Source organism: Diorhabda carinulata, chromosome 6 (genome assembly GCF_026250575.1).
Source record: "Diorhabda carinulata isolate Delta chromosome 6, icDioCari1.1, whole genome shotgun sequence".
In the NCBI taxonomy this organism is placed as follows: domain Eukaryota; kingdom Metazoa; phylum Arthropoda; class Insecta; order Coleoptera; family Chrysomelidae; genus Diorhabda; species Diorhabda carinulata.
In genome coordinates this window covers 31513015-31748054 of record NC_079465.1, presented here as the reverse complement: position 1 = coordinate 31748054, position 235040 = coordinate 31513015, and the positions used below count along the sequence as shown (strand labels likewise).

Here is a 235040-nt window from a genome sequence, read left to right as displayed (position 1 = left end):
AAAGTGAAGACCACATACGGAGTGTATGCGAAATTGAGATCACATTCCAGTACGGAGTGTTTATTTTATTCCAGTTTGGAGTGTAAACGAAAATGAAGATCACACTCCAGTACGAAGTGTATGCGAAAGACGAGAAATTATAATAATACATGGTGTAGCTAGAAATTAGATACCAATGATTAATATAGATGAATGAGAAAATAAACCACTCCTTGCGGACACGGACACGATAGACGAATCAAAACAGAAAAATCTGAATTAATTGAAATGAAAAGAAAAATTATTCAGCTGAATGTTTGATCGAGAGGAAAGATGTAGTGCAGGTGATGGATGAAAAGCAGGTATAATCGGTGAAACCCCAGGTACTAAGCTCCACAAAACTATCTCATCAATCGAGTTCTTTTGATCAGACTAAAAAATGAGTCGTGGGACGCGTGAAATTTCTATCAACAATTCCTTTCGCTCATATATATTAACTGCTATTTTTTATTTTACGCCGAATTTCATTTTTAGTCTTTTCAAAAGGCTCTAAGATCGATGAGAGAGAAGTGTAAGACATAATACTTAGGACCAATTACCCATATTGCTTCTGTTACATTAATCCTACACGAATCACCAATCCGTATTCCCGATAAAAACAATCAACGTGAATATAATGGGAGAAAATTTTGAGATTTTCGTACTGGAAACGAATGTCAAAGATGATTTGAGAAGACCAACCAGCAATTGGTTTCAATATAATAGAGGAAATCTTGTGTTTTCCGCACGAGAAAAGCAGTGAGAACAACAACCCTCAATTGACTACGAAGATGAATGAGAAATTTAATCACTCCTAGAGGACACAGAAGGCCAATCGCAACAGGAAAGTTTGAATTAATTGAAGTGAAAAGAAAAATTATTCAGCTGAATGTTTGATCGAGAGGAAAGATGTAGTGCAGGTGATGGATGAAAAGCAGGTATAATCGGTGAAACCCCAGGTACTAAGCCTCACAAAACTGTCTCATCAATCGAGTTCTTTTGATCAGACTAAAAAATGAGTCGTGAGGCGCGTGAAATTTCTATCAACAATCCCTTCCGCTCATATATATTAACTGCTATTTTTTATTTTACGCCGAATTTCATTTTTAGTCTTTTCAAAAGGCTCTAAGATCGATGAGAGAGAAGTGTAAAACATAATACCTAGGACCAATTACCCATATTGCTTTTGTTACACATCAATCCTACACAAATCACCAATCCTCATTCTCGATGGAAACGTTCAACGTGAATATAGAAAATGTTTGGAGTTTATAGCCCAGGAAATGAGACTGAAAAGAAAAGGACTCCTTACAATTTATGTAAATGTCAATGATGATTTGAGACCCAAAACTAATTAGTTTTGGTTTTGTAAAATAGAGAAATTTTGGGGTTAATGATATATTTGTGAAAGAACGACTACGTAGATTACCGAGAATATTGGGACGATGACAACAATAAGATAAGATAAGAGAGCCTAAAGCAAGTCCAACGATTCCAATTTCAGAAGGAACTAAAATTACCTATTTCATGAGGGGATACAAAATTTGAATTAAAACAGGAAATTTTCAATTGATAAAAGTGAAAAGAAAAGAAAAACCCATTCTTCAGTTCAGTCAAAAGTTTCATCGAGACATTTTTTGTCTTCAATTGTAATAAACTACTTTTATTTGTCTTGCAAATAAAATCAAAATAAGGAGTATCTTGAGGTTAAACATTTCAATTGGTACATGATAATTGAAAATGGTTTGAAATTGATTAAATTTTGGAATCTTGAACATGAAGATATAAATTAAGATGTGCCCCATTCTTCCGGAAATGGAATAATTGATCTAAATTTAAGAGAGTTAATGCTTAGATCCCAAGTACCTACCGGTTATCATAACATTCATTATCAATCTGGGGTATTGATTAGACTAAAATATGTAAATGTTAAAATGAAAAATGAAATCTGGGTATTATATTAATGGCAGTTAATATATATGAGCGATAGAGTATTGATATTAATTTCACGCACCCCACGATTTTAGTCTAATCGATACCTCAAACTGATGAAGAATATCATGATGATTTGTAGGCAGATAGAAATTCGATCAAGATAAATGTTTTTGAAGAGTGAAATGTGAAATGATCAAAATGAGTTCGCTAAAACGTTCATAGATTTTTTTTCATTTGTTGTTAAATAGGGATGGAACTAAAGAGAATATTAAGTTATATAAAATAGAGAGCGGCAGAAAATATCATAACCAATATCGAAGATATGATTAATTTATGAAATGAAATTGTAAGTAGTTCTTGAGCCCCAGTAGTATTAAGATTATTTTGAATACATAAATATATATAAGTAGCAAAACAATACGTATGTCCCATGAAAATGTTCAATATGATGAAATAAGAGGAAATTTTGAGTTTTACGTTTACGAGGTAATAAGACTGAACTGAAGAACTCTGGAATCGAGAATTTCGGAAAGATTCGGAGCTCTAAATGAATTTGATTAGTTTAAGAATAATACATTTCGAGTATTTCGCAGCATAGATAATAAGAAACAAAAAACGAGGCTATGTGTATGACCAACAATTTTGGAAAATTGTTAAAACAATACAATTATTTACTCCCACTTTGGAAACCGGACGCATCGGCACAGTGACGAAATTGGAAACCCTCAGTCCAATTCACGTTGCCTCGATCCTATGCGGTGGTATTTCACCGGGCGATGCGAGTGGGTCACATCTACCACATCAATGGAGGATGAAAAGGAAATAATGGGATTGAAAAACACTCCATAGAAAATTGGAAATTTCGAAATATGAAAATTTATATGATATCCTGTAAACATGAATGAATAATAAAGAGAATTTTTAGTTTTTAGCATAGAAAAAAAAATGGTTATTCACGGTTTGCATTCGTAAATCTGTTTTTATGAAATTATTTATTATATGTGATATTTTTCTGTTTAATTACAAAATCCTTTCTCTTCAGTTTTACCAATTATATAATACACAACAGTGAATATGAAGGTTTTTTTGAAATTAAATCCCTCGATTTATCTCTGATATGATGAAACAAATAATAAGATATACTGAGAAACATAAATCTACTCTACTCTACTTATTTCTACTCTATTCTATTCTATTCTAGTCTATTCTACTGAAAAAAACATCCAAAGTGACAATCGTTGTCCCCTAACTAGTCTCACCTATCCTGTACGGAGTGTATACGAAAGTGAAGACCACATACGGAGTGTATGCGAAATTGAGATCACATTCCAGTACGGAGTGTTTATTTTATTCCAGTTTGGAGTGTAAACGAAAATGAAGATCACACTCCAGTACGAAGTGTATGCGAAAGACGAGAAATTATAATAATACATGGTGTAGCTAGAAATTAGATACCAATGATTAATATAGATGAATGAGAAAATAAACCACTCCTTGCGGACACGGACACGATAGACGAATCAAAACAGAAAAATCTGAATTAATTGAAATGAAAAGAAAAATTATTCAGCTGAATGTTTGATCGAGAGGAAAGATGTAGTGCAGGTGATGGATGAAAAGCAGGTATAATCGGTGAAACCCCAGGTACTAAGCTCCACAAAACTATCTCATCAATCGAGTTCTTTTGATCAGACTAAAAAATGAGTCGTGGGACGCGTGAAATTTCTATCAACAATTCCTTTCGCTCATATATATTAACTGCTATTTTTTATTTTACGCCGAATTTCATTTTTAGTCTTTTCAAAAGGCTCTAAGATCGATGAGAGAGAAGTGTAAGACATAATACTTAGGACCAATTACCCATATTGCTTCTGTTACATTAATCCTACACGAATCACCAATCCGTATTCCCGATAAAAACAATCAACGTGAATATAATGGGAGAAAATTTTGAGATTTTCGTACTGGAAACGAATGTCAAAGATGATTTGAGAAGACCAACCAGCAATTGGTTTCAATATAATAGAGGAAATCTTGTGTTTTCCGCACGAGAAAAGCAGTGAGAACAACAACCCTCAATTGACTACGAAGATGAATGAGAAATTTAATCACTCTTAGAGGACACAAAAAACGAATCGAGACAGGAAAGTTTAAATTAATTAATGTGAAAAGAAAAATTATTCAGTTGAATGTTTGATCGAGAGGAAAGATGTAGTGCAGGTGATGGATGAAAAGCAGGTATAATCGGTGAAACCCCAGGTACTAAGCTCCACAAAACTATCTCATCAATCGAGTTCTTTTGATCAGACTAAAAAATGAATCGTGGGGCGCGTGAAATTTCTATCAACTATCCCTTTCGCTCATATATATTAACTGCTATTTTTTTATTTTACGCCGAATTTCATTTTTAGTCTTTTCAAAAGGCTCTAAGATCCATGAGAGAGAAGTGTAAAACATAATACCGGGGACCAATTATCCATATTGCTTTTGTTACATCAATCCTACACAAATCACCAATCCGTATTCCCGATAAAAACAATCAAAGTGAATATAATAGGTAGAGAAAATCTTGTGTTTTCCGCGCGAAAAAAACAGGGAGAACAACAACCCTAAATTGACTTCGAAGATGAATGAGAAATTTAATCACTCCTAGAGGACACAGAAGGCCAATCGCAACAGGAAAGTTTGAATTAATTGAAGTGAAAAGAAAAATTATTCAGCTGAATGTTTGATCGAGAGGAAAGATGTAGTGCAGGTGATGGATGAAAAGCAGGTATAATCGGTGAAACCCCAGGTACTAAGCCTCACAAAACTGTCTCATCAATCGAGTTCTTTTGATCAGACTAAAAAATGAGTCGTGAGGCGCGTGAAATTTCTATCAACAATCCCTTCCGCTCATATATATTAACTGCTATTTTTTATTTTACGCCGAATTTCATTTTTAGTCTTTTCAAAATCCTTGATTGATGGAAAGAAGTGTAAAACATAATACCTAGGACCAATTACCCATATTGCTTTTGTTACATCAATCCTACACGAATCACCAATCCTCATTCTCGATGGAAACGTTCAACGTGAATATAGAAAATGTTTGGAGTTTATAGCCCAGGAAATGAGACTGAAAAGAAAAGGACTCCTTACAATTTATGTAAATGTCAATGATGATTTGAGACCCTCAACTAATTAGTTTTGGTTTTATAAAATAGAGAAATTTTGGGGTTAATGATATATTTGTGAAAGAACGACTACGTAGATTACCGAGAATATTGGGACGATGACAACAATAAGATAAGAGAGCCTAAAGCAAGTCCAAAGATTCCAATTTCAGAAGGAAATAAAATTACCTACTTCATGGGGGGATACAAAATTTGAATTAAAACAGGAAATTTTCAATTGATAAAAGTGGAAAGAAAAGAAAAACCCATTCTACAGTTCAGTCAAAAGTTTTATAGGGACATTTTTTGTCTTCAATTATAATAAACTACTTTTATTTGTCTTGCAAATAAAATCAAAATAAGAAGTATCTTGAGGTTTTAACATTTCAATTGGTACATGATAAATGAAAATGGTTTAAAATTGATTAAATTTTGAAATCTAGAACATGAAGAAATAAATTAAGATGTGCCCCATTATTCCGAAAATGGAATAATTGATCTAAATTTAAGAGAGTTAATGCTTAGATCCCAAGTACCTACCGGTTATCATAACATTCATCATCAATCTGGGGTATTGATTAGGTAGACTAAAATATGTATTTGTTAAAATGAAAATTGAAATCTGCATATTATATTAATGGCAGTTAATATATATGAGCGATAGAGTATAGATTTTAATTTCACGCACCCCACGATTTTAGTCTAATCGATACCTCAAACTGATGAAGAATATCATGATGATTTGTAGGCACATAGAAATTTGATCAAGATAAATGTTTTTGAAGAATGAAATGTGAAATGATCAAAATGAGTTCGCTAAAACGTTCATAGATATTTTCTCACTTGTTGTTAAATAAAGATTGAACTGAAGAAAATATTAAGTTATATAAAATAGAGAGCGGCAATAAAATGTCATGACCAATTTCGAAGATATGATTAATTTATGAAATGAAATTGTAAGTAGTTCTTGAGCCCCAGTAGTATTAAGATTATTTTGAAAACAAATATATATATATATATATATATATATATATATATATATATATATATATATATATATATATATATATATATATATATATATATATATATATATATATATATATATATATATATATATATATATATATATGTCCCATGAAAAAATTAAATATGATGAAATAAGCGGATATTTTGAGTTTTACGTTTACGAGATAATAAGACTGAACTGAAGAACTCTGGAATCGAGAATTTCGGAAAAATTCGAAGCTCTAAATGAATTTGATTAGTTTAAAAATAATACTTTTCGAGTATTATTTCGCAGCACAGAAAATAAGAAACAAAAAACGAGACTATGTGTATGACCAACAATTGTGGAAAATTGTCAAAACAATACAATTATTTACTCCCACTTTGGAAACCGGACGCATCGGTACAGCGACGAAATTGGAAACCAATAGTCCAATTCACGTTGCCTCTATCCGATGCGGTGGTATTTCACCGGGCGATGCGAGTGGTTCACATCTACCACATCAATGGAGGATGAATGGAAATGATGGGATTGAAAAACACTCCGTAGAAAATTGGAAATTTCGAAATATGTATATTTATATGATATTCTGTAAATATGAATGATTAATAAAGAGAATTTTTAGTTTGTAGCATAGTAGAAAAAATGGTTATTCACGGTTTAGAAAAAATGGTTATTCACGGTTTGCGTTTGTAAATCTGTTTTTATAAAATTATTCATTATATGTGATATTTTTGTGTTTAATTAGAAAATCCTTTCTCTTCAGTTATACCAATTATATAATACACAACAGTGAATATGAATGTTTTTTTACATTAAAACCCTCGTCTTTTCGGTATATAATAATCTCTGAAATGATGGAACAAATAATAAGAAATAATGAGAATCATAAATCTACTCTACTCTACTCTACTTATTTCTACTCTATTCTATTCTATTATACTAACAAAAAAAACCAAAGTGGCAATCGTTGTCCCCTAACTAGTCTCACTTATCCTGTACGGAGTGTGTACGAAAGTGAAGACCACATTTCGGTACGGAGTGTATGTGAAATTGAGATCACATCCAGTTCGGAGTGTTTACGAAAATGAAGAACACATTCCAGTACGAAGTAAATGCGAAAGATGAGAAATTAAAATAATACAGGGTGTAGCTAGAAATTAGATAGCAATGATTAATGTAGATGAATGAGGAATGAAATGTCCTTGGGGACACGGACACGATAGACGAATCAAAGCAGAAAAATCTGAATTAATTGGAATGAAATAAGAAAAATATTTAGCTGAATGGTTTGATCGAGAGGAAAGATGTAGTGCAGGTGATGGATGAAAAGCAGGTATAATCGGTGAAACCCCAGGTACTAAGCGTCACAAAACTATCTTATCAATCGAGTTCTTTTGATCAGACTAAAAAATGAGTAGTGAGGCGCGTGAAATTTCTATCAACAATCCCTTCCGCTCATATATATTAACTGCTATTTTTTATTTTACGCCGAATTTCATTTTTAGTCTTTTCAAAAGGCTCTAAGATCGATGAGAGAGAAGTGTAAAACATAATACTTAGGACCAATTACCCATATTGCTTCTGTTACATTAATCCTACACGAATCACCAATCCGTATTCCCGATAAAAACAATCAACGTGAATATAATGGAGAAAATTTTGAGATTTTCGTACTGGAAACGAATGTCAAAGATGATTTGAGAAGACCAACCAGCAATTGGTTTCAATATAATAGAGGAAATCTTGTGTTTTCCGCACGAGAAAAGCAGAGAGAAAAACAACCCTTAATTAACTATGTAGGTGAATAAGAAATTGAACCACTCCTAGGGGACACAAATGAAACGAGAAAAAATGAGAGAGAGAATAACACCCTTAGTTGACTGCGTAGATGAATGATAAATGGAATCACTCCTAGAGGACACAGAAAAGGAGTCGAAAAAAAAGTTTGAATTTAACGGGAAAGAGGAAAATTATTCAGCTGAATATTTGATCGAGAGGAAAGATGTAGTGCAGGTGATGGATGAAAAGCAGGTATAATCGGTGAAACCCCAGGTACTAAGCTTCACAAAACTATCTCATCAATCGAGTTCTTTTGATCAGACTAAAATGTGAGTCATGAGGCGCGTGAAATTTCTATCAACAATCCCTTCCGCTCATATATATTAACTGCTATTTTGTATTTTACGCCGAATTTCATTTTTAGTCTTTTCCAAATCCATGATTGATGGAAAGAAGTGTAAAACATAATACCAATGACCAATTACCCATATTGCTTTTGTTACATCAATCCTACACGAATCACCAATCCTTATTCCCGATAAAAACAATCAACGTGAATATAATAGAGAAAATCTTGTGTTTTCCGCCCGAAAAAAGCAGGGAGAACAACAACCCTAAATTGACTTCGAAGATGAATGAAAAATTTAATCACTCCTAGAGGACACAGAAGGCCAATCGCAACAGGAAAGTTTGAATTGATTCAAGTGAAAAGAAAAATTATTCAGCTGAATGTTTGATCGAGAGGAAAGATGTAGTGCAGGTGATGGATGAAAAGCAGGTATAATCGGTGAAACCCTAGGTACTAAGCTTCACAAAACTATCTCATCAATCGAGTTCTTTTGATCAGACTAAAATGTGAGTCATGAGGCGCGTGAAATTTCTATCAACAATCCCTTCGCTCATATATATTAACTGCTATTTTGTATTTTACGCCGAATTTCATTTTTAGTCTTTTCAAAATCCTTGATTGATGGAAAGAAGTGTGAAGAATAGTACCTAAGACCAATTACCCATATTGCTTTTGTTACATCAATCCTACACGAATCACCAATCCTTATTCCCGATAAAAACAATCAACGTGATTATAATAGAGAAAATCTTGTGTTTTCCGCACGAGAAAAGCAGTGAGAACAACAATCCTCAATTGACTACGAAGATGAATGAGAAATTTAATCACTCCTAGGGGACACGGAAGGCCAATCGCAACAGGAAAGTTTGAATTAATTGAAATGAAAAGAAAAATTATTCAGCTGAACGTCTAATCGAGAGGAAAGATGTAGTGCAGGTGATGGATGAAAAGCAGGTATAATCGGTGAAACCCCAGGTATTAAGCCTCACAAAACCATCTCATCAACCTAGTTCTTTTGATCAGACTAAAAAATAAGTCGTGGGGCGCGTGAAATTTATATCAACAATCCCTTTCGCTCATATATATTAACTTCTATTTTTTAGTTTTCGCAGAATTCCATTTTTAGTCTTTTCAAAAGGCTCTAAGATCGAAGAGGTAGAAGTGTAAAACATAATACCAAGGACCAATTACCCATATTGCTTTTCTTACATCAATCCTACACGAATCACCAATCCATATTCCCGATAAAAACAATCAACGTGAATATAATAGAGAAAATCTTGTGTTTTCCGCACGAAAAATGCAGGGAGAACAACAACCCTAAATTGACTTCGAAGATGAATAAGAAATATAATCACTCCTAGAGGACACAGAAGGCCAATCGCAACAGGAAAGTTTGAATTGATTGAAGTGAAAAGAAAAATTATTCATCTGAATGTTTGATCGAGAGGAAAGATGTAGTGCAGGTGATGGATGAAAAGCAGGTATAATCCGTGAAACCTCAGGTACTAAGCGTCACAAAACTATCTTATCAATCGAGTTCTTTTGATCAGACTAAAAAATGAGTCGTGGGGCGCGTGAAATTTCTATCAACAATCCCTTCCGCTCATATATATTAACTGCTATTTTTTTATTTTACGCCGAATTTTATTTTTAGTCTTTTCAAAATCCTTGATTGATGGAAAGAAGTGTGAAGAATAGTACCTAGGACCCATTACCCATATTGCTTTTGTTACATCAATCCTACATGAATCACCAATCCTTTATCCCGATGGAAACGTTCAACGTGAATATAGAAGATGTTTTGAGTTCACTCCTCGGGGACACAAAAGACGAATCAAAACGAGAAGCAATGAGAGAGAACAACAACCCTAAATTGACTTCGAAGATGAATGAGAAATTTAATCACTCCTAGAGGACACAGAAGGTCAATCGCAACAGGAAAGTTTGAATTAATTGAAATGAAAAGAAAAATTATTCATCTGAATGTTTGATCGAAAGGAAAGATGTAGTGCAGGTGATGGATGAAAAGCAGGTATAATCGGTGAAACCCCAGGAACTTAGCTTCACAAAACTATCTCATCAATCGAGTTCTTTTGATCAGACTAAAAAATGAGTTGTGGGGCGCGTGAAATTTCTATCAACAATCCCTTCCGCTCATATATATTAACTTCTATTTTTTAGTTTTCGCAGAATTTCATTTTTAGTCTTTTCAAAAGGCTCTAAGATCGATGAGAGAGAAGTGTAAAACATAATACCAAGGACCAATTACCCATATTGCTTTTGTTAAATCAACCCTACACGAATCCACATCAATGGATGATGAAAAGGAAATAATGGTACTGAAAAACACTCCATAGAAAATTGCAAATTTTGAAATGTTTAGAATGTGAGACCCTGAATTGATCAGTAATTTGATTCCTTTTCTTTTGACATTCCAATTACTGTACATATACAAATAATAAAGTTGAAGCAGGAAATTTCAAATAAATAAAAGTTGAAAAATAAACATAACCGTTTGATCAGACTAAAAATTTATTGAAGAGTAGTGCAAAGGTTTAACTACCCACACATATTGCGTGACTTTATTGACTATACATTAAAAAATTGTTTTGTAGTTTTCCAATAATTTCAAGTGAAATGACGACGCATTTCTATTGAGAAGAAAAATCATTTTATTGAGTAATTAGTTCTGAAGATTCGACCTACCAATTTTGAAAATTTGATTACATACAATATATAATAAAATTCCAAGTCATTATTCTTAAACCCTAGTACTTAGTATTTAGGTTATTTTGTATACATGTTTATTGACATTACTACAATCATCAATCATCCATCAATATTTCAAAGAATTGCTGTGATAATAATAATCAAGTATATTTTACCCTCAAATTAATAATTGAATATTTTTTTATGGTATTTGTAGTAGATTATTCACTGAAATTCAAATAATTACGTATTTGCTAGCTTTCGAATTTCATGAAGAAACATTTCATGTTGTGATGAATTTGTTAATGACATTTTTAGGCATAAAATGCCGAATCCATTGATATTGTCTGAAATGTCGTTATTCAAATCGAGAGGTCCATATGAATTTTTAAAATATAATAACTGAAAATTAAGTGAAATTCCGTGAATATTGTTATCTAATGCATAAAAAAATAACTTGAAATGGTTCATTTTTTTGAAATGGAGTAATTGAAGTAAGATATTCCCTAGGTCCCGAGTAGGTACCTACCTACCGGTTATCATACCACTCAACATCAATTTAGGGTATTGATTAGACCAAAATATGAATTGGTTGAAATAAATAATGAAATCTGAGTATTACGTAAATAGCAGTTAATATATATGAGCGATAAAATATTGATATTAATTTCACCCACCCCACCCCACGATTTTAGTCTAATCGATACCCCAAATTGATGACGAGTATTGTGATAACTTAGAATAGAAAATCTATAAAGATTAGTTAGATATTAGATTAGTTTTTGAAGAAAAAAATGAACATAAAGGGCTAGTTAAAACTTTGATAGAAATCATTCTATTGGTTGTTGACTTAGAGAGATGGAGATGGAGAAAAAATTTTATTGAGCAAAAAGAAAATAGTTGGGTAAACTCTACGTAAGTACTAAAATGGCATGACCAATTTAGGAAATTTGATTAGAATATGAAATCCAAAATTTTTGCAAGTCGTTCTTCTTCGCAACTACCATTTAAATTATTATTAATACTAATACTAATGTATATTGGCTAATATTTCAATAGAATATCACGTGACTCTAGTGTTTAATTTTCAGTCTGATCGAAACGATGATTGTTATGAATGATTAAATACAATCCCCTACCTTTCGATGATATACCTCTGGTGCTTTCATGTTTTTCTTGTTGTTCCTGATGGTGTTTTCTTGTTTTTCTCACTGTTAATGCCACTAAACTACTTAAAATATCTACTAATTACCTTCCAGCTTTTAAATTTTAGGTTTGTGATTGGATGCTATTAACATCTGTATTCAAATTATTGTCAAGAGAAAATGTGTATTACATTACATAGACGTAAATTATCAACTAAACCAACAATTAAAAGTTCAAAATTAGAAAAAATTATAAAAGAGTTAATTCCATTGAATAGAAAGTAGGATGTCGATTCAATTTTCAATTTTATAAAAAATCGTTCAAGAGATTTTGGATCAATTAATTTTTATGAAGATAGATATTTTGTTTTCATAAGAAATTATTAAAATACAATGGTTAAAACTAAAAAATGCGCACAACAGAAGATTATTGAACTCAAAGAAGTTGATTAATAATATTGGAAACCTGTCAATAATATTTTAAAAGCCAGAAAGTAATTTAATCCTAGCTACCAGTAATCATTAATCTTAAAATCTGAACTAAAAATTCGTATCATGTGTGATAATTCTTAAATACTGTTGATATGTATATATATGATTTTATATGTGTGGATTCGCACACCGCGATTTCTTTCTGATAGATGCCGGTTATAAGATTACTAATAACTAGGATTTAACTAATCTCCCAAGTTCAGCCAATTTCTGATAACACAAAGTTTTCATTTTTTATTTAATTGGTATAACTAATTGCACGTTAGCATTTTTTTTTTCAGGAGAAAGTAAAAGAAAACTACTTGTAGTCCAACGAATATATGATGGAGGGAAATAAATAATTTCTGTAAATAAAATTAGCAAAAACAAAGCGGAGGATTCTAATTGAAAAGCAAGACGAAAAGGATGTATAAAATAATGTGATAAATTCGAGAAAAAAATAAAAGTATATATGACCGTTTGATAGTTGATAGAATTTCCAAATTTCCCACGATTTAATTTCTTGCCCTTATTAATGCATTAGAATGATTATAAGTGTTTTCCAAAGAAATTTTGTTGATACAGCTAAATATTTCCAAGAATATTTTATTAACCGTAAGTTGTGTGTATGGGTATTGTATGGTTGTATGTAAAAAGAAAACTATAAAAATCAATTGGAGAAAAAATTGAATTGAGCGGCTCTCTCTTTAAAAGAATCATGTAGAAAGATAATAGTTTATTATTCGTTATCACTTATCTCATCACTCCTCATCAATCTAGCATATTGATTAGATTAAAATATGAAAAAGTCTTTATTATGGATTTTCAGCACAAATAATAAACGAAAATAATAACAACTAATTATTATTAATTGAGAATAATTTGAAATATTTTATATAAATGGCAGTTAATATATACGAGCGATAGAGTATTGATATTAATTTCACGCACCCCACCCCATTTTAGTCAAATCAATACCCTAAATTGATGAGGAGCATTGTGATAATTCGTAAACTGATTGATATTATCCAAATTAATGGAAGCGAATAAAAGAAATTATTTATTCATTTTAAGATACACAACAAAAAAAATTATTTAATTATATTGGCTTTTGTCTTGGAAACTATCAGATAGAGAGCTGTCCTTGCTATATATGAGCATAGGGATAGATAAGGAAAGAAACCCAAACAATTGAAACTTTTCTATATAGGTAAAAGAAGGATATAATGGACCAAATTAAATGAATATGAGACATTGATTCTTAATAGGAATTTCACGCTACCCCGACCCCGAAAATAATTGGTAGATATCTACCTATTACCTACGATTATGGTATGGCTGGAACTTGGGAAGTGTTGTGATGACTGATACCTAAGATTTACCTAATCATTTTCCAACTTTTAAATATAGTAATTCAAGTATACGTAATTTCAACTAATTAGAGCTATTTTTAACAAGACAAGTCGGTTGACTTTTGTTTTTGATATAAAGTGGCTAGATCTAGTTATTTCTTAACGTTTTTGAGCGAATAAATATTCACCAATAATATTTTATCTACATATTTTAGAAATATGCTATGCTATCTAATAAAAAACTAGTAAAATTAAACATGTGAAAAGAATATAATAAAATAATATATAATATAATAAAATGTAATAAAAAGAATGAATTTTAAGTCAGAATATATTTGATTACCTTCTAGGTACTGATCATACCACGTCAATCTAAAGCATTGATTGGACAAAAAATAAAATGGCATTGAAATTTGAATCTAAAGCAAAAAAATGTACTTAAATAGCAGTTAATTTGATATGAGCGTTATTTTCCTTTCATGTAAAAATCAAGCACAAGAGGATAAACACCATTGCACTCGAGTAGTTCGAGTGTGGTGCACGCCTCGATTATAGAGCTGATATTGGTTTGAATTTTGTATTGTTCGGAAAAACGTGCCTTAGTAGCTGATTCCTCAGGCTTGCACTTCTCCAAAGAAAGGAGTTCCGTTAAATTCCAAAGTTCCGGGCGTCTGCAGACGAGCTCGATATTCACGAGCCGCGTCCGTCGTCTTCTTCCGATCCAGTTTGATTATTGATAGAAATTTCACGCACCCAACGAATTATTTAAAGTCTAATTTATGTCTTGGATTGAGTGGCACAATGATGCAATTACTCAGAGATACAAACAGAGTCAAACCGTAATAAACTGCGTATAAATTTTTAAAAGAAAATACCCCATTGAATATCAATGATTGGATAAGGTTAAACTTGAAAATATAAGAAAGTGTCAAATCTATTGAAAAAGAGGACAATCATTATGTAGATAATATACGGACGTTGGAAAATAATTAGCTAGCATTGAAGTACCAGTCTCATAAACAACAATGTATGATTCTATTTTATTCATAAAAAATTTATAAAGTTACCTAAAAAGTATTTTCCCGTTTTACAAAGAGGATGCTGTGTTGAGAAGCAAAGGGAAAGGAGCCAATTCTCAATACTATAGAAAATATTGATGATGTCTCATAAATTATGTCCGTTTCCAATATTCATTTCGTTTGTTAATAAATCATACTAAAAGAAAGCCTTAATATTCAAAATTAGAGCCGATCGTACCTAATCTATGGTTTTAACCCAACATTCAGCAGGATCTTTGAGAACTTAACATAAAACCTCATACTCTTGAATCAGCTGCCTACTATATACCTCGGCATAGATAACTCCGCCATCTGGAATAATTTCAAAGTACACTTATCTTTCATAATTCCACCAGACATACAACAAGGCTATTCGCTTGAATCGATCTTTTTTTGCAGCGGGTTCTGGTAATTTTCCTTTGTCTAACCACTGATTTTCACGTTTTGGTTGTTTCGATAAATCCATTTTCAATCGCAAGAGCAATGTGTCTAAATAATCGATCATCTTTTGCCAAGATAAGGAGCTGTTTATACACATCTATTCCAAGTTTCGCTTGAATATCGGTTATACCTGTAGCACTATTCCATAACTTTCATAGATCCTAGCCAATGATTTCAAATGACGATATATGATATCTTCAGAAGCCCTAAAGGAACCCGATACTAGCTTAATTTTCTCCTGCTTCTCTTGTAACCAGAATATTCCACGCAAGTGTACAACCTGAGCGCGATCCGATCGATCTTTAATTATAAAATTGCCATTAAACAAAGAGAGAGTTATTGAAAAAACTAAAAAAAAGTCGCATTTTTAAAAATTGTAACGTAGGAATTTTGATACATGAAAACAGACTGACTACTGCCCGTAGGCATTGGTCAGGTACAATGGTCCATTGGTTACTATACAACTAGAGCTTCCGGAGTTTGCCAATAGAAAGAAAATCAGGCCAGGCCTTACACCAGCATCCAAAATTAATCATTTGTTGCGTCGTATCGTATCAAATCGTACAGCCATGATATTGCAAAATCTTAAAAAAGCCTCAATGTACAAAATAAAAACTTGTCGAAAATCATCACCTCAAATTTATTCCCACTCCGTCACTGATATAAAAATAAATGTCCACAAATATCCAAGATAAGAAATGAAAGCGCCTATGTGCTTACATAGATTTTAAGAAACAAATATTTCAACAAACTTTAATCAAGAAGGGCAAAAAACTTTTTAGATAACTTTAAAAATTGTTCATAATCATGCGGATAACTCAAAAGAACTTACCTTTTGATCGGGCTGTTAATATACGCCGTTGATATTTCTACTGAGACATGTTGATCACGATAGTGTTCGCGGCACAACACTTTGTTCGATTACTCATTCACTCGATTGTGAATGAATCAAGACCGGTACGCGGGTTGTAACTTATTATTTTGTTTTCCAATTTTATATAAATTATGTTGATGTTGATACCTACTTTATCAGATCTCCTCAATGATAATCAAGCTTTCAATTTATGTTAAATAAGTTAAATGTTTATATCCAATTTTATTACATCTTGGAAAAGTGATCGATTTGGATTTCGTGTACAAATTTTCTAGAAAAATTTTTTTACCCCGAAAACTTGAAAATACAATCAACAAAAAAATATGTTTGTTAACTTTATCAACTGAAAAATAGTGAATACAGTCTAACCTTGGTATCAGTTTGTACCTGAATTTATTTCCCACATCGAAAGATTAAATAATGTCAAATTTTTATATAATTTTGAAGTATTAAATGTTTGTGTATCCATGTGTAGCTAATTAAAATCCTAACTCAACCTAATAAGAAATAAGAATTTAATAATTAATAATATTAATAAGAAATTAATATAATATATATTAATATAATATTAATATAATAATTAATAATTAATTAAATTATTAAATTAAATTAATTAAATAATTAATAATTAATAAGAAATTAAAAGAGAAGACTAAATATCAATAATTATATTATTGGTCAATTGTTACTAATTCCTAAAATGGTGTACCCCGCGATTTAATTTCTTGCCTTTATTAAAGGCACTAGAATTATGATGGATATTTTCCAAAGAAATTCTGTTGTGATAGAGCAGAATATTTCCAATATGTTATTAATAAGATGTGTGTAAGATGTAAGAAAATTATAAAAAGTAGTTGGAAATAAAGTTGAATTGAGCGGCTCTCTCTTTAAAAGAATCATGTAGAAAGATAATAGAGTTTATTATTCGTTATCACTTATCTCATCAATCTAGGATATTGATTAGATTAAAATATGAAAAAGTCTTAATTATGGATTTCCAGCACAAAAAATGAACAAAAATAATGTTTTTCATAGAGTTGTTGGTAGATTGAAAAGGTACAATCTACAATAATCACAACTAATTATTATTAATTGAGAATAATTTGATAGATTTTATGTAAATAGCAGTTAATTTATACGAGCGATAGAGTATTGATATTAATTTCACGCACCCCACCTAATAAATACCCTAAATTGATGAGGAGTATTGTGATAATTCGTATAACCGATTAATATTATCCAATTAAATCGACGCGAATAAAAGAAAGTGATTATTTATTGTGAGGTGAACGAATAAAATTTCATTTATCGAGACACAATTAGATTGACTTTATTTTGGATGTTGTCAGATAGAGAGCTTTGCTTGCTGTATGGATTCTGGGTATTGGAATTGATAAAGATAGAAACCTTAAAAATTGAGCATTTCTATTTAAAAGAGGGATATAATGAACCAAATTGAATAAATATGAATAGAAATTTCACGCGCCCCAAGTCTAATACTATTGATAATGTGATTTTACTCTAAGATGCGTGTGACTGTTACCTACAACTTTTCGATTCAGTTTAAACTTTCGATTTCATGATTGAGCAAAGTGTCTTTAAATGTTAGGAATGAAAACCCAAATAAATTCAGATAAAAAGTGAAAATTAATCTGAGATTTTTCAAATAATTAAGTAGTAGGTCATCATGAATTCTGATTACTATGTAAATAACAATGTGACCATAGGAACGGTCGACGACTACGCGCGAATAAACTTTCTATTTCATTTCTAATATGAATCAAATTTTGAAATTCAATGTTTAATAAAGATAATTTAATTTATCCCTCCTTTGTGTCTGTATATTATCTTGTGTGTGTGTGTGTGTGTGTGTGTGTGTGTTTGTGTTCTTGGAGTTGAGACCTTACCACCTAACAAATTTTTAAGAGTTCGATTCATTACAAAAATTTACTAATCGATCATATTTCCAAGCCTTGAAAATATAGGAAAAAACTGAAAAGTTCCATTGAAAATAAAAAATAATCATGATATAAAAAAATGTGATGAAAGCCAGATAATAATTGAGTAGAAAGTAGATAGGTACAGTAAGTTATTCATAAATGCGACAGAGCATTAATAAATCTGTTTCAAGTCAAAAAATAGTTCTTTATAAAAATCTTATTTGTTTATGAATTTTTAGCTGCGAAATTTTCCATAGTGTGTTTCGCTCGATATCTAGCATCTAACTAATCATTTTTCGGTGAATGTCTTGTGGACGAATCTTAAAAACTTAAATAAAATGATTTGAATTATTAAAGAATTAGCTAGGTCCTAAGTAACTAGTCGAAATTTAACCCTTGATTAGACTAAACCGTAAGATAGTGCATCTTTATTTAATATATATATATGTATGTATATATGGATGCAGTTATTGAGGCCTCTAATTGAATATTGTAATTAATTATCATAACTGCCTAGTTTTGCCATTGGTTGCTTCAGAGACAGATCCTAATGCCTTCTGAGTATATATTTCAAGTTAATCAATTAATGATTGTATGAATAATAATAAAAGTTTTAAAAATTAAAAATGAAAGATTAAATTTGCCAAATTTCTTGAAAAAGATAATTTTGATTAATAATTAATATTAACGAAATAGTAGGTCATAAAGAAATCTGTGTGTAATGTGTAAAAAATACCGGTGTGACCTAATAAGAGCGGTTGGATCGTTGATAGAAATTTCATGCACCCCACGATTTATTCTCTAGTCTAATCAGAGTCTTGATTGGAAAATTAGTGCGATGATTATTTATTACCAAAAGCAAATTACCAATTTGCCAAGTTGTTGAACATGTATTAGTTTTGGAAGAAACAACGCTAACAATTATTACTCTGTCGCAATTATAAATACAGTACGTGCATAAAAAAATAGGACGTGCATCATTTATGAACTTTGTGAATATAAAACAAATTTTCAAATTTATTTCAACATAATTTGAGAGGTTAATTGTTAATAGAAATTTAATCTGTATAATATAAATCCCAAATTTCTCCAATATTTGAATGACAACTTCAGCAATGTCAGCGATAGGTGGTTAGGTTTCTTCTGCGATCTGCCATATTTCGTCCAAAGCTATTCTCGGATTTTTCATCACAAGCCGCTATTTATCGTCTTCAATCTTTTAATTAATTCATTCTCCTCATTTATATGAAAATTTGCGTAAAAAAATGAATTAAACAGGTTCACCCTCCCTCATTCATATTTTTCTTCCTTAGATTCCAGTTTTTATTCCAAGATCCTAGTCACGTTTTTCACGCCACGACATGCTAAAAAACTTGTTTCACATGCTATACCCTACGGTAAATGTTACGAAAAATGATGATAAAAAAACTTCCATTATCTTCAAGTCCGCACAATAGAAAGATGGAAGCTATAGACCGGCTGAAAACTGCTAACTGTCGAAACGAGACGTCACTAGACACAATTACCCGACTATGCACCTAAAAATCAAACAAGTACCAGCACCAGCAGCTCAAAATCCAGAACGGCCTGTCAGTAAAGAATCGCAGTCAATGAATTTTTTTGCAGAGAATGATGCACCAGCCCAACCACAACAAGATGTCGCCATTTTTTCTCCAATATTTGAAAAACAAGTTCAGTTTTTTCTAACGATAGATGGTTCTTTTTACTGCGATCCGTCATATTTCGTCCAAAGTTAATTCTCGGATGAATTTATCACAAGCCGCTATTTATAGTCATTATCTAGCCTTTTAATTAATTCATTCATTCATTTATATAAAAGTATAACTTACTGCACCCCAATATTTTATGATATATCCCAAAATTTTTTATGTATAATAAAAATGGTCGACAATAATTTCATAACACAAGTGAGACATTAATTTTTAAAATGGAAATACCAGTCTAATAATAAAAAAAATATTCATTAATCCCTAATACCAAGGACTTTCCAATAGTTTAATTATCCCTATTTTTATTGGCTAGCAGGTAGGTAATTTTATAAAGGGGCGGATAAAATCAGTAAATTTTATGGCCGAAAAGTACCTGAACTGTATTATTCAGAATTATAAACATAAAAATAACATTAAAAATTAGTATTTTGTTGAGTTTCTTCTGTTCATAATGCAAAAAGTGAATATAAAGACGAAAGTGTCGAGTCAAACGCGCGGCAGTTCATTTATGGTGAAAATATATAAGATTTAAAAAAAGTGAAATAATTTTTTTCAATAAATATTTTACAAATGAATATGATTCTGAAAAACTTAACTTAAGTGTTACTATTATTTATTTTTTTCATATTTTCCATTTTATCACAATATGCTATTCATTCTTGTGTTACTTCAAAAACATTTTTTTTGTCGACCATTCTAATTATTCATATTCAGCTAAATTTTAAACATTAGTAAAAAAAAATAGAAACTATAGAAATTAAACTCAATATAGGGATTTTTTACCAATCAATCTTGGACGGAAAAAACTATAAAAATTCAAATTGAACATTTCTATAACAACCACCTCTCAAAAATAAAAAAAAATATATTAAAAATGCAATATGAGACAATTCCTGAATTAAGAGAAAATTTTGAATTTGTGAATTTACTTCTGGATTTGGATACAAGAAAATAATAAATTTTAATAAATTCTAACGATGGTTTAGAAAATATGTATTCTTAACAAATTTCATACAGATATTATAATGAAAAAAATTGTAAGAACTCAAAACGAAGATGACAAGATCTTCTACGGGAAATAAAATGTATGCAAGTATACAGTAACAATGAATAACTAATTTCAAAATAACAATTGGAAATCTGGAATAATTATACAGTGAAAATTTAACATTTATCCACAAAATTGCACTTGAAATTTAAATATAAGAAAATAATTGAAGATTGGAAAAAAAATTAAAGAAAAAAAAACAATTTTAAAATATCACAATTCCAGAAATAAAAAAATGAAATAAGTCCAAAAGATAAAAATATATCCAGAATATTATTTGAGAAAAAATTTTATATTCACAAAATTATTAAACATCAATAATACAAAAATGAAAATAGTAAAGACAGAAATTACTTACATTTGTAAATGATGCACTTCACAATTCACAAAAATTTTCAAAAGGATTTAGAATAATAAGTTACAACGTTAGCTTAAGCGCCGCGAAAATTTATAATGTAATGACATACAATGGATGAAAACGACGTTTTTATAACAGAGGCCCTTCTTCCTTCACCCAACTTTGTTCTCGGCCAATCGAAACAAGGGTTCGAAAGATGTAGCCAATCCCAACAAAGCGACCAGAACATGTGGGGTGGGGCATTTTTCATTCTTCTTAGTATTTTTGTGGTGAAAGGTTCAAAATTATGAACACCAAGACCGTTTGTCCCAAAAATTAATAGAGAATATTCTACCTTTCAAAAATTTAATTTTATAATATTCTACATTGAAAAAAAAACAGTGTATAATAATTTTATAATTCAATTAAATGTTTCGGAGTTTACGTTAGATATTTATCACATGATTTTATATCTTCAAATTTCAAATTTTTAAGTCGATAATGGAAAAGAAGGATGAACATTTATACAAATGAAGTAGCTGTCGATATGAAGATTGGGAAACTTAATTTTTTACACAAGTTTGCTTCCTATTTGATGGACTTTGGAAAATTTCCATTTCGTGAAAGGTATTTATTATTACTACATACATACTTTCTTCTGTTAACTTCACCAGAGAATATTAAAAAAGAATAGAAGAAATGGAATTTTACTTTCGAAAAATTCAATTTTATAAAAATTTGTTTTAGAAAAAAACCATGTAAGATTTACTTTGAAAAATTTTTCCAAGTCGTTTATATGATAAAATAGTCTAGAAAATGATTTTTTTTCAAATTATTATTAAAAACATGGAATATTAGTTTCGAAAAATTCAATTTTATAAAAATTTGTTTTAGTAAAAAACGATGTATAACTTTGAAAATTTTTTCCAAGTCGCTTATATGATAAAATAGTCCAGAAAATGATTTTTTTTCAAATGATTATTAAAAACATGGAATTTTAGTTTCGAAAAATCAATTTTATAAAAATTTGTTCTAGTAAAAAACGATGTATAATAACTTTCAAAATTTTTTTCCAAGTCGCTTATATGATAAAATAGTCCAGAAAATGATTTTTTTTTCAAATGATTATTAAAAACATGGAATTTTAGTTTCGAAAAATTAAATTTTATAAAAATTTGTTTTCGAAAAAAACGATGTATAATAACTTTGAAAAATTTTTCCAAGTCGCTTATATGATAAAATAGTCCAGAGAATGATTTTTTTTCAAATGATTATTAAAAATATGGAATTTTAGTTTAGAAAAATTCAATTTTATGAAAATTTGTTTTAGAAAACAACGATGTATAATAACTTTGAAAAATTTTTCCAAGTGGCTCAATTAATAAAATAGTCCAGAAAATGATTTTTTTTCAAATTATTATTAAAAATATGGAATTTTAGTTTCGAAAAATTTAATTTTATAAATTTCTGCATAAGAACAAAACAGTGTATAATAATTTTATCAATCAATTATCAAAGTAATCCACAGATCCGAAATTTACAATATTTTATATTTTTAAATTTCAGGTCCAGTTTGGGAAAGAAAGACGAAAATTTATAACAAATGACATAGCTGTCGATATGAAGATTGGAAAACTTGATTTTTCACACAAGTTTGCTTCCTATTTGATGGACTTTGGAAAATTTCCATTCCGTAAAAGGTATTTATCATTATTACATACATACTTTCTTCTATTAACTTGATCAGAGAATATTAAAAATAAACAGATTCAGTGTTTTTTTTAAATGATTGATATATATTAGAAATAATTTACGTTTGAAAAAATTTTCCATTTAATTTAACTAACTTGAGCAGAAAACATTCAAAATTAAAAAAGAAACAGATGCAGTTTTCTTTTTTTAAGGGTTGATATGACTTAGAAACAATTAACGTTTGAATAAATTGTTCACAGTCGATTATAAAATAAAATGTCCAGAAAATATGTTTTTTTTTTCGAATTATTAAAAAAATGTAATTTTCATCTCGAAGAATTCAATTTTATCAATTTCTGCATAAGAACAAAACAGGGTATAATTATTTTATCATTCAATTATTATCAAAGTAATTCACATATTCGAAGTTTACAACATTTTATATTTTTAAATTTCAGGTCCAGTTTGGGAGAGAAAAACGAAAATTTATAACAAATGAAGTAGCCATCGATATGAAGATTGCAAAACGGAATTTTTTACACACGCATACAAGATACAATAATTATCACACACATACTTTCAATTTACTTAACTGAAAAAAACAAACATAAAAAGACAAATTCATACGAATATTATTCTCCAGATATCTATAATTTTTTTTTATATTTGTAAATTTAATTTGTAAAAAATTTATTACATAAAAATTTTTTTTTTCAGACAGGTTAAGTTTTGGAAAGAAACGTGACACAGAAAAACGATAATAGAAAATAGAATTTTACATGTATTCATATATTCCTCATGCAGCAGCATTTCCATTTTAGAAACACATATATTTGTAATTTAAAATACATATTTGTTACAAAAATTGAAGAAATATGTTTTATTGTTATTTATTCAACAATCACCTTCCTTTTGGCAAACCGCTTTATCGATTCGCACACTATATATTTTTCGTTTCGTTAACGGGTTAAAATTTCGCGTCGAATCGCGCACAAACACCTAAAACAAAAAAAAATAAATTCAAATCTTCCATTTTTTAAAATTGTTTGAAAAATAACCTGAGCGTTAATACGAAATCAAATAATTATAATACATAGATATTATGTTTTTTTTTCCAAAATTTCCGTTAAGCAATTTATTTAATCTATTTTGATAGACATTACATTTTGTCATAAGAGTTTTTGTTGTAATATCTAGTTGAATTAATTACAGAGCGTTCTTTTATTTACCGACGATTATTATATAAATTTACCCACACCTCTCAAAGAACTAAAAAAAACCTCATCCTCATGTTTTTATAATTATGTTTCGCTTGTTCGAAATAATTTCAAATTATGGACCTCAAAGACATCTAATAAAAAATGTTTTTGATACGTTTTAAAATGAACTCCTAATATTCAAATTTTTAACTGCATTGGCACACCCTGTATATCAATATAATTTTATATCAGATACAAAGAGAAGTAGGCACTTAAAAAAATGTTTTCTACTGAAATTATTACTGAAAAGTAATGAAATACAACTTTTCAATAAGAGGTGGCGCTATTGGGTATTCGACCATCATCAACAGTTCGAAGAGTGTTTTTCAATTTTTAGACTTTTCTATTTACATTTTCTTCATAATTAAATCATTAACTCAATAAAAAATATGTTTCTACACTTCGATACAACTTTAGTTTTAATGAAAAAATAAATTAGTGTGAAAATAGCGGACGCCATCTTCCCTTCAGTTTTGTAATTAGGTGACAAAACGTCGAGAGCCGAGACATACGAAATAGTAGAAATTAATATTAAAATAAGCTCAGTATGAGCTTCTCTGTAAAGATGGCGTTGCTAGTGCTAAAAATCTAAACCAAAAATTATTTCATTATTTCTTTAAACTTGTCATAATAGGTAATTGGTTTGTGGTTATTAAATTAAGAAAATCCAAAATTTTGAAAAATAAACCGTCAAAACTTAAAGCTGTGGAAGCTGCAAAGCAAACTTTGTATTCCAAAAGCATAATACGAATAACCTTCCTAGCCTTCAGATCTGGCATCTTTTGAATCTTATGAAATTATAATATAATTTCATTTATCATCGTGTAATTAAAATAAGTGAAAAATTCGTCCCGCTCTTGCTCGCTCGCCGAAAGGAAATTTCCATGATAAATAAAACAAGAAAATTATAATTGATTCTTGGTTATTACAATAAGAAAATCCTGGATACAATATAAACATCATAATTATTAGAAAATAATAAGCATTCTCATTATACACCTAATAAGTAACACAAATGAAATCATTTCAATGAAAACTACGAAACTAACTGAACTTTCATTTCCCAAAATTGAACTTTTGTCAAACTGCTGATGGGATGGGTATTTCAAATTTTTATATTGCCTTTATAATATATAACAATTTAATTTGGTGTAGAGATTATAAATATTTAAATCCTTTCTTGGTATTCTATTGCAAATGAAATTTTTTTACTGTATTTTTCAAATGATAACGCTTTGCAGTAACATTGAAAATATGAAAGCTACTGCAGAAAGTGACAGTATAATATTTATGCTGTGATTTGAAAATTTTTCAAAAATATCATGTGGTCCTCGTTCCTATCTTAGTATCACAAAAAAAAGTTTTCGCATCATTTTTCTTTCAAAAACTTACGAAAATATGGTATGGACACGTATATTCGAAACTATCTGTAACAATTTTCGGAAAATTCATAAACGGGAATTTTCCGTGAAGCTCGTTTTAGTTGATTACCACTAAGATTACACCAAATTTATTTTTCGCGCTAACCCGTATTTGAAACATCATAATGTGTTTCAGTTTTTATAAGTGAATTTACATTCAAATTATAGAGAAGAAAATGGTTATTTTCCATATAAAGATACACCTCCATAATAATTCGGGAAATTTGAGGAAACCCCGCTTTATATTAAACTTTATCAGAATTGTTTGTACTTTCATATCTTAGTTTTTCCTACTACTTTGTTTTAAAGCCTTATTTTCAATTAATGATTACAAGTAATTTCAAATAAAGATATTATTTGCTTGGTGAATGTAGAATTTAGACACATTAGTATAGGGCGGTTATCGTTCTTAAATAGCGATTGAGAGGATATAAAATTTTGTAAAATAATAAACATGAAAGGATCAAAAAGGTTCCATCGAACGTGATGTTTCTAGAAAATATATAATTTTACATTTCGGCAACAATAAAAGTATAATAAAGCTGCATTCCCTGAAATAAGAAAAAGGAAGTCCATCATAAAATATTAAATTCTTTTAACTAAATACCGACATCGATAGAACGAACCTACCCGTATACTAAAAATAATTTTGGGTATTTTTGCAAACTCTGAAACTTGTATTTTTGAATATGAAATTTTGTAAAATAATATACATGAAAGGATCAAAAAAGGTTCCATTGATCGTGATGTATAAATAAATTTACATTTCGGCACCAATAAAAGTATAATAAAGCTGCAATCCCTCAAAATAATAAAAAGGAAGTCCATCATAAAATATTAAATTCTTTTAACTAAATACCGACATCGATAGAACGAATCTATCGGTATAGTAAAAATAATTTTGGGTATTTTTGCAAACTCTGAAATGTGTATTTTTGAAAAAAATGTACAAGACTTTTATTAAGGACTATTGAGAAATTGCATTACTTGATCGTAATAAGAATACTTTTATTATTGATTTATTGACAATTAATTTGATTTGATATGGACATTTTGGACAGCAGATCATGTGTATAGGGTGAGTTACATGTTATAATTCAGTTGTTTCTAGTAAACAAACTGTGCACAAATTCAGAGTTTATTCATAATACGATATATACCAAAATTAGTTGAACAAATGAAACATATGAATCACATTTTTGAATTTTATACTTAAACTAAAGTCAACTCTGGGAAAAGATTCATTTACCATTAAGTTTAAAAACAAAGAATTGAGAAATTTTTACCAATAGAACAAAAAAATCACGAGAGGACACAGTTAATTACAGATTACCTTATATCAGGGACAACGAAAGAAGAGTCCTTAATTGATTCACAAGAAAAATTAAAAGATGGGCTAAATACTTTGAAGAAATTTTGAATGGAACAGGAAGAACATTATGGATCTCGTGAAAGAAACAACAATAAAGACATACCAGTGTGTGCAGTAGTACAGAAAAGAATAACATTCTAGGAGAAAAATAGCTAAGAGGTGGTGGAATATGTCCAATATTAAAGAAGAAAGAAACGAGGTGTGATGAAACCGAATTTTCATTAATAGAAATATTCGAATAGTTGTTTAGCTGATGTTCCACTCTTTGAATACAGAGTGTCCTTATATGGACAATAATTAGAAGTTCAATGCTGAAATATACAAGAATTTTTGTTTCGAGATTACTTCTAGTACAAATAACATTCATTATTTTCAACCATTCCAAAGTTTCTCGTCTCCCTGTAAATCTAAATAACCTACATATTTTCTAATTTATTCTAATTTCGTATAACCAAGTTATCCTAGTTGTAAATAAGTCATACCTATCTCTCAACTGATACTCCCTGTATATCTTTATTATCATTGTATGGAAAAAATCATTAATAAAACAATATAAAACAAGAGATTTCTTAAATAATATTTCAAACGACGTTTTGAATAATTAGTGATAATTAATACTTATACTATTAAATGGCTATGTATATACTTTTAATTTTCCTACGATATATCTTCGTTTTTGGAATTAGTAATTTCATGAGTGATTACAGGTACATGATAATGTTTCTTAATTAAAAAACGTAGAATTTAGAATAATGTTACTGACTAAAACAATTTCAAGTTTCAAAAGAATGGCTGCATATGAATCAAAACATTTTTGTTAACTTGGTATTATTTTTGATTGTTTATCGAAAATACTGTGAATTGAAAATTTCCCCGATTATTTATGTAGAATACAGTGATTTCAAAATTTCTCAGTGTAGGGTAGTCCTTATCTCCAAGTTAAATAAACATCCTGAAAGGATTCTGTTGAACGTTATCTCATATATATAAAAAAAATATATTCGAAATATTAAGTGAACAAGAAATTCTTGTAACAAAGACAAAGACATCTAAGAAGGGTCCGAACGGTCAATTTTCGTTTATTAGTAATAAACCCTCAACATGTATAGTTATTTTGGTATTATTACGAGTATGTATCTAGAATACTGCGATTTTAAAATTTCTCATAGTGTAGGGTGGTCCTTATCTCTTTAAGAATTCTGTTAAACGTAATCTCATAAATGCCAAAAATAAGATTGAAATGTAAATACACAATTCTTCGAACAAAAACAAAGCATCCAAGAAGGGGCTGCACGGTCATTTTTCGTTATCGGTATTAAACCCTCGATATAATGTAAACAAACTATTCTACAAACAGATAAAAAAGGTTCCTAAACTGCACCGCACGTGTTGTTTTTCAAATATATTATACCTCTTGTAAATTCTCGATAACCAATGTAGAAAAATAAATGAAGAATACTTTTAACAAAAAAAAGGGTGTAATGATGGTCCGTAAAATATATCTAAAATAAACATACCAGACTCCATAGTAGTAAACCATTAAAAACATTGAATTCTAAACAATCTACCTACACCTTAAGAATTTATTATAGAATAACCATTGTTTTTCTGAACATAAGATGGTTAAAATTACTAATCAGTAAAAAAGAATTCATTCAGATTATAAAAATCCTTGAGTAATTTTTTGAAAAAATTGAGAGAATTTTCCAAAATGAGGTTTAATTTTACGATCTTTGAGTATAAATCTTGCTTGGATACTAATTATACAGAGCGTTCATTACTTTTCAATAAAAATGTTTGAAGATGGTATAAAAAAAATTAGTAATTTAACTTACTATGCAAATATTTTTTAAGTTTATGATTTAGAGTTACGAAGTTAATTTGATACGTAAAATCATTTGTACTCACATAACTTTGTCCACATAGGAAAGCCTCCATATCCATTTTCCATTTCCATGATATCCATCACTTAAAACCGATTCGCGACACACCGAAATCGATACCGAAAATTACGAATCACTTTTCCATATCGCGGCGGTTGCCTACCTCATTTATGACATTCATCACACAATCATCTCATTAACCCAACAGATTTGTTCTCAAAGATCAGGAAAATCTCAACAGATTACTCGGAAAGTCATTTGAATGGAAATCACATCTTCAAGTTACTTAATTATCTAATTATCATTTATATTGATCAGAAAGATCCATGTACTACTATTTCGAATCAAAGTGAATTTGAGGTGTTTTGGAGCAATTCTATCATATGATTATCATCATAATTATTCATCAAATATTTACTGGACTTAAATGTGTTACAGTAAACGCTGAAAAGAATTGATCAATCCAAAATAACAACGTCAAGATTTTATTTGATCAGTATCATATAATGAGAAAAATTAGCTTTGGTCATAAATATTAACAATCTTCTGTTTGAATGTAAAGGAGTAGTCGAAATTTGGATGTTTGTTAAAACTTTCTGAATGTTAAAAAAGTTATTTAAAAATAAATTCAATCTATTTTTCTTCAATAATTAGAATCTGTAACTGTATTAATCTCAACAAAATATTCCTGAAATTCCCGAAAACACAAAAACCAACAACATCTGATTAAATCTCTGCTCACTCAATAAGTAACAAAAAAATCATTTCAATCAAAATTTGATGCAATAATTCGGACCGAAAATTTCAGAAAAATTTGAATAAAAAGTTTTAATAACTGATTTTAGTATTTCCTTCATACGAGGTACATCCACAATATAAGTTCCTTTTCTAACTTATATTTCGAATAGTCATAGGGGATGAAATTTTGGTATTTTACGATACCCCTAAGCAAATTTCGACACCTCGACAACTCATTTCCACCGTTTGCTCCGACGTTTTGCCGTTTGATTTAGGCACATCCGTGGAAATTAAGAAACAGAGCAAACTCCGAGGATTACTGTCAAATGGTTTTTGTTTTTTTTTCACGATAATGCCCCATCTCACACTGTGACGTGACAAAAAAACCGCTCCAAGAATTTGGCTGGGGTGTGTTTGATCATCCTCCGTATAGCTCGGACCTCACTCCTACCGATTTTCATCTCTTCTTATACCTGAAATGTCTCGCTCAAAGTTGAAACGAGCCGGAAAAACATGGAGGAGGCATACAAAAACAAGTGTTTAAAAAATTTTCGAAACTACATAGAAAATTAGGTTAACAGCATGAAAAATATGTTTTTTGACCTGCACGTATGTTCTTTTATAACCAAATGGAACTTTCTTTGTGGATATACCTCGTATATCATATTGAAATTGTGTTACATTCAATTTTTGGGAAAAATATCAATTTCTCAGCATAAATTTTGGAATAATGGATGGAGAAAATTTTATTTGATTTAAAATATTGGAAAATTTCATCGTACGTTTAAATGAATTGAATTATCTAGCAGTACCAAGTAGAAACGTAAAATATGTCGTTTGAAATATTTGTTATGAAAAATGGAAAACCATTTTTTTTTGTTATTTATCCAACAATCAACTACTTTTTGGCAAACCGCATTATGGAACGTGCACTACATTTACCTTTCGTTTCGTTAACGGGTTAAAATTTCGCGTAAAATCGCGCACCAACACCTTAAACAAAAACATGAATTGTAATATTTTTTCTAAATACCCTTGCAATTAAAAAAGTACAAAAAAATCATGCAAATAGATTGTGTCCCCTTTATTTATTCGCGTCAAACCATTCAATCAAACACTATATTTATAAACAGATTGCCCCTGTATGTATAATAAATGAAAATTATGTAACAATATATTTAGAAAAAAACTTTTATTACTTCTTAAATCTGTCAGCCACTAAAATTTTCCGCCTCGTAAATATCAAGTCCGCAATTTTTAGATGGTACCCGGTATTATAAATGCAAAGTTATATTACCCAAGATGTTGTAATTTATTCGACTTGAGTGAGTTAGTTATAAATGAAAATTATATCAATAAAATCAAATTTTCAAAATGAACTTCACAAAAAATATCCGTGTTGTAAGCAAAAAAGTAAAAAATCACCCAAGTAATCACATTTGTCGAATTCGCCTTCGTGGTTTTCAACAAAATATAACAAGAAAATTTCTCACGGAAATTTACTTTTTCACTAAATTTGCGATTCTCAAATCAAAATTCCTACAAAATTATACAAAATCATTCTCACTAAAACGATATTTTTTGCTTCGCTTCCGAATTCCAATTATACAAAAAATTCCTTTTTTGTTTCAAAACTTGATTTTATTAGTTTTTTACAACTAAAAGTTATTTTTTTTTTATTTTTTGTTATTTAACAGAAGCGAGGACTACATTATTTTATTTCTGAAATTATTTTTACCAAAATTTTTTTACCAATTATGGTATAGGGTTTTTCTCAACTATTTGTATTTTACGATATAATATTAGAAAAATATCAATCATATATATGTTTTCTAGTAGTTTTCCAAAAAAATTCCGTTCTTACAAACACATTTTTTTGTAAATGCTTTGCAAAGTAGATTATATATATATATAGGGTGAGTCTTCCGGATTGATCACATTTTTTGAGGAAATGGTAATAATGACAGTTTACAAAAATTTGTAGCAATTTTCTTATAAGTTTACGTATAGGGAATACTAAAAAAAATTACACGAAGATAAATTACAGTATGATACATTCGAAAGAAGAAAAATAGTGACAATTTCAATTTTGGGCTCACTTTGAATATAAAATAACAAATGATTACAATTTAATCGACTACGATGATATTGCATCATATCAAGAAAGTCAGTTAAATTCTTTTACTTAACTTACAATAAGTTACAGAGAATTCTTTTATTTACCTACATCTCATATAAATTTGTATACAACTCTCAAAGTACTCAAAAAATTTTGATCTCATTTTCAAAAAAATATGTTTAAAGCGTTCAAGATAATTTCAAAATATGGACCTCAAATAACTAATAAAAAAATGTTTTTGATACGTATTAAAACGACCCCCTAATACTCAACTTTTTAACAAAATTGGCGCACCCTGTATATAAATATAATTTTATAGTGACTAGTAAAGAGTACTAAACATTTAACAAACAATGTTTCCTAATGAAATTAATACTCAAAATTTATGGAGCCGAGCTATTCAATAAGAGATGTCACTATTGGGCATTCGGACTTCAACCACTATTCGAAGATTATGGGATTCAATTTTTTAGAAGTTTCCATTCATATTTCCGTGATGGTGGACACATTATTCAACACAACTTTGGTCTTAATAAAAAAATAAATTGGTGTGAAAATAACGGACGCCATCTTCCTTTCAGTTTTATAAATAGGTGACAAAAATTTAAGAGCTGAGACATACGAAATAGTAGAAACTAATATTGAAATGAGTTCAGTATGAGCTTCTGTACATAGATAGCGCTGGTAGTACTAAAAATCTAAATCAAATTCACGTTTTGGAATTTTTGTAAATAGAATAATTGACGCAATTTGTTAATTTATGTCTCGAGTAAATACTATTGATTTCAAGAAAAATTTGCGCCTTTCCATTTTGCAAATCCATTCGAGAGTATTTCGTTACTCGGTTAAATATATACGTAGAAGGAAGTCACCACAGAAATTTCCATATCTCAAATTTTTCAACTTTTTTTTTATTTGAAGAACTTCAAATGCAAAATTTTTGAAAATAAACCGTCAAAAGTAGAGGGTATGAAAGCTGCAAAGCAAACTTTGGTATTCCAAAAGCATAATACGAATAATCGTCCTAGTCTTCAGATCTGGCATCTTTTGAATTTATAATATGATTTCATTTATCATCGTATAGTTTGAAATAAGTGAAAAATTCCTCACACTCTTGCACGCCGAAGGAAAATTTCCAAGAAAAATAAAACAAGAGAAATTTCAGTAATTTCATAATTTCGTCCTCATTATTAATTGACAATAAGTACAATATAAACATCATCATCATCATCATAAAAAAAGACAAACATTTTCATTACACACAATTATACAAAAATGAAAATATTTCAATGATAACTAAGAAAATAACTGAGGTTTAATTTGCCATGTATCAACTAACTTCTATAGATATATCACCCTATAGTATAATGAAATAAAAAATACTTAAAACGCCGTTTTATTTGAAACAATTCTAAATCTTTTCTTTTCTTTTCGAAACTATAGATTCTGAGAGAAACATAAATACAATTTTGATAATAAAGAAACTAAAAGTTACTATTGTCAGGATGATAATATCTTTACGATTGCACGAAATTTCTCTGCCTACTGAAATTTGAAATAAAAAAAAAACTCAATTTAAGATCTCAACATTGTAGTTGTGATATCTCCAAAAAAAAGGTGGAGTGAAAATAATGTTTCATCACTAAAATCCATCTTACTTTTATACAAATAATCATCTTCTATATATTATTATTATTAATATATGTAGATTAGAAGTACTTGAAACAATAAAATAAAACATTTTAGCAAAACCTAGACACATGGTAATTTACACAAAACTGACTCATACTTTTCATATCGAGTTGAAAATTTGAACAAATAGAGCATTTCGTCTAAAAAAATTATATATTTGTTATGTTCAATTACTTTCGGGACATCCTATTTGCCAAACAAAAATATACATATTCTACGTCTTCATTTTTCGAATTAGTCATTTCATTAGTGATTACAAGTAGGTACATGAAAATGTTTATTAAGTAAAGAAAATCGTAGAATTTATACAGTGATAAATTTATTTCAAGTTTAAAAATTTCTGTTTCATTTTCTACGCAGTAATAAATAAAGCCTTTATCAAGTGCTAAATTTTGGATACATTTAGAATATGAATAACAAAAGGAAACATTTAGAAGAGGTATATCAGTTTGCTTAAATAAACAAAAAAGGGTGGTTGGTTTTCGAAGATATATGTATAATACCTAATTTCACTATAGATCATTGGAACAAATAAAAAGTAGGTAGTAGAGGGTTATTTTTCAATAACACATTTATATTCTTGATATAAGAAATGTAGCAAAAAAAACTAAATTCTTGGAAGGATAAAGAAAGGGTGTGAGAAGGTTCCACAATTTATCAAAATATCGATCATAAATATTACATTTGGACCATAAAATAAACATAAGATTTTAAAAATAGAATAACAATCCCTCGGAAGATATTGAAATATCAAATCTAAAAAATATCTTCCACCTACCTACGAATTATTGTACCCCGAGAAGCTCATACAAGAAATTAAATAATTGAAAAGTGAATATTGAAAGTTTTGACTGAACAGTTTTCAAAATGCAAATCAGTCACCTGAAAAACATTCTTGATAATTTCATTAGCTCAAAATTTTTTCTATTTGAAAGAACAAAGATATTGAAGCAGCAAAGCACTAAATTCAAACAACAAATTATCTTCTCTTTCCTATACCTACCAATTATTGAACAAGACGAAAAAATACCAGAAAAAAAATATTTGAAACCTTCACTTGGAAAATTTTCTATGAAACAGAAAACTCAATTATTAGAGTAGTAACAACTCTTTAGCTAATGAGCCTTTTTCCTGAAGTACGAAAAACTACTCACTAGCAGCGCTAGTAGTTCAGTAGGGACAAACACTGTCAAATCCCCATATAAACACACAGTAAAGTGTACTTGAAAAAAAAATGTTTTTAACAGAGGACGATGTTCCTGGAGCAAAATTAAAATTTGCAACCGTAAAAGATAACAATGTTTTAACATTAAAACGCTGGCTTGCTTGTCGTAATTTAAAAATAAGTGGAAAAAAATGAATTAATAGACAGGTTAGTATACAGACAAATTATCATAATTTCAGTTATAAAATAGTCAATCATTTATGACTTTGACGCTAGCAGACATAAATTTATTTTCTCAAGTAATCAATCAGCTCAGTAAATAGCAAAAACCTTAAAATAAAAAAAAGCAACACGTAAGAAATTACTAAATCAGTATGTGTATTGCTAATAAATAGTATTTTTTAACTTATTTTTATTTATTTAGAATTGTTTCATGCCTACTACGTCTCAAATCATTCATATTTCATTAAAAAATTTTTATTTTACTCCAATCACAAACATTACTTAAAAAAAAAGTATGTATGTATGTATAATGTATCCATTTATTACATCTAACCTCATCAACATGGGCTTTATAAATGGTATAAAAAACACATTCTCTTCTGGATATCGATTATCCGACGTACAAATCGCAAAACTGCAATGCTTTGTTGGCATTATACAAGTTCAAAAAATTTTTTTATATCAGATTTATATTTTTAAATAATAAAATAATATCACCTAAATACAATTGCTTTGCATGTAAATATTTTATGTTTGTCCCTACTACTAGTGCTGCCTCTGGTGACACGTTCGCTGCACTATTCTCAGGAAAAAGGCTCATTATGTATTGAGTATCTATCAATCAAAAAAAATATGTGAAAAACGATTAGATTAAGTTTGTTTTATTAAAAGATCCCCAGTTTAATGCGCTTGAAATTTCGAAGTTCCAAAAGAATGGCCGCATATTACCGATATATAAAAGAGAATAGTTTTCACTTCATAATCTGAGACCAAATGACAAGAAATATTTAAGGTAGTAAATTTAAAATCAAATTAATAAGACAAAAAATCACTCACCAGTTCACAAATGAGGAAATGACCATCTTGGTAGTTAAGAATTTTCTGGGTATCCATGATATTCACCACACAATATTGTATTGAAACACGGAAAATTCTTTTAATGTTTATTTTCAATCCGTTTCACGAAAATTTTAAAATAAAGACTATTTTTTATCGATATACTGAAAATTTCCAAAGTTTCCAATAAAAATTTTCAACATTAGTCACATTTTTAAAACTAGAAATCGAGAGATTTTTTTGTCGTTATTAATCAAACAAATCCGGTATCTCTGTATTTTATTTATCTAATAATAACTATTTTGTACTACAAACGAAATAAGGTATGTTAATATTAATATCTATATATATTTTTATATGAAAAAACACATACAGTTGAAAAGATTTGGCGTGAACAATAATTGCGTCGACTTACAAAGATGGCCGATAAGCTGTCTAGACAGACAAGGATAAACGAACTTTTTGATGCTATATTTTAGATAATCGTTTATTTAATGCTCATAAGTAAATCAATGATTTACACAAGTTCAAATTATCTGAAGAAAATGCTTAATTTTTATTACTATGAAAATATTAAAAAAATTAATAAAACCTAAGCTTTCCATAAAATGTAATACACTGAAATCGTTTATTTATTATATCTCATTAATTTTTACATTGAGAGAATTATATCTTACCTATATCAATAAGAAAATAGTTTTCACTTCACAATCGAAAACAAAATTACACGAAATTTTACGATTAGAAAATTTAGCATCAAATATGTCTGCCCGAATTTGTAATACTGTCAAAGTTTCATTATCTCAATAATTAAATGCATTGTTTAAAGCTTGTGACTTCAACATTCACAGTGCGCAGGTCAAAAACAAGTCTAGACATTCGCAAAGAATTCGAAAGGGGTCAATGAGCTGAGAAGATGTACAGTTTTGATTTATTAAATAATAAGTAATTAAATATTACATATTTTGTTATATAATTGAAGAACGTAGAATTTAAAACAATGTTATTAAGATTTATTTCAAGTTCCAAAAAATAGCTGCATATGTATAAAGTACAAAACGAAATATTTTTTTTATCTTGATATCGAGAATTCTGTGATTTTAATATTTTCAGTTCCTATAGTGTAGGGTGTTCCTCATCCCCAAATATATTTCCTATGAATATCAAAAGAAAATTCGAAATGTGAAGTAAATAAAAAATTCTTCCGACAAAGATGAAGTCGTCTAAAAAGGGGCTGCACGGTCAATTTTCGTTATCGGTATTAAACCCTCAACATGTATAGTTATTTTGGTATTATTACCAGTATATATCTAGAATACTGTGATTTTAAAATTTCTCATATTTGGAGTGGTCCTCATACCCAAATTAGACAAACATTCACAAAGGATTGTGCCGAACGTTATTTCATATATATAAAAAAAAATATATTCCAAATGTTACGTAAATAAGAAATTCTTCGAACAAAGACAAAGGCATCCAAGAAGGGTCCGCACAGTCATTTTTTGTTATCGGTATTAAACCTTCGATATAATGTAAACAAACTATTCTACAAACTGATAAAAAGTGTTCTAGAACTGAACCGCACGTGTTGTTTTTCAAATATTTTATACCTCTTGTAAATTCTCGATAACCAATGTAGAAAAATAAATAAAGGATACTTTCAACAACAAAAAAGGGTCTAATAATGGTTCATAAAAGATTTCTAACATAAACATACCAGAATTAAAATATTTGGAACCCTGAAGTTTTTTTTTGGTACGGTTTATTCAAAAGTAATGTTTTGTAGTTATCGAACTTTGTTGGCTTTTATATTCTTTTTTCAATTACTATCGATCTGCATTCGAAATTCTTTACAGACTTGTTAGAATTTGCACATTTAATCACCTTGGAGAATAAATACTACGATGTCGATTAAATGAAACGAAAATAACACTCAACTTTGTTGAAAATTCGTAAGAAAATTAAATTATTATTTTAGAATCAATCAACTTTTATACAAATATGAAGAAAAATTCTTTAGTTATTCGATTAATAAGAAGAGAAAAGAATTTTTTGTGTATAAAATGTGAAAAGCGATTCTAAACAAATGAAGGGGTGATGACAAAATTTTATTAAATGAAGAGATAATTTCTAACAGTAACTGTTTCATTGGAAAGTCATATTTTCTCCGTGTATTTATCTTACAGAATGATTTGAGATTATTTCCATATTGTTTTCAGTAAATCAAAAGTGTTTATAAAGAAGTGATTCCGCACTAATACAAAATGATGGTGGTTATTAAAAAAAATGATCTCTATTTCCTCCAAAATAAACACCCCCACTTTGTAACATAGCTGCAATAATATAAACAACGATTTTCTGTAAATTGGATTTGAATGGAAGAAGATGAATGATGAATTAAACGACTCAAAAGATCTCCAGGTTGTGAATCCTCGAAACTTGATTAATTATCATATTGTTTTTCCAAGTTTGTGTGAGAAAAATTTTTGAGACTTAAATTATTTTGGAGAGACGGTAAAAATATCAGCATTTTCTCAAAATTTGATAATCAATCTTGCCAAATATGATAGTGAACTATTTTCTTTTGGTCAGCTCTGTACAAAATGTAAAACGGTCCGAACCCATAATATTTATTACTTTATTATTTTGTTATCTGTACATTTTGAATGGGTCTTATTGGAAAAATCCATATCTTTACCTACTACTACAGCAATAAAACATCTGGTTCACAGATGTGAGAATATTTTTTCGAAAGGGAGTAATGGACTATAACTATAGAAGCCTACAACATTTTTTACAAATTATTAATATGAAATATAAACTAATTTATTCACAAATTTTAACAAAAATGAATTTTGATATTGCCATGTCTTGATACTTGGACAACTTGTTTTATAATTTTGAATGTATTCAAAAGAAAAAGATAATTCGATTAAATATAGATGAAACCGAAATTCACCACTCTTTGAATACAGATTGTTCTTGTGTGAACAATAATTAGAAGTTGAATGCTGCGATATACAAGAATTTTTGTTTCGAGATTACTTCTAGTACAAATAACAATCATTATTTTCAACTATTCCAAAGTTTCTCGTCATCCTGTAAATCTAAATAACAGACATATTTTCTAATTTATTCTAATATCGTATAACCATGTTACACTAACCTTTTCTAACCTATATTTATTTTCCACAAATAATTATATATAAGTCATATTTCTAAACTGTTACTCCATGTATAAATTATTATTATTACTATATGTAAAAAATCAATCAATAAAATCGTAGCTTTCGATAAAATGTAATTAACTGAATTCACACAAACTTTAGATGGATAATTCTTAATGATTTTACATAAAGACAATTATATCTTACCTATATCAATAAGAAAATAGTTTTTACTTAACAATCTAAAATGAAATACACGAAATTTGACTAATAGAAAATTTACATGTCTGTCCGAATTAATAACAATGTCAAAATTTCACTATTTAAATAATTAAATGCATTGTTTAAACTTATTGATGTCAACATTGGTAGTCAAAAACAAAGCCACGCCACGCCACGAATATGAACATCAAAGAAAAACAAATCACTTTTAATGTTTATCTTCAATCCGCTTCACGAAAATTTTAAATTAAAAACTATTTTCTATCGATATACTGAAAATTTCCAAAGTTTCCATTAAAAATTTTCAACATTAGTCACATTTTTAAAACTAGAAATCGAAAGATTTTTTTGTCGTTATTAATTAAACAGATCCGGTATGTCTGTATTTTATTTATCTAATAATAACTATTTTGTACTACAATCGAAATAAGGTATTTCAAAATTAATAACTATATATATTTTTATATGGAAAAACACATTACAGTTAAAAAGATTTGACGTGAACAATAATTGCGTCGACCTACAAAGATGGCCGACATGCTGTCCAGACAGACAAGGATAAACGAACTTTTTGATGCTATATTTTAGATTATCGTTTGTTTAATGTTTATAAGTAAATTAATAATTCACACTATTTCAAATTATTTGAAGAAAATACTTGAGATTTTAATTACTTAGCTTTCGATAAAATGTAATACACTGAATTCGTTCATTTTCCTGGAAACTTTAATTGGACAAATTTCTTTAATTTTTACATAAAGAGAATTATATCTTACCTATATCAATAAGAAAATAGTTTTCACTTCACAACCGAAAACAAAATTACACGAAATTTCAGGAATAGAAAAATTAGCATCAAATATGTCTGCCGGAATTTATAATACTGTCAAAGTTTCATTATCTAAATAATTAAATGCATTGTTTAAAGCTTGGGACTTCAACATTCACAGTGCGCAAGTCAAAAACAAGTCTAGACATTTGCAAAGAATTCGAAAGGGGTCAATGATATGAGAAGATGTAAAGTTTTGATTTATTAAATAATAAGTAATTGAATATTACATATTTTGTTATATAATTTCCATATTGAATAAAATAGTGTTTTCAAAGATAAAATTAATAAAGCAATATAAAGCAAGATATATTTTTAATAATATTTCTAAGAAAGTTTTAAATAATTATTGATAATAGATATAATATATACAATAAAATATGGCATAGATTTAATTATTACAATTCACAATAACTTAATATCATTAAATGACTATATAAGTAGAGTTTATGGGCAGCAAATAATAGTAATTTCCTTTTGGGAATCTGTTTACATTTAATGTGTTACGACATATCTTCGTTTTTGGAATTAGTAATTTCATGAGTGATTACAGGTACATAAGAATGTTTCTTAATTAAAAAACGTAGAATTTAGAACAATGTTACTGACTAAAACAATTTCAACTTTCAAAAGAATGGCTGCATATAAATCAAAACATTTTTGTTATCTTGGTATTATTTTTGATTTTTTATCGAAAATACTGTGAATTGAAAATTAGGGGGGTGGTCCCCATCCCCAAATTAGATAAACATCAGAAAATATTCTATTAAACGTTATGTTTCTCAGGAATATTAAAAATCAATTCGAAATGCAAACTAAATAAAAAATTCTTCCAACAAAAACAAAGGCATGGAAGAAGGTGCTTCGCGGTCAATTTTCGTTTATTAGTAATAAACCCTCAACATGTATAGTTATTTTGGTATTACCATCGATTATTCAACTAGAATACAGTGATTTCAAAATTTCTCATAGTGTAGGGTGGTCCTTATCTATTTAAGAATTCTGTTGAACATAATCTCATAAATGCCAAAAATAAGATTGAAATGTAAACACACAATTCTTCGAACAAAGACAAAGGCATCTAAGAAGGGACTGCACGGTCATTTTTCGTTATCGGTATTAAACCCTCGATATAATGTAAACAAACTATTCTAGAAACAGATAAAAAGAGTTCCTAAACTGCACCGCACGTATTGTTTTTCATATATATTATACCTCTTGTAAATTCTCGATAACCAATGTAGACAAATAAATGAAGGATACTTATAACAAAAAAAAAGGGTGTAATGATGGTCCGTAAAATAAACATACCAGACTCCATAGTAGTAAACCTTTAAAAACATTGAATTCTAAACAATCTACCTACACCTTAAGAATTTCTTATAGAATAACCATTGTTTTTATGAACATATGATGGCTAAAATTACTAATCAGTAAGAAGGAATTCACTGAGATTATAAAAATCCTTTGAAACAATTGAGAAAATTTTCCAAAATGAGGTTTAATTTTACGATCTTTGAGTATAAATCTTGCTTGGATACTAATTATACAGAGCGTTCATTACTTTTCAATAATAATGTTTGAAGATGGTAAAATTATAAACAAAATTAGTAGTTTGACTTACTATGCAAATATTCTTTAAGTTTATGATTTAGAGTTAGGAAGTTAATATGATACGTAAAATGATTTGTACTCACATAACTTTGTCCACATAGGAAAGCCCCCATATTCATTTTCCATTTCCATGATGTCCATCACTTAAAACCGATTCGCGACACACCGAAATCGATACCGAAAATTACGAATCACTTTTCCATATCGCGGCGGTTGCCTGCCTCATTTATGACATTCATCACACAATCATCTCATTAACCCAACAGATTTGTTCTCAAAGCTCAGGAAAATCTCAACAGATTACTCGGAAAGTCATTTGAATGGAAATCACATTTTCAAGTTAGTTAATTATCTAATTATCATTTATATTGATCAGAAGGATCCATGTACTACTATTCCGAATCAATCATCAATTAGAGGTGTATTGGAGCAATTCTATCATATGATTATCATCATAATTATTCATCAAATATTTACTGGACTTAAATATGTTACAGTAAACGCTGAGAAGAATTGTCATGTCAATAATAACGGTTGTGTGTAGACATATTTTAATTTTGTTTTCCTAATTTATGAATTTTTAATGGTAAAAAGTCGTCAATTGTGTTGTGAGATACATCATTTTAAAGGTAATTGACTGAACTTTCTATATATGGAGGTGAATCTACAATCTTTTTGTATTTAAAAAAGATATGTGGTCTTTTATTGCATTTATGAAAGATCAAAATTATCGTCGAATGAACAAAAAACTAGTGTAATTTATAAGCAATTAACTATTTGGAATCCGCTTTTGTCGTATGCAGTAAATTTATAAACAGTGGCGGATCAATCAATAATATAAACCGGAACTCTAAAACAAAAACATACTTTAATTTTGATAGTACCTAGTCTACACAAACCCTTTGTGATAGAACTGATAATGTCGATAACTGGAGAAATAATACTAGAAGAAATCATATCAAGTAAAGAGGAATTGAAATCACTCATAGAAGCAGTAGAGGTTAGGTTATCTCTAAAAATCGAAGATCTGTACAGAAAACTGAATAAAGTAGAAGCAGAAAACCGTCATCTTTCGAATAAGATTGAGAACATTGAAAGGAAAGCGAAAGAAAATAATATAGTGATTTTTGGACTCGATACCAAACCCGAAGAAATAACGCCTGAATATATTTGTAACGAGCTAGGGCGACTAGTAAACGTTACAATAAATGAGAGTGACCTGAATAATACTTACTCTTTGGGTAGGAAAGAACGAGCCCCTATCAAAGTGGAATTTGTTTCATACTTGAAAAAGTCAGAAGTACTTAAAAACGCAAAGAATCTCAAAGGTACCAACATAAGCGTAGCAAATGACCTAACACTCATCCAGCGAGAGGAGCACAAGATCTTAAGAAAACACCTAATTCTGGCGAAAACAAATAATCATATAAACTGCTACATACGAAGAAACAAACTATTTGTGGACGGAAAAATATATTCTCCTGAAGAATTAGAAGTAATAGAAACTACTGAAACAAACAGACCGAAATCAAATAGCGAACCTGCGACCCCAAAGCGAGATAAAGCAGTGGCAAACATTCCCAAAGCAACATCTGGGCAAACACCATTTATTCCCAAAGAATTGGCAACCGGTTCGGGAAAAAGAGAAGAACAATCATCTGTGGGAGGAAAAAAAATAAATACTAGAGCACGCACAGGTTCTACGCAAAGCATCAAATAATTTATGTATGTTAATTTACTATTATTACTTTCTGTCTTAATTATCTTCTTCAGAAATTTCATTAATGTCACCATACTTTGTTATTATACATATAAAAACCAAATAATTATTGTAAAGATTGTCAAATAATTTAAAACTGTTTGCTGGTTGGTACATTCACATGAATGAATATATAAGAAATTTTAAGCTAGAAAAAATAACAACATATCCCCTAAAAAATATAAATGAAGCAAAAGAAGTTTTGTCTGAGAATAACAAATTGAATAACTTCAAGATTCTTAATACTAATATTTGTAGTGTTTCAAAAAATATAGATGAATTAAAAATATATCTTGAGGAACTTGAGACGTGTTTCGAGTGCATAGTTTTAACAGAAACTTGGCGGGTCCCAGATACATCTTTCCTCAACATGGCCAACTACACAACCCTATACAATGGAGGTAGCTATAACCAAAATGATGGAGTTATCGTCTTTGCAAAAACAGACTCATACCATTCGCATGAACATATTCAGATAAATGGAGGTATATTATTGAAAATCGTAATGGTTATGGGTAAACTGAGTTTTTGCATTTTAGCATACTATAGATCTCCAGCAAGTCGAATTGACGACTTTCTTGACCAGCTTGGGGATATTCTAAATAAAGAAAGTAATCAACATTATTATAGCTTATTTGTAGGTGACATAAATATCGACTTGATGAAAATAACTGAAGATTCAAGAAATTATCTTGATATAATGAGTGAGCATGGATTTCAATCAACTATTAATACTACAACAAGAGCAAGAAATGGATCTGAATCATGTCTTGACCATATATTCATTAAAACCAAACAACAAAACTACAATAACATCTTACCTCTCACTATATCAACATCAATTACGGACCACTACATAACGTTGTTACAAATTATACTGAATGAAACTGAAAATAATTCAATAACCAAAAAATATTTTCAAAAAGTAGACGAACAATTATTACAAAAAACAATTAATAGTTTAAGTTGGAAAAATGAATTGTACCCAATGCATGATATCGAATCGACAACAGAAAAATTCATCAACATCATAAACACATGTGTAGAAAAATCAACTCAATACTTCCGGTTAAAAAATAGTCAACGTAAAAGAAAAAATTGGATAACAAAATCATTAATAAAACACATCAACCAAAAAAATCATTCATTTTTATTATGGAAAAAAAATCCAAATTATGTAAACTTGAAAAATGATTATCTAACGAAGAAAAAAGAAACGGGAAAGAAAATAAAGACTGCCAAAGAAAATTATTATAAAAAATTAGTTGAAAAAGAACAAAATGCAAGTAAAAAACTCTGGAATACTGTTAATGAAATTTTGAATATCAAGACAGGAAGAATGATAAATAATATTAGGAATGAAAAAAATGAGATCGTCACAGATCCAAAAGATGCTGCTGATATATTTAACAAATTCTTCGCGAATGTGGGGGAAACTTTGGCAAAGAACATACGACAAAATCCCAATTACAATAGTAGAAAATATATAAACAAAAATTCACTTTTTCTTACACCGACGAATATTACTGAGGTTGAAAATACAATAATTAGCTTGAAAAACAAAAAGGCTCCCGGGCTTGATGGGATGAAAGCTGAAACTCTAAAGATTATTACAAAATTCATATGTGAACCTTTGACGGACATCATAAATAAATCCTTCGAATCAGGTATATTTCCTTCGATTCTAAAGAAATCTCTTATAACTCCAATTTTCAAAAATGGGGATACAGAAAATATTTCAAACTATAGGCCTATTTCACTTCTATCTTCAATAAGCAAAGTCTTTGAAAAAATTATAAAAACAAGACTTACGACATACCTATCAAATTTTAATCTGTTGTCGACATCCCAGTATGGCTTTAGAGAAAAAAAATCTACCAATGAAGCAATCCATTCCTTGACAAAAACCATCTACGAATCCTTGGATTCAAGTACTCCATCTATTGGGGTTTTTTTGGATCTAAAAAAGGCCTTCGATACTGTCGACCACTCCATGCTTTTAGATACACTAGAAGATATGGGTGTAAGGGGTTTAGCTCATAATTTATTCAAAAGTTATCTAACAAACAGAGCACAAAAAACTAAATTTAAAAATCATGTGAGTGAAGAGATCAACATTAAATGTGGTGTACCTCAAGGAACAGTATTGGGGCCGGTGCTTTTCGTAATTTACTTAAATAATCTATTTGAACAGGAAACAATTGGAAAAATAATCAGCTTCGCAGACGATACTGTGATTTACTACAAACATGATAACTGGTATAATCTCAAAATAAATATTGAGAGTGATCTTGGAAAGCTCAAAGACTGGTTCGACAGCAGATTACTCTCAATAAACTTTGACAAAACTGTATATTTACCCTTCAGTAGTCATGAAACGTCTCTGCCAAAATACAATCTTAATATCCATCAAGATTTTAAAATAAAACCTGCAAAAAAAATTAAATATTTGGGCATATACATTGACAATCACTTACGATGGAACCATCATATGGAATATTTAACTAAAAAACTTCGGAGTATCCTATTTCGATTTAAGCAAGTAAGCCAATTTTTGAGCTTTAAATGTAAAAAAATACTGTATCACAGTTTGGTTGAGTCACACCTCAATTATGGCATTATTGGCTGGGGAGGAGTTTCAAGGAGCTATCTAAATGCCCTCGAAGTGACTCAAAAGCGATTTCTCCGAATGATTCTCAACAAACCAACAAGGTATTCAAGCTCACTACTCTATACTGAAACGCAAATATTGGATGTTAGACAACTATACATTATTCAGATAGGATGCCATCAATATAAAAATAAATACGAACTTACCACTCACAATCATAGATACGCGACAAGATCGAATAATCAATACTGTATACCAACAGCTCATAAAACAATAGGTCAAAAAGGTTACTCCTACTTGACACCTAAATTATTCGGGCTACTACCACAAAGAATTATCGATGAAACTTCTTTTAAACGCTTCAAAACCCAACTAGTAACATTTGTTAAAGAAACAGACAAAACAAAAATACACAAAATGATAGAATGCTGAAACAAAAACAGAGAAGAGTAAACTCATGTACGAAATGTATGTCTGAAACACAATCATGTAAAAATGTATTTATAATGTTTTAAACTGCATTTTTTTTGTTTTCTTTTATAATGCCTATATTCACCACATACAAGTATGTACAATACTTCTGTGGATGTCTAGATGTTTATTCAATTTTATTCAATTTTAATTGTATTTTATTACTGTATTTTGTTAAATTTATGAATAAACGTTATTATTATTATTATTAATTAATCAATCTAAAATAAAAACGTCAAGATTTGATTTGATCAGTATCATATGAGAGAAATTAGATTTGGTCATAAATATTAACAATCTTCTGTTTGAATCTAACGGAGTAGTCTAAATTTGCGACATATTCTGAGTAATCTGAGTAATAATTTAGAGAATAAACTCGCTATAAACACGAGTGAATTATGAATTTTATGCTCAAATGAAATATTTAAATTTAACTTCACATTTCAAAAGATCCCTAAAGATTTCGAAAACATTGTTTAGTAAATATAATTGGATGTTTGTTAAAACTTTATGAATATTAAAAAAATTATTCAAAAATAAATTCAAACTATTTTTCTTCAATAATTAAAATCTGCAACTGTATTAATCTCAACAAAATATTCTTAGAATTCCCAAAAACACAAAAACCAACAACATCTGATCAAAGTTCTGCTCACTCAATAAATAACAAAAAAAATCATTTCAATCAAAATTTGATGCAATAATTCGGATCAAAATTTCTAGAAAAATTTGAATAAAAAGTTTTAATCACTGATTTTAGTATTTCCTTCATACGAGGTAAATCCACAATGTAAGTTCCTTTTCTAAGTTGCAATAAAAACCTATATTTCGAATAGTCATAGGGGATGAGATTTTGGTATCTTACGATAATTATGTAACAATATATTTAGAAAAAAACTTTTATTACTTCTTAAATCTGTCAGCCACTAAAATTTTCCGCCTCGTAAATATCAAGTCCGCAATTTTTAGATGGTACCCGGTATTATAAATGCAAAGTTATATTACCCAAGATGTTGTAATTTATTCGACTTGAGTGAGTTAGTTATAAATGAAAATTATATCAATAAAATCAAATTTTCAAAATGAACTTCACAAAAAATATCCGTGTTGTAAGCAAAAAAGTAAAAAATCACCCAAGTAATCACATTTGTCGAATTCGCCTTCGTGGTTTTCAACAAAATATAACAAGAAAATTTCTCACGGAAAATTACTTTTTCACTAAATTTGCGATTCTCAAATAAAAATTCCTACAAAATTATACAAAATCATTCTCACTAAAACGATATTTTTTGCTTCGCTTCCGAATTCCAATTATACAAAAAATTCCTTTTTTGTTTCAAAACTTGATTTTATTAGTTTTTTACAACTAAAAGTTATTTTTTTTTTATTTTTTGTTATTTAACAGAAGCGAGGACTACATTATTTTATTTCTGAAATTATTTTTACCAAAATTTTTTTACCAATTATGATATACAGGGTTTTTCTCAACTATTTGTATTTTACGATATAATATTAGAAAAATATCAATCATACATATGTTTTCTAGTAGTTTTCCAAAAAAAATTCCGTTCTTACAAACACATTTTTTTGTAATTATTTTGCAAAATAGATTATATATATATATATATATATATATATATATATATATATATATATATATATATATATAGGGTGAGTCTTCTGTATTTGAGATATAAAAAATATTCATTTTCGTAGCTATTTAAACATCAATCACGGTTACAATCTAAACTTATCTACAGGACGTCCCCAAAATAATCAATTAAACCAAATAGACGATCTTTAACTAATGATTGAACCATTCTAAAAGGATTCTTATATCTTATGATTTTACCAATTCATGTATAAAAGTTTTTTTTATCTAGTTATTTATTTTTGTCTTTTAACATAATATAGATCTTGAATGAGTTACACAAAGTGTACCAAATAATAGTTGATGTCATTAAAAATTATATATTGAATTATATTTTGATTTGTATACCGGATTGATCACATTTTTTGAAGAAATGGTAATAATTAGGGTTTACAATAAATTTTAGCAATTTCCTTATAAATTTAACGTATTATTAATACTAAAAAAATTTACACGAAGATATATTACAGTATGATACATTCGAAAAAAGAAATATAATAAGAATTTCAATTTTGGTCTCTCTTTTATATATAAAATAACAAATAATTACAATTTAATCGACTACGATGATAATGCATATTATTAAGAAAGTCAGTTAAATTCTTTTTCTTAAATTACAATAAGTTACAGATAAGATAATTTCAAAATATGGACCTCAAATACAACTAATAAAAAAATGTTTTTGATACGTATTAAAACGACCCCCTAATACTCAACTTTTTAACAAAATTGGCGCACCCTGTATATCAATATAATTTTATAGTGGAAACAAAGAGAACTAAACATTTAACAAACAATGTTTCCTAATGAAATTAATACTCAAAATTTATGGAGCCGAGCTATTCAATAAGAGATGTCACTATTGGGCATTCGACCTTCAATCACTACTCGAAGAGTATGGGATTCAATTTTTTAGAAGTTTCCATTCATATTTCCGTTATGGTGGACACATTATTCTATAAAAATATGTTTCTTCACTCTAACACAACTTTGGTCTTAATAAAAAAATAAATTGGTGTGAAAATAACGGACGCCATCTTTCTTTCAGCTTTGTAAATAGGTGACAAAAAGTCAAGAGATGAGACATACAAAATAGTAGAAACTAATATTGAAATGAGCTCAGTATGAGCTTCTGTACATAGATAGCGCTGCTAGTACTAAATATCTAAACCAAATTCACGTTTTGGAGTTTTTGTAAATAGAATAAGTGACGCAATTTGTTAATTTATGTCCCGAGTAAATACTATTGATTTCGTTACTCGATTAAATAGATCAGAAATTTCCATATCTCAATTTTTTGAACTTTTTTTTATTTGAAGAACTTCAAATCCAAAATTTTTAAAAATAAACAGTCAAAAGTTAAGGGTATGAAAGCTGCAAAGCAAACTTTGGTATTCCAAAAGCATAATACGAATAACCGTCCTAGTCTTCAAATCTGGCATCTTTTGAATTTATAAAATAATTTCATTTATCATCCTACTGTTTAAAATAAGTGAAAAATTCGTCGCACTCTTGCACACCGAAAGTAAATTTCCAAGAAAAATTAAACAAGAGAAATTTCAATAATTTCATAATTTCGTCCCCATTATTTTTTGACAATAAGTACAATATAAACATCATCATCATCATAAAAAAAGACAAAAATTTTCATTACACACTGTTAGAATATATGGAACGCAACCAATTTTTATTTAACTGTCAAATGTTGTTAATGTAAGTTGACGTGTGTCAATAGATCTAATCAATCTTGCTCTTTTATGCGTAAGACTAAAATTACAATAAATTGTTTGTACTGAAAATCATATCAGTTATTATTTTCAAACCACATAATTTTCCTTTATTTATAGTAGCAGAGCGTGGTTCCGTGGAAATAACAGAAGACTGAAGGAAGTGATTATACAACTGTTAGAATTAAGTTAAGTAATTTGGTTATAAAACTTCATCTTCAAAATGGGTTCAAATTTGTTTAATTTGGAAAAACTAGTCGGAAGAGAAAATTTTATCACTTGGAAATTCAGTATGAAAACATATTTACAGCATGAGGATTTGTGGTGTTGTATCGAACCGTCTGATAACAAACCAATTGAAGCAAGTAAGGATGTAAAGGCCAAAGCCAAGTTGATTTTACTTCTGGACCCTCAAAATTATGTTCATGATTGTTCAACTGAAAAAGAGGTATGGGAATGTTTATAACAAGCTTTTGATGATAAAGGGCTCACGCGAAGAGTTGGCTTACTAAAAGACTTGATAAATACTACATTGGAATCTAGTATTAGTGTTGAAGAATATGTGAGCAAGATCATGAATACTGCTCACAAGCTGCGTAACATTGATTTTGACGTAAAGGATGAATGGCTTGGTACTTTGATGCTGGCAGGTTACCAGATGAATACAAGCCCATGATTATGGGGCTTGAGAGCTCAGGCATTAAAATAAGTGCTGATTCAGTTAAGTCTAAGCTAATACAAGAAATTAGTACATCAAAGTCAACAGTCTTTTATACAAATTATAAGAAATCCAGAAGTAATACTCAGCAAGTTAAAAACAGAGGACCAAGATGCTAGAATTGCAATAAATATGGTCATTTTGCTAAACTATGTAAACAACCAAATAAGTTAGCGAATAAAGGAGAAGGTTCAAGTTTTGTAGCTGCTTTCCCAGTAACTGTTAAACAAAATGTGAGTGATAAATGGCTAATAGACTCAGGAGCATCTTTGCACATGACTTGCAGAGATGATTGGTTGTATAATGTCACTGAGCCAACTGTGAAAAGTGTTACTGTGGCAAACAGAGAGCCATTAACTGTAAAAGGAGTTGGATGTGTGGACATTCAAATAAATCAAAAAGATAAAATACAACTTAAAAATGTACTGTTTGTTCCTGGTTTAGTTGCCAATCTCCTTTCAGTCAGCCTAATCGTGAGGAATGGGCATAATGTTATATTTTATGACAAGGGATGTGACATTCAGAATGCTAAAGGAGAGGTTATCTGTAATGCAGTATTAAAAAAATAACCTATAAGTTATGAACATAAGTGGAGAAGAGGTTCATCTGACTTCAAGTGCTGTGAATTCTAATGACACTTATCTGTGCCATCTGCGAATGGGACACTTGAATTTTTCAGATATTAAGAAACTGCCAAATTGTGTTGAAGGTGTGTCTTTGACTTCAGACAAAGGTAATGTGATCACATGTATTTATTGTTGCGAGGGAAAACATGCTCGGTTACCATTTAAAAATGTAGGTTCAAGAGCAGTAAGACCACTTGTACTAATACATTCTGATTTATGTGGCCCTATGGAAAATATTTCATATGAGGTAAGAAATATTTTATAACTTTCATTGATGACTACACACGAATGGAACATTGTACTTTCTTAAAGATAAAATGAGTGTACCTGATACGTTCAAAAATTTCAAGTTAAAAGTAGTGAATGAATTGAATTGTAAAATTAAAAAGTTACACACAGATAATGGTAAAGAGTACTGTAATAACAATTTGGAGAAAGTTTTAACTAATCATGTTATAATTTATCAGACATCTACTCCGAATACTCCAGAGCACAATGGCTTGGCAGAACGAATGAACAGAACACTAGTGGAGCGAGCAAGGTGTATGTTGTTTTATGCCAACCTGGAGAAGAAACTATGGGCTGAAGCTTTGGCAACTGCTGCGTATATTGTAAATAGATCTCCTACAAAGGCTTTGGAAGGTAAAACACCTTATGAACTGTGGAAAGGTAAAAAACCCAATTTATCTCATTTAAAGATTTTTAGTTCTGTTGCTATGGTACATGGTACCAAAAGAAAAACGTCAAAAATGGGATAAAAAATCTGAGAAAATGTTGATGGTAGGTTATTGTGAAAATTTCAAAGGATATCGATTAATAAATCCTTTAACACATAAAACAGTAAAAAGTAGAGACATAACTTTTATTGAGAAGTATACTGAAGATAATAATATACTTATATCTTCTGATATTGAAGTTGCAGACATGGAGGGCCGGTCAGCCAGTAATAGCACTGCTCCTACCAGTACTGGGATGTCATCTGATATTCAAAATCAGGAAATACACACTCAGGAGTCATCAAGTAAGGAATTTAATGAACCTATAAGTAGAAGCGAAGACTCACTATTTTCTATGAAACAGAAAACTCAATTATTAGTTTAGTAACAACCCTTTAGCTAATTATGTATTGAGTATCTATCAAAAAAAAAAAAATATGTGAAAAACGATTAGATTAAGTTTGTTTTATTAAAAGATCCCCAGTTTAATGCGCTTGAAATTTCAAAGTTCCAAAAGAATGGCCGCATATTACCGATATATAAAAGAAAATAGTTTTCACTCCATAACCTGAAACCAAATGACAAGAAATATTTTGGGTAGTAAATTTAAAATCAAATTATTAAGACAAAAAATCACTCACCAATTCACAAATAAGGAAATTACCATCTTGGTAGTTGAGAATTTTCCGGGTATCCATAATTTTCACAACACAATATTGTATTAAAACACGAAAAATTCTTTATCCGATTTTTGTAAACACGCTACGAATACGAACATCAATCCGTTTCATGAAAATTTTAAAATAAAAACTATTTTCTATCGATATACTGAAAATTTCCAATAAAAATTTTCAACATTAATCACATTTTTAAAACTAGAAATCAAAAGATTTTTTTGTCGTTATTAAACAGATCCGGGTATCTCTGTATTTTATTTATCTAATAATAACTATTTTGTACTACAATCGAAATAAGGTATTTTAATAATAATATCTATATATATTTTTATATGAAAAAACACATTACAGTTGAATAGATTTGACGTGAACAATAATTGCGTCGACCTACAAAAATGGCCGACATACTGTCCAGACAGACAAGGATAAACGAACTTTTTGATGCTATATTTTAGATTATCGTTTGTTTAATGTTTATAAGTAAATTAATGATTCACACAATTTCAAATTATCTGGAGAAAATGCTTAATTTCAATTACTTTGAAAATATTAAAAAAAAATAATAAAACCTTAGCATTCCATAAAATGTAATACACTGAATTCGTTCATTTTCCTGTAAACTTTAATTGGACAAATCTCGTTAATTTTTACATAAAGAGAATTATATCTTACCTATATCAATAAGAAAATAGTTTTCACTTCACAATCGAAAACAAAATTACATGAAATTTTACGAATAGAAAATTTAGCATTAAATATGTCTGCCCGAATTTGTAATACTGTCAAAGTTTCATTATCTAATTAATTAAATGCATTGTTTAAAGCTTGTGACTTCAACATTCACAGTGCGCAAGTCAAAAACAAGTCTAGACATTCGCAAAGAATTCGAATGGGGTCAATGATCTGAGAAGATGTTAAGTTTTGATTTATTAAATAATAAGTAATTGAATATTACATATTTTGTTAGATAATTTCCATATTGAATAAAATAGTGTTTTCAAAGATAAAATTAATAAAGCAATATAAAGCAAGATATATTTTTAATAATATTTCTAAGAAAGTTTTAAATAATTATTGATAATAGATATAATATATACAATAAAATATGGCATAGATTTAATTATTACAATTCACAATAACTTAATATCATTAAATGACTATATAAGTAGAGTTTATGGGCAGCAAATAATAGTAATTTCCTTTTGGGAATCTGTATACATTTAATGTTTTACGACATAATTTCGTTTTTCGAATTAGTACTTTCATTAGTGATTACAGGTACATGAAAATTTTTATATTAATTAAGGATCGTAGAATTTGAAAAAATATTACTGAAATTTATTCCAAGTTCCAAAAAATAAGCTGCATATGTATAAAGACCAAATCAAAACATTTTTGTTATCTTGATATCGAGAATTCTGTGCTTTTAAAACTTCTCATAATGTAGGGTGGTCCTCATCCTATTGAACGTTATCTTTCCTATGAATATCAAAAATCAATTCCAAATGTAAAGTAAATAAAAAATTCTTCAAACAAAGACAAAGGTAAGTAAGAAGGACCATGCACGTGTAATTTTTCGGAGTTTCCAGTAACAAACCCTCAATATATTGTATTATTTTAATTAATTATCGAGAACACTGGAAATTTATCATAGTGTAAGGTGGTCCTTAACTCCAAATTAAATAAAACAATTAGATAGGATCGTAGTGAACGCCATATCTACGTTTTCGAATTAGTAATTTTATTATTGATTATTGGTAGGCATATGAAAATGTTTATTAATTGAAGAATATAGAGTTTAAAACAATGTTATTAAGATTTATTTCAAGTATTGTATAAAGTACAAAACGAAATATTTTTGTTATCTTGATATCGAGAATTCTGTGATTTTAATATTTTCAGTTCCTATAGTGTAGGGTGTTCCTCATCCCCAAATATATTTCCTATGAATATCAAAAGAAAATTCGAAATGTGAAGTAAATAAAAAATTCTTCCGACAAAGATGAAGTCGTCTAAAAAGGGGCTGCACGGTCAATTTTCGTTATCGGTATTAAACCCTCAACATGTATAGTTATTTTGGTATTATTACCAGTATATATCTAGAATACTGTGATTTTAAAATTTCTCATATTTGGAGTGGTCCTCATACCCAAATTAGACAAACATTCACAAAGGATTGTGCCGAACGTTATTTCATATATATAAAAAAAAATATATTCCAAATGTTAGGTAAATAAGAAATTCTTCGAACAAAGACAAAGGCATCCAAGAAGGGTCCGCACAGTCATTTTTTGTTATCGGTATTAAACCTTCGATATAATGTAAACAAACTATTCTACAAACTGATAAAAAGTGTTCTAGAACTGAACCGCACGTGTTGTTTTTCAAATATTTTATACCTCTTGTAAATTCTCGATAACCAATGTAGAAAAATAAATAAAGGATACTTTCAACAACAAAAAAGGGTCTAATAATGGTTCATAAAAGATTTCTAACATAAACATACCAGAATTAAAATATTTGGAACCCTGAAGTTTTTTTTGGTACAGTTTATTCAAAAGTAATGTTTTGTAGTTATCAAACTTTGTTGGCTTTTATATTCTTTTTTCAATTACTATCGATCTGCATTCGAAATTCTTTACAGACTTGTTAGAATTTGCACATTTAATCACCTTGGAGAATAAATACTACGATGTCGATTAAATGAAACGAAAATAACACTCAACTTTGTTGAAAATTCGTAAGAAAATTAAATTATTATTTTAGAATCAATCAACTTTTATACAAATATGAAGAAAAATTCTTTAGTTATTCGATTAATAAGAAGAGAAAAGAATTTTTTGTGTATAAAATGTGAAAAGCGATTCTGAACAAATGAAGGGGTTATGACAAAAAGTTTATTAAATGAAGAGATAATTTCTAACAGTAACTGTTTCCTTGAAAAGACATATTTTCTCCGTGTATTTATCTTACAGAATGATTTGAGATTATTTCCATATTGTTTTCAGTAAATCAAAAGTGTGTATAAAGAAGTGATTCCGCACTAATACAAAATGATGATGGTTATTAAAAAAATGATCTCTCTATTTCCTCCAAAATAAACACCCCCACTTTGTAACATAGTTGCAATAATATAATCAACGATTTTCTCCAAATTAGATTTGAATGAAAGAAGAAGATGATTTATTAAACCACTCAAAAGATCTCCAGTTTGTGAATCCTAGAAACTTGATTAATTATCATATTATTTTTCCAAGTTTGTGTTTACCAAGAAAACAATTATAAATTAGAAAAGAATTTTTGAGACTTATATTATTTTGGAGAGACGGTAAAAATATCAGCATTTTCTCAAAATTTGATAATCAATCTTGCCAAATATGATAGTGAACTATTTTCTTTTGGTCAGCTGTGTACAAAATGTAAAACGGTCCGAACCCATAATATTTATTACTTTATTATTTTGTTATCTGTACATTTTGAATGGGTCTTATTGGAAAAATCCATATCTTTACCTACTACTACAGCAATAAAACATCTGGTTCACAGATGTGAGAATATTTTTTCGAAAGGGAGTAATGGACTATAACTATAGAAGCCTACAACATTTTTTACAAATTATTAATATGAAATATAAACTAATTTATTCACAAATTTTAACAAAAATGAATTTTGATATTGCCATATCTTGATACTTGGACAACTTGTTTTATAATTTTGAATGTATTCAAAAGAAAAAGATAATTCGATTAAATATAGATGAAACCGAAATTCACCACTCTTTGAATACAGATTGTTCTTGTGTGAACAATAATTAGAAGTTGAATGCTGCGATATACAAGAATTTTTGTTTCGAGATTACTTCTAGTACAAATAACAATCATTATTTTCAACTATTCCAAAGTTTCTCGTCATCCTGTAAATCTAAATAACAGACATATTTTCTAATTTATTCTAATATCGTATAACCATGTTACACTAACCTTTTCTAACCTATATTTATTTTTCACAAATAATTATATATAAGTCATATTTCTAAACTGTTACTCCATGTATAAATTATTATTATTACTATATGTAAAAAATCAATCAATAAAATCGTAGCTTTCGATAAAATGTAATTAACTGAATTCACACAAACTTTAGATGGATAATTCTTGTTGATTTTACATAGAGATAATTAAATCTTACCTATATCAATAAGAAAATAGTTTTTACTTAACAATCTAAAATGAAATTACACGAAATTTGACTAATAGAAAATATACATGTCTGCCCGAATTAGTAACAATGTCAAAATTTCACTATTTAAATAATTAAATGCATTGTTTAAACTTATTGATGTCAACATTGGTAGTCAAAAACAAAGCCACGCCACGCCACGAATACGAACATCAAAGAAAAACAAATCACTTTTAATGTTTATTTTAAATCCGTTTCACAAAAAATTTTAAAATAAAAACTATTTTCTATCGATATACTGAAAATTTCAAAAGTTTCATTAAAAATTTTCAACATTAGTCACATTTTTAAAACTAGAAATCGAAAGATTTTTTTGTCGTTATTAAACAGATCCGGTAACTCTGTATTTTATTTATCTAATAATAACTATTTTGTACTACAATCGAAATAAGGTATTTCAAAATTAATAACTATATATATTTTTATATGAAAAATCACATTACAGTTGAAAAGATTTGACGTGAACAATAATTGCGTCGACCTACAAAAATGGCCGACATGCTGTCCAGACAGACAAGGATAAACGAACTTTTTGATGCTATATTTTAGATTATCCTTTATTTAATGTTTATAAGTAAATTAATGATTCCCACAATTTCAAATTATCTGAAGAAAATGCTTAATTTTAATTACTTTGAAAATATTAAAAAAAAAATAATAAAACCTTAGCATTCCATAAAATGTAATACACTGAATCCGTTCATTTTCCTGGAAACTTTAATTGGACAAATCTCGTTAATTTTTACATAAAGAGAATTATATCTTACCTATATCAATAAGAAAATAGTTTTCACTTCACAACCGAAAACAAAATTACACGAAATTTCAGGAATAGAAAAATTAGCATCAAATATGTCTGCCGGAATTTGTAATACTGTCAAAGTTTCATTATCTAAATAATTAAATGCATTGTTTAAAGCTTGGGACTTCAACATTCACAGTGCGCAGGTCAAAAACAAGTCTAGACATTTGCAAAGAATTCGAAAGGGGTCAATGATATGAGAAGATGTAAAGTTTTGATTTATTAAATAATAAGTAATTGAATATTACATATTTTGTTATATAATTTACATATTGAATAAAATAGTGTTTTCAAAGATAAAATAAATAAAGCAATATAATGACTATATAAGTAGAGTTTATGGGCAGCAAATAATAGTAATTTCCTTTTGGGAATCTGTATACTTTTAATGTGTTACGACATATCTTCGTTTTTGGAATTAGTAATTTCATTAGTGAATACAGGTACATGAGAATGTTTCTTAATTAAAAAACGTAGAATTTAGAACAATATTACTGACTAAAACAATTTCAACTTTCAAAAGAATGGCTGCATATAAATCAAAACATTTTTGTTATCTTGGTATTATTTTTGATTGTTTATCGAAAATACTGTGAATTGAAAATTTCCCATGGATGGGGGGTGGTTCCATCCCCAAATTAGATAAACATCAGAAAATATTCTATTAAACGTTATGTTTCTCAGGAATATTAAAAATCAATTCGAAATGCAAACTAAATAAAAAATTCTTCCAACAAAAACAAAGGCATGGAAGAAGGTGCTTCACGGTCAATTTTCGTTTATTAGTAATAAACCCTCAACATGTATAGTTATTTTGGTATTACCATCGATTATTCAACTAGAATACAGTGATTTCAAAATTTCTCATAGTGTAGGGTGGTCCTTATCTATTTAAGAATTCTGTTGAACATAATCTCATAAATGCCAAAAATAAGATTGAAATGTAAACACACAATTCTTGGAACAAAGACAAAGGCATCCAAGAAGGGAATGCATGCATGGTCATTTTTCTTTATCTGTATTAAACCCTCGATATAATGTAAACAAACTATTCTACCTACAAACTGTTAAAAAGGGTTCCAAAACTGCAGTGCACTGTTGTTTTCCAAATATATTATACCTCTTGTAAATTATCGATAACCAATGTAGAAAAATATATGATACTTTTAACAAAAAAAGGGTGCAATGATGGTCCCTAAAATAAACATACCAGACTCCATAGTAAACCATTATAAGTTGAAAATTCAGAATTAGATACTTTTATATACTTATTGTTTTCAAATGATTCCTTTAATTTAAAGTTATAGATTGATTTCGAATAATTTTTCTTGAGATATAATTTTTTCACACTGTTTCATTTCGATTTCATATTTCATTCCATTTCCCTAATTTTTACGCAAAATTCTAATCACAACATAATCAATTCTATCGAGATTAACAAGAAATAAAATATTCAAATTTAACTTTATACTTCAAAAGATCCCTAAAAATTTCGAAAACATTGTTTTGTAAGTTTAATTGGATGTTTGTTAAAACTTTCTGAATGTTAAAAAAGTTATTCAAAAATTAATTCAAACTATTTTTCTTCATTAATTAATATCTGTAACTATATTAATCTCAATAAAATATTCCTAGAATTCCCAAAAGTACAAAAACCAACAGCAACTGATCAAAGGTCTGCTCACTCATTAAATAACAAAAAATATCATTTCAATCAAAATTTTATGCAATAATTCGGACCGAAAATTTTAGAAAAATTTGAATAACTGATTTTAGAATTTCCTTCATACGAGGTACATCTACAATGTAAGTTCCATTTCTAAGTTTCAATGGAAACCTATATTTCTAATAGTCATAGGGAATGAAATTTTGGTATCTTATGATACCCCTTTTTGTTTCAATACCTGATTTTATTATAAGTTGTTTATAACTAAAAGATGAAAGAACTTTTGTTATTTAACAGAGGCTCACATTATATTATATATAAAAAAATTCTACTCAAGTGAAATCCATAACAGTCCATCACAAGTAAGCAATGCACGAAGATGTAACTCCCATAAATTGCACAAACGGCATCTTCCATTTCGAAATTTTGTTTTCAGTTTGATACTAAATGAAACAGAAAATCTAATCCATACTCACATTCCACCATGCTTTATCTCCTGATAATTTAATAGTTGATTAAACTGTTGGCATAATTTTCGAATTATTAACACACTTACTTTCATTTATGTAAAACTACTAATAAGATGCTACAGTTTTGGAACTTTTATTCCATATTAAAATGATATTCCAACTAATATAAATGTCACTTGGTTTGGTGTATTCATTTTTAATACTTTATTTATTTTTTCAACAAAAGAAACATCAGGATTGAATAGTAATGGAATTGACACTTGTCATCCTTATCTTTGATAACACTTTCATACAGAAACATTGGCTGCTTTTACATTGGAGGCATCAGGTACTCTTCAAATCTGAAATTGATAAAGGGCAAAAATTTTAACAGGCAGATATATGATCAACTTTTAAGAGTTCAAAAACATTCATGACAGCAGTTGAAATATAATAAAACTGATAACTTGCATAAGAAATTTATTGATAAAAAAAGCAAAATCTAGAATACATCTTTGCTTTAAGCATTATCGAAAAAAGAATATCACGAATCAAGTTCTGTTTTCATTTGTACCAAATATATGGAGATTTATTATTCTAACTATCATGAAACAATTGCCAAATATATGAATATACAAAAAGAATTTTTCAAAGTTCAATGCAACATCGAATAAATTAGAAAAGTAATATATTGATGAAATTTGAGACATTCAGATACATACTCACCTTTTTTCAATTTAAGAGTTGTCAGCTCAAGTTTCATATTTGTTTTCAAATGGATTGTGATTCAAGATGGATTCAGCCGAGACTTCTCAGACTTCATGTTCATCGAGGTAACATTGAAGTGTCTTCCGTAACTTGAAAAATAACTTTAATTTGCCTGAAACAGTTGCTCTAGGCCCTTTAGATGTGTTGTTCCAGAATAAACTTTAACCTGCAGCAGAATGATGGTTATCCTAATTTGTAATTAACTGAATTCACACAAACTTTAGATGGATCATTCTTGTTGATTTTACATAGAGAGAATTAAATCTTACCTATATGAATAAGAAAATAGTTTTTACTTAACAATCTAAAATGAAATTAGACGAATAGAAAATTTACATGTCTGGCCGAATAAGTAACAATGTCAAAATTTCATGATTTAAATAATTAAATGCATTGTTTAAAGTTATTGATGTCAACATTGGCAGTCAAAACAAGTCTAGACATTCACAAGAAATTACAAGAAATATTTTAGGTAGTAAATTTAAAATCAAATAAATAAAACAAAAAATCACTCACCAATTCACAAATAAGGAAATTACCATCTTGGTAGTTGAGAATTTTCCGGGTATCCATAATTTTCACAACACAATATTGTATTAAAACAAGGAAAATTCTTTATCGGATTATTGTAAACACGCCACAAACATCAAAGAAAAGCAAATCACTTTTAATGTTTATTTTCAATCCGTTTCACGAAAATTTTAAGATAAAAACTATTTTCTATCGATATACTGAAAATTTTCAAAGTTTCCTATAAAAATTTTCAGCATTTTTAAAACTAGAAATCGAAAGATTTTTTTGTAGTTATTAAACAGATCCGGAATCCCTGTATTTTATTTATCTAATAATAACTATTTTGTTCTACAATCGAATGAAGGTATTTTAAAATTAATAACTATGTATATATATTTTTATATGAAAAAACACATTACAGTTAAAAATATTTGACGTGAACAATAATTGCGTCGACCAACAAAGATGGCCGACATGCTGTCTAGACAGACAAGGGTCGAAGAACTTTTTGATGCTATATTTTAGATTATCGTTTGTTTAATGTTTATAAGTAAATTAATGATTCACACAATTTCAAATTATCTGAAGAAAATGCTAAATTTTAATTACTTTGAAAATATTAAAAAAAAATTAATAAAACCCAAGCTTTCGATAAAATGTAATACACTGAATTTGTTCATTTTCCTGGAAACTTTAATTGGACAAATTTCTTTAATTTTTATATAAAGGGAATTATATCTTACCTATATCAATAAGAAAATAGTTTTCACTTCACAATCGAAAACAAAATTACACGAAATTTTACGAATAGAAAATTTAGCATCAAATATATTTGCCTTGTTAGAATATATGGAACGCAACCAATTTTTATTTAACTGTTAAATGTTGTTAATGTAAATCGACGTCTGTCAAACGATCTTATCAATCTTGTTGCCTTTATGCGTAAGACTAAAATTACAATAAATTGTTTGTACTGAAAATCATATCAGTTATCATTTTCAAACCACATAATTTTCCTTTATTTATGGTAGCAGAGCGTGGTTCCGTGGAAATAACAGAAGACTGAAGGAAGTGATTATACAACTATTAAAATTAGGTTTAATAATTTGGAGGTTATAATTACAACGAGCTTCTCGTCAAACTTCCTCTTCAAAATGGGTTCAAATTTGTTTAATTTGGAAAAACTAGTCGGAAGAGAAAATTTTATCACTTGGAAATTCAGTATGAAAACATATTTACAGCATGAGGATTTGTGGTGTTGTATCGAACCATCTTATAACAAACCAATTGAAGCAAGTAAGGATGTAAAGGCCAAAGCCAAGTTGATTTTACTTCTGGACCCTCAAAATTATGTTCATGTTCAAGATTGTTCAACTGCAAAAAAGGTATGGGAATGTTTACAACAAGCTTTTGATGATAAAGGACTCACGCGAAGAGTTGGCTTACTAAAAGACTTGATAAATACTACATTGGAATCTAGTAATAGTGTTGAAGAATATGTGAGCAAGATCATGAATACTGCTCACAAGCTGCGTAACATTGATTTTGACGTAAAGGATGAATGGCTTGGTACTTTGATGCTGGCAGGCTTACCAGATGAATACAAGCCCATGATTATGGGGCTTGAGAGCTCAGGCATTAAAATAAGTGCTGATTCAGTTAAGTCTAAGCTAATACAAGAAATTAGTACATCAAAGTCAACAGTCTTTTATACAAATTATAAGAAATCCAGAAGTAATAGTTGGAAGTGTGGACATTCAAATAAATCAAAAAGATAAAATACAAGTTAAAAATGTACTGTTTGTTCCTGGTTTAGCTGCCAATCTCCTTTCAGTCAGCACAATCGTGAGGAATGGGCATAATGTTATATTTTATGACAAGGGATGTGACATTCAGAATGCTAAAGGAGAGGTTATCTGTAATGCAGTATTAAAAAATAACCTATACATTATGAACATAAGTGGAGAAAAGGTTCATCTGACTTCAAGTGCTGTGAATTCCAATGACACTTATCTGTGGCATCTGCAAATGGGACACTTGAATTTTTCAGACATTAAGAAACTGTCAAATTGTGTTGAAGGTGTGTCATCGACTTCAGACAAAGGTAAAGTGATCACATGTATTCATTGTTGCAAGGGAAAACATGCTTGGTTACCATTTAAAAATGTAGGTTCAAGAGTAGTAAGACCACTTGAACTAATACATTCTGATTTATGTGGCCCTCTGGAAAATGTTTAATATGGAGGTAAGAAATATTTTATAACTTTCATTGATGACTATACACAAATAGTACATGTGTACTTTCTTAAAGATAAAATGAGTGTACTTGATACATTCAAAGATTTCAAGTCAAAAGTAGAGAATGAATTAAATTGTAAAATTAAAAAGTCACACATAGATAATGGTAAAGAGTACTGTAATAAAAATTTTAAGAAATTTTTAACTAATCATAGTATAATTTATCAGACATCTACTCCGTACACTCCAGAGCACAATGGCTTGGCAGAACGAATGAACAGAACACTAGTTGAGCGAGCAAGGTGTATGTTGTTTTATGCCAACCTGGAGAAGAAAAAACGTCAAAAATGGGATAAAAAAATCTGAGAAAATGTTGATGGTAGGTTATTGTGAAAATTCCAAAGGATATCGATTAATAAACCCTTTAACACATAAAGTAGTAAAAAGTAGAGACATAACTTTTATTGAGAAGTATATTGAAGATAATAATATACTTATACCTTCTGATGTTGAAGTTGCAGACATGGAGGGCCGGTCAGCCAGTAATAGCACTGCTCCTACCAGTACTGGGATGTCATCTGATATTCAAAATCAGGAAATACACACTCAGGAGTCATCAAGTAAGAAATTGAATGAACCTATAAGTAGGAGCGAAGACTCAAGTGAGTATGAAACAGATTCTGGGGATTTAGATGAGACTTACTATCCACCTAGATATGTAAGACAGGACTATAATAGTAATGTAACTGTTCGATCACTCCGTACAAGTGACAAACAGCAAGGTGATAATCATGAAAATCATGTGTTTCTTTACTGAACTGACCGACCTACAGACAGTTGAGGAAGCTTTGACTTCACCACTGGCTAACAAATGGAAAAAGCTATGGATGAGGAATATTGTATTATTTTTATTAATTATCGAGAATACTGGAACTTTCTCCTAGTGTAAGGTGGTACTTAACTCCAAATTAAATAAAACAATTAGATAGGATCGTAGTGAACGTTATTTTTCCTTACGCCATATCTACGTTTTTGAATTAGTAATTTTATTATTGATTACAGGTAGGCGTATGAAAATGTTTATTAATTGAGGAACGTAGAATTTAAAACAATATTATTAAGATTTATAATAAGTTCCAAAAAATAGCTGCATATGTATAAAGTACAAAACAAAATATTTTTGTTATCTTGATATCGAGAATTCTGTGATTTCAAAATTTTCAGTTCCTATAGTATAGGGTTGTCCTCATCCCCAAATATCAGAAGGCATCTAAAAAGGGGCTGCATGGTCAATTTTCAATTTTTGTTATCAGTATTAAACCCTCAACATGTATAGTTATTTTGGTATTATTACCAGTATATATCTAGAATACTGTGATTTTAAAATTCCTCATATTTGGAGTGGTCCTCATCCCCAAATTAGACAAACATTCACAAGCGATTCTGCCGAACGTTATTTCATATATATATAAAAAAAAATATATTCCAAATGTTAGGTAAATAAGAAATTCTTCGAACAAAGACAAAGGCATCCAAGAAGGGTCTGCACAGTCATTTCATTTTTCGTTATTTGTATTGAACCCTCTATATAATGTAAATAAATTATTCTTCAAACTGATAAAAAGAGTTCTAAAGCTGCATCGCACGTGTTGTTTTTCAAATATATTATACCTCTTGTAAATTCTCGATAACCAATGTAGAAAAATAAATAAAGGATACTTTCAACAAAAAAAAAGGGTCTAATAATGGTCCATAAAAGATTTCTAACATAAACATACCAGAATTAAAATATTTGGAACCCTGAAGATTTTTTTGGTACAGTTTCTTCAAAAGTAATGTTTTGTAGTTATCGAACTTGGTGGGCTTTTATATTCTTTTTCCTATATCGATCTCATTCGAAATTCTTTATAGACTTGTTAGAATTTGCACATTTAAGCACTTTGGAGAATAAATACTGCGATCTCGATTAAATAACACTCAACTTTGTTGAAAATTCGTAAGAAAATTTAATTATTTTTTTAGAATCAATCAACTTTTATACAAATATGAAGAAAAATTCTTTAGTTATTCGATTAATAAGAAGAGAAAAGAATTTTTTGTGTATAAAATGTGAAAAGCGATTCTGAACAAATGAAGGGGTGATGACAAAAAGTTTATTAAATGAAGAGATAATTTCTAACAGTAACTGTTCCATTGAAAAGTCATATTTTCTCCGTGTATTTATCTTACAGAATGATTTGAGATTATTTCCATATTGTTTTCAGTAAATCGAAAGTGTTTACAAATAATTGATTCCGGACTAATACAAAATGATTCACGTCAAACCATTCAATTAAACATTATAACTATATATTGATTGCCCCTGTATGAATAATAAATGAAAATTATGTAACAATATATTTCAAAAAAAACTTTTATTACTTCTTAAATCTGTCAGCCACTAAAATTTTCTCCCTCGTATAATATCAAGTCTACAACTTTTAAATGGTACCCGGTATTATAAAATCATAGTTTTATAACCTTAGATGTTATAACTTATTCTATAATATATATAAGTGAATTAGTTATAATTGAAAATTTTATCAATAAAATCATATTTTCAAAATGTACTTCACAAAAAAATCTGAGTTCCAAGTGAAAAATTACGCATCTAATCAAATTTTTCGAATTCGATTTCATGGTTTTCACGTTACACAAAATATAACACGAGAATTTTATTTAACACACTAAATGTGCGATTCTCAAATATTTAAACAAAATCCCTACAAAATCATTCTCACTAAAACGATATTTTAAAATAAAATTCTGTCGCTTTCGAATTCCAATTGTGCAAAAAATTCCTATTTTGTTTCAAAACCTGATTGTATTAGTTGTTTACAACTTAGAGTTTAAAGATTTTTTGTTATTTAACAGAAGAGAGACCCACATTATTGTATTTCTGAAAATATTTGTATCAATAATGATATACAGGGTTTCTCTCAACTATTTGTATTTCCCAATATAATATAAGAAAAATATCAATCATATATATATATGTTTCCTAGTAGTTTTGCAAAAAATTTCGTTCTTACAACACATTTTTTTTTGTAAAAACTTTGGAAAGTTTATAATATATATAAGGGTGAGTCAATTGTATTTGAGATTTTAAGAAAATTCATTTTCGTTGCTATTTAAACATCAATTACTGTTACAATGTAAAGTTATCTACAGGACGTCCCCAAAATAATCAAGCAAACCAAATAGACGATCTTTAAATAATTATTGAACCATCCTAAAAGGATTCTTATATCTTATGATTTTACCAATTCATGTATAATACTTTTTTATACGTAATAATTTATTTTTGTCTTCTATCATAACATTAGTGTTAAAAGAGTTACACAGAATGCATCAATCTTACGATAAAGAATAGTAGATGTCATTAAACATCATATTTTGAAATTATCTCGTACTATACAGATTGTTGCAACTTCTTTACAAACCAAACATATTATTTTGTTAGACGGCAGCCACTGTATAGTATACATGGTAATAATTAAGGTTTACAATTAATTTTAACAATTTGCTTATAAACTTAACATATAGGGAATACTAAAAAAAATTTTTACGAATATAACTTAGTGTGTGATAAATTTGAAAGAAGAAATATAATGAGAATTTCGACTTTGGGCTCACTTTGTATATAAAATAACAATTAATTACAATGTAATCGACTACGAGGATATTGCATTTTATTAAGAAAGTCAGTTAAGTAAATACGATTCTCATATAAATTTGTACACATCTCTCAAAGAAATCAAAAAATTTCAATCTCATTTTTAAAAAATTATGTTTAAAGCGTTCAAGATAATTTCAAAATATTGAGCTCAAAGAAATCTAATAAAAAATGACCCCCTAATACTCAATTTTTTAACAAAATTGGCGCACCCTATATATTAATATAATTTTCTACTGGATACAAAGAGAACTAAGCACTTAACAAACAATGTTTACTACGGAAATTAGTACTCAAAATTTATGAAATCCAGCTATTCAATAAGAGATGGCGTTACCGGGCATTCGATAATCATCCACTGTTTGAAGAATGTGTAATTCAATTTTTAGACATTTATTTATATTTTCGTGATGGTTGACACAATTTGCATTAATTTGTGTCCTAAATAGAAACTTCTGTTCTGATTTCAAGATATAGGTGCGTATCTCCATTTCGCAAAACCTATTCGTGAGTATTTCGTTAGTCGGTTAGATAGATATTTATATGGAAATCACCACAGAAATTTCCATATCTCGATTTTTTTATTTGGAGAACTTCAAATGCTAAATTTTTGAAAATAAACCGTCAAAAGTAGAGGGTATGAAAGCTGCAAAGCAAACTTTGGTATTCCAAAAGCATAATACGAATAATCGTCCTAGTCTTCAGATCTGGCATCTTTTGAACCTTATTTTTTATAATTTCATTTATCATCGTATAGTGAAAAATTCGTCACCCTCTTGCTCGCCGAAAGGAAATCTTCAAGAAAAATAAAACAAGAGAAATTTCAATAATTTCATTTATTTCATAATTTCGTCCCCATTATTTTTTGACAATAGGTACAATATAAACATCATCATCATAGAAAAAGACATTTTCATTACACACAATTATACAAAAATGAAAATATTTCAATGATAACTAAGAAAATAACTTTAATTTGCCATGTATCAACTAACTTTTATGGATATATCACCCTATAATATTATAAAATAAAAAATACTTAAAATGCCGTTTTATTTGAAACAATTCTTAATCTTAAATTTTTCCTTTCGAACTTATAGATATAGATATATAAAAGTTACTATTTTCCGGTTGATAGTATATTTACGATAGCACGAAATTCCTCTGTCTACTTAAATCTGGAATAAAAAAACTCAATTTTAGTTTCAGCCTTGTAGCTGTGTTATCTCCAAAAAAATGTGGACTGAAAAAAGTGTTTAATCGATAATAACCATGTTATTTTTGTACAAACAATCACCTCCATGTAACATCCTGTATATTATTATTAATATACTTTCAAACGTAGTTTAAAAGTATTTAAAGGAATAAAATATTTTAGGAAAACCTAGGCAAAGGAAATTTATACAAAACTGGCCTACACTTTTCATGTAGAGTCGAAAATTTGAACAAATAGAATATTTCACCAAAAAATGTTCAATTACTTTCGGGACATCCTATATAAGTAAATAATATTAATATAGTAGTAAAAGAAGAATTTCTGAAAAATGATTCTCCCACTAGAAATTGTAGATATACATATATTTGATTCACTTTGTATACCAATTTTCCATTTTGAAATGAATATATTAACTGACCATGTTTATGATAACATAATAACCTGTTTAGAGCTATTTTTTAAAAAATTTTTGGTTCCCTGTATAAAAAAAACTACTACTACGCATTAAATATAATTAAAGTATCAATTTTTGTTTCAGTTCACAAATGAGGAATTCGCCATTAGTTAAGAATTTTCTTGGCATCCATAATTTTCACAACAAAATATTATATTAAAACACGGAAAATACTTTTAGGATTATCGTATACACGTACTCCACGTAAATAAAAGGAAATCAAATAACGTTTAACGTTTATTTTAAAACAGTTTCGCGAAAATTTTTAAATAAAAACTACTTTCTATCGATATACTGAAAATTTTCAACTAAAAACTTTCAACATTAGTCACATTTTTTAAACTAGAAATCGAAAGATTTTTTTGTTGTTATTGAACAGAACCGGTCTCTCTGTATTTGATTTCTACAATAATAACTTTTTCGTGCTGAAATCGAAATAAGGTATTTCAATATTAATATTAACAATAATTATGGCGAACTAAAAAGATGGCCGACATGCTGTCTAGACAGACAAGGGTCAACGAACTTTTTGATGCTATATTTTAGATGATTATTTGATTGTTTATTTAATGTATATCAGAAAATCGATAAATCACATTATTTCAAATAAGCCGAAAAGGATTATTCATTCAAATTACTTTGAAAATATTAATAAAAACTCTAATAAAATCGTAGCTTGCGATAAAATGTAATTCACTAAATTCATACATTTTTATGGAAACTTTAATTGGACAATTCTCGTTATTTTTTATATAAAGAGAATTAAATCTTACCTATATCAACAAGAAAATAGTTTTCACCACACAATCTATAACAAAATTACACGAAATTTTACGAATAGAAAATTTATAATCAATTTTGTATGACCGAATTAGTAACACTGTCAAAATTTCCTTATTTAAATATTAATATTCGCAGTGCGCAAGTCAAAAACGAATCTAGACAATAACAAAGAATTCAAGAGGGGTCAATGAACTTGATGATATTATGTTTTAAACTATTAAATAATAATTAATTAAATATTACCGATATAAAAAAGAAAATAGTTTTCAGTCCACAATCTGAGATAAAATGACAAGAAATATTTTAGGTAGTAAAACAGTATAAAAGGGCCAGCATTATTTTATTTCTGAAATTACTTTTGTCAATTATAATATACGGGGTTTTTCTCAACAATTTTGTTAATAAAACAATATGATGTAAGAAAAATACCAATAATTTATATAATTCCTAGTAGTTTTGTAAAAAATTTCAGTTCTTACGCAATATACAAGGGATAAGATAAAATAAATAAAAGAGTCTACAAAGAAACAAAATTCTTAGAAGCACTTGACGGTTCGGGTAGGGGAAACGTTCGATAATATTATTTAAAATAAGTATTTTTCTAAACATATATAGATCTTCACGTGTATTTTTCTTTCGACGGGACAAACTGTATAAGATTTTCAATTTACTACACGAATATTATGTACATTACTTCAATATGATCATTATCAAAGTAACTACATAATAATTTCCGGCATGCCACTTAAAGAAAAGAGTTACAAACAGTCATCAGTTACAATCCGTCTACTTGTGTTGTTTTAGTCAACAACAAAATAGTTTATCGAATCTTCATATTAAAAATTTATTAATAAGTTAATATCAAAAATAACGTTTAAAATCAAATATAAAGCACGTGATCTAATTTACTAACATTATGAAACGCGTGACTTCTAAATTAACGTCCGGTAAATAATTACCATTTGATTTTTTTTTCTCTTTTACTAGTGAAGTGTTTAAACGAAATAAGTAACAATGAGAAGTTCAATTACTCACTACGTCACCGCATTTCCTTTGTTCGGAAGGGTAAGCGTCTTCGCTTATTATTCATAATAGACACAAATCTATGCAATTGTTCAATTCTGAATATTGAAAGTTATAATATGATCATGTGACAAACACAATCTCGCAATAAAATCTTCGTTTTTAAAACGAAACGTATCCATATTTTTTGAATTACTTGATTTGCGTTCTAATCTTTAACAATGTCTTCATATTTTCGAACCTCCTGATATGAATTTTATATTCGAATACGATAAATTTAAAAATATAGACTCAAACGTAAATGATTGCTAGATATAAAAGGGAACGCTACTCGAAAGGAAAGTTTAGACAACAATTTTTCATTATTGCAATCGACAAACATCGAATTATGTCACTTTTTGTATACTTTATTTTAAGTAGATACGCGTCGTCTACAAAAAGGCGTAAATTCTAGTCTTTTTGTTTGTTATATAAAAGCAATTGGTAATACTGAAAAGAATTGTTAATTAGCCAACTAATGTGATCATGGGATTTCCGCGTCTATTTCCTTTTCCTGTAATTTATTTTTTACGCAACTTACTCCAAAATCTAGTCGAATGAAGTATACTGATTCATTACTTATTATATTTTGAACTTAAGGTAAAAGTATTTACAAAAAAATAGGAAACACTTAATTTTGAATAATAGTAAATGATTTTTTGATGCGACGAACAAATTTTTTGAACAATTGTCATACTATAAATTTGAAATTCGTACTTTTCTATTGAAATATAATATGAATTCGAGATGTTGTTGCAGATAAAATTGAAGCTAATCTACAGTTGCTTATTAATACTTACAATATCAGCAAGACCTGAGCTAACTAATTTACGACAATGTATAGGACCAATTGAAAAAGGTCCTTGTAGTAGAAATATATATAAATGGGCATTCGATCACGACAGACAGGAATGTGTACAATTTGTTTGGGGAGGTTGCGGAGGCAACGATCGAAATAGATTCGATAATGAAAATAACTGTACGGATATCTGTAAAAGTTCAAAAAGTAAGTTTAACACAATTAAATCGCCAGTTGTAGATTTTAATTTAATTTTTAGCCGATACATCTTCGCCGAGGATTAATATAGTAGAAGACAGAGGACCAGTATTGACTTTCCAAGAGACCGGAGACGAAACTACTTTTATGTTTGCCCAATCGAATACGTTTATCCAAATCGACGGCGATATCATTCAAACTTTCCAATTACGGTCAGTGATTGTTAATTTAAAATTAAGATATCATCACAATGTTGGTATGACGATTTTACGTAAACATAAATCTAAATGAGTTTTAAATATTTTCTCTTTATGTGGTATTTTCGCAGATTATGTCGACAGATATCTTTCAAATTTCGAACTAGATTACCGCACGGACTTTTAGTCTACCACAACGTTAAAGTACCAAAAGGAATATCTTTACAACCATACGCTCTGTACATTATAGTTCAACAGGGTCAATTGAAAGTCGTACACGTTTATGGAAAACATTCGACGGCCCTTACGGTTGGTAGCGGTTTGAATAGAGATGAATGGCATTCGGTTACGGTAAACAATTTTATTGAAAATTCGATTAAAAAATTTCGAATGATACCATTTTTAGGTTAGAATTGATGTACACGGTGCTAGATTAATGGCAACCGTTGATGATTTAAAAGACGAAACGACGTTAAAAGGTTTAGATAAAGAAAATAACTATGGAGTTTCAGCGAACGTTACTTCAGTAATTTTAATAGGAGGTAAATTATTATTTCGTTAGAAGAAACCATTTTTTGATTAATTTTTTTTTTTTTTAGGATTAAGTTCTGAAGAACGATTACACGGAGTGAAATACATCATCGAATCGTTCGTAGGTTGTATAAAAAACGTCATCCTAAGTACGGGAAAATCGGCGTCTGATCTACTACCGATATCGCCTCTAATAGCCACCAAACACGAAAATGTACAAGAAGGGTGCGTAGATAAATGTATAACGGTGGAAAATCTTTGTTTTCAAGGTTCGAAATGCATCAATCATTACAACACTTTTACTTGCGATTGTTTCGGTACCAAATACGAAGGAGAATACTGTGATATTTATAGTAAGTAGTTCGTTTTATAAAAAATCGTCGTAATTAGTTATCGATGATTAACTATGTTTTAGCCGCTACTATTCTAACGCTGAAAGGATCTTCATACGTTTCCTATAGAGTGTACGATTGGAAGGACAGAGTCCATTCTTCGGTAACTCGATTTTCGATGTTATTTAAAACGCGATTTGACGATTCCGCTCTATTATTCGCAGCTGGAGGCGTTCAAAATTTGAATCATTATATAGCGGCATCGATATTCAACAAGACTGTTTTCGTTGAAGTGAATTTCGGCGAATATCCCCTTTTAACCGTATTAGGACAAGTACCTGAATTCAAATTGTATCAATGGAATAATTTAACAATATTTCACGAATATAATAGGATACATTTAATATTAAACGAAGAGAAAGTAACTTTGAACGTAACCGGTATACCTTTATTGTATATCGATCCGGAAATTTATATAGGGGGCGGTCCGGAATTGCAAAAGAAACCCGGTTTGAAATCGACAAACAATTTCGTCGGCTCATTGAAATACGTATTTTACAACGATATATCTATAATTTACGAGTTGAATAAAAATAATCCGAAAGTTCATTATATCGGTATATTGAGACCGGAATTTTACGAGATCGACGTCAAAGATATACCGATAACTTTTCCATTTTCTTCGTCTCATATTTGGTGGCACAACAACCACACCGATAGCCTATCGTTGTCGTTTAGCTACAAAGCCAGCACGAATTTGAGCGTCGTAGCATCGAGCGAAGCTCAAACCGGCGTCTATTGGGAAGTTAGAATAGTAAACGACGAAGTTCGATTCGAAGTTTCGGATAATACGAAAAACGTAACTCATCTAATCAGCGTTAAGAAAACTCCCGGTGTTTGGCATTGGCTCAATCTAACTTATAAAGGAGAAGTGGACGAAATAACTTTAACCGTAGATAATAGAACGAAACAAGAAAAAATCGGCGATATCAAATTTGCTATAGGAGATAAAATAAAAGTAGCTGCCGGTTCGAGAACGAACGCCGGTCTCGTAGGGTGTATGATGGATATAATGGTGAACGGCGCTCTTCTAGAACCTAGATCCGTTTTACAGAGCGAACGAGTCGTCGGGGAAGTTTCTTTAGACGATTGTAGATTCATCGACGCTTGCAAACGACCAAATACTTGCAAACACGGTGGAAAATGTTCCGTTAAAGAAGATAAGTTAATTTGTGATTGTACAAATACCGGTTACATGGGAAAGAATTGCCATTTCGCTCAATATAGAAAAACTTGTGAAGAACTCGCCTTATTAGGTAATTAATTATCTCGACAATTTCCGTTTCCGTTTTTAATTCCGTTTCGACGAAATTTTTGTCATATAAATATATTTTTAGGTTATACGAAACCGGACGTATATTTAATAGATATTGACGGTAACGGTAAATTTCCTCCGGCACACGTACGCTGCGAATTTCAAAGTCACGAAGATTCAACAAAAACAATCGTAGAACACAATTTACCCAGTCAAATAGACGTGAGATCTCCATCTGAAAAAGATTTCATGTTCACTATAAAATATAGAGAATTCGACGCCGAAATGATACAAGAATTAGTATCGCATTCGTTGAATTGTAGTCAATACATCAGATACGATTGCCAAAAAGCACCTTTAGAATTACATTCGGCGACGTGGTTTATAAGTTCCGCAAACGAAACCGTCGATTTTATCGGAGAAGTTAAAAGGTAAATAAAATAAATAAATAAAATAAATTTGATAAATAATAAATAACGAAAGCCTTAAACGGCATATTAGATGACCGCTTTATTTCTTAATACCAGCTTTACAGGGGTACATGCCCATGTTCTATAGGAAAGAAATGCGAAAACAAATCCCAATGGTGTAATTGTGAAGATATCGATGATGAAAAATGGTATACCGATGACGGTTATTACACCAACGCGAATAATGTTGGTATTACCGAAATGGTTTTTCTTCAACAATCCGATTTACCTGATGATGCACTAGGAAGAATAACATTAGGACCATTAGAATGTGTCGAAACTAGTAAGTTTCTAAAAGAACGTTAAAAATATAATATAATTTTTTTATCATTCCACAGATACCCAAAGATACGTTGTTACTTTTACTACGAGTCAGTCTTATATCGAAGTACCCGGTTGGATAAAAGGAGATTTGGCGTTTTCGTTTAGAACTACCGGTAAAAAAGCCATTCTTCTCTACCAACCACCGATAAGACCAAATTATCCAAGTTTTATGGTAGCTTTAACTAGCGGTATGTTCAATCGAAATGATTAAATAACCGTTCCTTTTTTTTTACTTTTTTCTACTTTAGATTTTCAACTAACTTTTAATTTTACATTAAACACCGGCGTTTCTAAGGAACTCGTCATAATTTCCGGTAGAAAATTAAACGGTGGTGAATGGCACAAAGTTTGGATAGATTATAACAAATATCATGTTAGATTTATGATAAACGAAGATTTTCAAATGGTAAATTTAAAACCGGAAGAAGAATTCGGTCCTTTTGAAGGTTCTATGTTCATAGGAGGCGCTATTAGGTACCTAATGATTTAATTGAAAAAAAAAAATTTCGTATAATGGCGAGATATTTTTCTAGTGATTTGCTCGATCAAAAATCATCTGTTCATCAAGGATTGATAGGATGCTTCAGAGGATTAGTTGTGAACGAAGAAATTTTAGATATATACAGTTATATGAGCGTCCATCTTAGTGAAATTATCAAAGATTGTAAACCTTCTTGCGATCCGAATCCTTGTCAAAACGGTGCGCATTGTAAAGAACTTTGGAGTAATTTTCAATGTATATGTCCAAATCCGTGGGCTTACAGTGGGGAGTTTTGCGAAACCAGTAAGCTATTTATTCATTTCATCTACGTAATTTTTCATAAATCAACTATTTTCTAGATATCAACACAAACGCCATAACATTTACTTTACCTAGCTCATATTTACGGAGGAATTATTTGACGAACGATACCAGCGATGAAAAATCCGTATTGAGCGGTATGTTTAAAGAAAACATTTTGGTAAATCTACGAACCTACGAAAATCGAGCTCTCATATTTTACGCTAACGATCAATTAAACAATTTCGCCCATTTATATATCGACAACGATACCCAAGTCATATTTCTTTTTAATTACGGTAACAAAATTTTCAATATAACAGTTGATTACGCCAATTTAAATACTAGTAAATCCGTACAAATAGCTATAGTCAGACAGAAAAATTTTACTACTATGCACGTTAACGACAAAAACAAAACTATACCGTACGGAGTTAAACTTTTAGAAGACTATTCTCACAAACCCTGGATAAACCCTAATATGGGTAAGTTGAGATTTAATTATTTGAATGTTCTTGAATGCAAAAGACTATATTTTAGAGGTATTAGCTCCTCAACGTCCACCCGCTCCGCCGACTGAATATTTTCAATTAAATTTAGGGGGTTACGATCCCGAAACTTTATTAAAAGTTTCTGATTATCCACCGAAACTCGAAGGATACGTGGGTTGTTTAAGAGGTCTTCAAATTGGTAACCGTTCGATCGATCTTTCATCTAAAGTAAGCGAGACAGACGTAGGTAAGTATAGTAAATTGATTTTTTATAAAACGAGTCGCATTGTATATTTTTATTTAACGTGGTTTTTAGGGGTGATCGCACATTGCAACATGAAATGCGACGAAGTACCTTGTAAACACGGTGGAATATGTATTGAAGATTTTAGAAATCGTCGACATACTTGCGATTGCGAACACACTAGTTATTACGGGGAATTTTGTTCTGAAGAAATCGGTGCTGAATTCAACGGAGAATCTATTATTTGGAGAGAATACATTTTAAACGGATCCGTTGATTACGTTAAATTCCAATTGGCGTTTTCCAGCGTCGATATTAGTCAAAAAAGTACCGTCTTATTATTATTACAAACTGAAAACAGGTAAAAAAAAAATCTCTTCTAATAACAAAATGTCGTATAAATTAATATTTTTTTTTTTCATTTTGTAGTCGTAGCTATTATTTGGTTGTCGGTTTAAGTACCGAAGGTTATTTGACGGTACAAGAAGATAGAGAAGGCGCCGTCTTTTCGGCTACCGTAAATACGAAAAATTTCATAAACGGCGCCAGACATTCGATTTATTACAAAAGAAATTTTAACGATTCCGAATTATACATCGACAGAGAATTAACGGCTATGAAACAAATTCCAGCACAAACTTTCACCAATATTCCCGAAAAAGGTGGAAACGAAGTCCAAATCGGTGGTCACGATACCAACGATCCGAGATTCGCTACTTATAAAAGATATAGCGGCTGCCTTTCAAGTTAGTATATACACGGCGTTTCAATAAAAACGATAATGATGATGCTATTTAAAAAATTTATCAAGTTTTCGTTGGGGCGCCGTATATATTTAAATAGAATCGATTGTATAAATAAACAATTTTTACGATTTTATAGATATTTTCATCAAAGTAAACGAACACGTTATGAAACCTTTAGAAGAATATATGTTGTTCACTAAAACTGGTACCGAAAAAGTGAATGTATCGAACCAACATGGTGTCAGAAGCGCGCAGTGTAGTTCGGATTTCGACAAAATACACGAAAAAATTCCGGTTTCTATTAATCTCAATATAAGCCAGGTAAATACGATGAAAATCTGTAAACACTCATAATTTCGAACTACTAATCTCAACATTTCGCCATATTTCATATAAATATAAAAAATTAAATTCTGAGAACCTTTTTTTCGAATTATAAAACTTTTTTTCCAACTACTGTATGTAGAATATTATTTTATGACACCCCTAACGCTATCTACGAGCGAATATCCAGATACCATTACGGAATTGTATAGAGAACTTCAGTATTAGTAAAGTCTTATTTTTATGTAATAAAATTAAAAGAATCATTTCTCAATCCAATTGAACCCATTTGCCAGTGTAGAAATGGCATTTTTGTCAAAATTGAATACAAAAAAAAAACAATTTTTAATTAAAAAATATAGCTCTGAAATGATTAAATTATAATATTGAAACTTATTTTTCGTTATATTTCGTTTCAACGTCTCGTAAGAAAAATTTTTATTCACAGGGAACCGATAAAACTTGGGTTCAAGACGCTCCTCAAAGAGTAATTTACACATCGATGTATTCGACTACAGCCGAAGAAGAAGACAGCACCGGCCAATTGGTCGTTATAATTTTATCTTCTTTTTTTTTATTAGTAATAGTTTTTTTTATATATCACCTGATTATAATCGATAAAAAATACAGAAGAAGAAAAGAATACGAAACCGACGCCAATATTTTATTATCGAAACAACAAGCCGCTTTCCTACAGGAAAATAACAAAACCGTAAGTGGACTCGTTATTTTTTTTTATTCCAAAAAAACCATTCTCACTCACTTATTAAAAGCTTCATATCGAAAAATATTAAATCCGCACTGATCCGTTCTAATCGTAACATTTAACTTCTGTATTCGACACTAGATGGCGAAACAATTTTTTATTATTTCTTTACTATTACTTTTATTAATTTGATTTCAACTGCTGTTTATCAAGTATTTCATCTTTTTATTATCATTATTATTTTATAAACGTATTTTTGTGCAGTATTAAACGCGATTCTATTATATTTTATGCATACGTCTACTCTGTTATACTATTATGTAATGTTATGATTTTTCGTTAGCACAATAGATGGCGCCGCAGACTATATACTACTTTCTATCTCGTACAGACTACGCATGCTTGAGAATGCGCAGAACCGAGCTTGAGCCTCGAAGGGTAGAGAAACCGTTATCATTCTGTCTTTCTTAATCGGAACGATGTAGATTTTAAGCGCGCTTTAATTTTTAATCAATTGGCTTTTGAACATATTTTGAAAAATACATTATCTTTAAAAATATAGATTTTTTTTAAATATTGCTTAGTTCGTTTGTTATTAATAACTAGCTGACGATTTTTTAAGGTTAGGTTAGATTCTTGAGTTTCCATTTTATTAGTGTGCAATTCGACCAAAAAAAAAACAACATATCGCAAAAATTCTACTTACCTCTATAGTCATTACAGATAATAAAGAAAATTAATTGGTTGAATATTATTTAAAAAATTAGTTAACGCTGTTCAGCCACCATTTTTAAATAAATCACTTGGATATAAACTACTGTGAACAGTCACTGCTATTTACAATGAAATCACGGTTCCGTTATCTCGATTTATTTTGTAGGATTTTTAATTAAAGTAATTTCGATTATTTTTTATGAATATTCCAGGCGGAGGATTCGTCCAAAAAATTCAACGGAATAATAACAAGCGATTCAGTTAACGTTTCAAAAGATGAAGTCAGGGAAGAATTAATTGTGAAACCTATCAAAAGGGTAGATAGTAAAAGAGAAAAACAACGAGTTTCATTTAGAGGTGAGATTTTTAAATAAAAAAATAACGAAAAAGAAAAATCTTCCGTATTTTTTAGGTAACAATACCGAAATAAAAAACGACAATTCTGAAGTAATTTGTTCAGAATTACTCACTCCAATGCCGGAAGTAGTAGAAGAAGAAGAAGAAGAAGAAAACGACGAACCTATTAATATCAAAAATATATAACTTACTATATTATAACGCAAATTTAAAAAATAAAATAAATAAACGTCAAAACTTAAAAATAATTCCGTGGGATCTTTTATTCAAATTGTGTATATGTAAAAAACGCCAATTTTATTTTAAATTTAATTAAATCTAAAGTATATGTATATACAATCAAAAAGAATTGTACTTGAGACAATATGAACACCAAAAAAAATAAAAAAAAATTCACTTGCACATCTCACGCGTCTTATCTGTAACTAGAATTATTATAAAAAAAATGTCTTATTTCCGATTAGTAATAATAATTATTAATATTAATAATAATGTAATAGGAATTTACATTATAGAATGAGTACAATGTCATGGATTTGGTCCCAACAGTTTTTTCGTATCATCCGGACTTGATTTTACTAAACCGTCTTCACCTATAATTAAAAAAAAAATACAAAATTACAGTAAATAGAAGTAAACAATATATTACAAAAAAATCTCCAAAAAGAAGCTACATCAGTACAAAACAGTGAACTACGGATGTGAAGCTTCAATTCTTAACAGCAGAAGAAGAGAAGTTAGACATATGAAAAAAAGAGGATAACTACAGGATAAAAAGAACGAGAATTTGGAGAAGCAGAACTAAGCAAAATAATAAGATCCATATGAATAAGTAAGAGTAAGAAACGTTTTAGAAGGCTGTTAAACATGGTACCAATAGACATTTTACATTATTTGGTCAAATAATAGAAAAACAAGTGATAAAATTCCACTAACCTTTTTCAGTTTTGATTTCCTCTTTGATCTTATCTTCTTCCTGTTTAATTTCGCCAGCTTTGTCTAAACGGGGTCGTTTTCTACCTTTGTAACTTCTGTTGTCCCTTCTATCACCTTCACCTTCGTCTTCGCTATCAGAAAACTCGTTCTCCGGCACTATTCTTTTATCCAAATCCTTTTGCGGTAATCTTTCGTCCTTGTCGACTTTGTCTTCGTTATCGGAATCTTCGTTGATGGCGTCTTCAGGTATAGCTTGAACTTGTACGCCTGGTGCGTGAGGTAACATCCTCAAATTTTCGAATAATCTCGTTTTGATTTTTTCCAAATATTCCGGCGTATTTTGATTGGCCATATTGCTGGGACTGATGTGCAATTTAAAATCGGGACCGAAATATTCGAAATAATCATTATATGGTAGTTCGTTGGCGATTTCCACCCCTAAGGCTACCGATGTTTCGTAAGTCCACGCTCTCGAAACGTTTCTGATCGTATAACCGCCTCCGCCTACCATCATAAAAGGTAAATTGTATTTTTTTACGAATTCTACGCACTTTCCGTGTCCTTTTACTGTTAGATTAAAACAACCGAGTCGATCGCCGGTTAAGGAATCGGCGCCGCACTGTAAAACGACGGCACTCGGTTGGAAAGTTTCCATAACTTTACTTATTATAGGTACAAATATACTTTCGTAAGCTTCGTCGTCCATTCCGTCTCTTAAAGGTATATTAACGGCGTAATATTTACCTTTACCTGCGCCTATGTCTCTTAAATCTCCCGTACCAGGAAAATATTCGCCGTATTTGTGAAAAGATACCGTCATTACGCGATCCGTTGTATAAAATGCTTCTTCGACGCCATCTCCGTGATGTACGTCGATATCTATGTATAATACTCGTTGATGGTATTTAAGTAATTCCAATATACCCAATACTATATCGTTTACGTAACAAAAGCCGGAAGCTTCCGATTTTTTGGCGTGATGAAGACCTCCGCCCCAATTTATGCAAATTTCTGATGCTTGTTTGTTAAGTTTTACTGCGGCGGCCACCGAACCGCCCGCCGATAATTGACAAAATTCGTATAGACCGTCAAAAACTGGACAATCTTCTCCTACATTGAATCTTTGCATCTGTTTGTTATATTCTGACATATTATCTGGACGAATCGACCTTAGGAATCTGATGTAATCATCTGAATGGAACTTTGTCATTTCTTCTGCTGTCGCTTTATGAGGACGCTATAAATTGAGAAAAAATTTTTTTTGTAAAGTTATAGGATCTCCAATAATTAGTAAACTGTGATATAAAATATATAAATATTCGATAGAAACCAAGGATTAAACAATATATATTGAGGTGTGGTTTAAGATAATCAACTTTTTATTGGAATTATACACAGTTTGCTTCAATTCTTTATTTTAGAAATGTGAAAAAAAATAGTTTTACAATTTTATACTCACATAAATTTCCATTTTTCTGTAGAGCCCATAATTTAAAAGCAAATTGTGCGTCATACGTATACGATGAGGCTTCATGGGATGTCCTTGTCCATAATAATAATTTCCAATATCACCTGATAATTATTAAATTATAAAAAAAAAATACTAATAATTTAGAGATATTCAAAGAAATATTCGTGATAGATTCATAAAATTGTATCGGTCAACCGTAGAAAAAGAGCATCATACATACGTCAAGTGTAAAAATGACCAATAACAAGTGATCAAAACTACGGTCGCCATTAGTCTATCATGAAGTTTTTCATTTACGGTACAAAATATCGTACAAACTTTATATTGAGAAAAACCAACGTGATACCTACACGCAAGTTTAAAACAAATAAATCTTATAAAAATATGTCAACGAAATCTAATATTTATAAAGGATTAATAGTAAAAATACTTACTATCATAATAATAGCATACTCGTTTCCTACTGTGCGGTTGAGTCGTCATTTTTATAACAAAACACTACTTTCTTTGATAAGTTTTTTTTTATAAAAAGAGATATAATTTTAAACACCTGTTTTTATTAAATTTAAGAGTCAACACGAGTCTAAACAACTTAATTATTATTTCATCTCGTGGATTAATATTCCCTCGTTAGTTGTTGATTGTTGACTGAAGTTTGATGTTTGACATTGGACATTTGACAACATTTGGATTTTAAGTTTCGGCGTTTTGCAATACGAAAAATTGCACGGCAAAACGTTCTTCCAAACTCGTCACAATTGAAATAATTACAACCTAATCAAATATAAAAAAATGTAAACAATAATTATTACTAATAGCAATCACGAGATAATAAATATAAGCATTACAATAGATTGTACGTACAAATAAATCAATAGCAATATTCGGGTACGTTTAACAAGAAAACCAAATATTTATCTAACGAATTTAATATGTGAAGTAATAAATAAAACGACAAAATTCAATATTTACAATTTTATTTAACATTTAGAAATCTTTTTGTAATTAGATGATTGTATGGAGGATATTGGTGTTGGGTGTGATTAAATTTATGAGTCTTCCAGCTTAAGTTTTAAAATGAAATTTGCAGAACATTTGTCAGCTCACATAACGCCAGAATGGAGAAAGCAATATATAAATTACGAAGTAAGTGATATAGTTGTAACTCCATTTATTGATTTAAATACTAACAAAAACTTTTCAGGAAATGAAAAGCATGCTGTACATGGCAGTAGAAGAAACTCCATCTGCAGAAAGTGTGGAACCAGAAGTAGTAACGAGGCATTTAGCAAATTTCGAGGAACAATTTTTTCTTTATTGTGATAAAGAATTGAAGAAAATTAATACTTTTTACGCGGAAAAACTAGCCGAAGCCACTAGAAAATTCGCAAGTTTAAATAGCGAACTAAAGGATTCCATAAATCAAATAAATTTTCCGAAAAAGAAAAATTTAAACAAGAAGAGCGTCCCTACAAGAAAAATACAAGAATTAAAACTAGCATTTAGCGAATTTTATCTGAGTTTAATTTTATTACAAAATTATCAAACTTTGAATCATACGGGGTTTAGAAAAATCTTGAAAAAACACGATAAGGTAATCATATTAATTAACTAATTAAATTCGAAATGGGGAATTTTATAAATAATTTCAGTTATTATCAACTGATATCGGGGTAAAATGGCGAGAGGAGCATGTCGAAACTTCGCATTTTTTCATAAATAAGGATATAGATAAATTGATAAATGACACTGAAAATGCCGTAACCAATGAACTAGAAGGAGGCGACAGACAAAGGGCAATGAAACGGTTAAGAGTACCTCCTTTGGGGGAGCAACAATCACCTTGGACAACTTTCAAAGTCGGTCTCTTTTCTGGTTCTTTTATAGTTTTATTAATCGCCGTTGTACTATCAGGTATATGTTTCAAAATATTTGTTTTATCTAATAATATATGGGAATTGGTTGATAAAAAAATTGATTACTGTTAATGTTATAAAGATTTAGAGAAAAATTTTCAACAAACTTATAACAATTTGTCATATTTTTGAGTATATTTTTCAATATTTCCACTTACAAAGTTGATTTCTACTATCAATTCCATATCAGATGATCCTCCATGATATAATTTACGGTCTTCAATCCATTAAATTCATCTAATTTATTGAAGTTATTAAATTGTATTATATACAGGGCTTCAAAAAAAATTTTTTTCAGCTGTTTTCCACGACGGTTCAACAGAGAATTTAAAAATAGCCTTCCGGTTATACAGAGGTCCGTTACTAATAATTGAACTGTTATTTTTGATTGGAGTCAATATATACGGATGGCGTTCGTCAGGGGTAAACCACGTACTTATCTTCGAATTGGATCCAAGGAATCACCTATCTGAACAACACCTGATGGAATTGGCGGCAATATTCGGAGTAGTATGGGCGTTGAGTTTGTTAAATTTTCTCTATAGCGCTAGTTTGAGTATACCGCCTTACGTGAACCCACTAGCTTTGGTTGTCATCATGTTTGTATTCCTAACGAATCCTTTGAAAGTTTTTAGACACGAAGCGAGATTTTGGTTTTTGAAAATTTGCGTAAGTTTACATTTTTTTTTATTTCTAAAACTACATGATTACGATTTCAGGGAAGGATGTTTGGATCTCCATTCTTTCACGTAGGATTCGCCGATTTTTGGCTCGCCGATCAACTCAACAGTCTAGCAACCGCTTTCTTAGATTTCCAATTTCTAGCTTGTTTTTATATTACTAACGGAAATTGGCTCGAAGCCGGAGGTAAAAACACAGTAGTTTAGCGTTTACGAGATAGTAGAATCCATTTTACATAAACGTTTCGTTTTAGATACTACTCATTGTATGGAAACCAATTATATAATTAGACCGATAGTTAATTGCATTCCGGCCTGGTTGAGATTCGCTCAATGTTTAAGAAGATACTACGATTCAAAAGATGCTTTTCCTCATTTAGTGAACGCTGGAAAATATTCAACTACCTTTCTGGTCGTGATTTTTTCTACCCTCAAAAAAGTTTACAAAGGTATAACTTTTGTTTGGTTTCATTGTGTTGGAATATCGAATTTAAAAATTTCATAAAATCTCGGTTGGTTCTGATCATTTTTAATAGTACTAGATATCAATTTTTTGGTTAATATAATTAATACATCAATATAAAATCGACATATCTATGGTAAATTTCATAATTTATAGGTTAAATATCGATTCGGTACTAGATATCGATTTTCTTGGCTCAAAAAATCGATTCTTCGAAATCATATCAACATATCTATTGTGAACTTCATACTTTTTTGATACAATAATGAGTTGGTACTAGATATCGATATTTTAAGTTGAGATAATCGATGCTTCGATATAAAATTGACATATCTATTGTAAATTTTATAATTTTTAGGTTTAATATCGATTTTATTGACTCTAATAATCGATTCATGAATTTAAAATAGATGTATCTTTATTAAATTTAATAATTTCCAAGTGAAATATCAATTCGGTACTAGAAATCAATTTTTGTTTCTAAAGATAGATTCTTCCTTTTAGTTCAATATTTTGGTTTGATATTGTATAATTTTCCGCAAAAAATCGATTATTTCATATTAAATCGCCACTTCTACTTTATACATTCTAAGAAAATATCGATTTCGTACAAAATATTGATGTTTTTTGCTTTAAAATAATCGATTCTTTAAATCTATTTCGTCATTTTTACTTCTTACTTCTCTGGTAGAATATAGATTTTTCGATTGAAATAAAAATAGATTCTTTGATCTTGAATAACAATATTTACTTAATATTTATCGATTCTACCATGTTGGAATCGATTTTATGTTTCGTGTTCAAACAGTAACGATTTTTAGACGACTATGCATCGTCTTCGGAAAATCCCTACATGTTCCTGTGGATAGCTTCCCAAGTCTTAAGTTCGACTTACGCCTATATGTGGGACATCAAAATGGATTGGGGCTTATTCGATAAATCCGCCGGAGAAAATAGATTCCTTAGAGAAGAAACAGTATATTCTTCGAAGGTATATATATAAAAAAATATAAAATCACTAAATTAATCGAATCAATTCTTTCAGGTGTTTTATTATTTCGCCATCATAGAAGATTTCGTTTTACGTTTCGTCTGGACAATTTCCTTGTACCTTACGGAATACGGTTACGTCAGCAGCGACATAATGACGTCAATATTGGCGATATTGGAAGTGTTTCGACGTTTCGTATGGAATTTTTTCCGTTTGGAAAACGAACATTTGAATAATTGCGGTCAATTTAGGGCGGTTCGAGATATATCGGTAGCGCCGATCGATTCCTCCGATCAAATACAAATAATAAGGATGATGGACAAAGAAGACGGCGTAACGAACAGAGAAAGAGGTAAAAGGAAGAACAACAACAAGAAAAAAGAAGATAAAAAACCTCTGTTACAAGATGAATCTATAATGAATTTTAAATCGATACCTTTATCGGCTGTGGTATGATTAATCCATTCCAAAAATATAATTTTATACTTTATTTCTATACGTTTTACGTATTTATATATATATATACAGGATGTTTAATCAAAATTTCGTTTTTTTTTCTCTACACAAATTCGTTGATCAGAAAATAGCAATCGACAAGTATATAGGGGATCAATATATGATGAATGTTTTTTCTAATTTATATTTATAAATTTTTTTTAAACTTATATAGTAATATCAAAATCACAATTTTCTTTTTACGGTTCAAACGTTTTACTTAAACCGGCCCAATGATCTGGTACTTCCAAAAAATATCGATGCATCGCTTCAATGAAACGTTTCTGATATTCTTCAGGAGATATTATCGTCGGTAATTTTCCTTGTCCACCCAAAATGCCGCTTTTCTTCACCATCGTTTCCAATCGCTTGTCCCAAGTAAACGTTCGTATATAATCTAAAATATAACAATTCACCTTGTACATAATACAACAATTAATTTTAATAGACACTGTATAAGTGCCATCCATTTTGTTTTTCTCATTTTTGTAGTTAATTAAATGGATAAAAAAGCAAAAAAAAAAAATTAAATTTCAAAAGTTATTTTACGAGAGGTATTAGATTGGTATTTTACAAAATTTATAAAATTATTTTAGGAAGGATTTTCAATTACTATTTAATTGAACATAAAACCCCGTAACAATAATAAAAAAGGGTAAAAACATTTTACGGGGGATATTGAAATTGTTATTTTCAAAATATCTAATTAAATAAATTTTTTTATTGGATTGGTATTTAAAAAAAAATGCAATCAGATCCATAAAACCGTAAAAATTTTATTATACGAGGTGTTTTCAATTATTTTTATATTTTTCGTACCATATTGGTATTGAATATAGTAATTTTACGAGGGTTACTACATTAATATTCCAAAACATTTTAGTTATATCGATAAAACTATAGAAACCAAGTTATTTTACAAGGAATATTTGATGTTTATCAAAATTTTTAATCAAATCCATGAAACAAATTAGAGATTACAAGGGGCTTTCAATTTCTTTTTACTTTTGAAAATAGAATATAAAACCCGATAACATAAAAAAACATTCTACGAGGGACATTCAAATTGTTACTATTCGAAATATCTAATTGAATATCTTATTTTATATACGAGGCATATTAAATTTTTTAATATCATCGTAACTTCACCTATTATTCCAAGTATCAATTCCTTGTTATCCGGATCCAATCCTACCAATAGGGAATAATCCATAACCGATTGAGTAGAAAGGAATTCGGTATCGTTTTGTATGGCATTTATCAAAACCGATTTGGAATGTTGCAATACGTAAAGCGGCGAATCGCAAGTCACTGAAAAAAAAAAACGAAAAATAAAAAGACGGTTTTCCGTATAATCCGTATCGTTTACTTTTCATGAGATTTTCGTCGAGCAAAACGATTTCTTCGCCTTGATTATCCGGTACGACCAATCTGTTACGCATCGATCCTTTTAAATCGAATTTTTGCGATACTTTTCGATTATAAAACAAATTTTCCATAACTAATATATTCGATCGATACGGTACGCTCGAATTATTTTTAAATACTATTTGATAGATGCCCAATATTTTTCCTAAAAGCGTCAATTGTTTAGTCGTATGACATTTGTTCATGTAAGCGAAATAATTGGAGGACGATTCGAGGAAAAGATCCACTTCGGACTTGGACATTTCTTTCAATATAAATCTGTCATCTAAAATATATAAAAATAATATACTCGGATGGGAAAATAATTTTCAAAAATTGAATATTTACCGACAGTTTTGGAAAAATTCGATCCGGATTTTCCACCACGGGCGTCCCATTGTACGGATCGAGATAATGATCGAATGTAACCTTCCTCGCCCATCGGTAATACCGCGGCGCGTAAATTAGCAAATTGTTCCGCCAAATATACCCTACAAAAAAAGTTGCTGCTACCCTCTTGAAATTGTACTTCGACGTGAGCTTTTCTCACTTTTTTCGCCGCCTCCTGAGGTCCCGATACTATTTGCGACGCTTCAACGCTAACCGAAAAACAAAAATTATCAAAAAAGTATAGCGTGTTAGTTTACGAGGGGTATACAATAATATGACAATGAATAAATTGTTAATTTCACAAATAAACAATTAGAAAAATTACTTAAAAGGTCCGTTTAATATTTCTACCGTATAAAACAACGGGGGACATGAAATAATGAAAACCGCGGAAATACTATTATACGAGGGACATTCCAGATATAGAAAACAAACAATTTTACGGGGGTTTTGAGATTAAAAAAACGATAAATTGTTGATAAACAAAAATAAACGATGGGGAAAGTTTGTTACGAGGTCCGGAAATTATATTTACGAACGAATATTAACATACGAGGTGTAATCGGAATATTAAAACAGAAAATATTACAAAGAAAACTATTTTACGAGGGTTGTAACATTTTTTTTATATACAACTTACCTTATTTCCGGTACATTCGTCGAATTAATTTGATTGGCGTTATCAATTTTGGCTTCTTTTGTTTTTAAGAAACCCAAAATATTTTTGGTTTTGTCGTCGTCGATTTTATCTTTTTCGCCGTAACTTTTTCTTTTCGTCGTTACGGGACTATTCGAAACGTCCGAACTAGTCGTCGAAGTTTTTTTAGCCGATAATTCGTCGAATAATTTTCTATATTCGTTAGAAGCGAGCGTATAAGATACGATAGAACTCGGTTGATTTTCGAAAACGATCAACGGTATCGAAGAATCCGATAAATTGTAATGTTCGTTAACGCTGAACGGCGCCTAAAGTAAAAAAAAAGAAACGTTCGATTAAAAACGAAAAACAATATATGAAAAGAAAAACTTACCGGTATAACGCATGCGTTATTCGACGACGGTAATAAAGACGATAAAATCGTTTTAACGCTTTTTTTATCGGATTCTTTTTTACCGTCCGTCGAATCATCGTTTTGCGAAAATACCGCACTCTCAGATTGAGATCTATGATGACTTTTTGGCGACGAAGAACTATAAGAATCATCTGTAATAATAATAATGATAATAACAAATAATTATACAAAAAAAAAAAGAAAAGAAAAACTTACTATCGCTATTATCGAAACTTCCGATTTTCCTATTAATCGATTCTTTTTCATCGCGTACGTTCGATTCTTGATAATCCAAAATATCTTCGACGTTCGATTTTTCCTTCTTCTTATCGACGTCCTTTTTTCTCGCCAACTCGTTGAAACGTACATTCCAAATATCGACGATTTCTACGACGTTCCTTTTTAATTTCGTCAACGAATCCGAAATGTTCCAATACGCTCCGATCAAAACTTAAAAAACATACACGCAAAAAAAAAAAATAAAAATCCATTATTTCGTTCTATCTAAATATAATACCTTTCTCGTCGAATTGTTTACATTCTATACTCGGCGACGTCAACTTCAATTGCACCTCTTCTATTTTCTGTTTAAATAGATTCTGTTCCTTTAATAAAATTTGTTTCAAATTCGATTCGCTTTCTTCTCCCGTTACGTTCTTCAATTTATCTTGTATCAAAGAAAACAGATCGTGACCTTTTTGCGCTATATTCTTAATATCGTTGATCGATTCATCGTGCAATTTGTTATTATCGTATTTTATCTCTATCAAAGGAGGCGGCAAAGATATTTCCAGTATTGTTATTTGGCTATATCTGGAAATAACTCGATCGAAATTTATGCAGCAATTGACCAACCCACCGTCTACGCCATCACAGTTCATCTTCAGTCTCTCAAGACGGTAACTACGCCATCGAAATCAGTTTATCTCTGGTCTTTGAAGACGTAGTTATCGTCGAAACTAGGTACCGAAGACGGTAACTAAATTATCGAACCGAGTCTCGGTATAATTGTATCTGTGTAATGGTAGCGTAAACAGTGAATTTGTATCGGGAAAAAAATGAAAAAAAAATAGAGATCAACTTACTTAAACGTTGCGACGTAATTTTTATACCCGAAATATTGATAATGATCGTGATGTAGACTATGATTGCACGATGATTGACCTCTCCTACTAAAAACGTCGCCGTAAAATTTCAATTCCAAATATTTGGCGAAAGAATAGGACCAAGTATCGACTGACATCGGTACCACCGGCGATACCTTTTGACATTTCGTACACCAAGTCCACATAACGATATGATCGTCGTAAAATTCGTTATCGAAATGATTTAAACAAATAGTAACGCAACCGACGTTATGAACGAATCTACGAACGTGATGTACCATAGGAGTATCGCACGATTTCGATGGACAATTATAAGTCGATCGAAAACAATAACGTTCTAAAAAACAACCCAACGGTATGTCGTTACGACCGTAAAAATCCATATAAACAATCCTGGAAAAAAAATTTTTTTTAAACAATTTCGTTCGGTAAAAAATTATCAAACTCTCACCAAGGGTTTACGCAAAAAGCCGGCGCGTTATTCGATTCGGTGCTGTAACTACAAAACAGCACCGCCAATTTTTGATGATTCGCCGGATCTAGAACGTCTTTTAAATTATTTTCGGACGATTTTGGACGGGTACGCGTTTGAATTTCGATGCAAATGTTATCTTTTTTTTCGTATCGTCCTCCGCAAGCTCTAAAATGAGCCAGGAGGTTTTGGACGTTGACGTCTTCGCCGTTTTCCGTTAATTTCATCAAAAGAAACGGATGAAGAGGTTTTATCTGTAACGAATTTACAAAATACGCTTCAATATTCATTATAAACACGTAGACGAGCGACTTTATAGACCCTAATTGACGTTTGGCGGAATATTTTAGACGAAAAACGGAAGTATTTATATTTTTTTTCTTAATCTATATATATACAAAATATATCAGAAAGTTGATTTTTATCATTAATCTAAATTAAAAAACAAAACAATTTAAAAAAAATTATTGAAAACCATTATTTTTTGATTTTCTTTATCGGTTACTTTTTTCACTACATGGTGTTTCCTCAGTGTAGGCAAACAGTAAATATAATCTAAAGTGCAAATATATCGGAAATTTGTGGAAAACGAACAGAATTCTAACTAAAGCACTTTTCATCTTATAAAAAAGCTTCAAATTTATCCTTGTACCTTTGGGTTACCACTAGGTAGTACAAACTACCGAAAAAAAAACAAGAAAAGCTACGAGAAAATGGATTGTTTACCCCACGGCTGGCAGTTTGACTTAAATCAGCTGCCTAATTGGTTAGACCACCGTTCTTCTTTCCCCGGTAATCTGGCCTTTACCTATATGTTTATCTATCGAATATTCTGTAAATTAAATAACCTAAGAAAATATTCGCAAGAAACTCAACACCCCAGAAGAAAATTATAAATAGAATATTAAATAATTTATAGAAGAACTTACCTTTTCTTTAATTTCGATTTGATCGCTTCTGTTTTCTTCCGAATTGTTCTTCCATTTATTTTTAACGTTATTTTCAAAATGGACGCTAAAATACAAATCGTCCGGAAAATATCTTCTCAATTTACACTTTTTACCTGTTTCGGTTTCCAAATAAGGCACCGAAAAAACGACATAAGGACTAACGCACAAAATTGTATCGTCCAATTGTTTTTTGAAATTATTCGAAAACGGTAATTCGGCGACGGCGAGCGTTTCCCCTGTAGATTTAACATCGAAAAATTCTTGTTTCGATTGTAGAGGATCCGTAAAATCGTCTACGAGAATTTTTCGATTTTCCCCCGGTTGTTCGTCTCGACTGAACCTTTTCATCACCGGTCGTTCGATTCTTTTTTGTTCTTCTGTTTTCTTTTCGGGCGTATCCGGCGTATTGTCGTCTAGAAATTCGTTAGGATTCGGAGGCATAGCGAATTCGTCCATTAGATAAGATTTTTCCAAACGCCAACTATACAAAGCGAACAACATAAAAACCGAAACGTCTTTTAATTTCGATAATTCCGTTTCGGAACCCCCTCGTAATAGTACGGTACTACCCAGATGCGGATTTGGTAAACCTTCGAAAAACATCAGAGTTTTCTTTTGATCTGAAAATAATATACTTTTCGTATACCCCTCGTACTAATAATAAAAATAAATTAAGTACCTCCCTGGATTTTGTAACTGTTGACGTAGAAACGTTTACAAGTTCCCAGTTTGGGTACTCCGATATGAGCATCTACAGAAGAAACGATATCGGCTTTAGTACATCTCGATAATCTTTCCAATACGCTCTGTTTAACATTATGAACCAAAGTGATGTTGTAATCTAGCAGCATATCCTGAGCGATTCTTGATATATTTTTTTGCACCAATACAACATTCGGCTTTAGAGCGCTGATTCTAGTTACTACATTTTTTAAATATTCGTATTCCTACAAATCAAAATTAGTTATACAACTCATGTAGAAATCTAAAAAAAAAAAAAACAAAAATAAAAACCTGCATTAAAACTGGTTCTAATGACATAAGTCTCCCTTCGGTCCTTTGATAAACAATAGAACATTCTAATAAAAGAATTTTCGGATTTTCTATATCGGTCAACATATCTTTGTGCGCTACATTTTTACTACAAACTATGCCTCCTATCAAAGTAGTATCGCTTCTCAAACCACCCGATAGGATCTTAAATTGAACATAATGTCGTATATCCAAATCTGTAGCATCGTGATTTTTATCTAAGAATAAAAAACAGATAAAATAAATATTTAAAATCTTAACAACATTATATTATTTAATATTATACAATCAATTACCTGGTCGAATAATTCCAATTATTTCATGTAGTAATGGAATAATTATTTCCCACCAAGAATACGAAAGACCTTTCGATAACAATAATTGTTTCAATAAATTGTGTTCGTGTTGTTCGAAAGTTTCACTCAAAATAGTATATGCGAGTTTTTCTTCGTTTTCTTCGCGTAAATTATTATTTGCATTAAACCAACCTCGAAAAAAAAAAAAAAAAGAATTAATAAATTACAACACACACCGATTTGATACAGTATCTAATTTGTTTCTATTTAATTGAAAATATTCAATAGTAATTAACTTGAATTAAAATTAATGTTTACTAACGTCAATAACACAACCTATATATAATAAAGTAAAGCAGTAGTTCAAATGAACAGTAGGTTTCTATTTAAAAAACCATATCAATAAAATATAAATCAATCTTTCACAATGCAAATAACAAACATTATTTTGTTTTATAAGATTGATCAAAATATTTATAAGAATCAATCTCAAAATGATTTTGTTTAATTAAAATCGAAATGACATAAAAAAAGTTATAAATAAAAAAATTCCTACATAATTACCTGATTCTGGTGCAATTTCTATTTGTTCTGTAGGTCTAACAACCAACATTTCATTTTTTTCTTGATGATGATCCGACACTGTAACCGCATTTTGCGTTTTATATTCATCTGGCGGTCGTGATAAGTATACAGTATTAGCTTCCAAATTTAAATCGAGCAAATAAGACGAAGATGAAGTTAAGTTTCCTTGTCGAATATCCATAGGTGATGCTTGTTCGTTATCAGAATCAGTTGTACTGGATTCGTGGGGAATTTGCTGTACCCAATGGGGTTCGTCTGTATAAGGTACATCGAAATTCGTACCTGGAGTTGATAATTCGGGATAAGATATCAATTTTTTGTAATAATAAGCGTAACCATCTATAAACGCCGTTGGATCCGAAACGCTCTCGATGTAACCGCCTTCCAAAAGAGCTTGGCAGATTGCAGATGCTTGAATCCTAAATAGAAATTTAAATTGATATCAATATAATGAACAAAATGTGAATATGATTATTAAAAATGAAAAAAGTAATTACCTATTTTTGGATTTTTGTTGAAAAATCAACCAATCCACCAATTCTGAACCCAAAAAACAATCCGTATAAGTCTTAAGACGATACCTATGAGATTCGAATTGTAAACCTGTCACAGGTTTACACATTTCCTCAAACAAATTTCTTAGAGACGTGGAATTTTGCAGAGCTCTACATTTTTCTTCTGTTGTTAGATATGTTGTATTTGTACTAGAAATGTTTCAAAGCAAATCATAGATTACTCAATTCAGTTTAATCGCAATGAATAGATTTTAATGAAATATCTAATAGATTCGTTCCAGTTGAAACTAACTTTGTTACTCAACCATTAAATATTATACAGAGTGATAATTATACATCTTATAACGAATTGGAAATGAGTTTTTGTTGTAATATATTCAATCTAAAATTAAAACAAAATGGGTTCAATGTGATAAATAAGAAACTCACTTTTCTGAAAAAAAATTTTCTTCCTGATATCCAACAGAAATTTTTCTTTTTGCCGTGTGATCATCATCATGTACAATGCTTGTTTGCAAAGTATTATCTTCAAGTGATTTAGGAGAAATCATACCGAATTTTGACTGCAAACTTTCTTGGAGTAATTTCAAATCATTCGTTAATACTGCATTAAAATCGGAAGATTCTAAATAAGATAGAACGACCTTACAACAATAAGTGCACGCTTTTAATTTACCTAAAAACAATATTTGAAAAATACCATTAGTTATATTATTAGATGTTAAAAATACCAGTACACCCAAATATTTTTCCTGGAATTTGCTGGTTACAACATTGTGAACAAAATATTTGGCCGCAGACTCTACAATGATGTTTTCTTCTCATAAACGTGAATTTTTCTGAGCATTCGTAACATTCTTTACTAACAGAATCCTGCATCCAATACTGTTTTAGATTTGTGTCTCCGTAATCTTTTAGATTCTACAAAAAATTCCGTTAAATGTAGAATGAATCAATATATATATATATATATATATCAATATAATACTAACACTGCTTTTTAAAGCTAAAAGATTACTTATTCTTTTCAAGACGTTTGGTAAACTCCTTCCTTCATTTACATCCACGTCGTATACATTCGAGGATGATTGTGTGGAAAAGGAACTATCAGAAACTACGTCCGCGGCCCAAGTAGGAAGAGAATCACCAACCGTATCACTTTTTTCTGAATTTATTTCATCGACGTTCACATTTCTTTTCCAAAAAAAATTCGCTAAACACTGACCGACCGTATTCGGTTTTGGATCTTCCAAACGTCCAAATTCAGTTAATTTGTTGGTCGTTTCTAAATCCTCGCTCATTTTAATTCAATTATTTCATTCTTAATTAATTGTATATTGTTTTTATTTGTGACAGTTGTCAAATAAAACATATGATTTGATTATGATGTCATATCATGTGATTTTCGATCAAGGTTGATAGAAAATAGGTTGCCCGATTTACTTCGTTCGAAATTTAGTTATATTACAGATTTTTGTGTGATTTTATGACACTGTTTTTCATTAGGTTCATACCTATATAATTTTATGAAGAGAAATTCACATTTAATTAGTATAGTAGCAATATTTCTTCCGAGTTAACAATTTTAATATTGTTGGTCATTTATAGTTCTGTGGTTGTCGCGTTCCTATGATAATTCTGCGTTCTTCTTTTTTTTATATACATAAGACCTTGACCTAGTTACTTATCCATTGTGTAGAAATAAACTGCATCAAGTTTTTTCAGAAAACTAATAGATGGCACGATTAACTATACAAAATTTCTTTTCCTAATTAAAAAATTTTTCTGGGAATAGTACATATTAAACGAAAGGAGAAAAATAATAAAAGCTACGTATTTTAATCTTCTTTATTATTATTATAGAAACGTGTTTAAAATAAAAAAAAAAAAGTCTTTATTACAAAATTACAGAAAGTAAAATATATAATGTTCTCAAATTATAGTACATTAAATGAAATAGAAAATTCTTTTTATTATATTACGAGGGAGGCGTGCCAATGTAATTTATTTTTTATGAAACTTCAATTACACCTATACAGCATCTACATTTTATAAAGAAGAGTTGCTCAACAAATATAAAGAAATAAGCACACATATATTTCTCATGTACGCCATTATTTTGTAAAAAGAAAAATTTAAATGTACATCATTTCAGCCATAGAACTCATCTTTTTTGGAATATGCACAAAAGTTTCAAAATAACTAGCCAGTTCGTCAATAGTTATGTCACAGGGTGGATTCACGTTCATCCTGGCCTGATGGGAACAGCTACCGAGATTCGGATTTTGATTTTCTGTTTTTTGAACATTATTCTGAGTTTGTGCCATCAAAAAACTCGGAGATGAGTATTTAGTCGAATTAGCTTGATTATCTATACTTAATAATTCACAACCGTTGATAATAGATTTGAAATCATCAGCGTTGTTTAACATTTCACCAAACTGTTTTTCCCTCTTCTGATTATGTACTTTTTGAGAACACTTGAGAAATTTTAATATGGGGTCCCTCAATATTTTTTTATTGGTTCTTTTGAACGAAGTAGTTTGTTTCACGTTTGGAGGACTTGAATTATTGCAAGTACACTTTGATCCGAAATTGATAGAAGAAAGCGATTTTGTACGTCTTCGTTTCATGAATGGATTCGGTTTAGGACAATCGATGGATTTTCTATTCGCTTTAATATCTAATTCCAATTTTTCCAAAGAACTCAACAAATTTACGTCTTCTGGTAACATGTCGTCCTAAAAAAAATATTCATTTATTAGTAAGTAAATATTTGCTCACAATCGGATAGCGTTTTATTTGAACGAAACAAAAATGGGATATAAAACAAAAATGATAAATTATAAAATGAAACGTATTGAACCATGTGAAACTAGTATCTATTTTTAAAAAACTTGTATACATGCCATCGCAATAATATACACTCATTATATTACGGGAAAGAAAGTATAGTAATAATATTTTTCACTAATGATATTCTCCACTTGTTGGTTATTTAATCGGTTAAAATAATCATATGAAAACACCACGACCAAAACACAAATATATGATGACTAATTGCCATTTAAAGTGTCAAAATGTCAAACTTACAAAGTGACATTAAAGATGCGGTCACTTGAATAGAATAAAGGCTTCCCAATATATCGAGCGTAATAGAAACAGCCAATCAGGAATAGTATAAAAATATTAATGCTAAGTAACTAAAATTTTAATAAAACATAATTTATCTAGGAAAATTTGTGTTAAAAAAATAAAGATTCCCTATCTAATGTATCCATTATGTATAACACGGTGATTTTTTACGTTGGCCACACATAAAGAAAATTCTGGCAAACAAAAATAAGAAACAGGATTTGTAGGTTAGGTAATATTTAGTATCTATTTCGGTAGGTTTCATGAAAACGTCAAAAAAAATTTAAAATGCAGATATTTTCAAAAAGAATTATAGCACAAATATTATGTTCGCCGTGTAGAAGGGTAACCGTAGACAAAAGATTTCTCAGAAATTCATCTACGAATAAATTATTAAAAGGTACTTTTAGAATAGGACTTACAGGTATAACGGTAGGCGCTTTACTCGGAACTGGATATTCTATACATTATTATAACAAACCACGTGCTCACATTTTAAATGAAGAAATTACGATTCCTACAGTAAAAGAAATACCGGACATCAAACCCACCAGAGTTGTAAGTGTTTTTATTAACGCCTTATTCAAATTTCTGTACTGCTTTCCTTTTATTCATTGTAGATAAAAAATTACCAAGATCGTAGTGGCTTAGAATTAACACTGTATCAGTATCAAACTTGTCCATTTTGTTGCAAAGTAAGAGCTTTCTTAGATTACTACGGTATATCTTATAACGTTATTGAAGTTGATCCTGTATTACGACAAGCTATTAAATGGTCACCTTATCGTAAAGTACCGATTTTAGTAGCCAAAGTAGACGATGGATTTCAAGTAAGTACTTGACACAATTTTTATTTATATAAAAATAATTATTAAACACAATTTTTAGCCTTTAAATGATAGTACTATGATTATATCTGCTTTGGCTTCTTACTTATTTGATAATAACAATAAGAATTTGCCAGAAATAGTTAAATGTTTCCCACTGATTAGTTATGTAGATGATGATGGTATTAAAAAGAATGAAATTATGAATAGGTACTTCCTCATGCTGAATAATGTGAAATATCAAACCGCAGAAGAAATAAACAGGTAGTAGATTATCATTCTTGTAATCTTATATAATAATAATAGATAATTTATTTACAGCGAGGAAAGGAAATGGAGAAAATGGGCAGACAATGTACTGGTACATACGTTATCCCCCAACGTATACAGGACAAAAGATGAAGCTTTACAAGCTTTCAACTGGTTTTCAGAAGTGGGTGAATGGGAAGCGAATTTTCCCATATGGGAACGTTACCTCATGATTTACGTTGGAGCGTCTGCGATGTGGTTGATAGGAAAGAAGTTGAAAAAGAGACACAACCTTAAAGATGACGTTAGACAATCGCTGTATGATGAATGTAATTATTGGTTGAGAGCGGTCAAATCCAAAGGCGGACAGTTTATGGGTGGATCGCGACCGAATTTAGCAGATTTAGCCGTATACGGAGTTTTGAGTAGCATAGAAGGGTGTCTAGCTTTTAAAGATTTGCTGGAAAATACAAAAATTGGCGGGTGGTACTACAATATGAAAAGGAATATTGCTCAACACGAGGGGGCTACAATGATATAAAATTCGAAAAATCTGAAAAATTTTTTAATATTATTAGTATTTACTTGGATCGTTTATGAAATTTTAATGAAAATGTTGTAAATAAATGATTAGTTTTGATTATTGGTTATTTTTTTTTTTTTGGAAAAAAATTGGTTCACCTTAATAAGATAAATTACTAACTCAAATGGTATCAGTTTAATTATCTAAGTAATAATTAAGTGGCTCATAATGATCAATAAACATAAAAAAATATAGAAAAAGAAAATCTTATAAAAAATCGAAACGGTTTGGCAACGTTGATTTGGAATACGTCATTTTTAAATGCAACCATAGACATAATAACACTAGACTGTGCATTCGTATTGAACAAAAAAAAGAGAGTTACGGTGTAGTTCTCTGTCAAATATTAGAAGCGTTTTTTTGTTTATTTTATAATAAATTATAATTTTTCTCAACTTTTAGCCTATTATATCGAGATTTAAGTAGGCAAGTCTATAGGTTTCCGATTGCAGACACTTTTACCCAGCATTTTTGACATATTTATTACGAAATAGTATTCATTTTATTAATATCCCTGTACTTGAAATCTTGTTATTGTGTTTTTAAATTATGAAACCAGTTGTTAGAACTATGAAATCAAATCCTATTTCAAAAACTATAATATATAAAAGTGGTGTTATTTTTTTTGCAGTTTCAAAATTGTACTAGATAGTACATTGCGTTTTATACTGTTGGCCAATCTGTTAAACTATTTCATAACCTAATATTATAGAGTGTCAAAATGGGTTTTTAAAGTATGTATAATACAATAGAAATTTAAAAATGTATAATATGATAACGTTACGAATTAAAAAAATCCAAAATAACATTTGGTATTCTTCGTACGCCAAAACCAAGACTTTAGACCAAGCTTACGTACCACACAAAGTAGAATGTTCGTCTAAAACGAATTATTTTAAGCCTCCTGTTAAAAATGTGAAACCTTTTAGTTTAGTTCTACCACCTCCAAATATAACTGGAACTTTACATTTAGGACACGCACTTACCGCTACAATACAGGACGTTCTAATAAGATGGTAACATTTTTTATTATTCTATTTTAAATATAGTTAAAATACGAAATTCTTTAAAGGAAACAAATGCAAGGTGTAAAAACATCTTGGATACCGGGTATGGATCACGCCGGTATAGCTACACAAATTATTCTCGAAAAATTATTATGGAAGGAAAATCAACAAACACGACAAGAAATTGGTAGAGATTTATTTTTGGAAAAAGTGAATAATTGGAAGAATGAAAAAAGCTCCGTTATTAGTTAGTATATTAATAATTATAGTTGTATTTAAATTTATTCTTGTTTTACTAGGAAAACAACTTGAACGTATGGGAGTTTTACTTGATTGGGATAAAGAAATTTTTACATTAGACCAACAGAGATCGAAAGCAGTACAAGAAGCTTTTATAAGATTATTTGATCTTGGGCTTATATATAGGTAAGATTTTGTTACTAAATCGTTTTTGGGTGTTTTATGATTCAAAATTAATTTTTTTTTAAATTCCTAAGCACTATAAAGTTTTATTTTAGAGCAGATGCTCTGGTAAATTGGTCTTGTATATTAAAATCTGCTATATCTGATATAGAAGTGGAACAACTCTCCATTAATGGATTAACTAAAATTTCCATTCCTGGATACGAAAATCCAGTAGAATTTGGTATTATTACAAAATTTGCTTATTTAATAGATGGTACAGGTAATTGATTCAATAACTACATAATAAAACGATTTTATTGTTTTTATTTTAATAGACGAAGAAATAGTTGTAGCAACAACTCGTATGGAAACTATGTTAGGTGATGTCGCCGTGGCTGTCCATCCAGAAGATTCTAGATATTCTAATTATATAGGGAAGCGGTTAAAGCATCCATTTAGGAATGATATGATTCCTGTGATTGCTGATACTTTCGTAGATCGAGATTATGGAACAGGTGAGTTTAATTCAACAAAAAACGGAATTTAAATAATGATTTTTTCAATAAAATCCTTTATTAACATAAAATTAACGTACTAGATCATTATGTGTTTTGGTTAGGTGAAAATTTAACAGGAAATGAAACTGAAATTTCACTTTTTCAAGTTATACGAATCGAAAGAGAAACTTTTTTGATATGAATAAATCAAATTTATCATTTAGAATCTATATTCTACACAAAATAAAATGGAAAGATAGATTAGATTTAAGGAAAAAACTGATTTCCTATATACGAGGGGTTTATGATAACTTCCACTATATAATACGGGGACTAAACATTTTTTGGCTTTAGAAAACTGATAATTCATCCGGTTTCAATGAACTTTTTTTTCTAAAAACTTCGTTTTTACTTCGAATTTACGAAAAAAATCACGAGAATAAAACCTAACCTAGTTTTTTTTGGAAACCTTTACTTTAATTTACGATAAAGAAGACCGGAGTAAAACTTGAACTAGTTTTTTTGAAAACTTCGTTTTTACGTTGCATTTACGAAAAATATGACGGGAATAAATTTAATTTAATACAATATAAAGTGATTTTTAACAAGGTAAGTGCAAAATTTTATTATTTCTTTCGTTAAAAAACATTTTTTTAACTTCAGGATAGTCTAATTCTTACGCAAAAATATTTTTTTTATGATTAGAAACGATAATAATTGGGGGGGGGGGAGAGGTGATAGTTTTCATAAACGGGGCTACCAACTTCCAAACAATAAATGAAAAAATTAATAGCTTTGTTCGCGGATCAAATTCCGAATCATTTTAAGATCGATGGAGTGCCCATTTTCAAAAATTTCGTTCTCGAATCGATGACTTCACCCCCTGCGAAACCAAAATTTTGAAAATGAACACGGGATCGATCTTAAAATGATTCGGAATTTGACCCACGAACAATGATTTTGGTAGAAAATTAACAGCTGTTTCGACGACCATCAGCTAATGCCTTCTATTTCAATGAAATGTATCATATTTTTGTTTTATCGTTTCCCTTTCGTAAAGTTAAAAAAAAAACGTGGTTTTCGGAAAACTACAACTTTTTTCTCCCCGTAACTTTGATTTCTTTTAAACTTTACGAAACGTTTCTTTATTGTCGTATCGGAAACAAAGTCAGACGCGAAGTTGTAATATGACACATGACGTTAGTTAATCAATAAATCTAAAACGAACGTCCATATCATTCTCCATCGTGCACCCCATTGAATTATTTAATGATTGAATCGCTTGGTTCAACTTTCTTTATGCATTTAGCACACGAATTTCTTATTCGATTGTATAACCTGCGATGTTTTCAATTAAAGCTGACTTCACACTACAAAAAATACGTCGGCAACGTCGATCATAAAATGGCGGTAACAGCGATGGCTGCTAATTACAAACATCGCGAATATACCTCGTATAATATATCGTCGAGTTAATAATACGGATTTTATTACTGTTTAAACATTTAGTACAAATTAAATTCGTTAATTTACGTTCGATGTTTGTAATCTAATGAAAACAAAGCGTATATAATCGCGTTCCTTTTTTATTTTTTTTTTTGGCAAAGTGACAAGTGAATTATAAGTAACGTGTAGATTAGTTTGGCAAGAGAAACAAATTAATAATTATATTAGGAATTTGTTTTTAATTTTAAATCGAACTCGCGACGACGCTCATGATTATGTAAAACAACTCTTAGTTGAAACACTAAGAATTGACGCTAAGAAAGAGATAAATAACTTGACATCACACACACACACACACACACACACACATTTCAATAGATCCTCAACCTCGTTTTTGTTAAAATTTGGCATGTCAGCTTTTGGCTTCTTAGTTGTCTGGACGTTTCAACGTTTGTTTTTCGCTATACCCTTTACAACTATTCCCGATGTATAACGCCACCCCACCAATAGCTTAAGCGTTCTTTGTCCTGCAGGAGATGGCGTTTCCATAGACAGCTAGTTCGTAGCTAGCTCCTGGTTTTAGCAGTTAGCAGCTTCTTCAGGCTCCGCGCCTGTTAATCCCGTGGATTTTTTTCCGTTATCTTTACCTGAAATACCTGAAAAAAAATCTGGTAAGGTATAATAAGTTCGCTTTCACTGTAATTAACACACCCGTTCACTAATCGAAGTTAACTTATTAGTTTTGTTGTAGTGTAAATTTATTTTTCTTCGTGTAAACTGTATTTTTCTATAGTTTCATTCTTTTAATTTTTTATTAATTGAAATTTATTTTTCGTAATAAGGGACATCCCTTATAATTTTCTCGAGATATTACAAATGTTTTGTGTAAGCATCCGTGTTTCTCCCAGTTATTCATCTGATGTATTTATAAACCCATTAAAGTCTCAGTCTCGTCGTATAAAATATTATTTTTAGCAGATTAGATTTTTTTTTTTTTTTTCAAAATGGTATTTAAATATAAATTTGGCATAGTTCTTTTCGGTCGTCTAAAACTCATGATCGAACCCGGTTATTTATATCATTTTACGATAAAGATTTTCGAGACTTACAAATGTCTATTGTTTGGCAGTTTAAAATCGCTCGTTACGTAATTTTTGTCGAGTGTGTTTCGGAACAGTCGTTCGCCAGTGTTAATTATTTATTTATTTTATTTTTGAATTCGACAGATATAATTTGTGATTACGTAAGTACCGTGTCGTTTCGATAACTTCCATTTGAAAAAATAATCATTTCCTACATTTATCGATGCACTCGTTCAATTTTTATCGACGCGATTTAAAAGGACGTACTGTATAAATAAAAATCAAAATATATGAAAATTATTCAACCTTTTTTTTTTCTTGTTGTACGGGTGTGTTGTAGAAGACACTTCAGATCGATCGGTTTCTTTCATTATAGACCAAAATAGACTTCGATTTATACTTATTGTAGCCGAGTGAGTGATTTATATAAGAAATAATATCGAATTTGAGTAGTCTTTAGGTAAATATTTTCAAATTATTTACGTTCAAGATAATTTTCAAATATAAACCAAATGTTTATAAATATACGGGAGGATATAAAACCGTGAAAAATACTTCTTTTTAAGGATAATAATCGAATATATTTCAATTAAATTGAGTTAGCTTTAGATAGATTTTTTTTTTCGTTGAAAAATCTCACTGTCTCTTCATTCTTGCGTACCTACACATAGTTCCTTCTCTATTTATAACATTGTTGGATAAATATTTGTATCTGGAAATTGATTTATAACAGTTAGTGAGTCAACATCTGGTCGGAAAGAGCGCGAGAAATAATTACTAGATTCAACTTTATAACAAAATGCGAAGATTAACTGTTTAGTGTGAAGTTGTGTGTAATTGAACAAATAAACCATTTCATTGGTTATAAAATTTTATTGTCTATCAAAAATTTTGGTGAGTAATACGAACTTCTAACTAAACTTTTTGTTCGAGTTTATAATACATCCATAACTAGAATATTTTGAACAAACATTGTACATATTATGAAACGTGAACGATAATTTCTGATTCTGCCCATACGTTTTTTAAATACCTACTAGCCCAGAACCAAACACTCTGAAACACCGTGCAACATACCAAGCGATTATCGAGCAGAAATTGATGCAATCTAGAAAACAACTATCATCATCGTGTCCCATAGCCAAACTCTAAGTTCCGATAACGTAAAATCAAAACTTAAACGAACTAGACAGGAATAACGACAACAGGACTGGATTGAAAGAAAAAAAAATAGTCGATAAGCTCGTTAAATCTGGGATAGACAAGCTCTGAACGATAGAAAAATAATTTGGAGAGAAGCAAAACCAATTATTAGGACAACCCCTACAGGAACTGAGACAGGTAAAGACCTTCGTGGGAAACAAATCTGCTGAATGTAACAACCGAATAGGTGTCCTCTATCGGGGCGTTGTCGCCTCAATAGACTCTAGATTTAACAGATAATGCGCCGTACAGATCTATCGAAGTGTTACGAATATCTTTGGCAGTTAAAAACCATCTCAAATTCTGGATTTTCTGTAATTTTACGATGGTTCTTCTATATATTAAAGACCTGTATGAACCTTTCTAAATGTAATAATCGGTGAATGTTTACATGATCTCTATTTACACTTTTCGAATTTTATAGTTGATTAAGATCGTAAATTCGTGTTTTTTTTTTCACCTTGTATACGGATACGTAACAGTTTACGAAGCGATCACCGTTTAAAGCGCATAAATCTTCTGCACGTTTCTCCGTTCTCGGCTTTTCGCCATTCTCTGCGAAAGAGAGGCCCTAGTTGGTCGATAAATCGGATAGGACAGGTGGTCGCTCTCGTTTCCCATCAGTATATCCCATCGATGGATGGTCACACATACCCATGCGTGACGAGAAAATTATCATCTATTAAATAAAACCACCACCGACGACGACGACGATTATAAGCAGAGTGTGTTTGTTTTTTAATTTTTTTCGTATACGGTACGCGAGACACAATCTTCTTTTCGAAATTTTTCTGTCGCCATGATTCGTTTCAGGTCGACGATTCTAATCCGTAAGTAGGAAATTGTAGAGATTGCCCCCCCTTTTTATTAGATTTATTCTTTAATCGTTGTACATAATTATCTTATTTGCGTTATTTTTTTTTTATTAGTTTTTACTTCCGCATTTACAGATTTACATCTCTATTACATCTAATCTCGTTTTCTAACAACTTTTAAAAATGTCTGTCTGGTTAGATTATTTCTTCTTTTTTATTTTTTAAATTTTATATTGACACATGTAGAAAAGGGCGTAGACGTATGGACCGAATGACGTAACGATATGATTCATCTGGATGACTAATTATTTTATACTATAAATGAATTTTTGTAATTTGTTATAGAAATTCGGTTTTTTTTTTATTACAATTACGAAAAAATCTCAATCATTTGCTATTAGGAATCGATAAAATCCTTATCGCTTACATTATTTATTATATAAAATGTAAATAATTTCCGGTAACGCCATTTGCTTTTACTTGAAAACTTATCTCACACGTCGACAGGTTTGCATAATGCCATGAAAGCAAATAACTACGAGGGTGAAACAACAAATATCGTATGGAATCGTAAATAATTTAAAGGCGTGTCATTGCAGTACATAATATCTTTGTTTATTGATACATTTGTTGTAATAGACATTTTTGCATAAACAACTCTTCTAAATGGTTAATTCGATTCTTCTTTTCGATCATTCATCGTACTTTTTTGTTATCAGTATTGCGTCAATCGTTAAAAAACAAAACGTATCTTTTTTAGTATTGTTCGCATTAATACACTTTTCAATAAAATCGATTAAAATGTGAAGTGTTAATTATTTATCTTTATAGTTCGATCTAATAAATAGTCATTATCATATCAATAATTTATATTGCGTCAATTGTAATCAAAAACGTTACGATTTTGAAGAAAATCAAAAAATCTCCGAGTTGTATTTGTAGTTATTCGATATCTGCACGTTGTTTAATACCAAGAAATTTTTTAATAATAATCCGAAAAGAAAAAGGTATGATTCATTTATTGATATTCATTTTCAAAATAATTTTTCATTGGTGCGTTTGATTTCAAAAATTATTAATTTGAATCGGTAGAAAACAAATTTCTTTGTTCAAATAATTATATCTTATTTCCAATTTTATGTATCACAAAGTGCTAAATCGGTTTAGTACGAAGGCTAATCACTATCCAATCGTTATTATTTTTTAACATAATTTTCATCGATGTTTTGGCATTGCTAATATATTTGTAGCACTTGTGACATCACTATGTATAATTAATAATCCTTGCGGGCTAAATTTGGGGAAAATGACGGATACTCGATTATTAATACTGCGTGAAATTGTGGAATATCTTTTCGTTTTTGCTTATATGAAATATATTTAATTATTTATTTGATAGTCACATATCTATCTGTCAACACGAAAATTTTTCTACCTGGATGTTCCTTTTTCCAAGACGATCTGAAATCGATTCCTCGGACCAAATCATCGCTAATTACGAGATCACGGATGATCCGATGGTGCAAACAGCAGACCAAGTTATCTGTGAATGCCTTAAACACTTGGGCAAACCCCACAATCTGCTTAATGACATCAAAGGGTTCAAGCCAAAGCGTCTAAACGGACTTTGGTAACGTCTAGTGGGGCATGACGGACCTATCTGAAGGCCCGTTCTGATCCCAATATACTTGTTATTATCGAATTTCCTGAATTATTTTTGTATGAATCGATTCATGAGGTTACGATTCGAATCGATTTAAAAATCGATTATTTTCGGGAAGAATCGTCATCACTAAACCGAGAACTCCCCACGTAAAATTCACGTGGATTGGTTAGGTTAGGTTTGATTGAAACGGGGAAAATATTACTTATTGCTAAACGCCTCTTTCTTTTTAGATGGTGACCAGGTAAAGGTAGTAAATTATGCAATCGAAGCAGTCGTATAAAATCTGTTTTACATCGTGATAAAAAAAAAATAACACATGTATAAGTGGAATTTTTATCAGATAAGCGATCCGATTAAAAATTTCCGTTAGATCGTGAATTTCGCTGGAATTAGTTGCGCCGGATTTTTTAAAATTTTATTATGAAAAAATAAACATTAAAATTCCCCAGAAACATATTAAATTGTTTATTCTAGATTGTATCTGTTACAATTATTATTGCTTTACTTGGCAGATCGTCAAATTCACGGATTGAGAAAGAATTTATTCGCGTTATTAAAGTAAATAATCAGTACATCCAAATTAATCGATAGGGCTATCAGTTTCTTTTTGCGTAGATTTCTGTTTATAGACATTCGATTAAAGACTCGTAGATGTCGCCGTTCGTTTTAAATTGACGCATACCGATCAACGAACTAACTACACTGCTAAAAAAAAATATTATAATTGTATTAAAACGTGTACGTGGTGCGAGATTGTTTGCTTTAAAGGCATCTCTAAATTTTGTTTAAAAAATACCCTCAACGTTTAATTATTTTATTTAATCTTTCCAAAATCCATCGCCTATTTGTTTTTAGATAAAACTCGCTGTATGCGTACTTTCTAATTATCAAAATTTTGAAAAAATCCGTTGTGCACTAGTTAGGTCGACCATTTTCTTATCTACAGGTTTGAGGTTAGGTTAGGTCATAAAATTTCAACCCATTACTTCATATTAATCCCCAACCGTGGTTGTTATCCCAACATAAAAGGGGATGTTATGATTAATAAGTTGGTAATACGTATTTTACTTAAGCTCTAGGTAAGAAAATGGTTAACCGAAATGGCGAGATTTTTTTTAAAGCCAGACCAGACGGATACTCAAGTCACTAAGTCGAAAGCGATAATTTTGGGGTTTAATGTCGTTAGTAATATTACGAGGATGGTCCGAGAAGTTGACATTGCCTGCCGTAGTATTTTGAATAGGTTCTTCATTGTTTCGATTGTTCTGGGTATGAGGTGACGGTTCAGTGAAACATTGCCAAACACTCGATAGAAATATCTTCGCGACGCTGGTTTTGTAACCAATCGCGGACCCATCTTGTACACAGTTTTCTCACATCAAAATTTTCAGTTGATATGCGATGTATCCCACTTTTTGAAATGCTTACTATGTCTGCTAGCTCGCGCATTTTCAGTCGACGATAATCCAGATCCATTTCGTGGGTTTAATTCAACATTTCTGGAGTCTTCATCTCATTTGGTCTACCACTGGTCTTCGAAGGTCGTACGGTCTCGTCTAAACTTCGCTACACAATATTTTATCAATCCAGAGTATAATCTAGTTCAGATTTTATATTGGTTGGGCTAAAATCTTTCAAATTAGTTTGAAATAACGATGATCAATTTGTTCCATGTTTACAAATTTCCTATTGATGGCTGTTAAAGGAATAATTCTAATACAGTTGAAGGCAACTACCGCCATCCGTGGTTTAGGCAAGGTACTTCTGGGATCATCCTCGCATTATTATATATATTCTTGAGAATGTTTTTCTTTTTTTCAGTTATACAATGATGGATATAGAGAGGACGCAAAGTCACGATTTAAAATGTAGTATATGCAAGAATTATTTGAATATACCTCCGGTATTAACATCGGACGACGGTAAAATAACGAAATGCGGTAGATGCCAATACAAAGGACCGATATTAAATAACAGAAACACCTTATACGAATCCATCGGTTCGAAATTGAGATTTCCTTGTATGAATCCTGAATGTAAAGATAGGATGTCTTGGAACGAGGTACAAAGACACGAGAGATCCTGCCAATTTCGAAGGATATCTTGCCCGTTTTGGAATTGCCGAGATAAAAATATAAGTTTCATTTTATCGAACGACGTCAGCCATTTCGAGACTTGTCATCCGGGATCGATGCACTACGGACCGATTACTCTAAATTTTAAAGTCATAACGCATCATCAATCTTTTATAAAATTGCTCATAATAAACGATACGCCGTTTTTGATGTTTATACATTGTCTAAAATTCGGCGAAACCGCCGTTCTAATCGGCGTATTTTCTTGCGATAATCGACAACACGATTTCGAAATTAAAATTCGTTCGGATACCGATTCGAATAGATTTACTTTATTCAAAGAGAAAGTACCGTTGTACGACGAACAACAACATTGCCTCTATTGTTTGCAGAACATCTGTTTTTTGGAACATCACAAATTTTCGAAAAAACATCCCGACAATCAACAACAGAGATACGAATTGTATTCGAATATCGACGTGGCGGCCGCTAAATCATTATTGCAAACCGAAAATTTGATGTTCGATATTAGCGTCACCGAACGTAGAAACGAAGAAAACGGCAGTATTATTAGTAGAAATAGCGATTAAAGTATGAAATAAAAAAATATTAAAATTGTTGTGATAGATCAAAAAAAAAAAACAATCGACCATTTATTATATAGATTTACTTTATATTTATTGTATTATTTCAATTAAAAGGACCTTTTTAGTTGATAAGTGTTATTTCTATGAATTGTTGAGGTAAAATAGATGTTTTGTGATACAGTCTTTTGTTTTCAAAACCCCCTCCCAGCCCCCCTTCACATCGAAACCTTTAAGGGACTAGTACCGGTTATAAGGGTGAAAAATGACTCGTAATAAAATATTTTTTTTATTGTTTTTCGATGATAAAGTGAATTTTTTTCGACATTATTACATAGAGGGCGCCATAATTGTGCCTGCTAAAATAATAGCGATGAGATAATCTCGAAACAAAACTAAATATGCAAAATTAACGTTTTTTTTTTCAATTTTTTTTCCCACGACAATTTTTGTTACAAATACAACTAAATTAATAAAAAACACGAAGAATTAAAAAAAAAAAATTCGTCGATTATAGAGTACGTAAAACGAGTAGGCGCTCGAACTATTATAATTTCGAATTTTGTTATGAAATTTTACATGTTTTTTGGAAGTAAAAGGATTCGAAAAAATTGAAAAAATAATCAATTTTTTGTAAATTAAAACCGGTACTAGTCCCTTCTTTTCTACTTACTCGGGATCGTTTTTCCAATTTTGTTTTTTCATCTACATTGTTAATTTCTTCTGTAATTTCGTTTTCCTTTCTTCGTATATATCTTAATTAAAATAACGTTAATTTCATCGTCGACTCTATTAGTAGATTTGAAAAATCGTTGTTTTTATCATTATTTTATACAGGCGCCGTAAAAATTACACCCGCTCATAATTTTACCGATTACGACGTAGCGAAAAAACATAATTTAAAACCTTTGTCGGTAATCGATGAAAGCGGTAATTTAACTTCGAATTGCGGTAAATTTTCCGGATTACCTCGATTCGAAGCTCGATCGGTCATCGCCGAAGAACTAAGTAAATTGGGATTGTTCAAAGGTACGGAGGAACATCCGATGTCGATTCCGATTTGCAGGTGATTTAATAATAAATCGCGTATAAATAGTTATTTATAGAATAAAATTTCAGTCGTACCAAAGACGTAATCGAATATCTAATACGTCCGCAATGGTTCGTCGATTGTAAATCGATGGCAGCTGAAGCCGTACGTACAGTTAAAGAAGGTCGTTTATCAATCGAACCCAAATCTTTAGAAAAAACTTGGTTCGCTTGGTTAGAAAACATACGGTATGTTAAATAAATAAAAACAAAAAAAAAACGTTTTGGTACTAACATTTTTATTTAGAGATTGGTGTATATCGAGACAATTATGGTGGGGACATCGAGTACCGGCTTATTCGTGTTCGAGCATCAAAACCGGAACGACCGTATGGGTAGCTGCTGGAAACGAACAAACGGCTATTACGAAAGGTGCTGCACAACTAGGAGTCGATACGTCCGATATCCGAGTTAAAAGAGACGAAGATGTTTTGGATACTTGGTTTTCTTCTGGACTCCTTCCATTCGCTTCATTAGGTTGGCCGGATAAGGTACTACGAGGATTGCTACTTAAATTTTGAGATAAACAAATTCATCCTGTAGCGAATAACGATGTCTCGAGATGGTTTAATCCACGTGGAAAGTCATTGCACGAGAATATTCGCGATGGATTTGTCAAATATCTATAAACAACTCAAATAGCCCTCGTATGTCAATGTATTTTGAGTACATTTGACATCTCAAAACTTAAGTATTGAACCTCGTTTTTCTATATCATTTAACAAATCCAAAATAAATATTTTTTCGTCCACGACAATTTTCAGATGCAGGTACTTTACTGCAAACACGTAAATCACTTGTATTGTCAATAAGATGAGTTTTAGCTACCGCAGTTGAGTATTATTTGATGTTATATGATATTTTTTATTTAAGACGATCGATTTTGAAAAATTCTATCCGTTATCTTTGATGGAAACCGGTCACGACATTTTGTTTTTCTGGGTGGCGCGAATGGTTATGCTGGGAATTCAACTTACCGATCGATTACCTTTCGATAAAATTTTTCTTCACGGTATCATTTGCGACTTTTACGGTAGAAAGATGTCGAAAAGTTTGGGAAACGTCGTAGCGCCCGAAGATGTGATAGACGGAATTAGCCTCGAGGTAAAAAACGAACTATGAAATGTACGAAAGATAATTTTTTATTTATTTTTTTTTTTTTCGATATCAGGAAATGGAAGAAGCGACTAAAAGAAATTACAACATCGGAATTTTATCGAAAGAGGAATTCGAACGATCAATTCAAGGTCAAAGAAAAATGTTTCCGCGAGGAATTCCCGAATGCGGTTCGGACGCGTTAAGATTCACTCTATTATCTCATAACGTGAAAAGTGAGTGATAATCGATTGTTGTAGAGGTTATGAATCGATTTTTTTTTGTTTTCTTGTAGATACGTTTATAAATTTCGACGTGAACGAATGTTATACGAATAAATTGTTTTGTAATAAAATTTGGCAGGCGACTAAATTTACCAAAACTTGGTACGATAAACGACAAGAATTATTATTGTCTAACGGATACGATCGATTGGAAATTATGGATAAATGGATTTTGAGTAAATTGACTCGAATGGTGGATAAAGTAATCGGAGGAATGGAAAATTACGATTTTTATATTTGTACGAACGCTTTAAAAAAATTTCTGTATTTCGAATTTTGTGATATTTATTTGGTAAGTATTTGACACTTTTTTCATTTGATTTGATTTGATTATAGACAAAATTTATTTGAATGAATTTTTCTTTTCTCCTTTATATACAATATTTTACATTATCTCATATAATTTTTAAAAATGTTTTGGAATCCACATAAAAACAAAATGAAACGTTCAATTTTTTTTTTAATTGAAAAGTATCAAAATATTTCGTGTTGTTAGGAAACGACTAAAAGAGGTTTACGTTGTTCCGAAAGTAGCTCAAAGGCGCCTGGTCATGTACGGACACTTTTGACGTGTTTGGACGTTGCCTTAAGAGCTTTAGGGCCTTTCATGCCCTATTTAACCGAACATCTACATTCCCGTTTACCTCAATTACCGGGAGAAGAAAAAATATTCTGTTTTCCTCAAGTACGTCATTTAATATTTTAAATAACGACGTGTTTTAATTATAAAAATTTTCCCCGTTAGAAATTGAATTACCTCGACGATAATCTGGAGAAAAACGTTGAAGATATTTTGGAAATCGTAGCGGCTATAAGAAGATTGAAGAAGATTTTCAACGTTAGCGTCAAGACGCAACCGAAACGTGAGTTAAATTGGTTCTAATTCCGGTTTATACATTAAAATTACGTCTAGAACATTCGAATTATAGGAAATATCGTAGAAGAAAAAAATCGCGTCCGCCAAAATGTAATATTTCGTTTTAGTATTAATTTCGACGTCATCGCTTTGTATAACAAACAATTCGACGGTAATACAAGATTTAACCGGTTTTAACGATATCGAAGTATCGAACGAAGTAAAAGATGATTTTTCGAAAAATTGCCTTAAAGATAAAATCGGCGAAACGAAAATATATTTGGAAATGTCTGAGGAAATTCGAAAAACGTTACAATTCGATTTGGATAAAATGGAAAAGAAGAAGAAAAAATTGGAGAAGGAATTGGAGAAAATTAAGAAGATGGTATCGGGGTCTACGTATAAAATGAACGTCGGTTTGGAAAAACGAGAAATTCATTCGAAAAAGGTAATTTTTTGATTTTTAATTTTTGTATTTATTAATTATTTTTTTGTTTTAGATTATATTATTGGAAGAACAGTTAACGAGACTCGATTATATGAAAAATGTTATTAAATAATCGAAAATAATATCAAACCTAACCTCAAATTTTTTTTGAATAAAAATTCAATCGATAACAACTTTTATTGTACATATTTAAACGTTTTGATTAATTTTTTTCAGCTTTACAATCGACGTATTCAGGATAATCGCAGGTTAATCTAATTTCGTCCCACCACGTATCGTCAGGACACGTCAAATCCTTAGCTTCTCCGTTAACGCATTCGATGTACTTCGTACAATCGGTCGTGTTAGCGTAAAAAGTTCCGTCTTGTTCGTCGCAAATCGGTTCTAAATAATTTTTTTTATATATTTATAAAAAAAAAAATGAAAAATAAATCGGTTACTACTTACTTGGAGTCGTAATTGTACGCGCTGAAACGACAAAAAAAAATCGATTATATATAACGATTATTTATCGGTTAATCGATACTTACAGCAATCGACGTTTTCGGGAAAATCGCAATAATTGTTGATGTGATTCCAAAGGTAACCGTCGGGACAAGTCATCGAGTATCTGTTTCCGTGATCGCATTCATAATATTTTTGACAATCGAACGGATCGTAATCGTAGGTTATTTGATCCGTTGGATACGGACATTGATGATCCGGTGTCCATCCTGTAAAAAATAAAACATTTTAGGGATTTCGAAAGAAGTTCGGCAACGCTGCAACGAGATTACTGTTTCATGACCGTAGTACATTAGACTAACCTCGAAATATCATCGAATTTGACGGTAGTTCAAATATACATTGATAAAAACGAAGATTTCTAACCTAAAAAATAATTATTCGAGTGATACGTCAAATTATTGGAATTAAAGGATGAATTTTTTCTCGTTTTGGGAAGTTTTCTTTTAAAATATAGTGAAATTACATTTTTTTCTCTCATCAGTTGACGTTTTAAAATAAAAAAAAAAACATTTTTAGAACTTTTTATACTATTTCAAACTGATTTTCGTAAAAAAGAGACCTAAAATCATCACGAAAAACATTCCACGTTATTCTAAATCAAAAACGTAGAAAAAATCTGCAAAAATTCAATAAGAATATGAATAGTTTGAATTTTGGGGATTTTCAATGAAGTATGGCATCGCTGCCTCGAGATTACAGTTTCATGACCGTAGTATATTGGACTTAATCTCGAAATATCATCGAATTTGACAGTAGTTCAAATATACTTCGATAAAAACGAAGATTTGTAACCTAAAAAAAATGATTCGAGTAATACGTCAAAATATTGCAGAATATCGGAATTAAAAGATGAATTTTTTCCGTTTTGGGAAGTTTTTTAGAAAAATTTAATGAAATTATTTTTTTTCTGTCATTAAATAACGTTTTAAAATAAAATATGTTCTCACCTGAAGAGGTAGTTCCTTCGGAAGTACTGTGAGTAGCTAAAATTTAAAAAAAACATGATATTTTAACGAATATATTTGTTTCACTTTTGTACGGCAAAAAAAAAAGAAAAAATTATTGACTACACCTCGTAGATAGATATTTCAAAAATTAATTATTTGATCATAATATTTCAATTTCGCCCAGTATACGCTACAACCAACGCTCAAAATAACGCAAATATTACTTTAACGATAAAATTTTAGCTGTTCTTCGTATAGATTATTAACATTTTGACATCGCCTCGTAAATACACATTAATATAAACCGACAATAACAATTTAATTTCGCCTCGTATATACTAAGGGACGTTTCACTGCAATAAAAAGAAGAAGAAACGACGGCAAATTTAAACTATTTAAAAAAAAAAGTACTTACACGGTGTCGTAGCTGTAGGATCAGTTTCTAAAAAATAAGAAGAAAAATAATCAATAACGATTCAAATAAAATAATAATCAACTTACTGCAATCTACGTCCTTTGGATAATCGCAAGTTAAGTATTTTTGATTCCACCATAAACCGTCAGGACATGACATTAAACTAGCCTCTCCTTTGTAACACTCGATGTATCTGGAGCAATTTGTGTAATCAGGATAAAATGTTATTGAATCGCCCGGTAGAGGACACTCTATAGCAAGTACGTTAGCTACATAGACAAAAAATAAATTAGACAAATAATACCTTGGAAAATATTTATATTTGATGAACCTTGTATACGACGAGCTAAATCAATTTCACTTTTTTATGTATTATGTATTATAATGCGTATATAAAATCGATTCGACACCAACTACTGTTAGATAATTTCACTAACAAACGAGACCACCGACCGCCTACTCTACAGATCGATAATTCTGTGTTCTTAACTTTGACGGATGACATATAGGTGTCAAAAAGTTTCTAGAAGAATAATAATTATGTAAGTTATTAATATAATAAAATATTTGATTGTTTTTATTATTCTAAACATAGAATGTAAGGACTTTTCGAAAACTAACATCGATTTAACTCGATTTACGTTAATTGTTGTTCGGGAACTGATTAAATTAATCGGGTCGTGATCATATGCTATGATCCTTTCTGTTTGCAAGTGGGTTAATGCAATCAGACGACGCCGTGTTTCATTTCTCTATGGTTTTGATACCAGCCACTGTTAGCTAGTTCCTCTCACAAACGAGACCACCTACTCTACAGGTCGATTACTCTGTGCTCCTAACTTTGACGGATGACATATAGGTGATAGGTGCCTCTGTTTATTATTTAAACTTTTCGTAAAAATACCACTAAATTTAATTTTTAAAAGACTATAAAAAATTGTATATAATAAATATTTCATAGTTTTTATTATTGAAAACATAGAATATGGTAACTTCAAGCGAGCAATGACTACTTTTCTTTGAATATAATTAATCCGTCCTATAATGCCACGTAAACCGCGCTGTTGCCAGTTTTTTTTACACTTTTCTTATTGATTTAGTCATTTATTTTTTCATTTTACCTTATAGATAATTAGAAATGCGAATCATTTTGCATTCATATTTGTGTATGTATACATAATATTAGTAAACAACGGACTTCGAGAATTATATTTCAGTTAGTTAACGTTTTAATAACTTTCAATAGACTTAAGTAAAAACATTAATTTAAATAACAAGTCGGGTATTAATGAAGCAGGTATGTACTAGGTTTTAGTGAAATTTTCATGAATAATCAAAATAAATAAAACGCGTTGAAAAATAAATTTGTATGAAAGTAATTTTGTCAAAATAGCATACTAGGTACTGATAATATAAAATGCATTTTTATCTTGAAAAATTCATTTGAAAATCTAGAAACTGTTCAGATAAAATAAAAGTAATAATGGAATTAAAAATAGTCTTATCAAATGGTACTCACCACCTGCCATTAGGACGATACATAATCCGATCAAATCTGAAAATAAAAACAAAACACTCGACATTAGATTGAATATATGAACATACGAGTAAATTCATTATTATCAAAATAAGTTGTATAAGATCCGTTCCAACTTATCAAAGACGATTAGTGTTAGTAATAGAGTGCACCAAAGTTCGAAATATGATCAGAGCATACTGATAGAACAAACCTAATACAACTCACCGTTCGTTTTGTATGATCTCAAACAGTTCGGGTGTGTTTGTTAAAATTTTATTGCATTATCGAAATCAATATTTTGTTAAATATTATAATATTTATAATATTGGACGTGAATATATTTTTAATTATTATACGTTTGACTATGTGCGGAATGTTAGCCACGGCTAACTGTTTCGTGAGTTTATAAAATGGTTTTAAACGTTGTCAGATTTCAACTACTTTCTGCTAAATCTGACTTATTACTAAAAACTGAATAAATTGGTTGAAAAAAATAGTGGCAATCAATGATGATTGGTTACTAGGAGACTAGGAGGTTACTTATCATTTGTATAGCAATTTTGAATGAGTTTGCGAAATGAAATATTAAATAAATTGAAAATATATAGAATGACTTACAATCCATATTCTTTTTTCTGATGATACACTTTAATTCAAAATTATACTATTAAATCAAAAAACAGTGAATCTTTTTTTATATATGTATCAGTATTAATTGATTACATCTTTATCTTAAAAAGATTGATACTCGAGATTAATTAAGATAAAAATAATTTCGTAGAAAAATGATGAACCGGATGCTTTTAAAAAAAATATTCTATCGTTTCTATATAAAGAAATTCTCACGTAAATATAACCTCGAGACAGTTTTTGTATATCAACTACTCGATAGAATTGAATTGTTTGTAAAAAAAAAGAAATTTGTTTTATTGTTTGATCGATAATTTAGTAACACACTGTATATAATAAAAGTTATGAAACGCCAAACTTTTTTACGAGTTTATGTATATATGAGAATATACGATCCCAAACGCCATTTAAAAGGTCAGTAAAACTTCTTTAACAGCAGCAATAAAAGCTGAGAAATGTACTTGGTCCTTGGAGGACATGGGTTCAATCTGCAGGTCGGACATGTCATGCCCCCAGAGGCAGAGAACTCTCGCCAACTAAATCTACCCAATGGCGGAACTTTGATTCAAAAACATAAAAAAAAAAATAAAATATCGAACTTGAATATACTTTCTTGGTAATATCAATTAACATCGTAACAACCTTAATTTCTATTAGCGTATTATAATACAATTGTTTATTTTATTTATTAACGTAAATGAATATTCGAAATCGAAGTTTGATTTTACTTAAATACCTCCGACGGCACCGCCTATGTCTTTAGGTGTTGTCGAGGCACTTTACAACAACTTTTCCTACGTCCTTCATATTTTATTTTTCACCTGAAGTTCTTTTTAGTATCGGAACGTGACCAGAAGTTCGAACAAACTCCTAGAAGAACCGATAGAGAGGAGGCAATGAAGTTACAGACTTCCAACTCACTTTTTATTTTGTTTGATACGAAATAAGGCGGTTTGATTTGCTGCAGAAACATGATATGGAATTTTAGTTCAATTTATAACAAAATACTTGATACTATATTTCCAAATACACACTATGTTTAAATACATTTATAAATTACCTACTTCAAAAGAGAATAACAGCATTTTATATCGCCCATTGTATACGCTTAAAAAATTTACAGTAATTCAATCGAGGTTAATACATTTTTCGATTCCTCCATTGTACAAATTTCGCTACCTAACGTGTTAAATATACTAGTTGATAAAAAAGAATCTCCGCCCAATTCTCATTAATCATTCCTCGATAAAACAGAGTTCTTTCAACTTCCGCGACCTTTCAAGTTCATCAATATTTATAGTTTTCTTTCAACCATCAACAGAGATCTTATTCGGTTTAGGTAAATTTGACAACGTCGCTTTATATTCATTTCCCTCAGGTGCTCTTGCAGCCTCGTCGACATCGCGAAGTCGCGAAACGCGAACCAAAGAAAACCACCACAACAACCCTTCTCTCGAGATATCTTCGAGTAGCTCCGTGATCGGTCGTACAGCGAGTGCGCCCGTCTACCAACATAACACTGTTGTCGATGTGCTTATAATATAATTAGATATAAATAGAAAATTACTTTTTAATCGGACTTGTATTTTTCAGTGTGATATTCATTGGAACTGAGTGAATATATAATATAAGTTATGGTATTTATTTATTCAATTACTTTTATATATTTATACATTTATAATTAAAAAAATCGTAGTCACTATTAAATATTTATGAGGTGAAATGTTTTTCGTTTGTCTTATCGATGTTTATATTCGAATAATAATGAATTTCGTTTCGTTTTTCGTTAATATAGATATTATTAAATATTTATATAATTGTTGATGGAAATGCAACGCGACTTATTGGTGTTAGAGCCGGCAACGCCGCTTTGAAAAGCTGTATACCGGCATTTTCATCATGACATCATGACAAACGCACATCGACAACGTTCCTTCGTAATAATCAGACCGCGTTAGCGTCGCGCAAAGCACGTATGTACACTCCGAAGACCATGTCAGGCAACATCGTTGCTGAATGGTTGAAATCTCTTCACCTCGGTCAATACGCCGAAAGTTTCATAGACAACGGTTACGACGATTTAGAAATATGCAAACAGGTCGGTGATCCCGATCTAGACGCTATCGGAGTGTTTAATCAAGTGCATCGCAACAGATTATTACAATCCGTACGAACCCTCCGCGAAGAAGGTGCCGCGTCAGTTTATTTCACTCTAGAAGAAAGTGCAGGTGTTCACGACGAGTGTTTTTGTGACAATGTGAGTGCCAGATCATCTAGAACGTCTTCCGGTAGATCCGAAAAAGATACCCAAAGAGTTAACGCGAGTCCGGGAGCTAGTTCGTCAACGGAAAGCAATCAAGAAGTCGCTAAATATTTAGACGAATACGAAGAAGGTAAAGCCGAGTTAGTGAAAATACCTAGATTGCAATTGAAAGTGTTATTAAGGGAGAAATTAAGTCAGGACGGTATTCGATTAAGTTCGCAACCGTATTCAACACAGGTAGGTTAATTAATTTTATTTTATTTACTAGAATTTACTTAATGCAGTAATAGAGATGGGATTTTTTACTGACATATCACATGTTCCAATATAACTGTTCTTTAGATGTTGTTTGTTTTTAGGGAATAAAATATATTCACGTCTAATATCGATTTAATTTTTTTAGGAAAAAACGTTGTATATTTTTTTTTCGTTCGAAAAAATACTTTTTAACGAATTTTAAAATTAATTTTCAAATATGCGGATATGTAAAAGTTGATCCCACCTCTATATAAATTGAATGTCATAAATTATCTCAGTTTTTAGTTACTGCGCAGTTGATTTATGCCCAAATAGAACTAAATACATTTATAATCGCTTTAATAAAAAAAATGTCCATTTTCCATCTTAATTAAACCGAGTTTTTTTTTTATTTATATCGTTTTCTATCTCGGGTCGTACTAATATTAAACTCATTCAATAAACAAATGTAATTGCTCTTTATTTCGATAGAGATTACCATATGGTTTACTTAAAATTACGCATAAAGATAAAAATAACGAAGTTTGATGATACCATGTCTCATAAAGTTGTTAATTAATGTATTATCGGGTTTGTTTATAGCAAACAATGCTGGTAAATATCTACTTAATCGAAATAATAGCCGACGAAAAAAAAAAATATAACACAAACCTGAATAGTTTAAATTAACGTGAAAATATTTTGTAATAATACATAAAGTATATTATGGAAACATAGTTTGTCTTATTTATCTCCCCTCGTATCTTCGATAAACCTTAATCCAGCTGCTGTTCACACAATATTTTCGATAAAATTTATGAAGTTTACGTTCTTAATGATTTTGTTTGAAAACAGTAAATCCCCAATCATGTTTTCGATGTTTTCCAAATAACGAACGTATTTAATTTCGTTTTAATACAGACCAATTACGAAAACTCATTTTTAATTGGTTTTTTGTTTAGTTAAATTAATAATATATAATTATTATATATTGAACTTTAAAAAAAAGTATCTAGTATACACTTTTGTCCCGATGAAAAATCGTTGGTTGGATTTTCGAATATATTTAAAGAGAAATATTCGAAGAAAAAATTATATGGTGTATAATTCAATAAAAATCATAAAAGTAAGATGAATAATTCAAAACGAAGTTACATCTATATAGTAAATATTGTGTGGAAGGATCGAGGCAGTTAGAAAAACAACCAAAAAAAAATTGTAATGGTTTTCAACGAGTTTCCCAGTGTTTTTTATGGAATCGCTCTTCAGTACGGGAAATGGTAGCTATAAGGGAACGGGAAAACACTTATTATTTTATTTATGAGGATTTTTTTTCGTATAATCGAATCCTGTTTTCGATAATGAGATAAAACGTCCTTGACGCGTGGACAAACGGCAAATTTAAGAAGAAAAAATCAAATTTGAATCGTATCTACTACACCCTATATAACAGAATATATTAATTAATTAAAAACTAGTATTTATTTACGCGAAACTATTCGATAAATTTTACAAAGTTGTTAAATATCTACCTCGAAATTACATACAGATTATGCATAAATTTTGAATATTTATGCGCGTATAATTTCAATTAATGAAACTGTCATAAATTAGGTATATGAACAAACTTTCGTTGTTGTTGAATAACATAATTGGATTCATGTTTATTTTTACTATGTGTTTGTTTGTTACTAATATTTGTATACGATATGTAATAATAATTATTTCAATTATTACCGATCTAATTCAATCAGCAGTAAACACTCTTATCAAAAATGCTTAGTATCAAACGAAATTATTAAATTACTTCCCAACATCCACATACTTTTTATGAATCACGTTATGGTCTAACATTTAGCCTGGAAGTCAAAGGAAAATGCTGCAGAAATCTAATAAAATCATCCCTTAAAACCAGAGTAACGTGAAAACATAATTTGAATACACCAAAGATCATCGCAGGGATCTTAAGACAAGATTTGATAGTTGTATAAAAAAGAAGAAGAAGAGGAACTTTTGTTAAACGAATGGACTATAACTAATAAAGCATTACAGTATAAAAACTTGTTTTTCTAACGAATAATTTCTTTCCAATAGACTAACATTCGAAAATTAGTTGAAATACCGTTTTATACGACAAATATCTAAAAAAAGTAATCAAAAATGTAACGAAAGAAATAAAAAACTGATGTAGGTGGTTTCGAATTCTAATAAAATCATCCCTTAAAACCAAAATAACGTGGAAAACAAAATTTGAATACTCCGAAGATCATCTATAAGCAAATAACATCGCAGGGATCTTAAGGCAAGATTTGATAGTTGTATAAAAAAGAAGAAGACGAGGAACTTTTGTTAAACGAATGGACTATAACTAATAAAGCATTACAGTATAAAAACTTGTTTTTCTAACGAATAATTTCTTTCCAATAGACTAACATTCGAAAATTAGTTGAAATACCGTTCGATTCGACAAATATCTAAAAAAAGTAATCAAAAATGTCACGAAAGAAATGAAAAAACTGAAGTAGGTGGTTTCGAATTCTAATAAAATCATCCCTTAAAACCAAAATAACGTGGAAAACAAAATTTGAATACTCCGAAGATCATCTATAAGCAAATAACATCGCAGGGATCTTAAGGCAAGATTTGATAGTTGTATAAAAAAGAAGAAGAAGAGGAACTTTTGTTAAACGAATGGACTATAACTAATAAAGCATTACAGTATAAAAACTTGTTTTTCTAACGAATAATTTCTTTCTAATAGACTAACATTCGAAAATTAGTTGAAATACCGTTTTATACGACAAATATCTAAAAAAAGTAATCAAAAATGTCACGAAAGAAATGAAAAAACTGAAGTAGGTGGTTTCGAATTCTAATAAAATCATCCCTTAAAACCAAAATAACGTTAAAACGAAATTTGAATACTTCGAAGATCATCTATAAGCAAATAACATCGCAGGGACCTTAAGACAAGATTTGATAGTTGTATAAAAAAGAAGAAGACGAGGAACTTTTGTTAAACGAATGGACTATAACTAATAAAGCATTACAGTATAAAAACTTGTTTTTCTAACGAACAATTTCTTTCCAATAGACTAACATTCGAAAATTAGTTGAAATACCGTTCGATTCGACAAATATCTAAAAAAAGTAATCAAAAATGTCACGAAAGAAATGAAAAAACTGAAGTAGGTGGTTTCGAATTCTAATAAAATCATCCCTTAAAACCAAAATAACGTGGAAAACAAAATTTGAATACTCCGAAGATCATCTATAAGCAAATAACATCGGAGGGATCTTAAGGCAAGATTTGATAGTTGTATAAAAAAGAAGAAGAAGAGGAATTTAACGTTAAACGAATGGACTATAACTAATAAAGTATAAAAACTTTTTTTTTTCTACATCTAGTTACCGGTTCAACGGACACCCATCGTCAATTTAATCATTGTTCGTTTTAATTTTATTCCTTTTATTTGTTTCACTTGAATAAGAAGAAGAATCTACTTTCACGGGTGAAGGTTGACCTCATCTCGCGGTTATACCAACCGGTAGAATGTACGATCGTAGTCACTCACGGTACGAAAAAAAAATTTGCTCAACTATCAATAATTCAAAATATTTATTCTGCGATATTTCCTTGGTTCTAATCTATTTATATTTCACTCTTTTTCTATCTGTCCACCCGTTTTTTTTTTGGATTGGTGTGTCCTTCCAGGTGCTTCTTCTTCTATTCTGTTTAATCTTCTTCACGTGTACGTACCAGAGTCGAGAATATTATATCTCAAAACTTGATTAGTAATTCTCGTAGTTTATAATCTCGCGATACGACATCTCGTATACAAAATGATCAGATCTTGTTATAAATTTGCTCGTTTTTCTCGAAAATGAAAAACATTGTAATATTTCGTATCATATTCCCGCCTTTTGGCTATCTCTTTTCCCGCTTTTTTTCCCAGTATTTAAATCCAGAATGTATAGCCCTTTTTGCGAATGCGGATTACGCCGACTGTATTCATGACGTGTTTCAACTGATTTATCATCTTGCGTCGTGGTGTCGGAACATTGTGAATACGATTTGCAAGTCAACTTATATCCGATGTTCGGTAATTTCTTCTTTTTTTTTCTATATCTTCGGGGGTTTTGTCGCTTTTCCAAGACGTCGGTTTGCGCGGGAAAAAAATCGAATTTAATAATCGACGAAAGTACGTTAATAACATTCAAAAAAAGGGACGATACCGACGGCCCTTTTTGTGTCTGGTTTTCTCGTAATTTGTGAAACATGTGTCTCTGTTGTTTGGTTTTTATAGCGTCGTAGTTAATTTTTTTTTTAATTGTTTCCGCCATCGAAAAAAGCGAATGTACAGGCCGTGTGTCGTTTAATAAATTTTCTTTTTATTACTCATTTTTCACAGTTTGAAAATTACCTGCCTATTGAGGGCGATTTCCCTCTGTTAACTATACATGATGTCCCACGATATACTTATACTAAATTCATGAAAATTTTTTCACGTTTGGGTCTGTAACTTTGTTATTTTAAATAAAACACCCTGTATATTAATACATTTTTGAAATCTACGTAAAATTTTAGTGTACTTTTGTCTAAAAACTTTTTTCGAAACACGCGTACTTTTTGAGTTATTAATTTTTTTGGAAAAAATTTCACCTTTGCACACCCTTATAAATTATTTTTTTACGATAATACCCTTAAAGATATGAAAATGGTTTCTTTTTTATTGCTTTAAGCAAGGTCAGACGTATTTGAATCTATGTTGAAAAATTTTCCATTTTATACAGGGTGTGTATAAAAAGTGTTCAGTTTAACTTCATAAATATCGATTTTCTTTATTTTTTTTTTTAATAGAACCACTTGTTTTTTTCGATTCTAATGCATCCAGGGGTAAAAAACAAGATAAATTCATGTATATTTTCTCATACCTAAACCTTAAATTTTTAGATATGTCACTGTAAATTCCATTGTTTGTTTTTTTGCAATTTGCAATAGTTTATCTTTTTATTTTCAAGCTTAAGAGCACTGGCCTCTTCTAATTTCAGTTCTAATACAAGAAAATAAGAAAAACAAATATACTAATTAAGCAAAACGAATTTGTCACTAGGAAATATCGATGCAACCCCGTCATCTAAAATAACAGTTGCCATCTCGATTAATAGATATGTATGACATGTCCTATATATATGTAATCTAAGTTTTAGAAACTATAATTTAATATCGAATCGATGAAACCCTCAGATAATCTATCATAGAGAGTCTAACTTCTAAACTGTATTAGAGTATAACTGACGTTCTGGCTTTTCGCGAGTTTCCAGGTTTCATCATAACTTTTGATAGTCACGTTTCATCATAAAACACAATTAACGACATTTCCAATTTCATCGTACACCAAGTAGTATAGTTTTCGCTTTTGAAATTCATACCAACAATTCACGCTTCTCTGAATTTTCCCCTTCATGTCATTTTGTATTGAATTCAACGTCGACATTTTGAAAATAAGACAATTTAGCGGGTCACAGATGTAGCTAGTTAATACTATAACTATTTATTTAGTAAAACATTTAGTACTATAAAAAAAATTACGCGCTGGAAAATCAAATTCTCATCATCTCGCATTAAATTCCGATTATCCCTCGTATACGAGTTTAAAAATCAACTCAAAATTGGCAAAAAATCGACAGGGACAAGTAAGATTTATAAGGTTTATAAACTAGTTTTTTTTTTGTATTGATTACAAATTGATGTAAAGTCGTTCGAAAGTTTGATTTACTATAAAAAAGTTTTTGTTTCAAAATTAATTATTGGCGCTTAAAATAAACAGGTGTGACATTTCGAATATCCTAAATTCTAAATTATATTTGTATTTAAAACGAGATTAATTATGTTGTGATTGTAACAGATATATGTGGCCGAATATTTTTAGATTTTAGTCTAAAATAAACAATTTCCAACTTTCTACTTGATTACTAAATATTTATGTGTATATAGGGCGTTATAAAAGGCTAATATACACACACAGGTAATATTAATAGTTATTAGTGACCTTTTGTCATCTTTCTCTTAGCTTCGTAATCAACAAAAAACTATACCAGGTGCGATTGAAAGTCATCGTCATTTGTGAAAATTTGATCATTCAAATAAATCTGCGAAATTCGATATAAATAATAATCAGATGGTAACAAATCAGGGTTGTATGTAGTATAACATCCCACGAGTTGCCAAAGATGTGTAAGGCCTTGTATTATCATCGTAGAACACTAAACCTTTCAGATTTGACAATTCTAGACGTTTTTTGTTGATTTTCAGCTTTCGAAGTTTGTTCTGGTTCATCGTTTTCATTATAAATTTGAAGGTGTTATGAATTTCAGTTATTTAAGTTTCTAAAACACGAAAAAAAAAAAACAAATATAGAGTTTAAAACGGAATTAATAAAATGATATTTCTATTTGCTTTCGAGTTAAATCTCTACGAGTAAGACCTCAAAATCCCTGTTATTAAGTCCGTTCTCCGGTCTAGTTATTATATTTAAATGAAATTCTAGTTTTCTTGATATTTTCGAGGTATAATTAACGAAATTTCAGAAAAAAAAACAATACGAATAGTTTGATATCTCCTCTATTAATATTTTTCGTTTTAAGCTTTTCCTTGACGCTTTTTAATGATTGTAATGATAAAAATTAAAGCCACGATTTTAATGAGCCCGAAGAATTAACCTCTGACTTATTTAGATCCTTTTAACTCACAACAACCTCCTACAAGATGGTATGAAAACTGGTCTTCGTCATCCCAGCTGCAGCTATGCAACCATTGATTCAAACACAGGACTAAGTCCTAACGTACGTCGAAAAAGAAGAAGATATTAACCTAAATAAAGAAAAACTATGTTACGATGCAAACTAACAAAAAATATTTGTCTATTTAATAGAACCGGTTCGCTCGTAATTCACTGTAATTAATCTAAAATTATTCCATTTTGTACGTCTTACAATAACCAAAAGAATTTAAATGTATACCCCTAAGGTTATTTATGTAAATAATTTCTGAGTCTACACCATACTTAGTGGATTTAATTAAGTTAAACTCGATATAAGAGAACAGCAACAATCTACAGGTAGGTAATTAGGTACTATTATAAATTAAATGGAACAGGCAAATCGTAATTATTATTTATATTTAACACGACGTCCTGTCTATATCAAATAGACAAAAAAAAAAAAAACAAAGAGATCGTGTCTATCTGGTACAGAAGCAACAAGCTAATTGATTAAAATAAAAGTGTCTGAAAGGCGTCTTCGGTTTTAATAATGACATAATAGTCCGATAAATATTTTACGACACATTTTAAAACGTCTTTACATTCTATCTTCCGTCATAAACGAATTTTAACAAGGTCCGTTTATCATTTCCTTGGTTTAACTACCATGTCTTCTATGGTTGGGTGATGTAAGATCGTTTAGACGTTAACAAAAGTTTTTATGTTATTATTTCATTTCCGAATCACCCTATATATTTATTTATATTATTAGTAATAATTTAACTTAATAGAAATTAGTTTCAGTTGAATGCGTAGTTTGAAAAAAAAATAGTTCAATGTATTGATTAATTGTTTTTTATATAGATATTAACAAACCTTTTTGATTTTTTTTGGCACAATTCCACTTTTTGACCAAGATCTCATATAGCACTCGTATGACAACACGTTTTCAGTACGTTCACCATTAATGTCAAACGTCATGTTGTCAACGTCAGATTTGACATATTTACATCAGTGTCGCCATATCTTAAAACTTCAATATCTAACCTCTTAATAGATTTAATTTATTTCTTACAGCACTCGAATTTAGAGCAAATAATTTCCTCTCAGGTACACGTTGCATTTATGAGATTAAATCGTACAGAATGTACAGTCGAATTAAATATCGACAAGCGAAGAATTTGTACTCAAAAAACTCAACTTCAGACGAGAATCTTTTATATTGATCTTTTAAGTCAATTGTCATATATCCTGATTGGACTTCGTTTTGGAACTCGAAATATTTATTTGACAGTTGAAGTTTGACGTTTGGAGTATAGGTGTAACATTGTTTTTAAACGTGATATTACTTTTCGCGCGCACCTCGTATTCGTGAATATTATGTATAGAAATGACTTAATATCTATCTATCTCTATCTATTTTAGTACGAGGTTAATAGCATGATATATAATTTGAACGTAACAAAACGTGTACGCCCTTTGGCAGTATCCCATAATCCGTCCATATCCATATGCCACTAATTATATGTAAATTGGCTGTTAATACGGGATACACAAATTCCAATTTAGATATTATAAACGGGAGAATTGTTAATTTAGTTTGGGTGATATATTCGCGTATTTAATTTCGATGTGTATTATTTAAAAATTTACGATTTCCAATACTTGAAATTAAATCTAAACGTAAAAATGTCGAATTTGAATCTTATCGTTTATTTGGTCGATAAATAGTTACACTACTCTACACAAACCAATCGTTTTATTTGCTTCGAGTTACGGTTGCAGTTACAAAAATCGTGTAGGCCAGTGTATTCATATATTCAAGTTTAAATTCAAGTCAGGGCATTATATGAAATTAATTAGAATGACAGTTGTACCATATGTCACGTCAATATATGAAATTCATTGAAATGACGCCATTTTCAAACTAACTTTAATTATTTTCAATCCAATTCAATTATTCACAAATGATTTCGACAAACACCCGTAATTTCCAATAGATTATTACCTGAATTCTTAGTTACAATACTGATAATACATCTTTCAAATGATCGTTTTCTTTTTCTACACTTTCAGTGCGAATTATAAGATTTTCAACATCTATGAACTGTATCACAACCATCGAAATCAACATCTACGTTCGACAAAACGAAAATATCACGACCACAGATATACGTATACAAAAAACCATAGAAATAATCGAGAATCGACAATCTTCAAAACGTCAATTTATGTTTGTAATAAGAATGATTTTCGATAGATGACGCCACCGTCAATAATCTACCATAGAATCAGTTGTCTCTTCACGTCATTCTTTTATTTTTTCATCATTTAGCAGTAGAATCTTACAAATATTTGAATATTGTTATCCGAAAAAGAAAACAAGATACAACTTTCCTCGAGTCTGAAATCCGAAAGCTTTTTACTTGGGAAACAATATGGAACTTTGTAAAGACGAAACTCACTTTCGCCGACTCGTCTCCTTTCTACCTTTCCTATCTATTTCCAACATTCGTATTTGTACTTCAATTATAACTCGCATTCCAATTTCAGTCTGCAAGTTTTTATATTTATCTCACACGTACAGAGCGTGCGTTAATTCATCTTGATAAATTAATTACATGGGCGTAGTCTTCCGTTAAACTGAAAGCAGTCCTTAGGTACTAACACAGGTGATTCAATTCGTACACCTGATCACAATGTCATTCCGGTTAGATTGCTAATAAACATTTAGAAACACCTGAAGACTCGATTTTATATACTTAATTGTGCTAATTTCGACGAATTCGCCGTAAAAAAAATATTATTTTATAATGAAAATAGATTAAATAACGATTTTAAAACTACGGGGGAAACTTGAGCAAAACTAGGTTATAACAAACTTCTTTTGGACGCATCGTGTGGTACGTCGGAAACAAAACATTCGTCGAATGACATGCGCACTACGAGCACGCGACGCGTCCAACGTCGGAGGCATTTGACGCATCGTGTGATACCGGCTTTAAAATAAAAGTATCTAAATGTGGAAATATCATATTTCTCTAAAAGAAATGTGCGGTAATTGAGTGTAAACTTTAAATTCCGTGTATTAGATAAGTAATTTAACTGTCGAGTCATTAAAACGAATAAAAAAATCAGTACGTAAATAATTACGAACAAGCAAGTTTTTTTTTTTTTTCATTTAATCGCATAGAAAGACTCGACGATAGGAAACATCTTTTACCGAGTCGCTTAAACAACAAGTTTTTGTAACGGTTCGGGCTTTTTCTTAGTCTGCTTTATCGTCATATCATGTCACTGTATAGTATACAGTTTGTCCATAAACGATATTAGTAGTTTTTCGAACGGAAATTTCAACTTAGATAAATAATTAGTTGTTTCAATTTATATAGTGCGTTAAGTTGAATAAACAGTGAGATAATTCAATTTAGTACAGGGTGGATCAACTAATATACGATCTTTTATACAAAGGAAAAGTCATTAGTACATATTGCGAATACGTCTTGAATAACATCCTGGATTTGATAATGTTATTTAAGGTTTTAACATCTAGTTTAGGGACAACCCACAAAATGTTTTACTAATAAACTTATCGGGGTGAATAACGACTTTATACGGTTTTGTACATTCTATTCTATAACAATGGTTCACGAAATCCCATCAGCTTTTCAGAAGGCGACTCGAGATTCGAAACTTATTCCGTTATTTTGGAACCGGTATTTGGAACAATGAACGTTTCAATTCGTTATAAAATAAAATCTAGTATGGATTTTTGAGGATTCAATTTTCATTTTTTGTTTCACTAAGATCACTATTCAGAAATTTATCGATAATTTTCAACTGAAAATTAAATTTAATCACGTGGGGTACATAAAAGATCAAATTAATTTGCTCGTACAACGATTTTTGTTAGTTTTTACGAAAATTGTTTTCGGTAAGCTCTATTTGTAGTATTTTAGTTAAGAAAATCGTCGATATTGAACGATTTTACGCCCAACTCTAAAAAGACCGTGTTCATTCGGGCGGACTATAAATGCTGCAAAACCATTAGGTGGATAAAGCAGAATGTACACAATACATACAATTATTGCTTTTACAGGAATTGCATTTAATAGTTCTCATTCTTAAAAAAAAATCATTCCTATAACGAAATCAGTTTTACACGTTCTATTTTTTGACTCGACCATTATTTTATTTCACTTCAAAAACAGAAAGAAAACACTCTTTTTGAATGTGAAAATATTAATGAAAATTACATAGAATTTTATCTAAAAGTTAAATTTTTTCATTTACTAGAAACTGGATTATTTATTTTAAGCCTATAAAGAAAACTTCGTGTAAAAAAAACCTTAAAAGTTTAGTAGCGATCGTTTTAATCAAAATTTCGAAAGACTATATGTTTGAATCAATCATGCGACATCGAGAATCATGTCAATTACTTTGTAGATACTCTGAGGGCAAGTTTAATCACGTGGACGTGGTACAAAGGAGGATTCAGTGAGATGCGATGACGATTCTATTACGAATAGGAAATTTCTAGGACACCCTATACAAATAAAGGATTTAAATTCAAGGATTCGCGTGTATAAAATACCGTCGAAATTACTCAAAGCCTTGGGAGAATCAAGGCGTGCTAGATTATTGAAACTAATTAAGAAGATTTACGAAATGCGAAAGGGACGCGCCTCACACTGAACAGAATTCTATTCTATACGGTAAATGTCGAAAAAAAAAAAAAAAAAATCCCGAATTTGACGTATTAATTCACCTACACGAGCAGCACTTGATTCAATACGATGATTAAATGATGGGAATAACTTTAAGCGATGTCACGATGCGATAGGACCACATCAAACGCACGCCAGCAATTTACGAGCACTTCAAACCTTTATAAATTCGATTACGAAATTAATGTGAAATATTCTGAATATAATATATAGGTCGGTGAGAAATTGAAAAAAAAAAAAAAAGGGTTATTGTTAGTAAAAACGCGGTCCTCGAGAATACCCAACTAATAAGGACCCACGAGATATCCAGCATTGATTTCTGCTCTTAATCACAGTATTTAGGCGGGTTTAATTCGTCGGTAACAGAGCCCGATGTTAAGAATTTCCCATTTTAATTGATTTAATATTTAAAACGACATTTCGCAGTATAAAAATCGTACTAATTTCGTTATTATCATCCCTACGGGAATACCGATCGATCGAATTCGCGTATATCGTCGATCCGTACGTTCATTTGAACCCTCTCGACCGCGTATCTCATCTCCCCGACCCCCTAATCTATTTCTAATCGACTTAAATCGCTGACAACAATCCAATTTGAAGGCACAAACGGCACTGGTTCTAAAACGTAACGGAAAACGTCGTTGATTGGCTGGAAATTTATTTTTTTTTTATTTATTACGAAAATATAGATTTATAAACAGTGAAAAGGTTTAGGTTCATCCCTTATACTACTAAAATTAATACGTTCACTCCATTGGTCGTTTATAATATCGAAGACACGTGACTTGTTTTTCAATAACCGTCTGGAATATGGGGAATTGTTTCTTTGAGTTGTTTGATGGGATTATCTTAGGGTAAACCGAAAGGGAAGCGAAAAAGTCGTTAGAGGAGAATTTGTAAGTGTTTCAAAAAGATATATCTTAGGAGAAGACGTAGTATTAATAATGATTATTATGGAAACGTGATCAACTTCAAAGGTAGTGTACAATCAGTCTTTGAAGACGCGATATCAACCATGTGCTTTAGTAAACCAGGGTTGCTTCTTAAGTTTCGATTCTCCATTGAGATCAATAAACTTTTGAATCAATTTCCATTCCGATTGAGGTACCAAAATATGTGATTCATTCATTTCTGATCTGCGGGATTAAAAAGAAATCGTCGGGTACCAAACGATGATTCGGGTGACCCATCAATTCGATGTCCAGTTTTTTTTTTTAAAAACCAGAGGATCGTATACTTTGAAGTGCTTCAGAAAGGCATATTCGACGCTTCGAATAACGATTTTTGATAAAATTTTTGCGTTTTCAAGTCTTCTTCATCAATATGTCAATTTTTTTTTTCGTTAATCGCGTACAAATATTGTAATAAATAAATTCATGTCTGCAATTTAAATTTTCTTTTCGACATTATATAGATCACGCAACTGAATGAAACAAATTGAGCAAAATGCAATTTGGGTTGCGGATAGCACTACCAAACATCAGAAAGACGAAGTGATGGAAAATTTAAAAAGCGTGCACCAGATGGCGCGGCGGTTTTTTTTTCAATTAACTTCTAGATTAAATTCGATGTCAATCATCCGTGAAACGGCGACGAGCTTCGGGTGGTGTTTTTTTTTTTTCGGTATTTAGCCGAATAATAATAATAATAATATCGATCACGTGTTCGTAAAGGATTTATTACATTTTCTGTTAGTTTAATGATTGAATAGAAATATACAAAACAAACGATCGATTCATTAACGGACGTAAAGCGTCGGCGTCGCGTCGATCAGTTTTTGTAAAGTTTTCATCCGGGTATATTTAGAGAAATTGAATTAGAACATTCAAATCGGGCTACGTTGTTTTTAATTACTTCATACGTTTTTCTGTATTTAGTAATTTACTTGATGAAATTTCAAAAGATTTTCGTTTTTATCAGTTACAAAGTTTTTTGATAAAAAACTGTCGGAGTTATGTCAGGACTATATAGTGGATGCATCAATTAATATTCGACGAATCCTTAAAGTTTCGATTAAGGACACTTTCAATAGTACATATACTTGATAATTTAGATAAAGGAGGCAATTAAAAAGACACTTTTTGATATGATTAAACGTCGTAAAATCGAAAAATAAGTAAAGGACTAGGAGATAAACTTTTTCTATTAAAAGGACAAGAAGAAATGACGGAATGTATGTCGAAACGGCGATGTACACAATAAGCTTTGTCTAGAAGAACGAAACATCTGTCTACTTACCAGTTTGACATCGTTTCTACGTCGTAGACGTCGTCGTCGGTAATGAGGATGTGTTATATGTCTTTACGTCAAAGTGAAAACAACTGAAAGTCTCCTAGAAGAATCGGCGAATAGCGGGATCGAGGCTGTCGATAAGAGAAGAAAAAAAGCCAATTTTCCCCTTGCTAGACTTCAAATTGTACTGAATCAGATTCCGTTATTTAACCTTTTGAAGCGTGTTATTGCACTCCTTTTTTAACAAAGCACCGCTTTATATTCCTTTTGCGATGTTGACAAAAAAAATTTTTTGATCGCCGCGCCACGTAGAACAATGAGAGGACGAGAGGGAATAGAAAATTGTCGACGAAAGAATATTAAAATTTCATTCATAAAAAAAAAAATTGCGTTCTTTAGATTGACCAACGGGAAACTCCATCAGGTGAAAACTCGAGTCGTGGAAGTGATTAAACAGATGGCGATTATTCGGAAAAGCTTATTCGAACGATAAAGAAAAGTGCGAATGATGAAAGTTGGTTTAAATCCGTAATTTTCCCATCGATTTATAACAGATATCAAAATAAGTTTCTTTATTAAAGCTCTACCCGATTTCGTTGCGAGAATATTCATATTCAACGTGTGATTAAATAGAAAGTTCGTTTAGTCCTTCGGGTACGAGTCTGAGAAATTCGTTAACTAGTTTTAAATTCAACGAAAATTTTTGGTTATTCAACGTCGTAGAATATCGGAAAATTTAACTTGGAAGTTTATTTTATAGTTTTAATTAAATTCTGTCTAGTCGGAAAATGTGATAAACGATTGTTTGATATTTCGTTTTCTTAGAATATACAGGGTGTCCCGTGACGAACTAAAACTATCTGTATATGACAAAATAGATTCGGGTTGTTTTCGGATACGATACGATTAACTAAAAAAATTTCAAAGTCGACTGTAACGTAAAACATTTTTGAAATCTACGTAAAATTTTGGTATTATTTTGTCTAAAAACTTTTTCAGAAAACGGCATACTTTTTGAATTATTAATTTTTTTGTAAAAAATTTCAATGTTGCAGACCCTTATAAATTATTTTTTTACGAGGATACCCTTCAAAATATGAAAATGGTTTCTGTTCGGTTGCTTTAGGCAAAATCAAAAGTAATTGAAAATATGTTGAAAAATTTTTCATTTTATACAGGGTGTCCCAAGGCGAGTTAAAACTACATATTTGTATATATGGCAAAATACTCATAGTAAAATCATGAAAATTCTTACGTTTGGGTCTGTAACTTTGTTATTTTAAATAAAACGCCCTGTATGTTAATACATTTTTGAAATCTACGTAAAATTTTGGTATTATTTTGTCTAAAAACTTTTTCAGAAAACGGCATACTTTTTGAATTATTAATTTTTTTGTAAAAAATTTCACCCTTGCAGACCCTTATAAATTATTTTTTTTACGATAATACCCTTCAAAATATGAAATTGGTTTCTGTTCGGTTGCTTTAGGCAAAATCAAACGTATTTGAATATATGTTAAAAAATTTTTCATTTTATATATAGGGTGTCCCAAAGCGAGTTAAAACTACATATTTGTATATATGGCAAAATACTTATAGTAAAATCATGAAAATTCTTACGTTTGGGTCTGTAACTTTGTTATTTTAAATAAAACACCCAGTGTATTATTACATTTTTGAAATCTACGTAAAATTTTGGTATTATTTTGTCTAAAAACTTTTTCAGAAAACGGCATACTTTTTGAATTATTAATTTTTTTGTAAAAAATTTCAATGTTGCAGACCCTTATAAATTATTTTTTTACGAGGATACCCTTCAAAATATGAAAATGGTTTCTGTTCGGTTGCTTTAGGAAAAATCAAAAGTAATTGAAAATATGTTGAAAAATTTTTCATTTTATACAGGGTGTCCCAAGGCGAGTTAAAACTACATATTTGTATATATGGCAAAATACTCATAGTAAAATCATGAAAATTCTTACGTTTGGGTCTGTAACTTTGTTATTTTAAATAAAACGCCCTGTATGTTAATACATTTTTGAAATCTACGTAAAATTTTGGTATTATTTTGTCTAAAAACTTTTTCAGAAAACGGCATACTTTTTGAATTATTAATTTTTTTGTAAAAAATTTCAATGTTGCAGACCCTTATAAATTATTTTTTTACGAGGATACCCTTCAAAATATGAAAATGGTTTCTGTTCGGTTGCTTTAGGCAAAATCAAAAGTAATTGAAAATATGTTGAAAAATTTTTCATTTTATACAGGGTGTCCCAAGGCGAGTTAAAACTACATATTTGTATATATGGCAAAATACTCATAGTAAAATCATGAAAATTCTTACGTTTGGGTCTGTAACTTTGTTATTTTAAATAAAACGCCCTGTATGTTAATACATTTTTGAAATCTACGTAAAATTTTGGTATTATTTTGTCTAAAAACTTTTCCAGAAAACGGCATACTTTTTGAATTATTAATTTTTTTGTAAAAAAATTTCACCCTTGCATACCCTTATAAATTATTTTTTTACGATAATACCCTTAAAGATATGAAAATGGTTTCTGTTCGATTGCTTTTCTCAAAGTCAGACGTATTTGTATCTATGTTTAAAAATTTTTCATTTTATACAGGGTGTGTATAAAAAGTGTCCAAAGTTCAACTTCATAAATATCGAATTTATTTTTTTTTAAATAGAACCACCCGGTTTTTTTCTTTCTAGAGGCGTCTAAGATATCCGATTTATCGTGGAATATTAATAAACATTATTTCTACTAAATGTAAACTCAAATTCTTTCATAATAAACTTAAAATCATATCCGACATCGCGATCATTTTTTTTCGCCGATTTCGAATTCGAAAACATCAATAACAACCTTCGTATACGAATATATATATATATATAGATAAAACGAAAATGTAGCGTGAGATATCTCGTTTTAACGTGTTTACTACAATTTTTAACGACGACAAAAACAGAACGAAGACTCATTCTGTAAACGTACACAGTATATTAAACCATTAAAGTGAAAGCGCGTTATTAGTAAACGTGTTCGAACGAGTAATTTATAACGAACACGGTGTTTTGTTATGATAACCTATATATCCCCAACGTTTCCCGTTTTCTCATTTACGCATATATACATATATAAATCTGCTCAAATGATTTATAAATCTATCGCCATTTCCGTTATGGCGCTGATTATACGAATACATGTAAATGCGAATGATCTATTTGTATTTTTGAATAAAATCGAAATTACCGAGCTTATCAGGTAAATTCGAACTATATTTATTAATATCTTCACTCGAATAACTAGTTTTTTCAACAACTGGAATCAAAAAACGATCCAAGAGTGTTAAATCTGGCGATTATACTGTACTATACAAAACTTGTTGTTTGAAAAAAGCCAGTACAAAAATGAAAATCACTCGTGAAGACTAAGTTCTACGGGTGAATTGGGGAGTTTTCTATTTATGTTAAGGGTTAGTTGTCTGGACTTGAAGTATGAGTGTTTTCGCTGCCTCAGATAAACCATTTTTCAAACTTCTTCGTCAAGAAAACATCTAATCCGAGTGGTCCTTCGCATTCTTCAAATAAATGACATCGAACCAATGAATATTGATTTTGAACACCTCAAAAAGCTTTTGAAGACTTTCAAAATCATGTCAATACGATAACAGAATCAGAATATACGAAAATGTTTAGGTTTTTCGAATAAAAACGTATAGTATGTAAATAAATGTTTTTAGACTCGAAATATTATTTTTATATGTGTATATCGTTCGTTATTTAATTCTTTAACGGGTTTTAGAGTTTTCTGTAAGAAAAATTGCTTTTCTAACTACTTTCTAAATTGCTTTACCGCTAACATCGTATATGATTGATAGTTTTTTTTTAGCGAGCTTTATTACCTCAACAAGGTATTTCGTTGTGAAAGTTATTTCGACAATTTACGATTATAACTTGGTTAAATTCACAAAAAATTATTTATAAATGATAGATAGACATCTAAAAAGGTAATTGGGGTGGTCTAGATACGTATTATACTTGTCTAATCATTATCTATTTGACTTTTAGTTACATAACCTAATAACCTAACCTAAAAATAATCCTTCGAAGTTATTGCGAGATTAATGTTCCCGCAACATTTTAAGTGACGGTTCGTTCGCGGTTTTTCGACAAGTGGGTACACGCCTTAAGATTTTGAGTCATATAAGTCGCACTAAAATGATTAGAATTTATACAGATTTGGTTTATAACAAACAGTTTGACAAAGAATGAACAGAATTTGTATTATAAACTCGAAATTTTTTACGAATAAATCCATACCGCAGTTATAACTCGAAAAAATGTTTAACGGCCAATTGCTTCGAATCATTTCTGCATATAAATTTTTTTGAATAGGTAGCGGAACTACGAAAAAAAAAAAAGGCGCTTTGATATGCTTTTCATCAATCCGCAAAGTATTAAAAAGGGATTAACGAGCAATCAATTCAGAAGGAAATGGATTTTTTACACTATACTGAATCGGATCAAAATTTAAAAAAATTTCGTTATAAATTGCACGCAATACTGATTATCGAAAACGGTATATCAATAAGATACTTGTTGGAACCAACTGGAACATCCCTTATGGAACAGTGAAACGGATATTACGCCATTAGTTTCTTTTCGAACAATTCTCGTAAATGCCGAAAGAGATAAACGATCCTCGGAGTTAATTTGGAAAAAAATGTTAAGAAAACTATTTTTCACTTTAAGTATTCGACGTTTGAAATAAAATCAAATATTTTCTTACGAAGAAAAAATTGTCTATTAGTTGAGACAGTACAAGTTGAAATTTGCATATTTTATTTATATGTATTTGTTAGGTTATGATCAAGATTTCTTTAGGTACATTTTTGAGGTTAGTTATACGAGGTATTTAAAAGAAAATCGTATCTAACAATCTTATAATTAACCTCAACTATCACCAATTTATAAAAAAGTCACAAAGGACTACGTATATTTAGATTATATATCTGGTTATATATTCTACGTTGTTTTTTTTTTAATTCTGGAGGTTGTACCTTGTACAATACACACGTACTGTGTCTTTTCGACGTCCATTTTTTCTTATTCCATGTCATCACTCAAGTCCTGTGACTGACATATAGATTGTCAAAACCATATGACGTTTATGAAGTACCAACTTTCAAAAGTGTAAAATGTCGTGACGTTTCGATTAATCATAAAAACATGACAACCGTTTAAGTGACACTATTTTTGTTGTTTTTAAAACCGTTTCGTTTGTTAATTAATTAATTATTGTTTCTTGATGAAAAAATACTGTACAAGTTCGGCAAAATGGTTCTTTTATATTTATTTCGCGGTTATACGGACTCGATGAACATAATAAACACGAAATTATTGATGTCATCGAACTTGTAAATGATACATGACGTTGAAACTGTGGTTTTGCGTACTATTCAAATTATTTGTGTACACGAAAGTAATTAAAAGTTTATAATTTGGTCGACAAACGGCGAACTTCAAATAAATACATCCGTCGTTATACGTTTTCAAACTACAAACAAGGGATTAATCATAACGTTAGGGGGTCAAAGAAAACATCGTTTATAATCTGACATTTCTCGCATATCGCGCCCTTGTTAAAATTACGACACGAAAAACTACTTTGATCAACTAAACGCCATTATAATGAAATGATTTCGGTTAATCGGTTAAAGAAATCTTTGTTTCGATACACGATACGGTTATTTAAATAAACAGTGTTGCCACAGTTGAATTTTTCATTTGCAATATCGCTGTTGTGTGTCTTAGTTTTCCACAGCCACTGTTTCTATTCATTTCATACGTGTATTTGGAAGACGAGATCTCAAACAAGCATTTGAAGTTGATGGATCATTTTCGGGGTAAACAGATATCTTTATACTGAATACATTGCTCACACTAACACTACACTAACACTCACAATTACACTGTCTGACGCGCGTTCCGATAACCAAGTTATCATCTTCAACTGTCTGCTTCCTTGAACCTGAACAGTAAAAAATCATTAAAATCGAGTTATTGCTTTTCAAAATTCAACTTGGACTGATGAAAACTACAAGATTCAAGTTTTATCCTTCTAAAACTCGACCTGGACTGCAAGGAATCATTAAAATCGAGTTGATGCCTTTCAAAATTTGATTTGGACAGAAGGAAACTACGAGATTCGAGTTTTATCTTTCGAAATTCGACCTGGACTGCAAGGAATCATTAAAATCGAGTTGATGCCTTTCAAAATTTGATTTGGACAGAAGGAAACTACGAGATTCGAGTTTTACCTTTCGAAATTCGACCTGGACTGCAAGGAATCATTAAAATCGAGTTGATGCCTTTCAAAATTTGATTTGGACAGAAGGAAACTACGAGATTCGAGTTTTATCTTTCGAAATTCGACCTGGACTGCAAGGAATCATTAAAATCGAGTTGATGCCTTTCAAAATTTGATTTGGACAGAAGGAAACTACGAGATTCGAGTTTTATCTTTCGAAATTCGACCTGGACTGCAAGGAATCATTAAAATCGAGTTGATGTCTTTCAAAATTTGATTTGGACAGAAGGAAACTACGAGATTCGAGTTTTATCTTTCGAAATTCGACCTGGACTGCAAGGAATCATTAAAATCGAGTTGATGCCTTTCAAAATTTGATTTGGACAGAAGGAAACTACGAGATTCGAGTTTTATCTTTCGAAATTCGACCTGGACTGCAAGGAATCATTAAAATCGAGTTGATGCCTTTCAAAATTTGATTTGGACAGAAGGAAACTACGAGATTCGAGTTTTACCTTTCGAAATTCGACCTGGACTGCAAGGAATCATTAAAATCGAGTTGATGCCTTTCAAAATTTGATTTGGACAGAAGGAAACTACGAGATTCGAGTTTTATCTTTCGAAATTCGACCTGGACTGCAAGGAATCATTAAAATCGAGTTGATGCCTTTCAAAATTTGATTTGGACAGAAGGAAACTACGAGATTCGAGTTTTACCTTTCGAAATTCGACCTGGACTGCAAGGAATCATTAAAATCGAGTTGATGCCTTTCAAAATTTGATTTGGACAGAAGGAAACTACGAGATTCGAGTTTTATCTTTCGAAATTCGACCTGGACTGCAAGGAATCATTAAAATCGAGTTGATGCCTTTCAAAATTTGATTTGGACAGAAGGAAACTACGAGATTCGAGTTTTATCTTTCGAAATTCGACCTGGACTGCAAGGAATCATTAAAATCGAGTTGATGCCTTTCAAAATTTGATTTGGACAGAAGGAAACTACGAGATTCGAGTTTTATCTTTCGAAATTCGACCTGGACTGCAAGGAATCATTAAAATCGAGTTGATGCCTTTCAAAATTTGATTTGGACAGAAGGAAACTACGAGATTCGAGTTTTATCTTTCGAAATTCGACCTGGACTGCAAGGAATCATTAAAATCGAGTTGATGCCTTTCAAAATTTTATTTGGACAGAAGGAAACTACGAGATTCGAGTTTTATCTTTCGAAATTCGACCTGGACTGCAAGGAATCATTAAAATCGAGTTGATGCCTTTCAAAATTTGATTTGGACAGAAGGAAACTACGAGATTCGAGTTTTACCTTTCGAAATTCGACCTGGACTGCAAGGAATCATTAAAATCGAGTTGATGCCTTTCAAAATTTGATTTGGACAGAAGGAAACTACGAGATTCGAGTTTTATCTTTCGAAATTCGACCTGGACTGCAAGGAATCATTAAAATCGAGTTGATGCCTTTCAAAATTTGATTTGGACAGAAGGAAACTACGAGATTCGAGTTTTATCTTTCGAAATTCGACCTGGACTGCAAGGAATCATTAAAATCGAGTTGATGCCTTTCAAAATTTTATTTGGACAGAAGGAAACTACGAGATTCGAGTTTTATCTTTCGAAATTCGACCTGGACTGCAAGGAATCATTAAAATCGAGTTGATGCCTTTCAAAATTTGATTTGGACAGAAGGAAACTACGAGATTCGAGTTTTATCTTTCGAAATTCGACCTGGACTGCAAGGAATCATTAAAATCGAGTTGATGCCTTTCAAAATTTGATTTGGACTGAAGGAAACTACGAGATTCGAGTTTTATCTTTCGAAATTCGACCTGGACTGCAAGGAATCATTAAAATCGAGTTGATGCCTTTCAAAATTTGATTTGGACAGAAGGAAACTACGAGATTCGAGTTTTATCTTTCGAAATTCGACCTGGACTGCAAAGAATCATTAAAATCGAGTTGATGCCTTTCAAAATTTGATTTGGACTGAAGGAAACTACGAGATTCGAGTTTTATCTTTCGAAATTCGACCTGGACTGTAAGAAATCGTTAAAATCGAGTTGTTGCCTTTCAAAATTAGACTTGGACTGAAAATTTGAAGCAAATTCAGTTCTTTAATAAGAAAGAATCAACTTATTTTAACCAGATTGAGGGAAAATATTTGGATCTGGTTCTGTAATATTTGGGTTTCGCTAAATACAATCTGACTAACGTAATTTGGTATTCGAATGAGATTTTCCCTCTTCTCTTTTTTTTTCCTTTTCCTCATTGTTCTGGTGTTCAGAACAAACTTTTTTATTAAATGTCGGTCAAATATAGTCATTTTAACTTTTTCAAAGTCGTTTCTGAAACGATTTCAAAGTTCATTCGATATTTCTAACCGATTTTGTTTAAGAAAGAGTTTCTTCATTGTTTCATTCAGTAATCTCGATGGTTAACTAAATGAGTTTCGGTGTAAAAGAAAACTTGTATCAAAAATTCGCTTTTTTAAAGGTTAAAATGTTTTTTATCATATTTTTTAGATCATAAATTCTCATAGTTGTTTAAAAATGTTTCCGCACTTCAAATAAGTAAACGAAGAGATCTTGATGAAATATTTCATTGGTTTTCATTATTAATATTTACCAATATTGTAATTTTAACAATGAAAAACTTGAAACTGGTCTTAAAAGTTTTTTATTTATTTACTTTGGTTAAAAACAGTGCCGGAACACCCAAAACGCCCACATATATAAAATCCCACTTACTTTTATCAAAGGAATGTTATAAATTACCGACAAATAAACACCCTACGAGGATTCCTTGTTCATTTTTTATTCACAAAGTCATCATTGTATTTAAATTTAATAGACTACCTGTTGGGGAAAAAACCAAATGATAATTATAATTTACATTATACCGATTTATATTCGGATTTTGTAATGTAACCAAATTAAATAACACGCTGTGTATTAATGGTGGTCTAGCAATAGAATCGGGTGATATCTTCGAACGAATATTATGTCTTAGTAATAAAATATATACATACTGGGTGTAAGGACTGCAAGGAATCGTTAGAGTCAAGTTTGTTCATTTGAAATTATACCTGAGCTGCAAGAAATCATTAGAAACACGTTTTTTCCTTTTGAAATTTGACCTCGGCTATAAAAAATCATTAGAAACAGGTTTTTCCTTCTTAAATTTGATCTGGACTGTAAAAAATCATTGAAATCGAGTTGTTGCCTCTCAAAATTTGACTCTGACTGGAGGAAACTTCGATGTTCAAGTTTTTTCTCTCGAAATTCAACCTAGACTGCAAGGAATCATTAGAAACAGGTTTTTTCCTTTTGAAATTTGACCTGGACTGTAAAAAATCATTAAAATCGAGTTGCTGCCTTTCAAAATTTGACTCGAACTGGAGGAAACTTCGATGTTCAAGTTTTTTCTCTCGAAATTCAACCTGGACTGCAAGGAATCGTTAGAGTCAAGTTTTTTCATTTGAAATTATACCTGAGCTGCAAGAAATCATTAGAAACACGTTTTTTCCTTCTAAAATTTGATCTGGACTGCAAGGAATTAATAAAATCGAGTTGTTGCCTTTTAAAATTTGACTCTTACTGAAGGAAACTACGAGATTCAAGTTTTTTCTCTTGAAATTCAACCTGGACTGCAAGGAATCATTAGAGACAAGTTTGTTCATTTGAAATTATACCTGAGCTGCAAGAAATCATTAGAAACAGGTTTTTCCTTCTTAAATTTGACCTGGACTGTAAAAAATCATTAAAATCGAGTTGTTGCTTTTCAAAATTTGACTTGGACTGAAGGAAACTACGAGATTCAAGTTTTATCTTTCGAAATTCGATCTGGACTGCAAGGAATCATTAGAAACAGGTTTTTTCCTTTTGAAATTTGACCTGGACTGTAAAAAATCAATAAAATCGAGTTGCTGCCTTTCAAAATTTGACTCGAACTGGAGGAAACTTCGATGTTCAAGTTTTTTCTCTCGAAATTCAACCTGGACTGCAAGGAATCGTTAGAGTCAAGTTTTTTCATTTGAAATTATACCTGAGCTGCAAGAAATCATTAGAAACACGTTTTTTCCTTCTAAAATTTGATCTGGACTGCAAGGAATTAATAAAATCGAGTTGTTGCCTTTTAAAATTTGACTCTTAATGAAGGAAACTACGAGATTCAAGTTTTTTCTCTTGAAATTCAACCTGGACTGCAAGGAATCATTAGAGACAAGTTTGTTCATTTGAAATTATACCTGAGCTGCAAGAAATCATTAGAAACAGGTTTTTCCTTCTTAAATTTGACCTGGACTGTAAAAAATCATTAAAATCGAGTTGTTGCTTTTCAAAATTTGACTTGGACTGAAGGAAACTACGAGATTCAAGTTTTATCTTTCGAAATTCGATCTGGACTGCAAGGAATCATTAGAAACAGGTTTTTTCCTTTTGAAATTTGACCTGGACTGTAAAAAATTATTAAAATCGAGTTGCTGCCTTTCAAAATTTGACTCAAACTGGAGGAAACTACGAGGTTCAAGTTTTTTCTCTTCAAATCATTAAATCTAAATGTTTCACCTCTAAAAAATATAAATGATAAGTCAATATAATATAAGAGTTGTAATTTTTTTTTTCAAATTCGTTTTTGGTCTTCGATATAAATATGATTTACGTTATTTATCACACGAAATCGATCATATCGAAACTGAAAACCAAACACAAACACAAATAATACTGGGCATATTAAGAATTTATCGATTTTGAACAAAACGAATTATTCATATTATCGGATTCATTATAGACATTTCCGATTAGAAAATTTGGAAATTTTTCGTCGAATAAACTTTATAACGGAAGAAATTTAAGTCTGGCAGAAAGGGGCCACTTATCACCATCGCAATGTTTTATAGGGCAACTATAAATGGAGCTTTGGCCCCGAAAGCAGAGTCAGTATACAGGCGAGAAAAGAAAGCGCCAATTCACGTTGAAACATGACCGCAATTTGTTCTGATTCTACGCCGTTCCTATTTTCTTTACCTTAACGATATCAAATTGGAAAAGAATAGCTTCACTCTATTTCATTCTGATTTGTTTAAGATAGAGAAAGAGAAAACAGTTTCTTCCTTTTTTTTTTGTATTTCTCCATTGGTTATTTTCAATCAATTTGCGGTCCAACACATTCAAAAAAATTTTTGATAATCCAAAGTTGAACTATTGGAATAGAAATTTGTTTCGTTGAAAAAAAATCTCGAAATTTTGGGATCCTAAGGGATATACACGTCGCCTACATCCCTTTCCGTTGCTGCCCTTAACCGTATTGACAAGTGACGACAACTGAAGGTAACAAGATGACGGACACGAAAGGGGATGTATACGAGACAGCCAGTATTCGATTTCCCAACAGACAACATCCCCCAAAGGAACAAAGGAAACGGAAGGGATATTTTAGTATTACTTTTAGGGATTAGACGAATTTCGGATCGATTACTAGTTTCGGAATTCCTAAATAAAAATATTTTCGTTTAATGATTTGCGAATCCACTTCAAACGCTTTCTTCTGTCAAAAAAACATTCAAAATAAATGGAAAAATAAGAAAGCAAAGTATATGAGCTTTTCAAATATGCATCGACTTCCATCCGACGTCTCTGTGGTTCCTTACAAGAAACTCCCTTTCAAACAGTTCAAACCACATCGAAAATATTCAAAGCGGATGCATTTTAAAAAGTCGATCTTAGCAGTATCTAACCCAACCTAGAGATGGCGGTAGTTACTTATGGAAAAGTATTAGAAAAAATACATTTGATTGTTTTGGTGTTTGAAATGCAAAAATTCAATGGTTATAACAAAAAAAAACGCGGTTCCAGCAGGACGAAGCAATTTTAAACGTATCCAAATAGTTCCTGAATTTTTGGAAAATTGCTTTCCAGGAAAGGTGATATGAGTTATTCGTAAATACGTAGACTTTTTCTACAATTTGTATATGAAACGTTTTTTTTTTTAGTATTTAACGTAAAAATATGAATTTTCTTCGTCTTTATCAAGTCTAATTCAGCGGAAACCCTCGTGGAAGTTTGTCAAGTCGAATTCCATCAAGTCGGCAACAGCTTTTTGCCTTTGTAGGTTTGTCAGCCGGAGGCGGCGGATCCAGGTGACTGTTCGCTACTAAACTATTACGGTGATGGTTGTTTAATATTCACTTTGTAGAAAAATACGTTTCGCTTCAAGGTAACTAAAAAAAAAAAAAGAAAACAGAAAACGTTTACGTTGATTTTTAGTTTCTCCTAAATTTTTCAATATTCGACTCCCAATAACATCATCGTTTTATTTTCTCTTCTTCGTCCTCCCTTTTTACACCCCTAGGGACGTAATTCTTCGGAAAGCACCGTCGTGGAAAATTAGAATAGCATAGATTACAGAAATATGATAACGTGGTTGATTCATTCCAACGCTGTGTTTATAAACTCTCGTAGACTAATTTCAATATCGATTCCGGTATGAACCAGTCGTTATTAAAATAAATGTAAATATACATAATTTAACTGCTTTCTCAAACAGATGATTCTCAAAAACTGTTGTCATTATCTATTCAATTGAAGTATTTAATTTCGTTTCCTCAAAAGTATGCAATTATAAAGATAATTTTCAAGTTGTCGAAGTGAACGATTTTTCTAAATAGACCGAATAAAATCGAATAAAGATAGGATGAAATTAAGGTCTTTAATGATGTGGTTTGTTATAGAATTTGATCCGCAAGTTTATTTTCACGTACGAGAATGTAAAAACTATTTGAAAATGATGCAATACAACAAGCAAATCAATGCAAGATGCAAATTTTAACTGATTATTGCGTGCAAGTTGCAATTCTAGAGAAAAAGGATTTTTTTTTTCATTTACCAAATGTTTTTCATCTATTTTCGAATGATTTTTTTATGTTTTTTCTTTGATTTCAAATGCTTGGTGGACTTTTCTGTCTATGAGACTGAAAAATCAAAGCAGAAGATATTTTTATTATTTACTTTACCTAGCTTTTAGATGGGTTAATATAGACAATTAAAATAATAAAAATTCGCGAAAACTGCTCGGTGGAGAGCTGGGGTTTGCCATTATAAATAAAATTTTAAAAAACCGCATCGATTCTATGTGTGCTACAAAAGTTATTCGAAGTCGAATGTCAAAATTTGAGATTTTTTAGATTTTTCTCGGAAACGGTCAATTTTATAAAAAAAACTTAAACCAAAGTTGTAGATCTTGAAATTCTCTACAAAAATGGTCTTCATTATTTTTTTCCTAAGAGTTACCATTTCTGAGATATAGTGATTCCAAGTGTCACATTATACAAGATATTTATTTTCATGTTTAAACCGATCACGAATTATTTAAATTTTTTTCGAAAACGGTAACTTTTATCAAAAAAAACTTCAAACCAATATTGTAGATCTTGAAATTTTCTACAAAAACGGTCTGCATTATTTTTTCCTAAGAGTTACCATTTCTGAGATAAAGTGATTCCAAGTGTCACATTATACATGATATTTATTTTCATGATTAAACCATCACGAAATATTTAAATTTTTCTCGAAAACGGTAAATTTTATCAAAAAAAACTTCAAACCAAAGTTGTAGATCTTGAAATTTTCTACAAAAACGGTCTACGATATTTTTTTCCTAAGAGTTACCATTTCTGAGATATAGTGATTCCAAGTGTCACATTATACAAGATATTTATTTTCATGTTTAAACCGATCACGAAATATTTAAATTTTTCTGGAAAACGGTAAATTTTATCAAAAAAAACTTCAAACCAAAGTTGTAGATTTTGAAATTCTCTACAAAAACGGTTTACGATATTTTTTTCCTAAGAGTTACCATTTCTGAGATATAGTGATTCCAAGTGTCACATTATACAAGATATTTATTTTCATGTTTAAACCGATCACGAAATATTTAAATTTTTCTGGAAAACGGTAAATTTTATCAAAAAAAACTTCAAACCAAAGTTGTAGATTTTGAAATTCTCTACAAAAACGGTCTACGATATTTTTTTCCTAAGAGTTACCATTTCTGAGATATAGTGATTCCAAGTGTCACATTATACAAGATATTTATTTTCATGTTTAAACCGATCACGAAATATTTAAATTTTTCTGGAAAACGGTAAATTTTATCAAAAAAAACTTCAAACCAAAGTTGTAGATTTTGAAATTCTCTACAAAAACGGTTTAAGATATTTTTTTCCTAAGAGTTACCATTTCTGAGATATAGTGATTCCAAGTGTCACATTATACAAGATATTTATTTTCATGTTTAAACCGATCACGAAATATTTAAATTTTTCTGGAAAACGGTAAATTTTATCAAAAAAAACTTCAAACCAAAGTTGTAGATTTTGAAATTCTCTACAAAAACGGTTTACGATATTTTTTTCCTAAGAGTTACCATTTCTGAGATATAGTGATTCCAAGTGTCACATTATACAAGATATTTATTTTCATGTTTAAACCGATCACGAAATATTTAAATTTTTCTGGAAAACGGTAAATTTTATCAAAAAAAACTTCAAACCAAAGTTGTAGATTTTGAAATTCTCTACAAAAACGGTCTACGATATTTTTTTCCTAAGAGTTACCATTTCTGAGATATAGTGATTCCAAGTGTCACATTATACAAGATATTTATTTTCATGTTTAAACCGATCACGAAATATTTAAATTTTTCTGGAAAACGGTAAATTTTATCAAAAAAAACTTCAAACCAAAGTTGTAGATTTTGAAATTCTCTACAAAAACGGTTTAAGATATTTTTTTCCTAAGAGTTACCATTTCTGAGATATAGTGATTCCAAGTGTCACATTATACAGTGTCATTTTCATGTTTAAATCAATCACAAAATATTTATTAAAATTTGAGGTTAGGAAATTGTTAACTTTTACTTATAGAATTTTGATTATTGGTAACCATGACGCGTTGACAAGTGACATGTTTAATGTCAACCGACGTGGAATATTTTGATATTTCATGTACGTTTTTTTGCATCATGTCAAACGGTTTCTAGACGATAAAAATTCTCTTGACATGAGTCGATTCACATTATGGAAACTTTCATAAGAAATAAATAGAAAAAGCATTCCAGGAAGTCGATTTATTACGTGGAAATTTACGTTTTCTGAGCTTCTGAGACGGTCAAAACCATTAGATCTATTTTCAAATGCCTAGTATAGATAAGGAAGGAAAAAGCTTAAATAAATTGAGCACTTGGACGTGGTTTTTCATAGACAAAATAAAATAAAAAGGAAAAGAACAAGAAAATTTGGTGAAATCATAAATTTCTACACCTGCTTGTTTGTTAGTTTTTAAATCTGGTTGTTTGAACGTGAGGGAAAAGTTTTTATTTTTTGAACGCCTCGCTATATAACGACGAAATTTATCCATGTCCCACGGGAATACCGAACGTCCGCAACTATTTTTTCTTAGTGTCGTTATCAGTGTTATCTATCTTCTCTAAGATGGGCTGCGATTCAAAACCGGAATGAAATTCTCTTTCCTTTATTCTCGAAAGCATTTTGGAGACTTTCTTTACTCGAAAGGTGTTTTTTATTATCTTCTTCTTTGTATGATCTATTCAATGTGATGTTTACTAAACAGAAGGATTCGTTTCACAAAAATAGAACGGGAAGATTTTTTTTTTTTAATTTAAAATCAACAATTATTAGTACCGAAGATATTTGTGATAAAAATAATTAAAGAAAATATCGATTAGATGTAAATTTGAACGATTGATTTAGTGATGAAATTAATAAAACAAGAATGACCCGAATCACGTCTTTTCTTATTTCGCGATTTCCAACCGAAATTAGACAGATTCTGCGTGCGGAAATGAATATTAAAGAAGATGGTGGTAGAGCGGTGCAACTCCCTGAATTAATTCCGAGAAATGGATACGTTTTTTTTATGCTTTAAATTTTCAAAACAGATTCCCGTTTGGAGAAATTAATTTACATCGATAAAACTTGATAAAAAAAACCTGAAACCAAAGTTGTAGATCTTAAAATTCAATATTTACGGTATCACATAATGTATGTTTAAACAAATCACAAAATATTTAATAAAATTTGAGATTTTTCTCGAAAACTGTAAATTTTAACAAAAAAAATCTCAAACAAAAGTTGTAGATCTTGAAATTTTCTACAAAAACGGTCTACATTATTTTTTTCTAAGAGTTACCATTTCTGAGATATAGTGATTCTAAGTGTCACATTATACATGATATTTATTTTCATGTTCAAACCGATCACGAAATATTTATATTTTTCTCGAAAACGGTAAATTTTATCAAAAAAAACTTCAAACCAAAGTTGTAGATCTTGAAATTCTCTACAAAAACGGTCTACATTATTTTTTTCTAAGAGTTACCATTTCTGAGATATAGTGATTCTAAGTGTCACATTATACATGATATTTATTTTCATGTTCAAACCGATCACGAAATATTTAAATTTTTCTCGAAAACGGTAAATTTTATCAAAAAAAACTTCAAACCAAAGTTGTAGATCTTGAAATTTTCTACAAAAATGGTCTACATTATTTTTTTCTAAGAGTTGCCATTTCTGAGATATAGTGATTCAAAGTGTCACATAATGCATGTTTAAACCAATCACAAAATATTTATTAAAATTTGAGATTTTCCTCAAAAACTGAATTTTAACAAAAAAAACCTCAAACCAAAGTTGTAGATCTTGAAATTCTCTTCAAAAATGGTAGTTATCATTTTTTTCTAAGAGTTGTCATTTCTGAGATATAGTGATTCCAAGTGTCACATTATACATGATATTTATTTTCATGTTTAAACCGATCACGAAATATTTAAATTTTTCTCGAAAACCCTGAATTTTATCAAAAAAAACTTCAAACCAAAGTTGTAGATCTTGAAATTCTCTACAAAAACGGTCTGCATTATTTTTTTCTAAGAGTTACCATTTCTGAGATATAGTGATTCTAAGTGTCACATTATACATGATATTTATTTTCATGTTCAAACCGATCACGAAATATTTATATTTTTCTCGAAAACCCTAAATTTTATCAAAAAAAACTTCAAACCAAAGTTGTAGATCTTGAAATTTTCTACAAAAATGGTAGTCATCTTTTTTTTCTAAGAGTTGCCATTTCTGAGATATAGTGATTCAAAGTGTCACATAATGCATGTTTAAACCAATCACAAAATATTTATTAAAATTTGAGATTTTCCTCGAAAACTGAATTTTAACAAAAAAAACCTCAAACAAAAGTTGTAGATCTTGAAATTCTCTACAAAAATGATCTTCATTATTTTTTTCTAAGAGTTACCATTTCTGAGATATCGCGAATCAAAATGACACATTAAACATTATATTAAATTTTCAAAATTGATTCCCGTTTGTAGAAACCAATTAACAACAATAAAACGTAATAAAAAAAAGATAATTTGTAAAATTTTGCTAATACATAATTAAATATACGAAGAATCGATTTCCGACGTTTCCAAATTTATTTATTCAGTTGAGGGTTGAAAAGGGTTAGAGTTGAATCATCAATCTATCCACTAATGCTACCAAGGAAGTATAGTTTATAAAATAAATGAAATTCCCAGTCAAATTTCGAACCTATTAGTCGTTCGGCTAATATAATTTCCAAAACGTATTCGGATTTATCCAAAACATAAAGTCAACTTTAGATAATCTGTTAATGCACACAAACAAAGTAAGCAAAGTACAAAAGACCCATCAGGTTCTAATAGCTAAGCGACTATCCCGATAAACAACATTATTGACTTACCTACCTTGCGGTATATTTACATTTACTGTTATTACACGCGCGGTCAATAAATACTAAGTCAATATTTATACCAAACCGCGACGCGGTCTCTTACAATTTAACATTAAACTATTAATAATACGAGTTTTTATTCGAAAATTTTTTGTTCTATCGCTTCTTAAACAATAATCGAGCACGTCTACAAAGTCTTCCTCGATCCCGACTCCTCGTTATTTCCACAAAGCCGTCCCTTTACTTAACGAAGCCCTTTGTACGATTTCGTCCCATCTATGTACCGGCCCTTTAAGAATTTCGTCTTCAGATTACGAAAGGCTTTATTTGTATGTATGGGTATATCCGATAAATTTGATTCTACATAATAATCAGAATATATACGAGGTTATTTTGTAGTAGAATCAGTTTTAAATTGAAAAATGAAGTATATTTAACCTCCCGATTGTCACGAACGCCCTTGTACTTAATTTCAGGATCGAGACTTCATTCTCTTAATGTAGGCTCCCATTATATCCATAGGGCCAACCATTCCTTCGAGTCCCGTGGGATTTCGGTGTAGTTTCGGGTAAGCTTTCTCTCGCATCCATCCCAATTCGATTTTTACTTCGAATGTCTTTCGGGACTTGTCTAAATACCACAACATGTTGGTATTCGTTAAATGTTTCAGAATGTTATATTCCGATTCAATTTTTAACATTTTTTTTTTTATTAAACTGCAACTTTTTAAATCTTTAAAATCCGATTGGATTTAATACCAATAATTCCAAACTCAAAATCATTTTTCTTTTGGTTGTTTTATAATTCAATCTCCCCTTTTTGAGGATCCCTTTTCCGAGAGTTGTTTGTCGGCGTTTGGGAAATAGAAAGTAAATTGAGGCTTATGTTGGGTCCTTTGTTTCATCATTTTAAAGCCGAAAACGGGATAATTAATGATGCCGAAGGACTAGCGAAAAGGATATTCATATACCTCGACCGGCTACTTTTCTATAAACGCATCAATCGTATGTGATGGAAAAAACAATCACAAAATATTTAATAAAATTTGAGATTTTTCTCGAAAACCCTAAATTTTATCCAAAAAAACCTCAAGCCAATGTTGTAGATCTTGAAATTCTCTACAAAAACGGTCTACAATATTTTTTTCCTAAGAGTTACCATTTCTGAGATATAGTGATTCCAAGTGTCACATTATACATGATATTTATTTTCATGTTTAAACCGATCACGAAATATTTAAATTTTTCTCGAAAACCTTGAATTTTATCAAAAAAAACTTCAAACCAATATTGTAGATCTTGAAATTCTCTACAAAAACGGTCTACGATATTTTTTTCCTAAGAGTTACCATTTCTGAGATATAGTGATTCCAAGTGTCACATTATACATGATATTTATTTTCATGTTTAAACCGATCACGAAATATTTAAATTTTTCTCGAAACCTTGAATTTTATCAAAAAAAACTTCAAACCAATATTGTAGATCTTGAAATTCTCTACAAAAACGGTCCGCATTATTTTTTTCTAAGAGTTACCATTTCTGAGATATAGTGATTCCAAGTGTCACATTATACAAGATATTTATTTTCATGTTTAAACCGATCACGAAATATTTAAATTTTTCTCGAAACCTTGAATTTTATCAAAAAAAACTTCAAACCAATATTGTAGATCTTGAAATTCTCTACAAAAACGGTCTACAATATTTTTTTCCTAAGAGTTACCATTTCTGAGATATAGTGATTCCAAGTGTCACATTATACAAGATATTTATTTTCATGTTTAAACCGATCACGAAATATTTAAATTTTTCTGGAAAACGGTAAATTTTATCAAAAAAAACTTCAAACCAAAGTTGTAGATCTTGAAATTCTCTACAAAAACGGTCTACAATATTTTTTTCCTAAGAGTTGCCATTTCTGAGATATAGTGATTCCAAGTGTCACATTATACATGATATTTATTTTCATGTTTAAACCGATCACGAAATATTTAAATTTTTCTGGAAAACGGTAAATTTTATCAAAAAAAACTTCAAACCAAAGTTGTAGATCTTGAAATTCTCTACAAAAACGGTCTACAATATTTTTTTCCTAAGAGTTACCATTTCTGAGATATAGTGATTCCAAGTGTCACATTATACAAGATATTTATTTTCATGTTTAAACCGATCACGAAATATTTAAATTTTTCTCGAAACCTTGAATTTTATCAAAAAAAACTTCAAACCAATATTGTAGATCTTGAAATTCTCTACAAAAACGGTCTACGATATTTTTTTCCTAAGAGTTACCATTTCTGAGATATAGTGATTCCAAGTGTCACATTATACAAGATATTTATTTTCATGTTTAAACCGATCACGAAATATTTAAATTTTTCTCGAAAACCTTGAATTTTATCAAAAAAAACTTCGAACCAATATTGTAGATCTTGAAATTCTCTACAAAAACGGTCCGCATTATTTTTTTCTAAGAGTTACCATTTCTGAGATATAGTGATTCCAAGTGTCACATTATACAAGATATTTATATTCATGTTTAAACCGATCACGAAATATTTAAATTTTTCTCGAAACCTTGAATTTTATCAAAAAAAACTTCAAACCAATATTGTAGATCTTGAAATTCTTTACAAAAAAGGTCTACAATATTTTTTCCTAAGAGTTACCATTTCTGAGATATAGTGATTCCAAGTGTCACATTATACAAGATATTTATTTTCATGTTTAAACCGATCACGAAATATTTAAATTTTTCTCGAAACCTTGAATTTTATCAAAAAAAACTTCAAACCAATATTGTAGATCTTGAAATTCTCTACAAAAACGGTCTACGATATTTTTTTCCTAAGAGTTACCATTTCTGAGATATAGTGATTCCAAGTGTCACATTATACAAGATATTTATTTTCATGTTTAAACCGATCACGAAATATTTAAATTTTTCTCGAAAACCTTGAATTTTATCAAAAAAAACTTCGAACCAATATTGTAGATCTTGAAATTCTCTACAAAAACGGTCCGCATTATTTTTTTCTAAGAGTTACCATTTCTGAGATATAGTGATTCCAAGTGTCACATTATACAAGATATTTATATTCATGTTTAAACCGATCACGAAATATTTAAATTTTTCTCGAAACCTTGAATTTTATCAAAAAAAACTTCAAACCAATATTGTAGATCTTGAAATTCTTTACAAAAAAGGTCTACAATATTTTTTCCTAAGAGTTACCATTTCTGAGATATAGTGATTCCAAGTGTCACATTATACAAGATATTTATTTTCATGTTTAAACCGATCACGAAATATTTAAATTTTTCTCGAAACCTTGAATTTTATCAAAAAAAACTTCAAACCAATATTGTAGATCTTGAAATTCTCTACAAAAACGGTCTACGATATTTTTTTCCTAAGAGTTACCATTTCTGAGATATAGTGATTCCAAGTGTCACATTATACAAGATATTTATTTTCATGTTTAAACCGATCACGAAATATTTAAATTTTTCTGGAAAACGGTAAATTTTATCAAAAAAAACTTCAAACCAAAGTTGTAGATCTTGAAATTCTCTACAAAAACGGTCTACAATATTTTTTTCCTAAGAGTTACCATTTCTGAGATATAGTGATTCCAAGTGTCACATTATACATGATATTTATTTTCATGTTTAAACCGATCACGAAATATTTAAATTTTTCTGGAAAACGGTAAATTTTATCAAAAAAAACTTCAAACCAAAGTTGTAGATCTTGAAATTCTCTACAAAAACGGTCTACAATATTTTTTTCCTAAGAGTTACCATTTCTGAGATATAGTGATTCCAAGTGTCACATTATACAAGATATTTATTTTCATGTTTAAACCGATCACGAAATATTTAAATTTTTCTCGAAAACCTTGAATTTTATCAAAAAAAACTTCAAACCAATATTGTAGATCTTGAAATTCTTTACAAAAAAGGTCTACGATATTTTTTTCCTAAGAGTTACCATTTCTGAGATATAGTGATTCCAAGTGTCACATTATACAAGATATTTATTTTCATGTTTAAACCGATCACGAAATATTTAAATTTTTCTCGAAAACCTTGAATTTTATCAAAAAAAACTTCAAACCAATATTGTAGATCCTGAAATTTTCTACAAAAACGGTCTACGATATTTTTTTCCTAAGAGTTACCATTTCTGAGATATAGTGATTGCAAGTGTCACATTATACAAACCAAAGTTGTAGATCTTGAAATTCTCTACAAAAATGATGTTCATAATTTTTTTTCTTAAAGTTGCCATTTCTGAGATATCGCGATTCCAAGTGTCACATTAAAAATTAAATAATTAATCATTTTTGTGTTTAATTATTTGATTGAACTACCAATGTACAAAAACTTTTTATTAAAGCATGTCCCGAAAATCTTTAAGTTAATATGAAGACAAACTAGCAATTTGGGTGAAAATATAAAAGAAAAAACCTCATAGAGAGAGAAAAAACAGAGTTTCCCTTTCAGAAAGGACGAATCATTCCTCGTAAAAAGATCGTATAAAGGACTAAACACGATAAGGTACTATCGATGCATGGGCGTATCGTTGAAAGAAAATTTAACCAGAAAACGAAATTTAAAACAAAATAATCGATATTTTAAAAGAAAAAATATTTGAATTGAATGGGATACACAATTTTTAGTCTTTCGATTATCGTTTTTTTTTAAAGGAATCATAAAATAAATCGGATAAATGACCTCCAAAGCTTCGCATACACAAACGCACCGAATTAAAAGTTTTTATGATCATTCTGTATAAATTCGGTTGAATATCGATGAATTTTTTCCTTAAATACCCGCAAGTTTACGGGGTTTCGACATAAATCTGTGATTTCCAATAATCCCATAAAAATAAATCTAACGGTGTTAAATCACCCGATCTAGTTGGCCAATTCCGAAGTGTGGTTAATTTAATAGATAAATATAAGACTGTCATGTTTAATTACGAATTTTCGTACGTCTAAAGGGTAGTTCATCCATCAGACGAACCTTTCTCATTAAATTCACCTTGATACAAGGCGTATTAGTGCGAAAGAAGGACCTTTACGGGATAGAAAGGCAGGTGCGGCTTTCAAATTGCACCCAAGACAGATAAAATATAAGTTAATTTTCTTCCAAGACGTAAAACCACCGGCGTAGATAGAGGAAATACGTTTTTCCGCATGCTTATAATATTTATGAAGTCAATTGAAGATTGTATAAAGCATATCCATAAAATAAATATTCAGTTTAATGGTGTGTGTACTATATGAAACATCTTCCTATTAAATTTACCTTGTTCGAATGTCGAATTATGGAATAAATGGAAGATTCGACGTTAAGGGCGTATAATGAAGTTGAAATTGTCCTTTTAATAATGGGAGAGATTCCGACTAGAACCGGAGGCGAATAAGGAGTTTTAAATTATGCAAGACGATGGTTATCCTTAGTCCTGAGATTCTAACAGAATCAAGTAGGTGGAAAATTGCATCCGAGGTTTCTATTCAATTCCGGATATACAGTTTGAGGTTTTTGACGTAATTGTATAATTATCTTGACCTGAATTCATCAATAGTTTCACTAATCAATAATTCTATTTTTATAATTTTAAAATAATAATAAAACATCGAGATCATAGAAAAAGTCGTTAATCAAAAAATCCGCTAACATCATCATTCTTAAAGACAGATCGTTGTTGATGGACGCACCTCGGAGAGGTTCGAGGTCAATCCTGGTGTTTTCCAGGGATACAACACCGAGTTTCTTTCCCCTGTACCACAACGTTCTACTCAACAAAACTACAAGACCGATCTGTAGTTGAGTCAACGATCACCACCATCAATATCGATTTAGAAAACATTCTGGAATCGGGTGTTTAATGCAGCGAAAACTCAAGCTGCTAATTTAACAAAGAGGACTGGCGCTGCAGCTAAAGCAGGTTCACAAAAACTTTGAATCCTCTTTAAGACCCCGATTCGTACATCTTTGGAATATCGCTAACACATTTGGGGCTTGGCTCTTAAGCGTACCCTAGATTCAATACAGAAAAGTGCAATTCGATTTATAGGCGATCCAAAGTTGACTTATAGACGATCGAGAGGACTACAACCTACAGAAGTTCAAGATAAATAGCCATAGACATCTCCAAGTCTTTATTAAATATTTTTTTCCACAAAGTACTATAAGAACTTGGTGTCTTATTGGTTATATAGGTTTTAAAATTTGACTTTTAAACGTCGTTTAAATAATATTGTCCACATTCTCTTCCAGAATCGAGATGAAACTTAAAATTCTTTGAATTTAGTCATTTTAGTCAATAAACCGCCTAAATTTGTTTTAATATAGATGTATTATCATTTTGCGCCCCCTTTCCTGACGGGTTTTCGGCCTGTCCAAACCTTTTTCTTTTGTTCTGTACAACTTGTTATAAAAAACTAATGATAGATCGAAAACTAGTTTTAGTTCAGTTACTTTTATTAAATAACAGTAGTTTTGCATTAGAAATTACGTTTAAAAAAATGTTTTAAATTTGTTAGTGACCATTTTAGGTATTTATTTACGGTAATCATAACCTAAAAGATTGAACAACGTATATAAAGACATGATTGCATATTGTAGTGCGGTTTTCGATAAAATTTAGGGTAATGGGGTGTTTATTGTAGACATTCAGTCGTTTTTATTGATATATCGACTGTTCTGAACTTTTGAAATTGCCGAGAGATTACGAAAATTGTGCTTAATAACATTTATGTTTCCAAATAAACCTGCTTCATATTTGATAAGAAATATATTTATAGATCAATAACATTTTAGAGTTTTTTGAACAAAGACGGAGTTTGTTATAGTCCATTCATTCATTTATTTAGTGGGATACAGATAATTAACTGCGATTTCGACTCTGTGATGTAATTTTGTTAATTCGGATTCATAATAAGAACGATTTATTATTATTATTCACGTTTTAGATAAAAAAAAACTTCTTCTTAAACAGGAGGTAACATGAAAACGAAATGGGATTGAGTGTATGCAAGAACTATCTCCATAAATTTCAAAGTTTATGTACTCGACCGGCGGATATTGAACTTTCCGTTCTATCGGGCCATTTCCGATTGCTTCTAGGTACGAAGAAATTTCATTCTTTATATTAATAAAATCATAGTTTACTTAATAAGAGAATTGATTAATTGTGAGATATGATCAATGATAATTATCATCAATCGTATCAAAACTTCAGTATTTTATAGTTCAGCAAATTTTTTTAGACCTTTTTTATCAATAAACAATAAGTAAATCAATTTTACTCATGTTTTTCACTATGAAAACCGAGATTTCTACACCCCGTACAATGAAAATACCTTTCAAATCATGAATATTAGCAACGGCTCCAGAAATTCCAACACAGCTATATAAAAATTGATTTCAACAGATATTTAAATCGCAAATTTCTTTTTTAATCTTTATCTAACAACTTCCTGTAAACTTTGAGGAGAGATTTAACGTCACCAAGTCTCAGATCAAAGACTATTTGATATGTGATAGATTTACGCGTGTCGTAGAGGGCGTCTTTTATTTTTTTTTGTTGTTGTTGAAAAATGAAACATCGAGTCACGCATACCGAACACGAGACGATTTAGAGATGTGCGTAAAGTTATTTGTTATCGTTTTAACGTATTTCATTGCTTCATATCACGAAATACATCTTAAGTATCTGATTTATCTAAAAGAAAAAAAAAGTATTCATTAAAAATAATGATTTGTTAATTCATTTCCGAAAAATGTATCTCTTGATTTACCCCGTATATCCCAGAGAATAATTAGACGCGATTTCACCAAGAAGAATGTCAATTTATGATTTAGATTAAAAATTTTTCCTTAAATACTTGCAAAAACCGAAATAATTGTGTCATTTTGTTTACTCACTGTAGATACTACTGAATTTCATTTCTAGACGCGATTTTTATGTAAAAAAAACGCTTTTTGTATTTGTGAATATTAACCTTCAGTTGTTAAATTTGAATAATGAACGATCATTATTTTATAAAATGAGAAACTACCATGAAATATTCTTTACGAGGGTAGTTTCAAGATAACCAAACTAAAAATTTTATTTGGATAATTGTAATATCTCAAAATATCTCGAAAACGTATTACGTATCTCGAATTGTCTTGAAGCTAGTTTAAATCATCACAAACTATTTCAAAATCTTTCAGAATATATTAAAAACGTCTAATTTGATCGCAATATCTCTAAACTTTCCCAAAATATCACGAAAATTTCACGTCTTAATTCTTATAATAATTTAAAAATATCTCATAATATTTGAAAAGAAAACAAAAAAGAGATTGGATTCTTTAACAATCAAAATATATGTTGGCAATATCAGACATATTTCGTATCAGTGTTGCCATATTTAAAAAGTAGCAACTCTCGTTTAATTTTACTGTCAAGTTTTTTCTCGCTTATCTTTCGAGATTACTACTCAAGTTGATCACATTGTATATTTTAAATCTTGTTGAATAAATTTCGTAATCTTTCGAGGCAAATAAAGTAAGACGGTATTGCTCTAAAGTTTCAAGGTGTATGAATATATTATAGAAACATTGCAGATAAAAGTTTTTTGAAAAACGTCCAAAAACTTGTTTCTGGAAATCTTTTGGTTAGGTTAGGACTAAACAACAGCGAAGAGTAAATGCTCGGAAATTATTTTTGAATCTCCGAAATTGGAATCAAAAGAAATAAAATATTATTTTTGGATTTATGAATTGTTTTCTAAAGGAATCAAAAAAGTCCAAGTTTATTAAACTTTAATAAACACCTGGGGGCGAACGCGCATCTCAACGCTGTCGAAGAGTTTCACAGCTATCGTTTATTCAAGGAAAAGGAGATGGCGCCACGAGGCAGATAAAATAAAATTGATGATGTAAATTCACCCCAATCTGTTAGGGGTTGAGAGTTTGTAGTTGAAAAGTTACCACTATTATCAGAGCGATAAAAAAATCGGGTTCAATAGAAGATTTAAAAGGAAAATAGAAAATTTGTCGTTAGTTTCAACAGCTGACACTTTATTCGATATGGCTTCGAAGACGGCGGCATCCTTTTTCGATCGAAATCGTTCTCGAATCATTAGACCGAAAATCAAGGGTCTCCGTTACACGCAACGTCGATCTCATCAAGAACCACCGCGTCTAATTACTTTAAATATCTATTTACGCTATAATTGGAGCTACTTTGCCAAGTGAACATCCTGCTGAACGATCTTTTCATCATTAGTCGCAAATCAACTCGCAAAACGTTGAAAATCCAAGTAAACGCATTCTATTAATATTATTTGATTATGATTCAATATTCAAGTAGGGTTTTATCGAGTTTCCATTGTTGTAAAACGTAATTTTTGGGCAATTGGATCTCAATTTCCATCTAATTGACACTTTCCAACATAGTAATAGTCCATACCGTGGAAACGGTATGATTAAAAAAAAAAGAAGATAATGGACGTCACTTGTCGCTTGTCAATAGTTTCTGTCAAATTAAAACCATAGAAATAAGTTATTTCGAATGAAGATAATAGTGTAGAAAACTTATAATTTATTAATGGAAACTGTAAACATTAACCTAGCATTCGACTAATCCCAAAAACGTGTTTAAACCATTCCGTTTTCTAGATATTTGTATAAATAAGTATATATTTTCTATATTTAATAAGAGGAAATGGGTCGCGGTGTTCTTGACGTAGAAACTACATACCGAAACTTATCAGTTAGCGAATATGATCGGGATAATGCGGCAAACAAAAGGTTTCATTAAAGATCTGAAGGGACCGATTCCGGTCTTTAACCCATTCTCTATGTCTGACAAAGACCCTCATCGTTTTCATAACTGAAACGGACCCGCATTTGTCGTGTTCCAAAATATCGAGTGAACGTTGGGATAGCGATACAGAATTTATGGTAAATATGGCTGATTATAGATTTAATTAGGTCGTACGACAATTAAATTTAAATAATTATTCTATATTTCCGTAAATTTTATGTTGAACCGGAATTCTCCCAATTACTTAAATATCTCCAGTTCATACAATACCTCGAAATATTTTGGATACGTACCTCCAAATATCTCAAAATTGTCTTTAAGTTTAACGAATTTTATTGAAATTGTAAAAAAAATGCCTTCGAACTTTTGAAGACTTCATAATGGCTTGAAATATCTCAAAAACGTCTAAAAGTACTCTAAAATGTTTCGGACTTCTTAAAAACATCTCAAAATATCTTTGAAATACCTCAAAATGTATAAATTGTTTCTCAAAATATTCCAAAAACGTGCTATGTCACAATATAGTATCATGAAATATCTCAAAAATATCCAACATTCCTAAAATTGCTTTAAGGTGCGTTCAAATCATCAGATAAGCCCTATAAATATTTCAAAGTATTTCAGAATATTTCGAAAACGTCTGAAAGAACCTGAAAATGTCTTGGAGTGCGTAAAAACATTTCAAAAATCCTTCAAAATATCTCGAAATTTAAAAATTGAATAAATATCGTAAAATTTCCAAAAAGATTTCAACTGCAGTAGTATCTCAAAATATCTTAAAACGTCTAAAAGTACTCTAAAATGTTTCGGACTTCTTAAAAACTTTTCAAAATATCTTTGAAATACCTCAAAATGTATAAATTGTTTCTCAAAATATTGAAAAAACGTGCTGTCACAATATAGTATCACGAATATCTCAAAAATATCCAACATTCCTAAAATTGCTTTAAGGTGCATCAGATAAGCCATATAAATATTTCAAAGTATTTCAGAATATTTCGAAAACGTCTGAAAGAACCTGAAAATGTCTTGGAGTGCTTGAAAACATCTCAAAAATCTTTCGAAATATCTCGAAATTTAAAAATTGAATAAATATCGTAAAATTTCCAAAAAGATTTCAACTGCAGTAGTATCTCAAAATATCTCAAAAATGTCTAAAAGTACTCTAAAATGTTTCGGACTTCTTAAAAACATCTCAAAATATCTTTGAAATACCTCAAAATGTATAAATTGTTTCTCAAAATATTGAAAAAACGTGCTATGTCACAATATAGTATCACGAAATATCTCAAAAATATCCAACATTCCTAAAATTGCTTTAAGGTGCGTTCAAATCATCAGATAAGCCCTATAAATATTTCAAAGTATTTCAGAATATTTCGAAAACGTCTGAAAGAACCTGAAAATGTCTTGGAGTGCGTAAAAACATTTCAAAAATCTTTCGAAATATCTCGAAATTTAAAAATTGAATAAATATCGTAAAATTTCCAAAAAGTATTCAACTGCAGTAGTATCTCAAAATATCTTAAAACGTCTAAAAGTACTCTAAAATGTCTCAAAATATCTTCGAAATACCTCGAAATGTAAAAATTGTTTCTCAAAATATTCCAAAAACGTGCTATGTCCCAATAGTACTACCAGAAAATATCTCAAAAACGTCTAATATTCCTAAAATTGCTTTAAGATATGTCAAAATAAATATTTCAAATCATTTCAGAATATCTTGAAAACTTCTAAAAATACCTGAAAATATCTTGGAGTGCTCGAAAACATCTCAAAAAATCTTCCAAAGTATCTCGAAATGTAAAAATTGAATGAATACCTTGTTACTAACGTTTCTAAAATATTTCAAAAAAGTGTTGAATTGTAACTTCAGTAGTATCTCAAAAACGTCTAAAAGTACTCTTAAATATCTCGGAATTCTCAAAAACATCTCAAAATATCTTTAAAACACCTCAAAATGCATAGATTATTTCTCAAAATATTCCGAAAATATCTAAAAATACCTGAAAATTTCTTAGAGTGCTTGCAAACATCTCAAAAATCTTTCAAAGTATCTCGAAATGTGGAAATTGAATGAATATCTTGAAATTTTCTAAAACATTTCGAAAAAGTGTTGAATTCTATTTCAAAATATCTCAAAAACTTATTACATATCTCGAATTGTCTTGAAGCAAATAAAAATTATATCTAAACAAACGTCTTAACATCTTCAAATCTCTAAAAAATCGATAGTATATAAAAAGAGAACCTAAAAATGATTGGAGCCTCTCAAAGTATCTCAAAATATTTCTAAACCGTTCGAAAGTCAAAAAAAATTAAATATGGTTAGTTTGTGTGTAATAATCGTAATAAAAACTTTTATATCTATTAGAGGATTTCAAAAAAATCTCAAAATCCCTCAAATTATCATTTGAAAACATTTCGCCAAAAACCCCAGAATGACTAACAAGTTTCTATGTAGTAAACCAACCACGGAAATTTCGTATTTATGTGGAATATGGTTTTCAAAAATTCTCTTTCATAAATTTCTCTTAAATTAAATATCAATTTTCTAGACACTAATTTGCATGATGAATATTTATATTATATGAAGATTGGGAGTGGAAAAGCCTTCATTAATTTTTATTTAGTCTATTCAGAACCGAACGGTTACTGTGTTAATTCAAAGAAGGTCCCCTTTAATTTCCCTTGATTATATTATTTGTCGGCAGCATATTCAGTCGACTTTTTTTTTTTTTTTTTTTTAATACTTTGCATTCCAATTGAAACGAATTCAGTCCGGAAAAACGTCGACATGAAAATTGCGTTTTTTTTTATGCAAATTATTATCATTTCTATTTTCGTTAACTAACATAGTATCTGGCCCGACGAATTCTTTTTCAAATACAATTTAGACGAAATCTAATAACACGAAAGCGACTTGTATACGACTATTGTCATCGTTTCTATTTCATTCAACTAGAACAAACTAATTATCTTAATTGGAGACCTTCTTAAAAGCTTCTTTTGTCTCTACGACAAAGCGTTCTAAATGTTTACCGTGAATAAGAAAAGATCTCCGTTTAAGACCAAATTGAAAACTATTAGAACGCGGACAAAACGATAAGTGTTAATTACATTACTTTAATATACTAAAGGAACCACTTAACTGTATTAACGAATCGTAACAAACTGTTAAATATCACATACGTTTACGTAAAGTTTAATAATTTCGTTACAAATACTCAAAATTTCAAATAGAAACCACGTTTCAATCGTCAAACCCCATCCCACCATCTCAAGTTCCTTCAAATCCAAAGTAATACTGAATAACTAGATGGTTTAGTCCGAGAAGGTTTCTATGGAGGACAACCGGTGAAGATGGTCGCAAGATACAGTGCCTGGTCAAACAAACCCAACGATGTGCCCAAAACCTAGTTTATAACTCTGTAGAGTTTGTCAAAAGTTTCTATTGAACATGAACTAAAACAAGAACGAAGTCAATATAAAAAATAGTCCCCAAACAAAAAAAAATCATGTCCAAGAACGATCCAAAGCTATGATAATTATTTTCTGATTACTACTGTATCTTATATCACGAAAAAGTTTTTCTCCGAGATACAATAAGCTTCTTGGAGGGGTAGAAGGCTTGAACTTTTTATCTACAATATTTTTTTTCATGAACGTACTGTATATAAATAGATCTGTGGAAATCTCTATTTCTCTCTCTCTCTCGTCGCGATCGTGATCCGACAATTTCGAATTTAACGTTCTATTGAACTTAAGTGATTAACCTACAACATCACGATTCCAAAGTATACTTTAAATTAGAAATCGTTTATCAATCACGTTAATCACTTTGTTTAATTCTTAATAATGTCTCCATCACGATACCAATTCTTTTCCTCTAACATATTTAATTTTTGTTATTAATTCGACACAGAAACGAAAAATACGAGGTTTGCTATTTAAGTATAGAGATATGGCAACGTTGATATGACTACGTCAAATCTGACATTACCATCTTGAAGTTTGACATTTTGAATGTTGACAGTTGATTTTTATTTTTAAATAATAAGCGGGACGTTCCGTATAATAACTCTTCATAAATATGCGGAATTGAACGTATAAATGTAAAGGTTTTTTTTTTTATTTTATTTTCAGTTATATAGTGGATAGCCAGCAGACTTTTTTTTGATTAATTATGGCCTTACATCTGATCCATTTCGATTCGACAAAGTCGAAAGTCCAAAATCGCGTTTCCTACTATTATATCCGCATCAAGAATTTCATTTCAGTTGATTAAAATTCTTCAATTTTAAATGTCAATCAATACGTAGAGCGCTACTACTTAAATTAACATCTGCAACTGGGATTCATAGCAGATGTTGCGTATTTTTGAACGTCTCTTCTTAGTTTATTTTTTTTTTTTAATAATAACCGTAAAAAACTCTTTATACTTTTATAGATATTACGTTTTTAAATATACAATTTTCCTTCCAATTCAATGTTTTAATCATTTAGTGTATCTAAAGTTAAAAAACGTGACGTGTTTTTTTATGAAATATCATCCTAAAACAACCCTCAAACATACATTTTTGTATCCAAACTTTACAATTCAATCTTCTCGACAAGTATCATCGATTTTCGATCCAAAATACTGTCCTTTCTTTTTGGATATAGCACAGGCCTTTGAAACGGTTTGGTATATGAACAAATCGTAAAAATCGTAGACCAAACCGATAATATCGGGTGGTGTGCCACAGGGACTGATGTATCTGTATATACAGCCGATGATACTGCTATCCCAAACTGCCACCAAGACCCAGCTGCAGCTTCTCGGGCGCTCAAATTAACTCTAGGATACAAATACAAGGTTTTAACTCACCGTCCATACCCTCTAAGGTTTAGCACGTTTGATGTATCTTAGAACTGTCAAAACTCAATAAATTTAGTATTTTAGACCCCAATACCTTATTTATTTACTTAATGTAAATCGTGTTTTCGAAATAATGAATTTATTTACACGCTGTATATATAGAAAATCTACTTATTTACATAACATAGCGTCGGCAGTTCAATTTGAACAACCTTTTTCCCTACGGATGCAATTGTTTCTTTTCGGCTGGTGGTCTTTACCTCTGAAGTCGACCGAGTTTTATTATCGAATTTTATATGATAAAACAGAAGTGGGATTTACAAGCAGGGCTGGTTTCAGTATCAAATTTACTCGTACAAATCATTAAATATCCAAATACGAACGGTAATATAAAAATAATAATCGTACTTCCCACGTATACAGCGCAAATTTTACGAGTGGCGATTGATATTTATCATCTCGAATTTAATCATTAATGTCTTTTTGTGATTTTTATATAAATTACGATAAATTTCCAGCGTTTTTTTTTTTTGAAATAAACCGACTCTGTTGCATTCTTCTTTTATACATCCCACAAAAACATAATTTATACCACGGTGAAAATTGTCGCCGTTAACAAAATAAATCGTAGGCGAAACTTGTTAATTTTATTTAATCTGTCGTAGGTACTCGAGTATGTAGAGGTGTACATCGAGAATTTTATTGTCTATAATCGTGTCAGAAGGAATGCTGGTCAGATAAATCATCCTTGTAGACATAAAAAAAAAAAAGAAAATACGCGACTAGTAACAGCTTTATGTATTATTCATAATTTCATAGAAGTTTGACGACGTTTTCCTTAAAAAAAACACATCGAAATATCATTTTTAAAAAACATAATATACCAAATAGAATATGAAGATTTTTGATTGCTAGAATTATCCCTTCTCGGTACCTAAACTAAATCGAACGAACGACTTTTATATTTTTATAAATTTCGCGACGATTCTCAACGGATTGCATCAATCGGAATGCGATTCAACCCCTAATCGATTAAAATAAACTGAACGGTGAATTGTTGATGACGAATGGAAATAATAGACGCGGGGATTGGCCCTTGTATATGTGCGTTTGAATATTAAACAGTAGCATACATTTAATCACGGAAATTGATGTCGGTATAGATATTTGAAATGATGCTTTTAACTATGAATGAATTGATAATAATCCCAGAAATGAGTATAATTAAAAGCTTCTTGTTAATCTACACCGATGGGGATACAATTATTTATGCGTTAAGTACCGAATTTCGTATTATAACATATACAGGTACAACAGTAAAATATTGTTTAGACGAGACCGTACGACCTTCGAAGACCAAATGAGGTGACGACTCGAGAAATGTTGAAAAAAATCCACAAATCCTCATTGAACGACGCCGGGAAAAGTTGGTGCGAAGCTAAAAGGAGATTACGTTGAAAAACTGTTATATTTTTTTCCGAAATTTTCGTGTTTTTTTGTTGTTGGGCCAATTACTTATGGAACCATCCTCGTATAATAAAAATATGGTGTGGTGGACGTCTTTTATCTTTAGTAATATCATCTCCTATACCAAAACTTTAGCGCAATTAATAGTAAATATTGAATTGGGCTTCTATTTGTATTTAGTTTACGAACTTTGACGTTTCCGGAAATTTAATTGAAGTTTCAGCGATGTAATCGAAAACCGATCGCAACTAGTCGTTTAAACTTTATACTGATTAAAGTTTGTTTTACCTTTTACTAATATAAACTCCCTGTATATCGAAAATAAATATCGTAAATTTCGAAATTTTCTATTATGTTGAACAGTTTCGGGACATGCTGTATCGTTAATAAATAAATAAATAGAGGATGTATTTTCGCGAAAACAAAAGATTTTTCACTTGTTATCTCTTGGAAAAATGCTAAAAAAGGAATTGATCGTGGCATTTTTCACGGTTCAGAAATAAATTTACATTCGTCGGATAAGAAAGAGAGACATTTATGGAGCTAAAAAACGAACTCGCTATTCGCGTATATATTTGATTAAACATAAATTTTTCTTCGTATAGTATAAGACGCGAATTTATATATCAATTTTTTGTATTATAAAAATTTTGATATAGGCATAAAATGGGTATTGACGTAGATCAGCTCTTCCGTGTAACCATTCAATGTTACCGGACTGAAATTTTTCACAGTTTTCCTAGATAGTCCACGTCACATTCTACGCACATTTGTCTCTTTTCCGGAAACTTTCCAATTCTTTTTTCGTGGAAAATCCCTCGTCTCGTGACGTAAAAATTTCTACGTCCGCATCGCCAAGTGCCTCTCTCAATATAGTCACATGGCGATAAATCCGGTGTCCCAAACTTCCTAGTTCGTGAATTTCTGACTTTTTTAACATATCCCAACTTCCAGAAGTACTCTTTTAGAATCTCATCTCGATATTCTGATTATTTTGGTCTAGGTGATTTTTCAAACGTGTTTTTTATTAGAATTCGAAGTTTGTAGCCTCGTATTACCAAAACGGTGACCCCAATCATCGTCTCGATTTTTTTTCTACATACATCTAATATTCAAAAACATTTCCCTGGAATTTAGGGTCAATATTTTTATTATTTTGGTCTAGGTGATTTTTCAAACGTGTTTTCCAATAGAATTCGAAGTTTGAAGCCTCGTATTACCAAAACGGTGACCCCAATCATCTTTTTGATCTTTTTTATACATAGGGTCAATATTCTATTATAATTAAAAGTATATTTCGATATCATGTCAAATTTCAGGACAGGATTTAGAAATATTTTATCATTTTATCAAATCTCCGAAAAGTAAATTATCCAAAAATGAGTTTTTAACCTGTTGAGTTCTTTCCGAACACACTGTATTTAACAAAATATTACATAAATATTAAAGTATAGTCGAAATAACTAAATTTCATTAAATTCGTGTAATTTCCTTTTGTACAAGCCGTGTCGCAATCTAATTTATGTCGTTAGAACAGATAATTCAAAAAAAAAAAGAGAATAGAAAATCCGCTTATATATATAAGCTCGTCGGACGGGAAATTTTTGGGAGACATATCGCCTACTTACATTTGCCGGTCACACGTTTCAAGAAAAATCGCGCCCAAAGTGTTTTATAGCTCTTTGTTAAGAAATTGCCCCGTAGAATTTCATCGGAGCTCTTTGTGTCGTTGACGTCTGCTAAATAAACCACTTTCGACGATAATTTTTATTCACTAAAATGTCCATTCATACATATCAATTCATAAAAATGATAATTACTTATAATACGTCGAATTTGATAATGTCATCATTGACGTTTGTATTGGTGAACGTATTCCGAACGTGTTGATTGATTTTCTATGACTTTTGACGTGCATTAAACTGTCAGGTGTCAACTCTCTTCGAACCACCGAATTCAATACGTTGTACCAGAAAAAATGTTTGTTAATGATAGTATAAACAACACTATAATTGTATTGATATCGATGGTTTAATGCGGGACATCGATATGGAAATCCCTCATTCAAATAGCGTTTGTCTATGAACTCATCGAAATGTAGTTTATTACATAATGGAAATAATAGTTGTCCAATCAAAGACGATGATAAAAATCGACGAAAAACATGATTTTTTCTTACAAATAAAATAAACTGCAACCACTAATAATTACAGATAATACAAAATTTTAAATATATTTGATATTTTTGAATGGATAAGGATAATCTCGATAAATGTATATATCTCTCGAGAATAAAGTGTATTATTCGAGTGACCCACTAACTTTTACTCGTTTCCGAGAAAAAGTTAAAAAAATATAAATCATATGAATATTAAAACATCGAGAAAACTAATTCAAAACAGACATTATCGTAGGCAAATTGCACAACTTGAAACTCCCATTGCTCGAAACTTGTTGAATAAATAATATCTTTAGCTTATTCGTTAATTATAACAGCGCCAGATGAAACCCCTTTTTTGAAATACAAAGTGGACTAAAGAAAAAAAATAAGTACCTGGCCCAACAAAGGGAAATCTTTAATTGCTGAGGTTTTTATCCAAGTCTGGTAACAGAAAATAATCCGAGAGGGCTAAATCTAGCGAATGGGGTGTATGAGGTAGAATTCGAACTTTGAAATATTAATTTTGATCAATAGATAATTTGTTTATTATGTAGTTCGATAGTTTGTACGAATTCCTCGAATTGAATTGTCAAAAACTACGAATTTCATTAATCACATATAAACTTTGATTTATCGGCTTTACTTTAGATAATTTACGCTGTTTGAGTTGTTTGCTTGCCTTTCATTTATCATAAACGATTTATTAATTGGTATCGGAGAAGAACGTGGTCGAAATTCACCATCAAGCTGTCGCTAACTTTCCCAAAACTCTCAAACTCACTTTTCGTTAAAATCGAATGGTACGTTATATTCAGAAGCCGATGATTTCATCAAATAATGATAATTTATGGAATGTATCAATTGCATTTTTATTTCAATGAAACAAATTTATGACAACTAATGTGAATTGTGGCAACAAACACTCTGGAAATATAAAATTGTGGCAATAAATACTTTAGGAATATAAAATCATGACAAAAGTCATTATAGGGATGCAAATTGTGATAAAATATACGTTGGTAAAAGAAAATTTTGGCAGCAGATATATCAGAAATGTGAATTGTGGCAACAAACACTCTGGAAATATAAGATTGTGGCAATAAATACTTTAGGAATATAAAATCATGACAAAAGTCATTATAGGGATGCAAATTGTGATAAAATATACGTTGGTAAAGCAAAATTTTGGCAACAGATATATCAGAAATGTGAATTGTGGCAACAAACACTCTGGAAATATAAGATTGTGGCAATAAGTACTCGAGGAATACAAAATAATGACAAAAGACATTCATGAGATGCAAATTGTGAAAAAAATACATTTGTCAATCAAAATTTTGGCAACAGATATATCAGAAATGTGAATTGTGGCAACAAACACTCTGGAAATATAAAATTGTGGCAATAAATACTTTAGGAATATAAAATCATGACAAAAGTCATTATAGGGATGCAAATTGTGATAAAATATACGTTGGTAAAGCAAAATTTTGGCAACAGATATATCAGAAATGTGAATTGTGGCAACAAACACTCTGGAAATATAAGATTGTGGCAATAAGCACTTTAGGAATACAAAATAATGACAAAAGACATTCTAGAGATGGAAATTGTGAAAAAAAATACATTTGTAAATCAAAATTTTGGCAACAGATATATCAGAAATGTGAATTGTGGCAACAAACACTCTGGAAATATAAGATTGTGGCAATAAGCACTTTAGGAATACAAAATAATGACAAAAGACATTCATGAGATGCAAATTGTGATAAAAATACATTTGTTAATCAAAATTTTGGCAACAGATATATCAGAAATGTGAATTGTGGCAACAAACACTCTGGAAATATAAGATTGTGGCAATAAATACTTTAGGAATATAAAATCATGACAAAAGTCATTATAGGGATGCAAATTGTGATAAAATATACGTTGGTAAAGCAAAATTTTGGCAACAGATATATCAGAAATGTGAATTGTGGCAACAAACACTCTGGAAATATAAGATTGTGGCAATAAGCACTTTAGGAATACAAAATAATGACAAAAGACATTCTAGAGATGCAAATTGTGAAAAAAAATACATTTGTAAATCAAAATTTTGGCAACAGATATATCAGAAATGTGAATTGTGGCAACAAACACTCTGGAAATATAAGATTGTGGCAATAAGCACTTTAGGAATACAAAATAATGACAAAAGACATTCATGAGATGCAAATTGTGATAAAAATACATTTGTTAATCAAAATTTTGGCAACAGATATATCAGAAATGTGAATTGTGGCAACAAACACTCTGGAAATATAAGATTGTGGCAGTAAGTACTCGAGGAATACAAAATAATGACAAAAGACATTCTAGAGATGCAAATTGTGAAAAAAAATACATTTGTAAATCAAAATTTTGGCAACAGATATATCAGAAATGTGAATTGTGGCAACAAACACTCTGAGAATATAAGATTGTGGCAATAAGCACTTCGGGAATACAAAATTGTGGCAATAGGTACTTTATAAATGCAAAATTGTGGGAACAAACACTCCGGAATCGTTATTTGTGTCATTAAACAACTTAGAAATAATGAATTGTGACAATAGACATTTTAGAATCGTAAATTGTGGCTTTGAACACCTTAGAAATAGTAAATTGTGGCAAGAGAAATTTGCGAAAAGTAAATGAATGTATATTGTGGCAACTAGCATTCTGAAAATGTGAGTTTTGGTAACTGGTATTTACGAAATGCATAATTTTGATAACAGACACTTCGGAATTCTAAAATTTGGCAACAAACAGTTTAGAAATATGAAAATATGACAGTACACAATTCAGAATTGGAAATTATCGCAACCAACAATCGAGGAATACAAATTTATGACAACGGACATTTTAGAGATGGAAATTGTAGCAATAAGCACTTCAGAAATACAAGATTGTGGCAATAGGTACTTTATAAATGCAAAATTGTGGGAACAAACACTCCGGAATAGTTATTTGTGTCATTAAACAACTTAGAAATAGTGAATTGTGACAATAGACATATTAGAATCGTAATTGTGGCTTTGAACACCTTAAAAACAGTAAGTTGTGGCAAGAGATATTTACGTAAAGTAAATGATTGTGAATTATGGTAACAAGCACTTTAAAAATGTGATTTTTAACAACTGGTACTTAAGAAGTACCAAATTTTGATAACAGATAATTTGGAATTCTAAAATTTGGCAACGAGCGCTTTAGAAATACGGAATTGAGGCACTAAGTGACTAGATATAAGACGAAAGTTTATTAAAAATTCTGGATGATGATTTTTTCAATGAATTAGAGTTGATTTTGTTAACAAAGCTTGACGTTTCGGCTTTAGTAGGCTTAATTTATAATAAATAACTAAAAGGAAATATTTTAATATGAAAATTATGAAATAAATTCGTAAATTCGTACATCCGACACAATCTAAAACGGGAAACTTTCATCAAAATTAATACCCCATCGAGTAGACGAGTTTAACTAGTGAAATAACTTTTAATTAGCCGCGTGTTTATTTCGACGGTAAATGAAAGTCCGCCGCGTGTACACTATATACAGTGTGTTATGCATAATTAGCTAATTAAGAAGAACACAACCCCATAAACTTCGTACTTACTTTCTGCAATATAAATTTGCGGCTGATGACGATGTCGGAAAATCCACTTAAAATTAAACCATTAGATTGAAATATAGCAGCTGCGAGACACCCTCTTATTAACGAAATTTTCATATTTTTAAACTACGACTAGATAAAATTTTTCTCTTTTATAATGACCACAAGTATTTTTGAACAGACAAACATCGAAACATCGAATTGACGGGTCGTACTTAAATTTAAAATATATAATATAATAGATAAAAATCAAAGACGTTTATTTTTTTGGAAATTTATCATATTTTCGAGAGGTTTGGGATCGTTTAAAAGAGATTAAAGTAAACGGAGGAGTATAAAATCTGACCGAGTCTGCTGCTCTTTTTCGAATAGAGGCTTTTACCGAATATATTCCATGTAAATTGTCCACAAAAGATGGATTATCGCCGGTCGACTTTGCGAATTCAAATTTGCAAGTGAAATTATTTCGTTGAAATCCTTTTTAGGACACTCTTTCTGTCGAGTTGCTTTCAATGCAGATCTTTCAATTACTCGTTCAAAAGAAATACAGAAGAAAAAATTACGCAGATTTGTAAAATGGAAAATGTTTCAAGAGCTACATCGGAATTTATGAATTTTTCTCATTATTCAGTACACTATTAATTAATATTAAAATTGTTTATAGTACATCTATTGCCGATGAAATTGATAAATACGAAAATATTTTAACCAATTTCAGTTTTTGTTATGTAGATGTAAAAAAAGAAAATCAAAAAACAGCAATAGTCACAAATCGTATCACAGCAGCCCCGTCTAAGTCTTCAGATCTAATTTGGGTGTTTTATCCCTTCGCCACACTCCTTTCCATACGTTTTTTTCATTTACCAAGTCTTCTTCAGTAAGTACCTTCAGGAGTTTTGTTATTTTTTGCTTCACCATCGACTCAAATCGGATCCCTTTCAAAGCAGATCTTTTTCTAAACTTTCAAGGAAATCTGAGAAGCCCCGTTGACGCCAGAGCTTTTGATCGTGAATCGGATGTTTGTTTCTTTATTTATAACACCATCAGGATGTTCATCCGACGATCTGCACTACTCAAAAACACACGCACGAGATAGAGAATTGTCCATATAAGCCACTTTTAGCAATTTATAACACTCAGTCGGAGTTTTTCTTTTTTAATTTGACTAAAAATTTGAGATTGATACGTTTAAAAATCAGACCTCGTATATCACGAGCTAGATACTAATGAATTCTGGATTGAATTTTTCTTCTAGCTGAACATTTAAACTTGGAAGTGGTACCAAAAGAATGTTTACAATTTGTAATTTCGTATCACTTTAACGTTAAAATGTATTCAGACGTTCTTCAAAAGAGAAACCAACTACTTTTCTGGCTAATACCTCGACGAATATTGCATTACCATCTCCTTCGAAGATCGTGATGTGAATTCGACTTTTTTAACACTGTTTATTTCGTGAAACAACTAGCGCCGTCTATTAATCAGTAGAAGAAAATAGAAAAAACTATATTTGTTACGTATAACAATTTTCGACCTGATCTACGCAATTCCGAAACGCCGCCATATTACCATGCAATCATAATATTGTTGTTTTGAAAATACTAACCTAGACAGTTATATTATTTTAAATTATTTAGCTCAAACTCAAATTTTATATTTTCTTAATTCAAACATTGATTGACGTGAAAAAACAAACAAACAAACAATAAATGAATGTAATTACGTCATCATAGCATCCAACATTTAAATCCGCGCAGTCTTGTGATTGGCTGAATTTCCAATATGGCGGCGTTTTGGAAGATTTTTTCATTGGTCGTGCGCAAGAACACACCTTGTCTCTATTACACCATGATTTTTACGATAAACCATTTTAATTTGAAAGCAATATGGCGCGTGTTGTTGTAGAATTTAGTTAATTTCGAGTATAGAGTAGGAAAATAAATTTTCTAAATTTATTTAAAATAATTTTCCTTATAAACGAATCTATTGTACAGGATGTTTCGACAAAAATAATCAATCTTCATATTGAAAACATAAATTTGATTACGTTCATTGCTAAAATAACGAACTGATGGGGTTTGTATTTGTCATACTAGGGTATAAAAAGTAAAACGAAATTGTGGTGAAAATTTTATTAAAAAAAATCACGGAAAAGCATTCATAAATTCATTGCAAAATGACAAAACGTAAACACGAAAAAGACATCCTTCCGGATTTTCGTTATATAAATACTTTCAACGCGGGTTAAAATAATAAATATGACAGAATATGAAGGCTGTAAAGCTTTTAGGAGGAAAATCCGTTGAAAGTTTTCCTAATTGAACAGATTTTTATGAAACACGAGAGATATTATTTGGTCCAAGTCTTTTTTCTTACATTCGGATCCAATATATAAGGATCGTTCATTTTTGGGGTGTGTTTTGACTCGATCTAGTGGGAAACAAAACGTTTTAAACTAGTAAATTATGAAAAAAATTCGATTTCCATCATAATTCCTCATGAAGATTTGACAAAACTCCAAACGTCTCCAAAGAAATCCCCCCCTCGTAGTAAAAGATAATAAATCTTGGTTAATAATTTTTGAAACAAAAAAAATAATAGTTCGATGAAAAACTGTTTATCTCGATTTTTGGAAAACTACAAGTCTTATAGAAAAAAGTTAAATGACAAATTTGTGAGTAATTAAAAGATGTATAACTTTTATTACAAAATTTTTTTCACATAAACTCAAAATTTAATCGAAATTTCTGTTTTTTACGTAAAAAAACCCACATTCTAATATCTACTTCTACAACAATAATTGACAGTTTATACATCAAAATTGACAGATCTGTTTTGACACCTGTCATAATTACCGATTCGTTTACTATAATAATGAACATGAATATATTGAGAAGAAGAACCAGCGATACTTCCACGCAAACGGAATGTACATTCCCCATAGTACTTTTGGAGAAATTACCTCGAGTACCATCGAGACATTCTTTACGTAGAAAAAGTCTTAATACCAACGATTCGATCGTCATAACTAAAAGTAAATCGCGCGTAATCCGTAAATTACCTTCACATTATAGTAATTTCGCTAAATCTATAAAGAAGAATCAATTGGTGAATTCCACGTTGACCGACGTCGATGAACCGATAATAACTAAATCGAAGAAAACCGTTAGATTCGTGAGTCCAGTTGAAAGAAGCGTCGAAGATTTGAATGTACCTATTATGTTAAGCGAACCTTCTAGTTCTAAACAAGAAGATCTCAAACTGGGTACTATTATTGAAAACGACAACGAAGATACGACAATACCTCAACTAGAAGTAGCTTTCGATGAAGACGCTGTCGATACTTCTAATCGTGAAGAAAAACCAGACAATGATTCCGAAAATTTAGATGATGTTGGAATAGTTACTATTAGAGCTCACACTGTTATTATTAATAATCATTTTTTTAAATAAATAACTTGAAATTTGTTAAATTTTATAAATAAATTTATTTAAATATATATATAAGTTGTTTTTTTTTGAACATTATACAAAATTATAGTTTCTGAACATCGCCGTTACTTTAACAGCTTCATTCTACCACCGTCTGCAACTTTTATTACGAATTTCCATGTTTTATATAAATCTACACTGAGAAACATGTAACAAATTAAATTACCTACTCTAACTTTTTTATTGTTGATATTACGAAAAAAAATTATTCTTTATAAAATGTTCTAATTGGTTTAAAATCTAAAATGCAATAAACAGATTTGAAAAATTTTCACTTGTATACGAGATATGATGAAAAATATAAATTTCATTCAACTTAACCTAACAAAACGCTGCAATTTCATAAAAAATCTGTTAAATTTTTATTTGTTTTAACTGTTATTTGTTCTTTTTCTATTTTGCGTTTTCTTCTTCTTTTCTATGATGTTTTGTTTGTTTTTAGACCGTGTCTACCATAGTCTTTCGATTAAATTGATGAGTTTTTCAACATTTCTCTCGGTGTAGTTTTTAAACGTGGAATTCTGCATTCTATGATTCTATTTAATATCGGGGATCGTAAAAAGCACTTTTACGTCCCGTTGTAACATTCATTCTTGAACCTTATAGATACTAGCTAGAGAAAACTATGTATAGCGATGTTTTCAAAATGGTTTTAGAAGTGAGAAGTAAATGAGTATCTTTTTGGGGGGAAAAAAAATAAACGAAATTTCATTTTGCAAAGGATATTGACTATAAAACTGTCTGAAATCTCGTGGATCGTTCTGTTTATTTATAGCAAACGTACTCGACATGTACATCGTGTTTTAACTGAAAATTTTGACATTAGAAAGTTGTGTACAAGATGGATGCCGCGTTTGCGCACATTGAAACAAAACCATCGACGCGAAGATGTTTCCATCGAGTGTTTAACAATGTTTCGCAGAAATAAAACCGTTTTATATGTTATAGATGAAACGTAGGTTCATAACAACGTCCTCGAGATTGGGTTTCGTCACCGAATTCATCAACATTCTGTAGTTAATTTAATCTACGTCGAAAGTCGTAGTAAACAACACGTTCGCCATTACAAATGTCAAACTTTATGATGACAATGACAGATTTGACATATTCACATCGGTGTTGCCGTATCACGAAATTTAAGTATCTATCAAATAACTCTGTTATACAGGGTTGATCAGAAACTATATCAATATTAATTTATACATTATCGTTTTTGGATTTTTTTTGTTGATAAAATGTGAACGAGTTTTGTTGTTACATTTTTAATTATTCAAAATTACGATGATCAATTTGCAAAAAATGCATATTTATTCCTCTCGCTATAAAAAGATGGATACATAAACACGAACCAATCAACTCTAATTGAAAAAGTGTCGTAAAAAATAAATGCAAAAAAGCGCGCGTGAACCATAAAAAAATATTTCACGACAACAAAAAAAAAACGTACAAAGCAAATTGATGTGAATCGGGGCGTGACTATTTAACCGATAAACGTGTTTGGTTTTCTATATTTTTCTAAAAATTTGTTCTATCCATATTATGAGCAATTTTTTTTGATTTTTTTATCGTTTTCAACATATACAGGGTGATGAATTTTAGGTTGGAACTTAACAACAACGAAACTACCATTTTTTAAAACAAATTTTACACTGTTAAATATTTTTCTTTGACTTTGTTTAATATAATACTTACACGTTACTTTTATTTTTGTTTTTGTATATTTTTAGACGTTCTTTTATTAAATTTTTACTACTAACTACATATTTAGTATCATTTTTGTCTATTTTTCGACATTATTTCATTGAATTTTCTTCTTCTTTTTGATTCTAGGCCTATTCCGTTTTTTTTCGTAATTTTTGAAATACAAATAAAAATTTGACGTTTTTTAAAACAAAGACTCCAAAAATCAAGCAAATTTAGAAGTATAAACATATTAAAAGGTCTAAAAAATAAGAAATTAAATAAACATATACAAAAGTCAGACAAAGCTTTCGAAAAATCAGATATCTATGCGGGAGGTTTCGAGGGCCTAAATAAACAGTTTATCTTCAGTTTCTGAAGATGGTATAACTTGGTTATCGAAACGCGCGTCAATCTATATCGGCGTGAACAACGTATGCAGTCTGTTTGGTTATATAGCCACTGCTTTTTATAAATAAATCCCATGCAGTACGCTGTATCACAAAATAAACTTCTACATTTCGTATAAACAGTATGTAATGAATTAAAAACCGAAATTGCAGGATATGTTGTGATGTCTGCTAGTCAAAAACGGATATTTTAAATGTCAAAAAGTCGTAAAAAAAACATCACGAACCCCTAATAAAACAAACAATATCCAATAGAAAGTTTGAATATTAAATTTTATACAACACATATTGAAACATAATAATTTATTCAGTTTTACGAATTGAGAAACGTAATTGGCCAAAAATCGATTAGTTGCGATTAAATAATAATCGATTATGATCGATTGTTCGAGTGGTAATCGTTTTGATTGTCAAGATATGCCAAAGGAATAGATATAATAAGGAATAGACAGTGCCGGATTGACAGTTGTACTACGGTATTAAAAAAAAAAAAAACTTTTTCCTAAACAATTATTCACATCTTTCTTCCGGTTAAGTGTGAAATAGGGACGTAAGGACTCAAAAATCCCAACCATTCGAAAGTTATACCAATTAAGTCCAAAATTTAATCCCTTCTGGCGTTTAGATTAATGCCACGACGTTAAGCTGATTTATATTGTTCGTTAGTCTTACCGGTTTAGTAGAAATTGTGGAACATTACTCCGCAAAGAAAACTGTCGGCTTTTTATTTATCTTTCGGATTTTAACTAAATTAAAAATTAAAGTAAATCAATCTACTAACTAAAATCTACAATACAATGACGATCGTGTCTTCAATATTGAAACATTTGGTCTTCGAAGGTCGTACGGTCTCGTCTAAACTTTGCTACGCAATATTTTACTGTTGAAAACGAACTAGCAATCTCGCCCTGCGTAGTTCAGTTCAGTAATTCAGTTCAGCTTTCATATTATTTGGGCTAATGCCTTTCAAATAAAAGTTTTGTATAGATTGTGTACTTTCTAATATTTTTCAAATAACTACCGCCATCTCTAGGTCAGGCTAGGTACTACACTCCACTAAAAATTTCTCTAAAACGGCCTCGTTGAGAATTTTTTTATTCGGAATATTTTTCGCAACGTATTTTATTTTGGGGGATATTTTATGTCTCCCTTTTTTTTCCAGAACGTACATGAAGTTCTAACGGCGTGTAAAACTTTACGTTGTATACGTTTTTATTAATTCATCCTCCCAAATAAATAAAAGCGTGGAGGGAAAAAAAGTTGGAAATGGAAAACAAAAGGTGAACCTCCTCGTGGAGTTTATAAACTGTGTTACAGAGAAATTTTGTTGTAACTGTTCGTTAAATTAGATCGTTGAATATAATTATTGTTGATTTGATAGTCGAAATTATTTTATTTTGAAAATGGACGTTCACATGTATTGTTTGATATATAAAATATTCTCGGATCTTATTTTCCTTATAGGTTACGTATCTCTCCCTAAATCCACTTATTTCTGGTTCCTAGAAATTTTTCTTTTTACAAATTTTATTTAATCAATTCGTTGGTTTGTCTGTCTACCTAAATAAAACATCCACCATTTACGATAATTGACAGTTTATTTTTGGAAAAAATTGTTTCTATAAACAAATTTCGTTTGTTTTTTCGAATACGACAGTTCTGAAAAACAAATGTCGGTTTATTTTTGAAAAACAAAGTTTCTGCAGACCAATTTTGGTTTGTTTTTAAAAATTAAAGTTTCTACAAACAAAATTTGGTTTCTAATTGCAAAAGAAAGTCTCTTATGACAATATTTTTTTTTATTTTCGAAAAACAAAGTTTCTAAAGACGAATCTCATCTTATTTTTTGAAAAATGAAGTTTGTACAAACAAATTTTGGTTTCTAATTGAAACAGAAAGTCTCTTAAGACAAATGTCTATTTTTTTTTTTAAAAATAAAGTTTCTAAATACGAATTTTGGTACATAATTGAAAAAAAAAACATTTCTTAAGACAAATGTCTTTGGTTTTCAAAAAGAAAGTTCGTAACTACAAATGTCAGTATTTTTTCCCAAAAAACAAAGTTTCTAAAGACGAATCTCATCTTATTTTTTGTAAAATAAAGTTTCCACAAACAAATTTTGGTTTATAATTGAAAAAGAAAGTCTCTTAAGACAAATATCAATTTTTTTTGGAAAAATCGAAGACGAATTTTTGTTTATTTTTGAAATGGAAATTCCCAAAGACCAATTTCAGTTTGCTTTTCCAAAAACAAAATTTCCAAAATTTCTAAAGACGAATCTCATCTTATTTTTTGAAAAATAAAGTTTCTAAAGACAAATTTTGGTTTGTTTTTACAAAAACGGAAGTTTCTAAATACGAATTTTGGTACATAATTGAAAAAAAAAACATTTCTTAAGACAAATGTCTTTGGTTTTCAAAAAGAAAGTTCGTAACTACAAATTTCAGTATTTTTTTTTCAAAAACAAAAGTTTCTGAAGACGAACTTTGGTTTATTTTTTGAAATGGCAACTCCCAAAGGCAAATTATAGTTTGCTTTTCGAAAAACAAAGTTTCTAAAGACGAATTTCATTTTATTTTTTGTAAAATAAAGTTTCCACAAACAAATTTTTGTTTCTAATTGAAAAAGAAAGTCTCTTAAGACAAATATCATTTTTTTTTGGAAAAACAAAGTTTCCCAAGACGAATTTGGATTTTTTTTTTGATATGGCAATTCCCAAAGGCAAATTTCGGTTTCCTTTTGAAAAAAGAAGTTTCTAAATACAAATTTTCGTTCATAATTGATAATAAAAGTTTCTTAAGACAAATATAAAAGTTTTTAAAAACGAATTTTGGTTTTTTATCAGATAAACCATTTCCGAAAAACAAATTTCGCTTAATTTTTGAAAAAAAGAAGTTTCTAAATACAAATATGGTTTTGTTTTTGAACAAAGTTTCTATTTTTCGTGATTTGTAACATAAACTGATGATAAATACAGAGTGTGGGTACCGCTAACAAATGATCGCTTCAACTATTTTCAAAATAACTTCATGAACCCACCGTGAACAATATTTTCCACTTGACTCATTTAATAATATTTGACATCTGGCGCTGAATAGCTTCCGTTATATTCGGCAATATTATCAGATAATTGCGCAGATGGTCGCGATTTATTTTATTTAATGAACTTCATTAGATTCCAAGTAAAGTGCTACACGACTCCGAGAAGAAGAAAATGGAAATATCTGTATTAAGAAAATCATTTCAGGTTATAGCGACTATAAAGCGAGCAAAAGACAATTAACAAAACTAATATTACTGACGAGAGAGACATTGAAAATTATTTGCTCCATTTGCTATATTATTTATTATGTTCACTTCCAATTCTACATAGTTTTTCACGATTTTTTTTTGTTTTCCAAATCCTTACGATGATTCCATTCATATTTACTAAATCGCACGTTTCGATAATAGACTAATCATCTTCAGACACCGCCATAATATTTTGACAGAAATTCAAAGTTTTCTAATATTGATAAACTCCTATATTTTCAAATTTCTACTTTATTTCGAACGTTCTTTACAGTTTTGGGTTTTCGAAATCCGAATACTACATGTAAAATATAAGTAAACGTCGTGGAAATAAAAATATTTTTCTTTTGTTCTTAGCGACGAAACCGAGAACCTTTGTATCCGAGAATGGAGATGACCTCTCTGGGGTACGTGTTACGTTTTAATATTTGGAAAGAAAATAGGAAAATTGCTGCTACCGTCCACCGGGAGGACCTTAAAGGTTCCTACTTTATTTTTCGTAAACTGCTTTTAAACCACCGAGGGAATATTATATTCGAATTTTATTTCTGGTACATGTATACATATAAAGTGCAACCTTCCGGAAAAACTACGTAGAAAAAAGGTTTTTCTTCGATGAAAAATTTTATTATAGTGAAAATTTTCATATTTTATTCCGTTATTTCAGCCCCGAAAAAAATTACTACAAGCACAACGCCCAATTAGAAGAATTACTATAATTGTCGAATGAATCGTGTGACTGACACATAGATGGCGATGTAATCGTCAAATCCATATGACGTTTACGAAGTACCAACTTTCAAAAAACTATGTGTCAAATTTCGTGACATTTCGATTAGTCAAAAAAAAAGCGACAATCATTTAAGTGAAGCTATACTTTTATTAATTTCAAAACGATTTCGTTTGTTAATTTATCTTTGTTTTTTGATGAAAAAAATATTGTATGGCTTCAAAAGTGTTATCAAGACTCTGTTCTATCGAAAAAAAAAAATCGCATTAATGATGGTGAACATTCTGGTAGTCTAATTGAGGTGGTCGATCAAAAACAAAAACGTTTTGATGATTCAAAGCAGTATTTGGATGTGTTTACACGAAATAAATCGGATTTTTTGGGTCCGCATGTAACAATTGATCCATCACTTCACTTCTCAATCAAAACGACCATCATCTGAGTGGACTGCAGGCAGTTAACCAAGTCCGAAAGTGAGCTGGGAAGGTTATGTCTTCATTATTTTAGAATCACTGTTTCACCAAGACCACGCACCGATGGTTGAATTGAACGAATCGCTTTCCAAACCATCGTATAGTCCAGATTTGGTCCTCAGTGACTACGGAGCTCCAAAAAATGCTCTTCAGTAAGAAATTTAGTTCAAATCAAGGAACAAATACCGAAATTGAAACCTATTTAGAGGCAAAAGGTAAATACCTCTAAAAGAACGGCATCGAGAATTTAGAGAAGCGTTGAAATGATCGATTCTTAGTTAGTCACACGACTTATCGAGTGTGACGTGTATGAATATTTATGAAGTTTTAAAAAGTGCTCTTACTTCTATGCAATTCGGCAGGCGTTTCATAAAAAAATTTACATGAATTCGTAATTAATCATTTTCTCTGCAACGATTTTCATTTGGACTGCAGAACCGATTGACGATTTCTCAATATCCTCACTCTAAATGAAAATCCCTAACTAATGACTTTTTAGATTACGATGAATAATTTAAAATCTTCTTTATTCCATAATTAAAAACTATCGATTTTACCATAATTCCACGAAAAAATTTTGCAACGCCAACTTTATTGAAACGTAGGACACACTCTATATATTCACGTCGTGTCGACGTATCTGACAGAGGCACTTAACTTTTCTTACAAATCAACTCAACACATTTTGATTAATGTTCAGGGTATAACACGTATCAATGTAACAAGGACCAAAAGATTGAAACTAGTAGCAGAGAATTCAGTTGACGCTTATCGTTATTTCCAATAAACAGTTTTCAGACAATTAAATTGTAGTTTTGAGCAATTCGTCGTCGTCTTCGAGCAAGATAACTTCTGATTACCAAAGTCAGAGAAGTCTACAGCTTTTGCCTATAAACTTATAAAATCCGTGTGTTGTCGAGATTGATAACTGGGAATGTAAGGAAGTTTTGTTGTCGAAACAGACATTGATGGAAATATTTCCGATTATGGAATGTGTTTATACAAATTTAGTGAATAATTATTTAACGACGTCCATATGTTTATTCGTTATATCTATCGGGGGGGAAAACGTTATCTATGCATAGCAATTACCGGAGCCCACAGGGCTGGAAAGCATTAAAACGAACCGCAGCTTTGCGACGGACGTGTTCCTCTATCCTTTAGGCGAAATTATTATTATGGATGAATAATCAACGATATGTAATTTGTATTTGTGCATATCTACACGATTCTCCGTTTGTTAGTTCAGTTGGCCATTGCCCTACGTATTTATTTGGTTTTCTTTCAATAGATAGTTCAATGTTTTGTTAAAAAAAAAAAAGTTCGCATGCATAAATATGAAAATTGAAATAATATTCCCAATAGCCTGACGAATGTGGAGAAATAAATTCAAAAATATCCACCGCACACGTTCATATATATATATATTTAAATCCATACGGGGTATAATATTGATTTGCATATAACATTCGGAGCTGAAACGTTACTCGAAAATGATAAAACAATCACCGTGTTATTCAAAATATCGTTCGTATCTTCGTAATGTTTGAAAAATGAACGTAAACCACTGAAGCGACCAAAGGAAAACCACCTCTACGTCGAGGGAATGAAAGTTTTAACTACAAAACAGAACCATGTTCTAAATAAAACTGTTTTTTTATGTAAAATACAAGTAGAAAAAGACAAACCCTTTATGATCTTGAAGTTCTGTTCGAGAAAGACGTTCCTTGGTAGCTGATTCCTCGGGATTGCACTTCTCCATTAATAGTAATCCCCGAACTTCTACCTGTCGAATAAGTCTTGGAAAAACTGCTCTAGGTGGGGATTTTGTTGGATAAAGTTGATCGAATTTAGACCTTGTAGAGTCACTACCGATTTTTGATCTTGAAGAAGACTTTGTAAAGCCATTCACAAATACACTGATTGATTCGCGTTTATATAACCATGTTGATTATCATTATAGCAATCGTCGTTTTATATAAATTCCTTTCATACAATATATTTATTTTCGTAATCACATCGACAATCGTTTTATTGGTAACATATTCTGCGAGTCCAGATTGAAAGGGTTAAAAAAAAAAAGTTATTTTCTGACGTATATACCATATATCTTACGATAAAACGGAAATGGTCTGGAAGTTGATACGGGACCTCGTTGTAATGCGGCCATTTTACGGTTTTCCGATGACGATGATCCCCTTAAACGGCGTCGGGAATAACTCCCAAACTAAGTAATCTTTTGGTAGAACTGGGACAGTGTTTAGTTGAAATTGCAATGAAAAAATATCCACACGACCCGATTTCGTTAAATCACAAACTGAAAACGCGCAAGAAACACTCATTAAGTAAATAAAAATAGTTAAACCAAAGAAAAAAAAATGACGAAAGTATGGTCAAATCGTTTGACATAGATAAATCATTTTGGGTGTCCCATACCCCTCACTAGAATCCTCCAGTCATATTAGAATAAAACACCACAATATGTTTGTCCTTTGGGTCTACTGGATACAAATTTCCGAAAATTTCTTGAAAGCTGCGTAGTGAATAACTCTCAAAACAAACTTTATTAACAACGTTAGCCCAACTTTATTGGGATACATAAAATGATAATTATACTTTAGCCCAACTTTCTGGGGATACATAAAGTTATACTTTATCCCAACTTACTGGGGATACATAAATGATAGTTATACTTTATCCCAACTTACTGGGGATACATAAATGATAGTTATACTTTAGCCCAACTTTATTGGGATACATAAATGATAGTTATACTTTATCCCAACTTTATTGGGATACATAAATGATAGTTATACTTTATCCCAACTTACTGGGGATACATAAATGATAGTTATACTTTATCCCAACTTACTGGGGATACATAAATGATAGTTATACTTTAGCCCAACTTTATTGGGATACATAAAATGATAATTATACTTTAGCCCAACTTTCTGGGGATACATAAAGTTATACTTTATCCCAACTTACTGGGGATACATAAATGATAGTTATACTTTATCCCAACTTACTGGGGATACATAAATGATAGTTATACTTTAGCCCAACTTTATTGGGATACATAAAATGATAATTATACTTTAGCCCAACTTTCTGGGGATACATAAAGTTATACTTTATCCCAACTTACTGGGGATACATAAATTATAGTTATACTTTATCCCAACTTACTGGGGATACATGAATGATAGTTATACTTTAGCCCAACTTACTGGGGATACATAAATGATAGTTATACTTTAGCCCAACTTTATTGGGATACATAAATGATAGTTATACTTTAGCCCAACTTTATTGGGATACATAAATGATAGTTATACTTTATCCCAACTTACTGGGGATACATAAATGATAGTTATACTTTAGCCCAACTTTATTGGGATACATAAATGATAGTTATACTTTAGCCTAACTTTATTGGGATACATAAATGATAGTTATACTTTATCCCAACTTACTGGGGATACATAAATGATAGTTATACTTTATCCCAACTTTATTGGGATACATAAATGATAGTTATACATTAGCCCAACCAGGTTTGAATCATAGTCCCACCAAGTTTAGGACACTTGGTTCAAGTCTGGGCCTATACTGGACCCATAGTAAAATCCCATATGGGAAACAATAAGATGCGTCGAATATGGAGCTCCTCGAGGAAGTCTCGAGATTAAAATTTGTTATAATACACGTATATAGAAATGAAATTTTATAATGAAACTGAATTTGCATTACAAGCAATTTCGTATTGAAACACGAGAGAATTCTCTTTCGAATTTATCCTTGGAGAAACGGGCAAAACTACACACAAACTCGATATTCCTTGGGGATAAACAAAATATTCGCAAGAGTTATTATGAAATGTTAAATTTCTGTTACAAAGCTTTACTGAATTGAAATGCCCGCTTTGTTTGCTCAACGATTTGACAAGTGCTATTCGTAAAATGTAAAATTCATTCCAATTATATATATATATATATATATATATATATATATATATATATATTTGCTTACAAAGTTTTCTATGACTAATTTTTAAAAAATCAATTTATTCGATTTAGTAACTCCAAGGAATTAATTGTTTGTGTAATGTTGTTGTTTATTCATACTTTTGAATGATCAACTGATTCTGAAAATTAAATATTTTGATGTTTACCTGGACAAGTTTTCTACTATTCAAATCGCAGTGTAGCGTTAATTATCTTTTGAGATTTTCGTTATTGCACGAACAGTTTTATAAATTCAAAACCCGGTTTGTTTTTTATTAATTCTTTTTCGCACGATTTATAAGTTATTTTATCACAATTCTGTATCTCATTCTAACCAACGATAAGTATTTTTCCCATAAAATCCTCAGATTTCGTTAAAACTGCGCGTCGATGAACCACAAATCCGCAATCTGATGATGAATCGTTCGAAACATCCATTATACATCAATCAGCATTGGTTATTTCGCCGATAATCTCCTCAAATTGATATATTCTCGACCGGATTTATTTCGAAAAAGAATGTCCACTTCGGATAAGATCCCAGAAAAAATATAAAAGCTCCTCAATAATATTTTTTATCGTGAAACAAGTTAATTAAAGATCAAACAACTTGAGGTAGAAAATCCAAACAACAAGTTTTTATAGCCGTTTATTGTATTTATTTTTGGAAAAAACTCACATGGGGAGATATTCATTTATTCGTTCCCCTTTTCTAATTATGGTAAACGAAGCTGTGTTTGAGAAAGCTTTCTGAAAGGATGAGATTTGATATCAGCTCTTTTGGATTCTCTCTAATTAATTAAAAGTCCAATTTCGAGCATTATTTCGAGATAAATACAGTCCAAAAGCTCAACTGTCCTCATTATCAAAAAATAAAGATTAATATTATCATAAGCTCGAATTCAGTATCAAAATGGATCGCGTTGAACAACGCGCGGTGATTTAATTAACGAGTTAACCTCAATTCTAAAGTTCGTGGGTTTAAATAATCTACAAATGAACATTTTCGAAATTTGAAAAATCCTTTCTGTTCAAGAAACGTCAATTATTTAATTCTTTTTTTTTTTTGATTGGGTAATTTAAAAATGGTAATGACTGCGCGTCGTCGTTTTATAACCCAACGGCTTTTGGGGTGCTATTACGTTTAAACGAATACCAGTTTAAAACTCAAAATTTAATTAATTTTTAATCTTCATCCGATGAAATCTTTGATTAAACTTAATACCGGAATCGTCAGAAATATCACGAGGCTTTGAATACTACGAGGTATATCCGAAATTTAAGTTCCGTTTTTATATCTTTTAGTAGCAGTGCTTCGATAGCAGCTCCGACATGATTATTAACGTATGATAGTTGGAAAATTCAGTTTTGTGGTCACGTATATTTCTGACACAACCACCTGGGAAATCGCGCGCGGAGTTGTGCATACGAAAGCTAAATAGTTTCCCTCGTTATCACAGTTATAATAATTCAAAATCCCTTACGGCTCAAAGTCCCGCAGATTTTTCTACAAATTGCACCGAACATCCGTACGAAAAATATTTTTTTAATCTATCATGTACCCCCCCAAGTCATCAAATTTAACTGCCGCGAATTTTTTTTTGTTTAAAGTCAAAAGTTTATGTAAGAAACGATGAAAAAAGAGAATGAAAATAAAAGTTGGATGATCGAGAATAATGATCTAAAGATATTAGATGATGTGCAGATTGATTTGGAAAGAAAAGGGATGAGAAAATAGGGGTTAATAACTATGGATAGGTACAAATGGAGGGTATTGGTAAATAAGCTTAAGTTTGAGAATGAACTTACCTTGAAAAGGGTTCGAAAAGAAACTCCCTGAGTCGGTAGTAAATAGAAATAATCGTAATAGTTTAAGAAATTGTATAATAATGATTCTGAATATCTACATGTTGTGCTTCAATTAACAAAACTCTTTCGCTATTCTTAGTTTTACCCTTAACATTGTCTTTTTTATAAAAAAATTCATTATCTTCAGACGTATCGCAATTAATAGATGTAATAACACCGTCCGATTGCATTTTAAATCTCTTCATTATTCGATGTTTGATGTTTTCTTCTTTGGTAGCTTCCGGTGTTGGTTTGGAATTATCTCGAGCGCTCGAACTCGTTGGGACGCTACTACAATCGGTATTACTATCCGTAGCGGGTGTCTCAATTCTCAAATTTTCCATAATTTTGCGTTTATAACTCAAAGGACCCGGTTTAATTGCATCGCAAAAGCAACGCTTCTCTTTTCTCAACCTAGACATGTCGGTTTTCAATTTATAAACGAACGACGTTAATGTCAAATTTGACTAACATAACCTCAAAAAAACATTTTGTTTTTTACAATTGATCATTTGTATCCAACATACTTATTATAATCTCGAAATATTCTTTTTCTTTTATATACGTCTGAGCGGTGTCAGATTCAATTAGATACTGTTTGAATCGGATTGCGCGGTCTAAAAATGCTAATAAAAATAAATGGATTTCCCCCCAAAAAAAAAGTAATAAAAGTCTACAAGCTATATAAATGTATTGAAATCCTCCACGGACTCCCGGAGTCCGGATGGTGGCTTTCCGGATTTCGAGATAACTAATGTAAATACAAATTTAGATTTCGAAATCACTTCGCTTTAACGTTAAGAATTATTTTTAGGAAACGAATAAATATTAGTGTAAAAACATTGGAAAACGACGAAAATTCGAATAAAAAATATAAAATTTACTACAGGGTGGATATGTAAAGTAACTTTTCGATTATTTCGTGACATTCTAATCAAAATTTTTTATAGCTAATCTGAAGCTAATATTCCAAAACTACGGTTTCGAAAGTCTCCGACAGCTTTTTTTGGTGATCTCGCATTTCTCGTTCGGCAAAAAAAGTCACTAAGCGATAAATCGGATGATTATTAACAACGCGATATTAATTCGATGATTTTCTTATTTAAATGTCCAGTTTTTAACGTGTGGTACGCTTCCTGGTGGTATCTGACCTCCAGAGAATATAAATAGAGCATCAAGCTTCTTCTAGGTGCCTTTCTTATTACATTCGACATATTTTCTCTGGTTTTAACTTTCCGGAAGAGTTTTCGCCTGCGTAGATTGTCCCAGTAACTTCTATCTACCACCATCTTCAACGGTTTCAGGTTCTGTAAAGGGTATGCCTGCCACTATTTTAGAGATTCCGTCAGCTATTTCGTTACCCTCTAATACAGTGTGTCCCGGAATCCATTGCAGGGTAGTAGTTTAGCTCTAATCGCTGCTTGATTGAAAAATGCTTGATGTTTTGCCCAGATTTCTAGAGTATTTGATACATTAATAGTTTCCTTAAAGTCATATTTGAGGTTTGGTTATTTTTTTCGTCAATTCCGTCTCTGGTTGACTATCTAACGTTGTAATTCAATTCTTAGGACATTGTATTTAAGAATATTAAGTTTAGTAAATAAATTCAAGGACGTTGATATATAAACATAAAGTTTTATCACGTTTTCGAACCGCCTTTTCAGTCAGCAAATGACGATGTAGACTAGTTTCAATTTTACATCATGACATATACTTTTTCAATTCGCATCGCGCCTTACAACTAGAAAATACACGTGAGTAGCGTACAATTTAAATAATCGATTTTCTAAATGGAATTAAACGATTATAATACAAGATATAAATCTGTACAAGAAAAGTTGTGGTTCAAGCAAGCGCTTTGTTTGAAAATTTCTCAACAAAAAGATATCGGCAATATTTCAACCGTTTTTCATACTTATTTGATGCAGTTTAAGCCAAATTTTTGATGTGGATTCGCACTTAGTCCATTACTAAACTTCTAATACGAAAAAATAATCAAGAAAGTGGTTTTCAAACAACAGAAATCAAGAAACGCCTCAAGAAGGAGGTTTAGTTAGCTGGAAAACCACCGTATTAACCAGATTTAGCCTTCGGCGACCGTTTATTGTTACCCGACCACAAATTTTCACTTGCAGAAGAAAAATGTTCGTCAATAATCGCCTATTTTGAGAAGAAACGGTTAATTCTTAAGGTGGAAACATTTTCCATAAACTATATTAAAATTTGGATCTAAAACGACGTATTAGTTGAAGTTATTTTCAAAAAAAATTTAAACAAACAAAGAAAAATGAAAATAAAGAATTTGAGAGTGTTTTTATGTGATTTACATACATATATGAAACGGTCTAACCAAACATGTTTTTTTGATATTGAAATTACATAAAAACTTCTATAAATTAATTGTTTTTTATTGTAATTAAATTAAATTAAAAATCCCTTTTTTTTAGATGAGAAAAGTACCGAAACCGTCTGTTCAAATTTCACTTGTAAAATATTCGTTTGTAGGGACTTTGATTCAACAATTTTCCCAAGTCTTTACGACCCCGAAACGAAGTAGAATTTATTCAGGGTCTTTTTCGGCAAGTGGTAGCTTTTATACTTTAGATTCCTCCGCCAGGATCTCCGCACTTCTTTTTTTCTATTTGTATATTTACATTTACCACATTCGAGTTTATTTGTTCAGCGGCGAAATTGAGATGTACTTGTACAGAATAGGATTTTTTTTTCCTTTACAGAACGGTAAAAAAGCGAAAAGATATAACTAAATAATGAACATTTTAGAGTATGATATGAAGTTGGAGACAAGTTTGTAATTGCCCTGAAAACATACTTCGTTCCTTAAACTTCGTAATTTTCGGTCTAACTATTTACCTAAGTTTTACCCCAAACGCGGCGTCTCTTAACCACGTCAATTAGAAAGTTTTCACACCAAAAAGTTTCCAATAAAAACCAACAAAACTAGTTGAGTTCCAACTAAAAATTCCAAGTTCATCTACGATTTTTTTCTCAGGAATCTTGTCTGAATAATTCCATATAAACTCTTTGTTTAGATACATGTTTAAATGAGTGATTTTTGAAGCATATTTTAAAAATTTTCGAACCCCAACAAATCAATTTTCACCTCACGTTATTAATTATTGAAAAAAAAAAATTTCAAACACCTGTTCCCTGTAAAATTAGCCGTCTAGATGTGAAATAAAAATGTACGGCCGGATCCATTGTATTTGTGAATGCGTGTGAGCGATTCTAAAACATTGCGGTGGCCTTTGAATTTTTTTTTTAATTTCAAGGGTACTTCTGAATAGGAGAGAGCAAATTTAATGCATAAATTTGCCGCGTTTGCACAATGCAAACGTAAAAAAAAGGGGTATTATCAGGTCCATTATATTAACATACGCGGTTCCAGGTAATTGAAAGGCAAAAAAAAACACAAATTCGAATCGAAATCTACAAATAAACGTCGAATCTACCTTCGATATTATAATTACATTAAAATCCTCGATCATTTCCTTCGACAACTTCCTGTTTTTCGTTTTTTCCCGCCAGTTTGTAAGTCCTATTTTCCTAAAGACTTCTTGCTTAACCATTTCGTCCTAGAACTGCAGTTTCACTATCTCTGATCGCATCACATCGTACTGTATACTGTATAAGGACACAGAAATACGCATTTGAAACTGTAGTTGAAGAAATTAAGATCAAATGGTTCGAAAAGTATTTGTCAATGTTTACAAACATAAATCTAAACCTCCACGTCAGAATTGGATTCATGAAATGTTATTTGTGGTCAGTACTGCTGTAGAAAGTGAAAAATTGGACCTGTATAGCTCAAACGATCAAAAAATTTGAGACGCGGCTCTATAAACGCATCTTGAAGACACCTTGGACTGACTGAATCACCAACGATGAAATACTAAGACGCATTAGTCGCAACAAAAAGTTGTTGACAATTATTAAGATTGCGTACGCCGTGAAAACAACTGTCATACATAAAAAAGAAGAAGAAGATTGCAGAAAAATGAAGAAATAGAAGAAGAACTGGGAGGAGAAAATTTGAGGTATACAAAAGACTAAATTGGGCAGGATACATAACGAGAATTTGTGAGTAGGAGAAAACCACAAGGGGAGTAAACCACACCAATAAAAAGATAGATAAATTGTGTTCCTTTTATAGACAAGGAGTTTGTGGACGTTGTTAGGATTTGACGAGACTGGTTTATAGCTTGGAAGCCTCATAAATGCCCTAACCTAACATTTTCTTTACTCATTTTTCGATGAGAGAAATTCACAATCTTTCATCTCCGAGTAGTAATAGTTTTAGAAAAATTCGTTAAAGAAATTTTACGTAATCTAATAGATCATCTTGTATCGTAAAAAACGACCAAAAAAAAAAAAAAAAAACACATACAAACATTGTTAAACTACTAATTCATCTATTCCGACGCGGAAAAGTTATGTCAAAGCTCAAAATACGGAAAAATAGAAAGATAATACCTCCGTGAGCCCTTAAGGGAATATATATATATATAAATACGTCGAGCTTATGCAGCTCTCTCTGCCACCCGTTGTGCTTTTCGTCTCTAATAAACATGAAGATTATTATTTCGAATGAGTTTAACGTTTTATGGGCCATAATAACCTAGAATGATGGCAAAAAGAAAAAGGATAAAAAACGGCAGACGGTCGTTGTTAAATATAGAAAAGCAGTTGTAGACTCGAGCTCGGTATTTCTGACCGGAATGGACATATATTACGAGACCTTAGTTTATTCTACGGAATTAAGCTTCCAAGGGCTTTTTACTAGTCCCACAATAAAATAAGAAAATTGTAGAATAATTCAATTTCCGAGTTTAATTTTTAACTTTTTAACTCCTCAAATATATTTGAGAACTTTTGTAAGAAACCTCGTATAATAATCACGTTTGCACAATCGACCATTTCAACATTGGCGTTCTCACTATAAATAGTCGGACGTCTAGGTTAAAACGAAATAAAAATTAGGAACTTCTCCGGTGGCGGAGACGGGCGGCGTCGTCGAGGACGTCATTAGACTATGCGAATGTCTTTTAATCTCAAATTCGGCATGACACCATTTTAATTAATAGCGAGTGCTTTATTCGATATCATTTCAAAGAGCAGACGGATGTAAAAGCAGACATAATTTATTTGATGTATATGCAGCAAATGTCGCTGTTAGTTTTCTTTCTTTATCACATGAAAACATTTCAAATTCTAAAACTACTCGGACCACCAAACGTCTATTTTCCTAAATACAAACATCAGCTATTATAGAATAGATTTCATCAATGTTTGGCTTTTGAAAGATCTTCAATAATATTGATAATGATTATCCATTGAGGAAAAGTCTTCTCGCCATACTAGGAAAGCAAGAAGACTTAAACATTATCCTGATTGATACCATTAACTCCCAGGAGATTGCCTACAGAACACGGACACCAGATTTTAGAACTAAACTAATTATCCTTTTTTGGACGAAACCAGATTTGTTTTATTCGATGATAGTAGTTTGAAGATGGCTAACCCACCCAGAAAGACTATATTTTTCCAAAAAAGTCTTTCCATACTAAAGAGGAACAGTCTTTTTTGCGTACATATAGGATTTAGTGGGACAAACAAGATTATTTTCCATAAACAGACACTAGGAACACAAGACGACTTAAATATCGTCTATTTTTATGTGAATATATAAAAATAAGAGTCCGGAATATCTATTTTCAAAAGGAAAATGTCTTGGTTGCGAAATATCAAACAACGGACATACCTACTCGATATAAAGTTGTTAATACAGACGAAATAATAAAAAAAAATCCATTAACGGATAGTATTACAAAAATAATAATCCAAATCGCGTAAACTTGCTGGAATTGATCTAGGACACCATCAAATATACCCAGGATACTTCCCAGGAGATTGCCTACAGAACACGGACACCAGAATTTAGATCTAAACTAATTATCCTTTTTTGGACGAAACCAGATTTGTTTTATTCGATGATAGTAGTTTGAAGAAGGCTAACGCGCCCAGAAAGACTAGATTTTTCTAAAAAAGTCTTTCCATACTAAAGAGGAACAGTCTTTTTTGCGTACATATAGGATTTAGTGGGACAAACAAGATTATTTTCCATAAACAGACACTAGGAACACAAGACGACTTAAATATCGTCTATTTTTATGTGAATATATAAAAATAAGATTCGGGAATATCTATTTTCAAAAGGAAAATGTCTTGGTTGCGAAATATCAAACAACGGACATACCTACACGATATAAAGTTGTTAATACAGACGAAATAATAAAAAAAAATCCATTAACGGATAGTATTACAAAAATAATAATCCAAATCGCGTAAACTTGCTGGAATTGATCTAGGACACCATCAAATATACCCAGGATACTTCCCAGGAGATTGCCTACAGAACACGGACACCAGATTTTAGAACTAAACTAATTATCCTTTTTTGGACGAAACCAGATTTGTTTTATTCGATGATAGTAGTTTGAAGATGGCTAACCCACCCAGAAAGACTATATTTTTCCAAAAAAGTCTTTCCATACTAAAGAGGAACAGTCTTTTTTGCGTACATATAGGATTTAGTGGGACAAACAAGATTATTTTTCATAAACAGACACTAGGAACACAAGACGACTTAAATATCGTCTATTTTTAGGCGAATATATAAAAATAAGAGTCCGGAATATCTATTTTCAAAAGGAAAATGTCTTGGTTGCGAAATATCAAACAACGGACATACCTACACGATATAAAGTTGTTAATACAGACGAAATAATAAAAAAAAATCCATTAACGGATAGTATTACAAAAATAATAATCCAAATCGCGTAAACTTGCTGGAATTGATCTAAGACACCATCAAATATACCCAGGATACTTCCCAGGAGATTGCCTACAGAACACGGACACCAGATTTTAGATCTAAACTAATTATCCTCTTTTTGATCGAAACCAGATTTGTTTTATTCGATGATAGTAGTTTGAAGAAGGCTAACGCGCCCAGAAAGACTAGATTTTTCTAAAAAAGTCTTTCCATACTAAAGAGGAACAGTCTTTTTGCGTACATATAGGATTTAGTGGGACAAACAAGATTATTTTCCATAAACAGACACTAGGAACACAAGACGACTTAAATATCGTCTATTTTTACGCGAATATATAAAAATAAGAGTCCGGAATATCTATTTTCAAAAGGAAAATGTCTTGGTTGCGAAATATCAAACAACGGACATACCTACACGATATAAAGTTGTTAATACAGACGAAATAATAAAAAAAAATCCATTAACGGATAGTATTACAAAAATAATAATCCAAATCGCGTAAACTTGCTGGAATTGATCTAGGACACCATCAAATATACCCAGGATACTTCCCAGGAGATTTCCTACAGAACACGGACACCAGATTTTAGATCTAAACTAATTATCCTCTTTTTGATCGAAACCAGATTTGTTTTATTCGATGATAGTAGTTTGAAGAAGGCTAACGCGCCCAGAAAGACTAGATTTTTCTAAAAAAGTCTTTCCATACTAAAGAGGAACAGTCTTTTTGCGTACATATAGGATTTAGTGGGACAAACAAGATTATTTTCCATAAACAGACACTAGGAACACAAGACGACTTAAATATCGTCTATTTTTACGCGAATATATAAAAATAAGAGTCCGGAATATCTATTTTCAAAAGGAAAATGTCTTGGTTGCGAAATATCAAACAACGGACATACCTACACGATATAAAGTTGTTAATACAGACGAAATAATAAAAAAAAATCCATTAACGGATAGTATTACAAAAATAATAATCCAAATCGCGTAAACTTGCTGGAATTGATCTAGGACACCATCAAATATACCCAGGATACTTCCCAGGAGATTTCCTACAGAACACGGACACCAGATTTTAGATCTAAACTAATTATCCTCTTTTTGATCGAAACCAGATTTGTTTTATTCGATGATAGTAGTTTGAAGAAGGCTAACGCGCCCAGAAAGACTAGATTTTTCTAAAAAAGTCTTTCCATACTAAAGAGGTACAGTCTTTTTTGGGTACATATAGGATTTAGTGGGACAAACAAGATTGTTTTCCATAAACAGACAATAAGAACACAAGAAGATTTAAATATTATCCTAATTGATACAATTAACTCTCTGGTGTTCCAGATCGACCATTTTTTTCCATATTAAAAAGGAACAGACTTAAAACATTATCCTAATTGATACCGTTAACTACCCGTTGATTCAGATCATCAATTACTGCAATTTTTTTGTAGCTGTTTATCAGTTATCGTACTTTATACAAAATGATTGTTTCTAAACATATAACCGAGCTAGAAGTTTCACCACGACAAAGGACAATCGGTATATTTACCAATTAACGACTACAACAACAAGTTAGTAAAGATTAAGACGAAGGAAGGCACCCTCATGTTGTACGTTGTCTGTAAACGCAGAAAGCAATACGTGCCTCTATTCATACAAATTCATTCGTCTGTGATATCAACAATGCAAATGGCGGAGTGGTTCTTCGTCAACCGGAAAATACACAACACGTGAATGAGAAATGCACTAAACAGGACCTATTCGTATATTCAAAAGGAGACAAGGAAACGAAGGATTCCTCAAATGGTAAACTGTAAAACGTCATTGTCATTTTATCGTTTTGAAAGTCAATTAATAAAATTACAAACGATAATGACATAATTATTGTTAATAATAAAAAAATCTACATATGAGATCAATTGTATCAAAATATTTCGATTGAGAATTGAAATTCTGGTAATACTTGAAGAAATTAACACTAAAGACTTTAATTAGATGTTAATATAAAGGATGTCCATCGCATTTTGTAAATTTAACCCAAAGTTCGTTACGACAAGTTCTTTAAGACCTTTGTCTTTGGATTTAGATATCAGAAACTGTCGGACTGTATTTCTGAATTGTAAATTACTAATTTAGAAACCTCATCTATCATTAATATTTTTTCAAGTATCATTTTTCCATTTTTTTCATCTTAATTTGCGTCCTATATTTTCTTTACTGGTTTTGTTAATTTATTTATTTGTAAATACTCACTTATTATATAAAATATACGAGGTCAGATAGTTAGTTCAGTTTTTTGAATTTTTTCCCTTTCGAATTACATTTTCTCGTATATAAATATAAAAATAAATGAAAAAGAAAGTATCCGCTATGTAAATTTGAATATTTTCCGCGGTTGAGTGTATGCGAAGAAGTTGAAAAGTGCCCCTCGGCGAAACTTAATGACCATGTACACTTACCACTCGAGACGGAACGTAAAAAATAATAGAAAAAGAATCTCGAGTGGAAACGACGTACAGACGTTTTAAATAATTTTTTTTTTTTTTCTATATGGAATTTCGCTACTTTACCGGTCAAAGTTCCATACGTCACACCGGAATTTTCGTCCTTGAAAAGGCACTTCCTTTGTACTTCTGAATGATGCGAGATTACTTGGGTTTGAAGAGTAGTCGATTCGGAATTCGAAACATCATTTCGTGACTTACGGATTTGGGACGTTTAGTTTTTTACTCTTCTGGGTACATTAGTTTGTTAGTTACCATTCAGAACAGGAAAGGCCATAGAAATTAATTAATTTAATATTGATAACGATTTTATTAACCTTAATATATTTACTATAACTACTATTTTTCACCAAATATTACTTTCACTTCACCAATTTACTTTTTTACTTCACTATTTTACAAATTTACTTTTATCAAATTTTTTATAAGCTTAATAAGCTAGAAGCTGACAAAAATGAATTTCCCAAATATGTTACGTTCAATTTTACACTCTTGTTAAGCTGAATCAATAATTCGACAATTAAAAAGTGTCCCACTAAATTTTTAAACTTATTTATGATTTTAATAAGCTCGAAGCTTCAAAATGAAGTTGTAGGGTGTAATGAAATCAATTTTGATTAATTAATAAGAAGAATGAATCATTTGAGAATCAAAAAGTGTCTCGTCAAATATTTTGAGATTATTTATGAACTTAATAAGCTACAATCTGTCAAAAATCAACTTTCCAGAATTAAATTTCAAATTCTTGTTAAGCTGAATGAATAATTCGACAATTAAAAAGTGTCTCACTAAATTTTTAAACTTATTTATGAGCTTAATAAGTTCGAAGCTTCAAAATGAAGTTGTAGGGTGTAATGAAATCAATTTTGATTAATTAATAAGAAGAATGAATCATTTGAGAATCAAAAAGTGTCTCGTCAAATATTTTGAGATTATTTATGAACTTAATAAGCTACAATCTGTCAAAAATCAACTTTCCAGAATTAAATTTCAAATTCTTGTTAAGCTGAATGAATAATTCGACAATTAAAAAGTGTCTCACTAAATTTTTAAACTTATTTATGAGCTTAATAAGTTCGAAGCTTCAAAATGAAGTTGTAGGGTGTAATGAAATCAATTTTGATTAATTAATAAGAAGAATGAATCATTTGAGAATCAAAAAGTGTCTCGTCAAATATTTTGAGATTATTTATGAACTTAATAAGCTACAATCTGTCAAAAATCAACTTTCCAGAATTAAATTTCAAATTCTTGTTAAGCTGAATGAATAATTCGACAATTAAAAAGTGTCTCACTAAATTTTTAAACTTATTTATGAGCTTAATAAGTTCGAAGCTTCAAAATGAAGTTGTAGGGTGTAATGAAATCAATTTTGATTAATTAATAAGAAGAATGAATCATTTGAGAATCAAAAAGTGCCTCGTCAAATATTTTGAGATTATTTATGAACTTAATAAGCTACAATCTGTCAAAAATCAACTTTCCAGAATTAAATTTCAAATTCTTGTTAAGCTGAATGAATAATTCGACAATTAAAAAGTGTCTCACTAAATTTTTAAACTTATTTATGAGTTTAATAAGCTCGAAGCTTCAAAATGAAGTTGTAGGGTGTAATGAAATCAATTTTGATTAATTAATAAGAAGAATGAATCATTTGAGAATCAAAAAGTGCCTCGTCAAATATTTTGAGATTATTTATGAACTTAATAAGCTACAATCTGTCAAAAATCAACTTTCCAGAATTAAATTTCAAATTCTTGTTAAGCTGAATGAATAATTCGACAATTAAAAAGTGTCTCACTAAATTTTTAAACTTATTTATGAGCTTAATAAGTTCGAAGCTTCAAAATGAAGTTGTAGGGTGTAATGAAATCAATTTTGATTAATTAATAAGAAGAATGAATCATTTGAGAATCAAAAAGTGCCTCGTCAAATATTTTGAGATTATTTATGAACTTAATAAGCTACAATCTGTCAAAAATCAACTTTCCAGAATTAAATTTCAAATTCTTGTTAAGCTGAATGAATAATTCGACAATTAAAAAGTGTCTCACTAAATTTTTAAACTTATTTATGAGTTTAATAAGCTCGAAGCTTCAAAATGAAGTTGTAGGGTGTAATGAAATCAATTTTGATTAATTAATAAGAAGAATGAATCATTTGAGAATCAAAAAGTGCCTCGTCAAATATTTTGAGATTATTTATGAACTTAATAAGCTACAATCTGTCAAAAATCAACTTTCCAGAATTAAATTTCAAATTCTTGTTAAGCTGAATGAATAATTCGACAATTAAAAAGTGTCTCACTAAATTTTTAAACTTATTTATGAGTTTAATAAGCTCGAAGCTTCAAAATGAAGTTGTAGGGTGTAATGAAATCAATTTTGATTAATTAATAAGAAGAATGAATCATTTGAGAATCAAAAAGTGCCTCGTCAAATATTTTGAGATTATTTATGAACTTAATAAGCTACAATCTGTCAAAAATCAACTTTCCAGAATTAAATTTCAAATTCTTGTTAAGCTGAATGAATAATTCGACAATTAAAAAGTGTCTCACTAAATTTTTAAACTTATTTATGAGCTTAATAAGTTCGAAGCTTCAAAATGAAGTTGTAGGGTGTAATGAAATCAATTTTGATTAATTAATAAGAAGAATGAATCATTTGAGAATCAAAAAGTGCCTCGTCAAATATTTTGAGATTATTTATGAACTTAATAAGCTACAATCTGTCAAAAATCAACTTTCCAGAATTAAATTTCAAATTCTTGTTAAGCTGAATGAATAATTCGACAATTAAAAAGTGTCTCACTAAATTTTTAAACTTATTTATGAGTTTAATAAGCTCGAAGCTTCAAAATGAAGTTGTAGGGTGTAATGAAATCAATTTTGATTAATTAATAAGAAGAATGAATCATTTGAGAATCAAAAAGTGCCTCGTCAAATATTTTGAGATTATTTATGAACTTAATAAGCTACAATCTGTCAAAAATCAACTTTCCAGAATTAAATTTCAAATTCTTGTTAAGCTGAATGAATAATTCGACAATTAAAAAGTGTCTCACTAAATTTTTAAACTTATTTATGAGCTTAATAAGTTCGAAGCTTCAAAATGAAGTTGTAGGGTGTAATGAAATCAATTTTGATTAATTAATAAGAAGAATGAATCATTTGAGAATCGAAAAGTGCCTCGTCAAATATTTTGAGATTATTTATGAACTTAATAAGCTACAATCTGTCAAAAATCAACTTTCCAGAATTAAATTTCAAATTCTTGTTAAGCTGAATGAATAATTCGACAATTAAAAAGTGTCTCACTAAATTTTTAAACTTATTTATGAGTTTAATAAGCTCGAAGCTTCAAAATGAAGTTGTAGGGTGTAATGAAATCAATTTTGATTAATTAATAAGAAGAATGAATCATTTGAGAATCGAAAAGTGCCTCGTCAAATATTTTGAGATTATTTATGAACTTAATAAGCTACAATCTGTCAAAAATCAACTTTCCAGAATTAAATTTCAAATTCTTGTTAAGCTGAATGAATAATTCGACAATTAAAAAGTGTCTCACTAAATTTTTAAACTTATTTATGAGTTTAATAAGCTCGAAGCTTCAAAATGAAGTTGTAGGGTGTAATGAAATCAATTTTGATTAATTAATAAGAAGAATGAATCATTTGAGAATCAAAAAGTGCCTCGTCAAATATTTTGAGATTATTTATGAACTTAATAAGCTACAATCTGTCAAAAATCAACTTTCCAGAATTAAATTTCAAATTCTTGTTAAGCTGAATGAATAATTCGACAATTAAAAAGTGTCTCACTAAATTTTTAAACTTATTTATGAGCTTAATAAGTTCGAAGCTTCAAAATGAAGTTGTAGGGTGTAATGAAATCAATTTTGATTAATTAATAAGAAGAATGAATCATTTGAGAATCGAAAAGTGCCTCGTCAAATATTTTGAGATTATTTATGAACTTAATAAGCTACAATCTGTCAAAAATCAACTTTCCAGAATTAAATTTCAAATTCTTGTTAAGCTGAATGAATAATTCGACAATTAAAAAGTGTCTCACTAAATTTTTAAACTTATTTATGAGCTTAATAAGTTCGAAGCTTCAAAATGAAGTTGTAGGGTGTAATGAAATCAATTTTGATTAATTAATAAGAAGAATGAATCATTTGAGAATCAAAAAGTGCCTCGTCAAATATTTTGAGATTATTTATGAACTTAATAAGCTACAATCTGTCAAAAATCAACTTTCCAGAATTAAATTTCAAATTCTTGTTAAGCTGAATGAATAATTCGACAATTAAAAAGTGTCTCACTAAATTTTTAAACTTATTTATGAGCTTAATAAGTTCGAAGCTTCAAAATGAAGTTGTAGGGTGTAATGAAATCAATTTTGATTAATTAATAAGAAGAATGAATCATTTGAGAATCAAAAAGTGCCTCGTCAAATATTTTGAGATTATTTATGAACTTAATAAGCTACAATCTGTCAAAAATCAACTTTCCAGAATTAAATTTCAAATTCTTGTTAAGCTGAATGAATAATTCGACAATTAAAAAGTGTCTCACTAAATTTTTAAACTTATTTATGAGCTTAATAAGTTCGAAGCTTCAAAATGAAGTTGTAGGGTGTAATGAAATCAATTTTGATTAATTAATAAGAAGAATGAATCATTTGAGAATCGAAAAGTGCCTCGTCAAATATTTTGAGATTATTTATGAACTTAATAAGCTACAATCTGTCAAAAATCAACTTTCCAGAATTAAATTTCAAATTCTTGTTAAGCTGAATGAATAATTCGACAATTAAAAAGTGTCTCACTAAATTTTTAAACTTATTTATGAGCTTAATAAGCTCGAAGCTTCAAAATGAAGTTGTAGGGTGTAATGAAATCAATTTTGATTAATTAATAAGAAGAATGAATCATTTGAGAATCAAAAAGTGTCTCGTCAAATATTTTGAGATTATTTATGAACTTAATAAGCTGCAATCTGTCAAAAATCAACTTTCCAGAATTAAATTTCAAATTCTTGTTAAGCTGAATGAATAATTCGACAATTAAAAAGTGTCCCACTAAATTTTTAAACTTATTTATGATTTTAATAAGCTCGAAGCTTCAAAATGAAGTTGTAGGGTGTAATGAAATCAATTTTGATTAATTAATAAGAAGAATGAATCATTTGAGAATCGAAAAGTGCCTCGTCAAATATTTTGAGATTATTTATGAACTTAATAAGCTACAATCTGTCAAAAATCAACTTTCCAAAATTAAATTTCAAATTCTTGTTAAGCTGAATGAATAATTCGACAATTAAAAAGTGTCCCACTAAATTTTTAAACTTATTTATGATTTTAATAAGCTCGAAGCTTCAAAATGAAGTTATTGGGTATAATGAAATCAATTTTGATTAATTAATAAGAAGAATGAATCATTTGAGAATCAAAAAGTGCCTCGTCAAATATTTTGAGATTATTTATGAACTTAATAAGCTACAATCTGTCAAAAATAAACTTTCTAAAATTAAATTTCAAATTCTTGTCAAGCTGAATGAATAATTCGACAATTAAAAAGTGTCTCACTAAATTTTTAAACTTATTTATGTGCTCAATGAGCTCAAAGACGATAATAAGCTAAAGACTGATAAAAAATGAACTTATCAAAGGTAATAAGTCCAATTTTTTTCAATTAATAAGCAAAATAAATTACTAGAGCGTGGAAAAGTGATTCATCAAATTTATGAACTTTATAAACCGTATTAAAGGTATTTGTATTGATATCTTGATAAACTTGATCTCTTCAATGGTTTGTATATGTAAAGACCTTGGCAAAAAATGATCCTCTGCATTAAATATGTGTTCAAACTCATTTCCTGTACTATTGCATCCAGATATTTATATTTTTTCACTTGTGCATCAAAAAGTTTTATTTTGAGTGCTAAACTTGCGCAAAATCAACCGGTTTGCAACCTCGTTTATTGTTTTGAACATTTTCCAAACACTATAATTTAAAAAAAAAATCACAATCTTGCAGTTCGCAGAAACCGAATCATTCTAAAAACTCCGAGTAAACTTTTAATAAAATCTTTCAACAGACATCGGATAATATTTGAACAATCTTTTTGTTTATAATCGAATCGGACTTTATACCCCTAAGTGGTTAAACCCGAAATCCAATAAAAACAATGGGGCAACTTGAAAAATCCGAACTTCTCTTAGGGTTCCTCTCGAGTTCATCGCTTGTCAATACTTCCAGTTCTCCCTTCACCTTATTGTTTGTTCTGATTTTGCAGCATTCTTAATTTCGCGAAGTTACACACAAAGCTCTCGAAGTTGGAGCGGGAGTTTTCTAGAGAGTCATTAGCCGAAAGTTGCGTGACCCGAAAACAGAAACAAACTTCGATTCAATCACGGATCAAACAACAAACACTCCGTTTTGGAGAAATGCGCATCGAATCTATTTTTATATCGTCGATTAACGAAAAAATTTTCATCGAAAGGGTTTATATAAATATTTAGTTCGTAGTTTATTCAATTTGGAAGTTGCTTTTCAATCGTCAGGTAGGGATCGGGATACTCGAAGTTTGCTAAACTAATAACATCTCGCGAACGTTCAGATATAAATAACTCGCTATCGCACAATTATATTCTTCAAGAGTCTTTGGATAACTTTCTAAACTGAAGCGATGCCGAAAGATGCCGGGATTTCCCAAGAGCGTAGGCGTCCATAAACGTCCACAAAATATTTACCAAAAGGATATCGAATTGATGATTAATTTATGTTTATAAATCTTCTCGATGTTAGGTCTTTTCTATTTCAAAATTCGATAATTTTTTGAAAGATTGATAAAATTGACGTTTCTTTAAGTCCTTATCAAAATATGATCCCGATCACTACATATCAAAATATGATAAAGACTTGAACAAAAGTCGAAACGTCAATTTTATCAATCCTTCAAATATTATCGAAAAAAAACTAATTTTGGAACGGAAGAGACGTAAAATCGAGAAGATTTAGAAACATAAACATTTTAAAAGGACTAAATGAAAGGAATAAATGACTGTGGGTACAAATAATTAGATTTAAGAACTTCTTCTTATGAAAACTTCTCAAAACTCGAAAGAATGGTCAATTCCTATGTAAAAGATGTCATACCAACAGTTTAAATATCAAGGATATTGATTTTAGAAGCTAGATTTTGTCAAGCGTGGGAATAATCTACGGGAATCAGCTTAGGCGATTTTGGATGCTGTTAACGAAGATTTTTCCTGAAATCACTGCAGCTCGTATCATGAAACTGTACTAATTTATTATATATACGTATAAAAATCGTTATAAAGGCAAAAAACTGTGATTCCTGGGCTTCTATATCACTAAAATAATGCGTCTTTGGGTATTCCGGTTCAGTATTTCCAAATGAATTGCACTGATTCAAAAAAGCAAAGACAAATCGAAAAAAAATCATTTTCTAATGAAAACGATATCAAAAATATCAATTTAATTGAGAATACAGGGTGAATAATTAATAATTTAATTCAGTAATCAACATTTTGGCGACGGCGCGCGGAACCGCCACCAAAATTTCGAATAAATTTTAAAAAGCGGTGAACGCGCAATTTAAATTGAAATAATTCAAAGCGATTGTTTGCCTACTGTTTATATACTATACAGGATTGAGTAAATTTATTTTCGTTTTTTCAGGAAGGCGAGCGAGGTTATTTAGAAGGTCTCGCCTCTAGGTACGCCGATTTATTTAGTACTCATTACGTTGACGTTTTGGGACATCTAGAAGATTTGCGAAGAATAGAATGGGCGGAAATGTCACCGAAAGATAGAAAAGTCACGACACCGAGTACACCACCTACTAATTACAGTCCAACGACAGGTAGAGGTACCCCGGTATCCGCACCTCTAACTACTTCGCTTTCTCAACCTATATATGTACCTGGAAAGTATTCGGTGAGTTTATTAAAACGACATTTTGTTTTTTCTTTATGTGAGAAGCACAAAAGGGGCTAGTTCAAGTATATCAAGATGATAATGATCTCAAACATCTGTTGGTAATAGATTTCACAAGCTTGAACATCTCCAAAGAGACGAGATAAATTGAATTTCTCGAGGTCTGCTTTAGAACCACGTCTACCTGTCGAGGAGGTTTTGAAGTTCTCGAGGTCTGCTTTAGAACCACGTCTACCTGTCGAGGAGGTCTTGAAGTTCTCGAGGTTTGGTGTAGAACCACGTCTACCTGTCGAGGAGGTCTTGAAGTTCTCGAGGTTTGGTGTAGAACCACGTCTACCTGTCGAGGAGGTCTTGAAGTTCTCGAGGTCTGCTTTAGAACCACGTCTGCCTGTCGAGGAGGTCTTGAAGTTCTCGAGGTCTGGTGTAGAACCACGTCTGCCTGTCGAGGAGGTCTTGAAGTTCTCGAGGTCTGCTGTAAAACCACGTCTGCCTGTCGAGGAGGTCTTGAAGTTCTCGAGGTCTGCTGTAAAACCACGTCTGCCTGTCGAGGAGGTCTTGAAGTTCTCGAGGTCTGGTGTAGAACCACGTCTGCCTGTCGAGGAGGTCTTGAAGTTCTCGAGGTCTGCTTTAGAACCACGTCTGCCTGTCGAGGAGGTCTTGAAGTTCTCGAGGTCTGCTGTAGAACCACGTCTGCCTGTCGAGGAGGTCTTGAAGTTCTCGAGGTCTGCTGTAAAACCACGTCTGCCTGTCGAGGAGGTCTTGAAGTTCTCGAAGTCTGCTTTAGAACCACGTCTACCTGTCGAGGAGGTCTTGAAGTTCTCGAGGTCTGCTTTAGAACCACGTCTACCTGTCGAGGAGGTCTTGAAGTTCTCGAGGTCTGCTTTAGAACCACGTCTACCTGTCGAGGAGGTCTTGAAGTTCTCGAGGTCTGCTTTAGAACCACGTCTACCTGTCGAGGAGGTCTTGAAGTTCTCGAGGTCTGCTTTAGAACCACGTCTACCTGTCGAGGAGGTCTTGAAGTTCTCGAGGTCTGCTGTAGAACCACGTCTGCCTGTCGAGGAGGTCTTGAAGTTCTCGAGGTCTGCTGTAGAACCACGTCTGCCGTTTTCGAAACGCCGGAACGTGGTTTATCGAACCCGAGGAATCGGCAACGAGAAACGATATTTCAACGAGCGGAATCAAAACCGAAAGTTATTTTTCTTTTATTTTTTTCTTATATTTTGTTTACAGCCGTCTAGTTGTTTGAGCGACAAAGAAGAAGACGAAATATACGGATTTGGTTACGGGGTATTCGCAGCTCACATAGCTAGACAACAACAACAACGAATTCTAGGTCAACAACATAATCAACACGTAGCCGGTCATCAGCAACAACACAACTACCAAACGTGAGTTTTTTTCATGATCGTTTAGTTTATTTTCTAAACGCTGCGATGTCTGTCCTATATAAACGGCAATTTCTTTCTTAATTTCTGCGTATTATCATAAAATTCCTCTTGATACTTTTAAAGGGACAATCTGTACAATATAAAGATGAATTTTTCGATAGATTTTTTTGATAAAAAGGCAAACTTTTGTTTAAATAGATAACATTCATGATTTGGGAGATATTTGGTTTTCAGATCGTTGTAAATGTTAAAGAAACAAAAAAGTATGAAGAAAATGATAAAAAATTTGTAATTATTCATTAAAAACATATTAAAACATTTTTAAATGTAAATAAAAACAAAAAAATCGATATTCGAAGTGAGCGTATCTTGAAATTTGGTAGAGTATTCCAAGATTTTGACTTATAAGGTCACAAAGAAAGTTTCTTCAACAAATCTCATATCATCTTTAGAATAATTGGAATTAATTGAAATTATTGTGGTATTAAGAGGAAATTCAACAACCTTATTATCGTGATTATGCTTAATAACTTAATGGAAACGAGGTAGTAACCATATATAATTAATATTGTTTGATAATTATAGGATATTAATTAACATTCATCCCTGGTAATTGTTAAGTAATTTATTAATAATATTATTTTATACGTTAAAAACTTTACAAGATATTAAAATATGTATTAAAACTTTAAATACTACGATTCCTTAAAACCAAATTTGAATTCTTCGATTTTTTCTATATATTTCGATTGAAAATACAAATAGTTTTTAGGGAAAACTTTTTTTTTTTTTTTCGAGAAACCTCAGGAAAACATTTTCTTTCACGTACAACGTCTCATTGATCTTCTACGTGAAACTCTTCGTGTTCCAAAAACAAGATTATCCCTTAAAACTTCGCAATTCAATTTCGAATTAGGAAAGTTTTTTTTCGTATTGATTTTTGCTTGCTTTTTATAAATTCGATTCTACCTTTGCACTACTAAGTCGTGAATGTAATTTTCCCGGAAAACAACTTCGCTCGTCAGACGTTTTTCTTTAATTACAAACCTATTTTTCTAATACTAGACTTTCCTCCAATATACACTGTGCAAAATAATTTAGTTGTTCTCTTTTGGTCTAACAAACTTTTTTACTTATCTTGAATCGCCCATGTGTCTTCACCAGCTCGACTGCTTTGCAATAACCGGAGGATTAAATACCTCGTTGTCATTTTCATCTCCAGGTTACCATAGTTTAACTCCTAGATAATGCACAATGTTTTGAGTGTTCGATTTCTTCAGTTACATGTCCCAGCAAATGTACAATTTGAAATTTCTACTGTTTTTTTCCCAGTTTTTCTTATTAGAATTCTACAATCTTTCTAATTCCCTACTTTCAACATTTCTGGAAGCTTTTCTGTTCTTCAAAGATTGAATTTTCATTTTCCTCGTGGCCTTTTTTACTATTCTATTTCTAATTTCTCTATTATTAACTTTACTCTCATAATTTTTGTATGTTTTATCGTTATCGAAAACATACAATTCATAATAAGTAAGAAAAACGTTTTTTTTTTCAGATGTCTGAGTCCTAGATCAGCTTATTTTTATGAATTTCCACCAAACGGTAAGTGTATTAATAAAATAATTGAATTTTATATTAAACGCAACTATTTAATAAACAAATTTCGTTACTATCGTTAGTTTCATTCATGTTGTTAATAACTTCTGTCGAAACAAATCAATTCTAATACTAATATAGAAAAACTGGGAAAATAAAATTTTAAATGTTTGATTTAGACAGTTTTTACGTGAAAAAAACTTACAGAAATCGAAGAAAAGTTACTTTAATATCATTATAAAAGTTCAGTATACAATTTCTGTAGTATAAACAATAAATTAACTGGAAGGGTTTGATTCTCTTGAGTTTTATTTTTGCTAATGTACCAAGAGGCATCTCGGATGATTTCTCAGCCGATTTGCTGCATCCTCAAGCTTAATATCTAAATACAGAGTGTATTTTTTTAACTTTAGATATATTGTACATCCTAGATCCTATTTAATTAACTTGAGAGTTAAATTTATGAATATCGCGTACGAGTGTAATCAACTTCGTTGAAAAGTTGGCGGTTTGTCAAGCTTAAAAAACCGCATTTAAGTATCTAAGAACGATAAATTAACAAAAAAAAAACGGACAAGAGGAAGCGTCGTTTTTGATAATGAACGGACTTTTGGGCATTTTATACTATGCCAGTATTGCAGTCCAACTATTTATTAATTTTATAGAAATTACAATTATTTTTAAATAATATTTAATTGTAAAAGTGAATCGATTTTTATCTAAGTACAAATTAAGGGATTCGACAAGGTCCTAATTCCGTATGCATGCGTGGTAAGGTGATTTCGAAATTACATTAGGACGTATGCCTTTGGTACTGTTAATTTGATTAAACGCGTTGGGATTCCGCTCAGGATTCCTGAATAGATTTCGAATAAACACAATTATCGATTTACGTGATACAAAAAAAAACATTACAACATGAAATATGTTAAATATTTTATATCTGTATGTTATTAAAAACTTCTTTAGTTACCTTTATGTACTTTTATAATTAAATTGTTTCCTTTTTAGGTCTTTTTTTTTTTAATTTTTACAAAACTCGAGTTATTTATGATCGTTTAGTTTATTTTCTAAACGCTGAGATGTTTGTCCTATATAAACAGCATAATATTTTATATTATAACAAATAATTACGTGGTAATTAGAACTCTGTTTTTTTATAATCTAAATTTATAAAAGAAAAACAAAATTTTGACGTTTGACTTGCTTTCTTTTCCATCTATTTATATAAAATTTTCTTATATCCACCTTCAAGTTTTGTATCCATTTCTATAGACTTTTCTTTTTATATATTTCCTCTTAATAACGTGTTTGCTATTCTATAAATATTCAAGACATACCTGGCTTTTTAACCTATTATTTCTTCTTCAGACTTTTTCTTTACTAGACTTTCCTTTTCCGCATTTCCACATCATTCAGTTCGATAAAATCCATAGTTCGACGTAATTTGACGTTTCGACGAACTTTTTTGAAATTATGGCGATCGCAACGGCGCCTTCGCCATATAGTGAAAAAAATTCGGCGCTCCCGCCATAATTTTAAATGCAGATATTTCGAGATATAAATCATCCGGCGATTCGTTATTTAAAAAACATTCTAAATAGTGATGTTTAAATAAGAAAAAAATTTGTTTTTATTACTTTTATTTCGAATATAAAAGTTGAAATTTGATTATAGTTTCATCGTAAGTTTCCAAATTAAAAGTTTTTCTCACTTTATCTTAATTGGAAATTTTCCTTGTTTTATTAATGAATCGATATCTAATGAAAGCTACTATAATGAGAAGTTTTTGACGGTTTTTTCGACAGAGGTATGAAGAAATTTCGCATTCACATCGTAATAGTACAGTCAAATTTATAATTTCAAAATTTTTTGTTTCAGATCAAAATTATACCAACACCAACAAAAAACGAACGACTTTTTCTAGGTTTCTTCGCGGTCTCAAAACGTCACATAGAAAAGAAAAACACGGAGGCAGCTCTCCGAGGCATGGGCGTGCCGCAGCTACAGCCAGAGGCGTCCCGCAACGGGTAAAAAATCGTCTTTCTTCAATTATTTTTTTCCCCCAACAATTCCAACTACTTTTCCGATGTTGGAAGGCAAAATTCTACAAACTTGATATCAATTTCCTCAATTATATTCTCGGCGGCACTTTCAATGGTTTCTTCCTCATCGAGATCCAAATGATTTTCGTTGCCGTTTCGAATAAACTTCTTGAAATCGGCATTAGCCAAAAGAATTATATCAAATTATCGAAGAAACATTTGGAGATGTTTCGATTTCCAATTCAGTCCGTTCCTGTACGGGATCCAGGTTCGGGCGGGGTGTTTTCGAGTAAGCATCGAGAATAACAAGTAAGGGGGATGAAATTATTCAGAACTCGCTAGTTATTTTACCGAAAACGGGGAATATACAACATTTACATATTTCATTGCGCCGCACTTATGTTATCTCGGCATTTCCTGCAACCCTCTTGGACAGGACCGTACCAGAAATTACATTAATTCGATAAAATACAATAAAAATACAGCGGGTGATTCGTCGACGATATCCCGTATAGAAAACATAAAGAAATATTTCGTATTAGGTTCCTTCAAATATATACAGGGTGTTTCGGTATTTGGTGTATGTAATAAACCGTCAATTTTATCGATTTAAACATTTATTAACCGTTGAAAATTCATAATGTTTTCGAAACTATATAATTCAGAATCGAGGGTTAGTATTAGAAAATTTTTCCATGAACACCCTGTATAACTGAAATTTGTACGCTATTATAGTATAAACCGCCTTTTATATTGCCAAAAATTCCAAATAAATCTTAAAATGTGATTTAATGGTATTAATAATTCAAATATCTTTAGTTTCTTAGACCTTTGAACATTTAGATGCATTCATATTTCAAGTTTTATATGTAATCTGGTTATTTTTTACCCTATTGAATGTAGGGGTGTTAATTTAATTATTCGATTCGTTCCTTATAAAAAGTTCTTCATAAATTTTTCGCTTCGATCCATTACCTCCCTTTTTTTTTCCCAAATTTTCTTAACTAACCTTCATAAGTGACCCCATCATCTTTACTAAGGATTTTTATCTTGATTCAACCTTCAAATTTTCTATTCTCTATAAGTTTCTGAGACGATCATTTCTAGTAATTCCTCTCTCCTAAATTATTTCATCTCCGCTGCTTTTTGGTCAATAAAATTGATTTCTAAATTGTTTTGTACATTTTATAAGTTCGTCCTCAACCCAAATTTAAACTTTTTTTTGTACATTCGTCATTATCGTAACTTTGGTTTTGTTTTTGTTCATTTCCATTCCGTTTTCTGTCAATATCTGGTTCCAATTATGAAAATTTTCTCGTGAATCCTCCTTATTGATATCATTTAGTGACTATCGTTGATTTTCTAATATTATTAGCTTCTATCTTCTATATTTTCGTTTGTATTATCTATCCATGATCTGATTTTCCAAAATTCGCTTTGCGTAATTTATTTTTATCTAATTTGAAACTTGTACAATGAAAATCTCGTGATATTTTTTTTCTAAAATCTGCTTTGATGTCGCTGATGCAAAAAACGACTAAAAATTATAAAAAAAAAACCAGATGAGCCTTAATTAACAAAAGAACTCATTAACCGTCTCTGTACCATGCTATTTGTCAAGATTACAAGGAATCGACAAAGAAATTCATTAAAAACGAACTAAAAAATCTTTTGAAGGACGAATCGTATTCAAAAAAAAAAAAAAAATTGGAGGTTTAAGGAAAATACGGGAAGTTTCTTTTCATTTAGACATTGAAAATCAAGCGATTTACAAGATCAGTTGATCGCTTATATCTCAATCGCAATTTTCTTGAAAAAGTATAAAGATTAGGGTATTTTCTGGTTGAATCCCCATCCCTGGTTCAACCCCCTTCGATTTTTTCCATAGGATTAATTGACATTTACAACACAAACCTCGAAAGAATCGAAAATGTCACCGCAGACTTCTGTTGATGATTAATAGATGTTGATGAGGTGAAATATTCGAAAATAAGATGATACTTTTCGAGATATCATGTATAAATATTATAAAAAAATCTTAACGCTTCATACTTTTGACAGAACGACTCTTCAATCCAAATATAACATCGCGACTATAAAAAAAAAAAAAAGAAAAAATAACACTTGGTCACGTAACAACTCAATCTATATCCGGTGTCATCAATTTCCGTTGCCTGGCTTTTCCTTTGGGCAACGTGATATTTAATCTAATATCTCTCCTCGACGGTTGACGTGGAAAAATTGTCTTCTGTTCCTTCGGTCGAATAGAAAAATGTAAATTTTCAGTTTCATTTCATACGTGTCTGCTTTCTCTACAAGGAAAATTATTACTGATTCACAGAAACACCTTCCCGTCGAATATATATTCGATAAGGAATATCATTGGATTGGGTTTTTACGAGGTAAATAATAATTTTCAGTGAAAATATACGTTTAATGACAAATTTTTAATGTTTACGATTTGTTATTGGTATCAGCTCGTCCACAACACGGATTGTGAAGCCGGTTCTGTTTGATTATATCAAATTCGGTGGACGCGCCCGGTACAAATTATGTTTAGGAAATAAGCGAAATATATTGTTTTATATTTTTATTGAATTATTTATCCTAGAAATTGAATTCATACTGAAAATTACTTTCCCTTCTTCAGCAAGTTTGGAGAAATTTCCATTTTCAACCCCTATTTTTTGTTCAAAAAAAAAAAATGTAAGTCTTTTGATGTTAATTAATTTACTGTCTAGCAATTAAAATTGACAACCGTCTTCTCTCGATTCCGTTGAATAAAGAAGATACATAAAGTTGAGCTCAAATTTAATTTTATTAAACGAAACAAGCTTTTGATTATATATCTTTTAATTAGGAACATTTACCGGAATTTTTGCTCCAAAATAACAGGTAAAAATTATACAAAGTATATTTAAACAACGTCACCACACTTTGAAATTAGTATATTGACCATGTTATCGTCTTCGGAGACTGAAGGTAAACTCAGTCTTAAGTCTCTGAAGACGATAAATTCAGTTGTAAACACTGGCTTCTCCAATAGATCCTTTGGGTCTATATATATATATATAGTCGAGTTTACTTCAACGCGGATTTCTGATGATGTTAAGCCTCAATTTAGTTTTCAACGCGGATTTCTAGTGGTGTTAAACCTCAGTTTAGCTTTCATTGCGGATTTTTGATAATGTTAAGTCTCAGTTTAGCTTTCAACGTGAATTTTTGGAGGTTTTAAGCCTTGATTTAGGTTTCAACGCAGATTTCTCGTAGTGTTAAGCTTTAATTTAGCTTTCAACGCGGATTTTTATGGTTTTTAGCCTTAATTTAGGTTTCAAGGCGAATTTCTCGTAGTGTTAAGCCTCAATTTAGCTTTCAACGCGGATTTCTCGTGGTGTTAAGCTTCTATATAGCTTGTAACCCGGATTTCTCGTGGCGTAAGCCTCAATTTAGCTTTAAACGCGGATTTGTAGTCGTGTTAAGCCTCAGTTTAGCTTTCAACGCGGATTTTTTATGGTTTTAAGCCTTAATTTAGCTTTCAACGCGGATTTTTGGTGGTGTTAAGCTTCTATATAGCTTGTAACCCGGATTTCTCGTGGCGTAAGCCTCAATTTAGTTTTAAACGCGGATTTGTAGTCGTGTTAAGCTTCAGTTTAGCTTTTAACGCGGATTTTTTATGGTTTTAAGCCTTAATTTAGGTTTCAACGCGGATTTCTCGTGGTATTAACCATCAATTTAGGTTCAACGCGGATTTCTCGTGGTTTTAAGCCTCAATTTAACTTTTAACGCGGATTTATCGTGGCTTTAAGTCTTAATTTAGCTTCAACGCGGATTTCTCGTGGTGTTAAGCCTCAATTTAGTTTTCAGCGTGGATTTTTAGTGGTGTTAAGCCTCAATTTAGTTTTCAACGCGAATGTCTCGTGGCGCTAAGCTTCAATTTAGCTTTCAACGTGGATTTCTGATGGGGTAAAGCCTTAATCTAGTTTTCAACGCGGATTTCTGGTGGTTTTAAGCCTCAATTTAGCTTTCAACGCGGATTTTTAGTGGCGTTAAGCCTCAATTTAACTTTTTGGTAACAACATTTAACCTGGTAGTTATCGAGAGATTTTGAAAACTGTTTGTTTCTTCAATTGTAAAGCAATCACATGTAAAACAACGTCGGCATAACTCATTTCACTCATAATTTCGTGTGTTTTTCCCGTTTTAAGAAGTATTCATCGCAAAATACACAATATTTCACTAATTAGGATTAAGAAGTGATTAAAAGAACGGTTTCTTTAGAAATTAGATGTAGTTTAGATATAGATTTAGTATCTATAAACAATAAATTCTTCAACTACTGGAGGTATACGGTTGCTGGAAATTGGGTTGCGATAGAAAAACCGGGGCGAAAATGGAAAACGTAAAACGCTCCGGAAAATTTGATTGATTTATAGCCGGTTTTGTTAGAGTTTTCTTCTCGTATTACATGTTTATTTCATACATTTTTTTTTCTCTAAAATAATTTCACGAAAAATTCAATTGGAATGTAGCTAGAATTAGTTTTTATTTGATCCTGAAGATACGGAGAAATACTACAACGAAAAAAATACGTACAAATATTGATCCTTCATTTACAAGGTCAAGAAAAATTGAAAGGAGAAATATCTAAGATGATAGAGCTGATTAAAGCAGACGAAAATCATAACGTTTGGTTTTGATTTTGTTTTGAACTAGTTTATAATCTTTATTTTAACATTCTTTTAATATAGCTCAGTTTAGAATGTTATATGATCTAATTTTAGTTACGAAACTAACTTAAAAATTCAATTTTGATCTCCCTTTATGTTCACATTTTTCCAAATTACTGTTCTTTCGTACAACGAGACCACGACGTTCAACAAAAAAAAAAACTGCAACTTTTAATTTTACCTGAATAATGTAGGACGTTTCAATTAGAGCGGGACGACAATGTAGATTTTTAATTTCGTGTAGCACGTTTTCCAAAAAGGACCTCGACTAAATTAAAGACAAACCTTCCAACATTTATTTAGTTCAAGTTCATTTTTTGTTATATACGAGGGACATTTCGACAAGTGCAACTTTTGCCATGGAAACCGCCAACGTACAAAATCTTCTTCACAGTAAAACTCCTCCGCCTCCAGGCTTTATTTAAGTTCCGGCAGCATTTCACTGGAAGCTCTGACATCATCTTCAATCAATTCAAAATGTTGTTGAAGAAGATAAAGCCGCGGAAGATAATATAAATATGATGGAAACCAAGCCAAAGAGTAAACTCCCTCATGGATGAAAGGGATGTTAAGGAGTCAAAATGTAATTCTTCTAATTGTCATTCAGATGTAATCGTGAAGTTTCAAAAGGCTGAAACTGAAATTCTGAAAAGTCCACCAGCATTTGGTTGCCAAAAATCAAAGAATCCAATCCGTATAAAACAAATAGTCGAAACATCGAATTGGGACTTGGAAAACTTAAGAAACAACCCTCGTATTAGTGTTTTAATATATTACATGAAGGAAATTTGGGATTATCTATACCAGTTGTCCATTAATTGACAACGGAGGATTTATAAAATAAATTTTTGTTTATGGCGCAGTCGTATCGGAAAAATTTGACACGTTACATCAATTCTTGACTATTCGGTTAGATTTATTCATCAATTTTGATAATTCCTCCGCAAATATTCAATCTAACCCGACCTACATCTAGTATTTAACTAATCCCACATTGAAAATCTCATCTAGTTCGCTTTCCTCAGTTAGAGATAACGTCTATTTACCCTTATTACAAATTCATCCAAACAATAATTTTCGTTGTAGTTACCCAAAACCGAAACGTACATACAAAACGGAATCAATTTACTTTGCCGAAGTGGAAATCAGATTAGCTCTTCGGGTTCGTCGTTTTCCACCTTCTCGCAGAGAATTTTGAGAATTGTAAACAATATGATTCAATCAGAACCATTACGAATTTTTCAAGCACGTACTTTTCATCAAACATTTCAATTCTATAGTTTTCTAATTACAAAAACTCTTCAAAATATATAGAAAAAATGGAAAAACTTGGGTAGAGATTAGACTAAATGATGTTTTATGTACCTGGGGAGTAACTAACTTGATAGAATTCCTCGCAATTCCTTTCGAGTGGTCTAGAACTCTTCCAGTATAAGGAAGCTCCGTGTCAGATCTTGGGTTTTATTCGATTTGTTTGATGTCTTCTCGTTTTCAAACTATAAAAATTATCAAATTACGTAGCGGAATTTATTGGGCGCGAAGATTAAAATCCTGATTTTTCCTTAAGTAATTTATAGTTGGAGTTTAACCCAAACTATGCCTCTGATTTATATCGAATTTTCTTAGACCCATAAAGGGATCCAGAGTGAAAGTTATTCAAATGTTACCGTTTATTTTCTCACCCGAGAACTTCGCAGACTAAGTAATGTCGAAAGGGTTAAGGCGGGAATAAATTTAACCTGCGAACGCGTTTAAAGTAAATGCGGTCTATTTGCATAAGATAATGGCGCTCACTATAACTAAATACGAGGATTGTACCATAAGTAACATTATTAAATATCTGGGAGAATGTCCGAGTCAACTCATTTGGTCTTTCCAAGTCGTACGGTCTCGTCTAAACTTTGCTGTACAATATTTTACTGTTTATAACGAAGAAACAGAGTATAAACTAGTTCATTTTTCATAATGGTTGGGCTAAAACCATCTCGTATTGTCTGGCTTTGATTTTCGGTCTAAAAAAAGCGTCAATGTCACGGTCTTCTTTTATTTCAGAGAGTCTCGAGTGGTCTCTTCAACCGATGCGATTCATCCACCCGATAAAAATCCGGTGGAGCGTGTTATTTACCCTGATTTTTTAGTTCGATTCTATTGTGTATAATAATGAAAAAAAAAAAAACTTGTACCTACGGTGTCTCATCTCTTATTTGTATCTCTTTCTAAAGACGTGTCATCAACCTTGAAATAGTCACTTCTTATAGTTTATATACGACGAAAACCGAAACAAAACATCGAAATATAAAAACGGAAAGAGCTTTACCGGAAAACGCTCCACTTGGAATCTTCCTTTCATTAATATCTACTTGTTAATGTTTCTATTTTTTTCTTGGCGCTCGCAGAGACGAAAAACTGCTTTGAAATACGAAAAATTTTATTTCGAATGGAAACTCGACTTTTAGTACGTGTTTGAGCCTAAGTGAAATTGTCTTTGATGGAAAGTATTCAATTCGAGTATTTTCGTTTTAGTCGAGATTCTTTTTTATAGATACGAACGTGTCATTAAACGATAATTTTAACTCGAAATTATTTTGATTATTATTCAAAATTCATTGAATTGATTAAAGTGTAATCACAAAAGTTAAGTAAAGACAAAGCAACCGTCTTAAATAACATTAATAAAAAACTTTTCTAAAGTCTAGAGAAACGATTAAAATTATTTCATGCAAATTGCTTGCAATTAATCTACTTTTTTTTCTTTTTCGTTTTCAAACAAAAATCTTCTAATCCCTTTAGCGATAACGTCAAAAATTCCTAACGAAACCCGCAGTATCTTTTTTTCACTCAACTACCCCTTTTTACAGAAAAAAATATAATCTCCACATTTTTTTATATACGGAACGTTTTTACTAGATTGGACCGTAAAGTTTTACAAATAATTTTGATGATTATAATCCTTGACTAGCTACTAAATTTCAAAAAAAAAAAAAAGGTAAAATAGTAGAAACATTGAAATATGGCAACGCCGATGCGATTATGTCAAATTTGACATTACCATGATGGATGATTTTCTACGACTTTCGTCGTGGATTAAACCAACAGCAACTCGCAAAATTCAAAGTTGAGTTGAAGCACGGATTTAAGCTTTTAACTTGGTCTGAAGGAAAAACCTCAACGACTTCAATTAACTCTTTATACGTAGTATCAAAATTGTAAACGGAATTTGAGGTTATGTTTCGCTTTTTCTCTGAATAATTCGAGAAATTTACTGAGCTCTTGGGTCATTAAAGTTCGTCTAACTTCAACTTTCAATTTTCTAAGTGCCTTTTTATTTTTAAGACCACGCGGTTTCGGGATGATATTTTTGAATATTCAAGTAGGATTTCCGCGACGACGATTTTAGAGCTTCGTATAAAACAAAAATGATTTTTTTAAATGGAGTATACATGTGAAAATACGACGATTTTAAAAAGCGTAGTTAAGAGGTAGAATCGTATATACGAGGATCGTCACAAAAATTTTGGAAAAAAATATTTTTATTTTACGATACAATTGTTGGTAAATCTATGACCGTCGAGTCTTTTTTTTTAAGTCTAGATACAGAAAATAATCGGAGGCGGTTAAATTTGACAAATAGGGTGGATTAAATACGAATTCAAACTTTAATTAAATAATTTTAGCCATGTGTACACTGATGGAACTACATTTTTTTCTTAACCAAATATCATCGTTTTCGCTTGATTTCTTCGCTCAAATCGCCGTTGATAGTTTTTCCTTTTTGAAGATGAAAATTATCCCAAAACAACCGACGCCATGACCTCGTTTGCAGATGCGACGATTTTTGTCTTCTTTTGAAACTTTTCTCCCTGTTCAGCTCATTATTTTGATTGCTCTTCGATTTCGGGTGTAAAGTGATGGACCCACGCATTAAAACATTACCAAACACTCGAAGAAAACATCTTCAAGACCTTGATATTTAACAGTTTTTTTAAAAAATGTTGAAACAGATTCTAAGCGGCATTTTTACCATTAAACAACATCTTCCTTTTCATTTCCCTAAATCCTCATACATACCAAGTATTTCGACAATGATTTCACCTAATATCTATACAGGATATTAATACGAGGGTTGTTCAAATAAAAACTAGATTTTTTTGAATAAACGAATGTCGAAAAACTCATTTTGGTAAACCGACGCGATATGGATGAAGATTTAAAACAAAAATTCAAACGAATCTTCAATTATATGGACACCATCACCATGTAGATCCTCTTTTGTGCAGGTGGATCGTATGCTTCACCTAACCTAGAAACTCAAACTGTCTTTCCAGAGTATAAAATCCAAAGGACAATCGAAATAATAATAAGTTTTGAACGATATAGAAACGTTCGTAGCACCCCAAACTTGGAGTTCGGGCTGTCAAGTAAAGTATTAATGTCTTTAATCTACTTTTATTGTTATTTACATAATTACGTAAACCAAGTGCACTAAATATTTCTAGGTTGATACGCCGGATAGCGTCCTCCAAAGCGGTTTGGGTCTAACGGATCTAGGTCAGCACGCGGTTCTGCGTTCCATGGTAGATCCCAGAGATTACGACAGACTCAGAAATTTACAATTGAACGGCGGTACACCGAATACTTTCGAAGAAACAATATACAAGGTAAAAAAAAAAAAATAAATAAATCGAATCGATTCATCGATATTTGCCTCATCAACGGCGATCGGGTCATCTTTCAGACGGTCACTTAAAATTCCCCAGACGGTATTCGATCACTTCTCCAAAGATCGTAACCTTCGTCGTAGTTTCCGATCTCTTTCTAACGCACGCGTTCGCTTATATTGTTTCTCGGTTTAGAAAGTTGGTGGGGTACGAAATTTGTCGAAGAAAACGATTTTTAAGGTGTAGAAGTGAATCTATACCAACAAAACTACTCTAGATGTCTTGGTATACGTCGTTTGGCATGAATTTCCTACCATTTCTTCAAGTCGATGCATCATTTTGAATGGTTGAATGTTATAAACGTTGTTGAAGAATGGGATTCTTCAAATATGCTTTTTAACACACTGGAAGATCGTTCTGTAGTTGCAGTGGATACAGGGATAGTTTAAAAAAGAATTGGAGAAGCTTGAACGCGATCAATTTGATCTACATCTTTGAATATACATCAATGATTGAAGCTGAAATGTGAGACGATAAAATTGGAGAAACCACGTCGATTGGAGCCTTATCTCGAGGAATACAACAAAGTTGAGATGATTTGTATCAGTTATCAGTTGTTGTCAAATAATATCTAAAGATATAGAAATTAAAAATATTTTGAATCATCGAAATACGAAAGTGATTCAATTATGAATATAACTGAAAAGAACAGTTGAAAATTTCAATTTTATTCGAAACCACCCTCGTATGTTACATTAAGGGAAAACTTTGTCGTATCCATTCTACGATACGAACTTTGAATTTACGGAATAAGAAATAGAAACAGACCAAATTCGATTCCCTTCCCCTGTTAGCTTACGGCTACCTAAATCAAAGTGTCACCAAGATTCGGTGAAGGCGATGGGATTTTTTTTTTCGGATTTTATTGCCTTTGCCCGGTTTTATGATGCCGGTAGGGATAGTTTTAATGCAGACTTCCTTCCAGTATTCGAAATCAACAATTTCTCTTATGGTTGTCTTCATAAAACAACATTTTATTTTCCACGAAATTCCCCGTCGATCTAATCGAAATTTTTTTTCATTTCACTCGAAAATACTATCTAATTTATATTCCAATAATTCTAATGCTATTTATAGCACACCTTCGTCACATAATTATAGATGTACGAGGTTAGTCTATTAATCTAGAAGCTTCTTAAACGACTAGATTGTTTAAAATGTTATCCTGATTAAACTATCGAGGATAATAGTAAAAATTTACGAAATTATCATTTAGTAATCGGTTCTGAATGATTATATGGAAAGTTTTAGATCGATCCGATGATTTTAGTATTCGAAATCAACGATTTCTCTTATGAATGTCACCATAAAACAGAATTTTATTTTCCACGAAATACCCCGTCGATCTAATCGAAATTTTTTTTCATTTCACTCGAAAATACTATCTAATTTATATTCCAATAATTCTAATTCTATTTATAGCACACCTTCGTCACATAATTATAGATGTACGAGGTTAGTCTATTAATCTAGAAGCTTCTTAAACGACTAGATTGTTTAAAATGTTATCCTGATTACGAAATTATCATTTAGTAATCGGTTCTGAATGATTATGGAAAGTTTTAGATCGATTCGATGATTTCAAATGCTTGGAAATTGATTTATTTCAGCTTAAACTCCAAGAAGCGATGAAGAAACGCGAAAAGTTTACAAAAGAACATGAAGAGGTAAATCTAATCTAAATAAATCATTTATCCGTTATCTCATATTTTCGCTCGATTTCTAGATATTAAGGGATATCAAACAGGGTTTGCTACAACTAGGTAAAGAAGGTATCAGAGGACCGTTATCGGGAGGTAAACATCCTTTTTCTTTTTCTACTTCTTGAAACGATTGAAATCATAAGTTTTCGTTATTGCAGACGATACTTATATGTACGACGAAGACGTCCGCATGTTAGCTCCAATGTCCCATTACGCCGATCCCCTTAATCGTCCAGCCCATTGGTACGACGAACCCCCTTACGAATCGGATCCCGAGGATTTTTTAATGGGTTGCAACGAAGGATCTTCGGCTACCATCCAAAACGGTAGGGTGTGTTTCACGTTAAATACCAGACAAGATACCCGAGGAGAAGGTGTTATATCTTTGAGGAGCGCTGGTGATATATCACTTCCTAGAGATTCTCAAGCCGTTGGAGGAATCGCGCCTAGAAGAGGATTAATTCTACCGTCTCAAGCCGGTTACCCACCGGCTATTATACCTTTAAGGTACGCAAATACAATGTATAGTATTTAGTATTGATTTCTATTTTTATTTTATATAGATCGTGCAGGGATGTGGAAAGTGGTGATTACGCCGGTTCTGATGTACAAAGTGTTGGTTCGAGATTATCAACTCTCTCTGTCGATACCAGTAAATCCGATCATCAAGATTTGGGGCAAATCGTTTCGCCGCAATTTTATACGCAATTGGAAGGTAAAATTAGGCATTTTAGGAAAATTAGCGGGTATTGTAGGAGCGAAGATGGAATGTCGCCAAATCAGAGTTCGGATTACGAAGACCAAGAAGATTTTAGTAATTGTAGCCAGCAGATTGCGACCGTGCATGTGGTATGTGTCAAAATCTGATAATTTGGAGTACGAAAATTGATAACCAAGTTGAAGGAATTGATATATTGGAAAAATTATCGAGTTTACCAAAATTAAATCCTTTTGAAAGCTAAGTTTTGGATTTTTACTGTTTCTGCCGACATTATATCGAAATCAATACCCAAACGAACTTTTTTAATTGGAACATGTTCCAGAATTCCTCCAAATTCAGCCCCCAATACAAAAAAACTCAAAATTCTACAAAATTGATTCAGTTTTCCAAAATTAAATCATAAATTTTGGATTTTATTGTTTCTGCCATAATTACTTCAATTTCAATACCCAAACGAATTTTTTTTTGTTTTTTTGGACTGGGACATGTTCGAAAATTCACCCAAATTCATCCCCCCAATCCAAAACACTAAAAATTCTACAAAATTGATTCAGTTTTCCAAAATTAAATCATAAATTTTGGATTTTATTGTTTCTGCCATAATTACTTCAATTTCAATACCCAAACGAATTTTTTTTTGTTTTTTGGACTGGGACATGTTCGAAAATTTACCCAAATTCATCCCCCCAATCCAAAATTCTACAAAATTGATTCAGTTTTTCAAAATTAAATCATAAATTTTGGATTTTATTGTTTCTGCCATAATTACTTTAATTTCAATACCCAAACGAACTTTTTTTTTGTTTTTTGGACTGGGACATGTTCGAAAATTCACCCAAATTCATCTCCCCAATCCAAAACACTAAAAATTCTACAAAATTGATTCAGTTTTCCAAAATTAAATCATAAATTTTGGATTTTATTGTTTCTGCCATAATTACATCAATTTCAATACCCAAACGAATTTTTTTTTGTTTTTTTGGACTGGGACATGTTCGAAAATTCACCCAAATTCATCCCCCCAATCCAAAACACTAAAAATTCTACAAAATTGATTCAGTTTTCCAAAATTAAATCATAAATTTTGGATTTTATTGTTTCTGCCATAATTACATCAATTTCAATACCCAAACGAACTCTTTTTTTGTTTTTTGGACTGGGACATGTTCGAAAATTCACCCAAATTCATCCCCCCAATCCAAAACACTAAAAATTCTACAAAATTGATTCAGTTTTCCAAAATTAAATCATACATTTTGGATTTTATTGTTTCTGCCATAATTACATCAATTTCAATACCCAAACGAACTTTTTTTTTGTTTTTTGGACTGGGACATGTTCGAAAATTCACCCAAATTCATCCCCCTAATCCAAAACACTAAAAATTCTACAAAATTGATTCAGTTTTTCAAAATTACATCATAAATTTTGGATTTTATTGTTTCTGCCATAATTACATCAATTTCAATACCCAAACGAACTTTTTTTTTTGTTTTTTGGACTGGAATATGTTCGAAAATTTACCCAAATTCATCCCCCCAATCCAAAATTCTACAAAATTGATTCAGTTTTTCATAATTGAATCCATTTAAAAGTCGAAATTTGGATTTGTATTTTAACCACCAAGCAAAAAGTTAAACACAAACAAATGAGACATTCTGTATAAATTAAATTCCATTGAGACATAAAATTATTGAAAATTCCCATTTTCGAACAAATGTATGATTTTTCATATCCGTAGTCAAGCGATGGTAGATCTGCTGGAGTTTCCGGTTTGGTGGGTAAAGTTAGAGGACTTCGGGAGGACGTCCAAAGAAAAATTTCGAAATTAAAAAACGATGCATCCGAACAACAACGTGTTCCCGAACAACAATTTCAATGTTCTGCCAGTTCCGTAGAAAGTTTACCCAGTGGATCAGGTTCCAGTAAGTAATTTTCATCCATAGTATTCGATAGATCGAATCAACAAATTGTATAATAACTTGTAGACAAATCTGGTACATAAGAAGGCTTAATGTCTAATTTTTCTTGTTTTTCTCATACAATATCTATAATTTATTTAATTCTTCAACAATTGTTTCGATTCCTTGAATTGTTCGACGAAAATAACCTCTAGAATGTAAGTCTGGTAATAATCGTGGCTGATATAGATCAATTCAACGAACTCTATGATTTTCCCGGTAGTTTTTATGGTCTCACTGTAACTATATTTATTAAATGTAGTAAAAAAATGATAATTTTCGAAAAACAAGAACTAAATCTGGTAAAAACAGTGGCTATCTGATTAATTTCCTACGTTTTACGATGTTTTTTCGAATTATTCCACCGGAAAACTCACTAGAAACAAAGTTTGGTATTCATCGTGGTTGATACGTCAATTCATCGAACTTTATGATTTTTCCGGTAGTTTTTTTGGTCTCACTGTAATTATATTTATCAAATATGAACCAAATCTGGTAAAAAGAGTGGCTATTCAATCGGTTTTTTATGGTTTCCAACGTTTTTCGTAATTTTCTCACCAGAAACTGAATCTGGTATTATTTATGGCTTGTTTTATCGAGAAAATTACCAAAAAAAAAAAACTTTTTAAAGGTACGCAAGCGTTGGTAAGAGCGGGTAGCAATCACAGCTCTATATCTACGGAAGAACCGGAACCGAGTCCGACAGATCAAATAGTAGGAAGGGCGAGGGCATTGGTAGATCAAACTCCGAGCCCGTACGATACGGAAGTATTAAAATTTAAGGTAAGTAGACGTTTCGATCCACCATTCATTCATCTTCAGATGTTATGAAATCGTTTCAGGCTGGTGATATAATAGATATAGTTTCGATGAATCCGAGCGGACAGTGGAAGGGTATATGTAAAGGGAAAAAGGGCACTTTTAAATTTATTAACGTGGAACTTTTATCGGAACGCGCCGTCAAGTCGAAGCGGGATATCAAATGGCATCGGAACATCAAAGGAAAACCGATTTCTGTTGAGGATCTTTTGAAGAAAATCGGTTTGCACGATTATATATCTGTGTTTATATTGAACGGTTACGAAGATTTGGAATTGTTCAAAGAATTAGAACCGAGTGATCTGGATTATTTGGGGATCGTCAATACAGATCACAGGGCGAAACTTTTGACCGCCGTACAGCTTTTGCACGAACTCGATTGTAAGTTTTTTTTTTAGTATTTTTATATAAGAATTTTGTTTATTCAATGCTGCGTCTATTGGTACTAAATCTGGTGTTTTAGGGGGTTGAATAATAATAGTTTTTTTTTCATTTACTTTTCTGGTACATCTAGCAGTGAAAAATAAATATAAAAGATTTCGATATGAAAAAGTTGAAAAATCATTATGAAAATCAGTTTTTTTGAAATTTTTCGAGAACGAAAGGAGCTACGAAAAAAAGTATCGGATGAAAATTATAGAAAATCAAATTTTTCATAAATTTGTTTCAGTTTAATTTTTACGTATCTGCAATAGAAACCGAGATAATTGTAATAAATGATTTAAATTTATGAAATTCGTTTTTTTGAAATTTTTAGAGAACGAAAGGAGCTACGAGAAAAAGTATCGGATGAAAATTATAGAAAATCAAATTTTTCATAAATTTGTTTCAGTTTAATTTTTACGTATCTGCAATAGAAACCGAGATAATTGTAATAAATGATTTAAATTTATGAAATTCGTTTTTTTGAAATTTTTCGAGAACGAAAGGAGCTACGAAAAAAAGTATCGGATGAAAATTATAGAAAATCAAATTTTTCATAAATTTGTTTCAGTTTAATTTTTACGTATCTGCAATAGAAACCGAGATAATTGTAATAAATGATTTAAATTTATGAAATTCGTTTTTTTGAAATTTTTCGAGAACGAAAGGAGCTACGAGAAAAGTTTCGAATGAAAATTATAGAAAATAAAATTTTCTATAAATTTGTCTCATTTCAATTTTTGCGTATCTGCTATAGAAACCGAGATAATTGTAATAAATGATTTAAATTTAGGAAATTCCAGTTTTTTTGAAATATTTCGAAAACGAAAGGAGCTACGAAAAAAAGTTTCAATTGAATATTATAGAAAATAAAATTTTCTATAAATTTGTTTCAGTACAATTTTTACGTATTTGCAATAGAAACCGAGATAATCGTAATAAATAATTTAAATTTATGAAATTCCAGTTTTTTTAAAATATTTCGAAAACGAAAGGAGCTACGAAAAAAAGTTTCAGATGAAAATTATAAAAAAAAAAGTTTTCTTTAAATTTGTTTTAGTTTAATTTTTACGTATTTGCAATAGAAACCCAGATAATTTTAATAAATAATTTAAATTTATGAAATTCGTTTTTTTGAAATTTTTCGAGAACGAAAGGAGCTACGAAAAAAAGTATCGGATGAAAATTATAGAAAATCAAATTTTTCATAAATTTGTTTCAGTTCAATTTTTACGTATCTGCAATAGAAACCGAGATAATTGTAATAAATGATTTAAATTTATGAAATTCGTTTTTTTGAAATATTTCGAAAACGAAAGGAGCTACGAAAAAAAGTTTCAATTGAAAATTATAGAAAATAAAATTTTCTATAAATTTGTTTCAGTACAATTTTTACGTATTTGCAATAGAAACCGAGATAATTGTAATAAATAATTTAAATTTATGAAATTCCAGTTTTTTTGAAATATTTCGAAAACGAAAGGAACTACGAAAAAAAGTTTCGGATGAAAATTATAGAAAAAAAAGTTTTCTTTAAATTTGTTTCAGTTTAATTTTTACGTATTTGCAATAGAAACCCAGATAATTGTAATAAATAATTTAAATTTATGAAATTCCAGTTTTTTTGAAATATTTCGAAAACGAAAGGAGCTACGAAAAAAGTTTTGAATGAAAATTATAGAAAATAAAATTTTCTATAAATTTGTTTCAGTTCAATTTTTACGTATCTGCAATAGAAACCGAGATAATTGTAATAAATGATTTAAATTTATGAAATTCGTTTTTTTGAAATATTTCGAAAACGAAAGGAGCTACGAAAAAAAGTTTCAATTGAAAATTATAGAAAATAAAATTTTCTATAAATTTGTTTCAGTACAATTTTTACGTATTTGCAATAGAAACCGAGATAATTTTAATAAATAATTTAAATTTATGAAATTCCAGTTTTTTTGAAATATTTCGAAAACGAAAGGAGCTACGAAAAAAAGTTTCAGATGAAAATTATAGAAAAAAAAGTTTTCTTTAAATTTGTTTCAGTTTAATTTTTACGTATTTGCAATAGAAACCCAGATAATTGTAATAAATAATTTAAATTTATGAAATTCCAGTTTTTTTGAAATATTTCGAAAACGAAAGGAACTACGAAAAAAAGTTTCGGATGAAAATTATAGAAAAAAAAGTTTTCTTTAAATTTGTTTCAGTTTAATTTTTACGTATTTGCAATAGAAACCCAGATAATTGTAATAAATAATTTAAATTTATGAAATTCCAGTTTTTTTGAAATATTTCGAAAACGAAAGGAGCTACGAAAAAAAGTTTCAGATGAAAATTATAGAAAATAAAATTTTCTATAAATTTGTTTCAGTTCAATTTTTACGTATCTGCTATAGAAACCGAGATAATTGTAATAAATAATTTAAATTCCGTTTATCCGGCTGGAAGGACCAATATTGTGTCACTAGAACGTAAATCTGGCAAATAGAGTGATTAAATTAGACAGATATCGCAATATTAAATCAATTTCAATGAATAATTTGATAAAAATTATACTAATTTCACAATATATCAACAATTATTTAATGAAACATTTCTTAAAAATCAGTTTGTAATTAATAATTCTATTTATCCGGCTCAAATTATCAATATTGTAACACTAGGATGTAAATCTGGTAAAATGAGTGGTTAAACTAGAAAAATTTCACTATATATGCTCAGTTTCCATGAAAAAAAGTCTTAAAAAATCGGTTTGAAATTGAAAATGCCGGTTCGAAGGACCAATAATGTATCACTAAAGGCTAAATCTGTCAAGTAGAGCGACAAATTTTATAATTTAAATTCAGTTTCAATGATGAACGAAGAAAAAAATCAGTTTGGAATAAAATATTCCGTTTATCCGGTTCGAAGGACCAATAATGTATCACTAAAAAATAAATCTGACAAATAAAGACAGATTTTTGGTAATAAAATCACCGCGAACTAAATCTGGTACTAATTGAGGTATGTTTATGTACTTTTCGTTGGTTTTTAGCAGGTAGCGAAGGCGACGTTGCCGGCTCGAGTAGCGAATGCGACGAACATAGAGCTCTAACTAGAGACATCGGTAACAATTCCCCTTTCGGTAGACGACAATTTCTCCGCGATTCGGGTTGTTACGACGCCCCCGTTAAAAGTAAACGTCAAATTCCGCAACATATCTCCCCGCAGGGCGAATCAGATACCAGCGATAGTACAGGTTTGTTCCTTTTTCGCCTGGGCCGTTTGTTCCGCTTATGTTGTCGATGTTCCGCTCCGAAAATCGTCGAAGGAGATTAGTTTTAAAGTGAAAACGATTGTTTTTTGTGTTTTTTCAGGTTTCAGCGACAACAAAAACAACTTGGATTCGGTGGTCGAGCAATGCAACAACGAAATCCTGGCGCGCGTCAAACAGGCTCAGAAAAATTTGATCAATCTCAAAGAGGAACTGACGTATCAACCGAACATACCGAATTCGACGAGCATCGAATTGCAGCTGCTGCAACAGAAAAAACCGAAAGATTCTTACGTAAGTGTCCATGGACAAACTTCTTTAATAGATCCTTGCGGGAAAACGGCCGCTGGCGGCCGGCAAACCGGCGTCGGTGCTGCTAGAAAAAATTTCGAAGATTCCGAAGATACGACGACGAAGTTGCCGTCGGATAAATACGTCCAAAGTAAGAAGAGAAAAAGATATTTTGGATATTCTAAATTCGGGAATTTGAAAAACATATTCGTATCCTTCAAAAAATTTTGTTTTTCTAATCATATTTATATCAACTTTCTCCGAAATTCCGGCTCGAAGGACCATCGAAAGATTTTTTCGAAAATTTTCCTTACAAATCCTTTTATTTCCGAATTTTTATCTATTCTTATCATTATTTTTCCGATCTCAAATAGTTTCCTCCTTTTAAACTTTTTTTTTCTGAAAAAAAACAAGAGAAACGTCGAAATATAATTTTCCGGCTCGAAGGACCAATTTTCGTCTCAAAATTAGTAATTTTATATGAAAATCGACATAAAATCAAAAATTTTCCGGCTCGAAGGACCAATTTTCGTCTCAAAATTAGTAATTTTATATGAAAATCGACATAAAATCAAAAATTTTCCGGCTCGAAGGACCAATTTTCGTCTCAAAATTAGTAATTTTACATGAAAATCGACATAAAATCAAAAATTTTCCGGCTCGAAGGACCAATTTTCGCCTCAAAATTATCAATTTTGGTCTGTTTTTCATTTCAAATGAAATATACTATATAAAAATCGACAAAATTGAAAATTTTCCGATTTGAACGAACAATTTTCGTATCAAATTCAGAAATTTTTGATAAAAATCTGCTTAGAATTCAGCTCGAAATTGAAAATTTTCATCTATCCGGCTCGAAGGACCAGCTTTCGGCCCAAAATTAGTAATTTTCTGTCTCGAAGGATATCTACAGAACAATAAAATCCAAAAATATGTCAAAAAACGTATTTAAAAGTTTGCTTACGTGACACTTTTGAAATAATATTCCAAAAGTATTGTGTTTGATATAAAAATAGGTCTGAAAGAATCCATTCTTATTATTTTCATAGCAATCTACGTATTTTTCCAAAAAAAAATCAATAATTCCTGCCTTTTTACCGATTTCAATGAATATCGGACTCGAAACCGGCCTCGTGTACGCGGCTCGAAGGACCAATTTCGTATCAATCATTATATCACGTATTAAAACGACGTTATAGTACTGTTTAGCTTATTTTATGTTTTCAGGCGGAACGGGCAACAGCGACGTAGGCCTGGAATCTAACACCTCAAATATATTGGGAAGGAGTTGTTTGAGCGAAAAATCTAGCGATTCCGGCGTCAGTAGCAGCTCCTTATCGTCTTCTAACACCAAAGAAACGCCTCGTGCCGTCCTAACCATAAACGACAACGCCACCGCCCACTTTAAAAAAACATAACCTCAACGTATATTATTATTTCGAAATTTGTTCCAGAAATGAGAGAAAAAAAAACAGAGAAGAAGAAAAAAGTCAATTCCATATATTTATATATCAATATTTGTTATATTTATAGTGAAATATTTTAACAAAACAAAGATTTATTTCACTAAATAGGACGTCCTGTTAATATCGAGAAATCAAAATATATCGACTGTAGTTCGTTAATTTCTATTTATAGATTTCACTTGAAAACAATTCGATATTTTCGTAATTTTTATATGCACATCGTATTTTTTTTTCATTTATTCTATTTATTTTTACAGTTTTTAGCACACCCTGTATACAGGATTCCACTTATTCTACTAATATGGTGAAAATCTGTTAAATTGTTGTATAAAGTTTTTGGCTCACCTTGTATATGTTATTTATTTAAGACCAAACTATCATCATATGTTTCAATCACCTTTCAATGTTTTCTTTTGATAAATATTTTATTGTTTTGGAGTGAAATCATTTTTTTTTTTTCAAAAATTTTCACTTTCAAATAATACGAAGTAAAAAAATACCAAAATCGACTAGCAATAATATCTTATATCAATAAAATAAATGTTACTTTTTGAAAAAACAAACTATAGAATTTAAAATAAATATTATCACACAGAATGTCCCACGTTGAAACTAAGAATCTTGCTGTGAAAACATCCATAACCTAAACGATAAAAACGATTTTTAACGAGTTTTCACGACTAGATCACGACTGAATATTCAAGATGTAAAACTTTAAATTCGGTGAGACATTCTGTATTTAGATTAAATTTAGTGGTTAAGTAGAGTAAATGGTATTTTGTAAACACGAATTTTTATGGTGTTTAACCAACTAACTATTTTTTTTTTTTCGTTTTATCAGAATGTGAACTTATCGATCGAGTAAATTCACGTATTACTGGTTGCCTGGAATAAACATAGAAACTCAATTCATGTAATACTGATTGCCTAAATTGAGGTTCACCAAATTTGTGTAAGTCTAGTTGCCTAAATGGAACTATGTGTAATGCTGGTTGCATGAATTGAGTTTTAATATTCAATGAGGGTATTTAGGTGAAAAAATTTGGACGGTGTTTTTTGAATCAGCAGTTGTTACAATTATTTAACGCCATAAATTTAATTATTTATTTGAAAAAATAAGAAAATTTCTGTGCCAATCACTTATACAGATCTACTACATACACTGCCACTCTTCTTTTTTATTAAACTTAGGTTTAGGTTAGTTTGAATTTCGAAAAAAAAAACAGAATACGAAACGTATTTTACATAGTATTGCACAATATAACTCAAAAATTTTTATACAATGTGTCCCATTATAATTTCATTTTTTTTATCGTTAAGGTTATTATACTAACATTGATAATGTTAATTTTGAGTAGAAAGTCAGTTAAAAAACAAAAAAAAAGTTTTCCTACTATACCGGTTGTCTCATTATATTTTCCTTTATGTATTAGCATTGTTAATCTACAGAAATTTGAAAAACAAATTTCGTCTCCCAGCATTTCACACCATAAAAAACAAACAATTTTTTTCTAATACACAGCATGTCCCATAATATATTTCATTTTCTAATTCTTTTGTGTTAATACTTGGAATAATGATAAACGAATCGATCAAAATTTCGTTTTCAATAATTTCACACCATAAAACACGAAAATTTTCCATACTATACCGGTTGTCCAAAAATTTCGCCGCTCAGGAACGACGAAAAATTTCTATACTATACTGATTGTCTTACAATATTTTATTTTTAGTTCATAATTACAAACAATACGGGAATTTTTGTTACTATACCGATTGTCCTATTTCTTTATACCGTGAAAGAAACTTTTTCTTTGTCTGATTCCGCTGAAAAGTGATCGGGAAAATGAAAATTGGTAACGAAATATATTTTTCGAAAGTGAAATCAAAGGAATGTCGATAAACGTGATAGCAAAAAGTTGTTTTCCCTTCCTATATATTTAGATAATTAATAAATATGTACATAGAGAGTAAAATATTGTTGTAAATGATGTAAATAACACGAAGAAAAATCTGCAACTAGTCCGCGATGTTTTTTTTTCGATTACGATTTTTTTGTAAAAAAAAGAGACGCTTTAAATTTGGTAGCTGCATTATTTAATTCGATTGTTTTTCATCGACTTATTGACTGCAATAGACTTTTAAGAAAAAAATGGCGTAGCTCTCGAATCCGTTGTACATTTCAATTACTTGTAATTATTAGAAAGTGTTATACATAAATATTATTATATGTCAATAAAATAGGCGATTTTATTAAAAAAAAAATATTTATTTCAATACATATATCCCAACCCATTGAACTTACCTGTACTATTACTTAAAACAAAAAAAAACGACCAAAAAGGCTCAATTTGCATTAGAAATTTTCAAGACTCAAAATAGTCCTTTCCAAGGTCTGTACCAGGATTTTATTTGAAGCGGAAGGATACACTGGATCTAAGTGTGATTCATTTTGCTTTATCTCGCTCAATTTTTGAGATATTTTCGTCAAAAAACTCTAAAACAGAACAGATTTTGCTCTAAAACAATTAGAAGACTAAATTTTTGAGTTGCAAGTTTTGAGGCTCCAAATTACCTTATTTCAACGTCTCTATAAGCATTCTCTATAAGTTTTTTCCAGATATTTCATCTGGCGATTGCTCAAAAGGCTTTAAGGCTATAAATAATTATTTTCCAAGGTTTTTATAGGCTCTAAAGTGATTTGGAAGAGCATAAAGGCTCTAAAATGGTATCAATTCTTATCTATATCGCTTAGTTTTTGAGATATCGACGTCTGAAGTTTTTCAGGTCAATTTAGTCCTTTCCAAGGTCTGTATATGTAATTTAGAAGGATATACAGGATCTAAGTGAGGTTCGTTTTGCTCTATTTCGGTCAATTTTTGAGAAATTTCTTTTGGAAGTTTCTCAAAAAACTTTTAAGGCTCTAAATGGTGACTTTTAGAGGCATAAGAGCACATTATAGCTCTAAACATGAGCGTATTTTGTTTTAAACCAAATGAAAAACTCGGTTACGAGTGTTGAGGCTCTAATTTCCCTCTTTCCAATGTCTTTAACATTTTTAGGTACATTTCAAGGTCATTAAAACATTACAGCATCAAAGTGTGTTTGAGTTGGAATTTTCAAGGCTCTAAACGATCACTTTCCAAGGTCTTTACGTGTTTCGGTAAAAGGCTCCTTTAAAAACATTTTAAGCTTTAAATAGTCACTTTCCAAGGCTTCACGTGAGGTGAAAGAGTATAGGGATTCTAAACTACCATGAATT

The 235040-nt window shown here is 30.5% G+C and overlaps 11 protein-coding genes and 2 long non-coding RNA genes across 36 annotated transcripts; 7 read left to right on the top strand and 6 right to left on the bottom strand.

Moving 5' to 3' along the window:
• Positions 1 to 23420: 23420 nt before the first annotated feature.
• LOC130895091 (uncharacterized) lies at positions 23421 to 30721 on the bottom strand. The gene is made up of 2 exons (XR_009059431.1): positions 29009 to 30721; positions 23421 to 24047 (listed from the first exon to the last, which is right to left on the bottom strand). It is a non-coding gene; the product is annotated as an uncharacterized LOC130895091 (long non-coding RNA).
• Positions 30722 to 42507: 11786 nt separating this feature from the next.
• LOC130895838 (uncharacterized) lies at positions 42508 to 43308 on the top strand. Its single transcript, XM_057803389.1, has one exon. The coding sequence runs from the start codon at positions 42508 to 42510 to the stop codon at positions 43306 to 43308; it is 801 nt and encodes a 266-aa protein (XP_057659372.1).
• Positions 43309 to 56642: 13334 nt separating this feature from the next.
• Positions 56643 to 61570, bottom strand: LOC130895404 (uncharacterized). Its single transcript, XR_009059460.1, has 3 exons — positions 60985 to 61570; positions 60427 to 60634; positions 56643 to 60062 (listed from the first exon to the last, which is right to left on the bottom strand). It is a non-coding gene; the product is annotated as an uncharacterized LOC130895404 (long non-coding RNA).
• A 344-nt stretch (positions 61571 to 61914) lies between these two features.
• Positions 61915 to 79226, top strand: LOC130895950 (axotactin). Of its 6 annotated transcripts, none has more exons than XM_057803636.1 (22): positions 61915 to 63226; positions 63448 to 63598; positions 63735 to 63881; positions 71209 to 71455; positions 71508 to 71658; positions 71775 to 71994; positions 72050 to 72185; positions 72243 to 72527; positions 72590 to 73822; positions 73904 to 74252; positions 74357 to 74574; positions 74630 to 74803; positions 74864 to 75089; positions 75149 to 75399; positions 75456 to 75881; positions 75937 to 76134; positions 76204 to 76492; positions 76561 to 76877; positions 77014 to 77198; positions 77650 to 77913; positions 78834 to 78978; positions 79034 to 79226. In XM_057803636.1, the coding sequence occupies exons 5-22, from the start codon at positions 71594 to 71596 to the stop codon at positions 79162 to 79164; spliced, it is 5112 nt and encodes a 1703-aa protein (XP_057659619.1). In that variant the 5' UTR covers positions 61915 to 63226; positions 63448 to 63598; positions 63735 to 63881; positions 71209 to 71455; positions 71508 to 71593; the 3' UTR covers positions 79165 to 79226. The 6 variants fall into 6 exon arrangements, with proteins under 6 accessions (XP_057659619.1, XP_057659616.1, XP_057659620.1 ...); XM_057803633.1 differs by adding an exon at positions 70375 to 70452 and having other exon boundaries at positions 75937 to 76492; XM_057803637.1 differs by lacking the exons at positions 63448 to 63598; positions 63735 to 63881 and having other exon boundaries at positions 61915 to 63085.
• Positions 79227 to 79273: 47 nt separating this feature from the next.
• Positions 79274 to 82061, bottom strand: LOC130895954 (histone deacetylase HDAC1). The gene is made up of 4 exons (XM_057803641.1): positions 81820 to 82061; positions 81374 to 81486; positions 79915 to 81151; positions 79274 to 79571 (listed from the first exon to the last, which is right to left on the bottom strand). Exons 1-4 carry the CDS (start codon positions 81866 to 81868, stop codon positions 79507 to 79509), a joined length of 1464 nt encoding a protein of 487 aa, XP_057659624.1. The 5' UTR covers positions 81869 to 82061; the 3' UTR covers positions 79274 to 79506.
• A 17-nt stretch (positions 82062 to 82078) lies between these two features.
• On the top strand, positions 82079 to 85978 carry LOC130895952 (xenotropic and polytropic retrovirus receptor 1). Of its 2 annotated transcripts, XM_057803640.1 has the most exons (9): positions 82091 to 82273; positions 82395 to 82531; positions 82590 to 82979; positions 83038 to 83299; positions 83600 to 83970; positions 84021 to 84168; positions 84236 to 84430; positions 85266 to 85435; positions 85490 to 85978. In XM_057803640.1, the coding sequence occupies exons 2-9, from the start codon at positions 82463 to 82465 to the stop codon at positions 85889 to 85891; spliced, it is 2007 nt and encodes a 668-aa protein (XP_057659623.1). In that variant the 5' UTR covers positions 82091 to 82273; positions 82395 to 82462; the 3' UTR covers positions 85892 to 85978. The 2 variants fall into 2 exon arrangements, with proteins under 2 accessions (XP_057659622.1, XP_057659623.1); XM_057803639.1 differs by having other exon boundaries at positions 82079 to 82531.
• On the bottom strand, positions 85911 to 95105 carry LOC130895951 (1-phosphatidylinositol 3-phosphate 5-kinase). Of its 2 annotated transcripts, XM_057803638.1 has the most exons (19): positions 94728 to 95105; positions 94467 to 94656; positions 94165 to 94411; positions 93718 to 93924; positions 93200 to 93639; positions 92636 to 92827; positions 92322 to 92557; positions 91987 to 92254; positions 91287 to 91927; positions 90337 to 90611; positions 89865 to 90278; positions 89297 to 89592; positions 88996 to 89229; positions 88759 to 88931; positions 88368 to 88693; positions 87686 to 87936; positions 87300 to 87623; positions 87080 to 87241; positions 85911 to 86327 (listed from the first exon to the last, which is right to left on the bottom strand). In XM_057803638.1, the coding sequence occupies exons 1-19, from the start codon at positions 95034 to 95036 to the stop codon at positions 86131 to 86133; spliced, it is 5382 nt and encodes a 1793-aa protein (XP_057659621.1). In that variant the 5' UTR covers positions 95037 to 95105; the 3' UTR covers positions 85911 to 86130. The 2 variants fall into 2 exon arrangements, 1 of the variants encoding a protein (XP_057659621.1); XR_009059505.1 differs by lacking the exons at positions 85911 to 86327; positions 87080 to 87241 and having other exon boundaries at positions 87393 to 87623; positions 87686 to 87828; positions 87888 to 87936; positions 94728 to 95088.
• A 464-nt stretch (positions 95106 to 95569) lies between these two features.
• Positions 95570 to 96822, bottom strand: LOC130894978 (uncharacterized). Its single transcript, XM_057802057.1, has 2 exons — positions 96645 to 96822; positions 95570 to 96476 (listed from the first exon to the last, which is right to left on the bottom strand). Exons 1-2 carry the CDS (start codon positions 96645 to 96647, stop codon positions 95871 to 95873), a joined length of 609 nt encoding a protein of 202 aa, XP_057658040.1. The 5' UTR covers positions 96648 to 96822; the 3' UTR covers positions 95570 to 95870.
• A 90-nt stretch (positions 96823 to 96912) lies between these two features.
• Positions 96913 to 98586, top strand: LOC130894959 (prostaglandin E synthase 2). Its single transcript, XM_057802028.1, has 4 exons — positions 96913 to 97428; positions 97491 to 97700; positions 97759 to 97961; positions 98019 to 98586. The coding sequence occupies exons 1-4, from the start codon at positions 97159 to 97161 to the stop codon at positions 98485 to 98487; spliced, it is 1152 nt and encodes a 383-aa protein (XP_057658011.1). The 5' UTR covers positions 96913 to 97158; the 3' UTR covers positions 98488 to 98586.
• Positions 98587 to 99184: 598 nt separating this feature from the next.
• LOC130894761 (probable valine--tRNA ligase, cytoplasmic) lies at positions 99185 to 113276 on the top strand. Of its 2 annotated transcripts, none has more exons than XM_057801734.1 (15): positions 99185 to 99545; positions 99602 to 99783; positions 99836 to 99962; positions 100055 to 100221; positions 100277 to 100456; positions 110147 to 110375; positions 110429 to 110587; positions 110646 to 110889; positions 111272 to 111502; positions 111570 to 111729; positions 111789 to 112069; positions 112274 to 112462; positions 112523 to 112640; positions 112762 to 113081; positions 113134 to 113276. In XM_057801734.1, the coding sequence occupies exons 1-15, from the start codon at positions 99292 to 99294 to the stop codon at positions 113191 to 113193; spliced, it is 2901 nt and encodes a 966-aa protein (XP_057657717.1). In that variant the 5' UTR covers positions 99185 to 99291; the 3' UTR covers positions 113194 to 113276. The 2 variants fall into 2 exon arrangements, with proteins under 2 accessions (XP_057657717.1, XP_057657718.1); XM_057801735.1 differs by having other exon boundaries at positions 110339 to 110375; positions 113134 to 113254.
• Positions 102515 to 109370, top strand: LOC130894762 (uncharacterized). Of its 6 annotated transcripts, none has more exons than XM_057801741.1 (2): positions 102515 to 102555; positions 108472 to 109370. In XM_057801741.1, exon 2 carries the CDS (start codon positions 108479 to 108481, stop codon positions 109313 to 109315), a length of 837 nt encoding a protein of 278 aa, XP_057657724.1. In that variant the 5' UTR covers positions 102515 to 102555; positions 108472 to 108478; the 3' UTR covers positions 109316 to 109370. The 6 variants fall into 6 exon arrangements, with proteins under 6 accessions (XP_057657724.1, XP_057657719.1, XP_057657722.1 ...); XM_057801736.1 differs by lacking the exon at positions 102515 to 102555 and adding an exon at positions 102911 to 103127; XM_057801739.1 differs by lacking the exon at positions 102515 to 102555 and adding an exon at positions 103138 to 103426.
• On the bottom strand, positions 113240 to 117180 carry LOC130894764 (peritrophin-1-like). The gene is made up of 8 exons (XM_057801742.1): positions 117088 to 117180; positions 116470 to 116505; positions 115037 to 115219; positions 114951 to 114977; positions 114536 to 114571; positions 113612 to 113794; positions 113529 to 113549; positions 113240 to 113465 (listed from the first exon to the last, which is right to left on the bottom strand). Exons 1-8 carry the CDS (start codon positions 117092 to 117094, stop codon positions 113284 to 113286), a joined length of 675 nt encoding a protein of 224 aa, XP_057657725.1. The 5' UTR covers positions 117095 to 117180; the 3' UTR covers positions 113240 to 113283.
• A 1806-nt stretch (positions 117181 to 118986) lies between these two features.
• On the top strand, positions 118987 to 231769 carry LOC130895111 (uncharacterized). 11 transcript variants are annotated; one of them, XM_057802263.1, is made up of 16 exons: positions 118987 to 119599; positions 206416 to 206673; positions 207904 to 208061; positions 209617 to 209663; positions 211539 to 211687; positions 220926 to 221087; positions 222758 to 222814; positions 222874 to 222943; positions 223009 to 223357; positions 223414 to 223699; positions 225313 to 225496; positions 226164 to 226315; positions 226375 to 226732; positions 229806 to 230006; positions 230125 to 230315; positions 231540 to 231769. In XM_057802263.1, exons 1-16 carry the CDS (start codon positions 119075 to 119077, stop codon positions 231561 to 231563), a joined length of 3171 nt encoding a protein of 1056 aa, XP_057658246.1. In that variant the 5' UTR covers positions 118987 to 119074; the 3' UTR covers positions 231564 to 231769. The 11 variants fall into 11 exon arrangements, with proteins under 11 accessions (XP_057658246.1, XP_057658240.1, XP_057658245.1 ...); XM_057802257.1 differs by having other exon boundaries at positions 230125 to 230463; XM_057802262.1 differs by having other exon boundaries at positions 229803 to 230006.
• The last annotated feature ends 3271 nt before the right edge of the window (positions 231770 to 235040 follow it).

What these genes read in the sequence shown, in the direction of transcription:
- LOC130895838 (XM_057803389.1), top strand. Translation starts at nt 42,508, where the DNA reads ATGTCGATAACTGGAGAAATAATACTAGAAGAAATCATATCAAGTAAA.
- LOC130895950 (XM_057803632.1), top strand. Translation starts at nt 70,402, where the DNA reads ATGAGAAGTTCAATTACTCACTACGTCACCGCATTTCCTTTGTTCGGA. An exon ending in TATCTGTAAAAGTTCAAAAA is followed by an intron (nt 71,456 to 71,507) that starts GTAAGTTTAACA and finishes TTTAATTTTTAG; the next exon opens with CCGATACATCTTCGCCGAGG. An exon ending in TTTATCGGAGAAGTTAAAAG is followed by an intron (nt 74,253 to 74,356) that starts GTAAATAAAATA and finishes CCAGCTTTACAG; the next exon opens with GGGTACATGCCCATGTTCTA.
- LOC130895954 (XM_057803641.1), bottom strand. Translation starts at nt 81,868, where the DNA reads ATGACGACTCAACCGCACAGTAGGAAACGAGTATGCTATTATTATGAT. An exon ending in AGTATGCTATTATTATGATA is followed by an intron (nt 81,487 to 81,819) that starts GTAAGTATTTTT and finishes AATAATTATCAG; the next exon opens with GTGATATTGGAAATTATTAT. An exon ending in GGAAATCAAAACTGAAAAAG is followed by an intron (nt 79,572 to 79,914) that starts GTTAGTGGAATT and finishes TTTTAATTATAG; the next exon opens with GTGAAGACGGTTTAGTAAAA.
- LOC130895952 (XM_057803639.1), top strand. Translation starts at nt 82,463, where the DNA reads ATGAAATTTGCAGAACATTTGTCAGCTCACATAACGCCAGAATGGAGA. An exon ending in AATCGCCGTTGTACTATCAG is followed by an intron (nt 83,300 to 83,599) that starts GTATATGTTTCA and finishes AATTTTTTTCAG; the next exon opens with CTGTTTTCCACGACGGTTCA. An exon ending in CCTCAAAAAAGTTTACAAAG is followed by an intron (nt 84,431 to 85,265) that starts GTATAACTTTTG and finishes AACGATTTTTAG; the next exon opens with ACGACTATGCATCGTCTTCG.
- LOC130895951 (XM_057803638.1), bottom strand. Translation starts at nt 95,036, where the DNA reads ATGAGCGAGGATTTAGAAACGACCAACAAATTAACTGAATTTGGACGT. An exon ending in AATTGGAATTATTCGACCAG is followed by an intron (nt 92,558 to 92,635) that starts GTAATTGATTGT and finishes TTTTATTCTTAG; the next exon opens with ATAAAAATCACGATGCTACA. An exon ending in TAGAACCAGTTTTAATGCAG is followed by an intron (nt 92,255 to 92,321) that starts GTTTTTATTTTT and finishes TTTGATTTGTAG; the next exon opens with GAATACGAATATTTAAAAAA.
- LOC130894959 (XM_057802028.1), top strand. Translation starts at nt 97,159, where the DNA reads ATGCAGATATTTTCAAAAAGAATTATAGCACAAATATTATGTTCGCCG. An exon ending in ACATCAAACCCACCAGAGTT is followed by an intron (nt 97,429 to 97,490) that starts GTAAGTGTTTTT and finishes TATTCATTGTAG; the next exon opens with ATAAAAAATTACCAAGATCG. An exon ending in ACCGCAGAAGAAATAAACAG is followed by an intron (nt 97,962 to 98,018) that starts GTAGTAGATTAT and finishes ATTTATTTACAG; the next exon opens with CGAGGAAAGGAAATGGAGAA.
- LOC130894761 (XM_057801734.1), top strand. Translation starts at nt 99,292, where the DNA reads ATGTATAATATGATAACGTTACGAATTAAAAAAATCCAAAATAACATT. An exon ending in CAGGACGTTCTAATAAGATG is followed by an intron (nt 99,546 to 99,601) that starts GTAACATTTTTT and finishes AATTCTTTAAAG; the next exon opens with GAAACAAATGCAAGGTGTAA. An exon ending in TGAAAAAAGCTCCGTTATTA is followed by an intron (nt 99,784 to 99,835) that starts GTTAGTATATTA and finishes TTGTTTTACTAG; the next exon opens with GAAAACAACTTGAACGTATG.
- LOC130894762 (XM_057801741.1), top strand. Translation starts at nt 108,479, where the DNA reads ATGATGGATATAGAGAGGACGCAAAGTCACGATTTAAAATGTAGTATA.
- LOC130894764 (XM_057801742.1), bottom strand. An exon ending in TCCAAAGGACGTAGATTGCA is followed by an intron (nt 114,978 to 115,036) that starts GTAAGTTGATTA and finishes CTTATTTTTTAG; the next exon opens with AAACTGATCCTACAGCTACG. An exon ending in GCGTACAATTACGACTCCAA is followed by an intron (nt 113,466 to 113,528) that starts GTAAGTAGTAAC and finishes AAAATTATTTAG; the next exon opens with AACCGATTTGCGACGAACAA.
- LOC130895111 (XM_057802254.1), top strand. Translation starts at nt 119,075, where the DNA reads ATGTACACTCCGAAGACCATGTCAGGCAACATCGTTGCTGAATGGTTG. An exon ending in AGATTGCGACCGTGCATGTG is followed by an intron (nt 223,700 to 225,312) that starts GTATGTGTCAAA and finishes TCATATCCGTAG; the next exon opens with TCAAGCGATGGTAGATCTGC. An exon ending in GCTTTTGCACGAACTCGATT is followed by an intron (nt 226,733 to 229,802) that starts GTAAGTTTTTTT and finishes GTTGGTTTTTAG; the next exon opens with CAGGTAGCGAAGGCGACGTT.